The 288,261-nt window shown below is 42.7% G+C and overlaps 5 protein-coding genes across 12 annotated transcripts; 2 read left to right on the forward strand and 3 right to left on the reverse strand.

Annotated features, from left to right (window-relative positions):
- The first annotated feature begins 54,519 nt into the window (after positions 1 to 54,519).
- Positions 54,520 to 72,982, forward strand: zcchc10 (zinc finger, CCHC domain containing 10). Its single transcript, XM_067996110.1, has 4 exons — positions 54,520 to 54,597; positions 64,625 to 64,786; positions 66,090 to 66,125; positions 68,647 to 72,982. Exons 1-4 carry the CDS (start codon positions 54,557 to 54,559, stop codon positions 68,900 to 68,902), a joined length of 495 nt encoding a protein of 164 aa, XP_067852211.1. The 5' UTR covers positions 54,520 to 54,556; the 3' UTR covers positions 68,903 to 72,982.
- Positions 72,983 to 79,739: 6,757 nt separating this feature from the next.
- Positions 79,740 to 208,252, forward strand: aff4 (AF4/FMR2 family, member 4). 7 transcript variants are annotated; one of them, XM_067996112.1, is made up of 23 exons: positions 79,740 to 80,055; positions 107,381 to 107,512; positions 130,745 to 130,874; positions 137,969 to 138,799; positions 141,564 to 141,608; positions 147,343 to 147,429; positions 148,540 to 148,576; positions 152,541 to 152,592; positions 156,754 to 156,780; positions 163,177 to 163,231; positions 164,196 to 164,233; positions 164,974 to 165,133; positions 175,057 to 175,974; positions 183,616 to 183,704; positions 187,297 to 187,555; positions 193,150 to 193,253; positions 196,014 to 196,077; positions 198,143 to 198,279; positions 198,411 to 198,482; positions 199,725 to 199,818; positions 199,919 to 199,962; positions 202,275 to 202,498; positions 204,906 to 208,252. In XM_067996112.1, exons 2-23 carry the CDS (start codon positions 107,496 to 107,498, stop codon positions 205,031 to 205,033), a joined length of 3,612 nt encoding a protein of 1,203 aa, XP_067852213.1. In that variant the 5' UTR covers positions 79,740 to 80,055; positions 107,381 to 107,495; the 3' UTR covers positions 205,034 to 208,252. The 7 variants fall into 7 exon arrangements, with proteins under 7 accessions (XP_067852213.1, XP_067852212.1, XP_067852216.1 ...); XM_067996111.1 differs by having other exon boundaries at positions 79,740 to 80,047; XM_067996115.1 differs by having other exon boundaries at positions 79,740 to 80,047; positions 164,977 to 165,133.
- Positions 208,253 to 212,116: 3,864 nt separating this feature from the next.
- On the reverse strand, positions 212,117 to 214,901 carry LOC137332080 (liver-expressed antimicrobial peptide 2-like). Its single transcript, XM_067995801.1, has 3 exons — positions 214,230 to 214,901; positions 212,942 to 213,081; positions 212,117 to 212,313 (listed from the first exon to the last, which is right to left on the reverse strand). Exons 1-3 carry the CDS (start codon positions 214,422 to 214,424, stop codon positions 212,277 to 212,279), a joined length of 372 nt encoding a protein of 123 aa, XP_067851902.1. The 5' UTR covers positions 214,425 to 214,901; the 3' UTR covers positions 212,117 to 212,276.
- A 10,293-nt stretch (positions 214,902 to 225,194) lies between these two features.
- Positions 225,195 to 232,024, reverse strand: uqcrq (ubiquinol-cytochrome c reductase, complex III subunit VII). The gene is made up of 3 exons (XM_067996119.1): positions 231,924 to 232,024; positions 226,996 to 227,159; positions 225,195 to 225,419 (listed from the first exon to the last, which is right to left on the reverse strand). The coding sequence occupies exons 2-3, from the start codon at positions 227,147 to 227,149 to the stop codon at positions 225,325 to 225,327; spliced, it is 249 nt and encodes an 82-aa protein (XP_067852220.1). The 5' UTR covers positions 227,150 to 227,159; positions 231,924 to 232,024; the 3' UTR covers positions 225,195 to 225,324.
- Positions 232,025 to 240,745: 8,721 nt separating this feature from the next.
- Positions 240,746 to 243,795, reverse strand: gdf9 (growth differentiation factor 9). Of its 2 annotated transcripts, XR_010965569.1 has the most exons (3): positions 243,419 to 243,795; positions 241,654 to 242,851; positions 240,746 to 240,989 (listed from the first exon to the last, which is right to left on the reverse strand). XR_010965569.1 is itself a non-coding variant. In XM_067995802.1 (2 exons), exons 1-2 carry the CDS (start codon positions 243,756 to 243,758, stop codon positions 241,902 to 241,904), a joined length of 1,290 nt encoding a protein of 429 aa, XP_067851903.1. In that variant the 5' UTR covers positions 243,759 to 243,795; the 3' UTR covers positions 241,021 to 241,901. The 2 variants fall into 2 exon arrangements, 1 of the variants encoding a protein (XP_067851903.1); XM_067995802.1 differs by lacking the exon at positions 240,746 to 240,989 and having other exon boundaries at positions 241,021 to 242,851.
- Positions 243,796 to 288,261: the final 44,466 nt, after the last annotated feature.

Below are 288,261 nucleotides of genomic sequence, written 5' to 3' on the forward strand. Positions count from 1 at the left end.
TATATCTGCGAAGGAGTAAAATAATTTTTCAGAGACAGTAATAGTGAATTATATTTTACAATTTGTAGGTTGTTGGTGGTGGTTAGATGTAGAATAAACACTCTTTGATCAGTGTATTAAAAACTCATTGCAGCAAAGATAGTTATTGCTGCGCAGATGAATAGGTTGAGAAATGTTTTCATGAGCTATACATGGCTGCATCAGTGAAGCATGCACTAACCTAATATCGCTGCTTAATTATTCTACTCAGTAACTGGCTCCTAAAAATTTTCAGGACAGCTTTGGTGGCCTAATGAAGATTCTGATGGAAATGTGCACAGTGCATACAAATGAAGGGAATAGCACTCACTGCAGCCTTATCACTGCAAGGCAAGAGGACTAGAGAACTTTGCGTCAGTCACTTGGACAGACAGCCTTTTTTTAACCAGCAATCTGTTTAAAAATGATAAAATAATGAGCACCCTTTATCATTTGGTTAATTTCTATTTCCAGATGAACTTCTTCCTCCACTACTTTTTTATTATCTCAGTGAGTATTTTATTGCAAGATGAAGCTTATAGTGTCCTTCAAACTTGCACTTCTATCCATATTTTCCAATGTAGTTGTACTCAGTATTCTATTTGAAGAACTAAATGAAGGGGTTAGTACCCTGCACAGCAGTCATTTGGTGAATCTGAATACTGTATGGATTAGAGGGGCAAATATTTCAAATGGCAATTGATACTAGCTCAATTGCTAAATTTAAATCTGAGATAGATAGCTTTTTGACAACCAAAGGTAGTGAGGGATATGGGCCAAAGGCGGGTATATGGAGTTAGATCACAGATCAGCCATGATCTTATCAAATGGCGGAGCAGGCACGAGGGGCTGAATGGCCTACTCCTGTTCCTATGTTCCTATCATCCAATCTAGGCAGTTCATTTTTTGGTACTCAAGAAGGTGTAAATTAAAAGTTAAGAAGGAGGGGAGATGAAAGGGGGGGCAAGGTGTGAAAGGGCAGAGGGAAGTGGAGAGGAGAAGGGAAAGGAAAAGGAGAGAGGGGGAGGGAAAGAGGAAAGAATGGGAGGAGAGGAAAGTGGGGGAGGTGAGGAGAAAAAGGGGGTAGGAGAGAGGGGGAAAGGGAAAGAGGGATGTGGGAGGGGACAATGGTAGAGGAAAAAGTGGGGAGAGGAGGGATAGGATGGGGAGGAAGGGGAGAAGGTTGTAGGAACATTTGTACTGTGCTGGTCTACCCTCTGTGAGTCATTAATTTCTATCTGTTTGCCTCAGCAAATTGCTTTTTCATTTATATTCCATACTACGGAGTTCTTCAGAGCAGGAAACAATTTTCCCAGTGGGCCAAACCAAAATTGATAATGCCATTGGCGGTACTTCACCTTTGTCAACATTTTATCGGTTCTTGGAAGATGCACGCAGTTTGGTTGACAAAACGGCGCTTGATCTGGTTGGTAAACTGCTGGGGGTTGCATAGCCTGGAGGGTATGTTTGTTCAAGTTTCCACTGAGTTGGGTAGTTTGGGATGGGAAACATCTTTAAAAAAAATTTTGGAACTGCCACTATTGGGTTGCCAGCCGGGGGTATGATGAAGTTGAAAACTGTCAAGGGTACATATCTCTCTTGGGGGTTGGAGGGGCAATGAATTTTATTGGGGAGGTTATATATACTCCTTATATGGAGCTGTAGTTGGCAGGGGTAGGGCAACTAGAGGCGGAAAGGGGAGTGGTGTGTTTTTTTAGGGCTTGAGCAGTAATTTTGTGAAATTGAATTCGCATGAAAAAAGTGATTTAACTTTCAGGCAACAATAAGTACTAACTTTGGTAAAAGAAATGGGCTACTTTTAGGATTTTTTAAAAAATAGTTTTACATGACACTTACCCACACCACTCAGTGCCTTTGTATTGAAACCGTCTGTTACCATGGCAGGCATTTAACACTGTAAATACCAATCACACCACCACAGGTATAACAGGTATTGTAAGGAAATGTTGACTTTTAAAATGGGTTTTTTCCATTGATAATGTCTTTTTCTTTTATTTTCTTTCAGGTGGGATGCAGTGGTGTAGTGGGGAAAAGTACAGACTGCACTTGGGGTGGGGTTGCAAGCAAAATGGCTCAGTGTTTGCTTGCCTATTCCCTCCCCAATCATTTGTGCTTTCTCCCACTCCTTCATTCCCAATGTGTCCCTCACCTTCCCGATACCCATTCCCTTTCTTCCACCCCTCACTTCCATCACTACCCCTACCTGAGTAGAATGAGTAGAATTGAGTAGAATGGGCCTATACTCTCTGGAGTCTAGAAGAATGAGAGGCGATCTCATTGAAACATATAAGATTCTGAGGGGGCTTGACAAGGTAGATGCTGAGAGATTGTTTCCCCTGGCTGGAGAGTCTAGAACTAGGGGACATAGTCACAGGATAAGGGGTCAGCCGCTTAAGGCGTGGGATCATGATAAAAGGAGGAGCGGGAGAGGAGACCGAGAGCAGAGCGCGGGATCAGCGATAAAAGGAGGAGCGAGAGAGGAGACTGAGAGCGGAGCATGGGATCAGCGATAAAAGGAGGAGCATGAGAGGAGACCAAGAGGAAAGCACGGGATCAGTGATAAAAGGAGCAAGAGAGGGCAAGCAGGGAGAGAGGTGAAAAAACACCTAAAGTGACGTCAGCACAAGGGAAGGAGCTGATTGGTGAGTAGCTGGTGAATGTTTTTGGTTTTTTTGTCCAGATCAGGGACAAGTCTTAAGTCTATTTCTGGTAAGTTTAGTTTGTAGTCTAATAAATAGTCATGGCAGGGCACCTCAGTACCGTTGAATGCACATCCTGTGCCATATAGTTGCGCAGGACCCTCTCAGGTCCTGGACAACCACATGTGCAGGAAGTGTCGTTAGCTGTAGGAGCTCGAGCTCCAGGTTTCAAAGCTTGAGCAGCGGCATCCGCAAGGCTGAGAGTTACATGAATAGCACACTTTAAGAGGTGGTCACCCCGCAGCTTAAGAGTGTGCAGGCAGAGAGGGAATGGGTGACCGCCAGATAGACAAGGAGGACCAGGCAAGTAGCGCAGGAGTCCCCCGAGTGCATCTAGCTCTGTAACCGAACTGGTGAGGGTGATAGTTACTCTGGGGAGTACAGCCAGAGCCGAGTCCACTGTACCATAGGTGGCTCAGCTGCACAAGGGGGGAGGAGGAAGGTCAGCAAAGCAATAGTGATAGGGGATTCAATAGTTAAGGGAGCAGACAGGCGTTTCTGCGGCCGCAGACATGATTCCAGGATGGTATGTTGCCTCACTGCTGCCAGGGTCAGGCGTGTCACTGAGTGGCTGCAGAACATTCTGAAGAGGGAGGGTGAACAGCCAGAGGTCGCGGTCCATATCGGCACCAACGACATAGGAAGATAAAGGGATGAGGCCCTGCAGGCAGATTTTAAGCAGCTAGGAAAGAGATTAAAAAGCAGGACCTCAAAGGTAGTAATCTCCAGATTATTCCCGGTGCCACACGCTAGTGAGTATAGAAATAGGAGGATGAATGCGTGGCTGGAGAGATGGTGTGGGAGGGAAGGCTTTCGATTCTTGGGGCATTGGGACCGATTCTGGGGGACGTGGGACCTGTACAGTACCCATAATAGGCTTGTCATTAAGATTGAAGCCCTTGGAATAAAAGGGGCAGTAGCAGCATGGATACAAAATTGACTAAGTAACAGGAAGCAGAGGATAGTGTTGAACGGTTGTTTTTCGGATTGGAGGGAGGTGTACAGTGTTGTTCCCCAGGGATTGGTACTAGGACCAATGCTTTTCGTGACATATATTAATGACTTTGACTTGGGTGTACAGGGCACAATTTCCAAATTTGCAGATGACTCAAAACTTGTAAGTGTAGTGAACAGTGAGGTGGATAGTAGCTTCAAGAAAATATGGACAGGCTGGTGAAATGGGCAGTTAAAATTTAACGCTGAAAAATGCAAAGTGATACACTTCAGTAGGAAGAACGAGGAGAGGCAATATAAACGAGATGGCACAATTTTAATAGGGGTTCAGAAACAGGGAGATCTGGGGCTATATGTGCACAAATTGTTGAAAGTGGCAGGGCAGGTTGAGAAAGTGGTTAAAAAAGCATACGGGATCCTGGGCTTTATAAATAGAGTACAAAAGCAAGGAAATTATGATGAACCTTTATAAGACACTGGTTCGACCACAACTGGAGTATTGTGTCCAGTTCTGGGCACCGCACTTTAGTGAAGATGTGAAGGCCTTAGAGAGGGTGCAGGAAACATTTATTAGAATGATTCCAGGATTGAGGGACTTTAGTTAAGTGGATAGACTAGAGAAGCTGGGGTTGTTCTCCTCGGAACAGAGAAGATTGAGAGGAGATTTGATAGAGGAATTTAAAATCGTGAAGGGTCTAGGCAGAATAGATAGAGAGAAACTGTTCCCATTGGCGGAAGGGTCAAGAACCAGAGGACGTAGATTTAAGGCGATTGGCAAAAGAACCAAAGGTGACATGCGGAAGAACTTTTTTACGCAGCGAGTGGTTATGATCTGGAATGCACTGCCGGGGTGGGGGGTTGGGGGGGGGGGTGGAGGCAGATTCAATCATGGCTTTCAAAAGGGAACTGGATAAGTACTTGAAAGGAAAAAAATTGCAGGGCTACAGGGATAGGGCAGGGGAGTGGGACTAGCTGGATTGCACTTGCATTGAGCCGGCATGGACTCGATGGGCCGAATGGCCACCTTCCAGGCTGTAACCTTTCCATGATTCTATGAAAAGGTATAGAGGGCGCAGAATTCTTAGAATGCATTCAGGAGAACTTTTTTAGCCAGTATGTAGCAAGTCCAACAAGAGAGGGGGCAGTTCTGGACATAGTTTTAGGGAATGAATCTGAGCAGTTGGAAGGAGTATCAGCGGGAAAGCATTTCGGTGGTAATTCAGTTAGATTTAGAGTAGTTATGGAAAAGGACAAAGATAGAACAGGAGTAAAAGTTTTCAATTGGGGAAAGGCCAATTTTACTACGCTGAGAAGTAATTTAGCAAAAGTGGACTGGAAACAGCTACTTGAAAGTAAATCAGTGTCAGAACAGTGCGAGGCATTCAAGTAGGAGATAGTGAGGGTTCAGAGCAAATATGTTCCCACAAAGCAAAAAGATGGGACTGCCAAATCTAGAGCCCCCTGGATGTCAAGGAGCATACAGGGTAGGATAAGGCAAAAACGGGAAGCTTATGTCAGATACCAAGAGCTCAATACTGCAGAAAGCATAGAGTATAGAAAGTGCAGAGGTGAAATTAAAAAGGAAATTAGGAAAGCAAAGAGAGGGTATGAAAGAATATTGGCACGTAAAATCAAGGAAAACCCAAAGATGTTTTATAAATACATAAAGAGGAAGAGGATAACTAAGGAAAAAGGGTAGGGCCTATTAGAGACCAAAAAGGTAACCTATATGTGGAGGCAGAAGATGTGGGTATGGTTCTCAATGAATACTTAGTGTCTATCTTCACAAAAGATCCAGACAATGTAGTTAAGCAAAAGGAGTGTGAAATATTGGATTTTTTTTTTATTCATTCATGGGATGTTGGCATCGCTGGTGAGGGCAGCATTTATTGCCCATCCCTAATTGCCCTTGAGAAGGTGGTGGTGAGCCATCTTATTGAACCGCTGCAGTCCGTCTGGTGAAGTTTCTCCCACAATGCTGTTAGGAAGGGAGTTCCAGGATTTTGACCCAGCGACGATGAAGGAACGGCGATATATTTCCAAGTCGGGATGGTGTGTGATTTGGAGGAGAATGTGTAGGTGGTGTTGTTCCCATGTACCTGCTGCTCTTGTCCTTCGAGGTGGGAAATTATCCACTTTGGTAGTAAGAATAGAAAAGCAAAATATTTTTTAAAAGATGAGAGACTAAGATTTGTTGGTTGTCAGAGGATTTGGGTGTCCTCGTACATGAATCAAAGAAAGTTAACATGCAGGTACAGCAAGCAATTAGGAAGGCAAATAGTATGTTAGCCTTTATTCCAAGGGCATCAGAGTAAGGAGGTCTTGCTGCAATTATATAGAGCTCTGGTGAAACCACACCTGGAGTACTGTATACAGTTTTGGTCTCCTTACCTAAGGAAGGATATACTCGCTTTAGAAGGGGTGCAATGAAGGTTCATTAGATTGATTCCTGGGAGGAGAGATTGAGTAGACTGAGCCTATATTCACTGGAGTTTAGAAGAATGAGAGGTGATCTCATTGAAACGTACAAAATTCTTAGAGGGCTTGACAGGGTAGATGGCAAAAGGCTGTTTCCCCTGGCTGGAGAGTCTAGAACTAGGGGTCAGTCTCAGGATAACAGGACGGCCATTTAGGACCGAGATAAGGAAACATTTCTTCACTCAGAGAGTTGGGAATCTTTGGAATTCTCTACCCCAGAGGGCTGTGGATGCTCAGTCATTGAGTATATTCAAGACCGAGATCGATGGATATTTGGACACCAAGGGAATCACAGGATATGGGTATATGGCAGGAAAGGGGAGTTGAGGTAGAAGATCAGCCATGACCATTGCAGAGCAGGCAAAAGGGGCCGTATAGCCTACTCCTGCTCCTATTTCACATGTTCTTAACAGGTGAAGGAACATTGGCGGGGGCAGGGAGGGGGGGTTTGCTACTAGGTCACTGATCATGAAGTATTTGTTCCGCTTCATAGATTTGAATGTGGTGGTGGCCACGTAACATGAGGAAAAAAGGAAGAGCATGGTGAGTGTTTTACCTTCCCTGCTCTGGGCAGTTCGTTGAATTTCTTGAAGCATTGCTTTGCCATTCTGGGGATGATGGAGATGGCACTCAGTGGCTCTGCCACCTCCCTCCATGCCTGACTCCTGACCATACATGAGGGCTGGAACATGGAGGAGCTGAGCAGCCGGTCCCGCATTCCCTCAATTTTGTCCAGGAAGGCCTGTAGGTTGCCCTCCATGAAGTTGCTCGAATTATGATCCAGTGAAGGATTGAAATTCTGCCTACCTCTGTCCAGCATTGTAGAGGATGAACTCTGGAATAGCCAAAATTCTACAATATTCCATTATAGAGTAACCATAAGCTTTGTAGAATACTGATTTTGATGCAGTGATAAGTACAGCTGACTTGAGGGGACTCTTTATTCTTCTACTGGTTTTTCCAGTAACATTCTCTACTTGTTTGCCCCAGATTAAATCAGATGTGATTAACATACCAATGCAATGAATGGTCTGTATCAGTGGTTTTCAAAATTTTCTCTTGTGTGGATCTCTTGCAAATATTGAAATATTCCCAGGGGCCTCCTCCAAATATTGGCATAGTCCAGGAGACCTGACTCATGGTCTGAATGTCTGAGAGACAGTGTTCTTGTTGAAGAAATTGTATTACTTTTAAATTAGCATAACTAACTTGCTCATCAACCAGAGTAGAAAAATACAGAAATCTGACGATGGATAGAAATCTGATAACCTAGGAAACCCTGTCACATTTCAAGATTTTTTGACCATTTTTCTGCAGAAAGGATTCATAATAAAGTTACTTCTGACGCTGAGTTCTTAAAAGCATAATGTATTGACACATGTTAAGAGAAAAGGCTCTGAGTTGATCAGTAGTTAAGTTATTAAGCATTGATGTCATTTCTCCATCGACAACAGCAACAACAACTTGCATTTGTAAAGTGCTTTTAACATCGAAAAAAATCCCAATGCACCTCACAGAAGCATGATCAGACAAAAATGGACACTAAGATAAAGAAGAAGATATTAGGAGTGACTAAAAGCTTGGTCAAGGAGGTGGGTTTTAAGGAGGGCCTTGAAAGATGATAGGGAGGTGAAAGGGTTTAGGGGGGGAATTCCAGAGCAAGTGCCTAGATAGCTATAAGCACACCGGCCAATGGTGGGCAAAGGTAGGGGGGATGCACAAGATGCCAAAGTCCATGGAGTGTTGAAAGACTGGAGGAGGTTATAAGGAGGCCAAGGCCATGAAGGGATTTAAACACAAGGATGACAATTTTAAATTGCATAGATTACATAGAATGTACAGTACAGAAACAGGCCTTCAACCCAATAGGTCGATGCTGGGGTTTATGCTCCACACGAGCCTCCTCCCACCCCTCTTCGTCTAACCCGATCAGCATATCCTTCTAATCCTTTCTCCCTCATGTGTTTATCTAGCTTTCCCTTAAATACATCTATGGTAGTCGTCTCAACTACGCCTTGTGGTAGCGAGTTCCACATTCTAACCACTCTGGCAAAAGAAACTCCTCCTGAATTCCCTATTGGATTTATTGGTGACTATATTATAATGATGGCCCCTAGTTTTGGACTCCCCCATAAGTGGAAACATTTTCTCTACGTTTACTCTATCAAACCCTTTCATAATCTTAATGACCTCGATCAGGTCACCCCTCAGTCTTCTCTTTTCTGGAGAAAAGAGCTCCAGCCTGTTTGGTCTTTCCTGATAGGTATAACCTCTTAGTTCTGGTATCATCCTTGTAAATCTTTCTTGCAGCTTCTCCAGTGCCTCTATATCCTTTTTTATAATATAGAGATCAGAACTGTGCACAGTACTACAAGTGTGGTCTAACCAAGGTTCCATATAAATTTGACATAAATTCACTGCTTTTCAATTCTATCCCTCTAGAAATGAACCCCAGTGCTTTGTTTGCTTTTTTATGGCCTTAACCTGTGTCACCACTTTTAGTGACTTGCGTATATGTGCCCCTAGATCCCTTTGCTCCTCTACCCCATTTAGGCATTTGGGGGACAGGAACCCAGTGAAGGTCAGCAAGGACAGGGGTGATGAGTAAGCAAGACCTAGTGTGGGATAAGATGAGCAAAGTTTAGCTTGGAAGATGGAAGGCCAGCCAGGAGAACATTGGAATAGTCAAGTCTGGAGGTGACAAAGCCATGTATGAGGGTTTTAACAACAGATGGACTGAGGCAGGGGCTGACACACAAAATGTTACAGAGGTGGAAGTAGGTGGTTTTTGCGATGGAAAGTATATGGAGGAAAGGCACTGGAGGAGGATGGTGCAGTCGACCGTATCTAAGGCTGCAGAAAGATGAGAAGGGATAATACACTATGGTCACAGTTATAGAGGCAGTAAAATGATAGATTATGAATAATGAGCAATTCATTAGACTGTCTAAGATACACCTCACACCCATTGCTTTGGAAAGTCTTTAATCCTTTTTCTGGGTGTGAACAGTGGAAGATAAAACACAGAACAAAGACACAGGCAGTCAGCCAGTTTTTTTTTTCAATTGGGCAGCAAAGGCTACAAGTGGGGTGCAATGCAGGAGAGAGTAGTCTGAAATCATTTTGTTTGGGTCAAGCCTGACATCCCACTGATGTGCGGAAGTGGAGCACTATTTTGTGAAGACAAATTGTACTGATTGAACCAAATGAATCTGATCATAAGTGTTGCTCTCTATGTTCACTTAAAATAAAGCAGCTGAACAACTAGTTTCGAGCCTCACCCCACCAGGTTTTTGCTCAGTCTGCCTTCAGAAAGATTGAAGAAGTGCATGTGTGAAAGATACGAATATCTAGCTCAGGTCACAAGGGTATATTATTGTTACACCCCGGGTCAAGCTATGGTATAAATAGCTGTAGCACGTTGTGAGTCAACTCCCATGAAAGAAAAATGCTCAGACTGGTGACAGGAGCCAAATGACGGCACTCAACCCCAGAAGGTATCGAGGGCAAGACCCAAAATTGTAACACTTTCCACCCCAGGATTTAATTGTGGACCCCTAGGTCCCAGTTTAAAATCTTATGGTTGATATGCACATTCATAGACTAAGATGTTGATGGTGGGGGAAGGTGGTTGGACTTCTTCTTGCTTTAAAGAAATCCAATGAAGCAAATTAACTTCTATTCACCCATGTTCTATAAAACTCCAGTGGATCAAACCCCTCCCCATTCATTTTTATTGTATAAGATCCCAGGCCAGTTTACCAATGAAGCACAAAATTAATTCAAATACAAAATAGTTCCCTAATGATCCAGCTTTAATGTTTACCAAAGTAAAATCCTCCCACTCCTATAATTTAGTCTTGATAACGTAACATAATTTAAAAGTCAAATAACTCCTATATCAAAAAAAGATACTTTTATGAAGAATTTTCTGCCTTTTTTGTTTTGATTGAACAGCTAAATTAAAGAGTTAGTGGGCTTAGAAACAAATATTTTCAAATCAATGCATCTTATCTGCAGTTTTTACAAATCCTGATCAAAGGCAGAATTTTTCTTGACACACTGATTATGTATTTATCAGAATTCACTTACACATAGATTTTTAACCCCTCCCCAACCAGAAGTTAAATAGAAAGGACAGTTCTATTAATAGCAAATTAGCTTATTAATTTATTGTTTGATGCAAAGCAGTCAATTTCACAGTCAAGTGAATCATCAGTGGATGAACAGGCCAAGTAACATCTGCCATTACTAATTTTCTTACCTTCTTGATTTATAAGCTAATAAAGCATATTGTAATGAAGTCACCTTCAGACGATGACCTTCCTCTTTGAAAAAGATGTGAATTATTGCAGTTAATTCCAGTTAAGCTGAAGCAAGGCACCTTTTAGATTAAGTACATGCAAACAAATTTGTCAATAACTACAGGCTACGTAGGAAGAATATATCTTTGGTTGTGGCATGTGTAATGCATAGACCAGATAAAAGCCGACAGTTTACTCATATCTGGACCAGTCTGGCTTGTATTTGGCTTAAGTGCAGTTCATCTACAGTACACGTTGGCTAAATCCATTCACTCATATCTGAACTTCTTTGCTGGTACCTGTAAAGTTCATGCTAGCTAAAAGTTAACAAGTTTCTTACATTTATTTGTGTATGGCTCGTGTACAATTCATTACATTTATAGTATACGCTGTGTATAAAGTAACGGCTTACTCATGTCACAAGGTGAATTGCTACCGAAGCAGCTATTTTAGATAATGACATAGATTTTGAGTGTGAAGGTACCTAAAGCACAGGTTAAGGAATTACCTGTACATGTGTGTTTGTATCTTTATAGTAAAATGTCTTGTGTTTGTTGTAGACATTGAGGGCTTGATTTTCAAAGGGAGGTGGGATGGCAGCAGGGGGGGGGGGGGGGGTCAATGGGCACGCGGGTAACACGACTAATAAAATCTTACTGTTTCCCACACGATCGCAAGTTAATTGATGGCCCTTAACATGGCTTCCGGGTTTGCTGTCCGAAAGCTGCGCAGTGGGCGGACTGCGCACCCACATGACAGGGCCATTGCTCCAAAGGCTTTTGCTACAGTAAATACCAAAAAACACAATGGAGCAGCACAGGGGCAAGGCTGCTTCAAGGTTTAATGATGCCTCACTGCAGCATCTACTGGCCGGGGTGAGGAGGAGGAGGGAACTTATTCTGCACCATCAAGACTACTCCATCACATCACTCCTCACACCCACTTAAGGCTCATCCTCAACTTACCTGCACTTCCTCAGCACTTCCTCACCTCCCCATTTATCACCCCACCACTACTACTCATCCCAAACCTCATCCAATGTGATGGCTCTGTCTCATACTCGCCCTCCGATGCATCTCTTTCACGGTCAGCCTCACCCAAAGCAATGCATTCATCGGCTGACTACTTCACCATCACTCACTCACACGTCTGTACTTTCTCCCCTTCTCGGGGAAGAGAGCGCAAAATGCATGCGAGGGGGCAAGGACTGGAGGGGGGGCCACAGCAGATAGTGGTCCTCAAAGACGTGGAGCAGGAGGCCCTGCAGATCAGCTGCACCCTTGAATGCCTGTCCATCGGGGACGCCGAGACTGGCACCCCACAAACGTCTGGTGACACAACTTTAACATTCATCACACAGAATATGAATTGATGTAAACAATGCTTGCCATGTTGAACACCTCAGTGTGCTCATCGCAACATGACACATCTGTGATGATGCTTAATATTGCCTTCTGTTCTCTTATAGGCCGTTTAACGACCGCAATGACGGCAGAGGACAAATCCTCAAAGGAACTCCCGGCATCTGAGGGCGCACTGTCACATCAGAGCGAGCTATCCACCAGCGCAGATACTCACACCTTGGTGGGTTCTAGTAGTCAGTCACCTGGTGAGTCACCACACACAAGTGAGCACGAGCAGACACTGGTGGCAGGGGCAGCTGTGGAGAGTACACGTCGGTGGGCGCACTCCTCTTCAGGCTCTGCTCAGCTGGACGCAGATGCTGAACCCCAGGGGCCATCCTTTAAAAGGAGAATGATCGAGGGACAGCAGCACATTTGCGAGGTACTGGAACAGGTGCCACGCACACTCTCCACAACAGTGCAGAAGACAGAGAAGTCCAACTCCTGCATTAGTGGAATGGTGGCACAGATAAGTGCGGGAATGTCTGCGATGGAGAGAATGGCAGCCTCCATTGAGCTTCAAGTATGGCTCACACATGAGTCCATTCAGGCCCTGACAACGGTCGTTCGGACTCAGGGTGAACAACATTCTGCCACCTTAAACAGGCATACAGATACACTAGCACTGGCCTTACAAGCATCACACATGTCCTCCAAACCATTGTCCAGCAGAGTGGTAGGAGTGATGTGGGCCTGGCCCAGGGGAGGGATGATGGCAAAAGGGGACATGGAAGTGGGGATGCAATTCAAAGCGCTGCCACATCTCACCCGTTGCCCCCCCCTCTCAACCAGTATCCGCAATGCTGCATCGTCTCCAGGTGGCCGAGTCTGCCCCTGCACAGGTGCAGGTGGAGCAGTCTTTGGAGAGGCCCTACAGACTCCAAAACAAAGAGGGCATAGGCTGAAGGCATCTAAGCAGTCAGGGCCTGAACATGAACCTGCCACTACCTCTGCTGCAGCCACAGGGATGCACCATATAGAAGCGGTAGGAAGAGACAGGCAAAGAATTTGTGAGAACGAAGGGTATGCACAAGGGTGTCTGACAGACTCATGTTTTTCATTTATACTTGGTTTTTGTTATAGTCACATTAAATGTTATCATTCTCATCACTTCTGCTATGTCTTGCCCATTCTTGACTGGCTTTTGTGATAGGGCCTTTCTTGAGCTTCACCATGAATGGCAACACTTGATGCCACCTATTGGGTCACTTTACAGTGGGTGTATGTGTAGTTGCAGTACTGTTTTGTGCAGGGAGGTGGGGAGGCTTGTGTTGGCACTGCTCTTTCCAGGTGGTCTGAAGACTGGACTGTTCACACTTTCTGATGTTAGGAGAACCGTTCACATATCAGTGACTCCCTGGCCTCAGGAGCAGCTAGGTAAGCCACTGCTCTGGCCATGGATTTGTCCTCCTCCTCCTCAATGTGGATGGCAGATGTGGATGGAGCCTCCTCAACTGGTACCCCTCTCTGTTGCACCATGTTGTGCAGGACACAATACACTACTATAATGAGTCTCACTCTGTCTGGTGCGTATTGAAGCGCTCACCCAGAACAACAACAACCTAAATCGCATCTTGAGCAGCCCTATAGCATGCTCAATTGTAGATCTGGTGGCGATGTGGCTGTTGTTGTGTCGACGCTGTTGCTCGTGATGGGGTTCCTCAGAGGTGTCATGAGCCACGTGTGCAAGGGGTATCCCTTGTCCCCGAGGATCCAGCCCTTAAGGGTGTTCAATGCTTGGAAGATGTTGGATTCCCTCAGAATGAAAGAATCGTGGCAGCTGCCAGGGAATCTGGTGCACACATGAAGGAATCTTTTGCAGTAGCCACAAACGAGCTGAGCATTGATGGAATAATACCCCTTTCTGTTGATGAACAGTCCTGGCTTGTGTGGAGGTGCTCGGATTGCCAAATGCATGCAATCGATTGCACCCTGCACCTGTGGGAAGCCAACCACAGAGTGGAATCCCACTGCCCTCTCCATCTGGCTTAGGTCATCCATGGTGAAGTTGACATATTGCGAGGCCCTGTGGAACAAGCCAGCGGTGATCTGCTTTATGCATTTGTGTGCAAACTGAGAGGCCCCGGCGATGTCCCGGTGACATCCTGGAATGATCCGGAGGCGAAGAAGTTGAGGGCAGTGGTGACTTTGACAGCGATGGGTAATGAGAGGCCACTTGGGCCAGCCGGGAGCAGCTCGGCATGAAGGAAGCTGCAGATGTTTGCGAACACCTGGCGACTCACCCTCAATCTCCGTATGCACTGCTCCTCAGAGAGGTCCAGGCAGCTGAGCCTTGGTCTGTAGACCCTCTGGTGAGAGTAGTGCCTCCTGTCACGTTGCCCTCTCTGCTCTTGTGCAGGTGCCTGTGGCGCAGCACTATGTTGTGGCGCTCCAAGTGGCGGAAGTGCACGCTGTGCCTGGCAAGGCTGATGATGTTGCTCGTCCTTGGATGTAGTGGTGAATACAGCCATGGTGTCCCCCATCCTGATGGTGTCAGTTTGAGGGGGTCCAAAAAGTTGGTAAATATGTGTAAACAGAACAATTCTGAGTGGAAACTAAGAATTTTCAGCGTACATAAGATCACCCAGCCAAAAGTTTGTGCCCTGCTGCAATAACTCACCTTTTATCCCCATCTGTCAAACAAGCATTTCAATGTCCAACTGGCTGCTGGCTGAAACACGTCTCCTGCAACATGGAGTGTTTCCCACAGCACGAGAAACACGTTGAGGCGGAATGAAAAATGGTCCACTGCCTCAAACAGCATGAAGTTAACTACTTCAAATATTAAAACTATCTAAATAAATGTGCTAACAATCATCCCACCGGCTTTAATTACTGGTGGGACTTCCGCATTCGGGAGACGCGTGCGCACACAGGCGTGTCTGTGGGGAACCCGGAAGTCGGCAGGTCGGAGCCGGCTTCCTCACCAGCTCAAGATTTCCCTGATTTTCGGAGCCCCCCTGCCCCCAACGCACCCGCAGTTCAGCTTGAAAATCGATCCCTAAGTCTTTCATCAACATCATGATGGTCAAGCCATTGGTCAATTATCTCTTCCTCATTAATTATGTACTTAAATATATTCCCAATCACAAAGTTTCTATCCAATCACATGCTATCAAAAATCATCTACTCAATCACATTCCAGCAGAAAATATCTCCGCCAAAATTAAATTTCTAACATAATAAACATAAAAAATTCAACAATTCCAGAAAAAAATCCCAGACTTTCCCATCTCGTTTTCCTGTCACCCCAATAACTCCCACTCCTCCTTGCTACAGTCCAATGCACCCCACTGAGTTTCACGAACATTTCCAACTTGAGATATACGATTCCTTATACTCCGTGGCCCAACCGGCCTAGCTCAAAATTCTGAGCCAAACAACTACACTACTACACCGACAAGCCACCACCTTCAAGTTTTCACCACAAGACATACACAAGACATAGATGACAACTGTAGAGTTAATCTTATGTGACATAACCAAACAACTACACCACAAGTTCTAAAAGCTATTATGCAACTTCAGGCACGAGGGTTCCACTCTTTCTCCCTCCCTGCCTCCCAACCTGAAATCAATGGAAATTAAAATCTCGCGGTTTCAGTAATCGGTGGCCGATCCGCAACACCAGTTTTATGCCCAGATGGTAAGTTGAAAATCCACCTCCTGGTCTTATTGGAGAATGGTTGATTGGTCAGACTGCCTGATCTAATGTTTTAATTCTACTAATTAAAGGTTAAATTAAAATGCAAGGTTTTTTTCACTTTAGATTTAGAAAAAAAGAGCAGAATTTGTGAGCAGAATATTTTCATGTTCCAATCAGAGAACAAAAGAGCCTTTTGAAGATGCTTCTCTTGAGATGCTACTGGCTCAGGTACAGTAAAGGATGGTTGCCCTCTTTGGGGCTGAGAAGCATGCTTCATGTTCACAAGTTCGGATGTAGATGGGCACTTGGGTATCACTGTTCAAAATTCCAACATCTCTCCATTTTAAAATGTGCCAGACAGCATGCAGGACCAGGCAGCCATTGCAGCATTAGTCCATGGCACAAACAGTTGCAGAGCTACCCATAAGGTACAGGGCTACCTCCATCCTAAGAATTATTCACTGATACCCAGCAGCCAGCAGAGGAGGGCACCTCGTCCACCCTTTGAATGCCCAATGCCCGCTTATTGCAATTTTCAGCCTGACCCGTAAATGGGCGGACAGCATGCCTGCCTAAAACAAGCAAGAGGTTGCTTACACCTAGTATCATAGTAGGTACAGCACAGGAGGGGTCCATTTGGCCCATCATGCCTGTGCCAGCTCTTTGAAAGAGCTATCCAAATAGTCCCATTCCCCCGTTCTTTCCCCATAGCCCTGTAAATATTTTCCCTTCAAGTATATATCCAATTTCCTCTTGAAAGTTACTATTGAATCTGTTTCCACCACCCTTTCAGGTAGTGCATTCCAGATAATTACAATTCGCTGCTCAAAAAAGTGTTTCCTCATGTCGCCTCTGGCTCTTTTGCCAATCACCTTAGATATGTGCCCTCTGGTTACTGACCCTGGAAACAGTTTCTCCTTATTTACTCTATCAAAACCATTCATGATTTTGAACACCACTATCAAATCTCCGTTTAACCTTCTCTAGTCTGAAGAGAACAATGCCAGCTACTCCAGTTTCTCCACATAACTGAAATCCCTCATCCCTGATACCATTCTAACAAATCTCTTCTACACCCTCTCTATGCCTTGACATCCTTCCTAAAGTGCGATGCCCAGAATCAAACACAATACTCCAGCTGAGGCCTAACCAGTGTTTTATAAAGATTTAGCATAACTTCCTTGCTTTTGTACTCTATGCCCCTATTAATAAAGCCCAGGATCCCATATGCTTTTTTAACAGCCTTCGCAACTTGTCCTGCCACCTTCAAAAATTTGTGTATGTGCACCCCCAGGTCTCTACTCCTGCATCCCCTTTAAAATTGTACCATTTAATTTATATTGCCTCTCCCCATTCTTCCTGCCAAAATGTATCACTTCACATTTCTCTGCATCAAATTTCATCTGCCATGTATTTGCCCATTTCACCAATCTGTCATCCTATCCTGTTACTCTATCCTCCACATTGTTTACTACATTTCTGAGTTCTGTATCATCTGAAAACTTTGAAATTATACCCTCTATACCCAAGTCCAGGTCATTGATATATATCAAAAAGAGCAGTGGTCCTAATACTGACCCCTGGGGAACACCACAGTATACTTCCCTCCAGTCTGAAAAACAACTGTTCACCACAAGTCTCTGCTTTCTGTCCCTTAGCCAATTTTATAACCATGCTGCCACTGTCCCTTTAATCCCATGGGCTTTAATTTTGCTAACAAGTGTATTCTGTGGTACTTTAGCATATGCCTTTTGAAAGTCCATATACGCAACATCAACTGCACTACCCTCAGCAACCCTCTCCGTTACTTCATCAAAGAACTCAATAAAGTTAGTCAAACACAATTTGCCTTCAACAAATCCATGCTGACTTTGATTTATTAGACAATACTTTTCCAAGTGACAATTAATTTCATCCCGGATTATTGTCGCTAAAAGTTTCCCCACCATCGACATTAGGCTGAAAGGCCTGTAATTGTCGAGTTTATCCCTCTCCCCTTTTTTGAACAAGGGTATGACATTTGCATTCCTCCAGTACTCTGGCACCATCCCCGTAACTAAGGAGGATTGGAAGATTGTGGCCAGAGCCTGTGCAATTTCCACCCTTAATTCCCTCACTAACCTAGGGTGCATCCCATCAAGACCAGGTGACTTTTCTACTTTGAGTACTGACAATCTTTTAAGTCCCTCCTCTTTATCTATTTTTATCCTATCCAATATTGCTACTACCTTGTAAGTGAAAATATATATACCAATATGCCTTTTACTTAAACTGTTCTTGTCCTTAATAAAAGTCGTAAGGCCGTTGGTTCCAAAGTATAATAGCTTTATTAAGAAGTTATAACAAGTAACAAAAGATGTTTAAAATACAAGAGTACAATCAAGCATGCTGGTTAGATTGATACAACCTGACTTAGTGTTCACATAACAGCAGACCCCAAACGCTTCTTTGGCAGTCTGATCTTAATGGGCAGTCCAGCCGTGCCCCGAGAATGTTCTGGTTAGTTACCAAAAAGCATCTCACTTATAGGACAAAGCAGCCCGCTTGATTGGCACCGCATCCACCACCCTAAACATTCACTCCCTTCACCACCGCCGCACAGTGGCTGCAGTGTGTACCATCCACAGGATGCACTGCAGCAACTTGCCAAGGCTTCTTCGACAGCACCTCCCAAACCCGCGACCTCTACCACCTAGAAGGACAAGAGCAGCAGACACATGGGAACAACACCACCTGCACGTTCCCCTCCAAGTCACACACCATCCCGACTTGGAAATATATCGCCGTTCCTTCATCGTCCCTGGGTCAAAATCCTGGAATTCCCTTCCGAACAGCACTGTGGGAGAACCTTCACCACACGGACTGCAGCGGTTCAAGAAGGCGGGTCACCACCACCTTCTCGAGGGCAATTAGGGATGGGCAATAAATGCCGGCTTTGCCAGTGACGCCCACATCCCATGAACGAATAAAAAAAATGTTTTAAAGACAATAAGCTCTGTATGTCTGTATAAGCTTCCCATCAATGATCCTTTCTGCCTTGAAGGGGACGGGCTATCAGTCTTACTCCCTTCCACTCCACATTTGGCATACCAACACACACACTCCCATAGACTTTATCTCCACACCATGCATAATAGCATCCTCTTCTCTAGTGAAGATGGATGCAAAGTATTCATTTAGTACCTCAGCTATGCCCTCTGCCTCCAAAAGAAAATCTCCCTTTTTTGTCTTAATCGGTCCCACCCTTCCTTTGACTATCCTTTTATTATTTGTATGTTTATAAAAGACTTTTGGGTTCCCTTTTATGTTAGCCGCTAATCTATTCTCATTCCTTCTCTTTGCCCCTCTTATTCCCTTTTTTAGATCTCCTCTGTACTTTCTGTTTTCAGCCTGGTTTTCTTTTGTATTATGAACATTACATTTGTCATAAGCCTCCTTTTTCTGTTTGATTTCAATCTCTATATCTTTAGTCATCCAGGGAGCTCTAGCTTTGGATGCCCTTCCTTTCCCCCTTGAAGGAATGTGTCTGCTCTGTACCCGAACCATCTCCTCCATGAAAGCCTCCCATTGTGCAATTACTGTTTTGCCTGCCAATTTTTGATTCCTATCCACCTGGGCAAGATCACTTTTTAACTCACTGAAACTAGCCCTCCTTCAGTTAAGCATTTCACATTTGATTGTTCCTTGTCCTTTTCCGTAGCTATTCTAAACCTAATGATATTATGACCACTGTGCCCCAAATGCTCCTCCACTGAAACATGCTCCACCTTCCTCACTTTATTTCCCAGAACTAGATCCAACACCGTGTCCTTCCTTGTTGGGCTGGAAACACACTCATTGAATCATAGAAATTTACGGCACAGGAGGAGGCCATTTGGCCCATTGTGTCTGTGCCAGCTGAAAAAGAGCTATTCAGCCTAATCCCACGTTCCAGCTCTTGGTCCGTAGCCTTGCAGGTTACGGCACTTCAAATGCAAATCCAAGCACTTTTTAAATGCGATGAGAGTTTCAGCCTCTACCACCCTTTCAGGCAGTGAGTTCCAGACCCCCCCCCCCACCCTCTGGGTGAAAAGAATTCTCCTCAGCTCCCCTCTAATACTTCTACCAATTACTTTAAATCTATGCCTCCTGGTTATTGACCTGTCTGCTAAGGGAAATAGGTTGTTCCTATCCACTCTATCTAGGTCCCTCATAATTTCATACACCTCAATTAAATCTCCCCTCAGCCTCCTCTGTTCCAAAGAAAACCAAGAAGATCGCGCATTTAGACACAGACATCAAGTTTTTACAGAGCTGCAAGAAAGCAGACAAGATCCCGAAAGGACTCCAGATCACGAACCCACTCAAGTCCACATACAACTCAGATTACGCTGAGAGACTCTGCCGCCGTACCTCTCGCACACTCCGCAACCATCTCATACACCAACTCTACAGCAGACGCCACAACCTCGAAACCAAGATAGAGTCCATACTCTCAACCTGTACTCAGGACACAGCAGACCAGCTACGTTATACCGCCAAACAGATGAGGCAACGGAACTACGCTGCCTACATGAAAACCAAGAGCAGGAAGCTTGAGAAACTCGGCATCACCACCAGCAACGACCAAGCTTCCCCTGGTACCACGGTTGCAACCACAGGGAAGTCTATTGTCAATTTATCCGACCACACCCTTCAACCAGACGAAATCGAAGTTCTCAGCCGAGGGCTCAATTTCTGCCCCACTACCAAAATGGACCCCACTAGTCTCGCGGCGGACACAGAGGAATTCATCAGGAGAATAAGGCTCCGGGAATTCTACCACAAACCCCAAGATTTCAGCAGCGAACCCAATGAGACAATCGACGATCCGGAACAGCAGACAGAGGGATCCGCGGTACAGCAACCGAAGAGGAAAGAGTCAAACTGGACTCCTCCGGAGGGTCGCTGCCCTCAGCTGGACATGTATGCTCAAGCTGTCAGGAAATGCGTCAATGCCAGATTCATCAGCCGCACTCAGAAGACAGTCCAGAATGTCACCCGAGCACAACGCAACGCCATCAACGCTCTCAAGACCAACCGCAACATCGTCATCAAACCAGCGGACAAAGGAGGAGCCATAGTCATACAGAACAGAACAGACTATTGCAAAGAAGCATACCGACAACTGGACAACAAGGAACACTACAGACGGTTACCCGCAGATCCGACCAAAGAACACACCCACCAGCTCAACAAACTGATCAAGACCTTCGATCCAGACCTTCAAAGCATCCTACGCACTCTCATCCCACGTAATCCCCGCGTGGGAGACTTCTACTGCCTCCCAAAGATACACAAAGCCAACACACCCGGACGTCCCATCGTATCAGGCAACGGAACCCTGTGTGAGAACCTCTCTGGATACATCGAGGGCATCCTGAAACCCATCGTACAGGGAACCCCCAGCTTCTGTCGTGACACTACAGACTTCCTACAAAAACTCAGTACCCACGGACCAGTTGAACCAGGAACACTTCTCACCACGATGGACGTCTCGGCACTATACACCAGTATCCCCCACGATGACAGCATCGCTGCGACAGCATCAATACTCAACACCAACAACAGCCAATCTCCGGAAGCCATCCTACAACTCATCCGCTTCATCCTGGATCACAATGTCTTCACCTTCGATAACCAGTTCTTTACCCAAACACACGGAACAGCCATGGGGACCAAATTCGCACCCCAATACGCCAACATTTTCATGCACAAGTTCGAGCAGGACTTCTTCACTGCACAAGACCTCCAACCAACACTATACACCAGATACATCGACGACATTTTCTTTCTATGGACCCACGGCAAGGAATCACTAAAGAGACTACACGATAACATCAACAAGTTCCATCCCACCATCAAGCTCACCATGGACTACTCCTCAGAATCAGTTTCTTTCTTGGACACACGAATCTCCATCAAAGACGGGCACCTCAGCACCTCACTCTACCGCAAGCCCACGGACAACCTCACGATGCTCCACTTTTCCAGCTTCCACCCTAACCACGTCAAAGAGGCCATCCCCTATGGACAGGCCCTGCGAATACACAGGGTCTGCTCAGACGAGGAGGAACGCGATGGACACCTACAGACGCTGAAAGACGCCCTAGTAAGAATGGGATATGACGCTCGACTCATCGATCGACAGTTCCGACGGGCCACAGCAAAAAATCGCATAGACCTCCTCAGGAGACTAACACGGGACGCAACCAACAGAGTACCCTTTGTCGTCCAGTACTTCCCCGGAGCGGAGAAACTACGCCATGTTCTCCGCAGCCTTCAACATGTCATCAATGAGGACGAACACCTCGCTATGGCCATCCCCACACTTCCACTACTCGCCTTTAAACAGCCACCCAACCTCAAACAGACCATCGTTCGCAGCAAATTACCTAGCTTTCAAGAGAACAGCGTCCACGACACCACACAACCCTGCCACGGTAACCTCTGCAAGACATGCCAGATCATCGACACAGATACCACCATCACACGAGAGGACACCACCCACCAGGTGCATGGTTCATACTCCTGTGACTCGGCCAACGTTGTCTACCTCATACGTTGCAGGAAAGGATGCCCCAGAGCATGGTACATTGGCGAGACCATGCAGACGCTGCGACAACGGATGAACGGACACCGCGCAACAATCGCCAAACAGGAGGGTTCCCTCCCAGTCGGGGAACACTTCAGCAGTCATGGACATTCATCCACCGACCTTCGGGTAAGCGTACTCCAAGGCGGCCTTCGAGACACACGACAACGCAAAATCGTCGAGCAGAAATTGATAGCCAAGTTCCGCACCCATGAGGACGGCCTCAACCGGGATCTTGGGTTCATGTCACGCTACACATTACCCCACAAGCGAACAAATGTTATCTGTTTTTAATATAATGGTTCACTTGCTGGCTTTCTCTTCCTTCCGGATGTTTCTGCCTCTCTCTGTTTTTTTTCCTGTTTGTTTTTTTGTTGAATGTGTATTCGGGGGTTCTGCAGGTGACACCTCTCTGTCTGAACACGGTGATTGCCTTGGCAACGGGCAGTTGCAGGGGCATTCTGTAAACACCATGTATTGTTCTATATGTATAAATGCGTAGGCTTCAAGGAGCTCCTGAACATTTACCTGAGGAAGGAGGAAGTCTCCGAAAGCTTGTGAATTTAAAATAAAATTGCTGGACTATAACTTGGTGTTGTAAAATTGTTTACAATTGTCAACCCCAGTCCATCACCGGCATCTCCACACCAAAGAAAACCGTCAGCCTATCCAATCTTTCCTCATAGCTAAAATTCTCCAGTCCTGGCAACATCCTCATAAATCTGCTCTGTACCCTCTCCAGTGCAATCACATCTTTCCTGTAATGTGGTGACCAGAACTGTACGCAATACTCTAGCTGTGACCTAACTAGTGTTTTATACAGTTCTAGCATAACCTCCCTGCTCTTATATTCTATGCCTCAGTTAATAAAGGAAGGTATCCCGTATGCCTTCTTAACCGTCTTATCTACCTGTCCTGCTACCTTCAGGGATCTGTGGACATGCACTCCAAGGTCCCTCTGTTCCTCTACACCTCCCATTTATTGTTCCAGAAAGTTCTCTTGTACACGTTTCAGGAATTCCTCCCCTTCTTTGCCCTTTAACTGTTACTGTCCCAGTATATATTGGGAAAATTGAAGTCCCCCATCATCACTACTCTATTGTTCTTGCATCTTTCGGTAATTTGCCTACAATTTTGCTCCTCTATCTCCTTCCTACTATTTGGTGGCCTATAGTTTACACCCAGTAGCGTAATAGCTTCTCCATTGTTCCTTATTTCTAACCAAATAGATTCTGTCTTTGACCCCCAACTACATCATCCCTTTCCAGTACTATAGTAGTTTATTTGATCACTTATGCCACCCCCACCCCCCAACCCCACCCCACTCTCCTTTCTTTCCTTCCCTATCTTTTCTGAATACCTTGTAACCAGGAATATTAAGTACCCAATCCTCCCCTTCTTGAAGCCAGGTCTCTTATTGCCATTATATCATAGTCCCATTTGGCGACTTGAGCCTGCCTTATTTACCATGCTACGTGCATTTACACGCATGCACTCCAAACTCATCTTAGTTTGCCTTGCAATTGCCCCCTGTCTGATCCCTCCTATTTCTGAACTCTTCTTTACTTTAGTGCTATTTTTCCCTTCCAGTCCTCTGTGCATTTTGTATCGCCTCTCAAATGTTTCATCCTGGTGCCCATCTCCTTACCAAATTAGTGTAAACTCTCCCCCACAGCATTAGTTGGTCCCAGTCTGTTGGGTGTAACCCTTCCATCTTGAACAGGTCCCTCCTGCCCCAGAACTGGTCCTAACGCCCCAGGAATCTGAAGCCCTCCCTCCTGCACCATTTCTTCAGCCACGTATTTACTTGTCTTATCCTACTATTCCTATACTCCCTAGGGCGTGGCACTGGAAGTAATCCAGAGATTACTACCTTTGAGGTCCTGCTTTTTAACGACCTCCCTAGCTCCTGAAACTCTGACTGCAGGACCTCAACCCTTTTCCTTTCCATGTCATTGGTTCCCACATGGACTATGACTTCTGGGTGTTCCCCTTCCCCCCTCAAAATGATCTGCAGCCTCTCAGTGATGTGCTTTACCCTGGCACAGGGAGGCAACACACCATGTGGGGCTCACGTCGGTTTTTGCAGAAATGCCTGTTTATCCACCTAACTATTGAATCCCCTATAACAACTGCATTGCAAATCAGGGTCATATTCCTCCAAATTGCCCCCCAAATTGGTAAAGAAATCTTGTAACAGTCACAGTGCCATTTTCTGTACATGTCCAGTAAACACCAGGTGAAAGGTAATAATTCACTCACGTCTGGTAATGTAGGACTTGTGTATTTTTTTTGAGATCAGTGCCTACCATGATTAGGTTGCAGAGAGGCAAGCAGCAGCTGCTAGCATTGCACAACTCCTATTAGTGGAATCACTGTTCAGTGTGGTAAGGTGGATGTCCATGCTGTTGTCAGGAAGATGACAGTGTCCTCACATATTTTACAGCAAGTTGTGCTGCTCACCATATCGATTGTGAGAAGCTCATGGTACTTGCTGTCACCTAGTGAGGGCTCAAACTTGTGTACATCAGTTGTCTAATGACCAACTAGTGACTATCCACCTTGTGAGAAAGGCAGACAGGGTCTCTTTAAGGTAGAGGTGGCTTCAAGATTACATATCTGTTTAAGTAAACTGTGTTGTTGATTGAGGAGCTTGTACTTGTTTAGAATCTTTGAAAAGTTCAGTAACCAAACAAGCAGTGTCACGCTTGCATACAAATAGTATATCTCCTGTATTATACACCGACTGCTGTTGGATTTATCCATGTGCATGCTACACTTCATAGCCAAATTAAAATAAATACTGTTTTATAATTCAGCACATATGCTACATGTCACACTGTCTGTTCAGACAGTTAAAACTCTGTAACTCCATAAGTTATTTATCAATTCTGGTTTAATAATTACCAAAAGCAACTTGATATAATTTCTTTGGAGTCTCTGGGCTGTCACTAAATCTAATTTAATTGACCTGAGGGTTTTCTTTTTTTTTTGCTTTGTAAATTTGAGACAATATATGTCCTTCAACAAATCAAATTTTATCTATAAAATAGCACGCTTCCTCCTGTTTATTTCCTCTTGGGAAATTGTAATGCATATTTTTTGTAATTATCTGCATAAGACATGCAGTATCTCATACAAATATTAATGATGCCCTTTCAAATCCAATTGCTGTGATTTTAATGAACAAATAATTTTCAAACTGCATTAATAATATTTTGCTGACTGCTGAAGAGTAACTGCATAAATTAGATTATTGCTAAATTATAATGAAATACCATGCATTTTTGGTGATATTAAAAATTATCTCTCACCTTTTTCTGTTTAAGTAAATGAAGGTAATGTATTTTTGTGCCTTGTAAAGACTACAGCAACAACAACAACTTGCATTTATATGGCGTCTTTAACATAGTAAAATGTCACAAGGCGCTTCACAGGAGCGTTATCAAAAAATACTTAACACCAAGACACATAAGGAGATATTAGGACATATGATGAAAAGCTTGGTCAAAGAGAAAGGTTTTAAGGAGAATCTTAAAGGAGGAGAGAGATTTGGAGAGGTTTAGGAGAGCTTAGGATCTAGACAGTTGAAGGCATGGCTACCAATAGAGGGGTGAAGGAAATCTTGGATGCACAAGAGGCCAGAATTGGAGGAACGCAGAGTTTTTGAAGGGTTATGTTGCGCTGAACGAGGCTACAGAGATAGGGAGGGGCAAGGCCATGGAGGGATTTGAACACAAGGTTGAGAATTTTAAATTTGAGGCGTTGCTGGACCGGGAGCCAATGTAGCAAAATTTGATATGCTTTGACAAGAACAAATATAGTGTAATAATGAATACTCACTCATAGCGAGTATATAGCAAGAGCAATATTAAATGCTATTAAAGCAGATGCATGTTTATTTTAGTGTTTCAGAGACACAGAGGTAGAGAAGGAAAGATCCCAGAATACCAGAGAAGAAAATGGAATTTGGCTTATTTGGTTGCCCTGATATTATCAGACTTATTCAGTCTCTGTTTATTTAACAAATAGGTTTTGTGGCCTTAAAGAAGTGCAGAAAAATTACAGCTTGTAGCCTTAAAGGAATATACACTAGAAGCAGAATATGTTGTATATTACATGGTATAATGCTTGTAAAATAGTGCATCCTTTGGCTTACCATGAGCAGTGAAAGAGAACATAGGAACATAGGAATATAGGAACAGGAGAAGGCCATTCAGCCCCTCGAGCCTGCTCCGACATTTGATAAGATTATGGCTGATCTGTGATCTAACTCCATATACCTGCCTTTGGCTCATATCCTTTAATACCTTTGGTTGCCAAAAAGCTATCTATCTCAGATTTAAATTTAGCAATTGAGCTAGCATCAATTGCCGTTTGCGGAAGAGAGTTCCAAACTTCTACCACCCTTTGTGTGTAGAAATGTTTTCTAATCTCGCTCCTGAAAGGTCTGGCTCTAATTTTTAGACTGTGCCCCCTATTCCTAGAATCCCCAACCAGCGGAAATAGTTTCTCTCTATCCACCCTATCTGGTCCCCTTAATATCTTATAAACTTCGATCAGATCACCCCATAACCTTCTAAACTCGAGAGAATACAACCCCAATTTATGTAATCGCTCCTCGTAACTTAACCCTTGAAGTCCAGGTATCATTCTAGTAAACCTACGCTGCACTCCCTCCAAGGCCAATATGTCCTTCCGAAGGTGCGGTGCCCAGAACTGCTCACAATACTCCAGGTGCGGTCTAACCAGGGTTTTGTATAGCTGCAGCATAATTTCTGCCCCCTTGTACTCCAGTCCTCTAGATATAAAGGCCAGCATTCCATTAGCTTTATTGATTATTTTCTGCACCTGTTCATTACACTTCAACGATCTATGTACCTGTACCCCAAAGTCCCTTTGGACATCCACTGTTTTTAACTTTTTACCATTTAGAACGTTCGCTGTTCTATCCTTTTTTGATCCAAAGTGGATGACCTCACATTTGCTAGTACTTATATTAAGACATCGGGACAGATTTACTTCTTTAGCACACGGAATAAAGGTTTGGCAGGGCCAAAGCCTTATTATAAATTTGGGCACAAGCAGCTCATAATTATCCTTCCATCAATTTTAGTGGCTATCTTAACCATTACCCTCCAGATATTACGCTTGTTAAAGATATAAAACAATTTTTAAAAAGGAGAAAAAAAGCAGTTACTTAAAGCTGGGTGCTCTTTACCCAAAGGCTCAAAATTGTAAGAATTCCCTAGCTGCATAGTTGCTTTACCAAACAACAATTGAAGTATGATTAATTTGAGGTTCTGTTCAGTTGAGATTTAGGGGGGAATTTTAACCCCAAGAACAGGTGGGTTGGGGGCAGGTAGGTAGTGAAAATCCTTGATTTTTGAAGCGCGACCACAACCCAGCTCCAACGTGTCTAGTTCCAGGTTTAACATGGGCGTGTTTGAATGCGCGCGCACAGCCGAAACCCAGAAATCACGCCCCCAATTACCGCCAGTGGGCTGATACTTAGCACATCAATTAAGATCATTAAGATAGTTCAGGTATTTTTTAATTGATTCTTCCACAGAAACAAATTTAACGTTTCTTGCATGGGTTTCCCATGGCTTCTGAATCTCGCCATTGAAACAGAGGTGAGATTCATCCGAAGTTGATTTGGGCTTTTAAACCTGTGATTGACACATCTCAATAAAAGCTCAGGTATTGCAGCTGGTCTCAGTTCTCTCAGGCAAACATTTGGCTGAAAGTTTTTCTGTTGAGACTGAGAGTTCTTGTGTTGAGACTGAGAGTTCTTGTGTTGAGACTGAGAGTTCTTGTGTTGAGACATCTTTAGCAAAACTTTGGAGTCTCTCAAACTGACAAGATCAGGATTGGTTGGGGGGAGGGACACAATGGATGTATTCCAGGGGAGGAGGAAAATGACCATCCACGGCAGCCACATCGTGCTGTGCTGGGATCTGCAGGTCCACAAGAGAGAGGTGCACAACAAGGACCTGGAGAACAGCAGAGAGCGGACCAACAGAGGGGCCGTGGCCGCAGGGGACACTACCCACGTGAGAGGGTATACATGCAGAGGCTGAACTTCCTCGACCTCTTTGAGGAACAGTGCCTACGTAAGCTCAAATTGAGTTGCCAGATGGCCGTGGACATCTGCAGCCTACTTGAGGAAGAGCTGCTCCCTGCTGGACCTGGTGGCCATGCATTGCCCATCGCAGTAAAATTAATCACTGCCCTCAATTTATTTGCCTCTGGATCCTTCCAAGGCTCCACCTGTGACATCTCCAGGGTGTGTCAATCGTCTGCACACAAGTGTATAAGGCAGGTGATGGATGGATTGTTTGCCAGCGTGTCCAATTACGTGAACTTCCCCCACGACAACAACAGCCAGAATGAGCGGGCAGTGGGTTTCAGCTCTCTCGCTGGCTTCCCACAGGTGCAGGGCGTAATTAATTGCACATACGTGGCAATCCGAGGACCATCACAAACCAAAATGGCTATCACACCATCAATGCTCAGCTGTTGTGCAACCACAAGAAGAAATTTATGCAGGTGTGCACTAGATTCCCTGGCAGCTGTCATGATACATTCATTTTGCATCAGTCTAACATTCCAGACCTATTCCAAACAGGAGACAGACTTAAGGGCTGGCTCATTGGAGACAAGGAATACCCCCTGCAAACTTGGTTCATGACACACCTGTGAGAAACCTCACCAAGAAGGCACAGCAGTGGTACAACCAGAACCACATGACCACCAACTTTGTCACTGAGCAAGCCATAGGCATGTTGAAGATGCGCTTCAGGTGCCTGGATAGATCTGGAGGCGTCATTCAGTACTCGCCAGCGAGGGTCCCCACAATAATCGTGGTGTGCTGTGTCCTGCACAACATGGCGCAGTAGAGAGGTTTAGAGATGGAGGAGGACGAAGGCGCTAATCAATCATCCTTTGTTGGTGACAACGTTGAAGAAGAGGAAGAGATGAGGAGGGCGAGGAGGAGGAAGATGAAGATGGAGCACCCATCGCCAGACCATCCACACAAATTGCTGCCCGGGATGCCCTCACCTCTCACAGGTTCTCATAATAACAGTGGCAAAAGAGACACATTGAGATACTCAGGCCACCTAGCACAACCACCACCACCACCACCACCACCCCCCCACCCCACTTTTGAACAAAACAGTCCTTCAAACATGCATATACCCATGCACATCCGTCCAATGGGTATCATCAAGTATCCACATTCATAATAAAACAAATGAAAGGGTGACTTAACACTCAGGATGCAATAATAGCAAGATGTGGAAATAGTGCTAATCAATACATTTAATGTCCCAATATAAAAAAAAGGAAATTTAACAACCTGACATGTCTTCAAACACCCTTGAGCATGCTGCTTGGTGAACTACAATTGCTTCAACTTAAGCTTCCTACCATTTCTACATGGTGCATCCCCTGTGGCTTCATCAGAGGTAGAGGCAGGCTGCTCAGATCTCTGCGCTGACTGCTGAGATGTTCTTGGTCTAGGACCTCTGGGTTTTGGAGCCCATGAGGGCCTCGCCAAAGACTGCTCCACCTGCACCTGTGCAGGAGCAGACTCGGCCATCGGGAGAGGAGGCAGCATTTCAGGTACTGGTTGTGGGGGGAGGGGGTCAACGAGTGAGACATGCGAGCTCTTTGAGTGAAGTTCCCACTTCCATGTCCGCCTTCACCATCATCTCTCTCCTGGGCCAGCACGGCATCATTCCCACCAGTCTTCGATGCATTGTAAGGCCACAGATAAGGTATCTGTCATCCTGTTGAAGGCGGCAGACATCTCCTGCAGGGCTGTGGTCATGGCCTGCATAGATTCATTTGAGAGCCTTGCTTGAAGCTCCATGGAGGCTGCCACTCTCTCCATTGCAGACATTCTCGCATTTACCTGTGACAACAATCCACTATTGTTGAAATTGGACTCCTCCATCCTCTCCGCTATTGTGGAGAGTATGCATGGCACATTTTCCAATACCTCGCAAAGGTGCAGCTGTACCTCAATCATTCTCATTCTTAACAATAGCACCCGAGGTTTAGCATCTGAGTCCAGCTGAACAGAGCTTGGAGAGGAGTGCATCCTCTGACGTGGACTCTCCACAGCTGCCACTGCCACCAGTGTCTGCTCGTGCTCACTTGTGAGTTGTGAATCACCAGGTGACAGTCCAAGTAACTGTCTAACAGGATGCACCGAAGTGCGAGTATCAGCGCTGGTGCATGGCTGTATGTCCTGTGATGGTGCACCCTCGGAAGGAATGAGGCCCTCTGAGGAATCGATGTCATCCATCTCGCAACATTCTTCTTCTACGCATGAAGGCTCTGGAAGACAACAGAAAACGATATGAATTAGACATGGCAAAGTAACAATCTTCCCAATCACCATTCTCAGGTTTCTCATAGCTCAGTCATTCCTGAAATAAAGTCATCATGTGTGTGAAAGATGTTTAAGTTCTATCACCAGGCAAATGCGGGTTCCCAGTCTCTCCATCTCTGATGGATAGGGATGCAGATGTCCCACTTATCTCCATGGCTTCCTCTTCTGCATCTGCCAATGATGCTGGACTTGGTTCTGGTGAATGAGGCGGGCCAAGTGGAGCAAGTGTCAGTGGGGGAACATTTAGGGAACAGCAGTAATAGTAATATAAGGTTTAGAATAGCTATGGAAACGGACATGGACCACTCTAAGGTAAAAATACTCAATTGGAGGAGGGCCATTTCAGTGGGATGGAAACAGATCTGGCCAGTGTAAATTGGAATCAAAGACTGGCAGGCAAAACTGTAATTGAACAATGGGCAGCCTTTAAGGAGGAGATGGTTCAGGTACAGTCTAGTTACATTCCCACGAGGGAGAAAGGTAGGGCAACTAAAGCCAGAGCTCCCCGGATGACAAAAGAGACAGAGAGTAAGATGAAGCAGAAAAAAGGGGCGTATGACAGATGTCAGGTTGATAACACAAGTGAGAACCAGGCTGAATATAAAAATTTCAGAGGGGAAGTGAGAAAGGAAATAAGAGGGGTAAAGAGAGAGTATGAGAATAAACTGGTGGCAAACATAAAAGGGAATCCAAAAGTCTTCTAAAGGCATGTAAATAGTAAACGGGTAGTAAGTGGGGCCAATCATGGAGGCAGAGGACATGGCCGAGGTACCAAATGAGTACTTTGCATCTGTCTTTACCAAGGAAGAAGATGCTGCCAGTGTCTCAGTAAAGGAAGATGTAGTTGAGATACTGGATGGGCTAAAAATTGATAGAGGATGTACTAGAAAGGCTAGCTGTACTTAAAGCAGATAAATCACCCGGTCCGGGTGGGATGCATCCTAGGTTGCTGAGGGAAGTAAGGGTGGAAATTGCGGAGGTTCTGGCCATAATCTTCCAATCATCCTTAGATATGGGGGTGGTACCTGAAATACCGAGATAAATATTGTTAAGTGGCATCCCGCTGGCCTGCGGGATTCCCACCTGCGGGGGCCGCGCGCGCATGCCAGCGCGTCTGTGGGGAACCCGGAAGTGGGCGGGTTGGAGCCAGGCTCCGGACCCGCTCCGTGATTCCCCGATTTTCGGAGCCCCCCCGCCAGGAACGCACCCGATAGCAGGTGCTAAAATGAAGCCCATAGAGTACAAAAGCAAGGAAGTCATTCATGATGAACCTTTATTAAACATTGGTTCGACCACAACTGGAGTATTGTGTTCAGTTCTGGGCACCGTACTTTAGGAAAGATGTGAAGGCCTTACAGGGGGTGCAGAAAAGATTTACTGGAATGATTCCGGGATGAGGTACTTTAGTTACATGGACAGACTGGAGAAGCTGGGGTTGTTCTCATTGGAACAGAGAAGATTGAGAAGAGATTTGATAGAAGTATTTAAAATCATGAAGGGTCTAGACAGAATAGATAGAGAGAAACTGTTCCCACTGGCAGAATGGTCAAGAACCAGAGGACATAGATTTAAGGTGATTGGCAAAAGAATCAAAGGTGACATGAGGAAAAACTTTTTTACGTAGCGATTGGTTATGATCTGGAATGCACTGCTGGGGGGGGTGGTGGAGGCAGACTCAATCGTGGCTTTCAAAAGGGAACTGAGTAAGTACAAATACATAAAGGGCAAAAGGGTAACTAGGGAGAGAGTAGGGCCTCTTAAGGATCAACAAGGTCATCTATGTGCGGAACCACAAGAAATGGGTGAGATCCTGAATGAATATTTCACATTGGTATTTACGGTTGAGAAAGGCATGGATGTTAGGGAACTTGGGGAAATAAATAGTGATGTCTTGAGGAGTGTACATATTACAGAGAGGGAGGTGCTGGAAGTCTTAACGCGCATCAAGGTAGATAAATCTCCGGGACCTGATGAAATGTATCCCAGGACGTTATGGGAGGTTAGGGAGGAAATTGCGGGTCCCCTAGCAGAGATATTTGAATCATCCACCGCTACAGGTGAGGTGCCTGAAGATTGGAGGGTAGCAAATGTTGTGCCTTTGTTTAAGAAGGGCGGCAGGGAAAAGCCTGGGAACTACAGACCAGTGAGCCTGACATCTGTAGTGGGTAAGTTGTTAGAGGGTATTCTGAGGGACAGGATCTACAGGCATTTGGAGAGGCAGGGACTAATTAGGAACAGTCAGCATGGTTTTGTGAGAGGAAAATCATGTCTCACGAATTTGATTGAGTTTTTTGAAGGGGTAACCAAGAAGATAGATGAGGGCTGTGCAGTAGACGTGGTCTACATGGACTTCAGCAAAGCATTTGACAAGGTACCGCATGGTAGGTTGTTACATAAGGTTAAATCTCATGGGATCCAAGGTGAGGTAGCCAATTGGATACAAAATTGGCTTGACGACAGAAGACAGAGGGTGGTTGTAGAGGGTTGTTTTTCAAACTGGATGCCTGTGTCCAGCGGTGTGCCTCAGGGATCGGTGCTGGGTCCGCTGTTATTTGTTATTTATATTAATGATTTGGATGAGAATTTAGGAGGCATGGTTAGTAAGTTTGCAGATGACACCAAGATTGGTGGCATTGTGGACAGTGAAGAAGGTTATCTGGGATTGCAACGGGATCTTGATCAATTGGGCCAGTGGGCCGATGAATGGCAGATGGAGTTTAATTTAGATAAATGTGAGGTGATGCATTTTGGTAGATCGAATCGGGCCAGGACCTACTCCGTTAATGGTAGGGCGTTGGGGAGAGTTATAGAACAAAGAGATCTAGGAGTACAGATTCATAGCTCCTTGAAAGTGGAGTCACAGGTGGATAGGGTGGTGAAGAAGGCATTCGGCATGCTTGGTTTCATTGGTCAGAACATTGAATGCAGGAGTTGGGATGTCTTGTTGAAGTTGTACAGGGCATTGGTGAGGCCACACTTGGAGTACTGTGTACAGTTCTGGTCACCCTATTATAGAAAGGATATTATTAAACTAGAAAGAGTGCAGAAAAGATTTACTAGGATGCTACCGGGACTTGATGGTTTGACTTATGGGGAGAGGTTAGACAGACTGGGACTTTTTTCCCTGGAGAGTAGGAGGTTAAGGGGTGATCTTATAGAAGTCTATAAAATAATGAGGGGCATAGATAAGGTCGATAGTCAAAATCTTTTCCCAAAGGTAGGGGAGTCTATAACGAGGGGGCATAGATTTAAGGTGAGAGGGGAGAGATACAAAAGGGTCCAGAGGGGCAATTTTTTCACTCAAAGGGTGGTGAGTGTCTGGAACGAGCTGCCAGAGGCAGTAGTAGAGGTGGGTACAATTTTGTCTTTTAAAAAGCATTTGGACAGTTACATGGGTAAGATGGGTATCGAGGGATATGGGCCAAGTGCAGGCAATTGGGACTAGCTTAGTGGTATAAACTGGGCGACATGGACATGTTGGGCCGAAGGGCCTGTTTCCATGTTGTAACTTCTATGATTCTATGATTCTATACTTGAAAGGAAAATAATTGCAGGGCAACGGGGATAGGGTGGGGGAGTGGGACGAGCTGGATTGCTCTCGCATAGAGCTGGCACAGACTCAAAGGGCCCAATTGGCCTCCTTCCGTTCTGTAATCTTTCTATGATTCTATGATTCTAACCGCCTCCTGCACTGCAGCCAAGACCTCGTGCTCTTGCTGCTCACCTCTGCTACCACCTCCAGCCACGCCTTCTTGGTGGCAGAACCAGGTTTCTTCCTCCCATCACTTGGGTAAATTACATCCTTCCTGGTTCTCACTGCCCCCAGCAGTACTTCAAGAGAATCATCCGAAATCCTAGGTACTGCCTTTGCTCTTTTAGAATCCATGGCTTCAACCTCCCTCTTCCTCCAAAATCCAATTTTGCATTGGCCCTTTAAATAGTGGACTTCAGATTGTGTCATGCGAGTGTGCAGTACGCCTGCCGCGCAACTTGGAGGCGCAAAACCTGGAAGCAAAAATAATTGCCTTTAATTAAGTTGCGATTGCAGATTCCGACGCGCTTACTTCACTTCCTGGTTTCCCATTAGAAAATCTACCCACCCGCTCTCTTCCCTGCTCCAAGTAAAAATCATGCCCTTAGAATGCATTGCCTTAAAGAGGTACAGATCCACATTAACTCTGCTTATTTCTGTGTTGCACTTTAAAAAAGTATAAAGAAACAATGTCGTCATTTTGAATGTACAAAGACCTCCAGCAATGAAGATACCTTAATTAGCACAGGAGCCAGAATGTCTGTGATTGTGTAAATGTCTGTCACCTTATCAATCACACTTAATAAAAAAGAGAAAGCTGGTTTTCTGACCAACAACCTCAAGTGCAATTAGACACTGACTTTGACCAGTGTTTACTTAACAGTTTTACTGTAGCAGCAGTATAATATATTGTGCACGACATGGTCCTTATAAAGCAGCACATCATTTGACTCCAGACATCAAACAACACACATCAAAGTGTCATACTTCATTACAGGTGCAAAACAATCTTACAGCAGAGAAGAAAAGCCAGTTGTTGATGTGGAACCTACAATTTACCAATCTCGAAATAACCTCAGCCACAATTACAAGCAATTACAATTTCTCAGATTCCTACAGGGAGTATTGGAGGAGCAGTCGCCTTAAAAGAACAGACCATCTTAACAGCAAAACTTAACAACCCTGCCCTGGACATCAATGACACGGGAGATCCACTAATATATATCTATAATATTAAAACAGTATGATAGCATGCACTTCTAGTTTGTCATGTCACATTTCCTGTATCACATTTACTTGTACTTCAGCGTCATATTTTTTGGCACAGAGGAACAACCTGCTTCTTTTTTAAAAAAATTGTTTCTTGAAATATGGGTGATGTCCGCAAAGCAGTATTTATTGCCCATCCCTAATTTCCCTGATCAGGTAGGGGAGGCAGGTTCCCTTCCCTGAAGGGCATTAATGAACTCAGCTGAATTTTCATGACAATCAATAAATGAGGCTCTGCCATTAAGATCAACTGGCCCTCCACGACCCCGGATTCTCTGGGTGCGCCGCCTGCTTTGGGGCTCACGCGCACCCTTCCCACCAACCCTGCCCCCCCCCCCACCGTTGAGATCTCATGCCCAATGACGGTGTCTATTATTCATTTTTCATTTCCTAATCAGAATGCAATCAGCCACGTCTGGATTCCCCATTAGACACAAGTGGCTAGTGGCGAATGTGTTGGACAACACTGGTCTAGTGGGAGAGCAGATAAACAGTTCTTTTAGAGAGAGGATTTGTTGACAGGGTCTTAATAAGTGAACATATCTCAGCAGCAGCATTCACCTCTCTCATTGTCTGGTTTCCATTTGGATGCCGGCGGGCATGGGTAACAGATAAAGCCAACGGGTCAACAGTGTGGATTAGTGCTACAGTCAACACTCATGCAAACAGCGCTGGAGTTTTCTTGGCATTTCGATCTTCATTTAAACTTCTGAAAAGCCGGAAGATTAGCAGATGAGATCAGCACAATAGTGAGAAAACTTCTTGGCTCAGAAGATCAAGTTTGGGTGGAGCTAAGAAACTGTAAGGGGAGTTGTTTTTCGGCCACCAAACAGTAGTGATAATGTAGGGCATAGTATAAAGCAGGAAATTAGAAGTGCATGTAACAAAGGTTCTCCCACAGTGCTGTTAGGTAGGGAGTTCCAGGATTTTGACCCAGGGACGACGAGGGAACGGCGATATATTTCCAAGTCGGGATGGTGTATGACTTGGAGGGCAACGTGCAGGTGGTGTTGTTCCCATGTGCCTGCTGCTCTTGTCCTTCTAGGTGGTAGAGGTCACGGGTTTGGGAGGTGCTGTCGAAGAAGCCTTGGCAAGTTGCTGCAGTGCATCCTGTGATCGTACACACTGCAGTCACGGTGCGCCGGTGGTGAAGGGAGCAAATGTTTAGGGTGGTGGATGGGGTGCCAATCAAGCGGGCTGCTTTGTCCTGGATGGTGTCAAGCTGCTTGAGTGTTGTTGGAGCTGCACTCATCCAGGCAAGTGGAGAGTATTCCATCACACTCCTGACTTGTGCCTTGTAAGGAGCCCTGAGGGAAGAGTACCATCCACAGGATGCACTGCAGCAACTCGCCAAGGCTTCTTCGACAGCACCTCCCAAACCCACGACCTCTACCACCTAGAAGGACAAGAGCAGCAGGCACATGGGAACAACACCACCTGCACGTTCCCCTCCAAGTCACACACCATCCTGACTTGGAAATATATCGCCGTTCCTTCATTGTCGCTGGGTCAAAATCCTGGAACTCCCTTCCGAACAGCACTGTGGGAGAACCGTCACCACACGGACTGCAGCGGTTCAAGAAGGCGGCTCACCACCACCTTCTCGAGGGCAATTAGGGATGGGCAATAAATGCTGGCCTCGCCAGTGATGCCCACATCCCGTGAACGAATTTTTAAAAAAATAGTATGATAGATTTGTTCATTAAGTTTGAATATGATGTAGTTCAATCCGAAACTAGGGTCTTAAATCGAAACAAAGGAAACTATGAAGGTATAAGGCACAAGTTGGCTGTGGTTGATTAGGGAACTACATTAAAAGGTATGACGGTAGACAGGCAATGGCTAGCATTTAAATAATTTGCAACAAATATATATTCCTTTAAGGCACAAAAAACCCCAACAGGAAAAGTGGTCCAACCGTGGCTAACAAGAGAAATTCAAGATAGTATTAAATCAAAGGCTTTGGGGAGTCTGGAGGTGACTCACTCGCCGCAGAAATACCCAGCCTCTGACCTGCTCTTGTAGCCACAGTATTTATGTGGCTGGTCCAGTTAAGTTTCTGGTCAATGGTGACCCCCTGGATGATGATGGTGGAGGATTCGGCGACGGTAATGCCGTTGAATGTCAAGGTGGGTTGGTTAGACTCTCTCTTGTTGGAGATGGTCATTGCCTGGCACTTGTCTGGCGCAAAGGTTACTTGCCACTTGTCAGCCCAAGCCTGGATGTTGTCCAGGTCTTGCTGCATGCGGGCACAGACTGCTTCATTATCTGATGGGTTGCGAATAGAACTGAACACTGTGCAATCATCAGCGAGCATCCCCTTTCTGACCTTATGATGGAGGGAAGGTCATTGATGAAGCAGCTGAAGATGGTTGGGCCTAGGACACTGCCTTGAGGAACTCTTGCAGCAATGTCCTGGGGCTGAGATGATTGGCCTCCAACAACCACTACCATCTTCCTTTGTGCTAGATATGACTCCAGCCACTGGAGAGTTTTCCCCCTGATTCCCATTGACTTCAATTTTACTAGGGCTCCTTGGTGCCACACTTGGTCAAATGCTGCCTTGATGTCAAGGGCAGTCACTCTCACCTCACCTCTGGAATTCAGCTCTTTTGTCCATGTTTGGACCAAGGCTGTAATGAGGTCTGGAGCCGAGTGGTCCTGGCGGAACCCAAACTGAGCATCGGTGAGCAGGTTATTGGTGAGTAAGTGCTGCTTGATAGCACTTTGCTGATGATTGAGAGTAGAGTGATGGGGGCGTTAATTGGCCGGATTGGATTTGTCCTGCTTTTTGTGGACAGGACATACCTGGGCAATTTTCCACATTGTCGGGTAGATGCCAGTGTTGTAGCTGTACTCAAACAGTTTGACTAGAGGCGCGGCTAGTTCTAGAGCACAAGTCTTCAGCGCTATAGCCGGGATGTTGTCGGGGCCCAAAGCCTTTGCTGTATCCAGTACACTCAGCCGTTTCTTGATATCACGTGGAGTGAATTGAATTGGCTGAAGACTGGCTTCCGTGATGGTGGGGATATCGGGAGGAGGCCGAGGTGGATCATCCACTCGGCACTTCTGGCTGAAGATGGTTGCAAACGCTTCAGCCTTGTCACTTGCACTCACGTGCTGGATTCTGCCATCATTGAGGATGGGATGTTTACAGAGCCTCCTCATCCCATTAGTTGTTTAATTGTCCACCACCATTCATGACTGGACGTGACAAGACTGCAGAGCTTTGATCTGATCCGTTGGTTGTGGAAACACCTAGCTCTGTCTATAGCATGTTGCTTCCACTGTCTAGCATGCATGTAGTCCTGTGTTGTAGCCTCACCAGGTTGGCACCTCATTTTTAGGTACGCCAGGTGCTGCTCCTGGCATGCTCTTCTGCATTCCTCATTGAACCAGAGTTGATCCCCTGGCTTGTCGGTAATGGTGGAGTGAGGAATATGCCGGGCCATGAGGTTACAGATTGTGCTGGAATACAATTCTGCTGCTGCTGTTGGCCCACAGTGCCTCATGGATGCCCAGTTTTGAGCTGCTCGATCTGTCCTGAATCTATCCCATTTAGCACAATGGTCGTGCCACACAACACGTTGAGGCACGAACTAGGGAACAGGCTATTTTAGATCTAGTATTGTGCAATGAGAAAGGGTTAATTAATAATCTTGTTGTAAAGGAGCCCTTAGGGAAGAGTGATCATAATATGATAGATTTGTTCATTAAGTTTGAATATGATGTAGTTCAATCCGAAACTAGGGTCTTAAATCGAAACAAAGGAAACTATGAAGGTATAAGGCGCAAGTTGGCTGTGGTTGATTAGGGAACTACATTAAAAGGTATGACGGTAGACAGGCAATGGCTAGTATTTAAATAATTTGCAACAAATATATATTCCTTCAAGGCACAAAAAACCCCAACAGGAAAAGTGGTCCAACCGTGGCTAACAAGAGAAATTAAAGATAGTATTAAATCAAAGAAAGAGGCATATAAAGTTGCCAGAAAAAGCAGTAAGCCTGAGGATTTGGAGCATTTTAGAATTCAGCAAAGGAGGACCAAGAAATTGATAAAGAAAGGGAAAATAGAATGAGAGTAAACTAACAAGAAACATAAGAACGGACTGTAAAAGCTTCTATAGGTTTGTAAGAAGGAAAAGACTGGCGACGGCAAATGTGGGTCCCTTACAGACAGAGACGGGAGAATTTATAATGGGGAATAAGGAAATGGCAGAGAAATTAAACAAATACTTTGTGTCTGTCTTCACAGAAGACGACACAAAAAACCTTCCAGAAATACTAGAGAACCAAGGGTCTGGCAAGAATGAGAAACTGAAAGAAATTAGTATTCGTAAAAAAATAGTACTCGAGAAATTAATGGGACTCAAAGTCAATAAATCCCAAGGACCTGATGATCTACATCCCAGGGTTTTGAAAGAGGTGGCTATAGAGGTAGTGGAGGTATTGATTGTCAACTTCCAAAATTCTATAGATTCTGGAACGGTTCCTGCAGATTGGAGTAAATATAATCCCACTATTTAAGAAACGAGGGATAGAGAAAACAGGGAACTACAGACCTGTTAGCCTGACATCAGTACTAAGGAAAATGCTAGAATCTATTATAAAGGATGTGATAACAGGACACTTAGAAAATAATAATAGGATTTGGCAGAGTCAACATGGATTTATGAAAGGGAAACCATGTTTGACAAACCTATTGGAGTTCTTTGAGGATGTAACTAGTAGAATAGATAAGGGGGAACCAGTGGATGCGGTGTATTTGGATTTTCAGAAGGCTTTCAATAAGGTCCCACACAGGAGGTTGGTGAACAAAGTTAGAGCACATGGAATTGGGGGTAATATACTGGCATGGATTGAGAATTGGTTAACAGACAGAAAACAGAGAGTAGGAATAAGCGGGTCTTTTTCAGGTTGGCAGACTGTGACTAGTGGGGTACCACAGGGATCAGTGTTTGGGCCCCCGCTATTCACAATCTATATCAACGATTTGGATGAGGGGACCAAATGTAATATTTCCAAGTTTGCTGATGACACAAAACTAGGTGGGATTGTGAGTTGTGAGGTGGATGCAAAGAGGCTTCAAGGGGATATAGACAGGCTAAGTGAGTGGGCAGATGGAATATAATGTGGAAAAATGTGAAGTTATCCACTTTGGTAGGAAAAAGAGAAATGCAGAGAATTTTTTAAATGGTGAGAGATTGGGAAATGTTGATGTTCAAAGGGTCCTCGGTGTCCTTGTACATGAGTCACTGATAGCTAAGATGCAGGTGCAGCAAGCAATTAGGAAGGCAAATGGTATGTTGGCCTTTATTTCAACAGGATTTGAGTACAGGTGTAAAAATGTCTTACTGCAATTATATAGGGCCTTGGTGAGACCGCACGTGGAGTATTGTGTACAATTTTGGTCTCCTTACCTAAGAAAGGATATACTTGCCATGGACAGAGTGCAACAAAGGTTCACCAGACTGATTCCTGGGATGGCAGGATTGTCGAATGAGGAGAGATTGAGTAGACTAGGTTTGTATTCTCTAGAGTTTAGAAGAATGAGAGGTGATCACATTGAAACATACAACATTTTTCAGGGCTTGACAGGGTAGATGCAAGGAGGATGTTTCCCCTAGCTTGGGAGTCTAGAACCAGGGGTCACAGTCTCAGAATAAGGGGTAGGCCATTTAGGACTGAGATGAAGAGAAATCTTTGGAATTCTCTACCCCAGAGGGCTGTGGAGGCTCAGTCATTGAATACATTCGAAACAGAGATCGATAGATTTCTAGATATTAAAGGCATCAAGGGATATGGGGATGGTGCAGGAAAATGGCGTGGAGGTAGAAGGTCAGCCATGATCTAGTTGAATGGTGGAGCAGGCTCGAGGGGCCGGATGGCCTACTCATGCTTCTATTTCTTATGTTCTTATGTAACTACCCAGCTTGTGCGCAGGGCTGACTGGGGTGTTGCAGTGGGGCTTCTTTGTGCATGTGGCTAAAGTTCCTTGTGGTTGGGACTGAGGGTGGGAGCCAGCAGCAGACTTTGGTTGAGGAGACTTGGAGGGAAGCAACATGCTCCAGGTTGCTGTCTGGGATTTGAGGACAATTATCTGCTTTCCAGTAGCTTTATTTGGTGGCTTTTGGTAGTAGGAGCTGTATCCTCTTTATATTGCTGGTTTCCTCATTCGAGAAGAGAGATTTGAAGCAGAAATTGATGCCAGGCTCTGGAGCTTTCTCTTCAAGCAGCTGCCTGGACCTTGAGGTCACTAGAAATGTAAACTATTTCAATTACACTGTGGTAAAATACATTTTCAGTGGTACAAAAAAAATTATCTTATTTTGCATCTCTGCATAGCACAGTCTCTTACACTGCAGTTCAAAAGAGGGCGCAAACAAGTGGAAGATGCTGCCCAGTTGTTGCCAACCTATTTTTATTGAATTTATAAGACACCACATCTAATGAAACCACACCAGCCACCGGTACAACATTCACTCTTCCTCCAAGTTTTGGCTGCACGTATTTGATTTTTTTTTAATTAAAATATCCAAACTTCTTTTAAAGTTTTCTCCCTTGCCCATTCCACTACATGGAGAGAATGCGTCAGAATTCATGACGCATCAAAAAGGGTCATTTCTTCCCCATCGACCCTCCAGAATCCAGTATGCCAAAAAAAATTACAACTGAAATCACAACAGAATTATCTCTACTAAAAGCTATTTGACATCACAACGCAGCAATGCACATCATGGAATAAAACAGACAAAACTTGTACAGTATTTTGAGTTACTGTGAACCTCAATGTGTCATCACCATGCCAACCAACACATCAAAAATAGAATTTAGCTCAATAGTTTGTAAAGTGCTTGTCATTTAAAAATTTATAATTTCTTGCATAAAAATTTGAGAACATCGAGACCAATTCATTATTTCCTACACCACCAAATAAAGCATTCCCCTTCCCTGATGATTTTGTTTCATGCTTATCTCTTATGTTTGAGAGAACAGAGCACTAGGTTGTGCAGTAAAAGGATCCATTATATGAGGTAGCATGTCAAAGTAGCATGCTAATTAATGTAGACATGAGTTAAATGTTTTGTGTCAGGAATGGTATCATTTTCCATATACCGTAGAAGTTTGCAGCACAGAAGGAGTGCCATTTGGTTCAATGGGGGTAAAATTCAACTAAAGCAAGAGTGTGAAATGCGATCGCGAATTGGCCAGTTGTTATATATCCCTCCCGATTTTAATTTCCATTGACTGCAAAGCAAAGGAAAATTGGACGGGGTGTATAAAGGGTGGCCCATTTGCTACTGCACGCTTTGTGCTCTTGTCAAAGTTGAATTTCACCCCATTGTGACTGTGTTGACTCTTCGCTTGAGAATCCAAAATTATTTCCACCATATACCAGGTAAGTGGATTTTCCCAATACTGTGGCAACAAAGGTTTGTTAGTCCTTCAACAATAACTTCGGGTCTGAGTGGTTATTCAACAATAAGTTTTAATATTGACTTACAACAGAATTAACTCGGACCCAACTATGTATAGGGGTTAGCTTCCTCTTAATAACGCAGTCATAACCACTTATCCCTCTTTACCCATTGTGTCGGAACCTGTCAATCTCTTAACATTTGTTATTTTTAAACCCTTAACTCGGGCCCACCCAGGGATGCCAATGTAAGCAGATCATTCCCGTTACTGTTGCAACAAAAGGGTTATTAGTCCTTCAACAATTACTTCCGCGTGATTTGGGCCGAGTGGTTATTAAATAACCAGCTTTAAGGTATTGACTCACAACAGCATAATACAACTGTCTTCAGATTACATTAGATGACAAGCAAGAAATGCAGCCTGGTTTCCACGGACTCAAGATGATCAGACATGGCCTCCGTAGGCTGCCTTTGGTTATGGGCTTCCGACTGTCCTCTCGAAGAGATCTAACTTTTGGGAGGGAGCATACCCTATCTTTATACTATTCAGCTGCTTTGTCCTGCACATAAGCATCGCTGGCCTTATCTCATGGTCGTAAATTATCCTGCCAGGCTGGCGCCACGTTAGCAACTCAAGATGAGCTGTTTTACGTAGCATAACTAATTACGTTAAGCTGCATCTCTGTCGTTGGAAGTTGTTATTATTCTCCGGAATGTATGGGCCTCTTCCTTATGGCTTTGAGTGCCCTATTTCACTCCATAATTCTCACTTGTCTAAGCAGACTTTCAATGTTATCTATTCTATGGAATGTCCTCCCTTTGTTTCTGCTTCGCAAGCTGTCTTTGCATTCACAGAGATGCTGAACTACACCCCCAAACAACATCACCCTCTTGCTAAATATCTGGACGCTACGCAAGACGGGATACTTGACCATGTTTGATTTAAACCATATTCTTACATACCATTTAGAAATTCAAAACATAGGTTCAGTGGATAAATGCACTGTGTGGTCTGAAATGCATTGCGAGCCATGTGTATCAGGGAAGTCCCAAGTTCAATACTTGGTCATTCCTGAGTTAGCTTATCTCATCCTTGGCAGCAGTGACTTTACTACGACTGGCCTCAATATTGTTGGACCGGGAAAGGAAACAAGCTAGCCAGTGTTTCTGGTCCTGATTGCAGTTTAGTGACCCTTGCTGAAAGTTTGCATGTTTGATGGCCCCTAAGGTTAAGTAACCTGTCAATACTCATTGTCTAGGCTCACATGCGAAGGATGGTCAATTACCAAGGTATCAGAGGGCGGTTAGCACCCATAGATATGTGTCGGGCTTCAGGAGTGAGGGGAGGTAGGAAACTGGTGAAAAATCTTTTACAACATTACGGTTTTACATGTTGTTAAATCTGGTTCACTGACTCCATCTGGTGGCCATCAGTACAGTGTAGTTTCATTTTCTTGAATTGTGAGAATACTTCTGATATTGTCAGAAAATAGTTCATGATTGAAGCAATACACAAATGGTATGTATTGCACAGTGATGAGCAGATGGTACTTTTTAAAATGAAAAATTTTAAGTGCAATGAAATAAACATTTTTAAAGGATTTTATTCTGCCAGACATCTTAGGATCACAGGAAAATACCACCAAAGCACACACCATGCAACTAAAAAGGGAAGCAAGTCTAAGATTGTACTACATAAAATGTGGGATTATTTTGAATGTGGAGAAAAGTAATGTACACATTAAACTTTTGTTCAAAGTTTTTTCAAAAGATAACTTTCTCAGCTGTTAGGAGGCACTCAGGTTCAGATCTCCATCCCTGCTAAGCCACTTTGTGACATCACCAACACTGAGCATTCCCATGAGATCTGAAGTAACTCTATTGCAAGCAATCGTAGCCCCCATTTAGAACGAGTCTGAGAGCTGCTCTGGGACTGCATGCTCACACTGCATAGTCCTCATCCACAGCCGGCAGCATTGTTTCCCAGGGTCCCATGGCTCCAGAGCTGTTCTCAAGCCAATATGAAGCTGCATCCCAATGTTTACAATGGGGGCGATCTACAACGTTCCCCATCAGTGAAACAAATGTGGCATTGTTATTTTTACAGGAAGATGATATCATTTAATCGCAGGAGGCAGTTCAGAAATTACAGAATGAGTGGTGCAAGGTATTTCAATGTGCAGGAAATGGCAGATGAACTTTAATAAAGACAAACGTAAAGTACGATACATATATAAAAATAGATGACAATTGTACTCCATGAAGAGTGTTGAAGTAACTAAGGATAAAGATGAAAAAGACCCTGGAGACTTAGCATATTAACATATCCAACCAATGCACAGCAGCAATCAACAAAGCAAATTGAATGTTGTACTACATAGCCATAACAGACAAATATATGTCACAGGAGGTAGTGATCAACCTTTACAGTGTTTTAGTCAGACCATACCTTGAACACTACATAGTTCTCTTCGCCAAAACGTCATTTAGAAAGGCACGGATTAATCAAGGACAGTCAGCATGGATTTGTTAAGGGAAGGTCGTGTCTGACTAACTTGATTGAATTTTTTGAGGAGGTAGCAAGGAGGGTTGATGGGGGTAGCGTGTTTGATGTAGTCTACATGGATTTTAGTAAGGCTTTTGACAAGGTTCCACATGGCAGACTGGTCAGAAAAGTAAAAGCCCATGGGATCCAAGGGAAGTGGCAAGTTGGATCCAAAACTGGCTCAGTGGCAGGAAGCAAAGGGTAATGGTTGACGGGTGTTTTTGTGATTGGAAGGCTGATCCAGTGAAGTTCTGCAAGGCTCAGTACTAAGTTCCTTGCTTTTTGTGGTATATATTAATGAATTAGACTTAAATGTAGGGGGCATAATTAAGAAGTTTGCAGATGATACAAAAATTGGCCGTGTGGTTGATAGTTAGGAGGAAAGCTGTAAACTGCAGGAAGATATCAATGGACTGGTCAGGTGGCCAGAAAAGTGGCAAAAGGAATTCAATCCAGAGAAATGTGAGGTAATGCATTTGGGGAGGTCAAACAAGGCAAGCAAATACACAATAAATGGGAGGATACTGAGAGATGTAGAGGAACAGAGGCACCTTGAAATGCATGTCCACAGATCCCTGAAGGTAGCAAGACAGGTAGATAAGGTGGTTAAGAAGGCATACTGGATACTTTCCTTTATTAGCTGAGGCATAGAATATAAGAGCAGAGAGGTTATGCTAGAACTGTATAAAACACTAGTTAGGCCACAGCTAGAGTACTGCGTACAGTTCTGGTTACCACATTATAGGAAAGATGTGACTGCACTCGAGAGAATACAAAGGAGATTTACAAGGATGTTGCCAGGACTGAAGAATTTTTGCTATGAGGAAAGATTGGATAGGATGGGGTTGTTTTCTTTGGAACAGAGGAGGCTGAGGGACAATTTAATTGAGGTGTATCATGAGGGGGCCAAGATAGAGATAGACTGATTTCCCTTTACAGAGGGGTTAATAACCAGGGAACATAGATTTAAAGTAATTGGTAGAAGTATTACTTGGGAGCTGAAGAGAAATCTTTTCACCCAGAGTATGGTAGGAGTCTGGAATTCATTGCCTGAAAGGGTGTAGAAGAAGTAGAAAGCCTCAACGCATTTAAGAAAGTACTTGGATGTGCACTTGAAGTGCCATAACATACAAGGCTACAGACCAAGAGCTGGAAAGTGGGATTAGGCCGGATAGCTCTTTTTCAGCCGGCACAGACATGATGGGCCGAATGCCCTCCTTCTGTGCCATAACTTTCTATAAGTCTATGATAAAACAAGAGAGACATTTAAGCGCTGGGCAGTGCAGAGAAGAGCTACGAGGCAGATTCTCAGTGTCAGTGTCCCCAATGCCCTACCCACCATTGCCTTCCCCTGGGATTGCCTTTTCCCCCCTCACTTTTACTGACTGCAACTGGCTCGGCTCCGTGGACAAGCTGCTGAACTTCCTGCCCCCTCCGATCAGCAAGCTGCCTAAAAATGTTTGTTTAGCACTTGCAGTTCACCAATTATAATTAAATGAGGTCAGATCACCAAAATTGATCAGGCCTCCTGCCAAAATCATCAGGTGGGCGGAGCAGATGCCTTGCCCACCACTTGACCGATTTGTGCTCAAAATGAAAATGAAGTCCATGGTGTTTATGGTGACAAACCGGAACAGAATCTGACTTTTTTTTGTACATTCAGCATTTGTGTGCCACTATACATAAGGTATTAACATTGCACCATATCCTGTAAATCATTGAGCTTAAAACACTGCTGTAAACTACAATTGTATAGTATAAGTGAATTTATACCACTGTGTGCAGAACACATTGTATGTATGTATTGAATGTATCCGTTCCATACATTTTGGTTTCAAGTACTGTACATGTGAAAACAGAAATGATGCAGACCCTCATTTACATAACTATTGTGCTCCCCCCCACCATATGCACTACACCCTCAATGAATATTGCCCTCTCCTTTCCCATCCCACTCACATAAAATTAAAAAAATAAAATTAATTCAATTTCGAAGGATGCATTTAGGTTATAAACCCTTCATTTGTGAGTTGCATGGTCAATCAATTGTGGAATTAAAAATACAGTATCAAATGTTTTGCAACTGGAGACAGCAGTTCCAGTTTCCCTGACAAGACGTTTAAATGCTAAATGCTGCAATCACAGATAAATATTGAGCAGTTTCCTGCTGTTAACATTGCACAAATAAGCTAATGCCATGCTATTATAAAAACACATTGAAAGTGCAAAAATGTGAGTCATTTTGTTCCACACAACAGTGAAATAGCAGGAGTATGAAGAACTCAAGCTGGAAGCTTTTTTACAATACATATATTTTATTAAATTGTACATGCACACTACATATATTTTGTAACGCTGTTGTACTTGGAAAACATGTGCACCCGGTATATTGGAAGCATATACTTAAGGATCAAGACAATTCATTTGGTCTAGGGTTTGGTAGTGGTGGGGGATTTTTAATTTGTTCATCCATGTTAAGAATATCACTGTTGGAGAATTGAAAATTTCTCTACATTTTTTGCTCTGTATCAAGAAGGGAAATAAATCCTACAATTTGAAAATGCCAAATTTCAGCTTGGCTCAGTGGTAAACCACTTGCCTTTGAGGCTCCAGGACTTGAGCACATATAGCTAGGCTAGTAGTTCAGTGTGGTACTGAGGATGTGTTGCATTGTTGGAGGTGTCATCTTTCAGATGAAATGTTAACCTGAGGCCTTGTCTATCTGTTCAGGTGGACGTAAAGGATTACACGGCACTTTTTTGAAGAAGAAGAGCAGAAAGTTCAGCCCTCAACCAATGCCATCAAAACAGATCAACCAGTCATTCATCTCACTATTGTAAGTGGGATCTTTCTGTGCACTGAACGGCTTCTACATTTGCCTACAAAACAACAGTGATTGCACTTAAAAAGTAATTAATTGTGGCTGCTTTGGGCCACCCTGAAGATGCGAAAAGTGCCACATAAATGCAAGTTCTTTCTTTTTTCTGTGATTTAAAAATAAAATACTGTTTTGTTAAGCTTACCCAGGAGCCAGCTAGCAGTTTCAATGTCACAGAAGCAAGAGGAAAGTCACAGCACCTTCTGTCACTCACACTGCTACATCCATGGAGGAATTCGGTCGTGTGCTTGAAGAGCGTTAGCCATAGTGCCTATTTGAGGAGGAGCAAGTGGTGGTGGCAGTGGATTAAAATTGAAACCAACTGGCCAAAGAACCAGCTTGCATCCTTTCTCAGCTGCAGAGCCCAGGGATTCATACCTCATAGGATTTGCTTATAAAAGAAGGTTTGTTGTTTGAGCATGCTCAATTATGGGAGTCATTTGAATCTGCCAAAAACATTCTGCAAGATCTGGCTAGGAGTGTGGGGGCGTCAATTAGCCACATCTGTGCAGTCGTACAGAAACGCTTCTTGGCACTGCAGTCCACTATGGCGCACATATTAACTCCAGGGGCATCTACAGAAAATAGCAAGGGAGATTAATGTTGTGTCCAGAGCTTACTACACCTTGGAGAATGCGTGGAAGATGTTTTTTGAACTTAGGAAAAATATCAAAGTAAAGGAGCCACGTCAGTCATAAATTTTATAGCACATTATATATGGGCGAGCAGGCATGTAAATTTGCTCAGCCATTTAATTGTGATCAGGAGGAACAATAGAGCAAACTGACAAAGTTAAAACTACAAGTATTGGCACCATACAGGAGAAGGTCCGCACTCTATAAGAGGAAGCTGTTAGGAATGTTTGTGCATTCAGTCCATGAAGGAAATAGGGAAGCAGAAGTTGGAGGTCTTGTCTATGATGCTGTTTAGTCTCATTATGGTAACATATAGTATTCAATGTTTGCAAAAGTGATTATACATTGAACTCAAACACAGTTGCCGTACCTTTGTCATGATTTACAGTGCTGTAGAAAATGCTTAACAATTAAGTGCTCACTTTTCTGGTTACAGGACCCAGCCTTCTGCAGGAGAAAAGAAATTCATCACTCCAGCAGCACCAGTCACCATCCTCCAGCCCAGAGACGTACACCATGAGGAATTTCAATAGTGAGGCACAGATCATGGTGATAAAGGATATCCCGAGACCAGGAACAACTTTGCTCTGCAGAATAAGACAGTCTGAACTAACAAAGGGAAAAGAGAGGATTTAAGTTTGTATTATACGGGAGTGAATGGGTTAGCGTGCGCGGGAAAGACTTTGGGTATACCGGAGGGAGCGGGAGTACAGTTTTCATGCAACAAAGTTCTAGAGGTGACATTGTCGGTAATCCCAGAGGGAAAAGTCATTAGTCAATTTGTGGGTCCATTTATTGAGCGACCATCGGGGAGCGACGGTCGAGGTAAAATTATGGTCCACTGGGACCACACCTATGTGAATATTGACTGGGGTAGTGACTCATACCAGAGATATCTTGATTGGGGTGGATATAGCAGGCGTTTTAGAAAGATTGGCTGGATCTTCATCGATTGTACAAAGGAAGACACAACACAGGAAAGGGATAGAGCAAAAAGGGTGTTCATCAATGGACTAAACACATTAAAATAATTAGAACTCCTGCTGATAAAGCAGATGAACTGCTACGGGACCCCGGGTTCTGGGATAAGTTTTGGAATTGGGGATCTAATGTTCAAATACATCCATGGGTCAGGATTTTATCACATGCTGCTGTAGTTGTGATTTTATGTGCATTAGTGCTTGTCATATTTAATGTATATCAGCTTAGAAGGTGGAAAAATGAAATTTTGCAACGATTGAATGTTAGTGCTATAATGAAACACAAGAAGCGATTATCAACATAAGGACACTGTGTGAAGTATACTTTATATGCGCTTCTCTTTTATATTTTTCTATAACCATATATACGCTTCTCTTTTATATTTTTCTATAACCATAGGATATCGCGGATGTAACATGCCCAATGGGGGACAATGACAACCTCAGGAGTGGTACACAGAAAGGGAGAATAATGATCCTAAGATAAGCATCTTTGGATCAAAAGGGGGGAGATGTTGGCCAGGGGCTGCAGAAGGTAACCTGAGATGTCAGCTGCTGATACACACAGGCAGGAACGACTTTTGAACTAAAGTAACCTGAGTTTAGTCGTTGCCCCTTAGCTGGCTGGAACTGGTTTGAATTAACTAAGTTTTGTGAAAGACAAAGGAAATGTGATAAGACACAAATCCTTATTTAGAAAAGGAGTAATGAGGTAATGCTACCTAAGTCCTTGGGACAGAGCCAATGAGGAGAAGACACAGGCAAAAAGCGAGTAGGCCTAAACCAAAGGGAGAGAGACAGCACAGCTTGAAGAGATAAGATTCAGAATAAGAATGAAGGATCTGGGGCGTGGAGCCAGAGCGAAGACTCCGGAGACCAACCATCGCAGAAGTGGAAGACCCTACGTCAGGGACGTAGAGACGATGTCGAAAGAGAGAGAGAACGGAATGCCTGGCCAACGTCAGCTCTCCTTTTTGGGTATTATCCTTTATATTCTGTGACCACTCAGGGAGTGTCAGAGAAACCTAGTGGGTTTTTTTTAATTTTTTTTATTCGTTCACGGGATGTGGGCGTCGCTGGCAATGCCGGCATTTATTGCCCATCCCTAGCGAGATTTTTACAACTGAGTGGCTTGCTAGGCCATTTCAGAGGGCAATTAAGAATCAACCACATTGCTGTGGGTCTGGAGTCACATATAGGCCAGACCGGGTAAGGACGGCAGGTTTCCTTCCCTAAAGGACATTAGTGAACCAGATGGGTTTTTACGACAATCCGGTAGTTTCATGGCCATCATCACTGATACTAGTATTTTAATTCCAGATTTTTATTTAATTAATTGAATTTAAATTCGCCAGCCGCCGTGGTGGGATTTGAACTCGTGACTCTGGATTTTAGTCCAGGCCTCTGGATTACTAGCCCAGTAACATAACCACTACGCTATCATACCCCTTAATTGTGTGCGTTTAGATCTTAGCTTGGGTATAAAACTGTATAACCTGGTGTAAACTGCATGCCTATATCTAACCAGACGTATAAGCTATATGTATACGATCTAACGGCATGAATAAAGTGAATTGAGAGTTAAGAGAGAATTGACTCTTCTCCTCTTTCTACTAAGCCAGTAACCATAACCGGTGACCTCCGGTCAACAGATGTTGACAGTGAAATACCACACAATTGCTGCATGGAGGTTCAACATGTCCCTGAGTTCAGTGGAGGCAATTTTCGATTCAGGCTTCCTGGACCAAGCAATGAAATAGGGAATTCTGCACAAGTATGGACAGTTGGCTGCAAAGTAGTGGGAAGGAATTAATTGTGTGGCTTGTTTATGCTATAAGGTAGGGCTAATGCAATGCACATTTTCATTAGCTTCATGGCACCCTTAATAACATATTACTGGAAAGTGCCTAGGCTTGCATGTTCAGCTCATTGAAGGGATAACTCAATGATAGTAACAGTATTTACAAAGAATTACATACAAATTACACCACTGGAACAGACCACTTGGCCAAACCAGTCTGTGTTGGTGTTTATCCTCCACACAAGCAGTAGTCCTAATACCAGGTGCCCTGTTGCCATCCCCCCTCCCCCCACCCCAATCTCTTTATCCCCTTTCCTTTAACAACTATCTAACTGTAACAGTTGACATAAGCCGGAAATTTCATTGGGAAACGGAAGAAAAAAATCTTTAATTAAGAAAAGCTCCAGGAATAATTTACTACCTGTGGGTAGCATGGCAGGACCATAAGTCACAAAATTAACAGGGTCCTTATGACATGAATTACCAGCCCATAATGGCTGCAGCGAGATCAATTCATATTGACGGCGCAAATCCAGCAATTTCATGACATACAATAGGGAGGTTCACGGCGAGATGGTAATTCTTTCAGCTTTGGTGAGGCTAAAAGCGGAGCAGCACAGATCGTCCATCAATTTGTGGCAAATCGGAACTCAAGGCATATCTCGTCCCCAAAAATTGCTGGGTTTTTTTATGCATTAATAATGGCAGGCGCTATGAACTGGCCATTATTTTTTCAGCAATTCCTGGACCATTGTTTGTCAGAAAGCATTTTGAATGAATTTGTGGGGGAAAGATAATATAGCACCACCTAGTAGCATGATGGCAATAGTTACAGTAGAATTCTCATTGGAAATGTTTAGGTAGAATTGCATAGAATCTACAGCACAGAAACAGGCCATTCGGCCAAACAGGTCCAGAAGTAAAGGGAATTAGGGGTTATGGGGAGCGGGCAGGAAATTGGACATGAAGCTGAGTTCGGATCGGTCAATGCCCTGTGGGTGGCGGAGAGGGCCCAGGGGCTATGTGGCCGGGTCCTGCTCCGACTTCTTGTGTTCTTTAGATTTGTGGTTGGGATCAGATCAGCCATGATCTTATTGAATGGCGGAGCAGGCTCGAGGGGCCGATTGGCCTACTCCTGCTCCAATTTCTTATGTTCTTATGTTCTTATGCCACTCTTTATGCTCCACACGAGCCTCCTCCCTCCCTACTTCATCTAACCCTATCAGCATATCCTTCTACTCCTTTCTCCCTCATGTGTTTATCTAGATTCCCTTTAATGCATCTATACTAGTCACCTCAACTACTCCTTGTGGTAACAAGTTCCACATTCTAACTACTCTCTGGGATAAAGATGTTTCTCCTGAATTCTCTATTGGATTTATTGGTGACTATCTTATATTTATGGACCCTAGTTCTGGGCTCCCCCACCAGTGGAAACATCTTCTCCACATCTACCCTATAAAACACTTTCATAATCTTAAAGACCTCTATCAGGTCACCCCTCATGCTTCTCTTTTCAAGAGAAAAGAGCCCGAGCCTGCTCAATCTTTCCTGATAGGTATAACCTCTCAGTTCTGGTATCATCCGAGTAAATCTTTTTTTTTGTACCTTCTCCAATGCCTCTCTATCCTTTTTATAATATGGAGACCAGAACTGTTCACAGTACTCCAAACGTGATCTAACAAATGTAAGGAATCTTACAACACCAGGTTATAGTCCAACAGTTGGACTATAAAACTGTTCGACTATAACCTGGTGTTGTAAGATTCCTTACATTTGTCCACCCCAGTCCATCACCGGCATCTCCACATCGTGTTCTAACAAAGATTCAATACAAGTTTAACATAACTTCTTTGCTTTTCAATTCTATCCCTCTAGAAATGAACCCCAGAGCTTGGGTTGCTTTATTTATGGCCTTATTAACCTGCTTCACTACTTTTAGTGACTTGTGTATCGATACTCCCAGATCCCTCTGCTCCTCGACCCCATTTAGATTCTTATCATCCAAGCAATTTGTGGCTCCCTTATTCTTCTATTAAAATGTAATACTTCACACTTATCTATATTGAAATTCATTTGCCAATTACATGCCCATTCTGCAAGTTTTTTATCGTCTTCCTTTATTTTGTCACAGTCCTTCTATACCCCCAATTTGAAGTTGTCTGCAAATTTTAAAGTTGTACTTCCAATTCCCGAGTCCAAATTGTTTATGTAAATAGTGAACAACAGTGGTCCCAGCACTGATCCTTGTGGAACACCACTTCCCACCTTTTGCCGTCTGAGTAACTACCTTTAACCCCTACTCTCTTTTCTGATTTGTAGTCAGCTTGCTATCTATTCTGCTACTTGTCCCAACTTCACATGTTCTGACCTTACTCATAAGTCTACTATGCAGTGCCTTGTCAAAGGCCTTTTGAAAATCCAAATATATTACAGCATCTTTGTCTACCCTTCCATTTCAGGTTTCAAAGGAATGCTTGCCCTATGCAAGTTTAATAAAAGGATGTGTCTAGTTGCCAACAGCACGAACCAGTAACCCGAATGCTAACCCCTAAACTTAACAGTAACCCTGACAACCTAACCCCAACTCCTGAACCTTATGCCAACCCTAAATCCTAAACGTAACCCTAACCCCAACCCCAACCCCTAAATCGTACGGTGTCAATCGCATGGTACAGAGCTGTGGCGTCAATAGTAACTCCGTTAATAAAATATATACACACTTTGGGAGGTACTAATTAAATAGAATAATTTTTGGCCAAAACAAAGACCATCCGCAAATTAATTTTAAAAACAGTATGAACAGTATAGAGGTGAGATTTTTTGAAAACACCACTGAATAGTCTTCTCTTAGCAAGTATACAGAGTGTTTGAGCAATTTTTTCACAGGCCAGGGTTGATCGGGGCCTTCAGGATTGTTGCTTAGTGACGGACTGGTGCATTTCGGGAAGTCAAGATGGCGACGCCTATGCACAGATTGATCGCTCGCAGGCAAGCGTAAGTATTCAGAGCACAGAAGCCGATGTTTTAACCGTGATGGTTAGTTGACTGGGACGGAAACGACCGCTGTGATGGCTTTCAAATATCTGGGTGGGTTGCTTCGAAGTTAGACAGCGCATGGTGGAAGTGAAGCAGGTTCCACCTTTAGCCCAGGCCTCAGTGATGCGCCAGCGACACACAAAATGTTTCGTATTTGAAATGCAGAGTGGCTGAGTTCCACTTGTTTATAGAGACGGCGAGGAAAGATACTGTAGTTTATTTCGGGCAGGATTGTCGTCGTGAAGGAAATTTCAGGAGTGAAATTTATCATCATAAAGCGTTGGACACAGGACAAACTCGCTTAAATATGAAGTACTTTTAAGAGTTCCATACGTTAATGAACTGTATTTTAAACCAGAGTAAGTGCGTGTCATTCCTAATAAAAATTGATAAATCTTTCTGTCCCTGTTTCTTTAAAGCTGGTTCCAATAAGTTTGTAACATGTTATGTTTCTCAAAAAAGGCCATACTCCGTTCTTAACAATCCCTGCAAATTTTGTACAAACTAGAATTGTTGAGATGATCTGACTTTTTTTTCTGCTCCTATTCACTTCCTAGGCATAAAAGTGAACAATCTTGGTTTTTTTGTGCATCATTATTGTTACAAGCTTTATGGGTGGGAAAGCACTTTCCAGAAGTGTTTTACAACTGTGATCTCTCTGCTCAAATTCCCAATGCTATTCTGTGTAGCCGTGGTTAGTTGTTAACCAATTACTGAGTAAGTTTATTTGCTTTAACAATAGATTGTAAGTAATTGTATTAGACTTTTTGTAAAATCACAACATAATTACAGATGAGGATGACCATTTAACCCATCTTAGTTCATCCATCCAGAAAGACCTGACATTAACATTGCAGCATGTAATTGATTCCAGGGTTTGCGCCTCCGTAATGCTATCTAACCATCTATGTATTGATCACTGTGAAAAATAACTTCGAGTCTTAAATTTACCTTCCAGATTAACACATGATCCCTTGTCCTACTCTTGCAATGTAACAAAGTAATATTTTGATTTACCTTTTCCATGTCCTTAACTATCTTGTATACCTCAAGATGATCATCTTTCAGGTGCCTCCTTTCCAGGCTAAAAAACCCCCAAGTTTCTTCAGTTATTCCTTATAACTCAGAGCTCTTAGGGATTAACCCCATGGTTCTTCTCTGCACTGCCTCAAGTGCTTGAACACCTTGACTCCGTTGTTTCTTGGGACACAGTACGCAAGATGTAGTCTGACCAGAGTATTGTGTAGTTTAACCTCCACCTCCATGTCAATTTACTCCCTCCCCTCCAAAATAATAACTTCTTGTAGGGGTATGATTCCACTGCCACACCTTCCTTCCAATACCTAGCTGAAGGATTGAACTTGGAACTTTCCTGCTTTGTATAGCACAGGTACTTGGTGGATAAGCTCACTAAACCTTAAATTGTATGAAAAGATGTTTGTGCTAACAAACTGCTTTTGCTTTTGGACAACAGAAACCATATGCTGTGGTATGAGGTCATCATTTTTAGAAGAGGGATTCTCTTTCCCCCCCCTTGCTTTTAAAGCAAATAAACTTACTCAGTAATGAAGGCGGATTATTAACCCTCGTGAAAGTAATAACAGGTGGCCTCTAACTATGTGGAATAGTTAACGTCTGTTGTACCATGCGTTTCCTTCAAGTAAATTGAAAGCAGCAAATTATATGAGCTAGTATCACGCAGAGAAAGTCTAGGGTGAATTTAATAGCAATGGGGAGAAATGGATTTGTTTTGTAGGTATCTTTTAAAGTGATAATCACGTGAGAGAAAAATTCTGCACAGAGCACATTGCAAACAAAGTGGATCGTGAGCCGAGTGGGAACTTGAGAATTTGGTGAGAATGGGAATCTGGTAAAGTAGTGGGTGAATTGAAATTAAAATTTAACTTAGAACTTTAAAAGAAACTGCAAGTTAGTTAACTGTTAACAGAAAATGCAATTCAGAAGCAGTTAAGTCAATCAGCTGTATGTGATTGCCTGAATAGGGGATGATTACTGTGAGCTGGAAGCTGATTAAGCAGTTATAACTGATGTTCTCAAAAGGTGTATAAATTAGGTTATCTGCTGAAACAGAGTGGATCGTGAACCGAGTGGGAACTTAAGAATTTGTTGAGAGTGGGAATTAGGTGTAGAGGGGGAAGGAGGTGCTAATTTTTTTTTAAAAAAGCAAAAAAACCAAAACAGACTAAAAAGTAACTATATATAAATAAATATAGACTAAGATATGGCAGAGCAGGTTATGTGTCTGGACTGCAGTATGTGGGAGCTTGTGGACAGTGAGAATGTCCCAAGCCAACACATCTTATGATCTGCAGTAGATGTCTCCGCCTTGAATCTCTCCAGCTCCGAGTCATTGAGCTAGAGTGCGAGCTGGAGGCACTCCGACACACAAGGGAGGGGGAGGAGTATCTGGACAGTTTGCTTTAGACCTCGGTCACACCTCGAAGAGAGGTACAGGATCAGAACGGGGTTGGTGTGACTGATTAGTGTAGAGTAAGTGGAACCAAGGTGAGATAGAGAACAAGAATCCGCAGAAACTGATCCTATCCAACAGATACAATGTGCTTGCTAATGATAAAGACTGTCGAAAGGACAGCCAGAATGCTGACCATGGCATCTTGGAACAGGAGACTGTCCAAAGGGGGTGGGGGGGGAAAGAGGAGGAGTGTAACGTAGTTGTAGGAGATTCAATAATTAGGGGACATATAGCATCCTTTGTAAGCAGGACCAAGTGTCCCACACGGTATGTTGCCTACCTGGTGTCAGGGCAAGGTACATCTCGAACTGACTTGAAAGGATATAGGGGAGGATCTTGTCATTGTGGTCCATGTTGGGACCAACAACGTAGGAAAGAGTAGGAATAGGTCCTATTCAGAGTACCAGGAGCAATATAAAAAAAACAGGACCTCAAGGTCCTGGACTCTTAATCAAGCCACGTGCAAATTCGCGAAGGAATAAGTAGATTAGGGAGGTGAACATGTGGCTGAGGGAGTGGTGTGGGAAAGAATGGTTCCATTTCATGGGGTACTGGGACAGGAAGGAACTGCACTGTTGGAACGGGCTCTACCTGAACCGGCTGGGTCCAGGGTCCTAGCGCAAAGGATAAATAGGGTGGTCACAAACTAGTAAAAGGGGGGGAGGGCTCAGGTGGAAAAGGTAGTATAAATAATTCTAAAACAAACGAAAAGGAAGAGAGTAGAGCAGTAGTCAGAAATTGTGCTTTAGGCACGACAGGTAAAGGGAAAACTAAAAGTAATTAAATCAGGAGAGAGAAAATTGGAGCAGAAGGATAGGTCAGGGTGTGTGGCCCAAATAAGCATTCCTTATACTCCGTGCGTTTGTATAAAGAACGAATTGAATGAATTACAGGTGCAAATTTAACTTGGGGGTACGACATAGTAGCCATTACTGAGACATGGCTGCATGATGGTCAGGACTAGGAACTGAATATACCAGGTTATAAGGTCTATAGGAAGGAGTAGTCTTTGTTATTAAGGATGAAATTACTTCACTGATAAGAGAAGATATAACGGAAGGTAAGCAGGCTGTGGAAAGTTTATGGGTAGAATTAAGAAATAGAGGATTTAAGACTGTCGTCTGAGTTGTGTATAGGCCCCCAGGTAGCAGCTGTGAAGTGGCAGAATGTATAAATGCAGAGATTAAACAAGCATGTAGCAAAGGCAGAGTGGTTTTAATGGGGGATTTTAACTTTCATATTGATTAGGATAAGCAGACGAGCTCATGTCAGAAAGGTAACGAGTTTCTTGTGTTCAGGACGGCTTTCTGCAGCAATATGTTCTTGAACCAACAAGAGGGCAGGCCACATTACATTTAATAATGAGAAATGAGCCAGATTTAGTTAACAGCCTAATAGTGCGTGAACATTTATCTAATAGCGATCATGTAATGATCGAGTTTAACTTTGTGTTTGAAGGGGAGAAACCAGTAACAGTTACTAAGATTCTAAATTTAGGTAAGGCCGATTTCAACGGGATAAGACAGAGACTGTCCACAGCAAACTGGGTAAAACAACAGAGGATCAGTGGAAGGTGTTCAGAAATGAATTTAAGGTGATATAGAGCCAATTTATACCCCTAAGGGGCAAGAGCTCTACTTGCCCAAAAAAAGCCATGGATGACAAAAGAGGTGAGGGACAACATTAAACCAAAAGAAAAAGCATACAAAAATGCAAAAGATAGCACAGATTATAGAAATTTACGACACAGAAGGAGGCCATTCGGCCCATTGTGTCTGTGCCGGCCGCAAAAAAACTATTCAGCCTAATCCCTGTTATTGAGCTCTCTGTTAAGGGAAATGGGTGCTTCCTATCCACTCTATCTTAGCCCCTCATAATTTTATACACCTTAATTAAATCTCCCCTCAGCCTCCTCTGTTCCAAAGAAAACAACCCCAGCCTATCCAATCTTTCCTCATAGCTAAAGTTCTCCAGTTCTGGCAACATCCTCGTAAATCTCCTCCGTACACTCTCTAGTGCAATCACATTCTTCCTATAATGTGGTGACCAGAACTGTATGCAGAACTCTAGCTGTGGCCTGACTAGTGTTTTATACAGTTCTAGCATAACCACCCTGCTCTTTTATTCTATGTCTTGGCTAATAAAGGAAAGTATCCTGTATGCCTTCTTAAGGCATTCCTCTATTCCATTCGCAACCCCTCAGATAATGAAACAGTCCGTACCCACATGCAGCAAGACCTGGACAACATCCAGGCATAGGTTGATAAGTGGCAAGTAACATTCACGCCAGACAAGTGCCAGGCAATGACCATCTCCAAAAGAAAGAATCTAACCACCTCCCCTTGACATTCAGTGGCATTACCATCGCGAATCCCCCAACATCAGCATCCTAGGGGTCACTATTGACCAGAAACTTAACTGGACCAGCCACATAAATACTGTGGCTACAAGAGCAGGTCAGAGACTTGGTATTCTGTGGCGAGTGACTCACCACCACCTGACTCCCCAAAGCCTTTCCACAAGTCACAAGTCAGGAGTGTGATGGAATACTCTCCACTTGCCTGGATGAGTGCAGCTCCAACAACACTCAAGAAGCTCGACACCATCCAGGACAAAGCAGCCTGCTTGATTGGCACCCCATCCACCACCCTAAACATTCACTCCCTTCACCACAGGCACACCGTGGCTGCAGTGTGTACTATCTACAAGTTGCACTGCAGCAACTCGCCAAGGCTTCTTCGACAGCACCTCCCAAACCCGCGACCTCTACCACCTAGAAGGATAAGGGCAGCAGGCACATGGGAACAACTCCATCCTCCAAGTCACGTTCCCCTCCAAGTCTCTCACCATCCTGACTTGGAAATATATTGCCGTTCCTTCATCGTCGCTGGGTCAAAATCCTGGAACTCCATACCCAACAGCACTGTGGGAGAACCTTCACCACACAGACTGCAGCGGTTCAAGAAGGCAGCTCACCACCACCTTCTCAAGGGCAATTAGGGATGGGCAATAAATGCTGGCCTTGTCAGTGACGCCCACATCCCATGAACGAATTTTTTTTAAAAACACCTTTATCTACCTGTCCAGTTACCTTCAGGGATCTGTGGATATGCACTCTACGTGCCTCTGTTCCTCTATGCTTCAGTATCCTATTTATAGTGTATTCCCTTGCCTTGTTTGCCCTCCCCAAATGCATTACATCAAACTTCTCTGGATTGAATTCCATTTGCCACTTTTCTGTCGACCTGACCAGTCCATTGATATCTTCCTGCAGTCTACAACTTTCTTCCTCACTATCAACCACACAGCCAATTTTTGTTTCATCTGCAAACTTCATAATCGTGCCCCTACATTTAAGTCTAAATCATTAATATATACCACAAAAAGCAAGGGATCTAGTACTGACCCCTGCAGAACCCCACTGGAAACAGCATAACGCGCTACTCTCATCGACCCTCCTTATTAACTTCCCTTAACAAATCCATGCTGACTGTCCTTAATTAATCCACATTCACCTGAGGAAGGAGGAAGCCTCCGAAAGCTTGTGGATTTTAAAATAAAATTGTTGGACTATAACTTGGTGTTGTAAAATTGTTTACAATTGTCAACCCCAGTCCATCACGGCATCTCCACATCTTAATTAATCCATGCCTTTTTAAATGACGATTAATACTGTCTCTCAGAATTATTTCCGATAATTTGCCCACCACACAGGTTAGGCTGACTGGCCTGTAATTACTCGACCTATCCCTTTCTCCCTTTTTAAATAATGGTACATTAGCAGTCCTCCAGCACCATGCCTGTAGCCAGAGAGGATTAGAAAATGATGGTCAGAGCCTCCATTATCTCCTCCCTTGCTTCTCTTAACAGCCTGGGATAAATCTGATCTGGGCCTGGCGATTTATCTATTTTCAAATATGCTAATCTCCTTAATATTTCCCCCTCACTGTGTTTATCCCATCCAATATTTCACACTTCTCCTGAACTACAATGTCTGCATTGTCCCTCTCTTTTGTGAAGACAGACGCAAAGTATTCATTAAGAACCATACCCACGTCTTCCGCCTCCAGTCACAGGTGGCCTTACCTGGCAACTGGAAGAAATACAAAGAACAGCAAAGGGTGACAAAACAGATAGTAAGAGCTACAAAAAGGGAGTATGAAAAGAAACTTGCAAGGGATGCCAACATCAACACAAAAAATTTTCACAATTATATTAGGAAAATGAGGTGATACTGTAAATGAAAATAAGGAAATGGCAGACATGTTAAATAATTACTTTGTGTCAGTGTTTACAGTAGAGGAAGAGGATAGCATGGAAATAGGTGAGAACATTACAGATGGACTAACTATAATCTTCCAAAGTTCTCTCTTAATTCAGGAATTGTTCCTTTAGATTGGAAAATTGTCCATGTCACTTCGCTATTTAAGAAAGGTGAGAGAGGGAAACCAAGGAATTATGAACCAGTTAGCCTAACATCTTTTGTCGGGAAATTACTAGAGTCTATAATTAAGGATAGAGTGACTGAACACCTTGAAAATTTCAGCTGATCAGAGAGAGCTAGCATGGATTTGTAAAGGGTAGATCATGCCTGATGAACCTGTTTGAATTTTTTGAAGAGGTGACTAAAGTAGTGGTCAGGGAAATGTCTATGGATGTTGTTTATATGGACTTCCACAAGGCATTCGATAAACATAAGAAGTAGGAGCAGGAGTGGGCCATACGGCAAGTATGAGGTCATCCACTTTGGATCTAAAAAGGATAGATCAGAGTACCTTCTAAATGGTGAAAAGCTCGAAACAGTGGAGGTCCAAAGAGACTTTGGGGTCCATGTACATAGATCATTAAAATATCGTGGACAGGTACAGAAAATAATCAAAAAGGCTTATGAAATGCTGGCCTTTATATCTAGAGGACTAGAATACATGGGGGTGGAAGTTATGCTACAGCTATACAAAGCCCTGGTTAGACCAGATCTGGAGTACTGTGTTTAGTTCTGGGCACCTCACCTTAAGAAGAATATATTGGCCTTGGAGGGAGTGCAGCGTAGATTTACTAGAATGATACTTGGACTCCAAGGGTTAAATTACGAGGAGAGATTACACAAACTAGGCTTGTACTCCCTGGAATTTAGAAGATTAAGGGATGATTTGATCCAAGTTTTCAAGATGTTAAGGGGAACTGAGGGTAGAATCGTGGAAAGGTTACAGCACGGAAGGCGGACATTCGGCCCATCGAGTCCACGCCGGCTCTTTGCAAGAGCAATCCAGTTAGTCCCACTCCTCCGCCCTTTCCCCGTAGCCCTGCAAATTTTTTCCTTTCAAGTACTTATCCAGTTCCCTTTTGAAAGCCATGATTGAATCTGCCTCCACCACCCCCTCAAGCAGTGCATTCCATATCCTAACCACTTGCTGTGTAAAAAAAAAAAAAGTTTTTCCTCATGTCACCTTTGGTTCTTTTGCCAATCACCGTAAATCTGTGTCCTCTGGTTCTTGACCCTTCCGCCAATGCGAACAGTTTCTCTGTATCTACTCTGTCTAGACCCTTCATGATTTTGAATACCTCTATCAAATCTCCTCGCAACCTTCTCTGTTCCAAGAAGAACAACCCCAGCTTCTCCAGTCTATCCACATAACTAAAGTCCCTCTTCCCTGGAATGAATATAGTAAATCTTTTCTGCACCCTCTCTAAGGCCTTCACATCTTTCCTGAAGTGCAGTGCCCAGAACTGGACACACTACTCCAGCTGAGGCCGAACCAGTGTTTTATAAAGGTTCCATGATGTGGAGATGCCGGTGATGGACTGGGGTGGACAAATGTAAGGAATCTTACAACACCAGGTTATAGTCCAACAAATTTATTTTAAAATCACAAGCTTTCGGAGATTATCTCCTTCGTCAGATTCAATCATCTGACGAAGGAGATAATCTCCGAAAGCTTGTGATTTTAAAATAAATTTGTTGGACTATAACCTGGTGTTGTAAGATTCCTTACATTTATAAAGGTTCATCATGAATTCCATACTTTTGTACTCTATGCCTCTATTTATAAATTGTAAACAATTTTACAACACCAAGTTATAGTCCAGCAATTTTATTTTAAATTCACAAGCTTTCGGAGGCTACCTCCTTCCTCAGGTGAACGATGTGGAAATGATTTCCACATCGTTCACCTGAGGAAGGAGGTAGCCTCCGAAAGCTTGTGAATTTAAAATAAAATTGCTGGACTATAACTTGGTGTTGTAAAATTGTTTACAATTGTCAACCCCAGTCCATCACCGGCATCTCCACATCTATTTATAAAGCTCAGGATCCCGTATACTTTTTTAACTGCTTTTTCAACCTGCCCTGCTACCTTCAAGATTTGTGCATATATACCCCCAGATCTCTCTATTCCTGTACCCCTTTTAGAGTTGTGCCCTCTAGTTTATATTGCCTCTTCTCGTTCTTCCTACCGAAATGTATCACTCTGCATTTTTCTGCGTTAAATTTCATCTGCCACGTGTCCGCCCATGCCACCAGTAGAGAGAGAGAAATGATTTCTGCTGGTTGGGGAGTCTCGGACTAGGGGATGTAGCCTAGAAATTTGAGCCAGGACTTTCAGGAGTGAACTTAGGAAACACTTCTACATGCAAAGGGTGGTAGAAGTTTGTAACTCTCTTCTGCAAACGGCAGTTGATGCTAGCTCAATTATTAATTTTAAATCTGAGATTGATAGATTTTTGTTAACCAAAGGTATTAGGAATATGGGGCTACGGCAGGTATATGGAGTTAGGTCACAGATCAGCCATGATCTCATTGGATGGCGGAACAGGCTTGAAGGGTAAATGGCCTACTAATGTTCCAATGTTTTTGTTTAACATCGTTCTGTCCTTCACCTTCCTCTACTTGAATATAATTATTTTGCATATCGCTTTTAATGGGGGGCTGCCAAATATTATTGTTAGTGAATTTTAATTTTATGCATTCTAACTTTTTTGTTCCTTTTTTAAAATTTGTAATGGCAAGGCTACACAGGGGAATCGCGTAAATGGAGCAAATGTATAAGAAGGGTGCATTGCAGCATTACAGATGCTGTATCTGTTACCCTTGCAGTTGTGAACAGACTGTTTGCATCAAGTGTCTTTTTGTTTTCCCTGCTAAGTGTCTGCAGGCAAACAAATATAATCATAAGCTAAACACTACAAAAAGGGTTTCACGATCAGGTTTGATATTCCAGCTGAGATGGATAATTAGTATACATCTCTAAAGAGAGATGAGGCTATATTTCGCTATCACTTTGAAATGTTTTTATTCCTAAAGGTAAAACTGGCACTTTAAAGTTCAGTTTTAGCAAAGTGTAAATTGTTCAGTTATAGCAATGTACAAATATATTTCCTGATAAAGCCCGTTAAATTAATCAGTTAAACATTGTGTTTGCTGTATTAGCTCTATAATATGACTATAACTGTGGTAATTAATACTTTCTGTATTCTGGTTTCTGTGTGTTTTAGGGAAGCTAATAAACAACATGTTCGATGTCAAAAATGTTTAGAATATGGTCACTGGACCTATGAGTGCACTGGAAAACGGAAATATCTACATAGACCATCACGAACAGTGCAATTAAAGAAGACTTTGAAAGAGAAACAAAATAAATTAGCTTTGCCAGCAAGGTGTGTGTGTTTTGCTATTAAAAACTGTTTCCTCAATAGCTCAGTGGATTAACGCACTGCATTGTGTGGGGTACTGAGGCATGCAGACTAGAAAGATCCCGGTTTGATCCCTAGTCTGTACTGAGTGAATTGATAGCCGAGGTTGTAGTAGTGGGGAAACTACAATTGACTTCTGTGTCCCCAGGCTGGGGAGGGGGGAAAAATCAAGCAAGATTTGCATTTCTGATCTTTATCCAACTACCACTGCTGGAAACTGAATGTGCAGACATCGTGTGAGAGCAGGCTGAAGCTTGGCTGTGAGGTTCATTGCAGTCAAATCGCCTGCGATGTTTACTGTGTAGGCTCACATATAAAACATGCACTAGAGGGTTAGGGGTTGCCAGAGAACCATTCTGCTGTAAGAGCTATTACTTTTTGAGGAGGGGGTGGGAGAAAGAAAAAGCTATTGAGTTCCTTCTCAAGAGTCTTGTTAATGTCAGATAGGCTGACAGAAATCCAATACCAACTGGCCACTTTCAATTTTGAGTTTGAGACATGGGTGAAGAGCCTAGAATATGTGATCAGGAGCCTGACTGGAATTTGTAGGGGGATATCAAGGTAAAACTCAGAAAATAAGCTACTTGGTGAAGAACTAACCAACATGGGTTTGTCTAACTAAAGAGCCTAAAAAACTTATATTAGTCAAATTTTAAATCGGGGCAGATTAATGCACTGGCCGATGGTGCCAAGAGTTCCAGCTCAAGATGGGTCTCACGCCAGAGGGCAGTATAGTATATTGTGATTTATTATTAATGTAGTGTGTAAATATTCAATGGGCCTATTTCTTCATGCATTTTACTACATGTTTGTGCATTAATGGATCCGGGAGGTGGGGGGGGGGTTCCTGGAATTGCAGAGGAGCCCCGAATGTTCTTCGTGCCCAGCGGCCCAAGAATTCTTAATTCAGCTCTGCTTTAGCCATTGTGGTCGATCTCAATAAAAGGCCATTTTAAGTTTGTCTGTTTTTACTCGCGCTGAAATATACTGCATATTAATATTGACTTCTTACTTTCTTGTATGTGGACAGTGTGGAAGCAGTTTTCAAAAGTAATATATTTTCTTTTTGGAAATTTGCCAAAAATGCAAATTTGTATCATCACCAAATGTTTCAACTTTTGGGTTGTTAAAGTATCAAATTTGCTTTACAGCCTGCAGTATATAAAATGAAGATGTCATGATTATATGCATTGGGTAAGATATATAATGTTTAATATTAAAAATAAAAAGTTCAACCGAAAGAGTTAATTGTTTTAACTTTCAACAGCGGACAAGGAATTACAGAAAAGATGAAGAAGAAAAGGTAACCTTCAGAGAATTATGAGCTTATTGCCTCCTTCTGTGCTGTAACATACTATAATTCTTCCCATAACCTGCAGTACACTAAGTTTCTATTAAGGTTCCAGGACCACACAGAATACTTAGACAGTAGACCCCAAAATATACCTAACCTTCTCCTCCCCACCCTCTCAGGGTGGTTCCCAACACTTGTATTTTACCGTTTCCCGCCCCCCCACCAAACCACCAGTACCGCTGCCAGTTCATACTTCCTACTCCAGTTCCAAAATGCCCCTGTATACTGTAGCATGGGAATTCTTGTGATACAGGAATTCCCATCCAGTGTGCATAGGCTCTTTCCCCGTCCCTTCCCCCAATGTGTGCCAAATGATTACAATACCAGGAATTTCCACTCTTTGTGAACTGACTCTTTTTCTTCCTCCACCAATGCCATTTCATACCTTCTACTGCTGTTCCAAGTAATTGAATGCATACTGAGAGAGGGGGAGGAGCCTGGAGCCATGCTGAGGCCAGAAAAGTACCAGCATGAAACTAAAGGCAGGGACAACAGTGTCAATGTGAAATTGTAAGGGAGAACAGTGCCAGTGTGAAATGGGAAGGGGGAGAAGAGTGTCAGCTTGATAAGTAAGCACAGAACTAGGTAAAATGTTAGGAGGTTTTCCTTTTTGTAGAGGGTCATCAATCGCTGGAACAAATTGCCAGCTTGTGCAAATTGCTACAAATGTTTAAAAGGGAGCTGGACAAGTTCCAAGCTGAGGCTGATATCACTGTACAAAAGGTAGGTGAAATGTTAACGTGATGTGCCTCATTTTCACTGTGGTCTCCTAGAACTCGTTTTGATTATCATCAGGGTTCAGAGAGGGATTTCCCAAAATTATTTTTCCCTGAATTGGCTTATGCTGTTTTTTCTGATTATTTTGCCTCTTAGGAGATTATGTGGCTACTACTGGGTGGGAGCTTAGAGTCTCGATGCATAATTGCAATGTGACTGTGGAACAGGTTCAGTGGACCAGCTGTTTTTTTTTCCTGTCTGTCAATTGCATATGTTTGTACTTAATGACGTCCTGATTCCAGCACAATTTCATAATAGCACTACCGGAATTAATCAAAGTAAGTGAACACAATGAAACAGACTCTTCACACTTTTGAGTGTTATAGATGAAACAGTAGATGAAAAACCACTAGACAAACTTTTCTCCCACAAAAGAAAAAGAAAAACTTGGAATCTATAATAAAAATAGAAAATGCTGGAAATACACAGGTCATCATCATCTGTAATGAGAAAAGGTGGGTTATGTCTTATCCGGACACTTAAGTAAATGTGAATTATCCTGAAAAAATTTGCCGTTTTATCTTTCAGTTCTGAAAAATCATAACCTATTTTTTCTCATTACAAATGTTGATCGACTTGCTGTGTATTTCCAGTACTTTCCAGTTTCACTCATGGGAAGAAAAGTACCATTTTAAAATCTATAATGGACCTTGTGTTTGTTCTTGTCTTGACCATCCAAGTCAAACCTGTCTAATGTACACCTAATACACCAGCTTTGGAGGTTTAGATAGATAGTAATCATCGGTAAGTATTGCTTGTCACTTGAACTTCAACTAAGTAGACTTTCAGGTGGGTTTGGCTGTAGTGGATAAAGTGTTAGTCAAAACTTGTATTTCTAAAACTAAGTTCCTCCTGAATCAGTGATGCTTTAATGGTCAAAAGAAAAACAATGAACTTGCATATATGTAGCATCTTTCACAACCTCACAATGTCCCAGGGGGCTTCACAGCCAATGAAGCACTTTTGAAGTGTAGCCAATTTGCACATAGCAAGGTCCCACAAATGGACGTTAGTTAAATGAACAGATAATCTGTTTTTGGTTGAGAGAATAAATGTTGACAGGACACCGGAGAACTCCGAGCCCTTCTACAAAATGTGCCGTAGTGCACGTTAAATTGGCATCATATCTGAGCAGTCGAGTGACTTGAGAGATGTGACATGCAAGTCTTAAATTGCTGATACCTGTGTTGAACTTTACAGTCAACAGAATATGCAGTTATCTGTTGAAGTGGTAGACTTTTCCCAGACCTAGCAATTTGTCACTTTGATTCAATAGGGTTTTATTTTAAAATTTGGCTTCTAAACTATATAAACTCCTCTTCTGAACTTAAAAAAAAATGAAACATTTGTAATAGGACTTTTTTTCTTTTGCAAGCCATAACTCTCAATTCCTCACATCTATAGGGTGGGGAATCTTGAGTTCTTTCGTGTGCTACTGCAACAAGGAAAGGACTCTAACCACAGTCTATAAAATGTTTCATTTTAGAAAAGAACATTGGAACAATTCTCTCGAAACTAATGGCAAAAAAAAACTCCTTAATTAAAAGTGCAGGCAGACAGACATAAAAAGCATGCTCCCTTAATACATGTACTATATCCAGTTAGGGGATTTTACATGACAAACAATGGCTACATTGTTTGTAGAACAAGAATAAGGAATTAACTGTCCTGGATATTCATTCTTCCTTTCAAGGTCTCAGAGCATTAGTAGCAGCAGTAGCAGTACTTCTTCCACTGATTCATCTTCAGACAGCGAAACAACATCCAATTCCTCCTCGTCAGAAAGCAGCAGCAGTGATGATGACAGTTCATCAACTGACAGCTCCTCATCCTCCTCAACATCATCATCAAGTGAAACATCTTCCTCTGATTCGGACTCTGACTCTAGTTCTAGTAGTAGTATTAGCAGCTCTGATGAAGAGCCACCAAAAAAGAGGCAGAAATCGTGACAATATTCCCTTTGAGCTGTTGTGGCAGTGTTTCATACCAGTGTCTTTTCAGTTCAAAACAGGTGGTGTCTTTTTAAGGTAATTAAAGCAAGAAATTAACTTCTCATGCTAGGACTCTGTGTTGACAAACTATGGATGAGATGTGCAGTACATGCCTAATGTTTGTGACTGTCAGATGTGCCCTGACTGGAAATTTGATCTATGGTCCATTTCCTTTAGAGTGTATATTTTTCCCCTTTTCCTGTACAATGCAAACTGCCTTTTTATTAGCTAAATTCTAGTAAATGAACAGAAGACCATGCAGGCACCAAAGTAGTCAAGGTATCCAGACTATAAGAAATAAACCTCAGGGCTACAGAATAAAACTTTACAGCACAGAAATGAGGCCACTTGGCCCACTGTACCTGTGCAAGCTCTGAAAAAGCTATCCACTTAGTCCTATTTCCCTGCTCTTTCAAATTTTTCTTTTACTGATATTTATCTATTTCCCTTTTAAAAGCAGTTCTGGATTGTCGTTCCACCACAGTTTGTTGGTATAGTCCATATCGTAGTAAGCCTCTGCATTTAAAAAAAAATTCACCTAACTTCTCTTTGTTCTTCTAGTGGTGAACATAAATTTATGCTCTCCAGTTACTGACCAGTGGAAATAGATTTTCTAAATTACCTTATCAAAACTCCTCAAATGTTTAACAGAGCTATTGGATTTCTTCTTAACCTTGGCCTTGAAATTCGTCCTAAAGTATGGCATCCTGTTAATAGAAAGATAAGGTGGCACCAATATTTCACCTTTATACTGCTCTTGTTAAATGCATTCTCTGCTATTTTTGTATAATTTCCAAATTAAATCTGTCACAAAATTATTCTTGTCCACACAAGATTCTTGTCTCTCTTGCTTATTTTGTATGCATCCTTTTTTAAATAGTAAGTACATCAATCTAAATAGAGATGAGGCTGTTAAATCTACAAATTGCCTGGATTTTGAACTTGAATCAGTGCACCTTTGCTTTTCCCTTTTATTAGTTAGCTATAGAGGTAAAGGCACTGGAAATATTTCCAGTTGTCCTGAGTAAGTCAAGTGCATGTGGCCTGTAAGATTACAAAGGAGAAAAAAAGGACGTAAACTACATTCACACTTATGAATAAATTATCAATTAATTGTCTCCAGATATAAAATATCTCCATTTCCCATAAATTGTTTTTGCAACTTTTTTATTAGAAAAAGAGCACTTTGTGAACCTTAATAGTTACACACATAGCCACCACTGAATTTCAGTCCTTACATGTATGTGTGCTCCTTTTTAAATAGAATATATTTACAAAGGTGCTGTATTACTGTCTCTAACTTTTATTGATGTTAATTCTGTTGAGATCACACCCATGTAACATAGGGAACTATGAATGCAATAATGCCCCTGTTAAAATGAAAAGTCCCATTACAGTGAGATATATTTCAAGAATTACTTGAATGAAAAAAATATTGTTGTAGAAAAAGGAGAATTTGAATGTAGGCATAAGTACCATGAATTGTGACGAATTTTTTCACTCGTACATCTACTGTTTTTAAATGGATATATGCGGGCTCTACAAAAGAGTGCTGTAAGTAGGCTTATTTCAACAACAAAAATTACTGATTTAGGATTTAAGTGTGGCACTATCATCATTTATCACTGTGCCGCAGTTGTTCTTTAATATAAAAGGTGCACTCTTTGCACATAATCTTATTAATTTTACAGATTATTGGAACTTGCCACATTGAGCATTTAACATGTGCTTGAGCCTGCTATTAGTCAAGTTAATCCAAGTAAATTGTTTTGTTTTCCTCCTATACAATGAGTGAAGTAAACCTCAGATGTGAAATGCTAATGGCAAACATTTTAAATTCCTTATTTAAAAAGTTCCAAATATTTCATTTATGAATCTTATAGAATATCGTACCAGCATTTTTGCACATCCCACTTTGTTATTCATGTTTCCTCCCTTAGTATACTTTCAGTGGACCGTGTACTGAATGATGTAATGGATATGTTTGACCTGCAGCATCATTCAGCACAATAGTTCATATGAAGATAATATAGCATAATTACAGCTGTAAAACATAAGGTGTACATTCAAGATTTGAATACCTGAACATAATGTTTTAATACAAGCCCTATTAGTTATCATAATCTAAAGTATGATGTTACCTCAGAGGTTTATTTTAATTGAACAAGAATGCGGTTTTGTTTTTTTTTCTCCTCTTCCCCCGGCTAGTGAGTATCCCCTCCATTCCCTCATGCTATGTCTCATTCTTACCCCTTTGAGTCATGACTCATTTTTTCCAAGGTGGAAGATGTGTGACCATAGCTCTGTCAGTGCTGCTTTTGAGCTGACTGCTTGGGTGTGCACAAAACCAACTCGGCTTTATGATTTTACTCATATTTCCTATTGGCGAGCTTCCTGTAATTAGTGGCTCCCTTTTGCAATACTGCTGTGATCCGGAACTCTGTTTGGTGAATCACTGTACTAACCCACATCCAACTATTCCATGACCCTGTATGATTGCCAAAATTAACTTTTTAATATAATGCAAATATTATGTCCAGTTTTCATAGTTATTTTGCCTTGCTAGGTGTACTTATATTTCATGATACTGAACTGTATTTTCAATGTCTGATTTTCATCACATCACATGCACCAAATTTCAGGCACCTGTGTGGTGTACTGTACCATTGCATATTGGAGCAAATATCTACTTACAAATAACCGTTCATTTACTTTTAAATTGATAAAATAACTCCTTGGACACAATACTAAAATTGTTTTGCCATAAATTGTAAACCACAAGTTGAAATTTACTATTAAACCTGTGTGATTCAGTGGCTCTTATTCCGTCCAATTATTGGAAACCAAAAAAATGTTTTTAAAAAAGCTAGACTATGTATAAAGTGTAATTCCTTAAAATTTATGGAAAGTTGTGTAAATATTTTATAGGACTCTTGAAAGCATCCCAGCTATTGTTCTGTCCCACTTTTAGAGCAGCCCAGTCTCTCTGCATTGCCATTTGTCTGATTCTTTTTTCACCAAACCATATGTACTGCTGCATACTTCAACAAGAAGGCGTGCTGTCACAAGACGTGTCTTTTTTTCCTTCTCTATTCAAGTATGAAAATGCTGTCACCAGCAGCAAAGTTATGAATAGGTATGAAATGTCTGTCATTGGTGTGACTTGAACTTAGGCCCCTAATGACATGAAGCATGTGTGGTTAAAAACTGTCAACTTGTATATATAATTGTTACATAATTATAGTATTTTTAATTTGCTTTTGTTGACTTATGTATTGTGAGTTTTTAAAAATCTCCTCCCCTCCTCAAGACACTTTCTCTTGCTGGGGTACAGTTCCTTGGCCGCAGGCAGTCTTCTGGAAACTTGCCAAATTTGGCCTTTTCCCCTGTGAGCCCACACGATGAGTGTTCACAGGTTTTGAAACTAAGGAATGGCAGAGAGGAACCATCACAGCTAAACCTGATTCTGTCCTTGGGCAACATTTCTACCAGGTAACACTGGATAGTGGTCCATTGTGATGACCCCAGTGCAATCCTGGCTGAGATCATCCAACTCAACACAAACAAGCGATTGAACCCGAGACCATTCTAATTTATGTGGCTTAGTCTCACACCAGGTAGTGCATATACCCACAGTGTCATCGGGGAAGCCCCTGATGTGTGTACTAAAACAGATCTTAAAATGGTTGATCGTTGCTATGATTTTTGGTGGTATGGGCCCTTTTTTTAAAAAAAATTAAAAAGTTGTATATCATGATTCCTTGTGTTATCTTTCTAAGGGGCGACAGCCGAGTAAACAACTCATTTAAAGAACTGTGCAGTAAAAATCTCATGGAACAGTGTGGCTGTTTTGTATATTTTCACTGTTTGTCTAAAGCAGATTTTCATATTTAGATATAAACTTTAAAAAGTGTTGCCGGTATTTTAGAATGATGTGTGTGGTTAAACTTTTTAAGAGCCAATTGTTTACTTCTATGTGTGTATTCATTAAAATTCTGCTCCTTCTGTTTTTAAATAAAAATAAGATTACAAATATGAGTTGTGGTGGCATAACTTCTTAAAACAACATAGAATCATAGAAACTACATTTGGCCTGTGCTGGTGCTAGCTCTTCAACTGAAACTCTAATCCACATAAAACCAAAGGGCCTGTTCTGCAATCATCTTTGTACTAGTTGATGCAGAGTTCTTTGCTGTGGATAATATATATTGTGTTTTGAGTTGAAACTTTACTTCTGTGTGCAGAGACCTTTTTTGTCTTTTCAATCAACAGCACCTTGGGTTAGAATTTAAATTGTTGTGTTCTTTGGCAGACAGAATATCGAATATAGAAAAAAAAATCCAAAACTTACAATCTGTAGATTTATGTAGCAGTACCTTTCAGAACATTTTTGAAATTTGTACATTTTGTTGCCATTTCTAATTCAGCCAAAATATATTAGGTCATTCTAACTAATCGGTTTGATTTTTTTTTTGTGTAACCTTTTGTGAATACCTTGAACCCCGCTTCTGCAATTGAATCCGTATGCCATCAGTTCTGTTAATTGGGAATGGGTCTTTTCTTTGTACACTTGAGGCTCTGGTAAACCACCTGTTGGAAACAGGGTTTATGGTCTCAAAACTTTATGCAGCTCCTGTGTGTAATGTTGGAATTTTATATGCAGTCATATCAATTGCTGTTACAAATTTAACCAATTTGTTTTAAGTATTAAAGTGGAAGGAAAGTCCATAGGAGTACTTTGTGATCAAAGTGCTCCCCCTTTTTACGGAAGAAAACTTAATTTCTTTACCTTAAATGTCTTTGACTTTCTTTTAAAAACATCAATTTTCTTGCTAACTGCGAGAACCTCAAGTAGGCTCCACACCAGGCAGCTCTGATGCAAAGTTATGACTTACAATTAGCCTAAGGTACTCCAGAGCTGCCTGGCTAAGCAAAAGTATGCAACAGGCTGGGAAACTAGCATTTCCCAGCATGGGAGGGGTATTTAAATTAATAAGATGGAACAGGGGTAAACCAAAAAGGAAATTAATGGCAACAATAGCAAAGATTTTTTTAAAAGAATGTTTTGAAGGATGGGCGTAAATCTTTTTAAACGACTTGCATTTGTAAAGCATCTTTTTATCTAAAGACATATCCCAAAGCACTTCTCAAATAGGCTAAAGGAAATGGATGCTGAACCACACGGGAAAGATTAGGAATGACAGAAAGCCTAGTCAAACAGGTTTTTAAAGATGGAGAGAGAAAGGTGAAGTTTAGGAAGAGAGTTCCAAAGAGTAGGACCTAGGTAGCTGAAAACGCTGCCACCAACAGTTGGGTGCAAGGAGAGGGGGGAATGCACAGAAATCCAAAGTCAGAGGAACTAAGTGTTCAGGAGTGAATGTGGGACTGGAGGAGATTACAGAGATAGGGTGGGGTAAATCAATAATAAATTAGAATTTTAAATTTAATTAGTTAGGAAACGAGGAGCCAGTGGGGAGGGAGGTGGTCAGCAAGGATGGGGGTGATGGGTAAGTAGGACAGGATATGTGCAACAGAGCTTTGGATAAATTGGAGTTAATGGAGATAGGAGGCTGGCAAAGGGGACATTAGAACAATAAGAAGGGAGATGACAAAGACTTGTTTAAGGAGTACAGCAGTGGAGGGATGGAGGCAGACACTTGCAGAGGTTGATGTAAGCGGTTTTGATGATGGATAGGGTGTGGGGTTGAACAGGACATCTACGATTGTCAGTGAACTGGTTCATTCCAAGAAGGTGGCCAGGGAGTGGAAGTTTGTGGTGAGGTCTGAAGTTGATGGCTTCCGACTTATCGATTTTGAGCTGGAGTAAGTTATGACTCATCCAAAACTTGATGGTGGTCAACAGTCTGACAGCACAGAGGCTGTGAGAGGCAGCATATGGATGAGGAAGAGGTGATAAAGAATAGATCCTTGGGGCACTCGGAAGGTGGCGATAGAGGAGAGGGAAGAAAAGCTATAGCAGGAGGTGCAGTGGCTGCGTTCGGCTAGATGGCAATGAAACCATGCAAAGCAATCCCAGTGCTGGATGACAGGAGAAACATTGGAGGAGGGTAGTGTAGTCAAATGTACAAAACGCAGTTGATGGATGGATAATGCACTACGGTCATAGTTATACAGGATGTCATTCAAAACTTTGGTTAGGCTGTTTCGATGCTTTGAAAAGAGTGGAAGTTGGACTGGAGGGATTTGAACTGAATTTTGGGAGAGGGGAACAGAGCCGTGAGAATGATGGTACCTTGAAGAGGAACAGGAGTTTGGAGATGGGGATGGTGGTTTGAGAAGGCAAATGGTTGAGGATGGATTTTTTTTTGCGGGGGGGGGGGGGGGGGGGCGGTGTGATGATGGCAGGCAAAGGGATAGGGACAATGCCTGAGGAAAGAGCCATTGGCTACGGAGAGTTGAGTGGTCAGGAGCTGAGTAGGGAGGGGATCAGGGAAGCGGGAGATGGGTCTCATAGACCAGGAGAGCTTATAGCAGGCAGGAATTTATAGAGGAGAAATTGCAAAAATGCACGGCCTCAGGAATAGAGTGAGTAGGGGACTGAAGAGAGGTTAGAGATTGGGGGAAGAACTAGTCACGGCAGTTGCACAAATGTTCTTGATCTTGCAGATGAAGAAGTCCATGAGTTCTTTGCACTTGGTATTGGGTGAGGATTGTTGGATAATTAATTCCTTAACCTTTTTAATATCAGATTTGTAAAGAACATAAGAAATAGGAACAGGAGTAGGCCATACAGCCCCTCTAGTAAAGCTAGAGACTGTAATATGTCTGCCAATTAACTTCATTTATTATTGTTTCAAAACATTCATCTTAAGGCTACATTCAAAGCAGTACACGTAGTCCTACATCCAGAAACTTGTGTGCAAAGAACTTCCTGGGAATCATGAGCAATGCCAATCCCGGCGTGTTCATGGTAGCTCTCATTGAAGCTAGCCAGTTTCCACTGAGTTTGTGAGTTGCATTCTTATTAGTATTTCATTACTATGGCAAATGTGGGTATCATATATCATCATACATCCTTTTGACACAACTGCTGTCATTCACTTTATTAGTTGTTACCCCCCCCCACCCCCAATGTCTTATTTCTTCCAATCTTTATTGCAAAGGAAAGTTCACTCATCTAGACTGGCAATCAAAATTTCTTCTTAAAACTCCCCCTTGCTGTGATTAAGAAGCCTGTCTGATTCAGCACACAGTTTAAACCAATTCTGCCTTTCTGTCTTCGTTCTATATTAAAATAATTTAAAAACATATCTATATTCTTACAAGGATGAAGGGGGCAGTAAGTCATGGAAGAAAGGAATGTTCAGTTGTCTTTGTCCTCCAGCATAATCCTCGAGTAGTTTAAGGATTTTAGAGTGGCGGGATAATACTTGACATAATTAAACCAGATCTGACAATGAATGACCAGACCGCTTGTGTGCCAGGTGCAGTCAAGTTTGCAGTCGCCTGACTTAATGGACCAAAGACCAGAGTTGGTTGCAGAAAAAAGGTGAGGCATTTGTTGGGATTTGAAGTTAAGGATGAAATTCACTGCATTAAGGGACGGAGCCAATGTAAGTCAATGGTGATGAGGGTGATGGGGTTTTAAACAAAATAAAAACATCAAAAAGTTATATTTTACAATGACATTAAATTTACTCATAGATTTGTTTTTGTTTTAAAGTCAAAGCCTCAGCCTCTCAAAAGCTTTGGCTTACAATTGATATTTTCCCTACCATTATTACTCTGTGCTTGCAATTCCTTGGATGCTACATTCTAAGTATGCGCAGATTATCTCCGAATGCATCAGGCTGATTCTCTGTGTCCATCTTGAAGATTCTTCCTTCATGGGTTTTTTTTCCAAATTGTTTAGAAACCAAATGGAGAATGAATTTTAGCAGCTTTGTTCAGGTAAAATTTCACATTTTAACTATTAAGTCATTAATTTTTTACTTCACAGACTACCTATTTGCCCCATGAATTGTAGTGGAAAAGTGTGGAGTACTTGCATTTTTTCTAATAAACACATTAAATTTAGGACTTTTATTGATGCAAAATCTACAAATGTTCATGATTAACAGCAAGACTGGCACATTCAGAAAATGCCAGAAACTAGGTGCAAAATACATTTTACATTTTAAATACATTTTAAAAGTTTAAAAGTCTTGACAGTGATTGTGCCAGCAGTGCTTTCAATTTATATTATTGTTTACAGAAAGTATAATTATATTTCCCAGTACAAACATATCTTTTATCACTATAACTCATTTGTTTTTCCAAAACAGGAAGAATTTAAGTTTCATGTGAAAGCAATTAGTTTATTTTTTCTTCAGAAAGACAATCTAACAGACAAAAACACCTGATTAGAGTACTGACTTCTCAAATATAAGCAATCACTGTTTACAGGAAGATTGTTTGTACAGCTGCAGTTACTAAGGGAATCATTAATTTTTCAAATATTATCACTAGATATCTCCTCCCCCACACCTAATGCCCAAATGTAAACATAGTAAAGCATGAATTTGTGATTGTTTGATATTGTTTAATATGAAATATATGTACTAGTTCTGTAAATATGCAATTTGCATTTATTTACTGTTACTGTTTGAAAAGAGTAATTTATTTTCCAAAAGCCAGTCAAAGAGCATTGATTTCATAATCTCTGGGGAGATCTCCAAACTTATTTTCAAATTCTTCCCTTCTACTAATTCATCCAGTGTTGCCAAATCCCACATTCCACCCTTGTGTGGTCCTAAACCTCAATACTGCTGCGAAAGCCAGGATGCCCAACTTCTGTTGAATCAGAGGATCATCCCCTCTGTACTACCAATCCTCAAGACTCTTTCTTTCCCCTCATTCTGCTGCAAATCCCTACATCACCCAGAGACAGAGAGTAGGGATAATGGGTACGTACTCAAATTGTCAGGATGCGACCAGTGATTTCCCCCAGGAATCTGTACTAGAGCTTCAGTTTTTCACTATATTTATAAATTACTTAGATGAAAGAATAGAGAGCCGCATATCCAAGTTTGCTGATGATACCAAGTTTAGTGGTACAGTGAATAGTGCAGATAGGAGCAGAAAGTTGCAAAGGGACATTGATAGATTAAGTGAGTGGGCAAAACTGTGGCAGATGGAATCCAATGTGGGGAAGAGTGAGGTCATCCACTTTGGACCTAAGAAGGATGGATCAGAGTATTTTCTAAATGGTGAGAAGCTAGGAACTATGGATGAGCAGAGATTTAGGGGGTCCAAGTACAGAAATCCCTAAAACCTAGTGCACAGGTACAAAAAATAATTAAAAGTCTAATGGAATGTTGGCCTTTATCTCAAGGACATTATCTTTATCTACAAAAGGTTGGAAGTTATAAACAAGGGGACATAACCTTAAAATTAGAGCTAGGCCGTTCAGAGGTGATGTCAGGCAGCACTTCTTCACACAAAAGGTAGTGGAAATCTGGAACTCTTCTCCCCCCCCCCCCCCAAAAAAAAAGCTGTTGAGGCTGGGGGTCAATTGAAAATTTTAAAACTAAGATTGATAAAATTTTTGATAGGCAAGGGTATTAACGATTACGTAACCAAGGCGAGTAGATGGAATTAAAATACTGATCAGCCACGATCTAACTGAATAGCAGAACAGACTTAAGAGGCTGAATGGCCTACTCCTGTTTCTACGTTCCATTGTAAACAATTTTACAACACCAAGTTATAGTCCAGCAATTTTATTTTAAATTCACAAGCTTTCGGAGATTTTCTCCTTCCTCAAATCAACCACATTGGAAGAAAGAAATTGCATTTATATAGAATCTTAGAAAGTTACGACACAGAAGGAGGCCATTCGGCCCATTGTGTCCGTGCTGGCCGAAAAAGAGCTCTCTAGCTTAATCCCACATTTGCCTGAGGAAGGAGAAAATCTCCGAAAGCTTGTGAATTTAAAATAAAATTGCTGGACTATAACTTGGTGTTGTAAAATTGTTTACAATTGTCAACCCCAGTCCATCACCGGCATCTCCACATCATGACTACGTTCCATGACAGTGCTGCCAAAACCCCAATCCAGCCCCTTAGTGGGAGGTGGTGAGAGGAGGGAGAGTGCCTGTGTCAACTGGGAGAGTTGGAGGAAATGCGTAAAAATAGGCAAGTTAAATGGGCGAACTGAGCTATAAACAGAAAATACTGGAAACTCAGCAGGTCAGGCAGCATCAGTGGAGAGAGAAAAAGAGTTAACGTTTCAGGTCGATGGCCTTTCAGTGCTTTGTGAGCCGAGGGAGGGGAAAGCAGGAGTCAATATTGGTTGTGGGGGGAGCGACTGTTGAGGTAACTTCTATGGAAGTGATGGTCTGATTGATCTACTGAAAATCCAAATGGCATTTACGTTTTTACTCTGTTTAATAAATTGTGAAGTGTTAACAATAATTATCATTAACCAGAATGCGTCATTATCGATGGAAAGCCTGGACCCCTCTCATACTCATACTTTATTCCCCCCCCCCCCCCCCCTTCCAGGCTTTAATGCACTTAATGTTTTTGCTTTCTGATGCAAGTGAAAGAATTTTGGGCATACTTACTCACCAAAAGATAAGAAAAGCAGGGTATTTTTTTTAAGTTGTCAATCAGCTGTGTTTTTTTGAAGCTGTTGGTCAGGTTTTGGCAGTTTTTCTACGTATGAAACGGTGTGTTGCTGTCACGTGCTCCGTAGAGGCCCAGTTTATCCCGTGATGCACTGCGGCAACAGGTAGCACCGCCCCCGTGTCGCGCATTGGTCACGTGACCTATTCTCCCCTAGTTACCAGCTGTTCGTGCTCCGGGCCGGCTCCTAAAATGGCGTCTGCGTGATTTTTTTTTTAAAGTTTTATTTATTTAATATTTTTTTATACTGCGACGAATTCGATGGGACTCTACAGACAGCAGCCGATACCGGAGGGAGGCGTTTTTCGCTTTTTGAGTGTAACCGGGAGACGATAGGAGCGGACGGCCAGTTTTGTTTGCGCTTCTTCTCCACCACCCCCCTCCTGGTTTTTCCCCTTTTTTCCCGGGGGGTTAATCCTCTTTTCCAGTTGCGTAGGTGAGCGAGATGGCTCGGGGCCTAGGACAGGATTGAAGGTAACAAAGTGCGTTCTGGTTTGGATTTCTCACTTTTTGTCTTGTATGTTTGTCTCATCAACGGGCCTGTGTCTGTGCAGCTCAGAGTTTCCCGTCCATAAAGCCGCAATTTGACTGTTAAGTGATGTGGAGTGAGGCCGCGGCCCAACAGCCTTGTTTCTCTCCCCCCCCCCCCCCCCCCCCAGGTCTTACAATGGTGGTTCCAGCTGATTCGTATCAGTTTAAGAAATAGCAACCTCATCCTAAAGATTCACAGTGAGAATAATGCCGGAGCGTTAGATTTTGACGTGTTCCAATTTTTTTATTTTTAAATCGTGGTTTATTCTGTCAAGATTTTTAATGCGTTCTCCATTTGTCCCTGGACAAGCTTTCACATTTGCTTTTCGTTCCGGATAGTGCAAATTTGAGATGTATTGTGTGAAATCTTGTGATTTCCCCCCCCTCTGAAAACATTTTTACTAGATGCGACGTCACGTCGGCCGAACCCTTTTGTTCAAACCGGTATCGAGGAGGTGAGTATGCGCATAGGAGCACATTGCATCCCGGGAGTAGTTGTCCTTCCCAACCAATAACTCTATTAGAAGGTAATTGACGTGCCCGATAAGAACTACAAATCAAGTAATCAAGATGTCCAGCGTCAGGATTGTTGGTAGTAATAGGATTAACCGTGCAGTTTCTTGGAAAAGGAACGGAAGAACGTACGCTTGGACTTTTTTTCTGTTAAGTACTCAGCATAAGGTGGTTAATTTTGGAAACATCTTTTGCCATATCTAAGTATTTATGTCCTTGTAACAAAGTGGGATCTGTCGATATCACGAACATATATATATGTTCGTTTTGTCTCGGCAAGCTACTGACTTCTGGGGTCCATTTTTCTGAACTGTAGCAAGTGTTGGACATAGATATCTATGTAGTTGTCTTGGACTAGCAGGTTGTGTGTAATGTGACCTATTTACAGTTGTCAACAATTGCCATTAATTGTACCCGGTTTTGTATTGGATTTAAAATGTGTATTTAAACTTTGCATATCATGATGTAGGGACCTTTTCCTAGTACCATTAAGTTTGTTTAAATACAAACGTCATTATTTGTATTCACCAAGTGTATCTTTTAGTGATACGTTGAAGTCCCTGTTTGTCTATTGCTTCAAATTGCTTGTGCATTATCTAAATTTACTGGAAGATTCGATTTCTGAATAGGTTTGTTAAATAGATTTTTGTTCCTAATGGTAAATGTTGAATGTGAAGTGTTGGTATTCAGTGAAGCTGTTCTTATGTCACAACAGTGATGTGAGCCAATCATGCACATAAAATTGGAAAACAGGTTAAGGAGCAGAGAAAGGCAGTGAATGGAGCCTTAAGAGAAGGCTTACTAAACAATGGCTTTGTTCCAGATTATTCTGCAATATTTTCTTAGAATCTCATTTCCTTTACATTAAAACTGACATCTAATATAGATGTTAAGGATAATGAGTAATATTTTGAAATAACTAAAAAAACACAATCAGTAACTATAGACTATTGAAATTGTTCTTTTTTAATATGTTGAATTATGAAGTTTATGTTCAGATGTTTGTTTTAATTTGTTTTGCTTCCCCTGTTCTAAATGGACTGTTCCATACATGGATCAAATTTGTACTATGCTCATGTTACTCGTTTGACTTGTGAGCCTTAGCAGAACTGTTCATGGAGCAGAATCACAGCATTATAGTATTAAACTTATGTATAGGTTCATGATTGTTGATTTTTGAAATTATTCCATTAACTGAAAATCAGTGTAAATAGTAAAACTGTAGTGAAACGAAATAGTGCCTGTTCTGTTGGGTTGGCAGTAAAGTACAGGGCTGCGCAGTAATTGAATGAGCTCTGGCAACCAACTATATAAATGAAACTTGAAATTTATATTTGGTCATCTGAATTTCTTGATTTAATTTCTGCATTTTATCTTTACCAAACATTGTTCCTATTTATTGAAATTTGTTTGCGTTGCTTACTGGTGTTGACTGCCATTTTGGAGGGGGTGTTAATTGTTTTCCAGTCTTTGAAAATGCTTGATGCTGATCAGAGTGATGTATGACCTGATATTACCAGGCATATGCAGGAGCTGATTACAGCAAAATATAAATTCTGTAATGTGATTTATTGTATGTGAAGCACTTTGAGACTTTTGAGGGTTGTGATAAGTCACTACAAATGTAAGTCTTTTAATAAATAACATATCTGCCAGCCACTATATTGTCCCATATTTTATATTTTAAGTTGTGGACTATGCAGACTGAGAACAGACATCTCGTCTAGATCTTCCTGAAATGCCTTTGGCAGACGCCCAGTATATTTCCTGTAAAAACTTTAAACATAGCTTGGGGTGGGTTGAAGGCTGGTCCTTGCAAATGCTTTTGAAATGATTGGGAAATGCCATTTTCCTGGCTTTCATTGATGAAAGTCAAATCAACCACATTGGAAGAAAGAAATTGCATTTATATAGAATCTTAGAAAGTTACGACACAGAAGGAGGCCATTCGGCCCATTGTGTCCGTGCTGGCCGAAAAAGAGCTCTCTAGCTTAATCCCACTTTCCAGCACTTGGTCCGTAGCCCTGTAGGTTACGGCACTTCAAGTGCACATCCAAGTACTTTTTTAAATGAGTTCAGGGTTTCTGCCTCTACCACCTTTTTCAGGCAGTGAGCTCCAGACCCCCACCACCCTCTGGGTGGAAAAAATTTCTCCCCAGCTCCCATCTCATCCTTCTACCAATTACTGACCCCTCTGCGAAGGGAAATAGGTCCTCGCTATCCACACTATCTAGTCCCGTCATAATTTTATATATCTCAATTAAATCTCCCGACCTCAGGATGTCCCAAAGCACTGTACAGCCAATGAAGTACTTTTTGAAGTGTAGCCACTGGTGTAATGTAGGAAACGCGGTAGCCAATTTGTGTACAGAATGGACCCACAAACAGCAACAAAATAATGACCAGATAATCTGTTTTAGTGTTATTGGTTGAGGGATAAATATTGGCCTGGACACCGGGGAGAACTACCTTGCCTTTCGTAATAGTGCCATGGGTTCTTTTACATCCCCCGAGAGGACAGATGGGACCTCTGTTTAACATATCCAAAAGACGGCACCTCCAACAGTGCAACTCTCCTTCAGTGCTGCACTGGAGTGTCAGCCTGGATTATGTGCTTAAGACTCTGGAGTGGGACTTGAACCCACAGCCTTCTGACTCAGAGGTGAGAATGCTACAACTGAGCCACAGCTGATAGGAACAGGCCTAAGCCATCCAGCCCTCGAGTTTAATTCTGCCATTCAGTTAAATCATGGCTGATCTGTATCTTAACTCCATCTACCCACCATCCTCTATAACACTTAATACCCTTGCCTAACTAAAATCTATCAATCTCAGTTTTGAAATTTTCAATTCACCTAGCTTCACATTTTTGGGGGAGAGTGTTCCAGGTTTCCACTACCCTTTGTGTAAAGTGCTTCCTGACATCACCCCTGAATTGCCTCGCTCTAATGCCCCCTTGTTCTGGACTTCCCCACCGCAGGACTCTTTACCCTATCACCTTTACCCATCTTAAACACCTCAGTTAGATCTCCCCTTAATCTTCTGTATTCAAGGGAACACAAGCCAAGTCTACGCAACCTGTCCTCACAATTTAACCCTTTTAGCCCCAATGTAATTGAGCATGCAATGTTCAATACAATCTAATTTCTAAATTGGAAATGGATAAAAATGCTTTACAGCTAAGGAGTTGAGGTGCATGTCAAGGCAGTTAAGCATCTTGGAAATCAAATATTAAAGTAATTGCACTTAGTTTTTTGGGCTTATCTTTTGTTGTAGCCTCCTCATTGTTACGTTTTGTATTGTGCTATACGTTCTACTCTTGATAATTTGTTTTTGCACATTCAAGTTAAGCACTGGGGATAATGTAGGAAAGGTGGGATTCAGTGCTCAAAAAAATTGAATTATTAGATAATTCAAATTAAGCAACTTTGAATTAAAAATTGACTATTATAGCAGAACAACAGCTGTCTGACAGCATGATTTGTTGAACTAACTAAGGATGTCTGCTTTTGATAGGTAGCATTTTATTATCAGAAGGCACAGTTGAAGTTGTCGCAGTATGCAAGTAGGTAGGAAACCTGTAGTATAATGAAATAAAAATTATTTACGTCTCATAATTTTGATGGTGTAAAATTGCTAGTGTTCTGACTGAACTAATCAAAAATGAACAAATCGTAAAACAGGCCTATTTTACAGACAAATTTAAGAAATAGGCAGCCCCTTCTAAAATCCCAAAAAGTCATCTTTGATATTTTTTAGGGGGGTGGGGGGATGATGGTGAATCAAATCCACTTAAACCAGGCACACTTTTCATCAAAGACAATATTCCCGAGTCCTGACTTGGTTGAGGATTACTCACAGGGTAACCACAGAACAAATTCATGTGCTTATTTTTTTTAAATACACTTTTTGTGTGTCTACCTCTCTTTACACACTTTACTGCTTCAACAGTATCCTGAAACTAACTGGCTGTGCATTGAAGCCCAGAGGTACATGTATTACATGATCTATCCAGGCTGAAGAACAGGTTGGTTGCAGGTGCCGCTGGCTCGTTTTGAATGCAACTGATCTTAAATTAACTATATAATGTCAGACAAATACAGTCCAGTGAAGGGTTATGTAGTTTTAACATGGGTACCTGATGATTAGTGTTTTAAAAACACACTTGTTTCTTTGTATCAGTATCACACTATCAAAATGAAAATTTTTTAGGGAGACTGTTGTTAACTACTGCTAGAGGTCAGTATATCAATGTGACGTTTCTTGTGATCTACAAAAAAGATTAGATGTGGGTAGCCACTGTAGATTTTGGATTCGCTCTGAGGAATAATTTGAGCTGTTTTACTTCTGCTGGAAGAATGCCCAGGCTTGAATTTTAATGAGAAGGATTTAATACTGCAAAAACATTTATTGCGTACTCCTTTGTAAACAATATAGCAGACAAGTATATGTTGCTGTGTTTTCAGATGTGAATTATAATGAGGTGCAATTCCATAGGCAGCAGGGGTCCATTAATACCTCGTCCACATAGCTATTTTTCATGAGTTGCCCTGCATAGTGGGTGACTACAGACTGTGGGGCCTAAAACAATTGAGCCCAATTTTGTCCTCACCTGGTATCTCTTTTTCTCTCCCTACTCCAGGGATGCTGAAGGTACTTCTGGTGTTTCCATTACTAACCTTAAGATTTGATGCCTTAGCACAGATCAGATATTGAATGTCACGCTACTTGCGTTTCACTATAAATGTCGTCTGGCAAGCTTTTTTTTTCTTTCCAACTTTCTCGTCTTAAAGGCAAAGATGCTTTGAGTTACGGTTCAAAAGTTTAATCAGCTCTCCTAATGTTAAAATTTAACTGGCATCTCAATTTAAATACATTTAATCAGCATTAAAAAGCACTACATTGTCCCTGGACATAGAGAAATGCGAGAGCTTGTAGTATAACTTGGGTTTGCTTGTCCTATATTGCATTCTGCAGGTATCCGTCATAGTGTAATGATTTGCCTAGATGTCGTTCCAGTGCCAAATTTCACATAATACAAAATGTTTTAGAAGTGTTGTTACTTATTAGTAAATTGTTCAGTTTCATCTATATTGAACGTCTGCATAAATAATGGAAGTGCATATGAAGGGTACAGTTGAGTTTGTTATGAGGCAACTGTATTGTACTGCAAATATAGTTGTCATCTTTTTGCGGGTCACTATTGTTTCTGCTATTGATATGTTGACAGGGTGAAATGAAGTAAAGTGGGAGGAGGCGCATGTGGAGCATAAACACCGGCATAGACTTGTTGGGCCGAATGGCCTGTTTCTGTGCTATAAATTTTATGTAATTGAAAATGCACAAGTGGTGATTTAGCAAAGTTCATGGGCACCAAAGTGATGACAGCAAATAAGGCAGATGCATCATCACATTAGCTTGTTTATGTGCTGATAGTGTTACTTCTTAATGTCAGCTGCTAATTCAATAAATCATCAGTGATCAAATTTTGTTTTTGTTTTATGTTCTCTTGTAGCCCTATCCTCCACTGGTTCCTCATTCTTAAGTGCATTGACTTCAAAATTGTCACTCATATATACAGATATGTCCATGGTTCCATCCCATCCAATCTTTGTTCTGCATCCCAGTACGCGCCTTCTGCTTTTTCAGGTTTGGCCTTTTGTGCATCACCTCCTCGCTTTGCTCCACCGTTGCTGGCAGAGCCTTCATTTGGCTCTGCCCTCTCTTCCTAAACCCTTTGTTTTGCTTCATCTTTCCCCATCCTCAGAACCTTCCACTTTGACTAAGCTTTCAGTCACCTCCCCTAACTTGTTGCTGTTTGGAATCTATTTCTTCCCACCCCTTTGCTAACAATTGCACATGCTGGAAATCTGAAAGGCAAATAGAAATGCTGGAAACAAAACGGTATCTGTGGAGAGAACAGACAGGTCAGTGTTTCAGCCTAGGCTGCTCTTCAGAACAGAAAATGAACAAGAATGTTTAGAGTCAGAAGGAGGGGAGGGGAAAAAACAAATATGCAAAGCAGAAGTTAAGTTCAAGTGGAATGATTGTTAGATGATGTAACAGATCATCTTGGGCAATAGAAAGAAGCATTAGCCATTATTATTAGAGAAAGAGTGTATGAATAGTTAAGGCAGTGAGATGTCTGCCCAAGGGAAAGGTAAGAAAATAGGAAAATGAAGAACCTAGCCTGCAGCTCAGGTCTGAAATTAGAAGTGAAAATGCTGGTGAAGTACAGCTGGTCTACCACTTCCAAAAAGAGAATAGCCATGTTAACGCCGAGTGCCCCCCACGTCACCAGCCATCCCTGCACTAAAGAAAACAGGATGTAGCTAAGGTCTGAAGTTACTGAAGTCAATGTTGAGACTAGAGGGATGCAGACAAAGATGAGTTACTGTTCCTGAACGTGTGGTGAACTTTATTAGAAGCATTTTACGAAGCCCAAAACTGGGGGAAATAAAATGGCCACAGAGTGTTCAGGGTCATAACTGTGGACAAAATTCAGGTCTTCAGCATATCGGTCACTTAACCCACATTTGGTCTCCCCAGTGCAGAGGAGAATCCATTGGAGCAATCGTTGCTTACAAAACTTGTGATAGAATTGCTTATACCAGTGTAGAATTGATTCAAAGGGGAATTGTATTTTACTGAATTCAGATAATTGTTAAATGTTACATAGGGAAACACCTTAACCTTTAGTGGGATATAACTGCCACCTCTGGTTTTCTGCTGGTTAGAGGTAGCTAGGAAGCAGACATTTTGGGTAGAACTTTGCTCATGACAAGAAAGTCTGCTGTTGTGATGGGAATGACTAACACTGCAAACAATCCATTGTTCCTAATAATGTCATCCAGAGCAAAACTTCATGATTGTCATGTTTGAAGCTTTACACAAAATGTCTAGTCTGAGGCTGGCTCTGACCAGTTCCGATTTAACTGTGGGAATGAGAAACACTAGTAAGTGTGCACATACCTCTTTTAGAATCCTTAGGCAAAGTCTTTATTTCGATGGTAATACATCAGTCTGGAGATCTGATCTTGTATCATTTTAAAATTAGAAGTTTGATTATCTGGTACTACATTTTGAATAATATGTTGATTCTTAGTATCATACGATGTTCCTATAGTATTCACTGACTTTTGTAAGATTTGAAAAGTTGTTACATTTTTCAAAAGATTGCAAGCACCTAAATAAGAAATCATACATTTTTATGTTCAGTTAAACATTGTTATTTTAAAAAAATGAATCATCTGACACCTTGTCAGAGGCAACTGAGGAGAAAGGCTTGCTTGCAGTTTACTTAACAGTGAATGCCACTGATATAAGCAGCACGGATTGGATCAAAGTTTAACGCTGTTAAAAGTTATGAATTGAACAAAGTGAAGAGTGGGGGATGGGTCGGATAGCAAGTTTGCTGAATTGATGCTTTATTGTGAATTTTTGCTAATCAAGAAAGCACTCTAGGTTAGTAACAGTAAAGTCATGCAGGTTAGGTTGGGGTGATTGTATGCAAAAGAGAGCATCTGCCAGGAAAGTGATTCTAAGGACCCATTTCTTGAGTTCACTTATTTTTGATTCTGCCTTTTTTTTTTGGAATTATAGAGAACTGTCCAGAAGTTCAGCTTTGCAGTTTTACAGTGAATTTGATTGTATTTATCTGATGGCACCTGTGTATAGAATTGTATATAAAACTCAAAATGATGTTGCTGCCTTATATGTAGGTTATATCCACCCCAGTTTCCCTTTCTCCCCTCTGCCTCCCTCCTGCGCGCCCCCCCCCCCCCCTTCAAGTCTGGCTAGTCTCTGAGCAGAGCATTTTCACCAAGTATAATGCACTCTGTAGCAGAAACTCCACAACTTTCCTATCAGCTGTTCTGCTCTACTCTTCCAGCATTTAGCACTTCACATTCGGTGGATTAATTTGTAGTGACTGTTATGCAAGGAATTGTCCATCTTGGAGAGCAATGAGCAGGGTCTGTTTGGGGCCAAAGTGACTCCAACATGATATGTATGATGATGGAATTTCAGAACAAAGTTGACCTCTCTTGTAATAGGAGCAGCCAGGTCCGCAGGACTGCAAGGCACTGTTGATAATTATGATGTGGAGATGCCGGTGATGGACTGAGGTTGACAATTGTAAACAATTTTACAACACCAAGTTATAGTCCAACAATTTTATTTTAAAATTCACAAGCTTTCGGAGGCTTCCTCCTTCCTCAGAAAGATCCTACAAACAGCAGAGATAAATGACAGGTTTGGTATTGGTTGAAGGAGGAATGTTTGCCAAGACACACACAACTCTGCTCTTGAAATATTTGAATGTGATCTTCAATGTTCATCTGAACCACAGGAATGGGCCGATTTGGCTTCAGTTTAACCTCCTATCCAATGTGCAGCAGCTCTGATAATGCAGCACTCTCCATACTGCACTGGAATGTAAGATTATGAGCTCAAAGTGCAAATATTTTACATGTTGTGTAGAGACCCCTGTCCCAGCCTCAACAATTTTCTGCTCCCATTCTCTGCCCTGGGAATGCCTCAACTCCCAGCTTCAACTTCACTAACATTTCTGTCTGCTGTAGACTACAAACCTTGCTATTCAAAACCGACCCTGCTCTGCTCCTTCCATTAACTTGGGCCTTATCTCTCCCCATCCCTGACCAGCTTTCATTCCCTGCCCAGCTGTTCCACTTATTGGCCCATGCTCCAGTCTACCTGTGAGCAGCACCATGAGAGATCAACTAGCCCTGCATGATTGACAGCTTGCTGTCCAAAGATTTCATCTCACAGACTTAAAGTAACAGTTCCTACAGAGAGACGACAAAAGCATGCACCAGCTTAGGAAGAGTTAGTAGATGGCCTGCTGTTTAGCAGAAAATGAGTTGTATCTATTCTCATATACTTAGGAGTGTAGAGAAATATATATTTTCACTGTGTTAAATTATGTAGTGTTCATCTATCTCATAAATAAAACTTTTTTTTGGTTTGAAGCCCGTGCCTTGATTCAGTAGAAGACTCATCTCGCTCACTGTCTATCAAAAGAGAAATCGTGGTGGCATGTCATACATTCCTGTGGCCAGCTCAGAGTATAAGGGTGCTCTATTACAGTCCCTAGGTCATTCTGTCGTTTATCTAGATATTGGGCAGAAAAAGGTTCATTCTGGATTGTAGGGGGTGTGAAGTCTGTAAATGTGAGTGACTGGTGGCATTGAGAAAATGTTTAGCATGAATTCCGAAAAATTGCGACAGGCTAACAATAGATAGGGGCGAAGGAGGTAAGCTCCGAAAGCTTGTGATTTAAAATAAAACTGTTGGACTATAACCTGGTGTTGTGCAAGTCCATAGATAGGGGAGTGGGAATAGTAGCACCAATTGCGCAGACAGAGGGAGTGGGGTGTAGTAGATCCATGAACAACCTTGCAGCACTGCACCAGTTGATCTAAATTCAGTTAAATTAGATTTCGTTGTATTAGGATCTAAAATTTCTAACGGATGGGAGAGTGTTAAAATGGCCGTACGGTTACTTTGTACTCCTGTCTAACTCTTGTTACAGTTTTGATTGGTAGATATAAATAGTTTCTTCCACACATAATTAATTTTATATTTTGAAGACTGCGGAAACATTTATACACCAAAATACCCAAAAAGCTGGGGGCAGTACAAAATATAGATTAGTTAATCTCATTTCAATTTGTAAACTACTAAAGTCTGTAATATGGATGAAATTACGAAGCACTTAAAGAAATGTGAGTTGCCTGTGCCAGTATGTCCAAATTTTTAGAAGACAGGCTGTGCTTGACCAACCATATCGATTTTTTTTTAAAAGGAAAAGCCGAGGATATATAAAGGAAATGCACTGGGCATGGTTTATAGGAATTTTCAAAAAGCATTTGGGGAGATATCACAAACTACTTGTGGCAATGGCGCATGGAATTAAGAGTATAGCTACATGGATAGAGAGGTGCCTGGAGGGCAGAATGTGAAGAGTAGGAATAAAAGGAAGTTTCTTGGACTGGACAGAAGTGATGAGTGGTGTTCCATAGGAGTCTGTATTGGTCTGCACTTACTTTACTTCATACATAATGAACTGGACTTAGGAATTGAGGCAGCAATACTGAAATTTTCTGATGGCACCAAATTGGGGGTATAGCAGATTGTGAAAAACTGCAGGACATAAATGGACTTGCAGACTGGGTTGATGGCAAATGCAGTTTAGTGTAGAAAAATGAAGCAGTGCATTTGGGAAGGAAATGCATCTTAAATGATAAGATTTTAAATGAAGCAGAGTTGCAGATACACAAGTCATTAAAGGTGGCATGCCAGTAGATAAGACCGTAAAATGATAAATTGAATCCTTGGTTTTGTATCATAGATATAGAATACAAAAGCAAGGAGGTAATGTGGAACTTGTTTGAACCACAGTTGAGGTGGTGTGCAGTTTTGAGTACTCATTTTAGGAAAGATGTAAAAGTGTAAAGTCACTAAATTGTTACTGTTGGTGAGGATTTAGTTATGATCGATTTGAAAAGTTCAAGATTTTTTTCACCAGAGCTGAGAAATAAGGGGTGACCTAATTGAGCTCTTCAAGATTGAGGGGTTATGATGAAGTAAATAATGGATTGTTTCCACTGAACAATGAGATGGTAATGAGATAATCGCAGTAAATTAAAGGAGATTTTCAAAAAACATCTTGTAGAAAAGGGTGGTTAGACAAGAAATGCTGTGCCACAAACTGTTGAAGCAGAGTTTATTTTAAAATGGAATTAGCTGATTGAGAAAGAACAACATTAAAAGGTATCGGGGCAAGCAAGAGAGTGGGATTCAAGTTGATGGCTCATGTGGAGAAAAACACCTGCACAGGTTAATGTGACAAATTTTCCTGTGCTGCAACATTCTGATTTTATTCTAAACTTCTCCATTTGTGTAAATCTAGTTTATAGAACATAGTGTGCCATTTCATCTATTTTGTAATTAACATTTTATGGAATATAGATAAATGGATGTTGGGGAGGGAGTTGTCGAGGTTATATTGAGTTGGGATTTCGATAACTCGAGATTAAAGCAGCTCTTAACTTCTGCTACAGCAGCAACCATAGTAATAACACGAGGTGCTGTGATAGCAATTGTGACAACTGATTGGAATATCCATAAAACAGAATAATGTAATTCACACTAATGCATAATTACAGTTTTTACAACAGTATTAGATCTACATAGCGGTATTGAGGATTTTTTTTATTCATTCATGGGATGTGGGCGTCGCTGGCAAGGCCAGCATTTATTGCCCATCCCTAATTGCCCTTGAGAAGGTGGTGCTGAGCCGCCTTTTTGAACCACTACAGTCCTTGTGGTGAAGGTTTTCCCACAGTGCTGTTAGGAAGGGAGTTCCAGGATTTTGATTCAGCGACGATGAAGGAACAGCGCTATATTTCCAAGTCGGGATGGTGTATGACTTGGAGGGGAACGTGCAGGTGGTGTTGTTCCCGTGTGCCTGCTGACCTTGTCCTTCTAGGTGGTAGAAGTCGCGGGTTTGGGAGGTGCTGTCGAAGAAGCCTTGGCGAGTTGCTGCAGTGTATCCTGTGGAAGGTACACACTGCAGCCACAGTGCGCCGGTGTTGAAGGGAGTGAATGTTTAGGGTGATGGATGGGGTGCCAATCAAGCGGGCTGCTTTGTCCTGGATGGTGTCGAGCTTCTTGAGTGTTGTTGGAGCTGCACTCATCCAGGCAAGTGGAGAGTATTCCATCACACTCCTGACTTGTGCCTTGTAGATGGTGGAAAGGCTTTGGGGAGTCAGGAGGTGAGTCACTCGCCGCAGAAATATCCAGCCTCTGACCTGCTCTTGTAGCCACAGTATTTATGTGGCTGGTGCAGTTAAGTTTCTGGTCAATGGTGACCCCAGGATGTTGATTGTGGGGGAGTCGGTGATGGTAATGCCATTGAATGTCAAGGGGAGGTGGTTAGACTCTTGTTGGAGATGGTCATTGCCTGGCACTTGTCTGGCACGAATGTTACTTGCCACTTGTGAGCCCAAGCCTGGATGTTGTCTCGGTCTTGCTGCATGCGGGCACGGACTGCTTCATTATCTGAGGAGTTGCGAATCGAACTGAACACTGTGCAATCATCAGCGAACATCCCCATTTCTGACCTTATGATGGAGGGAAGGACATTGATGAAGCAGCTGAAGATGTTTGGGCCTAGGACACTGCCCTGGGGCTGAGATTATTGCCCTCCAACAACTACTGCCATCTTCCTTTGTGTTAGGTATGACTCCAGCCGCTGGAGAGTTTTCCCCCTGATTCCCATTGACTTCAATTTTACTAGGGCTCCTTGGTACCACACTCGGTCAAATGCTGCCTTGATGTCAAGGGCAGTCACTCTCACCTCATCTCTGGAATTCAGCTCATTTGTCCATGTTTGGACCAAGGCTGTAATGAGGTCTGGAGCCGAGTGGTCCTGGCGGAACCCATACTGAGCATCGGTGAACAGGTTATTGGTGAGTAAGTGCTGCTTGATAGCACTGTGGATGACACCTTCCATCACTTTGCTGATGATTGAGAGTAGACTGATGGAGTGGTAATTGGCCAGATTGGATTTGTCCTGCTTTTTGTGGACAGGACATACCTGGACAATTTTCCACATTGTCGGGTAGATGCCAGTGTTGTAGCTGTACTGGAACAGTTTGGTTAGAGGCGCGGCTAGTTCTGGAGCACAAGTCTTCAGCACTACAGCCGGGATGTTGTCGGGGCCCATCGCCTTTGCTGTATCCAGTGCACTCAGCCGTTTCTTGCTATCATGTGGATTGAATCGAATTGGCTGAAGACTGGCTTCTGTGATGGTGGGGATATCGGGAGGAGGCCGAGATGGATCACCCACTCGGCACTTCTGGCTGAAGATGGTTGCAAATGCTTCAGCCTTGTCTTTTGCACTCAAGTGCTGGACTCCGCCATCATTGAGGATGGGGATGTTTGCAGAGCCTCCTCCTCCCGTTAGTTGTTTAATTGTCCACCACCATTCATGACTGGATGTGGCAGGACTGCAGAGCTTCAATCTGATCCGTTGGTTGTGGAATCGCTTAGCTCTGTCTATAGTATGTTTCTTCCGCTGTTTAGCGTGCATGTAGTCCTGTGTTGTAGCTTCACCAGGTTGGCACTTCATTTTTAGGTACGCCTGGTGCTGCTCCTGGCATGCTCTTCTACACTCCTCGTTGAACCAGAGTTGATCCCCTGGCTTGTTGGTAATGGTAGAGTGAGGAATATGCCGGGCCATGAGGTTACAGATTGTGGTGGAATACAATTCTGCTGCTGATGGCCCACAGCACCTCATGGATGCCCAGTTTTGAGCTGCTAGATCTGTTCTGAATCTATCCCATTTGGCACGGTGATAGTGCCACACAACACGTTGGATGGTGTCCTCAGTGCGAAGATGGGACTTCATCTCCATGAGGACTGTGCGGTGGTCACTCCTACCAATACTGTCATGGACAGATGCATTGCGACAGGTAGATTGGTGAGGACGAGGAGAAGTCGGTTTTTCCCTCGTGTTGGTTCGCTCACCACCTGCTGCAGGCCCAGTCTGGTAGCTATGTCCTTCAGGGCTCAGTCAGTAGTGGTGCAACCGAGCCAATCTTGGTGATGGACATTGAAGTCCCCCACCCAGAGTACATTCTGTGCCCTTGCTACCCTCAGTGCTTCCTCCAAGTGGTGCTCAACATGGAGGAGGACCGATTCATCAGTTGAAGGAGGACAGTAGGTGCTAATCAGCAGGAGGTTTCCTTGCCCATGTTTGACCTGATGCCATGAGATTTCATGGGGTCCAGAGTCAATGTTGAGGACTCCCAGGGCCACTGCCTCCTGACTGCATATCACTGTACCGCCACCTCTGGTTGGTCTGTCCTGCCGGTGGGACAGGACATACCCAGGGATGGTGATGGAAGAGTCTGGGACATTGGCTGAAAGGTATCATTCTGTGAGTATGGATATGTCACGCTGATGCTCGACTAGTCTGTGCGACAGCTCTCCCAATTTTGGCACAAGTCCAGATGTTCGTGAGGAGGACTTTGCAGGGTCGACTGGGCTTGGTTTGCCTTTGTCGTGTCCGGTGCCGGGTGGTCTGTCTGGTTTTATTCTTATTGTGACTTTTTTTAGCGAGATTTTACAACTGAGTGGCTTGCTCGGCCATTTCAGAGGGCAATTAAGAATCAACCACATTGCTGTGGGTCTGGAGTCACATATAGGCCCGACCAGGTAAGGATGGCAGGTTTCCTTCCCTCAAGGACATTAGTGAACCAGATGGGGTTTTACGACAATCATGGCCATCATTACTGATACTAGTTTTTTTTAATTCCAGATTTTATTTAATTAATTGAATTTAAATTCCCCAGCTGCCGTGACGGGATTTGACCTTATGACTCCAGATTATTAGTCCATGCCTCTGGATTAAGAGTCCAGTAACATAACCACTATGCTACCGTATCCCTGCTATGCAACCCAATACCTGCCTGAATTTTTTTTTAAATTCAGTTTTGATGATTTAAACTCAGTGAAGCTTGAGTACTAAATTTACCAACTTCAATTTGGTATTATAATTTGTTGTGGGTCGTGAAATTTTGATGGACAAGTTGATCTTTGACATTGCTGATGGACACAAAATAAAAGGTTATTCATTGTCCTTCAAAATACATGCAAGATACAAAAAGATAAATTAAATGTGATACTTGGATACATTAAATTGGAGAAAAATTAAATATACTTTATAATACATTTTGCATTTATATAGTACCCTTGATATAAAAAAAGTCCCAAGGTGCTTCATAGAGTGTAATCAGACAAATATTGATGCCAAGTCAAAGAATGAAATATGAGCAGGGGTGATTGAAAGCTTGGTCACCAGAGGTTAGTTTTAAGGAGAGTCTTAAAGGAGAAGAGGGAGATTTAGGGAAGGAATTCCAGGGCTTAGGGCTGAGACGGCTGAAGATATGGCCATTAGTGGTGGAATGGTGATGCACAAGACGCAAGAGGTTGGAGACGGACATAGTTCTCTTTAGGGCTGGAGAAGGTTAAAGTTTCCACATCCTCCGATCTAGGTTTTAAAAAAAAGTAAATTATTCTTCTAACAGAAGTAACCAATAATGAGAGAGGTTGTTGCTATTACTTTAAATATGCTTATGAAAATATTGCAGTTCTACTGCATTCTAAATGATTGCCTTTCTTTGTATTTCTGCTGTTACGCAGAAATTTACTTTAGACGGCATGTTGCATCTGAAATGTGATCGACAAAATGTGCACGTACGTAATGTTTTATAATTTATTGACACATCTCAAACTCGATCTCAAAGCGGTAAGAACAGGATGTTATGCTAAGTAGTATTACCAGAGACTGATTTACACACACTAGGGGCAGCTGTGCGACCTGGGAGCATGAGGAAGGAGGTCTTGCATCTGGCAGTACTGGAATGAGTCCTCTCACTTCCTAGCAGTATTTTGAAGGCAGTGGCAGGGGGGTTCGGGTGCAGTCCCAGGGTCAGAGTACTAAGTGGGAGGCAGTCCCTCCCTCCCTTGCTCTGTTGGCTGAGGATTTTGTATGGGCTGAAGAACAGCAGGTGGGGAGCAGCGGGAAGAAAGTGTATCCTAAAAGTCTGGACAGAGCGTACAAACATAAGAGTGCACGAGCAAATGGGGCCGGGGTAGGAAAGAATGGTAAAACGACAAAATTAAAGGTTCTTTATCTGACTGCGCGCAGCATTCGTAATAAGATAGATGAATTGACGGCACAAATAGAAACAAATGGATATGATCTCGTGGCCATTACAGAGTCGTGGTTGCAAGGTGACCAAAGTTGGGAGCTAAATATTCAGGGTTATTTAACATTTCGGAATGATAGGAAAAAAGGTAAAGGTGGTGGAGTAGCTTTGTTAATAAAGGATGAAATTGGTATAATATTGAGAAATGATCTTGGCTCAGGAGACCAAGATGCCGAATCAATTTGGGTGGAGGTAAGAAATAGCATGGGAATGAAATCACTGGTGGGAGTAGTATATAGGCCCCCTAACAGTAGCTACACTGTAGGGCAAAATATTAATCAGGAAATAAGGGGGGCTTGTAAAAAAGTTAATGCAATAATCATGGGCGATTTTAACTTTCACACCGATTGGACAAATCACATTGGCAAAAATAGCCCTGAGGAGGAGTTCATAGAGTGTATTAGGGACTGTTTCTTAGACAAATACGTCGGGGAACCAACCAGGGAACAGGCCACTTTGGATCTGGTAATGGGTAACGAAACAGGATTAATTAATGATCTCAAAGTAACAGATCCCTTGTGAAGCAGCGATCGTTTTTTTTATTATTTGTTCATGGGATGTGGGCGTCGCTGGCGAGGCCGGCATTTATTGCCCATCCCTAATTGCCCTTGAGAAGGTGGTGGTGCACCGCCGCCTTGAACCTCTGCAGTCCGTATGGTGAAGGTTCTCCCGAAGTGCTGTTAGGGAGTTCCAGGATTTTGACCCAGCGACGATGAAGGAACGGCGATATATTTCCAAGTCGGGATGGTGTGTGACTTGGAGGGGAATGTGCAGGTGTTGTTGTTCCCATGTAGCTGCTGCTCTTGTCCTTCTAGGTGGTGGAGGTGCTGTCAAAGAAGCCTTGGCGAGTTGCTGCAGTGCATCCTGTGGATGGTACACACTGCAGCCACCATGCGCCTGTGGTGAAGGGAGTGAATGTTTCGGGTGGTGGATGGGGTGCCAATCAAGCAGGCTGCTTTGTCCTGGATGGTGTCGAGTGTTGTCGGAACTGCACTCATCCAGGCAAGTGGAGAGTATTCCATCACACTCCTGACTTGTGCCTTGAAGATGGTGGAAAGGCTTTGGGGAGTCAGGAGGTGAGTCACTCGCCGCAGAATACCCAGCCTCTGACCTGCTCTTGGAGCCCAAGTATGTATATGGCTGGTCCAGTTAAGTTTCTGGTCAATGGTGACCCCCAGGATGTTGATGGGGGATTCGGCGATGGTAATGCAGTTGAATGTCATGGGGAGGTGGTTAGACTCTCTCTTGTTGGAGATGGTCATTGCCTGGCACTTGTCTGGCGCAAATGTTATTTGCCACTTATGAGCCCAAGCCTGAATGTTGTCCAGGTCTTGCTGCATGCGGGCTCGGACTGCTTCATTATCTGAGGGGTTGCGAATGGAACGCAACACTGTGCAATCATCAGCGAACGTCCCCATTTTTGACCGTATGATGGAGGAAAGGTCATTGATGAAGCAGCTGAAGATGGTTGGGCCTAGGACACTGCCCTGAGGAACTCCTGCAGCAATGTCCTGGGGCTGAGATGATTGGCCACCAACAACCACTACCATCTTCCTTTGTGCTCGGTATGACTCCAGCCACTGGAGAGTTTTCCCCCTGATTCCCATTGACTTCAATTTCACTAGAGCTTCTTGGTGCCACACTCGGTCAAATGCTGCCTTGATGTCAAGGGCAGTCACTCTCGCCTCACCTCTGGAATTCAGCTCTTTTGTCCATGCTTGGACCAAGGCTGTAATGAGGTCTGGAGCCGAGTGGTCCTGGCGGAACCCAAACTGAGCATCGGTGAGCAGGTTATTGGTGAGTAAGTGCCGCTTGATAGCACTGTCGACGACATTTTCCATCACTTTGGTGATGATTGAGAATAGACTGATGGGGCGGTAATTGGCCGGATTGGATTTGTCCCTTTTTTTTGTCGACAGGACATACCTGGGCAATTTTCCACATTGTCTGGTAGATGCCAGTGTTGTAGCTGTACTGGAACAGCTTGGCTAGAGGCCCAGCTAGATCATAACATGATAGAATTTCACATCCAGTTTGAGAGCGAGGATCTTGGGTCTGAAACTACTGTATTAAACTTAAATAAGGGCAATTAAAAAGGAATGAGGGTGGAATTGGCTAAAGTGGACTAGGTAAACAGATTAGATGGTATGATGGTGGATAAGCAATGGCAAATAATTTAACAAGATATTTTATGACTCGCAACAAAAATATACCCCTGTGAGGTGGAAAGACTCCACAAAAAGGGTGAACCAACCATGGCTAACTAAGGAAGTAAAGGATGGTATCCAGTTTTAAAAAAAAAAAGCATACAACATGGCAAAGATTACTGGTAAGCCTGAAGATTGGGAAAACTTTAAAAACCAGCAATGGATGACTAAAAGAATAATAAACAGGGAGAAAATAAATTATGAGAGTAAACTAGCAAGAAATATAAAAACTGACAGTGAAAACTTCTACAAGTATATAAAAAGGAAGAGGGTAGCTGAAATAAACATTGGTCCCTGAGAGGATGAGACTGGGGAAATAATAATAGAAAACAAGGAAATGGCAGGAATTGAACAGATATTTTGTATCTGTCTTCACAGTAGAAGACACTAATAATATACCAATAATAGTAGAAAATCAAGGGGCAAAGGGGAGGGAGGAACTAAAAACAATCTCTATCACTAGAGAAAAAGTACTGGATAAGCTAATGGTTCCAAAGGCTAACAAGTCCCCTGGACCTGATGGCTTGCATCCGAGGGTCTTAAAGGAAGTGGCTACAGAGATATTGGATGCATTGGTTGTAATCTTCCAGAATTCACTAGATTCTGGAAAGGTCCCAGCGGATTGGAAAACTGCAAACATGACGCCCCTATTCAAGAAGTGAGAGAGACAGAAAGCAGGTAACTATAGACCAGTTAGCCTAACATCTGTCATTGGGTAAATGCTGGAATCCATTATTGAGGAAGTAGTAGCAGGACATTTGCAGACTCAGTACAATCAAGGAGAGTCAACATGGTTTTATGAAGGGTAAATTGTGTCTGACAAATTTATTAGAGTTCTTTGAGGAAGTAACGGGCAGGGTGGATAAAGAGGAAACAATGGATGCAGTATATTTGGATTTCCAAAAGGCATTCGATAAGGTGCCATATAAAAGGTTACTGCACAAGATAAGAGCTCATGGTGTTGGGGGTAATATACTGGCATGGATAGAGGATTGGCTAACTAACAGAAAACAGAGAGTCGGAATAAAAGGGTCATTTTCAAAATGGCAATCTGTAACTAGTGGGGTGCCGCAGAGCTCAGTGTTGGGGCCTCAACTATTTACAATATATATCAATGACTTGGATGAAGGAACAAAGTGTCTTGTGGTCAAATTTGCTGATGATACAAAGATAGGTGGAAAAGCAAGTTGTGATGAGGGCACAGTGTCTGCAAAGGGATATTGACAGGTTAAGGGAATGGGCAAAAATTTGACATGGAATTTTTTTTTTACTCGTTCATGGTATGTGGGCGTCGCTGGCGAGGCCAGCATTTATTGCCCATCCCAAATTGCCCTTGAGAAGGTGGTGGTGAGCCGCCTTCTTGAACCACTGCAGTCCGTGTGGTGGAGGTTCTCCCACAGTGCTGTTAGGAAGGGAGTTCCAGGATTTTAACCCAGCGACGATGAAGGAAAGGCGATATATTTCCTAGTCGGGATAGTGTGTGACTTGGAGGGGAACGTGCAGGTGGTGGTGTTCCCATGTGCCTGCTGTCCTTGGCCTTCTAGATGGTAGAGGTCGTGGGTTTGGGAGGTGCTGTCGAAGAATCCTTGGCGAGTTGCAGCAGTGCATCCTGTGGATGGTACACACTGTAGCCACTGTGCGCCGGTGGTGAAGGGGTAAATGTTTGGGGTGGTGGATGGGGTGCCAATCAAGCAGGCTGCTTTGTCCTGGATGGTGTCAAGCTTCTTGAGTGTTGTTGGAGCTGCACTCATCCAGGCAAGTGGAGAGTATTCCATCGCACTCCTGACTTGTGCCTTGTAGATGGTGGAAAAATGTAGGAAAATGTGAAGTCATCCACTTTGGGAGGAAAAATAAAAAAGCAAAATATTATTTTAATGGAGAAATACTACAAAATGCTGCGGTACAGAGGGATCTGGGTGTCCTCGTACATGAAACACAAAAAGTCAACATACAGGTGCAGCAGGTAATCTGGAAGGCAAATGGAATATTGGCCTTTATTTCTAGGGGGATGGAGTATAAAAGCAGGGAAGTCATGCTACAACTGTACAGGGTGCTGGTGAGACCACACCTGGAGTACTGCGTACAGTTCTGGTGCCCTTATTTAAGGAAGGACATACTTGCATTGGAGGCAGTTCAGAGAGGGTTCACTAGGTTGATTCCGAGAAAGATTGAACAGGTTGGGTCTATACTCATTGGAGTTTAGAAGAATAAGAGGAGACCTTATTGAAACATACAAGATTCTGAGGGGACTCAATAGGGTAGATGCTAAGAGGATGTTACCCCTCATGGGAGAATCTAAAACTCGGGGGCATAGTCTCAGAATAAGGGGTCGCCCATTTAAGACATAAATGAGGAGTAATTTCTTCTTCCCAGAGGGTTGTGAATCTTTGGAATTCTTTACCCCAAAAAGCTGTGGGGGCTGAATCATAGAATACATTCAAGGCTGAGTTAGACACATTTTTGATCAGCAAGGGAGTCAAAGGATATGGGGAAAAGGCAGGAAAGTGGAGTTGAGGTAAAAATCAGATCAGCTATGATCTCATTGAATGGCGGAGCAGGCTCGAGTGGCCGAATGGCCTACTCTTGCTCCTATCTCTTGTGGTCTTTTGATAGGTCAGGTTAAATGCGTTGAACCGTACATAACAGCAATATCCAGGATTGAAAACTAGTTTATGTTGTTAGCCAATCTCAGCTGCATCGGGAGCACTAAAATTTTCATTGATATTTCAGGGGGGCAGGGGAGGCAATATTGGCCGGGGTTTCTATTCGCGATGACTTCATTAACCACTGCTGCAATTGCAGATAAGTGAATAGGATTGATTTGGCTGTTAAACCACCATTGATTGAAGCCCCCATTTAAGGGAAATATTGAAGGGCGTTGGCACAGAAGGATTGGTACCTCTGTTCAGGAGAAGAGGGGATTTAAATTTTTTTTGATTTGTCTCTGGATGTGGGTGTCGCTGGCAAGTCTGGCATTTATTGCCCATCCTTAGTTTCTCTTGAGAAGGTGGTGGTGGGCCGCCTTCTTGAACCGCTACAGTCAGTGTGGTGAAGGTGCAATCAATGTACACGCTGTTGGATAGAAGGATCCAGTATTTTGACATTGTGCCAATGAAGGAACTACAAAAAAAAATGTCCTAGCTAGGGTGTTGTGTAACTTGGAGGTGAACTTGGAAGTTCCCATGTACCTGCTGCCTTTGTCCTTCTAGATGGTGGAGGTCGCGGGTTCGGGAGGTGCTGCCGAAGAAACTTTGGCAAGTTGCTACAGTGCATCCTGTAGATAGTACACACTGCAGCTATGGTACACCAATAGTGGAGGGCATGGAAGCCAGTGGATGGGATGTTGATGAAGTGGATTGCTTTGTTCTGTATAGTGTTGAGCTTCTTGAGTGTTTGTTGGAGCTGCACCCATCCAAGCAAGTGGAGAGTATTCCATCACACTCACGACTTGAGCTTTGGAGGCGGTAGAGAGTTTGGGGAGTCAGGAGTTGAGCTACTCACCACAGGATACCCAGCCTCTGACCTGCTTTTGCAGCCACAACGTTCATGTGGCTGGTCCAGTTGAGTTTCTGGTCAGTGGTCACCCCCAAGATGTTAATGGGAAACTTGATAATGCCATTAAATATCAAGGAGGGTGGTCATTGCCTGACCTACGTGGCGCGAAATAGAGATTTTTTAAATAGGTTAGTATTGATGTAGTCCCATGCCAGGGACTCGAGCATGTAATCAAGGCTGACACTCCCAGTGCAATGCTGAGGGAATGCTGCGCTGTCAGAGATGACGTCTTTTGGATAAGACATTAAACCGAGGCGTCCTCAGCTGGACGTAAAAAATCCCACGGCACTACTGGAAGAAGAGCAGGGCAGTTCTCCCCGGTATCCTGGCCAATATTTATCCTGGCCTCAACCAACATCGCTACAACAGATTATCTGGTCATTATCACATTGCTATTTGTGGGACCTTGCTAAGTGCAATTTGGTTGCTGTGATTCCTAGATCACAATAGTGACTATGCTTCAAAAAGTACTTCATTTGCTCCCCCCCTGCTGTTGCTTTGGAACATCCTAAGGTTGTGAAAGGTGCTGTATAAATGTAAGTCCTTCTCTGTTTCCAGAAGCTGTGTAATTAGAATGTAGGCAAGTGCTGGGCAGTTAAAGGAAGTTCATTGCCCATTATTATATCCAGCAGTGATTCCTCTCTTGTTGGACTTCACAAACTGGGTAAGAAAGGAGTCATGCGTACACTGTTTAAAAACTCCATTCCCCTTTACCTACCTCTTGCCAGTTTATCTGGGGGTAGTTGAAATCTCCTATGATGATTATTCAGTGTTTTTTACTCATTTCGTACATTTCTTCCTCCGCTTCCCTTCCACTATTAGGTGGTCTGTAGAATATGCCTATTAATGTAATTGATCCCTTCTTATCCTTTGTCTTAATCCATATGGATTCTGTTTCTATCCTTTTAGTTATGTCCCTTTTTCCTATTGCCATAATTGCTATAATTAGTACAGCTGCTCCCTCCCGCCCCACTTCCTTCCCTATCCTTCCTAAATAGGTTATTTCCTGCAATATTTAACTGCCAGTCCTGTTCTTTATGTAGCCATGTTTGTTATCCCTACTACATCTGGTTCCTCACTACAAATTATTGCCTCCAGTTTTCCCTCTTTTTTTTGGATGCTGTGCACATTGCTGTATCGGCAATTTAATTTGTTTTTAATAATTGTTCCCCACACTTTTGTCATTTTGTACTTGTGTTCTATAGCTATTTGTTCCCTGATCATTTATGATTCCCTTATTCCTTACCTTGGTCTGACCTTTACTCTCATCTCTTATTTCTTTTATCTTCAGACTTATATTATTTTCACCTGATCCCTTCCCCCTTCTTACTAGATTAAAGTCTTATCGACAGCCCTATTTATCCTTTCCACTAGGACACTGATCTCATTCTGTTTCAGGTGGAGCCGATCTCTGCTCCTTCCAGTTCCTTCCTGCCCCAGTGTCCCATGAAAGGGAACCCCTCCTTCCCACAGCAATCTTTCAGCCACGCGTTCACCTTCCTTACCTGTCTTCCTTATGCCAATTAGCATGTGGCTGGGGTAGTAATCCCGAAATTACCACCCGTGAGGTTCTGTTTTTTAGTTTAGATCCTAACTTCTGCTATTCCCTTAGCAGGATCTCCTCCCTTTTCTTCCCTGTGTCATTGATCCCAACATGGATCACGACAACTAGATCTTCCTCCTCCCTTTCCAAGTTCCTCTCCAGTTGCTCTAAGATATCTTTTTACCTTTGCACCAGTGCATGAGAATAGATTAGCAGATAGCATAAAAGGGAACCTAGAAGTCTTTTTATAAACATATAAATAGTAAAAGGGTAGTCAAAGGAAGAGTGGGACCAATTAGGGACCAAAAAGATGATCTTGTGGAGGCAGAGGGCAGGGCTCAGGCACTGAATGAGTACTTTGCAACTGTCTTCACTAAAGAAGGGGATGCTGCCAATGTCACAGTAAAAGAGGTAGTAGAGAAACTCGATAGGATAAAAATAGATATAGAAGGAGGTACTAAAGGTTGGCAGTGCTCAAAGTACAAAAGTCACCCAGTCCAGCTGGGATACATCGTAGGTTGCTGAGAGAAGTATGGGTGAAAATTGTGGAGGCTCTGGCTGCAATCTTCCAATCCTCCTTAGATGTGGGAGTGGTGCTGGAGGATTGCAAATGTTTACACCTATGTTCAAAAAAGGGAGAGGGATAAACCTGGCAACTATGGGCCAGTCAGTCTAACATTGATTTGTGGGGAAACTGTGAGACATCAATCTAGGGCAAAATTAGTTGGCACTTGGAAAAATATGTGTTCATAAATGAAAGCCAGCATGGATTTGTTAAAGGCAAATCATATTTGACTAACTTGATTGAGTTCTTTGAAGTAACGGAGAGGGTTGATCTGGGTAGTGCGGTTGATGTGTATATGGACTTTCAGAAGGTGTTTGATGAAGTACTACATAATAGACTTGTTAGCGAAATTGAAGCCCATGGGATTAAAGGGGCGGTTGCTGCGTGGATATGAAATTGGCTACTGGGCAGAAAGTAGTGGTGAACAGTTGTTTTTCAGACTGGAGGGTACTGTGCAGTGGTGTCCCCCAGGGTTTGGTGTTGGAACTACTGCTCTTTGATACATATTAATGACCTTGACTTGGGTATACAGGGTATCATTTCAGAGTTTGCAGATGACACGAAACTCGGAAATGTAGTAAATAGCGGGGAGGATAGTAACAGACTTCAGGAGGACATAGACTGGTGAAATGGACAGACACATGGCAGATGAAATTTAATGCAGAGAAGTGTGAAGTAATTCATTTTAGTAGGAAGAATGAGGAGAGGCAATATAAACTAAATGGTACAATTTTAAAGGGGGTGAAGGAACAGAGACAAATCTTTGAAGGTGACTGGATAAGTTGAGAAGGAACTTCGGCTGAACCTTTCCAAAACACTGGTTAGGCTGGAGTATTGTCTAATTCTGGGCACCACACTTTGGGAAGGATATCCAGATCTTCGAGAGAGTGCAGAGGAGATTTACTAGAATGGAACCAGGGATGAAAGACTTCAGTTATGTGGAGAGACTAGAGAAACTGGGGTTGTTCTCTTTAGAACAGAGAAGGTTAAGGGTAGATTTGATAGAGGTGTTCAAAATCATGAAGGGTTTTGATAGAGTAAATAAAGAGAAACTGTTCCCAATGGCAGAAGGGTCAGTAACCAGAGGACACAGATGCATTGGCTAAAGAACCAGAGGCAACACAAGAGGAAAAAAAAAATTACGTTTCGAGTTGTTATGATCTGGAATGCACTGCCTAAAAGGTGGAAGCATGGTCAATAGAAACTTTCAGAAGGGAATTGAATAAATACTTGAAGTGGAAAAATTTGCAGGGCTATGGGGAAAGAGCAAGGGAGTGTGATGATTTGGAGAGCTCTTTCAAAGAGCCCGCACAGACATGATGGGCCAAATGGCCTCTTTCTGTGCTGTATCATTCAATATTAACCTGTCCGGATTCTTACTGGTTAGAAGGCATTGTGCTGCCTTGCATCACTAAAGGAGCTGTGTAACAGGGTGGGATAACATCCTTAAAAGAGAGAAATTTAAAGTGTTATACTTTATTTTTGTGAAGATTTTTCCCCCTCTGAGCTCTGTATTTCATTCATCTGACAAAGGAGATAATCTCCGAAAGCTTGTGATTTTAAAATAAATTTGTTGGACTATAACCTGGTGTTGTAAGATTCCTTACTCTGTATTTCAGTCATTCCTAATCAGGTTAGCAGGATTGTTTATCTGCTCAGTGTAGAGTGTCTTAACAGCATAGACAAAGATGAGGTGGACCACAATCAGAACATTATGCCTCGTAGGTCCATGAAGAACTAATCCAGATGAGAAGACTGTTGCAGCTAATTTTAAATGGGAAGAAGTATTAAACTTGTTCAAAAAGCTAATCACTCGATTAGTTATTGCAATCCAAATTAATTTGCAAATGGCATCTTCTTGTTTCTATAGTACAGCATGTATTATGCAACAACTTGCATTACTATAACATTCCTCATGACTCCTCAAAAGTGCTTTATACTAAAGTTGAAACTGAACACTGAGCAGGAAAGGAATTAATGGAGAGGGTCGAGGTGGTGAGGTAGAAGGCGTGGTGGAAGAGAAAGCTTTTGAGGTTTTTGAAAGCATACAGGAAAGTGGTACGGCAGAGGAAAATAGGCTGAGCATTCCATTTACAGCGGCTAAATCAGCAGTCTCTGATGGAATAGAGGGAGCAGGGTACAAGAAAAACTCCAGGTGTTGAAGTGGAGAATGACTACAGAAATGTAAGGGTGAAGGAGAAACATACAGGATGATGGGGGCGAGGTGAAAGAAGAATTTGAAAGTGGGGAGGCAAATTTTGAAGTCAACTCAGTGGGGCATGGGTAGCCAGTGAGTTTGGAAAGGACAAAAGTGTTTGGAATGTGGGACTTTGTATGATTGTATGCTGCAGTCATTTATTTGAGTTGTAGCCTGTGGAGGATAAAGGCAAAGAGGCCAGCTCAGAGATGATTAGAGAAGTCAAATCTCAAGGTAATGAAGATATAGATTAAAAACTTTCAGTAATGGTGGCGAGCCAGCTGAGGAGGTAGGGAATAATTCAGAAGTAGAATAAAGCTGTGATAGCACTGATACTTAGGAGAAAGCTGAGCTTGAGATTGAACAGTCCGCCAAGGTTCTGTTTGATAGTCAAGGCCAGAGTTGCTGGTAGGAGTCAAAAAAGGATGGCTTCAGTTTTACCGACAAAGCTGAAGGAGGTTTTGACTTATTCAAGGCTTCATGTCAGACAGGCTGTTGGAGTGCAGCAACAACATTTGGAACAATGGAGAAGGTAGCTAAGTGTTACCAATATACATCTGGAAGCTGATCTCTCTCTCTGGGTAATATCACCAAAGGGAGGGTCAAGACTGGATTCTTCGTGTGCACCAGAGGGACTGTATTGGCAGAAGGGTGGTAGGCATGAGAGCTGGTTCTGAATATGAGGGGGGCAACAGTGCCATAAGCGGCATGATAGTTGTAGAGGAGGTTGATGGAGGCTTTAGGTATTCAACAGCGTCCATGGAACCTTGCTTGTTTTTTGTTCATGTGTTCTTCCTAGTCCCATTGTCCAGATGTACTTTGTACATCCAGAAATAGCACTGGCTTAGTCATAACCCTTTCCTCTGATAACTGGGTTTCTTATAATTTCTTTCAAGACTACAGAAGAAAAATTTACTTTCTGATTGGTGAGAAGAGATGTGAGAAGAGATGTGACGTGAGTGTGCCTTTCAGATCAGCGAAGCCTTTTACTGTTGCTTCACACATTTCTACATGGCTTCACAGACTGGGTGAGTAACTTAAACTTTGGTTGGTGTATGTTTGGATAAATTTGAGTTGCTTTAATGTTACACGTTTAAATGTGAATGATTTTGGAGTAAAATTCCTTTGATTTTTGAATATAGTCTCAATCTAAATTCACTTGTTAATTTTTCTCTCCAAAGCTTGATAATTGGGGAAATTTTAAAAAATAATTTTGTTTTTCTTCTTTCATATCAAGACTATTTTAAATCTTTAGGTGCATTTACACTGCATCTACTGGCCTGATACCAGTAGCTACAATTAAGATTCCAGCCAGGCAGAGCCCTGTTTTCATTGTTTGGCCCCTACCTTGTTGGAACTTTTAACTCTCCTATTGAGGAGAGAGCCCTGTGCCTACCTGGCTATGTGCATGGACAGAGTTATCACCCCAAAGTTACAAATTTAAATGTCTGGAGAGTTGGTGAGAGAAGAATCTGCTCTCCTAAAGTTTTGATTGGCGGGTAGGTTTATAAAGTGTCTTGGGGGTCCAATTTTGCATTTCAGATTAACACCACACTGGATTTACACTGAATGTGTCTAACCAAGGCAATCTGAGACTGTCCTCTCCAGGGATTTTTATTCCAGAGTTATGTTGGGCCCTGACTCTGGATTTACACCAATTTAGCACAGATACGATGAAGCAATATCAGCTTCGCACCAATGGTAAACTAACAGTGTAAACGCACTCTTAGAAATACCTGAAGTTGTGTTGCTTATTTGGTTTTTGCTTTTGATTTATAGCAAGTAAAAATTGAAATTGTCAGGCCAGCCACTTACAATGTTGATGGTGACTGAGCGGTCTAGGGGGATGTAGAGAGACAGAGTCATAATCACTATCACATCTGTGGTCTCAAAAGTTTAGGTACTGCACTAACCTTATGGCCTTTTGAGCCAATGTATAATAGTGACACTAATTTTGGTTTGAAACTTTTAACTATTTTGATGCAAATATCACTTTTCAAAATGCAGCACCATTTATTTTAATAGGTTTGCAGTATCTCATGCATGGCGATTATAAATCTTGTTGACTGCCCTGCATAATACATGAGTCTGCATTCAAAACATGTAAATTAGGAACTATGGTGGAATATAAACTGAACCCACAGCTGCCAGTTGTATGGGATTTTTGTACTATGGTACTCATGGACCCAACAAGCATAACCAGCTTAGCATTTATATAATATAAATAAAATGCTAAGACTGGCAGCCCTCTTTGTATACTGTTATATCAGATGTATAGCAGGCACTCAATTTAAATCAGATGAAATCCTTTCATTTTATTCTAAGCTACTGGGTCAATTTAGATTGGACCATAAAGGTGTATACCAATTAGAAAGTACAAAAAACACTGAAATGTTAAGCTTTTTCCAAATGGTAAAGAACACAGTGAACTTTGGTACCAGTTTCACTACAGCAGTTGAAAGGAATTTGTGTGTTGTTGTAATGCTTGATAGAACCATGTTATGTTGGGTCTGGAGGGAGTTTGCCACTTCTGCTCATTAAATTGATCACTGTGCTTACAGATTTGTCTAGGTTTAGAACTTTTGTTCAAGAGCTTGAGCAGTGTCTTTAATTCTTTTTAAAAGACTGAAATGTTTTTGAGATTTCGAATACAGTATTTTCAATGCTAAGTTTTTTTTAAACTATCGTGCGTTAGGAACAAAGGTCCTGAAATTCAACTTTGGATACAATTCAGATGGTCTGAAGTTGAATTCTTAATTGAATTTGTTTTTTTTTCAATTAGTTTAGCTATCTAAAGCCAAAGTTCAGATAATCTTAAGCCTGAAAAGTTAATATTGAATTAAACATGTAAATCTAAACACCATCCTGATAAATATCTACTTTGTGCGTTTGAATTGGGGCACAGGAAATTGGTAAAGTGCTTAAAAATGAAATACATTTGCTTTACAAACAGGTTAAGCAATAGTAGACTGCTTGGGTGTGTTACAAAGCTACAACCCAATTGAATGGTTTCGTAGATAATAGAATAACATTTTTAATTGTTTATAAAGTCACAACCTGGAGATTATATGCTGAATTGTTACAAAATGCAAGTTAACTTATTTTTAAAATGTGTTTAGTTTCTTCTGATGGAGTTTTCTGCATTTCATTATACGATGGAACTTGCATTTCATTACACGATGGGACAAGTTATTTGTGCATATGTAGTGTATTGTGTTCAGGAAAGGAACAGGATAGAGTGGTCCATAAAGATAGTCCGAGAAATGCGAAGAAATGAATGAGCTAATGAGAAAGTAAACCTGTTGTAAAGAAGAACAGCAAGTATGTCCGAAACAAGCAAAGATAAATGACAATGGAGAGGTGGTGACTGAGGGCACTGAGACTGCTGAAAGACTAAACCACTACTTTGCAATAATGTTCACAAAAAAGGGTAAGAAATGCTGAAAATGAAGATGTAGTTTAATGGTGAGTGTAAATTAGAAACCTTTAAAATCACAGGAGATATGCTAAGCAAGTTACAGGAGCTCAAGGTAGATTAGGCGCTGGGCTCCAACTCCTTCGATCTTCGGAAGGATTTGGCTCAGGAGATTGTGAATTCCTTCACCAGTATTTTCTAGAGCACATTGAACTTGATTGGCAGAGGATGTGACTCCTAATGTTAAAAAGGGTGCTTTGGATAACCTGTCAAATTGTAGACCTATATGTTTTACCTTGATGGTGAGAAAATTGTTTGAAACTAAACTGAGATGGTATAAGGAATCAACTTGAGTGATGGGTTAAATAGAGATAGCTAGCCTGGTTTCAGGAATTGCAGGTCTTGCTTAACCAGTGTATTGGATTTGAGGAAGTTATAGATCTAATAAGGACAAGACAGTTGATATTGCATACCTGATTTTCCGGAAAGTATCAAGAGTACTGCAAAAAATAAGAACATTTTTTATTATTCGTTCATGGGATGTGGGCGTCACTGGCGAGGCTGGCATTTATTGCCCATCCCTAATTGCCCTTGAGAAGGTGGTGGTGAGCCGCCTTCTTGACCGCTGCAGTCCATGTGGAGAAGGTTCTCCCACAGTGCTGTTAGGAAGGGAGTTCCAGGATTTTGACCCAGCGACAATGAAGAAATGGCGATATATTTCCAAGTCGGGATGGTGTGTGACTTGGAGGGGAATGTGCAGGTGGTGGTCCCATGTACCTGCTGCTCTTGGTAGAGGTCGCGGGTTTGGGAGGTGCCGTCGAAGAAGCCTTGGCGAGTTGCTGCAGTGCATCCTGTGGATGGTACACATTGCAGCCACTGTGCGCCGGTGGTGAAGGGAGTGAATGTTTAGGGTGGTGGATGGGGTGCCAATCAAGTGGGCTGCTTTGTCCTGGAAGGTGTCAAGCTGCTTGAGTGTTGTTGGAGCTGCACTTATCCAGGCAAGTGGAGAGTATTCCATCACACTCTTGACTTGTGCCTTGTAGATGGTGGAAAGGCTTTGGGGAGTCAGGAAGTGAGTCACTCACCGCAGAATACCCAGCCTCTGACCTGCTCTTGTAGCCACATTATTTATGTGGCTGGTCCAGTTTAGTTTCTGGTCAATGGTGACCCCCAGGATGTTGGCGATGGTAATGCCGTTGAATGTCAAGGGGAGGTGGTTAGACTCTCTCTTGTTGGAGATGGTAATTGCCTGGCGCGAATGTTACTTGCCACTTATGAGCCCAACCCTGGATGTTGTCCAGGTTTTGCTGCATGCGGACATCTGACTGCTTCATTATTTGAGGGGTTGCGAATGGAACTGAACACTGCAATCATCAGCAAACATCCCCACTTCTGACCTTATGATGGAGGGAAGGTCATTGATGAAGCAGCTGAAGATGGTTGGGCCTAGGACACTGCCCTGAGGAACTCCTGCAGCAATGCCCTGGGGCTAAGATGATTGGCCTCCAACAACCTGGACATACAGGATAGATGGCAATGTTTTGGATTCGATTAGAAATTAACTGGTTGGTAGACACCAATGAAAATGTTTTTTCCTTTGTTCCCAAGATGTGGGTGACACTAGCAAGGCTGCATTTATTGCCCATCCCTAGTTGCCCTGAGAAGATGGTGGTGGGCTTCCTTCTTAAACTGCTTTGGTTTGCTAGACCATTTCCAAAAAGGATGTTAGGAGTTAAATACATGAGTCAGGACTTGAGTTGCCAAACCAGGTAGGGGTGGCAGCTTTTCTTTGAAGAACTCTAGTGAACAATCTGCCAGCTTTTGTAGTCATTTTTAATGATTTCAACCTACAATGTCACGACTTGCTATGATGGGATTTGAACTTGCCTCCTCTGGGTTGCTAATCATTAAGTTTCTGTACCCTATATGGTTCTTGGGGAGGGTATCTGAATGGCAGTCAGTTGTTAGTGCTGTGACAAAGGGGACAGTGTTGGGACTGCTATTGTTTATAATTGTTATAATAATTTGGCACGTAGAAGCATGTTTAAGGTGTCTAAATTTGCAGATGACATCAAGCTGGAGGCAGTGCAAATTATATTCATCAATGTGCCTAAATCCAAAAGGATCCGTAGAAGTTAGGTCCGTGGATAGAAAAATGGCAGGTGCAATTTTGGTAAGTGTAAGATGTTAATTTTGTTAAGTGTAGAGGAAAGGATAATTTGGGCTATGTACTAAACAGAAATGTGTTTATGGTATTGCAACAAGACAAAGATCTTGTCTTGGAGTTTGTGTGAGTAGGTCACTAAAACATTCAGTAGTGTTAATTGGCAGTAATGAAAGCGAGTATTGAATGTATAGCTCGAGGTGTAATTTCTAAGTTGGAAGAGATCTTTCTAAAAGTATAACTGGCCTTTGTAAGACCACATTTTCTGTGCTTTGTACAATTTTTGTTTCTGGTTTTAAGGATGTTAAATTATTGAAGGAAGTGCAGATAAAGGCAACTAGATAAATTCCAGAACTTTGAGGAGAGATTAAATACCCTGTGACTTCCTCACGAAAGGAGAAGATTGAGAGATGATTTCATAGAAATATTTAATTGAGAATGTGAATTCAAAGAAGTTTTACCACCATGTAAAAAATTCAGGGACAAGGGTTTTCACATTAAGTGCGACAAATAAAGATGGGAAACCCAGAAAAAAGTGAGTAAAAAAGGGATAAACTTGAAGCAGATTACCAGCAAGAGTGGAACCAGCAATGTGAAACATGAGAGGATTTGCAAAGAGCCGAGACAAGTTCAAATCAAGAAATAGGATTCTGGATTAATAGATTTCAAAATGCATCTAAGTAATCTTGTGGGAAGTTTAATGGGTAGACTAGATGGACCCGTGGTCTGCCTGAAAGCTATTACATTCAGGAAACATTATATTTCATTTTGTAAGAATTTGCTGTGCACAAATTGGCTGCTATGTTTACCTACATAACAGCGCCTACACTTCAAAAAGTAATCCATTGGCTATAAAGTGCTTTGGGAGATCCTGAGGATGTGAAAGGCACTGTATAAATACAAGTTTGTTCTTAAACTGTTCAGGTTAAAACCTGGACTTAGCTGCAGTTCTTTTTTTCTCTTCATCTTTGCTTAGTCATAAGGAGTGAATTCCATTTAGCCTGCTTTTCACACTTCATGATTCATGCCTGTGCGATACCGTCAAGTGTGAGAGGACAGAGTTGTGCATAATTTGTCCATCCAGCTTTAAAGCCTTGTTTCGGGCTCAAAAATTACTTTATTGCCCAGTGTTTTCCACCTTTCAAAGTTTATTTTGCCTTGCTTGTATTTTGTGTTGCTGCATGCATGGCATCATCTTAAATTGAGAAATAAATTAATACCCCTATCTGCACTCATGGGCCTTTGATGTTTGCACAAAAAAGAAAGTAAACTTATATTTTACTTCCTCCAAAGCAACTCAACAATTCATTACTCCCTGTTCCACCCCAAACAACCTGACCACCGACCGATTGTAGCTCCGTCTGCAGAGGATTGTTCGTCCTGCACCCAGCTCACATCCCTGACTAGAAGAGAGGAGAGTCACGTCGTTTTCCTTTCAGTGAAGTTGCTTACTTTGCTCACTGATCTACATTGGCTCCCGGTCCAAGAACGCCTCACGTTTAAAATTCTTATCCTTGTTTTCAAATCCCCTCCAAGGCCTCACCCCACCCTATCCCTGTAATCTCCTCCAGCCGTACAATCCTTCGAGATCTCTGTGCTCCTCTGATTCTTGCTCATCCCCAAATTTAATCGCTCCACCATTGGCGGCCGTGCCTTCAGCTGCCTAGGCCTAAACTCTGGAATTCCCTCCCGAAACCTCTTCATCTATGTACCTCTCTCCTCCTTTCAGACTCTCCTTAATACCTACCTCAATGACCAAGCTTTTGGTCACCTGTCCTAATATCTCATCATGTGGCTCAGTGTCACTGTGTTTGTGTTTGTTTGGTAGCTTCTGTGAAGCGCCTTGGGACATTTTACTACATTAAAGGCGCTATAATAAGTGCAAGTTGTTATTACTCTGAGTGTCTGGGTAATTCCTATATCTACACTAACATTAGTTCTGCAGAAATAATCTTTTACAAAGAAGGCAGCGTGCATATGACATGAACCTCAAGGTGGGGTCAGGAAAAAAAAGGTTTGGGAACCTCTGCTTTAAAGGATTTCAGCTTGTTTGTTTGTTTGTTCTTTGTTTGGTATTCTGCTCTAGAGTAGTATTATTGGGCAAGGCCATGAGTTATTCAGTACCCAGGGTAATATAAGTACGGTAATTGTTAATCCTATAGGTTGTGCACCACTGCTTCCATCACTAGATTTTCACAAAAGGGGCAAGGTTCTCTTGGGGGAACTGCAGTGAAACTATTGGAAAAGAAAATCTGATAATTGCAACAATGTGTGGGAATCACATATAAGTGAAGGAATGTAGTCAGTTTTAATTGGTGATGGAATATAAACATTGCTGCCAGAATTTGAGATGTGGAGATGCCGGTGATGGACTGGGGTTGACAATTGTAAACAATTTTACACCAAGTTATAGTCCAGCAATTTTATTTGAAATTCACAAGCTTTCGGAGGCTTCCTCCTTCCTCAGATGAATGTTGTGGAAATGAAATCCTCGAACCCTTCGCATTTATAAATCACAGAACAATACCTGGTGATTACAAATAGTCTTTCCAACTGCCCGTTGCCAAGGCAATCACAGTGTGCAGACAGAGGTGTTACCTAAAAGGCCACCGAATATACAAACCACCAAAAAAAAAGAGGCAGAAACATAGAAAAGACAGCAAATGACCCGTTATATTAAAAACAGATAACATTTGTTCGCTGGTGGGGTTACGTGTAGCGTGACACGAACCCAAGATCCCGGTTGAGGCTGTCCTCATGGGTGCGGAACTTGGCTATCAATTTCTGCTCGACGATTTTGCGTTGTCGTGTGTCTCGAAGGCCGCCTTGGAGTACGCTTACCCGAAGGTCGGTGGCTGAATGTCCTTGACTGCTGAAGTGTTCCCCGACTGGGAGGGAACCCTCCTGTCTGGCGATTGTTGCGCGGTGTCCGTTCATCCGTTGTCGCAGTGTCTGCATGGTCTCGCCAATGTACCATGCTCTGGGGCATCCTTTCCTGCAACATATGAGGTAGACAACGTTGGCCGAGTCACAGGAGTATGAACCATGCACCTGGTGGGTGGTGTCCTCTCGTGTGATGGTGGTATCTGTGTCGATGATCTGGCATGTCTTGCAGAGGTTACCGTGACAGGATTGTGTGGTGTCGTGGACGCTGTTCTCCTGAAAGCTAGGTAATTTGCTGCGAACGATGGTCTGTTTGAGGTTGGGTGGCTGTTTAAAGGCGAGTAGTGGAGGTGTGGGGATGGCCATAGCGAGGTGTTCGTCGTCATTGATGACATGTTGAAGGCTGCGGAGAACATGGCATAGTTTCTCCGCTCCGGAGAAGTACTGGACGACGAAGGGTACTCTGTTGGTTGCGTCCCGTGTTAGTCTCCTGAGGAGGTCTATGCGATTTTTCGCTGTGGCCCGTCGGAACTGTCGATCGATGAGTCGAGCGTCATATCCCGTTCTTACGAGGGCGTCTTTCAGCGTTTGCAGGTGTCCATCGCGTTCCTCCTCGTCTGAGCAGACCCTGTGTATTCGCAGGGCCTGTCCATAGGGGATGGCCTCTTTGACGTGGTTAGGGTGGAAGCTGGAAAAGTGGAGCATCGTGAGGTTGTCCGTGGGCTTGCGGTAGAGTGAGGTGCTGAGGTGCCCGTCTTTGATGGAGATTCGTGTGTCCAAGAAAGAAACTGATTCTGAGGAGAAGTCCATGGTGAGCTTGATGGTAGGGTGGAACTTGTTGATGTTATCGTGTAGTCTCTTCAGTGATTCTTCGCCGTGGGTCCATAGGAAGAAAATGTCGTCGATGTATCTGGTGTATAGTGTTGGTTGGAGGTCCTGTGCAGTGAAGAAGTCCCGCTTGAACTTGTGCATGAAAATGTTGGCGTATTGGGGTGCGAATTTGGTCCCCATGGCTGTTCCGTGTGTTTGGGTAAAGAACTGGTTATCGAAGGTGAAGACATTGTGATCCAGGATGAAGCGGATGAGTTGTTGGATGGCGTCTGGAGATTGGCTGTTGTTGGTGTTGAGTATTGATGCTGTCGCAGCGATGCCGTCATCGTGGGGGATACTGGTGTAGAGTGCCGAGACGTCCATCGTGGTGAGAAGTGTTCCTGGTTCAACTGGTCCGTGGGTACTGAGTTTTTGTAGGAAGTCTGTAGTGTCGCGACAGAAGCTGGGGGTTCCCTGTACGATGGGTTTCAGGATGCCCTCGATGTATCCAGAGAGGTTCTCACACAGGGTTCCGTTGCCTGATACGATAGGACGTCCGGGTGTGTTGGCTTTGTGTATCTTTGGGAGGCAGTAGAAGTCTCCCACGCGGGGAGTACGTTGGATGAGAGCGCGTAGGATGCTTTGAAGGTCTGGATCGAAGGTCTTGATCAGTTTGTTGAGCTCTGGGTGTGTTCTTTGGTCGGATCTGCGGGTAACCGTCTGTAGTGTTCCTTGTTGTCCAGTTGTCGGTATGCTTCTTTGCAATAGTCCGTTCTGTTCTGTATGACGATGGCTCCTCCTTTGTCCACTGGTTTGATGACTATGTTGAATTTGAATTTGAGATGTCTTAAATTTTATTCTTAAGACTTAAATTTCTTAAATCTTAAATGTCTTAAATTTTATTCTTAAGACTTTTGGTCATGTCTTGTTCAAAAAAGTTCAATCTCAATTGTGTTACTTGGACTATCTGAACCTCATCTTTATCCACAATGATAGATATAGGACAAGTAAGAGTTGTATTTCCACTAGTATGACCTACTAAAGGTAGTGACATCACAAAGTGGGTTTCTTCAACAGAAATTCTTCTTCAATTGACATTGTACTACAGGCTACAGGTGTTTATAAATATATTGGGGCATAAATTGCTCCCCCGAGGACGCCGTTCATCAGTGGCGTCCTCCCTCTCCACCAATGAATCCAAGAAGTAAGTTTGCAAATGCGTACATGCGCGCTAAAACCTGGAAATCGCAGACTTGTTCCCATTGGTTCGTCGGCAGTTGACAGGTCCAAATTCAAGGACTACGCTAAAATCAATGGAATCATTAAACTTGCCCAGCTGGAACGAACATACTTACACCACCAAAAGGTTTGCTGGAAAATACCAACTCTACACTACTTTTTAAAAGCACGATGACGGTTAATGACTGTGAAACAAAAAATTTAATTTTAAAATTGTGGAATGTCATATGCTTGTTTTAATTTTTGATCATTAAAAATGTTTTAAACAATTTTTTTAAATTTAATTTTTTTTAACTTTTAACTTCTGTAAGTTTCATTAAATAATTTTCTTGGCTTTTTAATGATGTTAAATTTTTATTTAAACTAATGAACAGACGTTAACTGTAAAGGAATGATTTCTAGTTGCCTGTTTGTGGGCATGACTTCTCTTGACAGATTCTGTGGGCGTGACTTTCATTCCCACAGTGTCTATCGGATCCGAATGAACGTGCATTGAATTCACAGCTCTGAACTTTCTAAAAAAAAATTTAAGAGGGAGCAAGTGGATGTCAGAGACCACGAGGTAAGTTTTGTCGTGTTTATCCACAGGATGTGTGGACAGCCTTGCCACGCCAGTCGGAGCAAGTTCCGGCCCATTATATTTGACAGTAAGCAGTGAGATTTGATAAATATGACCAGAACCCTTTGAGAGTTATCCTCTCACTGCTGGACATGTTACATCCTCTATGCCTGCTCAGTGACCTAACCATAAAGTAAATATTGCCAGTGGCAAATTTTTTCTCCTTCTGGCTTGTTTTTGGAGCAAGTATGTTTACCAAGACGTGCTACTGATTGTATTTACACACCTTTGCATCAGTAATCAATAGAAAGTTTAAATCCTCAAAGTAATCCAAAGTCTTGGGTGTGGTAAAGAATCCGAAGATCTCCACGAGCATGATGTATCTAACATAATCTTGAAGTCTTGATTCTTATCCTAAAAGGCTGAAGAGTTTCACTGCTGTTGCTTCCCATGATCTCGACATTGCCTCATTCTGGATGTGATCTCATTACTCCCTTAACCCTCATGATCTTTTGCTTCTCCACGGGAACAAAGTTTTTCCTGCTGTCTTTTCTCCTCCCCCCCCCCCCCCCCCCCCCCCAAACTGGTGCAAACTGTTGACCCCCACACAATGCTTCTACATATTTGCTTCTGTTAGTTTCTGGGAATAAAAAAAAATGAATGAATAAGAAAGCAGTTACTGTTATGGAATATGTCTAGTCTCATAATATGGCAAATGATGCAATGTTATTTTGACTCAAAAATGTGATGAGAGTGAAGAATGGCTGCGAGGTGTTACAAATCTGTATTCTCAAAGGATTTAGGATAAGAATCAAGACTTCAAGATTATGTTGGATACATCATGCTCGTGGAGATGTTCGGATTCTTTACCACACCCAAGACTTTGGATTACTTTGAGGATTTAAACTTTCTATTGATTACTGATGCACAGGTGTGTAAATATAATCAGTAGCACGTCTTGGCAAACATACTTGCTCCAAAAACAAGCCAGAAGGAGAAAAAATTTGCCACTGGCAATATTTACTTTATGGTTAGGTCATTGAGCAGGCATAGAGGATGTAACATCTCAAAGGGTTCTGGTCATATTTATCAAATCTCACTGCTTGCTGTCAAATATAATGGGCTGGAACTTGCTTCGACCGGCGTGGCAAGGCTGATTCTCCGAATCATGAATGTAAAGGTCCAGATGTTTACACAGAGCTAAATCCTAATTATGTTAATGTATACAGTATAGGGTTGTTCTCTCTTCCGGTATTTTCCATTAGTCTGTCAAAGTTAGTTCTTCTATTATCCTTGGTAATGAATCATTAGAGTATTTGTGTGGCTTTGTGTTTGTTGGCAGTTAGAGGATGTGTCTTCTAATAGACTAAAGATACAATGGATACAGTTGACCTGAAGAACTTTTCTTTTAAATGATTAAATGCTGCTTTAAAGAATTCTAAGTACTACATTTTAAGTTCAAAGTGTGAATTTCTAATTAATTTTGAGTGCTATGATTGGTGAGTAGGCACCACATCACTGGTTACTATGTCTGGCTGTGGGTACTCTCTCCTGATTGCTCAGGTTCAAAATGTCTCTTGATCATTTTACCCTCTGGTGTTGCGCTGCATCCCTCTTCCAGGAATGTAGCTGTTCCTCAGTTCTTGGAGCTTTGGGTCTCGCAACTGCGCCTGGTCCTTGGCCACCTGAATGCTTCAGTCCCACTCCCTCCATCCTACTGACGCCTGTCCTGGGTTTCCTCACTCTACCCTTATATGTTACCAAGCACAAAAATACCACCTCAATAGTGGCACTGTGAGAGATGCCCTAGTATTGTAAATTGTTTGAAGTGAATTATATGCTAAACACAATCTCTGGCTTAATTGATCTTCACAGACAGGTTTGTTCAATATAACATCATCTTAGAATCATAGAAGTTTACAACATGGAAACAGGCCCTTCGGTCCAACATGTCCATGTCGCCCAGTTTATACCACTAAGCTAGTCCCAATTGCCTGCACTTGGCCCATTTCCCTCTATACCCATGTAACTGTCCAAATGCTTTTTAAAAGACAAAATTGTACCCGCCTCTACTACTGCCTCTGGCAGCTTGTTCCAGACACTCACCACCCTTTGAGTGAAAAAATTGCCCCTCTGGACCCTTTTGTATCTCTCCCCTCTCACCTTAAATCTATGCCCCCTCGTTATAGACTCCCCTACCTTTGGGAAAAGATTTTGACTATCTACCTTATCTATGCCCCTCATTATTTTATAGACTTCTATAAGATCACCCCTTAACCTCCTACTCTCCAGGGAAAAAAGTCTCAGTCTATCCAACCTCTCCCTATAAGTCAAACCATCAAGTCCCGGTAGCATCCTAGTAAATCTTTTCTGCACTCTTTCTAGTTTAATAATATCCTTTCTATAATAGGGTGACCAGAACTGTACACAGTATTCCAAGTGTGGCCTTACTAATGTCTTGTACAACTTCAACAAGACATCCCAACTCCTGTATTCAATGTTCTGACCAATGAAACCAAGCATGCCGAAAGCCTTCTTCACCACCCTATCCACCTGTGACTCCACTTTCAAGGAGCTATGAACCTGTACTCCTAGATCTCTTTGTTCCATAACTCTCCCCAACGCCCTACCATTAACGGAGTAGGTCCTGGCCCGATTCGATCTACCAAAATGCATCACCTCACATTTATCTAAATTAAACTCCATCTGCCATTCATCGGCCCACTGGCCCAATTTATCAAGATCCCGTTGCAATCCTAGATAACCTTCTTCACTGTCCACAATGCCACCAATCTTGGTGTCATCTGCAAACTTACTAACCATGCCTCCTAAATTCTCATCCAAATCATTAATATAAATAACAAATAACAGCGGACCCAGCACCGATCCCTGAGGCACACCGCTGGACACAGGCATCCAGTTTGAAAAACAACCCTCTACAACCACCCTCTGTCTTCTGTCGTCAAGCCAATTTTGTATCCAATTGGCTACCTCACCTTTGATCCCATGAGATTTAACCTTATGCAACAAAATACCATGCGGTACCTTGTCAAAGGCTTTGCTGAAGTCCATGTAGACCACGTCCACTGCACAGCCCTCATCTATCTTCTTGGTTACCCCTTCAAAAAACTCAATCAAATTCGTGAGACATGATTTTCCTCTCACAAAACCATGCTGACTGTTCCTAATCAGTCCCTGCCTCTCCAAATGCCTGTAGATCCTGTCTCTCAGAATACCCTCTAACAACTTACCCACCACAGATGTCTGTAGTTCCCAGGCTTTTCCCTGCCGCCCTTCTTAAACAAAGGCACAACATTTGCTACCCTCCAATCTTCAGGCACCTCACCTGTAGCGGTGGATGATTCAAATATCTCTGCTAGGGGACCCGCAATTTCCTCCCTAACCTCCCATAACGTCCTGGGATACATTTCATCAGGTCCCGGAGATTTATCTACCTTGATGCGCGTTAAAACTTCCAGCACCTCCCTCTCTGTAATATGTACACTCCTCAAGACATCACTATTTATTTCCCCAAGTTCCCTAACATCCATGCCTTTCTCAACCGTAAATACCGATGTGAAATATTCATTCAGGATCTCACCCATCTCTTGTGGTTCCGCACATAGATGACCTTGTTGATCCTTAAGAGGCCCTACTCTCTCCCTAGTTACTCTTTTGCCCTTTATGTATTTGTAGAAGCTCTTTGGATTCTCCTTTGCCTTATCTGCCAAAGCAATCTCATGTCCCCTTTTTGCCCTCCTGATTTCTCTCTTAACTCTACTCCGGCAATCTCTATACTCTTCAAGGGATCCACTTGATCCCAGCTGTCTATGCATGTCATATGCCTCCTTGATGGTGTTTTGTGCAGGGTTGGTGCAAACTATGTGGTACTTTTGCCCTTTCTTGAACTTAATATTTTCTATGTTACCAGTTGGCAGAATAGACTAAAGTTGAGTGTGTCAATTTTGACTTGATGTCAACATAAGAAACTGCCTAGAACCTGTTCCTAGGCGACATTGATTTATGTACGAAATACCAGATTGAACAGTGTTCGTAAATTTGGAGCACTGGGTCCTCTTCAAGTTGTAAGGAAATACGAGCCCAGAAATTGCTGGAAAAATAATGACGAGTTCACGAGCCCGCCATTATTAGTGTGAGGAAGAGATACGCCACGAGTTGCGAATTGCCACAGTTTGTGCAGCTCTGTTGTTAGCCTCACAAAAACGGGAGCTTGTCATCAACCTCCCCGTGAATGTCAAGAAATTGATAGATTTGTGTCTTAAATATGAATGAATCTTGCCGCTGCCATTTAGGCCTGGTATTTCATGTCTCAAGGACTCTCTTAATGTGATTTATGGCCCTGACATGCCACTCAACCTTCGAGGCCCAAAAAGGAACAATTTAAACTGTGGAGTATTACTCCCACAGGTAGTAAATTGTTCCTAGGGGTTTATTTCTTTTCTGTTTTTTTTTTCTCTCTCCCTCACACTCTGATCTTTCTTTCCCTTTATTTCTTTTTCTGTGTTTAATTTGACTCTAATTCACCCTGTTTCCTTCTTCGTCATTTACTCTGTTTCTTTCTCTATCAAATTTAATTCATTACGGAGATAGACCATTGGACCTAACATTCATGAGGTCCCAGATGCTTCGTTGATGTCACCACACCATTATCAATACGCATTTCCAGTAATTTGTGGCGCAAAAGTAATACGATCTGAAGGGCGAGGTAAAAAAATTCAATTCATGCACTCGCCGCGAGATGCACTGCTCCACCAGTATCTGGGCCAGCACTATCAAATTGGAGCTATTTTCTGCAAAACAATATAATTATTAGTAAAATCCCAACTCAGTATGTATACGTCCTCAATTGCTGTTGTTTATATTTGAATGTCAGTAATCTAAGATGTCAGCTTTATTATTTTAATGTACTAAAATGTGCACTTTGGTTTTAAAAAAAATCAAAATAGGTTTGAAGACTTCCACAGGCCTGTCTTTTTCCTTTTTCTTATTGTCTCTATTCACTCTTTTAATTTATTTTTAAGATGCAAACTTTGCTTGTTTTAAGTGCCTGAAACAAGCTCTCTGCTATTCTATGGCAGGTACCAACATTTTTAAATTTTGACTGTAGTTGGATTCTGAGTATGTTTCACAGCCAGTTGTGTGGAGAACGTTAAAGTTTAACCTAGTCACGTCAATAAAATGATCCAAATTGACACCTTAACATTGTACGTACCATTAATGCATGCAAATGCTGAATAAGAACTCACCACCAGCCTAGTTGAGTGGGCACTCAGATAATGAGTTTCCTTGCATGACGGCCCCAAGGTTGAAGAATTGGTACCTTTTGTTCTAGTGTGTTGTGCCTGGCCTAAAAAATGCTACTAGACTCAGAAATATACCCCTGGAATGGTTTCAACTGTCAACATAAGTTAGTGGAAATCCTGGGCATTTAGTTAGTTTTCATTTGTATCAATAAATGGATAAAGCTGTCCAAAAGTGTTAACCTCTTTTGTTAGGTAAAATTGCTAAGAGCTATAGTATGCCCAAATTGACACTCATAGTTTCCATGTTCCTGGAGGAACCTAAAAGTATAGCACAGATTTCCTGAAGCACAGCCATTGGCTGATCAGCTTTGTGGCGGGAGGAGAGGGAGAGGTTATAGCCCGTATGTGCTTGTGTGTCTTCCGGCATGTCCTGATCCAAATATTGCTTATCTACAACTGAATTATGAGAATTTATGTAGCATCAGTGATGGAGTGACGGTATGTTAATATTCAAAAATGAGTAGCAGGGTCGGACATTATTTGGTCTTTGATAAGAGAAAGAAATCCTTCTTCAACTTGGTTGGTTTTAATTCTATGGATATAATTTAAAAACCTGTTTATAGATCATAACTGAGGCAAACATATTCATTACAATTTTTATTTTCATTGCGCATGATTGTCATTTTCTCTTGCCTGAGGAAATGACATTAATGCGCGTAGAATAAATTTATCTTAACTTCCGTGACAACTTTGCTGTGACCAGACATCCTTGTTGTGACATAACTGTCATATGATCAAAATTCACCATTGCCTCAGTTTTTGTTGCAGTCCAGTAACTCCCCTAGCATCAGCACATTAATTTTAAAATCCTTATCCTCCATTCTCAAATCCCTCTATGGCCTTGTTTCACCCACCTCTGCAATCTTCTACAGCCCTTCATGTCAAGCCAAGAAATGTGAGGTAATGTATTTGGGGAGGGCAAACAAGGCAAGAAAGTACATAATAAATGGGAGGTTACTGAGAGGTGGATAGGAACAAAGGGACCTTGGAGCGCATGTCCACAGATCCCTGAAAGTAGCAGGACAGGTAGATAAGGTGGTTAAAAAGGTATACGGGATACTTTATTAGCTAAGGCATAGAATATAAGAGAGGTTATGCTAGAATTGTATAAAACATTGGTTAGGCCACAGCTTGAGTACTGCAGACAGTTCTGATCACATTACAGGAAAGATGTGATTGCATTTGAGAGGGTACAGAGGAGATTTATGAGGATGTTGCCAGGGCTGGAGAATTTTAGCTATGAGAAAAGATTGGATAGGCTGGGGTTGTTTTCTTTGGAACAAAAGAGGCTGAGGGGAGATTTAATTGAAGTATATAAAATTATGACGGGAGTGGAGGGAGATCCCGTAGCAGAGGGATCAGTGACCAGAGGGCATAGATTTAAAGTAATTGGTAGAAGGATTAGAGGGGAGCTGAGGAGAAATTTTTTCACCCCCAGGGTGGTGAGGGTCTGAAACTCATGTCTGAAAGGGTGGTAGAAGCAGAAACCCTCAACTCATTTAAAAAGTACTTGGATGTGCACTTGAAACCTACCAAGTGCAAGAAAGTGGGATTATGCTAGATAGCTCTTTTGGAGCTGGCACAGACACGATGGGCCGAATGGCCTCCTGTGATGATTCTATGATATCCTCCACCATACTGAGCTAATGTGCAGTTTTTCTTTTTTCCTCCCTATTTCCAGGAAAAAGCCTTGCATGAGACATTGCCTCATTGCACTGTTCCTTTTTGTATTTTATTAGCAAATAATTTTCTTGGTAAATAAAACCATGTAATTTTCTTTGTGTAGCAGTTTTTTCCCTTCCATGTCTAGGATACCGCTGTACCATTGTGGAATGCCAAAATTTGGCAACTTTACTGTACCATTATGCACTTTATTTCTTGCTAAAATTACAGTCACGATGCCACCATTGAACATCTTTTGAGAATATCTGTCCATATCAAACACATGAAACAGCTGCTTGGCTGGTGTCTGCAGGGACAACAACCGCAGGCACACACTGATCCAAAATGAATAAAGCCCCGTCATAAAGTTGAAGGTTACTATTGTGGAACTGGTTTCAAGGCTATATCTCTAATCTGCATTGGATGCTGTGTAAGTGACATTGATGTGTGTCCTGATGCAATTTTAGATATATATCGGTGCGCTTAAGCATTTCTACGAGTTTGTGCAACTCCATATGAGGCTAGTGTTTACTGTGGCAGAGTATCCATAATACTTTTGTGTATAGCACCTACTTCCTGCCTATTTCACACTACTTTTTGTATCACAATTTTGTCATTTCTACTTCAGTCAAACTTAACTGTCATGCCTGGACATTACTTTTATCATAGGCTGAAAGATATGTACGCTTACCTTTCAGTCCTGCCAACAATAGATGGTGCTGCTTCTTGAAGCTCAGTCTCCCAGGTCCATTCTCTAGATGGCACTGCAGGTAAACGATATTGTTTTATTTGTTCTGTGATTAATGAAAGAAACACACATTTCTGAAATTTTAATAGCATTCACTTGGAAATTGTGCTATGAATGCCTCTTTCCCCCCCCCCCCAACCCCACCATCGCTGGCCTTTCTGCAACATGCACCATTCTTGGATAATGTAGAGGAGAGGTGACTTGTTCCCAGGCTGTGTACCACTGTTGCTTCTTGAGGGGCCAGCAAGAGTTGTGTGAGTAGTTTGGGATAACACGTTTGCGTTTTTACGCTACCTATTTTCCTTGGGTTCAGTGCCACCAGCTATTCCGTAATCGAACCTCACATCCCCTAGGAACCATATTGTGGCGTTACCTGTGCAATATATCCATTATAGTAAGTCGTGTGTCGCACTTCAAACGTGTCTGCAGCATAAAAAAATAAGGCTTTTCTGTTTGATTCTTGGGAAATATGAGTTGAAATACACTTTCCTATTTGGAACTCCACATCCCTCTTCCTGAAAAAAAAATTACAATCCAAGAGTTCCCATATCTCTTGACTCCTTGTGAGCCGAGCGACAGGAAATGCACTTGTATCTAGGTAGATGTAGCGAGACTCAACCGTCAATATAGAACCCTTGCCATTGGGACTGGGGCTTTTTGGAAGATGTCATTTGCCACCAAGTGACCTCCTCATTTGCAGTGGGTGTAAAAATATCCGCACTATCGGACAAATTAATTTAACATTAAATGAGCAGTATTCAGTACAAAGAGTTTGTGCAAATTAAATGCAAACTTTATTCTCAAAATATTAAAACAACAAAGATCCTCCTCCTTTATTAACTCTCAACCTAAAATTGTTCCTTGAAACATGGTTGCTTACTTGTTATGTGGTGAAATGTCACCATGGAGCCTCTTTTTAAAATAAAGCTGTGTACCCGTGATGGACCTTGATTGCTGGCTGGGAGAAAGTCAGCTGAAGATATATCACTCTCAATTCTTTGAATATGTGCTGAAACAAAGGACATTAAAGACATTATTTATCTCAACTATGTTATATGGGCAAGTTGTCACTTTTCTAGGGTGTTTCAATGGAATGGCTGGATTCATTAATCTGTGTCAGATACTTTGACCTGTGAGATGGGTCCCCATTCATGTGCAATGGCAGCAATCAAACAATGCAGACCAGGGCCTTCCTGATCTATTTGTATCTTTGCTTTGTCCTGAGGTGTGAAAATTAGCCAGACTGTAATACACATCTTACAGAAACAGCTCGCTGTGATCAGTAAGAATGAATCCACGAAAGATTCTAACGTAGACAAAACTGCTTTGTTTCACTTATCTGCTTTTTAACCTGCAAGTGAGAGGTGTACGAGAGTGACTTGGAATAACCTTGGTTTGTTCTCCCTGCATTAACACTGCTGAGCTTGTATGTGAGTAATAGCACTACCTGTGGTAGTACTTTGCTGCAGTGTGTTAGAGTGCCAATGTATTACACCACCATTGCCTTGAAATAATTGTTTAATGGGTGACACTCTTAGTTCCATTTGCAATATGTTCCTTTTTGCATCCAAAATTTCATAATTATGGGGTACAAAATAATCACAAACGTTGCGGAAATAGCATTGATCTCGGTGTCCATTTCTCTGTTCTGGTGATATTACTGGAATGTGAACAGGGTACAGAAGACAAAGTGGTGCAATTGATTTATTTTAGTCCTTTTCTAACCCTAATTATGAGGCTATCTAGTTAGTTTTGTGAAGAACCTTGTTATGGTTTTAGTGGAATGTTGGTTTTTATGTGAACTATGTCTGAAGAATGACTGATGACCAGAAGTGGATTCTGGAAACATAAGACTTCACTGAGCAATGTTAGTAACCATAAAACATGCAGTACAACCTTATGAGCTGGAAGGCAGACCCATTTTTGACTAACCATTATAGCTTCGGCCCAGCGTGCATTGATAATTTAACCAAGTTGATTTGGTAGGAGGGGGTTTATCTGCTAAATCTATTTTGTGGAACTAGACTATGGTATTATGATAAACATTTATAGTCTGTCTGCAGTTATTAGCTGCTCTCACATGGGTTTTTGCCCACCAGCCCCCATAGTGCAGATCTCGCAGAACCAGTAATTATGTAAAAATACTGGATTTATCAGGATGGGTGGCTAGAAGATCTTATCAAGTGCTATTTTCTTGACACCACTGATCATATTGGGGCCAGTGAACGCTCTGCTCCATTAGCAGCACCGCACTTTGGTGCTGACGTAATGATGTCTTCACTTATGCAAGCTGCTTTTCTCTCCATGATCATAGGAACAGGAGTAGGCCATTTAGCCCTTTGAGCCTGTTTCGCCATTCAGTGAGATCATGGCTGATCTGTGACCTAACTCCATACGTGTCACTAATCAGTGCACTGGCCAAAATATCACAACCAGTCTATGCATCATGGAATGGTAGGCTTGTACAATGCAGCCAGTTTACAGGAAGACCAGATACATGTAAGATAAATATAGGAGAGTGACACAGTTAGCTCATTCTCTCACTCTTAATTTCTGGTTTTGGCAGTTATTGGCTGCAAATCCACCCGAGTTCAGGTTAGTTGTGCTCAAGTCACTCTATTGTGCATCATGTAACTACATAACAATGTCATACAGGTCAGTGCTTGATGCATTATGGGATATTCAGTCTGAATAAGGAACTGTAGAATATTAATATCGGTTAAGCCTCTTGCTAAATTTTAACATTAAATATTGATTGCAATATTTATACCATCAATTATAATCATTAGAAGCTAAATTAAAGGGGTCAGAACATTCCCAATATGTACGTTATATGCCAACAAAACTTAAATGTTACTTAGAGATGGATTTTACTTGCATTTATGGTCAAAAGAAATTTTCGAACAAATCTGCTTGATAGTAATATTTTGCAAAAGTGTGTATTACCTGAGTTTTTATTGTCATGCATCAGTCTAACCATGTGGCCGACAGCACAGCCATGCCTACAAGGTAAGGAATCTTACAACACCAGGTTATAGTCCAACAGTTTTATTTGAAAATCACAAGCTTTCGGAGGCTTTCTCTTTCGTCAGGTGAGATTCCATGGAAGGTACCACATATATAGTCAGAGAACAATGCCTGGTGATTACAGATAATCTTTCCAACTGCCCGTTGTCAAGGCAATCAAAGGCGTCGAATAGTGTTCAGACAGAGAGACACCACACACAGGACCGCCGAATACACAAACGGTCAGAGCCCAAAGGCGCAGAGAGAGAAAGAAACATCCGAAAGGAAGAGAAAGAGAGAGAATGTATTAAAAACAGATAACTTTTTTTCGCTGGTGGGGTTACGTGTAGCGTGACATGAACCCAAGATCCCGGTTGAGGCCGTCCTCATGGGTGCGGAACTTGGCTATCAATTTCTGCTCGACGATTTTGCGTTGTCGTGTGTCTCGAAGGCCGCCTTGCAGAACGCTTACCCAAAGGTCGGTGGCTGAATGTCCTTGACTGCTGAAGTGTTCCCCGACTGGGAGGGAACCCTCTTGTCTGGCGATTGTTGTGCGGTGTCCGTTCATCCATAGTCGCAGTGTCTGCATGGTCTCGCCAATGTACCATGCTCCAAGGCATCCTTTCCTGCAACGTATGAGGTAGACAACGTTGGCCGAGTCACAGGAGTATGACCCATGTACCTGGTGGGTGGTGTCCTCTCGTGTGATGATGGTATCTGTGTGGATGATCTGGCATGTCTTGCAGAGGTTACCGTGGCAGGGTTGTGTGGTGTCGTGGACGCTGTTCTCCTGAAAGCTGGGTAATTTGCTGCGAACGATGGTCTGTTTGAGGTTGGGTGGCTGTTTGAAGGCGAGTAGTGGAGGCGTGGGGATGGCCTTAGCGAGGTGTTCGTCATCATCGATGACATGTTGAAGGCTGCGAACAACTTGGCGTAGTTTCTCCGCTCCGGGGAAGTACTGGACGACGAAGGGTACTCTGTTGGTTGCGTCCCATGTTAGTCTTCTGAGGAAGTCTATGCGATTTTTCGCTGTGGACCGTCAGAACTGTCGATCGACGAGTCGAGCGTCATATCCCGTTCTTACGAGGGCGTCTTTCAGTGTCTGTAGGTGTCCATCGCGTACCTCCTCGTCTGAGCAGATCCTGTGTATTCGCAAGGCCTGTCCATAGGGGATGGCCTCTTTGATGTGGTTAGGGTGGAAGCTGGAAAAGTGGAGCATCGTGAGGTTGTCCGTGGGCTTGCGGTGGAGTGAGGTGCTGAGGTGTCTGTCTTTGATGGAGATTCGTGTGTCCAAGAAAGAAATCGATTCTGAGGAGTAGTCCATGGTGAGTTTGATGGTGGGATGGAACTCGTTGATGTTATCGTGTAGTCTCTTCAGTGATTCTTCGCCGTGGGTCCATAGGAAGAAAATGTCGTCGATGTATCTGGTGTATAGCGTTGGTTGGAGGTCCTGTGCAGTGAAGAAGTCGTGACGAAGGAGAAAGCCTCCGAAATTTTAAATAAAGCTGTTGGACTAACCTGGTGTTTAAAGACTCCTTACATTATCATTGAAGTCAATTACAAACACGTCATTTTAACACATTAAGCACGCCAGCTATTTCACACATATGGGAGGTAGAAGCTTTGTCATTTTAACAAATTGCCACCAGCTTTTAAAAAATGCTTTTGAATTGATTAGCTCTATAATAAAGACACTTATTTAATTACTCTGATATGTTTCAGGGACAAATCAAGAGCAATTGGAAAGAATCATAATCCAGAGATCGTGCCCTGGAGAATATACACGATTTTGTTATTTGTATGCATTGCACAGCAGCTTTACTGCCCATTTATATTGGGCAAATCGCATTAACACCAATGCTCCCGCATAAGCGGTAGGGACTGTACTATCCCATCAATGTGAAAATAGCAGTTCTCAAAATCCAAATGTTTGATTGTAAAATTTATTATTATTGCCTACATCCCTTTGAGAGTCATTGTTTTCATCAGCCATCGTTCTTTATTATAAATTTACCTTTCTGTTGCTTCTGTTCAAATGGGAGTGTTGATTACCTTATTGGGCTAAGATTGGTTTGGAGAAAGTACTGAGCCTAACTGTCGTCGAGCTGAATTGCCAGGATAAACCATACTGAAAGCGGCAAACTCATGATGTGTTCTTATTTCATCTGCATATGTTTGTAACTTCCTTATGTTGTCTGTCTTGATGGCTGCACCTTGCATATTTCAGTGTTACCACTCCATGCTTACACAAAAAAAAAACTGGAATTAGCAGTAATTATTTCCAAATGTGTATTGACGGTGAGGTTTCCTCTCTTTAACACATTTGCTGGTGTAACACTTGGCATGCATGGCGATCTCATCAAGAATTGCAGGTTGTAAAAAGATTCTTTCAAATTTGTGCCACCAACATTTCTCTGAAAAGACAGCTGGCTGTGTTTTTTTCTTTTCAGCAACATGAACCGTGAAGATAGAAATGTACTACGAATGAAAGAACGAGAACGGAGAAATCAAGGAATTCAGCAGAATGAAGAGACTTTCCCTGGAAATTCCCCTCTCTTTGCTGAGCCGTATAAAGTACAGGTACAGTAAATATGGGTGAGCAAAGCTAATAATTATCCTTGAACATGTAACTTATTTAGGGCAGGAAGCTTGGCGTCCTACCCCTTTCCCTTGTGACCCTAAACTGGAAACTGTTTTGATGACGACAGAAGCAGGTTTGAAGCTAAATTATATCCTCCTTTGGACTGGTCAGAAATTCCCTATTTCCGGTGGACTTAGGCGTGCATGGGGTTCTGATTTAGTTGTCAGAAAAACAAACCTTGAATTTGTGAAGCATTTACACCCCTCAAGGTGCTTCACATGTAATAATTTTCTTAGAAATGTAGTGTGTTACGTAGCCAAATGTGGCAACGGTTTTTGTGCACTCGCGATTTCACAAATACCAAATGGAAATTAAAGGTTTGTAAACCTGAGTTTTTAAGATTTTAATTGCTGTTTATTTGAAGGCGATATGATAGCCTGCTTTATTATAAACTCTGTTCATTACACAAATCATCAAAGCCCAACAAATTTGTGATAATCAAGCAGCAAAAGGTACAATTGACAGGAAAACATCCTTTTGGGGTAAGAGAGATGCAGGACCAGTTTTGCACCCTTGTTGGGTGTATTTTTGTGTACTGCAATGTTTAATACTGAAGTTGTGGCTCTGTCTGACAGCGTGTGGCTGTGCATGTTGCTAGTTCTGAGATATTGCTGGAGCTACGCCTGGTTTTGTCTGTCTCTCTGGTTGTGCTAGTCTATTGGTCTCTGTCTTTGTGGCTTTGCTCGTCTCTTTGTCACTGTCCATCTCTGGCTTTATTTCTTTTGCTAACCCTGTGCTCGTGCCTACTGTCGATTTCATAATAAAGCAAGAGTTCCCCCATGCTTCATTCCACCATCTGTCATTGCGGATGCAAGAAGCTTGTGCACTTTTTTTACTTTTTGCAGGAACCTGTAACACAGACTCTACCCCAGCGACTGAGGTTAAGAGCAGTTCCTGTCATTGGCTAAATTTCTCAATGCTAGCACTCAGTATTTTTTTTATTCGTTCATGGAATGTGGGCTTCACTGGCAAGACCAGCATTAATTGCCCTTGAGAAGGTGGTGGTGGTGGTGAGCCGCCTTCTTGAACCCCTCCAGTCCGTGTGGTGAAGGTTCTCCCGCAGTGCAGTTTAGTAAGGAGTTCCAAGATTTTGACCCAGCGACAATGAAGGAACGGTGATATATTTCCAAGTGGGGATGGTGTGTGACTTGGAGGGGAACTTGCAAGTGGTGGTGTTCCCATGTGCCTGTTGCCCTTGTCCTTCTCGGTGGTAGAGTTTGCGGGTTTTGAAGGTGCTGTCGAAGAAGCCAAGGCGAGTTGCTGCAATTCATCCTGTGGATGGTACACACTGCTGCCACGGTGTGCTGGTGGTGAAGGGAGTGAATGTTTAGGGTGGTGGATGGGGTGCCAATCAAGCAGGCTGCTTTGTCCTAGATGGTGTCGAGCTTCTTGAGTGTTACTGAAGCTGCATTCATCCAGGCAAGTGGAGAGCATTCCATCACACTCCTGACTTGTGCCTTGTAGATGGTGGAAAGGCTTTGGGGAGTCAGGAGATGAGTCATTCAACTGCAGAATATCCAGCCTCTGACCTGCTGTTGTAGCCATAGTATTTACGTGGCTGGTGCAGTTAAGTTTCTGGTCAATGGTGATCCCCAGGACATTGGGGGACTCAACAATCGTAATGCTGTTGAATGTCATGGGGAGGTGGTCATTGCTTGGCACTTGTCTGGCACGAATGTTAGTTGCCACTTATCAGCCCAAGCCTGGATGTTGACCCGGTCTTGCTGTGTACAGGCACGGACTGCTTCATTATCTGAGGGGTTGCGAATGAAACTGAACACTGTCCAATCATCAGCGATCATCCCCAATTGATCTTATGATGGAGGGAAGGTCATTGATGAAGAAGCTGAAAATGTTTGGGCCGAGGACACTGCCCTGAGGAACTCCTGCAGCAAAGTCCTGCAACTGAGATGATTGGCCTCCAACAACCACTACCATCTTCCTTTGTGCTAGGTATGACTCTAGCCACTGGAGAGATTTCCCCCTGATTCCCATTGACTTCAATTTTACTAGGACTCCTTGGTGCCACACTCGGTCAAATGCTGCCTTGATATCAAGGGCAGTCACTCTCACCTCTGGAATTCAGCTCTTTTGTCCACATTTGGACCAAGACTGTAATGAGGTCTGGAGCCGAGTGGTCCTGGCGGAACCCAAACTGAGCATCAATGAGCAGGTTATTGGTGAGTAAGTGCCACTTGATAGCACTGTCGACGACACCTTCCATCACTTTGCTGATGATTGACAGTTGACTGATGGGGTGGTAATTGGCTGGTTTGGATTTGTCCTGCCTTTTGTGGACAGGACATACCTGGGCAATTTTCCACATTGCTGGGTAGATGCCAGTGTTATAGCTGTACTCGAACAGTTTGGCTAGAGGTGCAGCCCGTTCTGGAGCACAAATCTTCAGCACTACAGCCGGGATGTTGTCAGGGTCCATAGCCTTTGCTGTATCCAGTGCACTCAGCCATTTCTTGATATCACGTGGAGTGAATCGAATTGGCTGAAGACTGGCTTCTGTGGTGGTGGGGATATCAGGAGGAGGCCGAGATGGATCATCCACTTGGCACTTCTGGCTGAAGATGGTTGCAAATGCTTCAATCTTGTCTTTTGCACTCACATGCTGGACTCCGCCATCATTGAGAATGGGGATGTTTGCAGAGCCTCCTCCTCCCGTTAGTTGTTTAATTGTCCACCACCATTCACGACTGGATGTGGCAGGACTGCAGAGCTTTGATCTGATCCGTTGGTTGTGGAATCGCTTAGCTCTGTCTATAGCATGTTGCTTCCGCTGTTTAGCATGCAGTCCTGTGTTGTAGCTTCAACAGGTTGGCATCTCATTTTTAGGTACGCCTGGTGCTGCTGCTGGCATGCTCTTCTACACTCCTCATTGAACCAGGGTTGATCCCCTGGCTTGTTGGTAATGGTAGAGTGAGGAATATGCCAGGCCATGAGGTTACAGATTGTGCTGGAATACAATTCTGCTGCTGATGGCCCACAGCGCCTCCTGGATGCCTAGTTTTGAGCTGCTAGATCTGCACGGTGGTAGTGCCACACAACACGTTGGATGGTGTCCTCGGTGTGAAGACGGGACTTTATCTCCACAAGGACTGTGCGGTTGTCACTCCTACCAATACTGTCATGGACAGATGCATCTGCGACAGGTAGTTTGGTGAGGATGAGGTCAAGTAGGTTTTTCCGTCGTGTTGGTTTGCTCGTCACCTGCTGCAGGCCCAGTCTGGCAGTTATGTCCTTCAGGTCTCGGTTAGTAGTAGTGCTACCGAGCCACTCTTGGTTAGAGAGAAGATGGACTCTTGGTGCCTTGAAATTGCTGCATGATCTAACTAGGGTTGGAAACAGCAAATTTAAAATTCTGTACATTTTCAAATGGCGCCCAATGACCCCTGATGCACACATTTCCCGGGAGAGGGAGTCAAGGGCATTTCTGCGGAAGGAAGTGGTATCCATTTTTCCTTTTTCCTCTTTCAGGAAATTAAAAAGCGTGTGTCTTATGTGTGCGCTTGAGTGTAACTGAAAGCCAGGATCCAACACAAATTCACGATACGTACGGTTGAGGAAAGCATTTCAGATCGTCCTAGTTCATCCAGTCAGAAAGACCCTGGGATCCCCCTAAATAATGTCAGGTTTTTTGCCTCCATTCTTTGTGTGAAGAAGCAAGCACTTCCTGGTATCAGTACTAAACTTGCTTTTTACTACTTCAAAGCTGTATCTCCTTTTCCCACTCTTGATAACCAGAGAAGTTAAGGATATTGTTAGAGTAAAAGAAGAGACTTATAATGCTGCCAAAAAGAGTAGTAAGCCTGAGGATTGGGAGGGTTTTAGAAATCAGCAAAGAATAACCAAAGAAATTTGGTGGTGGGAGAAAATTGAATGAGAGTAAACTGGCAAGAAATATAGAAACAGATTGAGAGCTTCTACAAGTATGTAAAAAGGAAGAGATTAATAAAAGTAAACATAGATCCCATAGAGGCAGAGACATGAGAAATTATAATGGGGAATAAGGAAATGGCAGAGACGTTGAACAATTATTTTACATCTGTCTTCACAGTAGGAGACACAAAAAACATACCGCAAATACCAGGGAACCAAGGGTCTAATGGGAGGGAGGAATTTAAAATAATGAAGATTAGTAAAGGAAAAAGTACTAGAGAAATTAATGGGACTAAAAGCTGACAAATCCCCAGGAACTGATGGTCTACATCCTAGGGTTTTGAAAGAGGGGGCTGCAGAAATAGTGCATGCATTGATTTTGATCATCCAGAATTCCCTAGATTCTAGAATGGTCCCTGTGGATTGGAAGGTAGCAAATATAACCCTGCTAATCAAGAAAGGAGGAAGAGAGAAAACAGGGAACTTACAAGCCAGTTAGCCTGACATGAGTAGTAGGGAAAATGCTAGGATCTATTATTAAGGACGTACTTTTAAAAACAAAATCGTAATATGATTAGGCAGAGTCAACACCGTTTTATGAAAGGGAAATAGTGTTTGACAAATCTGAGTTTTTTGAGGATGTAACTTGCAGGGTAGATAAAGAGGAACCAGTGGGTGTAGTATATTTGGATTTTCAAAAGGCATTTTAAAAAGGTGCCACACGAGGTTGTTACACAGGATTAGGGCCCATGGGATTGGGCGTAATATATTAGCGTGGATTGAGGATTGATTAACAGACAGGAAACAGTAGGAATAAATGGGTCATTTTTGGGAAAGTAAGCTGTGAGGACGCAAAGAAGTCTGCAAAGGGATATCGACACGTTAAGTGAGTGGGCAAGAAGGTGGTGGATGGAGTTTAATGTGGGGAAATGTGAAGTTATTCACTTTGGTAGGAAGAATAGAAAAACAAAATATTTTTTAAATGATGAGAAATTACTAAATGTTGGTGTTCAGAGGGATTTGGGTGTCCTTGTACAGGAAACACAAAGTTAACATGCAGGTACATCAAGCAGTTAAGGCAAATTATATATTGGTTTGTTGCAAGGAGGTGGGAGTGAAAGAGCAAGGAAAGCTTGCTGCAATTGTATAGGGCTTCGGTGAGACCACACCTAGAGCACCATATGCAAATTTGGTCTCCTTATCTAAGAAGGGATGTACTTGCCTTAAAGGCAATCGACCAAGATTCGCTAGAAAGATTCCTGGGATGAGGAGGTTGTCCTTTGAGGAGAGATTGAGTATAATAGGCCTATACTCTCTGGAGTTCAGAAGAATGAGAGGTGATCTCATTGAAACTTATAAGATTCTCAGAGGCTATTTCCCCTGGCTGGAGAGTCTAGAACTAGGGGACGTAGTCTCAGGATAAGGGGTTGGCCATTTAAGACAGATGAGGAGGAATTTCTTCACCCAGGGTTGTGAATATTTGGCATGCTCTACCCCAGAGGGCTGTGGATGCTTAGTTGTTGAGAGAGATAGATTGAGAGATTTTTGGATTCTAGGGAATCAAGGGATATGGGGATCAGACGGGAAAGTGGAGTTGACGTCAAAGATCAGCCTTGATCTTGAATGGTGGAGCAGGCTCGGAGGGGCTATATGGCCTACTCCTATTCCGATTTCTTATGTTCTTGTGTTCATGATGCCATTGATGTAAATTTGAAACAGTAATGGCGGAAATACTTATCCATGGGCCACCTCGCTCAGCACTTCCCCCATACCTCAACATAATTCCTCCAACAAGTGCCAGTTGTTTTCTACTCCAGACAATTTGGTATCCATTCCCAAGATTTACCCCGGAATTTTTAAGCATCAGTAATAGCTGTTGTTCATTGGCTGATTTCTTACCACCTGGCCTGAGCTGTACAAAGGGCAGCAGCACTTTATCATTCTACAGTGACTTGTAATAAACAAAGCTGTCAGACAGACCCCATCTTCGCTTATTTTCTTTCTCTCCCTTCCCCTCCCCGCCCGCCCTCCTCCCCCAACTCTCCCTGAATAACATCCTCAATCTTAATTGCTTCTACTTTGCTGAGATCACCTTGGACAAATTAGGACAATAAAAACCAACTTTTTTCCTTGGAGGAATTATCTCCAATAAAGGCTGCAGGAATGAGTTGGGATCCAATCATTTCCTAATTGCGCCTTCTTTCAGAAATTTAATTTGTTTTGACTGCGGGCAGGGGCAGATTGGTAATAGCAGCGAAATTGCAGTGGCAAAGAAGTGTGTAGATCAGGCAGCACAGAATTGAACTGAGCATTGCAAAAGGTGGTTGCAGACTGAGCATACGCATTCAATCAAACCTTTAAATTATACTATAAATCTTAAACTAACCAATTATTTTGCCTTCGGGAAAAAATAACTACCTATGGTAATTGGAACTTCTGAAATAAATCATGGCATCATGCAGTCTATATTATGTCTGTGTTCATCTTCCTGTGCAAATATCCCAATCAGTTATTCCACATTTCTGACGCATTGTCTTTTTAAAAAACAATTGCACTGATTGCCTCTTAATACTGTAGATGGATGTGTTGGGGGTGGGGGGGGGGGGAGTAAGAATTCACAAATGGCAGAACGGAGGTCTAAATCTGGACATCCATTTCTTTTGGGGAATTTCAATGGTTGGAAAGTAGGAATGTACGCTTTCTAGTCAGGGTTAGTTTAGATATTCTATTTTCTTTACACAGCTTCTATTTGGTCCTAGACTGAATTATGTCTTTAAAGAATGTATTTAGTTGTAATGCAGAATGTCCTTGAATTTAAGAATTGATAACTATTGGCCAACAAAACTCGCCAAAGTGTAATTCTGTATTCCTGTTGTACAGTTAAAAGCCGCACTGACCTTTTGATGATCTACGATATGACAAATATCAGAGCAAACTACAGTTTCTCTTTCATCTCCCAAATACGTGACAGCTGTATTTTATGTTGCGATGGCCATTTGTAGTTGTGCCTGGTATTGTGATTGTCGTCATTCAAAATGTTGCCTTATTATGCATTATAATTCTCAATTGTATTATCAGCTGAAACCAAATATTTTTTGTCTAAAAATTAAGAACTTTCTACTTTTTTATATTTATTTTAAAACAGGGACGAACAGAAGATAAACTTTCTAGCAGAATCCAGAGCATGTTGGGAAATTATGATGAAATGAAAGACTACATAGGAGATAAATCTCTTCAAAAAATCATAGCCATACCCAAAGGGACAGTTCCATCAACTGCAGATGAGAAACCTGACCAAGCTTTCTTTGGTGACCAGAGACACAGTACATCTCACCAAAGTAGTAAGTGGACTCCAGTGGGTCCAGCAACTTCTGCCCCTAGTACTTCATCACAGTCACAAAAGAGGTCAAGTTCAGGGTTGCAAAGCAGCCATGGCAGTAGCCAAAGACTCAGTGGTGGCAGCAGCAATATTGGCAGCAGCAGTAGCCAGAGACACGACCGTGATTCATATAGCAGCAATCGTAAGAGAAGTGGCCAACATGGATCTGAACATTCAAAATCCCATTCAGTCAGTCCAGCTAAGCCACCTGCAGTTTCTTCATCTTTAAGTTCTAGTCATTCCAGGTCTCAAGGAAGTGACCACCATAGTAAAGAGCGCCATCGGTCAAAATCTCCTCGAGACCTAGATGCTACCTGGGACTCTCCATCTCGTGTTCATACTTTTCCTGCTAGTGGGCAGCATTCTTCGCAGTCATTCACTCCTGCATTGATGTCCAAACCCAGCTCAATGTTACAGAAGCCCACTGCATATGTAAGGCCTATGGATGGACAGGATCAAGCCCCTAATGAATCGTTAGAACCGAAGATTCCTTCCGAGCATTATGGTAACCAGTCTCATGGCAGCAGTCTGGCAGAAATGAAGTCGGGCAACAAAGTACATCTCTCAAAACTAAAAATCCCATCTCAACCAGTGGAGGTAAGCAAATTGTCTCCATTTTTTTCCTGTAGGTTGAAAAGTAGTATTTGCATGTGCCAAAGTTTGATGAAATTCTCCTCCGCTTTAAATAAAAGCTCATAGTAGAATGAAAGTTCAATGTGACTTTTGGTAATTCAAAAACTGAATTTTATAGCAACTTTATTGATGTACCAACAAGGTATAAAATCTTGTCTAATTTAGAAATTGGATATTTTGCTAACACTACAAGTTCCTTGAAGTAGTTGTAAAACCTCAAAAACCCAGATTGACTTGGCAGCTAATATAGAATTGCATTTCGATCACTATAGAAACCTAAGGAGGTAAAATTATTTGCTGAGCTGCACCTAACTGCTTACAACCTTACTGTCCCTGCTGAGACAGAATGCACTTGTGACGTTGCAGAGAACTGTTGAGCATTGGGATGCCTGAGAGTCTCGGTTGTAAAATGTGCCCCTTCAGCTCTGAGCTTTCAGGTCTTCTTTCACTCTCTGCCTAGTACATGAAGCATTTCTTCCACTGCTTTTACATCCAGCAAATTGTTCTCTGGGTTGTTTCTGTAACAAAGACCCTTTTTAAGTGGACAGGTTGCTAGCCTGACTCTCCACCCCCTACTAGGAGGACCAGTTATATACAGTGGGTCACCACTTTGCTCCCCTTGGACACGAGTATCCTGCTGGATGTCAACCTAGTATTCAGAGACCAGAACTCTCATCTCCACTCACCGGGGTTTTCTGGTGTGGGACTCAAACCCAGATCCTTCTGACTCAGAGTTAGAATGGTCTATGGCACATGTAACTTTGACTCGGCAAAAACTGTGGAAGAATTTGAAGTAAAATGTGTATTTTGCACTATCAAGCATTACAGTATGGTTAGTCTTTAACAATTGTTGGCACATAGGAACAGGAGTAAGCAATTCAGCCCCTACTTTATAGTCAAACCTTTGGGTGGCCACATTGAGTGAATGATGAAATATTGAAAATATTCGTAGTTGCAGTACAGCCCCTATTGGGTCATAGTGGGCATTAGAATTATCTTTTGAATTGTGCAGTAAATGTCAACCTTCCTTTGTTCCCCTCCTCTTTCCTCCTCTTCCCTCCTCTTCCCTTCTCTCCTCCCCCTCCCCCACCCCCCCCCCCCCCCAAAAAAAAACTTACCATATGGTGGTCCCAATTTTTTTGTTCAATGCTCATTATTTAGTCCAGTTTTTAAAAAAAAATAGGTTTTTGCCCCAGCATTAGCCATAAAAGTTTGGTCTTAGGAATGACTCTTATTGAATATATTTCCACAACTATGTAAAGACTGAAAAGTGAAATTGCTAGCTTTTTAGTAAGCTAATGGCTGGACCTACTCTTAACTCATACGCTGTGGTGAGAAAGCATATTGTATGTAATTTGTGCCTGGCTGTTTGTGTTTATGGTAGTCCAAGTGAATGATCCCACCACCAGCAGGAAATGCATTCTTCTCTTGTACTGTACCTCAGTGATGTCCTTACAAGAAAAGTCTATAAAATACATGGAGAATATTTCATTCAGTATGCAGTAAAAGTTTCTTGCTTCTGTTCATCAGTGTTTCAGAATTTAATATTCAAAAGTCTGTGGTACAGCACTGAATAAAGTGTAAAACAGCTGATTCCTACCAAAGCTGACTAACCTTTTTATGTTCTCCACTGTATATGGTTAGATTGTAATTTTGGTGGGTGGGGTGGGTAACTTAGCAGTTATCGCTCCACTTTTTATGTAAAGCTTAATTTAAAATGCACTTAATTAAGCAAAAGAATTTTACCACGGTGATTTATCAGCTTGTTGCTCAATTGGGTTTGAAAGAAAATTCTAAAATTAAGTATTCATGCAGGCAAATTGCTGTATTATGGGAGAAAATAAGGGCTGTCAAAATGTTATCAAAAAAAGCTAACAAGGAATAAAATTTAGATCTGGTAAACTAGAGTAAAAGCAGAAACGGACAATGTTGGAAACACTCAACAGGTTAGGCTGCACCTAAGAGTTAATGGTTCAGATGTGGACCTTCTGAGTTTTGAGTGGGTTCACACCTGAAATGTCAATTTCTCTGCTCTCTCCACAGGTGCTGCCTAACCTGAATGTTTCCAGCATTTTCTGCTTTTAATTTCCAGTATCTGCAGGTTTTGCTTTTTGTTCAAACAAAAGAGTAAACTGGGAGTGGCTGGGTAGCTATTTGGCCACATTAACAAACAAATAGGCAAATATATTTGAAATCTGCTTAGCCTATTTGTTACTGTTTTGTTAATTGAAGTACCAAATTCAAAACTTGGTGACTATGGGCTCCAATATAGTGGCAATGTCTGATGGTAGAACGGGAAAGAAAGTGGGGTTTCTTTGAAATCACCAATAATTTTTACAAGAAGGGTTATTTTGGTATTAATTATAGCATGGGTACTCTAGAATGAGAGCGTTCCTAAAACTTCCAAATGATTTCACCAGACATACATTGCTATGTTGCTTTGGTTCAGGAGGTTTTATGACCCATGGTATTTAAAAAATGGTATTACATAAACCTTGGTCTATTTTCATGGAATGCTTTTTAACGTCTACCTTTTACTAGTTTGTGGTTCACTCATTTAAGCATGTGATCTCCCAATCAGACTGGATCTGGTTTAATCTTATTAAAAATGGTGGTATTGCTGATGGTTTAATAGCAATGTCAGTAGTATACACCAGGCATGAAACCATAAAATAAAATATTCTGTTGGTGAGATAATATTACATTTATTTCTTTTTGAAATTTACAGTCTTCTGTGTCAAGTGATGCCAGCTGTGTGGATGAGATTCTAAAGGTATGCCCATGGTGCTCATTAGTATTAGTATTCCTATCTTGTTTACTCAGTGATGTTTTTATTTGTTTTCTGCCTTCCCCTTTACTCTCTCCTTTCCCAAAGGCACTGACTTATTCTATTGGGGTGGCGCTGCCAGGATATAATATCTCAGGCACTGGAAGCCCTCTGGTATTGTGGCCACTCTTTTTATATGTGAGCCTAGTCAGTGAGTGCCTACAGGTTGTTTGACTTTGGGGTGTGGTTAATTTGTAACCAAGACCAATCCTGTGTTCACACAATTGCTTTACATGCTGGGGCACCGGGTAGCTTTCAGGAGCAGTAATCCTAGCTGATATTTTTCGCCCCCTCAATACTGAGGGCATTTATAGCATTCTCACTGTTGCCTAACTTAGCATACAGCAGGGATCAAGCTTTGCATAATCCCAGTCTGCATGGCTCAGTACAATGCAGGTGATGCATTTATTCACTTCAGTTGCACTGCAGGGGTGGCCGTGTAAATTCCAATCTTCCCAGCAGTTTTGTAAAAGCATCTCCAGAGGGCATGGTTGACAGTCCCAGCTGGACCTCCTGTGAGAACACTGTGAAGTTGACTTACAATGGAGAGAATGATTGGGGATTTTGTCCCATTTTGCTAATCTGAATTTTCTGGATTAACTGAAGAGCAACATTAGAATCATAGAAGTTACAACATGGAAACAGGCCCTTTGGCCCAACATGTCCATGTCGCCCAGTTTATACCACCAAGCTAGTCCCAATTTCCTGCACTTGGCCCATATCCCTCTATACCCATCTTACCCATGTAACTGTCCAAATGCTTTTTAAAAGACAAAATTGTACCCGCCTCTACTACTGCCTCTGGCAGCTCGTTCCAGACACTCACCACCCTTTGAGTGAAAAAATTGCCCCTCTGGACCCTTTTGTATCTCTCCCCTCTCACCTTAAATCTATGCCCCCTCGTTATAGACTCCCCTACCTTTGGGAAAAGATTTTGACTACCTTATCTATGCCCCTCATTATTTTATAGACTTCCATAAGATCACCCCTTAACCTCCTACTCTCCAGGGAAAAAAGTCCCAGTCTGTCTAACCTCTCCCCATAAGTCAAACCATCAAGTCCCGGTAGCATCCTAGTAAATCTTTTCTGCACTCTTTCTAGTTTAATAACATCCTTTCTATAATAGGGTGACCAGAACTGTACACAGTACTCCAAGTGTGGCCTCACCAATGCCCTGTACAACTTCAACAAGACATCCCAACTCCTGCATTCAATGTTCTGACCACTAAAACCAAGCATGCCGAATGCCTTCTTCACCACCCTATCCACCTGTGACTCCACTTTCAAGGAGCTATGAAGCTGTACTCCTAGATCTCTTTGTTCTATAACTCTCCCCAACGCCCTACCATTAACGGAGTAGGTCCTGGCCCGATTCGATCTACCAAAATGCACCACCTCACATTTATCTAAATTAAACTCCATCTGCCATTCATCGGCCCACTGGCCCAATTTATCAAGATCCCGTTGCAATCCCAGATAACCTTCTTCACTGTCCACAATGCCACCAATCTTGGTGTCATCTGCAAACTTACTAACCATGCCTCCTAAATTCTCATCCAAATCATTAATATAAATAACAAATAACAGCGGACCCAGCACCGATCCCTGAGGCACACCGCTGGACACAGGCATCCAGTTTGAAAAACAACCCTCTACAACCACCCTCTGTCTTCTGTCGTCAAGCCAATTTTGTATCCAATTGGCTACCTCACCTTTGCAACAAAATACCATGCGGTACCTTGTCAAAGGCTTTGCTGAAGTCCATGTAGACCACGTCCACTGCACAGCCCTCATCTATCTTCTTGGTTACCCCTTCAAAAAACTCAATCAAATTCGTGAGACATGATTTTCCTCTCACAAAACCATGCTGACTGTTCCTAATCAGTCCCTGCCTCTCCAAATGCCTGTAGATCCTGTCTCTCAGAATACCCTCTAACAACTTACCCACTACAGATGTCAGGCTCACCGGTCTGTAGTTCCCAGGCTTTTCCCTGCCGCCCTTCTTAAACAAAGGCACAACATTTGCTACCCTCCAATCTTCAGGCACCTCACCTGTAGCGGTGGATGATTCAAATATCTCTGCTAGGGGACCCGCAATTTCCTCCCTAACCTCCCATAACGTCCTGGGATACATTTCATCAGGTCCCGGAGATTTATCTACCTTGATGCGCGTTAAGACTTCCAGCACCTCCCTCTCTGTAATATGTACACTCCTGAAGACATCACTATTTATTTCCCCAAGTTCCCTAACATCCATACCTTTCTCAACCATCTCTTGTGGTTCCGCACATAGATGACCTTGTTGATCCTTCAGAGGCCCTACTCTCTCCCTAGTTACTCTTTTGCCCTTTATGTATTTGTAGAAGCTCTTTGGATTCTCCTTTGCCTTATCTGCCAAAGCAATCTCATGTCCCCTTTTTGCCCTCCTGATTTCTCTCTTAACTCTACTCCGGCAACCTCTATACTCTTCAAGGGATCCACTTGATCCCAGCTGCCTATGCATGTCATATGCCTCAATCTCCCGAGTCATCCAAGGTTCCCTACTTCTACCAGCCTTGCCCTTCACTTTATAAGGAATGTGCTTACCCTGAACCCTGGTTAACACACTTTTGAAAGCCTCCCACTTACCAGACGTCCCTTTGCCTGCCAACAGACTCTCCCAATCAACTTCTGAAAGTTCCAGTCTAATACCATCAATATTGGCCTTTCCCCAATTTAGAATTTTAACTTTTGGGCCAGACCTATCCTTCTCCATAGCTATCTTAAAACTAATGGAATTATGATCACTGGTCCCAAAGTGATCCCTCACTAACACTTCTGTCACCTGCCCTTCCTTATTTCCCAAGAGGAGGTCAAGTTTTGCCCCCTCTCTCGTCGGGCCATCCACATACTGATTGAGAAATTCCTCCTGAATACACTCAACAAATTTCTCTCCATCCAAGCCCCTAATGCTATGGCTGTCCCAGTCAATGTTGGGAAAGTTAAAGTCCCCTACTATTACCACCCTATTTTTCTTGCAGCTGTCTGTAATCTCCTTACATATTTGCTCCTCAATTTCCCGTTGACTATTTGGGGGTCTGTAGTACAATCCTATCAAAGTGATCTCTCCCTTCTTATTTTTCAGTTCTACCCATATAGACTCAGTGGGCGAACCCTCGGATATATCCCCTCTCACTACTGCCGTGATGTTCTCCCTAATCAAGAACGCAACTCCCCCTCCTCTCTTACCTCCTGCTCTATCTTTCCTATAGCATCTGTACCCTGGAACATTGAGCTGCCAGTCCTGCCCCTCCCTTAGCCATGTTTCAGTAATAGCTATAACATCCCAGTCCCATGTACCCATCCATGCCCTGAGTTCATCTGCCTTGCCCATCAGACTTCTTGCATTGAAATAAATGTAGTTTAATCTAGACTTCCCTTGGTCTTTGCCCTGCTTTCTCAGACCATCTGTCCGGTCATGTTCTGTACACTCTCCCTTACTGCCTTTTGTTTCTGTCACCACTTTATTTCCCACTGACTTCCTGCATCGGTTCCCATCCCCCTGCCATATTAGTTTAAACCCTCCCCAACAGCACTGGCAAACACTCCCCCTCGGACATTGGTTCCAGTCCCGCCCAGATGCAGACCGTCCAATTTGTACTGGTCCCACCTCCCCCAGAACCGGTTCCAATGTCCCAGGAATTTGAATCCCTCCCTCTTGCACCATCTCTCAAGCCACGTATTCATCCTAGCTATCCTGTCATTCCTACTGACTAGCCCGTGGCACTGGTAGCAATCCTGAGATTACTACCCTTGAGGTCCTACTCTTTAGTTTAACTCCTAACTCCCTAAATTCAGCTTGTAGGACCTCATCCTGTTTTTTACCTATATCGTTGGTGCCTATATGCACCACGACAACTGGCTGTTCACCCTCCCCCTCCAGAATGTCCTGCAGCCGCTCCGAGACATCCTTGACCCTTGCACCAGGGAGGCAACATACCATCCTGGAGTCTCGGTTGCGTCCGCAGAAACGCCTGTCTATTCCCCTTACAATCGAGTCCCCTATCACTATAGCTCTGCCACTCTTTTTCCTGCCCTCCTGTGCAGCAGAGCCAGCCACGGTGCCATGAACCTGGCCACTGCCACCTTCCCCTGGTGAGCCATCTCCCCCAACAGTATCCAAAACGGTATACCTGTTTTGGAGGGAGATGACCGCAGGGGACCCCTGCACTGCCTTCCTACTCTTCCTCTGTCTGTTGGTCACCCATTCACTATCTCCCTCAGTAATTTTTATCTGCGGTGTGACCAACTCACTGAACGTGCTATCCACGACTTTCTCAGCATCGCGGATGCTCCAAAGTGAGTCCATCCGCAGCTCCAGAGCTGTCAAGCGGTCAAACAGTAGCTGCAGCTGGACACACTTCCCGCAGGTGAAGGAATCAGGGATACAGGAAGGATCCCTGAATTCCCACATCCCACAAGAGGAACATGACACGGCTGTAGGATCTCCTGCCATGACTTAACCCTTAAGTTAGCTTAACAACAACTACAATGTCAAGAGAAAAAAAAGGAAAGAAAAACTACTTACCACTCCCTTTAAGGAGTTTACTCCTTTAAATTGTTCTCAATTTAGAGAATGTTAACTACACTAGGGACCTTGATTCACTAAAAAATAAACGCTACTTCCTATAAGACCTGCAGACCTTCCCTTTCTTTTTACTTTAGTTACTGTAGATAAGTAGAAATACTCACCTGAACCTACTCACCAATCAGGTGCCTCCCCTGTGTCGCGTCCCGATCTGATTCCTGACGTCCCTTCGAATTCGGTCGCAGCTCCGCTCGGCTCCTCTCAGCTGTTCTCAGCGCTCTGAAATCCCGCCTTTTATCGGACGCTCCCTCCGCTCGGCTCGGCTCCTCTCAGCTGTTCTCAGCGCTCTGAAATCCCGCCTTTTATCGGACGCTCCCTCCGCTCGGCTCGGCTCCAATAGTGCACTACAATAGTGCAGAAAGCTAAGCCAGAGTGAGTGGAAGGACTGAAAATAAGCTTTTGTTAATTGTTACTACTGTATTCCTGTTATATAAATGTATTCTACCGCAAAGTTCATTATACATAAATAACTTGCGTTGCACTTGCATTGAGATCTGTGGAATTAAAAATGCTGTGAAAATGTGTAAATGTATAAAATATCTTCAGTTTGTTAGAAGTTGATCTCCTGCGGCTCTATACATGGAAAGTCAAAGACCAAGTGTAATGTTTGGGTGAAATGCGGTTGGAAGGCAGGGGATAATTGGACCAGGGCACACAGATGTGATTCAGTCCCCAACATAAAATCAAAAATTCTGTCATTACTTTCGTATTATAAATTCCAATGTCCACGTTTATAACGCAAATTGATATATAAACTTGTCATGCTGTAATTTCACCTGCCAGTGGAGTCGCTGCAGCACAGTTGCTGGTGGAAGGGTGTAATTATAGCTTGATAAGTTCACATCAGTTTCCATTATAAACGTGAGCATAGGAATTTATAATGAAAAATGTGTGTGCTTTTTAATATTAGATAGTTGCAGTTCCAGGATGTCTGGGCTATAATCAGGTTCAATTTAGATTTAAAAATGTGCATAAGTCACCTGTTAATTAGGAGTTATTATTGATCTATCTATCAAAGAATACAATTCTAAATCATTGTACACTGTGTTGTAGGAAATGACTCACTCCTGGCCACCACCTCTGACAGCAATTCATACACCGTGCAAGGCTGAGCCATCAAAATTTCCATTTCCAACCAAGGTGGGTATCTGTGTTTACCTCTACAGAAATGGAATATTTAAAATTGGGGTCAAGAGAAGAGTACAAGAACAGAGGAATTTGTATGATGTAGGAGAGGAAAGAAATAATGTAGATGTAAATCCGTGCTGTGGGAGAAGAAAAAGGAACTGCTCAGTGTGAAAGAAAAAGAAGAAATGTCAAAGGCCAAGCACACTGCAGGAGTGTAAGAAAGAGGAATTCACAAAGAAAGGGAATTGAGTATCTTTTTGTATCCTTTTAGTAGAAAAATCTGTACCTGCAAACTACCAAACCTCTTCAAAGTTAAATCTAAAAATTTACACGTTACATTTTAATGCTGATAATATTGAATATTTCTTTGAACAGATCTTGATCAAATATATATCCATTCCTGAGATGAGAGGCTCAAATGTATCAGCAAAATTGAATGTTTCCAATAGCACACAACTAAGGGAAACCTGTTTTTTTTAAATGTCTTTATGTAGACATCTGTTTGTATTTAAGATGCATTTACTTTACAGCAAATCTAGAAAGTCACTTGCTAGTTAGCTTGAGGAAGCTCTATTACTTTCCATCTTTAGCAAGTGGAAAATCAGTGCAGCTTGGAATTAACATTGGTGTGATTCTTCTCTCTTTCTCCATTTTCTTTTTGCTTTCATGCTGCATCTGATCCTTTTTTGGCTTGTAGCTGCTCTTCTCTACCCCACTGACTAGCTTCTTGTCCATACCAAAGGTGCATTTTAATTCTTTTAGGATTCATTTTCTCTGGTTAAAGTTCAATTAACAGCTTTTGGTGAGTGGAAAGTTCATTTCACTGAGTTCAAAAAAGAAAGTCCTATTAGCCAAGGTTGCGAGTAGCTACTTTACTTCCAGCACTGTTTTATATAATGTATTGTGATTAAAATCCTACAGAATATGTGTATCATCTTGCAGGTAAAATGCACTTGTGAAAATTCCCTGAATGGCAGTGGATTATAGAGGGCTGTATTGCTTAAAATTTAAAAGTCAACGGAACATCTGTGGGTCAAAGAAGAGTTTGTTCCATTTCCAGTCCTAATATGACCATTTTAGTTGCAATACATTTCACAGCTTATATTGTCTTTTATTTTTTAGGAATCTCAGCATGTTAACCACAGTATACCAGGGCAGAGTAAGTATTTAAAGCTATTTAAAATGGGCTGCTTTTAATTTATCCATAGTATATTAAAAGTCTTCATTACGTGGTATGATGCTCCTGTCAGTAGAAAACTGCACATCATCCACCTTGCCAGAAGCAACAGCATGGGAGATCCTCTTTTATCATCTAAACAGACATCGCGCACTAATGCAAATTTCTGTTTCACCTTTGAGAAAAAGTACGAGGAGCAAAGGCAGTCACTCGGAATGTATAGGCAAACTGCAGCAACAGAAAAGTACCAGAGAAACAATGTTTGCATCATCATAACTCACCTGTGTATGAACTTAACCAGTGTTTACTTAATGTTAGTTAGACTTTTTAACTTTGGAAAGAGACACCTGCACCTGAAAAGAGTAATTAATTTGTGTTTGTTCATGATATATAATGTTCCTAGCTTTATAAAATAGCACACACCACACTGTGTGTCTGTAGTGCCAAAATTGTAACACTGTTTTCTGATTTTTTTTTTTGGCTAACTTCAATTCGGAAATTCCCCTATTATCCATTTACTTCACTCGCTCAAAATTCTACCCCATAATCCCAATCCACTAATATTTTTAAAACTTTATCACAATAAGAGTTGTATATTTGCCACCCATGTGGAGTGATTAAAAGCAAAATTATCTTGATGGTTAGCAGTTGCCCACATCCTTTTAAAACTTTCAGGCTGCATTAAGATTGTAAGGATAATTTGTCTTGCAGAATCTGATGAGACTTTTATTTCAAGTCAGGTTGGCAGCATAACTCATGGTCAGGTGCAGATTTGGTTCTGCAGTGCATTGCTCACCATCTGGCAAGGTCTTGGGTGGTGAGAGCCGAGGGAAGCTAGGCACTCCTTCACAGCAGGTAGGAAAAATTAAAGGGCAAGTAATTAAGGGGCTGCTCTTGCATGCCTATTGGTTAAAGGACAACAATTAGCAGAGGCCGGGGCACTGGTCACATGATAGTTAATTGTGAGTGATTGGAGCAAACAAAAAAACATGCTAAAAATTAAAGATGATTGGCAATGTTTTTTTCTTAGTGGCTGGTTGTTAACATCTCATTATTGATTAAGGATGCAGTCTGTAGTGGTATAAGATTGTCTACCCAGGAAAGTACCTGTCTCTAAGAATGCATAGTGACAGTAAAGTATCCAATAATACAAGGGGTAATTAGGTCAAAATAATAAACACTTCATAATTATCTGATGGATTATTTATCTGGTAAAATCTGAAATATTATAGTTGAAATGCAAATGTTGACCAAAGATTAAGAGTGAACTTTATATAATGCCTTTAACATCCTCAGGACGTTGTAAAGTGCATTACAGTCAATGAAATACTTTTAAAGTATACTCACTGTTGTAAAGTAGACAAATGCAGCAGCCAATTTGTGCACAGCAAGGTCCCACAAACAGCAGAGATAAATGACCAGATAATCTGATTTGGTGGTGTTGAATGAGGGATAAACATTGGCCAGGACACTGGGAGAACCCTCCTTCTCTCCTTTGAATAGTGCTATGGAACCTTTTATGTCCACCTACGAGAGCAGATGTGGCTTCGGTTTAACATTTCATCCAAAAGACGGCATCTCTGACAGTGCAGCACTCCTTCTAGAAACAAGGAAAATAATAAAATTAGAGGTGGGCCTTTTAGGAGTGAAGTCGGGAAGCATTTTTTCACACCCACAGGGCAATGGAAATTCAGACCATTCTCCCCCACAAAGTGATGGATGCTGATGCTGACTCAAGTGAAATTTTCAAGACTGAAATCGCTAGCTTTTTATTCGGTGAAGGTATCAAGGGATAGGGAGAAAAGGCAAGTAAATGGAGTTGAGGTACAAATCCCCACCTTCATCTAACTGAATGATGGAACAGGCTCAATGGGCTGAATGACCTACTGTTCTTATTTTCCTTCAATACTACACTATAGTGTCAGCATAGATTATATGATCAAGTCTCTGGAATGGGGCTTGAACCCATAACCTTCTGACTCGGGTGAGAGTGCTACCACTGAGCCAAGGCTTGACACTAAGCCTTCTCCAAAGCCTTCCCTCTATTATCTAGCTGTTGGATTGCCCTTACTTGGTTCCACTCTTATCAATATGATAGCCAAATTCCTCCAAATAAACATTGGGAATGCCAAAGCCATGGTCTTTCTCTTTCCTCCCTCCCACCGAGACAGTCCGTTCCCTCGTCACTGATTCTATTCCCCTCCCTGGCCAATGTCTCGGGCTGCACCAGACTGCACAGCCTCAGTGCCCTGTTTGATCCTGAGTAGTGTCCAAACGCATGTCCACCTCTAACATTGCCCATCCCTGTCTCATCCCATCTGCTGCTCAAACTCTCATCTGTACTTTTGTCACCTCCAGATTTGACTCTTCCAATGCTCTCCTGGCTGGCCTCCCATCCTCCACCCTTCATAAACTTGACCTCATCCAAAATTCTGCGGCTTGTAGCCTAACCCGCACCAAGTCCTGTTCACCTATCGTCCCTGCTCTTGCTGATCTATATTGTCTCTCTCGTGTTTCTCATCCTCATGATCAAATCCTTTATTGATTTTTACCCCTCCCTATCTTTAACTTCCTCCAGCCCCACAATTCTTTGAGAACTCTGCAGTCCTCCAGCTGTGGCCACCAAGCATCCCCCACTCCCTTCACTCCACCATTGATAGCTGTACCTTTGGCTGTCTTGGCCCAAAGCTCTGGAATTTCTTCCCTGCACCCTGCTCTTTTTAAAAGCTACCTCTTTGACCAAGCTTTTAGTCACCCCTCCTAATATTTCCACCTTTGGTTCTGTCAATTTTTGTCTGATTACGCTTCTGTGAAGCATCTTGCGACTTTTTCCTACATTAAAGGTGATACATAAATGCAAGTTGTTGATGCTGAATTTCATGAAACATGAATCTGAAGCACCAACTACTGTAGAACAAGGCAGAGTTATGCTGCTTTTCTACATTTTATTTATTTTAATTACTTTTTATTCTTTGGCCAATAGAACCCTCACTTTTGTCAATGCAGTTCTGTAACTGGTAACTTGCAGTGGATCTTGAGCAGTTCAGGGTTACTCAGCTGACCGTTTCTCTGAGAAAAATAGCCTGCGCTACACATTACAGATCAGTAACTTGCTCCATGGGAAGTTGCAGATATGAGCCTACATGACGTATCTTTCTCTGCCTCTCTGCGCGTCTGTCCCTCCCCCCCGCCGTCCAGCATCACATATTGATTACAACTTTACTACTCGTGAATAGAAGGCCTTAAACTTCCCTCCCTCACCATTTCCTTCCCTCCCTCACCATTTCCTTCCCTCCCTCACCATTTCCTTCCCTCCCTCACCATTTCCTTCCCTCCCTCACCATTTCCTTCCCTCCCTCACCATTTCCTTCCCTCCCTCACCATTTCCTTCCCTCCCTCACCATTTCCTTCCCTCCCTCACCATTTCCTTCCCTCCCTCACCATTTCCTTCCCTCCCTCACCATTTCCTTCCCTCCCTCACCATTTCCTTCCCTCCCTCACCATTTCCTTCCCTCCCTCCTCTCCTGAATTAATTGACTCCTTGCTGAGGTATTGAGCATGGACAAGCTATTCAACTGTGGGGAGCATCAAGGTTGAACCTGATACCACCCTCATTCAATGGCCACACAACAAGGGTTGCTGGGTAGTGATTAGGAATGAGAACTATGAAATGATTTTCTTGCTCAAGCTGGGTTACTGAGACCAATTATAGTGCCTCTATCACTGCCCCAGCTGAGATGAGTTAATTCAGCAAAGATCAGGCATTGAACCTGGGACATTGGCCTGTGGCTCATCTACTCTGTGGGCAAGCTCACTCTGGAATTAGGGGAACCGTTGCCATCTTATATATTGGGTACAAATTTACCACACATAAATAGAAGGCCTTAAACTGTTTTTGATAGTTATTAGGATTATATATTTTTTAATAATGAGGTTTCAATTGCAGAGAGATACCATGCAACATCAAAATCGACCTCCAGTCATCACCAAGCAAAATCGTAAGTAACTTTCATTTTGTCTCACATTGGAGGAAGATTTTCTACGTGTGCTGTCTAGCAATCATAAGCCCTTTTGTAAAGAATGGGTTGACAATTTCATTGTGTGTAGGACACGGGAATTCTTCCCCGTTCTTTTAGCACATATGACAGTAGGGAAGATTAAAGTTTAATGGAGTGTGCAATTTGCAGGTAAGCCTTAGGCAAGAACCTGTCAAGTGTTGTTGCTGGGTATGTAGTCATCTCAGCAATACCACACCAGATAATGCTAATTTGAGGTACTTGATACTGTTTATAAATTGTTTTGGCGTCATACAGTAGTGGGGGGATATAGTCGTCTTGGAGAGGGGACACTTATTGATCCTACAGTCTGCTCAGATTAGGTTTGGTCTTTTCTAGCTAGTTTTATTGGTACATTTGGCCTTTGGCAAAGGATTTGGAAAAGCACCAGTTTTGAAAAGTTGCGTTTCTTAAATGTATATGTTGTTAATGTATACTGTTTGATCTGCATTTTAATTAACTTGCATGCTTTTAGATTATCTGTGTATGACAAACAGCATCTCTAGTCAAGTTTCAAGCCTGTTGTAATTCTGACATCTGCATGTCAGCCAGATATTTCCATTCAATGTCCTTGTTTTCTGCACTGTGTGCTCTTGGATAACGATTAACTTTATTGTAAAACAGGGCTTTTCACAAAGGAATAAGCATAAATAAAATGCAGCTCTACTAAACCTTGTTGATTTACTTCTGTTTTTAAACTGCCATCTCTTTTACCCACCAAAAAACAGTTCCAAACAGATAACCCTCCCTTCGAAATTACAGCAGATGCTGTGCGAGAATGACATGGAATAGTTTCTTCCAATTGTTCTCTTCCCTACTGTTGTGATCAAGATTGGAATTTTGCAATCTGGGGACTTGCCATAAATTTTTGGCTCAGCTTCCCTTCCTCCTTCCAATGTGATCTATCTTAGGCATGGTCCTCAGACCATCCAAAATTTAAATAATCTGCACCTGATATACAATTAAATGAGGGTGGTATGTGAGAAAGGGCAACTGCTAATACTCTGGGGAATTTAGAAGCAAGTGTATCACTTGCCTACCAATGATTAGTCTGCACATAACAATTGAAGGCAAGACAAGTAATGTAATTCCAGTATATCAATATTAAATCAGGAGGTGCCCTCCAATGGGTAAATGCACCGTACAGTATGGTATTGAACTGTACAAGTGTCCGCTTCAATCCAAAGTCTGTGCTGGGCATGGTTTTGGGAGTTCCCACTATGCCAGACTGGAGAGTGACCCAACCAGCCATGTGGATTGTGCTGCACTCCCCCAGGTTCAATTCCTGGTCTTTGCTGAATTTATTGACCTGTGTTGAGACAGAAGGGCAGTGGAGTCATTACTGAGCATCTGTAAGTTAAGATGTCTCTGTGATTGAATGGACTCACATATGAAGAACGGCCATTAAAGGAAAACTACTGGAGGACTGCCAGGTGCATGTATTCTGACATGCTTTAAAATAATTAACTGTTTTACAATAAACCTAATCATTATCTAGGCACATAGGAAGATAGGAACAGGAGTAGGCCATTCAGCCCCTGGAGCCTGTTCCGCCGTTCGGTGAGATCATTGCTGATCTGTGGCCTAACTCCATAAAACCTGCCTTAGCCCCATATCTCTTAGTTTTTTGTTAACCAAAGGTATTATCAATCTCAGATTTAAAATTAACAATTGAGCTAGCATCAACTGCCATTTGCGGAAGAGTGTTCTAAACTTCTATCACCCTTTGTGTGTAGAAGTGTTTCCTAACTTCACTCCTGAAAGTCCTGGCTCTAATTTTTAGGCTATCTCCCTTAGTCCTAGACTCCCCAACCAGCGGAAATGGTTTCTCTCTATCTGCCCTATCAGTTCCCCTTAATACTTTGAAAACTTCGATCAAATCACCCCTTAATCTTCTAAATTCCAGGGAATACAAGCCTAGTTTGTGTAATCGCTCCTCATAATTTAACCCTTGGAGTCCAGGTATCATTCTAGTAAATCTATGTTGCACTCCCTCCAAGGCCAATATGGCCTTGTTGAGACAGAAGGGCAGTGGAGTCATTACTGAGCATCTGTAAGTTAAGATGTCTCTGTGATTGGACTCACATATGAAGAACGGCCATTAAAGGAAAACTTCTTATGGCGAGGTGTCCAGAACTAAACACAGTATTCCAGATGATGTCCAACCAGGGCTTTGTATAGCTGTAGCATAACTTCTACCCCCATGTATTCTAGTCCTCTAGATATAAAGGCCAGCATTCCATAAGCCTTTTTTATTATTTTCTGTACCTGTCCATGACATTTTAATGATCTATGTACATGGACCCCTAAGTCTCTCTGGACTCTCCACTGTTTCGAGCTTTTCACCATTTAGAAAGCACTCTGATCTATCCTTTTTAGATCCAAAGTGGATGACCTCACACTTGCCTATGTTGAAATCCATTTGCCACAGTTATGCCCATTCACTTAATCTATTAATATCTCTCTGTAATTTTATGCTTCCATCTACACTGCTCACAATGCTGCTTATCCTTGTGTCATCGGAAAACTTGGATATGTGGCTCTCTATCCCCTCATATAAGTTGTTAATAAATGCAGTGAATAGTTGAGGCCACAACACAGATCCCTGTGGGACACCACTAGTCACATCCTGTCAATTTGAGTACCTGCCCATTATCCTTACTCTGTCTCCTGCCGCTCAGCCAATTTCCTAACCAGGTCAATAATTTGCCCTCAGTTCCATGAGCTTCAAGTTTAGTTAACAGTCTCTTATGAGGGACTTCACTGAATGCTTTCTGGAAGTCCATATAAACAACATCCATAGACATTTCCCCCGTCCACTACTTCAGTCACCTCTTCAAAAAATTCAATCAGGTTCGCCAGGCATAACCTACCCTTTCCAAATCCATGCTGGCTCTCTTTGATCAGCTGAAAATGTGTTCAGTTACTCTATCCTTAATTACAGACTCTACTAATTTCTTGACAACAGATGTTAGGCTAGCTGGTCTATTATTCCCTGGTTTCCCCCTCTCACTTTTCTTAAATAACAGAGTGACATGCACAATTTTCCAATCTCAAGGGACGGCTCCTGAATCGAGAGAACTTTGGAAGATTATAGTCAGGGCTTCAGCAATGTTCTTATCTACTTCCTTTAAAGTCCTGGAATGGAAACCATCTGGTCCTGAGGATTTGTCACTCTTTAGTGCCATTATTGTCTTCATTACTGTTAATTTGCTTATGTTAATTATACTGAGTTCCGGTCCCTTATTCAAAATTAGTTTCCTTGGGGTGTCTGGCATACTATCTTCTGTACTGTAAACACTGACGGAAAGTGATCATATAACATGTCTGCCTTTTCCTTATTTTCATTTACAATATCACGATCAGTTTTTTTTAATGGGGCCCACAGTGCTCTTGACTACCCTCTTTTTCCTAATATAATTAGAAAAAATTTTTGTGTTGACATTGATATCCCTTGCAAGTTTCTTTTCATACATCCTCTCCATCTCTTAACAATTGGCTTCTCACATTTCTAACTCTCAATTTTAAACATTTCAACTTCTGGGCAGGTGCAGTATGGGGTAAGAAATGAGGATTCCACTCCCATCTCTTTGGAGTATGACTGTCTGGGAAAAATCAAATTACCCACTGGTGGAAGCCACCATGATGCTTTATTGTCCCTACTTTTGCAGCCCTTGTTGTAACCTGCAGATGCCAACTTCTGGGCCTTTCTACCAATGTATTCACTTTTTATAAAGTATTTAATACATTAGTGACATCAATAACTGAAATAGTAGCAGGATTACATGGAAAATAAAAGGATTTGGCAACAAAGAATTTCTAGGTCAGAATTGCGATTATTGGTTGATTTGATTTCCTTGTGTTTTAAATCATGCAGTTCAATAATCTTGGCTTGTGGTTGTAGGTAAAATATGTTCTCAGCTTAGATCTCACTTTGGAACTGAAGAGAACATAAATAAAGAAGAGCTTTGTGTGTGTAGCTTTCCATTTTTTTTAAACTGCTCTAGATCTCAAGACAATAATAATGAATGAAATTATATTTAAGCACCAAGAATAATAGTTTGTAAGTGATATGGTTTAACACCTTCTTTCTTTTATGAATAGCTCTGAAACTGACCAGACTGCTTCAAGGTAAGTCTACCTGCAATTGGGTGTTAATTCTAACATAGAAAACAGACTTGTGTGGGGTGTATCTCTTTGGTCCTTGTACATGAGTTCCATATGATGATGCTACGGAACGGTCTCCATACTTCTTGACATTCTTTCCCCATTATCTAATGAGCTAAGTCACATTCCCAACTTGGTGAGTGGTTGTTCAGGTGCCACGTGTAACATCTGCAGGAGTCTTAGGTAGTGAAGATCATGGTGCATTGGTGGAAAATGGCAGCTAAATGTTAGTTGTTTAGACTGTTGCCTGCAGAGAAGATGGCCTACTGTAGTGATTACTTTTGCCAGGCTCTGTGTGTGCTTGAGGCAAGTGCTCCGGAGAATTCCATTATACCAGACTACTGAGAAGGCCAACAAACCAAGGGGATCATACCACATTGTTCACCTGCTCCAACCTGGCATCACAGAAACCTCAAGGTTTTTTTTTCACCATTTTTTTTCCCTCTAGTCCTTTCTCTGCTCTGTCTTTTTCCCCTCTTTTCCCCCCCCCCCCACTTTCCTTTTGTTGTTTGTGAAACCAAGTTCTCGGGTACATTTGTTCTGTAAACAACAATGGTGTGCTCCAAAAGTAATTGCTTTGGGACATCCTAAGGACATGAAAGGTGTGAAATAAAAGCTTTTTTTTTTAATCAGCGCTGACCTGGCTGGAATGTGGCCTTTGAAATGCTACGGTGGGATTTCCTAAAAGTCTTCCCAATTAATTTGGGTAAATCTCTTATTTAAAGTTGAAACTGCACTTTAAACCACAGGGGTTTTCCCCCAAAATCATTGGTAAGCCCTTTCCTTTTTTTTTAAACGTAGGGAGGGAGGGGAGGTGGTATGTGGAGCCTTCGTTCTTCTTCCCCATCCCACATGCCTGTACCTGTATCTTGCACCGTACGTTCTTTACCTTCATGTTCTCTCCAACGACATTTTGCTGTTCCTGCCCTGAACACCTGTTTTCTTCCTCTTCCCACTCCCTCTTGTTCCTTTCCATTTTCCTACCCTGCCCTCCAACCTGAAAGCCCATGCCTTTCATCCCGTTCCCCACCTACCAAACATAACAAACAGGACTCCCAAGATTACACACTATCAAGTTGAACCCGAATGAGTTGCGAGGGAGAAAGATGGAACTGGGGTGCAGAGTGTTTGACAAGAACTGAACAGAATGACCATGGACAGTTCTAGGTCATCCACAACTTCATCTCGGGCAAGCAGTCAGACAAGTGTGGTGGTGACCACGGAGTCTATTTTAGAGGTAGAGATTAATGACCTCAACATACATATGGAAGCTGACCTCATACCTATGGATGATGTTGCCCAGGAGCAGCATGCAGATGAGGAATAGGAGGACGACCAGGTTGGAATCTTGTGACACTTTTCAGAGTGGGAGGAGAAATGATTGCATGTGATGTGCTGGTTATATCTGGACAGTAATGGGGTACGGTAGTGTAGGGGTTATATTACTGGACTAGTAATCTAGATGTCTGGACTAATAATCCAGAGAATGTAAGTTCAAATACAACCATGGCAGCTTGAGAATTTGAATTCAGTTTTTAAAAATCTAGAAATAAAAAGCTGGTGTAGGTATTTTTTAAAAAAGGGTGACCAAGATGCTGTCAGAATATCAAAAGCCCACCCAGTTCACTAATGTCATTTAGGGAAGGAAACTTGCCTTCCTTATCCGGTCTGGCCCACACCAACATGGTTGATTCTTAACTGCCCTTTGAAGTCGACTCGCAAGTCACTACAAAGAAAACAAACTGCAACGTCAAAGGAGGCAACCCACCACTACCTTATCACGGTAACTAGGGATGGGTAATAAATGCTGGCGCTGCTAGTGACACTCACACTCAAGAATGAATTTTTTGAAACAGGCAGGAGTGGAACCAAATGAGGGTGATGCCATGGAGGTGTACCATGGGGTGTTTTGGTCAAATGCTTTAGAGAAGTTGAGAACAGGGAGACCAGAACATATGGTCACAGTCACAAAGGATGCCGATGACTTTGTCCAGGATGCGCTCGGCACTGTAGACAAAGTGGAAACTTGACTGAAGGGATTCAAACAAAGAATAATGGGAAAGGTAAGCACAGACCTCGATGATTACATGTTCAAAGACCCTGCAGAGAACAGGGGGTCTCAAATCATTCATCCAAGTGATGGTACTTAGACTGAATCAAGACAGATTAACCCACTGAAGCTTATTGCAACATTTTTTAAAAACAAAAGTCTTGATTCTACTCGGACTACTCTGAACCTAGAAATGTTAAACAGTAAACGAGGGGTGTCCAAAGTTTTGACTTTGTGGGCCACATAGATACATACCATGGGGCCCTGGAGAGGTGGGCACATAAAGTTTAAGATGTTCCCATTGATTTTTGTATGTCACAAGTTGCTAACAGATTTTGGTGTCCTAATTTAGGATTTATCCACCAGTGGGGCTAAAAACAAAAAGCAACCCTTTCCAATCCTTCAGACCCACAAATTTTGCACAGAACAAACCAACAAATAGAAAATATAAATCCAAATAGCACTGAGTTGCTTGAGCTTTAAGGGATGGATTTTCAAAGCTCATTGGTCACATGTGGCCCTGAGTCTACAGATTGGGCACCCCTGCAATGGACTACTTTATGTGGGAGGCTTTTTCCCCCCAAATGCAGTACACAGTACTGAGTAGTTCATTATCAGTTATATATACTATCAGAAAAACTCATTGGTAAAATGCTTGTTGCGAGATAGATGTTGGGTACCTTCTGTGTGACTTATTCATATTGTGTGTACAGCTCCCTGTGTATATTGAACTCAGCATGCTTGCTATATCGTAGTAAGAGAAGTGTTTTTCTTTTAATAAAGTTTATTATAAACATGCCAGCAATGAATTTTAAACAGTAATGAATGCTGTTTCTGGTGTACTATTGATATTTGTAAACCAGTCAAGATGTGCATTTATTAAGACATCATCACAATTGAAACACAGCTTTGTTCAATTATGAATATCTAGTCTACATTTAGCTACCATGCATACACCAACTCCCTCCTTGCCTACGGGCTCGCACTTTTTCTTTCCTGCATACATCTCTCTCCAAGTTTGCCTTTCATTCTAGCCTTTTTTTGGCCTGTTACTCCTTCACTGCTGCTATTATCCATTCTGAGTTCAATTTACGGCGCTTCGTGTGAACAGAAATTCTAATAATCACAAGCTAAACTACTCAACTGCTGCCAAACTCCAAAGCCAACAGTATCAACCTGGCAACCATGCCCCTTCTCAGGATAAGAGACCACAAAAATCAACAAATATTTATTTAAAATCAGACACCAGCAAATGTTGGAAGCAAAATATACTTTGAGATAGTGATGTATTATACAGAACAGACAACTTGTGAAACACCATAACTCACTCGTAGCACTGGAGTTTAGAATTTCGACAGCTTGCTCTGCTTAATACATATTCTTCAATCCACATTATAATTCTATGATCATAGTCGTGTTTGCATTTGTGTATTTGTCTCCAGTAAATGTATCATTTTCCATATGATCGCATACTGCTCTACTGCAACAGCTTGCAAGGTTGCTTCAGTTTGTTTTTAAAAAAAACTATCAGTCTTAGAATTTCTAAATAATTAACTGCAAATTTATTAAATTTGATAGTCACAATTATTAATCTTTCAGTGCAGATATTGCCACACATCAACTACATACAGCACCTTGCTCATCCACCTTGACAGCTGGTAATGGTTTTTTAAAAAAAATCCTTCAGGATTCAAACCTTCATGGTGAACATTTAAAGAAATATTTCATAATTCTCAACGAATATACATTCCATTGAGAAATAAAAGCTATACAGGAAAAGTGATCTATCCGTGGCCAACTAAAGAAGTTAAGGATAGTATTAGATTAAAAGAAGAGGCATATAATGTTGCCAAGAAGAGTAATAAGCCTGAGGATTGGTAGAGTTTTAGAAACCAGCAAAAGATGACCAAAAAATTGCGAGAGAAAATGGAATATGAGAGTAAACTAGTAAGAATTATAAAAATCAGATTGTAAGAGCTTCTACAAGTATCTAAAAAGGAAGAGAGTAGCAAAAGTAAATGTGGGTCCCTGAGAGGCTGAGACAGGAGAAATTATAGTAGGGAGTAATATTTTGTATCTGTCTTCAAATAGAAGACACAAAAAACATACCAGCAATAATGGGGAACCAAGGTACTAATGAGAGTGAGGAACGTAAAGTAATTAATATTGATAAAGAAAGAGTACTGGAGAAATTAATGGGACTAAAAGCCGACAAATCCCCTGGACCTGATGGCCTACCTCTTAGGGTTCTAAAAGAGGTGGCTGCAGAGATGGTGAACGCATTGGTTGTGATTTTCCAAAATTACCTAGATTCTGTATCGTTCTCGGTGGATTGGAGGGTAGCAAATGTAACACCATCATTCAAGAAAGGACGGAGAGAGAAAACAGGGAACTACAGACCAGTTAGCCTGACATCAGTCATCGGGAAATGCTGGAATCTATTATTAAGGACATGGTAACAAGGCATTTAGAAAATCATAATATGATTGGAGTCAACATGGTTTTATGAAAGGGAAATTGTGTTTGACGAACCTATTAGAGTTTTTTGAGGATGTAATTGACAGGGTAGTTAAAAGGGAACTAGTGGATGTAGTATATTTGAATTTTCAAAAGGCATTTGATAAGGTACCACATAAAAGGTTGTTAGGCATGATAATGGCTCATGGCATTGGGGGTAATATATAAGCATGGATAGCGGATTGGTTAACAGATAGAAAACAGAGTAGGAATAAAGGGGTCATTTTCAGGTTGGCATGCTACTAGTGGGGTGCCGCAAGGATCAGTGCTGGAGCCTCAGCTACTTAAAATCTTTGAATGACTTAGATGAAGGGACCGAGTGTAATGTATCCAAGGTCGCTGATGATACAAAGCGAGGTGGGAAAGGAAGCTGTGAGGAGGACAGAGTCTGCAAAGGGATATAGACAGGTTAAGTGGCCAAGAAGGTGGCAGAGTATAATGTGGAGAAATGTGAGGTTATTCACTTTAGTAGGAAGAATAGAAAAGCAGAATATTTTTTTTAATGGTGAAAAACTATTAAATGCTGGTCTTCAGAGGGATTTTTATGTCCTTGTACATAAAACACAAAGTTGATGTGCAGGTACAGCAAGCAATAAGGAAGGCAAATGGTATGTTGGCCTTTTATTGCAAGCGGGTTGGAGTATAAAGAGCAAGGAAGTCTTGCTGCAATTGTGCAGGGCTTTGGTGAGACCACACCTGGAGTACTGTGTACAGTTTTGGTCTCCTTATCTAAGGAAGGATATACTTGCATTAGAGGGGGTGCAACGAAGGTTCACTAGATTAATTCCTGGGATGAGAGGATTGTCCTGAGGAAGGATTGAGTGGAATGGGCCTATACTCTGTAATTTAGAAGAATGAGAGGTTATTGAAACACACAAGGTTCTGAGAGGGCTTGATAGGATAGATGATGAGAGGCTGTTTCTCTGGCTGGAGAGTCTGGAACTAGGGGGCAGAGTCTTGGGATAAGGGGTTGGCCATTTAGAACCGAGATGAGGAAATATTTCTTCACTCAGGATAATGAATCTTTGGAATTCTCTACTCCAGAGGGCTGTGGATGCTCAGTCGTTGAGTATATTCAGGGCTGAGATCGATAGATTTTTGGACTGAGGGAATGAAGGGATATGGGGATCGGTCGGGAATGTGGAGTTGACGTCGAAGATCAGCCGTGACTTTATTGAATGGCAGAGCAGGCTCGAGGGGCCATATGGCCGCCTTCTATTTCTTATGTTCAGGTGATTTATAAACTGTAAGAGGTTAATTAATTCAACTATACCTTGATTTAGATTACTGACTTGTACTCCCTCTGAAGTATTCAATAATTTTCCATTTAAACAATTGCTGAACATTTTCCATGCTCTAAAAATATGATGATCTGATACTTGTCTCACAACTATAACAGAAATCATCCTGTTTACTTGATGAAGTTTCAATAAAAAGGGTTTTTAAATAGAGCCTGTCTTTCTCCTTTTTTCAGTGAAATGCAGACCCAAATATTTCACATGGCTTTTATTTTCCTTGTGAATGGGAATTTAACCAATTTGTGATTTTGCACTCCTGATTGATACATTGACCTCATTTTGTAAATTTTATCACACGCTTCCATTTTGTCTTCTCTTGTGTTCCACTACATTAGATGTCTGGAGAGGGTTCCACTGAAATTGGAGCTTTCTATCCTTTTGCAGGTTTGAAAGTACAGCTGAACATTTCACTATCTGTTGATGCAGATCACTTCCTATCAACCAGACTTGCTTCTTATAGTGGTGATGATGGTAATTCTGTTTCCTTTTGTGTAGAATGTTGGAAGATGACCTCAAACTTAGCAGCAGTGAAGACAGCGATGCAGACCAGGTTTGCCTTCACTCCAGCATTTGCTTTCTGTGTATGAAAACTGAAATTGCTTAATTATATAAAAACTAATTTGCAATTGATAAACTTGCTTGCATCAGACTGTTAATGTGCTGGAAAAATATGAATAAGTTGCTCAACTCTTGAAGAGTGGACTAAGTTTTTTTTGTTAAACTTCCCTAACTGATCTTTTCACTCACCAAAAACTTGAGGTATTTAATTGGCTAAAAAGGTTTACATTTATCAATGGTGTATAGGTAGAGTTAATGGAAGTAAGAACTACAACTATACATAAAGGATCACATGCAGCAGATGGCAAAGAAAGGAGCATCAAAGGACTGGAAATGGAAAAAGAAAGGCATTGGTATTACAGGATTTATAAGTTGACCGGTTGACTTATTTGCAGCTTGCCAAAACAAGAAACAAGCTGATGTTGTGTTTGCAAGTGGAATCTATCATTCATCGCCCTCCTACAAAGTCACATCAGAAGCACAGGGCTAATAATGGAGAGAAAAAAAATCAAAACTGTACTAATACTGATGGTTTTACATTTGGACCTAAACCTATTAGTACAGCTAGAAACAGATTTCTCCCCCTGCCAAACAAAACGTTGCTTTGTCATGTGGGTTTTTCAACCTTGCTTTTGTATTTTAATACATCAGCCCCAATCTGCTTGCTCAGTGGTTTAATACATGTTCAATAACATCTTTTAGGATACTTTGCTGATTATATCACTCTTGCACAGAAGTTGCATGTTGTTTGGGTAGGGGGATTCAACTTTAATTGAATCTACATAGCAAAAACACAAGTCTTCCTACATTTAAAAATATTTGAACTGAGAAGAATTGACATGTCACATCTTCCAAAAGAGTTTTTTTGAATGTGTGAAAGAAATTGGCAAATCCTAATTTATGTATTGATGTATCCTAATTTTATGAGTATCTTTTGTATTTTTCTTTATTTCTAGGACTTGGCTAAACCACCTGCAAGGGCTACTCCTGAAGGGTAAGTAGTACTTGTCTGCATGTAATCTAAAAAGACCATTCTTCATCCATGCCTCCTCACAATACATCGTTACCATTTTTTTGACCAGGAAAAATGCAGGTCATCTACTCGTTGACTTAATGACACTGCATCAGGAACTTGGTACAAAGAATTGTGGACATTAGCCTGCACCAAATAAATTAAAATCCTTGAGGCATTCACCACTATCTATAGTTAAGACCAGCAACATGTTAACACATTTAGACTGGCAGTTGCATGGAATTATAAAATGTGTTTCCAGAATACTTTTTATATCGCCGGTGAATTACTGTTCAGTGAATAACTTGTTTTCGCAGCATTTTATTCACTTACCAGAACATTAAGAATAACTTGATGCATAATTTCTGGTCCTTTCGAAATTGGAAGATTTTTTTGTGAACTAGATTGTAAAACAAAAAATGGCGTGCAACACATGCAGAAGTTACTTGTCATTAGAGCTATAAACCTGGTAACGTGTTTAATGGGGTGATTTTACCTATTCGGTTAACAGAATTGATATTTGGTATAGATAGAAAATATCTATTCACTTAAAACAAAGCTTAACTAGCTCGTGTCCACTCAAGTATAGATGACTACTTCAACTTCACATTTTTATTTTTTAAAAAAGAAAAATTATATTTAATATCTTTATATATTTATACTGTGTTTATTTCTTATTTGACTAGTTGCTAGAACTTACCAAATATTTCTGTTACTTTCAGTAGTTCTGAGCCTTCCCAGCAAAACAATGAGTGTATGGAACCTCCTAGGGCTGACTCCAGCAGCCACAGTGGGTCTGAAAGTAGTTCTGGATCAGACTCTGAAAGTGAGAGCAGCTCCAGTGACAGTGAGGCGAATGAACCATCATGTATATCTCCTGAGGTATGCTAAGGGTTTGATGTTTGAAAGCATAGTGAAGAAACCTGTCTGTATAATGGAAGAGTATACCAGTGACTGGTATCATATATCTTGCAAAATGTTCAAATACTGTAATTTAGGTATTGGGGCATCTCAATTATATTAGGAGTGTTGCATGTTGTGCACACTTCCTGTAACTGTCTTCCTGTCACACTTTCCCCATCGCACTTAGTTCATTGACTCATAGTAAAACCGCAGCAATCATAACAGCAATGGGGAATGTACAAATCAAAAGTGAGGAAAACTGTTAGACAACAGCATATAATCCAACTTGGTGAGCAGTGTCACTGGAGGTCCACAATTAATACATTTAAAATGGTCATACTACTTCATAGTGAAATGTCCTAATTTATGAAGTTACATCAAACAATTTATAAATGTATTCAAAGTTCTTGCAGTTCATGGTTTTGCAGAATTATTCCACTTCAAACCATCTTCCTCCTGGGGTATGTGCAAATTTATTAATTGTGCTTCTATCATATTTGTGAGAGCAGAAGACTAGTTAAGTGTACCAAATAAATTGCTCAAAAACATTTCAGGACCCTTCCATCTGTTTTTCCTCAGTAATTGACATTTCTAATGTTCAAAATAAGGTTTCAAAGTAATATGGAAAAACAATTTAAAATTTGATATAAAGTTGTCGTGATGCGTTTGAGTAGTTTACTTCAGCCCCTCTCAAACGCCACTGGCATGAAGTTTTAATCTGAATGAGTTATCCCTCCTTCAGCTTTAGGAAGATGCCACAGATTGAGCGGATGCCGTTTTCACCATTTTCTACCTAACATCAGTAGGTTTTTCTCACTGCAAGTGAAAGGCTGTTTGACCTGTGACCAGATTTCTGAATTTCTTTTATCCAAATGATTGCAAAATGCAGTGCACAACAATTTTCATTTTATTTTCTTAAGATAATGTTTTGCTTACTATCCACAGCTGAATTAAACTGATTGAATTTTACCTCCAAGAAAGCCAAATGGAGAGAGGCAGAGCAACAGCAGCTGTTCTTTTTGTTTATACTTAAGCTGAAACAGTTAATTTATTCTTCAAATTTTGGGTCCATGTATAGATAAGAATCTTTCTTTTCAATTGAACGCAGATATTGTTTCTGGAGTAAGTTGCAGAATTTTTACGACTGACAGTAATGTGTAGATGTTTGAGAGAGGACAGTGTGACATGTTGAGATCTGCTCCCAGATATCAACGTTTCCTCCTCTATTCCCACAACCCTACCAAAGTACTTGCCTATCACACTGCCTGATTGTTTGTGGCTGCATACCTTACTCCCAGTATGAAGCTAGCTTTAAACGCAAACGGTGCTCTAAATACTGTATTTGCTGGATGTATGTTGGCATAGTCAGCAAATATATTAACAGTGGATTTTGCATTTAGAACCCAGGACTAATGGTTGTGAATTCAAGGGAAGGGGGGATGCCTCATGGTCAGGCGGGGCCGAACCACATGAACTTGGGCACACCCTGCCTCAGTGCTACTTACTATGCCCAGCCCCCTTCCCTCAGTGTTGACAGACTTCTGTGACCATCTCACTGCCCCCTAACTTCCTTACCCAGTGCTATCAGCACTGTCGCTTGTTTCACCTCGCCCTCCAAGACTGCCAAATTCAAGGGCCCTCTCCCCCGAATACTGAAAGGCATTGATGTTTCCCAACAAAGCATCTCCTCCCTGCACCCCCCGCCCCCCCCCTGCCAATGCTATTACACCCAAAAGCCTCTTTCCAGTGCAGCCAGACCACACAACACTCACCAGAACCTAAGACCACCTGCCCCAGTGTTTACAGACCCTAGGACACACCATTCTCCCAAACAGTGCTGCCAAATCGTGGGACTCGCTTTCAGTGCTGCCAGACCCCAGAAATCACTCCGTAAAATAAGCTCTATATTCCACTCTTCTTCCATCCCAAAACTGTAAACTCCAGCTTTCCCAACAGTAATGCCATACCCTAGTACCAACACGCCATGCTGCCAAAGCCCAGCAACCCGCATTGCTGTTGCTGAACTCGACATACCTACCTCCAATTGTTAAACGTTGCCCACCATCTTCCTAAACACCCATCCCTCGTTTTACTTCAAATAGGTCAATCCTGTAGTTTAATTTGGAGAGGGAGAGGACTGGTATTCGATTGCTGGCCATCACCCCTTGTCAGTAATGAGGTGTTTATCTGTTAATTAGTGAGTGATTTTTTTAGTTGAAAAACAATAGAATTCATGAGATGGTCACTTATTGCAAAAACGCTTTCTGTTGGCATGGTTTGTATTTCAGTAGGTGTAAGTCAGAGTCCAGTTATACGAACCAAAAGCAAAATACTATAGATGCTAGATATCTACAATAAACACAGAAAATGCTGGAAACACTGAGCTGGTCAGGCAGCATCTGTGGAGAGCGGAATGTAGGGTTTATGTTTCAGGTTTCTAGCTCTATTCATCCTTTAAGCTGCAACAGCTCCTGATTCTGACAAAAGGTCATCGACCTGAAATATTAACCCTACCTTCCCCTCCACAGATGCTGCCTGACCTGAGCGTTTCCAGCATTTTCTGTCTTTATTCCAATTATATGCATAAGTTTAAAGTACACAAAAACTGTGCAAGGTAAGTCTGGGGTAAAGCTGCTTGTGCACAGGCCTGCGACAATGATGCATTTTTAATTTGGCTAACTGATCTTGAAGGTTCATAATGGAAGTGTTAAGTGCGCAGAAGTGATAAATGTTCTTCAACCTTCAGCTACCTAGGCCCTAAGCTCTTGAATTCCCTCCCTAAACCTCTCTGCCTCACTCCCCTCTCTCCTCTTCAAGTTGCTCCTTAAAACCTACCTTTTTGACCAAGCTTTTAGTCACCTGTCCTAAAATCTCTGGCTCGGTGTCAAATTTAGTTTGATAACGCTCCTGTGAAGCGCCTTTGGATGTTTTGCGAGATTAAAGTTGCTATATAAATGCAGGTTGTTGTCATATGGCTGAGTAATTGGTAAATGCAGTCCCTTGAATGCTTTCACTGTGCCTGGTTGGTCTAAAAGAAGCATTTCTCACCTAAAGTAACCAAAAGCTTCAATCACTTCGGAGGTGATCTGAAATTTTCCCTTCAATACGTAGCATTTAAAAAGTATTATTTTGCTATTTTGTGTTAAGAATATCAACTTCTGTGTCTTGTTGTGCCATCCTTCTTGTTCATTTCTGTCTTTTCACTCTTGCTTTTTATATGGCTGCAAAATTCCACAACCAACAGATCAGATCAAAGATCTGCAGTCCTGCCACATCCATTCGTGAATGGTGGTGGACAGTTAAACAACTAACGGGAGGAGGAGGCTGTGTAAACATCCCCATCCTCAATGATGATGTGGAGATGCCGGTGATGGACTGGGGTTGACAATTGTAAACAATTTTACAACACCAAGTTATAGTCCAGCAATTTTATTTTAAATTCACGAGCTTTTGGAGGCTACCTCCTTCGTCAGGTGAACGACGTGAAAATGAAATCCTCGAGATGAAATCGCATTTATAATTCACAGAACAATGCTTGGTGATTACAGACAGTTTTTTCAACTGCCCGTTGCCAAGGCAATCAGTGTGCAGACAGACAGGTGTTACCTGCCAGGTCTCACGGAATATACAAATCACCAAAAAAAAACAACAAACAAAAAAAAACAGAGATAGAGAGGTAGAAACATAGAAAAGACAGCAACTGACCCGTTATATTAAAAACAGATAACATTTGTTCGCTGGTGGGGTAACGTGTAGCGTGACATGAACCCAAGATCCCGGTTGAGGCCGTCCTCATGGGTGCGGAACTTGGCTATCAATTTCTGCTGGACGATTTTGCGTTGTCGTGTGTCTCGAAGGCCGCCTTGGAGTACGCTTACCCGAAGGTCGGTGGATGAATGTCCATGACTGCTGAAGTGTTCCCCGACTGGGAGGGAACCCTCCTGTTTGGCGATTGTTGCGCGGTGTCCGTTCATCCGTTGTCGCAGCGTCTGCATGGTCTCGCCAATGTACCATGCTCTGGGGCATCCTTTCCTGCAACGTATGAGGTAGACAACGTTGGCCGAGTCGCAGGAGTATGAACCATGCACCTGGTGGGTGGTGTCCTCTCGTGTGATGGTGGTATCTGTGTCGATGATCTGGCATGTCTTGCAGAGGTTACCGTGGCAGGGTTGTGTGGTGTCGTGGATGCTGTTCTCTTGAAAGCTAGGTAATTTGCTGCGAACGATGGTCTGTTTGAGGTTGGGTGGCTGTTTAAAGGCGAGTAGTGGAGGTGTGGGGATGGCCATAGCGAGGTGTTTGTCCTCATTGATGACATGTTGAAGGCTGCGGAGAACATGGCGTAGTTTCTCCGCTCCGGGGAAGTACTGGACGACAAAGGGTACTCTGTTGGTTGCGTCCCGTGTTAGTCTCCTGAGGAAGTCTATGCGATTTTTTGCTGTGGCCCGTCGGAACTGTCGATCGATGAGTCGAGCGTCATATCCCGTTCTTACTAGGGCGTCTTTCAGCGTCTGTAGGTGTCCATCGCGTTCCTCCTCGTCTGAGCAGACCCTGTGTATTCGCAGGGCCTGTCCATAGGGGATGGCCTCTTTGACGTGGTTAGGGTGGAAGCTGGAAAAGTGGAGCATCGTGAGGTTGTCCGTGGGCTTGCGGTAGAGTGAGGTGCTGAGGTGCCCGTCTTTGATGGAGATTCGTGTGTCCAAGAAAGAAACTGATTCTGAGGAGTAGTCCATGGTGAGCTTGATGGTGGGGTGGAACTTGTTGATGTTATCGTGTAGTCTCTTTAGTGATTCCTTGCCGTGGGTCCATAGAAAGAAAATGTCGTCGATGTATCTGGTGTATAGTGTTGGTTGGAGGTCTTGTGCAGTGAAGAAGTCCTGCTCGAACTTGTGCATGAAAATGTTGGCGTATTGGGGTGCGAATTTGGTCCCCATGGCTGTTCCGTGTGTTTGGGTAAAGAACTGGTTATCGAAGGTGAAGAAGTTGTGATCCAGGATGAAGCGGATGAGTTGTAGGATGGCTTCCGGAGATTGGCTGTTGTTGGTGTTGAGTATTGATGCTGTCGCAGCGATGCCGTCATCGAGACCATGCAGACGCTGCGACAACGGATGAACGGACACCGCGCAACAATCGCCAAACAGGAGGGTTCCCTCCCAGTCGGGGAACACTTCAGCAGTCATGGACATTCATCCACCGACCTTCGGGTAAGCGTACTCCAAGGCGGCCTTCGAGACACACGACAACGCAAAATCGTCGAGCAGAAATTGATAGCCAAGTTCCGCACCCATGAGGACGGCCTCAACCGGGATCTTGGGTTCATGTCACGCTACACGTTACCCCACCAGCGAACAAATGTTATCTGTTTTTAATATAACGGGTCAGTTGCTGTCTTTTCTATGTTTCTACCTCTCTATCTCTTTTTTTGTTTGTTGTTTTTTTTTTGGTGACTTGTATATTCCGTGAGACCTGGCAGGTAACACCTGTCTGTCTGCACACTGATTGCCTTGGCAACGGGCAGTTGAAAAAACTGTCTGTAATCACCAAGCATTGTTCTGTGAATTATAAATGCGATTTCATCTCGAGGATTTCATTTTCACATCGTTCACCTGACGAAGGAGGTAGCCTCCGAAAGCTTGTGAATTTAAAATAAAATTGCTGGACTATAACTTGGTGTTGTAAAATTGTTTACAATCCTCAATGATGGCAGAGTCCAGCACGTGAGTGGAAAAGACAAGGCTAAAGCATTTGCAACCATCTTCAGCCAGAAGTGCTGAGTAGATGATCCATCTCGACCTCCTCCCGATATCCCCACCATCACAGAAGCCAGTCTTCAGCCAATTCAATTCACTCCACGTGATATCAAGAAACGGCTGAGTGCACTGGATACAACAAAGTCCAAGGGCCCCGACAACATCCCGGCTGTTGTGCTGGAGACTTGTGCTCCAGAACTAGCCGTGCCTCTAGCCAAACTGTTCCAGTACAGTTACAACACTGGCATCTACCCAACAATGTGGAAAATTGCCCAGGTGTGTCCTGTCCACAAAAAGCAGGACAAATCCAATCCGGCCAATTACCGCCCCATCAGTCTACACTCAATCATCAGCAAAGTGATGGAAGGTGTCGTCGACACCCCATCCACCACCCTAAACATTCACTCCCTTCACCACCGGCGCACAGTGGCTGCAGTGTGTACCATCCACAGGATGCACTGCAGCAACTCGCCAAGGCTTCTTCAACAGGACCTCCCAAACCCACGACCTCTACCACCTAGAAGGACAAGAGCAGGAGGTACATGGGAACAACACCGCCTGCACATTCCCCTCCAAGTCACACACCATCCCGACTTGGAAATATATTGTCGTTCCTTCATCGTCGCTGGGTCAAAATCCTGGAACTCCCTTCCTAACAGCACTGTGGGAGAACCTTCACCACACGGACTGCAGCGGTTCAAGAAGGTGGCTCACCACCACCTTCTCGAGGGCAATTAGGGATGGGTAATAAATGCCGGCCTCGCCTGCGATTCCCACATTTCATGAACGAATAAAAAAGAAAAAATGGTCAGGACTGGGAACTGAATATACCAGGTTATAAGGTCTACATAAAGGATAGGGAAACTGGTAGACGGGGAGGAGCATCCTTCGTGATTAAGGATGAAATTGCTTCAATGATCAGAGAGGATATACCGAGAGGTAAACAGGCAGTGGAGACTTAATGGGTAGAATTAAGAAATAGAAAAGAATTGAAGACTGTAGTTGGAGTTGTGTATGGGTCCCTGGTAGCAGCTATGAAGTGGTAGAATGTTTAAATGCAGAGATTAGACAAGCATGTAGCAAAGGCAGGGTGGTTTTTATCGGGGATTTTAACTTTCATATTGATTGGGATAAGCAGACGAGCTCATGTCAGAAAGGTAATGAATTTCTTGTGTGTTCAGGACAGCTTTGTGCAACAATGTCCTAGAACCTACAAGAGGACTGGCCATATTAGATTTAATAATGAGTAATGAGCCAAATTTAGTTAACAGCCTAACGGTGCGTGAACATTTATCTGATAGCGATCATGACATGATCAAGTTCAATGTCTTGTTTGAAAGGGAGAAACCCTTATCAACTACTAAAATTCTAAATTTAGGTAAAGCCGACTTCAACGGGATGAGACAAAGAGTGGTCCACAGTAAACTAGGCAAATCTGTTAATCGGTAAAAGGACATAAGATCAGTGGGAGGTGTTCAGAAAAGAATTTAACGTGATACAGAACCAGTTCATACCCCTGAGGGGCACGAGCTCTACTTGCCAAAAAAACAGCCATGGATGATAAGAGATAAGGGACAACATAAAAATAAAAGAAATACCATACTAAAATGCAAAAAATAGCACAGATCCTGGCGACTGGGAGAGATACAAAGAACAGCAAAGGGTGACAAAACAGATATTAAGAGCTACAGAAAGGGAGTATGAAAAGAAATTTGCAAAGGATATCAAAATCAACACAAAATTGTTGCAATTATATCAGGAAAAAGAGGGTGGTCGAGCAATGTGGGCCCCTTAAAAACTGATAATGGCAATATTGCAAATGAAAATCAGGAAATGGACTTGTTAAATAATTACTTTGCGTCAGAGTTTACAATAGAGGAAGAGGATAGACACCCCAAGGAAACTAATTTTGCATCAGGGACGGGGACTCACCATAATTAACGTAAGTAAATTAACAGTAATGAAGAAAATAATGGTACTAAAGAGTGGTAAATCCCCAGACCCAGATGGTTTCCATTCCAGCGTTTTAAAGGAAGTAGATGAGAAGCCCTAACTATAATCTTCCAAAGTTCGCTCGATTGAGGAACTGTTCCTTTAGATTGGAAAATTGCACATGTCATTCTGCTATTTAAGAAAGGTGAGAGGGGTAAATCAGGGAATTATGGACCAGTTAGCCTAACATCTGTTGGGAAATTACTAGAGTCTATAATTAAGGATAGAGTGACTGAACACCTTGAAAATTTTCAGCTGATCAGAGAGAGCCAGCATGGATTTGTAACGGGTAGGTCACACCTAACAGACCTGATTGAATTGTTTGAAGAGGTGACTAAAGTAGTGGACAAGGGAATGTCTATGGATGTTGTTTATATGGACTTCCAGAAAGCATTCAGTGAAGTCCCTCATAAGAGACTGTTAACTAAACTTGAAGCTCATGGAACTGAGGGCAAATTATTGACCTGGTTAGGAAATTGGCTGAGCGGCAGGAGACAGAGTAAGGATAATGGGCAGGTACTCAAATTGACAGGATGTGACTAGTGGTGTCCCACAGGGATCTGTGTTGTGGCCTCAACTATTCACTGTATTTAGTAACGACTTGTATGAGGGGATAGAGAACCACGTATCCAAGTTTGTCGATGCCACAAAGATAAGCAACGTTGTAAGCAGTGTCGATGGAAGCATAAAATTAGAGATATTAAGAGATTAAGTGAATGGGCAAAACTGTGATGAGCCCCCACTTAGAATCACAACCATTATTAACTACTTTCTGTCCATGGCAATGTAACCAGTTCCTGATCCAACCCTAGAATTTCCCACCAATCCCACAAAACTTGCTTCGTAGCGTTTTGTGTAGTATTTTGTCTAAGGCTTGAAAGTCTAGATACACAATGTGAACTAGGCTTCCAACTTCCACCAACTTTGTAACTTCCTCAAGAAAATCTGTTAAGTTGATAAGACAGGACCTACTTTTCGAGATGTCATGCTGAGATTCCTTAATCACAACTTTTCTTTACAGTGCATCTCTCTTCTCCCAACTTGCCAATAACCAAAGTCAAACTAATGCACCAATGTTTCCTAGTTCTGACTTACTGCCCTTTATAAATGTTGGTAATAAACAATCCCAGTCCCCAGTGAACTATTTTTTATATATATATATATATATATATATGAGCCACTAGCTCACAGCACAGCTCGCATTTCTTCACGCACCCTAAGGGTGAATGCCATCATGGTCAGTCAGACTAGTCCCATTTTGAGATCACACATTCTACTTAAGTTTGAAGTGTAGCATCAACCCTATGTTCTATTACTGGTAACCTAACATCATCATCAGTAGTGAAGACCGATGCCGAATAGCCATTTAGCGCCTCATATCCTAGGACTCCACCTCAATCTGCCCAGTGGAATCCTTCATTGGTCATATGTAGTTCTTAATGGCCCTCTGATTTCTAACATAGCTGAAAAATACTTTGCTATTACGACACATCTATCGACTGTTCTCTTTTGCACTGCCCTTTTTGGCTGCTGTAATAACAGCTTTCCTTGCCTACAGCTGCATTTGATACCTATCCCTGTTCGAGAGTTGTTTACCGTAAGCTTATGTGTAAAAAAATATATATATTTCTACTTTAGTCTAAATTGTCTTTGTACGTGGCCAATTAGCCAATATGGTTTTGTTTTGCGATGTGCCCTCTTTTAGCTCTATGGACATGAATGGCTTCATTTTGTATAAGGATTACTTTGAAAGATAGATTTTTGTTAGCCATGGGTATTAAGGGATATGGAGCCAAGGTGGGTGGATGGAGTTAGAATACAGATCAGCCATGATCTCGTTGAATGGGCTCGAGAGGCTGAATGGCCTACTCCTGTTCCTATGTTCCTAAAGCATTCCAACTCTGTGTATTTCTATTATCTCCACCTAGTAGTGCTTTATTATCTTTATTCGATCCAAGAAAAATGTTTGAGTGGCAAAAGGTCCAAAGAAAAGCACAAGCAGTGATCTGTCACTCAAGTGAAATAGTGTGTTTGGGTTCAGAATAAACCTTTTGAGACCTTTTTTCACTTGAACATGTTTTTAAAAATATATTTTTTTTAATTCCCAGTGTTTGAAGCAAATCTATGAACATCAGTTCAAAATTTTGGGTTTTTTTGTTCCAGCCTGAACCACCACCTTCAAGTAAGTGGCAATTAGACAATTGGCTGAACAAGGTGAATTCTCACAAAGTTTCACCAGCTTCTTCTGTGGACAGTCACATTCAATCATCACAGAGTCATAGTTACAAGAAGGAGAGTCGAGACCAGAGTGCCACTTACGAAGATCCAGGTGGATCCAAGGATGTAACCACAGCCACTCCTGGAAGGGATTCAAGGAATGCACAGAAAGGGTCAGAAACTAGAGGTCGTCAGAAGTCACCAGCACAAAGTGATGGTAATGCACAGAGGAAGACAGTTGGTAAAAAACAGCCCAAGAAAGCAGAGAGACCAACTGTAACTGAGGAACCAAGAGGAGGGCTAAAAGTTGAAAGCGAGCCCACTTCTGACAGAGCGACTCCTATTCCTGCAAATCGTCACAAAGCTGCTACAAAGGGTTCTAGAAAGCCCAGCACAAAGAGAGAATCTAAGTCCTCAACCAGGACAACTATTGAAAAAAGAAAACACAAAACACCCCAGAAATCGAGGGAGTATGTTGAAACGGACTCATCTTCCTCCGATTCTGAGCAAAGTGAAACTCTCCCTCCTGCTTCCCAAACTCCAAAGTACTCAGAGAATAATAGGACTCCTGTCCATAAATCCTCCATAGATGGGGAAGACAACTTTTTCCAGCAAAGGCTTTTCTCTCCTATGGAAGAGAAAGAACTTCTTTCACCACTGAGTGATGTTGATGACAAATATCGCAACATTACTTCACTCATTGTTAGAATTGACTTAAGTCTGTTATCTAGGAAACCTGAATCACCTCGTAAGGAAACAGAGCAACCCAAAGTGGATAAGGAGATCTCTTTGGATAGGCGCGTGCGAGACACTCCGAAGCAGCCTACTGAAAAAAAGTCGAACAAAGGCAAGCGAAAACACAAGGTGAGAGAAAAACTGCATTTTTGCTTCATACTACATTTCATTTTTTCTACAGTAAAGGAGGCAGTTTAGAGATGTGCTGAATGACTGACTGTTTTAGGAGTATAAATAGTCCTCAGTTTCTTGAAGCGCTTTCAACTGTAGCATTGGCTTCCACATGACTTTTTTTTAAATGTATTGTAGCCTTCCCCCTCTCAAAGGAATTGAGATGGGGTTAATTCTCTCCTCCACTTTCTCTTTACTCACCCAGTTTTTTTTTTAGGAAGTCAAAAATGTTATTAACCTTGCACTGGCTGAGCAATGTGTGAAGAAAACTAGGGTATTTATGGCAGGTTCAGAGCAGCAATTAGCAGAAGCATGGAATAAGTTTATACTGAGATGCTGAAGTTAAATTTGGCCAGGAGAAGAAATAAATTCGTAATGAAAAGTAGCGATATTAAAAAGAAACTTAGACTGTTTGGGCTGATTTTAACACCTTTGGAAGGTTCAAGGATCGTCAACTCAAAGATTTTCTTGTAATTATCTTAACTGCTGACTTTTGGGAGTTTTTTTCTTTTGAGCTCCTCAATTGTTGACTTGTAATTTTCTTTCTTGCACACTTCTTCTATTTTTTTTATCTTCCTCCCCATGTCTTCTAAATGTCCAAACCTTTGTTTCTAATTCCTTTTCAGTTTTGAACAATAGAAAATCCACCCTTTGACATCCAGCCATTGTAAATAATAGCACTAGTACTGACTCTTGCCAGTGGCTGAGCTTTCTAGGAACAGAACTACCAGATTAGAGTACTGTTGTCTCGCACCATTATCTCTGGAGTACCCCAAGGTTCTATTCTTGGCCCCCTTCTATTTCTCATCTACATGCTGCAACTTGCAACATCATCTGAAAACACAAATCTCGGTTCCACATGTACGCTGACGACACTCAGCTCTACTTCACCACCACCTCTCGATCCCTCCACTGGCTCCGATTTGTCACACTGCATGTCCGGCATCCAGTATTGGATGAGCATAAATTTCCTCCAACTAAATATTGGGAAGACCGAAGCCATTATCTTCGGTCCCTGCCACAAACTCTGTTCTATATTGCCACCGACTCCATTCCTCTCCCTGGCCACTGCCTGAAGGTGAACCAGACCGTTTGCAACTTTGGTGTTCTATTTGAACCTGAGATGAACTTCTGACCACATATCCGCTCCATCATGAAGACCACCAACTTCCACCTCTGTAACGTCGCCCATCTCCGCCTCTGCCTCAGCTCATCTGCTGAAACCCTTGTCCATGTCATTGTTACCTCTGGACTCGACTATTCCAATGCTTTCCTGGCCCGCCTCCCACCTTGCACCCTTCGTAAACTTGAGATCATCCAGAACTAAGCTGCCTGTATCCTAACTCGCACCAAGTCCCGTTCACCATTACTCCTGTGCTCGCTGACCAACATTGGCTCCCGGTCCAGGAACGCCTCGATTTTTAAAATTCTCATCCTTGATTACAAAATCCTGCATGGCCTTGTCTCTCCCTATCTCTGTAACCTCCTCCAGCCGTACAACAGTCTGAGATCTCTGCGTTCCTCCAATTCTGGCCTCTTGTGCATCCCTGATTTTTGCTCCACCATTGACGGCCAAGCCTTCAACTGACTAGGCCCTAAGCTTTGGAATTCCCTCCCTAAACATCTTCGGCTCCACCTCTTCTCCTTTTAAGACGCTCCTTAAAACCTACCTCTTTCACCGAGCTTTTGGTCACCCGTCCTAGTATCTCCTTATGTGGCTCAGTGTCAAATTTTGTTTGATAACACTCCTGTTAAGTGCCTTGGGATGTTTTACTATATTAATGCTGCTATATAAATGCAAGCTGCTAAAGTAATATCTTATGCAATATGGGAATTTAGAATGTCATCCATAGCAAAGAATCTAGCATTACATCATCACAATGAAACTTGCTGTGCAACCAAACTTCAGTGGAGAATTTTGAGGATTTTATGCTTGCCCAGAGCAACAAAAAGAGGCAATGGAACTTGGAGTCTGATGCCATCTCTTTGCTCTTCAGGCCACATGGGTGTGCCCTATGTGGAAATGTATTATTTATGTAGATATTATACCTGTAGAGTAACAGGTCCCTATGTTACCATAAATTGTTGTAGCCATGTTATACTATCTCTGATAGGTTCCACAGGTTTGTTTGAACTTTAGATGTATACTTGTTCAAAAACCTTTTTCAGACCTGCAGTATCAAAGCAGAGTTCACGCTGAGGAGATTTATGTTAAAAAGAAATTGCCTGGAATGTAAATCTCTTGCCTGTCGTACTGGTTTATTATGTGCCATGGTATTACTCAATTTATAGAATCATAGAAAATTTACGGCACTGAAGGAGGCCACTCGGCCTATCGTGTCTGTGCTGGCCGAAAATGAGCCACCCAGCCGAATCCCATGTTCCAGCATTTGGTCTGTTGCCTTGTAGGTTATGGCACTTCAGCTGTATATCCCAGGTACTTTTTAAATGAATTGAGGGTTTTTGCCTCTACCACTTGTGAGTTCCAGACCCCTACCACCCTCTGGGTGAAAAAATTCTTCCTCAGCTGCCCTCTAATCCTTCTACCAATTACTTTAAATCTTTGCCCCCTGATTATTGACCTCTCTGCTAAGGGCAATAGGTCCTTCCTGTCCACTCGATTTAGGCCCCTCATAATTTTGTACACCTCAATTAAATCTCCCCTCAGTCTCCTTTGTTCCAAAGAAAACAACCCCAGCCTTTCTAATCTTTCCTCATAGTTAAAATTCCCCAGTCCTGGCAATATCCTCATAAATCTCTTCTGTACCCTCACTAATGCAATTACATCCTTCCTATCATGTGGTGACCAGAACTGTACACAGTACTCAAGCTGTGGCCTAACTAGTGTTTTATACAGTTCTAGCATAACCTCCCTGCTCTTATATTCTGTGCCTCGGCTAATAAAGGAAAGTATTCCATGTGCCTTCTTAACCTTATCTACCTGTCTTGCTACCTTCAGGGATCTATGAACATGCACTCCAAGGTCCTTCACTTTCTCTACACTTCTCAGTATCCTCCTATTTATTGTGTATTCCCTTGCCTTGTTTGCCTTCCCCAAATGCATTACTTCACACTTCTCCGGATTGAATTCCATTTGCCACTTTTCTGCCCACCTGACCAGTCCATTGATATCTTCCTGCATTATACAACTTTCCTCCTTACTATCAACCACACGGCAATTTTTGTATCATCTGACATGCATAGGCAGCTGGGATCAAGTGGATCCCTTGAAGAGTATAGAGATTGCCGGAGTAGAGTTAAGAGAGAAATCAGGAGGGCAAAAAGGGGACATGAGATTGCTTTGGCAGATAAGGCAAAGGAGAATCCAAAGAGCTTCTACAAATACATAAAGGGCAAAAGAGTAACTAGGGAGAGAGTAGGGCCTCTTAAGGATCAACAAGGTCATCTATGTGCGGAACCACAAGAGATGGGTGAGATCCTGAATGAATATTTCACATCGGTATTTACGGTTGAGAAAGGCATGGATGTTAGGGAACTTGGGGAAATAAATAGTGATGTCTTGAGGAGTGTACATATTACAGAGAGGGAGGTGCTGGAAGTTTTAACGCGCATCAAGGTAGATAAATCTCCGGGACCTGATGAAATGTATCCCAGGACGTTATGGGAGGTTAGGGAGGAAATTGCGGGTCCCCTAGCAGAGATATTTGAATCATCCACCGCTACAGGTGAGGTGCCTGAAGATTGGAGGGTAGCAAATGTTGTGCCTTTGTTTAAGAAGGGCGGCAGGGAAAAGCCTGGGAACTACAGACATCTGTGGTGGGTAAGTTGTTAGAGGGTATTCTGAGAGACAGGATCTACAGGCATTTGGAGAGGCAGGGACTGATTAGGAACAGTCAGCATGGTTTTGTGAGAGGAAAATCATGTCTCACGAATTTGATTGAGTTTTTTGAAGGGGTAACCAAGAAGATAGATGAGGGCTGTGCAGTGGACGTGGTCTACATGGACTTTAGCAAAGCCTTTGACAAGGTACCGCATGGTAGGTTGTTACATAAGGTTAAATCTCATGGGATCCAAGGTGAGGTAGCCAATTGGATACAAAATTGGCTTGACGACAGAAGACAGAGGGTGGTTGTAGAGGGTTGTTTTTCAAACTGGATGCCTGTGTCCAGCGGTGTGCCTCAGGGATCGGTGCTGGGTCCGCTGTTATTTGTTATTTATATTAATGATTTGGATGAGAATTTAGGAGGCATGGTTAGTAAGTTTGCAGATGACACCAAGATTGGTGGCATTGTGGACAGTGAAGAAGGTTATCTAGGATTGCAACGGGATCTTGATAAATTGGGCCAGTGGGCCGATGAATGGCAGATGGAGTTTAATTTAGATAAATGTGAGGTGATGCATTTTGGTAGATCGAATCGGGCCAGGACCTACTCCGTTAATGGTAGGGCGTTGGGGAGAGTTATGGAACAAAGAGATCTAGGAGTACAGGTTCATAGCTCCTTGAAAGTGGAGTCACAGGTGGATAGGGTGGTGAAGAAGGCTTTCGGCATGCTTGGTTTCATTGGTCAGAACATTGAATACAGGAGTTGGGATGTCTTGTTGAAGTTGTACAAGACATTAGTAAGGCCACACTTGGAATACTGTGTACAGTTCTGGTCACCCTATTATAGAAAGGATATTATTAAACTAGAAAGAGTGCAGAAAAGATTTACTAGGATGCTACCGGGACTTGATGGTTTGACTTATGGGGAGAGGTTAGACAGACTGGGACTTTTTTCCCTGGAGAGTAGGAGGTTTAGGGGTGATCTTATAGAAGTCTATAAAATAATGAGGGGCATAGATAAGGTAGAGAGTCAAAATCTTTTCCCAAAGGTAGGGGAGTCTATAACGAGGGGACATAGATTTAAGGTGAGAGGGGAGAGATACAAAAGGGTCCAGAGGGGCAATTTTTTCACTCAAAGGGTGGTGAGTGTCTGGAACGAGCTGCCAGAGGCAGTAGTAGAGGAGGGTACAATTTTGTCTTTTAAAAAGCATTTGGACAGTTACATGGGTAAGATGGGTATAGAGGGAAATGGGCCAAGTGCAGGAAATTGGGACTAGCTTAGTGGTATAAACTGGGCGACATGGACATGTTGGGCCGAAGGGCCTGTTTCCATGTTGTAACTTCTATGATTCTATGATCTGCAAACTTCTTAACCATGCCCCCAACATTTATGTCCAAATCATTAATATATACATGATGTGGAGATGCCGGTGATGGACTGGGGTGGACAAATGTAAGGAATCTTACAACACCAGGTCATAGTCCAACAAATTTATTTTAAAATCACAAGCTTTCGGAGATTATCCCCTTCGTCAGATGAAGGGGATAATCTTCATCTGACGAAGGGGATAATCTCCAAAAGCTTGTGATTTTAAAATAAATTTGTTGGACTATAACCTGGTGTTGTAAGATTCCTTACATTAATATATACCACAGAAGATCTAGTACTGAGCCCTGCAGAACCTCACTATAAATAGCCTTCCAGTCGCAAAAATACCCGTCAACCATTACCCCTTGCTTCCTGCCACTGAGTCAATTTTGGATCCAACTTGCCACTTTCCCTTGGGTCCCATGGGCTTGTACTTTTTTGACCAGTCTGCCATGTGGGACCTTGTCAAAAGCCATGTAGATTACATCAAACTCACTACCCTCATCGACCCTCCTTGTTAGCTCCTCAAAAAATTCAGTCAAGTTAGCCAGACATGACCTTCCTTTAACAAATCCATGCTGACTGTCCTTGATTACTCTGTGCCTTTCCAAGTGATGGTTTATCCTGTCCCTCAGAATTGATTCCAATAATTTGCCCACCACCGAGGTTAGACTGTCTGGCCTGTCTTGGTCTATTCCTCGCTCCCTTTTTAAACAATTATACAACGTTAGGAATTCTCCAATCCTCCGGCACTACACCTGTATCCAGTGAGGATCAAAAACGATTGTCAGAGCCTCCGCTATTTTCTCCCTTTTAACAGCCTGGTGATTTATCTACTTTCAAAGATGCTAATCCCCTTAATATTTCCCCTCTCGCTATGTTCATCCTATCCAATATTTCATACTCCTCCTCCTTAACTACAATGTCTGCATCTTCCCTCTCTTTTGTGAAAACAGACGCAAAGTATTCATTAAGGACCATCTTCCGCCTCGACACATGGGTTACCTTTTTGGTCTCTAATCGGCCTTACTCTTTCCTTAGATATCCTCTTGCTCTTCATGTTTTATAAAACATGTTTGGGTTTTCCTTAATTTTACTTGCCAATATTTTTTTCATGCCCTCTCTTTGCTTTCCAAATTTCTTTTTTAATTTCACCCCTGCACTTTCTATACTCATGTAGGCTTTCTGTGGTATTGAGTTCTCGGTGTCTGACAAGCTTTCCTTTTTTGCCTTATCTTACCCTGTATGCTTCTTGACATCCAGGGGGCTCTAGAATTGGCAGTCCCAAATGTGTGGGAATATGTTTACTCTGAACCCCTTGAATCTCCCCCTTGAATGCCTCCCACTGCTCTGACATTGATTTACCTTCAAGTAGCTGCTTCCAGTCCACTTTTGCTAAATCACTTTTCAGCTTAGTAAAATTAGCCTTTCCCCAATTGAGAACTTTAACTCCTGTTCTATCGTCGTCCTTTTCCATAACTATGCTAAATCTAATTGAATTATGATCACTACCACCAAAATGTTATCCCACTGATACTCCTTCCACCTGCCCAGCTTCATTCCCTAAAACTAAATCCAGAACTGCCCTCCTCTTTCCCCCCCCCCCCTGCCTTTTTGTTGGGCTTGCTATGTACTGGCTAAAAGAGTTCTCTTGAATGCATTTTAAGAATTTTGTGCCCTCTATACCTTTCACACTGTTTGTATCCTGGTTAATATTAAGGTAGTTGAAATCCCCTACTATTACTGCCTGATTGTTTTTGCACTGCTCAGAAACTTATCAGTTCAGCCCTGCTGGTATTCTCTGAATATTGAAAGTTAGTTTGTTTGCAGCTGCAGTTTCTGTTCCTTAGCTGGGAAGATGTACTTTTGGGGTGGAGGGGACAGAAAAAACTTGCTATTCTGATCAATTAGCTGAATTTTGAAGGTTCTTTATCAGCCTATTAGATTGTCTTAAAGCAGTTCCTCATAATTGCTGCAGTCATCAACCTTTTCAATGCTTTTCCTTTCAAACTTTCTTCAAAACTATTCTCTTGTGAGCAAAATCTGTTGATTGAATAAATCATGCAATTTTCTTCCAGACACTTTTGAAGTTATTACAAAAGAGTTGCAACACAGTGGTTCCAAGGTCTCATTTGAACCTCCTTTCCTGTCTTAATATGTTTGTGCAACTGACAATAACTACTACCAGATTTGCAACAATTTGTTGAAATGAAAGCTATTTCAAATCAAAGAATATTTTGAATTTAAAATATCAAAAGTATCAAGTGTAATCTCTCCTTGTTCCCTGTATTTTCACAGTCCCGATGGTGTTGAACCTGAGTAGATGTGTGATGTACTAAGTGACCTCACAGTTGGAGTGTATTGATAGTGGAGTTAATCAGCGCAAAGCTGCAACTGAAGGAAGTTTTGGAGATTTTGATAGCAATTATTTTCAATGTTTATTCAGAACGATGGGGAAAATGAAAGTTGTGAAAACAAGAAGCCTAAAGCAGAAGAGAGGACTAATTCTAACCACAAACCATCCAGCAGTAAAGAGTGAGTATATTCCTCTAATGAAGCAATCAAATGATTTAACAAGTTAAAAAAAAATTAAAACCTGTCTGTTGGTGAAGTATTGATTCTATTTTAGATAAATTCATAAATTGACCTTTTCCGTCATTACAAATTTTTTGACGTTTTTTTCCTTTCTAGTTTTCTCCAATTTGTCCTCAGCTGAACATAGCAACTAATGGTGAGGTACAATTCCGGAGGCAGCCGTAGTCCTCTACTACCTCACCCAACTGACTCCTCTTCATGGGAGGCTAGACCTTGTGTTTGATCAAAGGAACCATTGGAGCAGATCATGATTCCGTTTTCACACCGCCATCTTACACCTATACTTTCAGTGAGATAGCGGTCAGGAGCGGGAGTTTGCTTTTTTTTTGCCCCCCTACTGTTTTTTTTCTTTTCTCCATCTCCCTCTCCTTTTTTTCCCCCCCACCCCCCACTTGCTTCTCTAGGATGCTGAGATCCATTGTATTGTTGTGGGAAAATCACCACTCGGAGTCAGACTTAAAGATTCAACATGCAGTTTATTGGACAAAGTACTTTGGGAGAAGAACTGGACGCTCCGCAGCGTTCGCAACTACCTCCTCAACTTCAAAATGGTTGTCATGCTTTTTTATACCTTTGAAATACAGATTTTCAGTAGCTATTACATCATTAGTCTTTATTAGTGTATGCATTAGCCAATTAAGCCCGCACAGCAACCGCGGACCTCCAATCATATTAAAACAACTGTTATCACCTTAAGACAGTATGGTCTTTGTCTATTCAGCCTGGTTCTGTAGTTTTTATCAGTTCGTTGTGAAATGTCTTTTGTATTCCCAGACTGTAAGTCAGTTTTGGAATATACAAACTCAGCACTTTTAACTGTCTTTCCCACAGTCACAGAATCCATTTTGTTTAGTAGAGTCCATTTTGTTTAGTAGTCATATGTTATGTTTAAGCTTTTGCTTAGGGTTAGTCTGGTCTGCACAAAGCGCATTTCGGTGTGGTTTTAGGGTAATGACCGCCGCCATGCACACAATAGTCACTTCATCTTTGCCTTTAACCCAACAGCCCAAATTTTACGCTAACAGTATCACTCCCACTTCAATCATGAATGAGATTGATGGACTCACCACACACCAAGAACAAATCTGCATCATCCTGCTTAGCGTGGCTCAGTGCGGTGTCACAGAAATTGCTCAGATTATATTTCCCATAGAAGTGCACTGGCAGATGATTGTGCAGATTTTATGTACGAGTACTCTGGTTTTTTTTCACTGCATAACTTGAAATTAGCATGGGCCAACCAGTATGTATAGTATTAGAATGGAGTTGTATGGGGAAGCTCAAGTCATTTTTTTTTATTCGTTCATGGGATGTGGGCGTCGCTGGTGAGGCCGGCATTTATTGCCCATCCCTAATTGCCCTTGAGAAGGTGGTGGTGAGCCTCCTTCTTGAACCGCTGCAGTCCATGTGGTGAAGGTTCTCCCACAGTGCTGTTAAGAAGGGAGTTCCAGGATTTTGACCCAGCGACGATGAAGGAACGGCGATATATTTCCAAGTCGGGATGGTGTGTGACTTGGAGGGGAACGTGCAGGTGGTGTTGTTCCCATGTGTCTGCTGCTCTTGTCCTTCTAGGTGGTAGAGGTCGCGGGTTTGGGAGGTGCTGTCGAAAAAGCATTGACGAGTTGCTGCAGTGCATCCTGTGGATGGTACACACTGCAGCCGCTGCGCCTGTGGTGAAGGGAGTGAATGTTTAGGGTGGTGGATGGGGTGCCAAACAAGTGGGCTGCTTTGTCCTGGATGGTGTCGAGCTTCTTGAGTGTTGTTAGAGCTGCACTCAGTATTCCATCACACTCCTGACTTGTGCCTTGTAGCTGGTGGAAAGGCTTTGGAGAGTCAGGAGGTGAGTCACTCGCTGCAGAATACCCAGCCTCTGACCAACTCTTGTAGCCACAGTATTTATATGGTTGGTCCAGTTAAGTTTCTGGTCAATGGTGACCCCCAGGATGTTGATGGTGGGGGATTCGGCGATGGTAATGCCATTGAATGTCAAGGGGAGGTGGTTAGACTCTCTCTTGTTGGAGATGGTCATTGCCTGGCACTTGTCTGGTGCGAATATTACTTGCCACTTACGAGCCCAAGCCTGGATATTGTCCAGGTCTTGCTGCATGCGGGCTCGGACTGCTTCATTATTTGAGCGTTGCGAATGGAACTGAACACTGTGCAATCGTCAGCGCACATCCCCATTTCTGACCTTGTGATGGAGGGAAGGTCATTGATGAAGCAGCTGAAGGTGGTTGGGCTTCGGACACTGCCCTGAGGAACTCCTGCAGCAATGCCCTGGGGCTGAGATGATTGGCCTCCAACAACCACTACCATCTTCCTTTGTGCTAGGTATGACTCCAGCCACTGGAGAGTTTTCCCCCTGATTCCCATTGACTTCAATTTTACTTGGGCTCCTTGGTGCCACACTCTGTCAAATGCTGCCTTGATGTCAAGGGCAGTCACTCTCACCTCACCTCTGGAATTCAGCTCTTTTGTCCATGTTTGGACCAAGGCTGTAATGAGGTCTGGAGCCGAGTGGTCCTGGCGGAATCCAAACTGAGCATTGGTGAACAGGTTATTGGTGAGTAAGTGCCGCTTGATAGCACTGTCGACGACACCTTCCATCACTTTGCTGATGATTGAGAGTAGGCTGATGGGGCGGTAATTGGCCGGATTGGATTTGTCCTGCTTTTTGTGGACAGGACGTACCTGGGCAATTTTCTACATTGTCGTGTAGATGCCAGTGTTGTAGCTGTACTGGAAACAGCTTGGCAAGAAGCGCAGCTAGTTCTGGAGCACAAGTCTTCAGCACTACAGCCGGGATGTTGTCAGGGCCGATAGCCTTTGCTGTATCCAGTGCACTCAGCTATTTCTTGATATCACATGGAGTCATATACATCAGGATCCCACCCGACCAAAATAATCTGGACTGAAATCCAATGCAGCAGACTAATCATCATTGCCAGCGGTAATAACTGTATGAAAGGACTGCCCACCTATCTTGAAACTTTCAGGAGCATCAGAGCTCCCCAATTAGTTTCTCAACTCACCTTTTTAATTTTAACCAGTCGCATATTTTAATGCAGTAACATGTCTCTCGCACTGGCCTGACCGTGAAGGCAGTTATCAGGCTGTACAGTCAACATTTCACTCCACTCACTAGCTCTATTTGAAATTAGACTCTGAAATAAATGACATTGAATGTAACAGTGTTGACTGTAAGATCTTTGTGGTCAAGCGGGGAGATAGGGGCAGCACGTGGCACTTTAGAACACACCACCTGATTAAAATGCAGATGCTGATGATTAGAGAAACTGATGGGGGAAGCCCTTGGGAGCAGTGTGACTCAGGCAGGTAGCCAACCATTGGTGATCTCCAGAGTTTTAGTACTCCAGGGTTGATGGGATGGGATCGTGAAATTGAGTAACTTAGCATCTGTGTTTTAAGGAGTAAAACTGATTCAATATCGTTTTATGAACAGCAAGATAGGGAACATGCTGTAATTCTCTTCTTGAAAAAAATGGAGTTTCCATTCCTCTTTTTTTCACAGCTCTTCAAAACCAACTGGTGAAAGAGAAAAGGTGCCTCTATCTTCTCCATCTGCAAGTGCTGCACAAAAAACACCTAAGACCGAGCACAAACATCAAAGCCGCAGGAGAACTGCCAATCAAACCTCCACCTCGAAGAGCAATAATAGTAGTAACACAAAGCAGAACAGTAGTAGCAGTAATAGCAGCAAAACCAATTCTTCATCTTCCAAGCATAAAAAGACAGAAGAGAAAACATCCACGCGTCCGAAGGAGAACAGAGTGAGTCACTATTATAAATTTCAAAACTTGTAAGTGACAAATTGCGTTACTGCTCCAAGGTGCTGTGTTGGTATGGTGCAGTTCACAAATGTTTGATAATTTTCCTCACGTGAATTTCCATGTTACAAGGGGAGCTGGGGAGTGTTTATCCTATAGTGAATGAGTTATGCATTGGCAGTCAAGTAATCGGGTGCTGCGCTCAGACACCTTCCTCGAGAGCTAATGTCATTCTGTAACTTAACATCAAGTGATGCATAATGGGGAGTGAGGATCACTGGCTCACAATTTAATTTTTTTTAAACCACACACTCCCTCACAACAACTGAGCTTGGTAACTCAATGTGTAAGAAATCATGAATACGAGCTCATATCATAAGACTCCATGGAATTAGATTTATAAAGGGAAAAAATCTTCTAAAAGCTTCAGAAAAAAAATCTAATTTTCTGTCTTCAATCATGTACAACATCATGCTGAAATATAATTAGTGGCCATACTCTACTTTGCCCAAGTGGCCATTTTTCAAGTGTCTTGCATGAGTATGGGCAGGTATTCAACTGAGTTATCGCAGTCAAACCCAATGTTTTCATCTGTCATGCATACATTCATGCAAACATTCCTGCAAGGAATCACTGGATACTACTCTGGAGTGAGAACCATGACTGACTTGGACATCAATAATATTTGCACCATATAAGTGCCAGGTGATGACCATCCGTTAGAAAGCCCAACCATCTCTTCTTGACCTTAAACCATCACCATTGCTGAGTCTCCATGATCAACATCTTGAGGACCACCAATGACACAAAGCTGAACTGGGCCAAACATATCAACACTGTGCCGACAGAAGCAGGGCAGAGGTTGGTATTCTGTGACAGGTGGCTCACCTCCTGACCCCTCAAAGCCTTTCCACAAGGCTTAAGTCAGGAGTGTGATTTTGTTTTTTATATATTCATTCATGGGATGTGGGCCTTGCTGGCAAGGCCAGCATTTATTGCCCATCTCTAATTGCCCTTGAGAAGGTGGTGGTGAGCCACCTTCTTCTTGAACTGCTGAAGTCCGTGTAGTGAACGTTCTCCCACAGTGCGGTTAGATAAGGAGTTCCAGGATTTTGACCCAGCGACGATGAGGGAACAGCGATATATTTCCAAGTCAGGGTGGCTTATGACTTGGATGGGGAGCGTGCAGGTGGTGGTGTTCCCATGTGCCTGCTGTCCTTGTCCTTCTTGGTGGTGGTAGAAATCGTGGGTTTGGTAGGTGCTGTCGAAGAAGCCTTGACAAGTTGCTGCAGTGCATCCTGTGGATGGTACACACTGCAGCCACGGTGTGCCGATGGTGGAGGGAGTGAATGATTAGGGAGGTGGATGGGGTGCCAATCAAGTGGGCTGCTTTGTCCTGGATGGTGTCAAGCTTCTTGCATGTTGTTGGAGCTGCACTCATCCAGGCAAGTGGAGAGTATTCCATCACACTCCTGACTTGTGCCTTGTAGATGGTGGAAAGGCTTTGGAGAGTCAGGAGGTGAGTCACTCGTTGCAGAATACCCAGCCTCTGACCTGCTCTTGTAGCCACAGTATTTATATGGCTGGTCAATGGTGACCCCCAGGATGTTGATGGTGGGGGATTCGGCGATGGTAATGCCATTGAATGTCAAGGGGAGGTGGTCAGACTCTCTCTTGTTGGAGACGGTCATTGCCTGGCACTTGTCTGGCGCGAATGTTACTTGCCACTTATCAGCCCAAGCCTGGATGTTGCCCAGGTCTTGCTGCATGCAAGCTCGGACTGCTTCATTGTTTGAGGGGTTGCGAATGAAACTGAACACTGTGCAATCATCAGCGAACATCCCCATTTCTGACCTTATGATGGAGGGAAGGTCATTGATGAAGCAGCTGAAGATGGTTGGGCCTACAACAGTGCCCTGAGGAACTCCTGCAGCAATGCCCTGGGGCTGAGATGATTGGCCTCCAACAACCACTACCATCTTCCTTTGTGCTAGGTATGACTCCAGCCACTGGAGAGTTTTCCCCCTGATTCCCATTGACTTCAATTTTACTTGGGCTCCTTGGTGCCACACTCGGTCAAATGCTGCCTTGATGTCAAGGGCAGTCACTCTCACCTCACCTCTGGAATTCAGCTCTTTTGTCCATGTTTGGACCAAGGCTGTAATGAGGTCTGGAGCCGAGTGGTCCTGGCGGAATCCAAACTGAGCATCGGTGAACAGGTTATTGGTGAGTAAGTGCCGCTTGATAGCACTGTCGACGACACCTTCCATCACTTTGCTGATGATTGAGAGTAGGCTGATGGGGCGGCAATTGGCCGGATTGGATTTGTCCTGCTTTTTGTGGACAGGACGTACCTGGGCAATTTTCTACATTGGTAGATGCCAGTGTTGTAGCTGTACTGGAACAGCGTGGCTAGAGGCGCAGCTAGTTCTGGAGCACAAGTCTTCAGCACTACAGCCGGGATGCTGTCGGGGCCCATAGCCTTTGCTGTATCCAGTAACTCAGCCGTTTCTTGATATCACGTGGAGTGAATCGAATTGGCTGAAGACTGGCTTCTGTGATGGTGGGGATATCGGGAGGAGGCCGAGATGGATCATCCACTCAGCACTTCTGGCTGAAGATGGTTGCAAACGCTTCAGCCTTGTCTTTTGCACTCACGTGCTGGACTCCGCCATCATTGAGGATGGGGATGTTTGCAGAGCCTTCTCCTCCCGTTAGTTATTTAATTGTCCACCACCATTCACGACTGGATGTGGCAGGACTGCAGAGCTTTGATCTGATCCGTTGGTTGTGGAATCGCTTAGCTCTGTCTATAGCATGTTGCTTCCGCTGTTTAGCATGCATGTAGTCCTGAGTTGTAGCTTCACCAGGTTGGCACCTCATTTTTAGGTACGCCTGGTGCTGCTCCTGGCATGCTCTTCTACGCTCCTCGTTGAACCAGAGTTGATCCCCTGGCTTGTTAATGGTAGAGTGAGGAATATGCTGGGCCATGAGGTTACAGATTGTGCTGGAATACAATTCTGCTGCTGCTGATGGCCCACAGCGTCTCATGGATGCCCAGTTTTGAGCTGCTGGATCTGTTCTGAATCTATTCCATTTAGCACAGTCGTAGTGCCACATGTTGGATGGTGTCCTCAGTGTGAAGATGAGACTTCGTCTCCACGAGGACTGTGCAGTGGTCACTCCTACCAATACTGTCATGGACAGATGCAATTGCGACGGGTAGATTGGTGAGGACGAGGTCAAGTAAGTTTTTCCTCTCGTTGGTTCGCTCACCACCTGCCGCAGGCCCAGTCTGGCGGCTATGTCCTTCAGGACTCGGCCAGCTCGGTCAGTAGTGGTGCTACCGAGCCAATCTTGGTGATGGACCTTGAAGTCCCCCACCCAGAGTACATTCTGTGCCCTTGCTACCCTCAGTGCTTCCTCCAAGTGGTGTTCAACATGGAGGAGGACTGATTCATCAGCTGAGGGAAGGCGGTAGGTGCTAATCAGCAGGAGGTTTCCTTGCCCGTGTTTGACCTGATGCCATGAGATTTCATGGGGTCCGGAGTCAATGTTGAGGACTCCGAGGGCCATTCCCTCCTGACTGTATATCACTGTACCGCCACCTCTGGAGGGTCTATCCTGCCGGTGAGACAGGACATACCCAGGGATGGTGATGGAAGAGTCTGGGACGTTGGCTGAAAGGTATGATTCTGTGAGTATGGCTATGTCAGGCTGTTGCTTGACTAGTCTGTGGGACAGCTCTCCCAATTTTGGCACAAGTCCCCAGATGTTAGTGAGGAGGACTTTGCAGGGTCAGCTGGGCTTGGTTTGCCTTTGTCGTGTCCGGTGCCTAGTGGTCTGATGCCGGGTGGTCCGTCCGGTTTTATTCTTATTGTGACTTTTTTTAGCGAGATTTTACAACTGAGTGGCTTGCTCGGCCATTTCAGAGGGCAATTAAGAATCAACCACATTGCTGTGGGTCTGGAGTCACATATAGGCCAGACCGGGTAAGGACGGCAGGTTTCCTTCCCTAAAGGACCTTAGTGAACCAGATTGGTTTTTACGACAATCCGGTAGTTTCATGGCCACCATTTCTGATACTAGTATTTTAATTCCAGATTTTTATTTAATTAATTAAATTTAATTAATTGAATTTAAATTCCCCAGCTGCCATGACGGGATTTGAACTCATGACTCCGGATTATTAGTCCGGGCCTCTGGATTACTAGTCCAGTAACATAACCACTATGCTGCTGATACAAAGATAGGTGGAAAAGCAAGTTGCAATGAGGGCACCAAGTGTCAGCAAAGGGATATTGACAGGTTAAGTGAATGGGCAAAAATTTGGCCGATGGAATATAATGTGGGAAAATGTGAAGTCATCCACTTTGGGAGGAAAAATAAAGAAGCAAAATATTATTTGAATGGGGAAATACTACAAAATGCTGCGGTGCAGAGGGATCTGGGTGTCCTCGTACATGAAACACAAGATGTCAACATACAGGTGCAGCAGGTAATCCGGAAGGCAAATGGAATATTGGCCTTTATTTCTCGGGGGATGGAGTATAAAAGCAGGGAAGTCATGCTACAACTGTACAGGGTGCTGGTGAGACCACACCTGGAGTACTGCGTACAGTTCTAGTGCCCTTGTTTAAGGAAGGACATACTTGCATTGGAGGCAGTTCAGAGACGGTTCACTAGGATGATTCCAGATATGGAAGGGTTGTCTTATGAGGAAAGATAGAACAGGTTGGGTCTATACTCCATTGGAGTTTAGAAGAATGGGAGAAGATCTTATTGAAGCATACAAGATTCTGAGGGGGACTCGATAGGGTAAATGCTGAGAGAATATTACCCCTCATAGGGGAATCTAAAACTCGGGGGCATAGTCTCAGAATAAGGGGTCGCCCGTTTAAGACAGAAATGAGGAGGAATTTCTTTTCCCAGAGGGTCGTGAATCTTTGGAATTCTTTACCCCACAAAGCTGTGGAGGCCGAGTCGTTGAATACATTCAAGGTTGAGTTAGACAAATTTTTGATCAGCAAGGGAGTCAAAGGATATGGGGAAAAGGCAGGAAAGTGGAGTTGAGGTAAAAATCAGATCAGCCATGGTCTCGTTAGATGGCGGAGCAGGCTCGAGGGGCCGAATGGCCTACTCCTGCTCCTATCTCTTATGGTCTTATGGAGGAAGAGTCAGCGTCACAGAGAGCACGTTTCTGTCAAAACGCCTGTGAGAGCCTGGATTAAGCATTTAGTGACAAGTCTGGCACGTGGCATTGGATTTGGACATCAAGATCATTAAAATAGCTAGCACATTGGAAGCTATCCTGCACATGTCCTTCCACCACATTGCTGATGGATGAAATAACTCATGTGGAAACATATTTGGGGTGACAACAGACAAAAGAAGGCTGGCACAAAAAGAGGGTTTAGTGCCTACCTTGATTGGGTTGCAGAAAGATTAGTTGCTGCTGAAATTCTACATATCCAGCTGTTCAGTTGGACCACTGTTGGATGGGGCTTGGTGTGTGTCTGTGCTATGGTCAGAGCACCTGACTGTTGTTGTGATAGACATTGAAGTACACAGTTTAATTAATTTTGTTTTGTTCATAGTCACAAGAAAAAAACCCAGTTAGCTCCTTGAACCCTTTACAGTCATCAACACCATCAGGAGATGGTTTGAAGTCCAGAAGGCCCAAACTCAGCTTTGATGACCGGTAAGTATAATAGTCATCCACGTATCTCAATTTAAATATTGTGCAACACTATTGGAAAAGACCAGCTTTATAAATACAAAATTGATCTATTATAAAAAAAACTAATTTAGTCAATAAGACTTCAGGTTTGGTATTGTAATCGAGTGTAACGAACTGTGTTTCCTGTAATTGTTTCTCATTCTGTCCATCTATAGCAATGGGTTTACTGACTGCATGTGTCAACATCTAATCTTATAATTTAGACTCATTGCACAATCTCCTACTTTAACTCATTCTTTCCCAGGATGTCCAAACTGTGGAAAATCTTACCTTTATTAGTCTTTCCTTCCTACTACAATCTTTCAGCATTTAAAATCCAAGTTTGGTGTCACCTAATTATTATTTCATGATTTATCTCATCTCTTTATGTTTTCAGCCTTGTTGTTGTTCTGCACTATAGGTCCTTCATCTTGGTTTCTCAATTTAAAAAAAGAATCCCTAATAAAGTCATGGGAGGAAATTGGAAGGAGTTTACCTTCAAATAAAAACAACCAGGTTTTATTAAATCCATATTCTGCATTCCACAATCTAATGAGTTTTGTGTTCATTATGTATACTTGATAATTGGTTGTGCAGTTGAGCAATAACAACATTAGAACATTGATGGGATGCATATTTTGACTTAATTACAACTCATTACTGTTGTCATGAAACTTTTGTTTCACTAAAAGTTGCAGAAATTAGATTTGCATAAATGCTCGGACTTATATTTTATTCTTATCTGTATGGAATTGGTGTTCTCCATATCTTATTTTTGGTATCTCAACTTTTCAATGCCGTTACCAAAAGTTGATATCCTTGCCATTTTATTAGAATTCATCTTGTGTGTTCATTAGGATTATTGGAACAGGAGCAGGCCATTGAGCCCCTCAAGCCTGTTCGCCATTCAGTCAGATCATAACTGATCTGTACCATAACTCCATTTACCCACCTTTGCTCCATATCCCTTGATACCATTACCTAACAAAAATCTATTGATCTCAGTCTTAAAAATGTCAATTGACCAAGCACGCAAGCACCTTTGCTCCATATTATGTGATACCCTTGCCTGACAAAAATCTATCTATCTCAGTCCTAAAAATTGCAATTTATCCTCCATGCACAGCCTTTTGGGGGAGTGAGTTCGAGATTTCCACTACCCTTTGTGTGAAAAAGTGCTTCCTGAGTTCACTCCTAAATGACCTTCCTCTAATTTTAAGATTATGCCCTCTTGTTCTCTATTCCTCCATTAGAGGAAATAGTTTCTTTGTATCTACCCTATCGAATCCTTAATCGTCATAAATACCTTGATTAGATCGCCCCTCAACCTTCTAAATTCGAGGGAATACAAGCCAAGTTTATGCAGCCTGTCCTCATAATTTAAACCTTTAAGCCCGATGTAATTCTGATGAATCTGCGCTGTACTCCATTGGAGTTTAGAAGAATGGGAGAAGATCTTATTGAAGCATACAAGATTCTGAGGGGGACTCGATAGGGTAAATGCAGTACTCCAGATGGGGTCTGACCAATGCTCTGTACAACTGAAGCATCACTTCCTTTCTTTGTATTCCAGCCCCCTTGAGATAAAAGCCAATATTCCTTTTGCCTTTTTGATTACTTTTTGTACCTGTGCACTAGCTTTTAGTTATTTGTGTACATGGACACCTAAATTGCTGTGCTGCTCCACAGTTCTTAGTTTTCTCACCATTAAGAAAATATTCCAATTTGTCTTCCTCAGATCCAGGATTGAGACTATTTTGCAGTGTAGCATGTACCAATCCCATATTTACTGCATTCCATCAATATTGATAAACTCCCACCATAAATAGCAACAGCTCAGGCAGAGACTATTGTATCTTTTTAAGGGAAAAGTAGATAAATATTTGAAGAGGAGGAAGATACAGGCTCTGTGGAGCAGGCCAATGGGATTAGTTTTTGATTGTTCTATGGAAGAGTTAGCACAAATTCAGTGGGCCAAATGGTCTGGTTCCATCGCACTAACTTTGCCAAGCAATATTGATTACGCAAGTATCAAATATCATTAATAATTGTAGAGCTTGGCTTTTGTAATTGCCAATCAAGCATTGGGGGGGGAAAAATTGATATGATCAGCCCAGCTTATTTTCTTCATTTTGGAGAATTGTAATAACAGCAGCAAAACCACTGATTTTACTGAGTGTTTTGCAAAGTGAATAATTAATTTTCTTCATCAACAAAAGGACCTGTTACTAAGCTGCTGTCAAGCACATCCTGGCAGCCAGCACAGAGCAAATTTGTAAGAACTCTGTCTGCAGCCTCTCTTTCAGCCACAATTGGCACATGGCCAGGGAAAACTGAAAGGACAAGGATAAAAATGTATGAGAGAATTTGTATTCTCACATAAATAGCTTATGTAATTTTATCTGTCTTTGTGCATAACTGATTTCAAAATATAGTAATTGTATCACTTGGTTCAATTTTAATTAACGTCCAATCTAATACTTGAAGTTTGTGACTTCAGACTGTTCAATATTTGCTGTAATTTGAATATGTAAATGTGTTTTCAAACTGGAATTTTAAAACCAAATTTTATTCTATCAATTCTAAGCCAAAAAAAATGTTAAATAAAACAGTTAAGATTTGTGTGTTCTTCGCATGGCTGAGAATTATGGTTAGTGAAGCAAAAGTGCCACTATCTTGCAATTTTGAACTGTGAAGAGCACTAAATATCAAAAATTAGTTTTGCCTTTTTCAATCTTTTAGGTTGCATTCAGCAGATCATTACCTTCAGGAAGCAAAAAAGCTTAAGCACAATGCAGATGCACTGGTGAGTACTTCACAATGATTGTCCTTTTCAGTTCAATAGCAAACCACATCTGGCGAGCAGATGAGAGTAAATTAGTTGTCTTCCAGTGACATTTCGTTTCTTCACTTTTTAAATATGAAACAACTACCAATTTACTTGTTACAGTTTTGGAGCCCAAGTGCTGAGTGGGATAGTCTTAAAAGTCATTACATGAGAGTTGAGTTTCTTACTACTCCATGCTGTTCCTAAAGAATGATTTAGCAATGGTATGTAGGTTAGTCCAGTGGTGAAGAGGATATTAAAGATGATTAAAATTTGTTCAGAATGGGTAAAAATTATAATCTTTGAAATGGTTGGGGTATAAGATGGATGTGCATTGGATACAGTATATTCAGAAAATTAAACTGGGTAGCATGGGTTGCATAACAATTTGTGTTGGATACACGTCACTGATTTATTTTTCATAACTGGCAGCTATTTAAGTATTTGTACCGTAGAGTTCCTTTTGGATGTAACTCTTTTTTTGTTATTCAAAGGAACATAGTTGAGTGAGTGTTATTAGTGCTTTACAGCATGTCAGAAGTAAATATAATTCGGGGCCAAGTTTGTGTGTCTCGGTTTAGGGCTTGCATGAGGAAAATCTAATTTATAAAGCTTCATTGTAATAGTGAATATCAGTTTAAGTCACCTCTTAGTGTTAAAGCTGATAGTAAGAAAATTACTTTTTTAGATGTGAGATAGCATATTGTACAGGAAGCTATATTTCCACTCCTGAACGGCAGTCACAGCTTCTCATTTTTGCTCACGTTATCAACTTAAATCACTCATGGGAATGTTTTGTCCTACAGCATACCCATTCATATGTAGACATAATTTCAGTTGTAATTGATAGACTTGTTCTTCAGTTTGCAGCATTCCCCTCCACCATTCAAAAAACAAACTTGGTCAGTATTGGAGTAGTAGTAAAGCAGTCCCTTTTATTTATGATTGGTATAACAGATATAGTGAAGCAGCTGCAGTTGAATGCTGATAAACGAGTATCTTGTTCGACTGGAACAGTAAGGTTGTAATTGACTCTCTGTAAATTATATTAAAATGGCCACATTTGCTGTTTATGCCAAGGCCATTTAATTGCTCAAAATTAATTCAGGGAAGGCATATTTTACATGTGGTAGAATTACTAAAATATTCTGTCTGGTGATATTTGGCAATGGGTTAACTATTTAGCATAGAGATCATTAAGAAGAAGTGATTGGAGAATATCTTATACAGACCCCACCGCTTAAAATGTCTGTGTTTAAAACAGGCAGTCGCTTATATTGGCCAAAAAGCGATAACCATAATCCATTTGCATTAACGTCAATTTCAAAGTTTTAAGTGCTCCGTTTATTTCGAACAGAAACAGCTTTTTTTTAAACTTTGTTTCCTTTAAGTACTAGTTATAAGTATCTGAGCAGTTTCCTTTTATGTATTGCTTTCTGTTGGTCTTACAGAATCATAGAATCTTACAACACAGAAGGGGGCCTCCTGGCTCTGAATTATCCATATAATACCATTCCTCAGACTTTTTTTCCTCTTGGGCAATTAAATTTTTCTTTTTCAAATATTTATCCACTTCCCTTTTGAAAGCTATTATAGATTTCTTCTTCCACCACTGTTTCTGGTCGGGCATTCGTTTTTGATTATCTTAAATTTATACTCTTTTTTTAGTTACTGACTCATCGAACAGTGGAAATAGTTTTCCCCTCTGCACCTTATCAAAACCCTTCATAATTTTGAACATTACTTTCATATCTCCTCTTTACCTTCGCTGCTCTAATGAAAAGAGCCCCAGTTTTTCAAGTCTCATAACTAAAGCCGATCATCCCTGATCCATCTTAGTGAATCTCCTCTCCAACTTAGCCACAACTTCGCCTTCCTTCCTAAATTAGGCTACTAAAAACTAGGCACAATATTTTGTACAGGTTTAGTTTTAGCTCTTTGCTTTGTTTCTTTATGCCCCTATTTATAAATTTTTTTTTACATCCTGATTTTGATTTTTTTCTTGGGTCTGTGTACTGACCCCTTTCTGTTTTGTCACTTATAGTCAGACAGGTTTGAAAAAGCAGTGTATTACCTTGATGCTGTTGTGTCTTTCATCGAGTGTGGTAATGCTTTGGAACGAAATTCTCAAGAAGCCAAATCTCCTTTCCCCATGTATGCTGAGACAGTAGAACTTATCAAGTAAGTAAAACCTCTAGACATCAGAATACTACATTGTTTTTACTTTTTATAATTGTATATTACTAAGTGGTCTTTAATAAAAAGTATACACTACTTTGTTGCTGTTTCAAGAGTTGTCTTGTTCTTTCTAGATACACTATGAAGTTAAAGAATCATGTGGCACCTGATGCTACAGCAGCGGATAAAAAGCTGGCAGTCTTGTGGTAGGTTTAGCCTAGCACAGTGTTCTATTTAATATACAGTCTGGACCTTATCACAATCTTGAGAACTAGCAGACATTTTTGTCAGGGTCCTAATCTTATTGAATGCTCTGGAGCATTAATTAACCTGATGCTGGAACCAGCAGAAAAGTTGTTTTAAATGGGTGATTTGTAATAACTCAGCTTACATTCTTTTTAAAATAGATGCCTAGCCATTTTAGTTTTATAATTCTTTCCCATCATGTGAAGTTAATTTGGTTTCTTGCCTTCCAATGCTGCCTCAGGTTTGCACTGAAGCTGGGTAACATCAAAAAATTATTGATTACAGAGATGGGATATCATGTTGGACTTCCAACGTGATGTGACCGTTGTAGGATGCGGGTTGATGCCTGATGTTTTCCACAAGAAGTCCTCAATTGCAACTTCAAAAAAGATTCACTAGGATCATACCAAAACTGAGAGGATATACTTATCAGGAAAGGCTAAACAGGCTGGGTCTCTTTTCTCTAGAAAAGAGAAGACTGATCAAAGTCCTTAAGATTATGAAAGGGTTTGATAGGGTAGACATAGAGAAGATGTTTCCACTTGTAGGGGAGACCAAAACTAGAGGCTGTAACATAATCACCAGTAAATCCAATAGGGAATTCAGGAGGAACTTCTTTACCCTAAGAGTGTGGAACACGCGATCACAAGGAGTAGTTGAGGCAAACAGCATAGATACATTTAAGGGGAAGCTCGATAAGCACATGAGGGAGAAAGGAATAGAATGATATGCTGACGGTGTTAGATCAAGAGGGGTGGGAGGAGGCTCATGTGGAGAATGAACGCCGGCATAGACCAGTTAGGCTGAATGGCCCGTTTCTGTGCTGTAGACTCTATGTAAATTCTATGCATGTTGTATGTGATGCCAAGTGCTGGGTTGGTGCTTTCCCCCCAGTGAAGGAAAATTGGAAGGGAATTGCTACAGATCATTGTGTACCTTTAGTGGTCATTAAATCAGACTTTCAGCCAAACATAGCACAGAAAAAGACTGTGAGGGGGTTTGGAGATGGAAAATGCTCCAAATTTTTAAGATATTGATAACCCAGCATAGTTTTTCAAAAATATTTTTAGTTGGTTGATCCAGTTCTTAAATATTCAGTTTTCAGCTGTGACAGTTTTCAACTATCAGAGTAGAAGAGGCATTTACAGAAGTAAATTGCTCCAGTTAACAATGTAATTAAAATGAATGTCATTGTTTTTTAGTCTCCGATGTCAATCACTTTTGTATATGAGGTTGTTTAAACTGAAGAAAGACAGTGCACTAAAATACTCCAAAACATTGACTGAACACCTCAAGGTAAATCATTATGGAGCTTTGCTAACCAATTTATTTTGTTTGGCTGCTATTAACTCTAGACGTTTCCTTGCTATGACATGAAATAACTTTTATTTTCTAGAATTCATACAACAGTGCGCAGGCTCAGTCACCTGGCGTAGGAAGGTAATTTCTTTTTCCTATGTGCATTGCCTCTTGATTATTGAGTGTTTTCTGCTCTTTTTTTTAATCTTGTCAAGTTCACTTAGTGGTCTACCATGTATTGAATATCTAATGATGAATAGTGTATTTTAAATGTACGTTCATTTTAAAGAAAAACGTGCATTTATATAGTGCATTTCACGACCTCGAAGTCCCAAAGTGCTTTACAGCTAATGAAGTATTTTTGAAGGGTGTTCATTGTTGTAATGTCGGAAACCCGGCAGCCAATTTGCGCACAGCAAGGTCCCACTAACAGCAATTTAATAATGACCAGATAATCTGTTTTAGTGATGTTAGTTGAGGGATAAATATTGGCCAGAACACCGGGGATAACTTCCCTTCTCTTCGAAATAGTGCTGTGGCATCTTTTACGTCTACCTGAGAGGGCAGACGGGGCCTCGGTTTAATATCTCATCCGAAAGACGTCACCTCCAAAAATGCAACACTCCCTCAGTCCTGCACTGGAGTGTCAGCCTAGATTTTGTGCTCAAGTCTCTGGAGTGGGACGTGAACTCACGACCTTCTAACTCAGAGGCGAGAGTGCTACCAACTAAGCCACAGCTGACACCTAAAGAGAAAACTTAAATCCCCAGCATACTACTTTGAGTTCCTGAATTCCCCAAATTAAAACACTGTCAGACAAACAAGAAAGCTGTATCTCCTCCTGCTAGCTACTGAAAACAATTAAAATGAGGGACACTGCTGTTTTGGTGTGTTCTCTTGACACTTCAAATTATGTTATTGTGAATTTACTATTGTGACTCTTAACGCGTAGACTGCTGGTCGTTCAGGGAATCTTACCGCCAACCCCCCCCCACCCCTGGGCTAACCAATTTGTAAGTTAATAATGAACTTAACTTTTTATGCTGTTTCCCTGCTCCCACCAAGGGAGCAACTTTATTTTTTTAAGACTACTATTTGGTTAAAAATTGGTTTCAACGGTCTTCCTTATTCCTTAGAAAGTATGCAGCCATCTGTTGGAGCCAAAATCTGCTTTTACTGCTGTATTGGTACAGGAAACATTTATCCATCTGCAGATCCCAAAAAAATTGACATTTAGATATCAAAGCAGGTTCTATTCTGTTCCAGGTGTTCTTTTGAATCTAGAAAGTCCTAGTTTGTTTAATTTTAATTTCAGCAGCCCATCCAGCACTCCCACCACTGTAGGAGTCTTAAAATGTGTATTATCCATCTCACCGAACTCCTGCAAATTAACAATTTACCATATTTCCCTGTTAAATATTATCCTCTAATTATTTCAACACTTCCCATTAACCAATTTCCTCCAAAGCGAAGACTTCCCTTCAATCTTTAAAATTGTCACTGTTACACCACCCACTGCGAACCACTTTAAATGCTGGATTGATTAGAATGCTGATATACAGGAGGGCAGCAAGATCTATCCCAACAATTAATTTCTCAGTTTACCACCAGTCTGGAACACCTTCATTCTGACAGTATAATTAATAAGCAAGCTGAGTTTAAGAAAATTATATATCTTTGGGTCTGAAAACCAAACCTTTGAGACTCTGCTTCATTTGTCAATTCATGCTCCACAAAGAGACTGAGGTTATGCTTTTGCTACAATTATCCATTCCTGACCATTACATTTTAAATGTCACAACAATCCAGCTTCTCTAAACATTTAAATAAACTTCAATTTGTAAAGTCTCAGCATTTTTAAACTCTGCTCGACACTGAGGTTATACTCTGGCTTCAAACCCACGTGATATGATATAATCTTGCTTTGGTGGGGCAGGGAAGGTTCTCACCACTGGACTCTGGAAATAGGTCAGAACCTGACACTAGAATAATTATGCTATTTTTTCATTCCTGTCAAATGAAAACTGCTAAACAACAATGCTAAACAGGCAGTATAAATGCATCCTTAAATGATTTCTCTAAGTACTGGAAAAGCCAAAGAAGCCCCTGTGTAGGTCAATCCAGGTATAATCATTTTTAAGCATCAATGCTGACTGGACTTTTGTGTGCATCTGTTGAGGACAGGTTAGGTTTCTGCTGGTCAAATAAGCTGCAGACAATTGAATTCTAGCTCCCTTATGGCCACTTGGATGAGGAATGAGAGAGCAGCTGATACCTGTAGAACCATTCCTCAAAATGAGCCTCTGTCTTCAAGAGGATGGGGAGAAAACTGGAGACAAAACCAGTGTGTATAGAATTCCTTAAGAAGGCATTTGAGTCTGAAAGTATGTTCTTGTTGTATTTTACCACTTTGGAAAGCGTGTAAAGCTTTTTTTCCCCTCTTCACTTCTTAGCAAAGCTGCAGGTACGCCATCTCCAGTGTCTCCCAAACTCTCTCCAGGTAATACTGGAAGCTATTCCTCTGGAGGTAATACTTCCTCCAGTAGTTCTTCTGCCTCAGTCACAATTCCACAGAGAATCCACCAGATGGCAGCTAGCTATGTTCAAGTCACATCCAATTTCCTGCTTGCCACTGAAGTGTGGGACCAAGCTGACCAGCTGGGAAAAGAAAACAAAGGTAGGTTATAAAAGGATGTTCATTTTATGGCATATCTGTGTCTGATATGTTAACAGAATGCATTTTTTCAATGCTACATGTGTTTGTGTTGCATATAGTAAACTTCAGATAAAAAGAACAACCACCCTGAATTATCTCCATATTGGTTCTAAGATACCAAATTTGAGGATTTTGACCTTTTGATATCATGGTTTAAATCTCCAGATTTCCTTTAGATAGTTTATGCTGTGTATGATTAGCGATTAGTGCAATTAATCCAATATAGAACTCTTTTTAACAACCAGATCAGTCGGCATGGCATCAACAAATGTGATAGCCGCCTCAAACACTAGCCCAGCATTTGTATATTGTAAAAATGTAACTCTCCTACCATTAGAGTGGGAAAAATAGCTTGTATGATTTAGTCTGTGGTTAATAGAATGATACCCAGACTTCAAGGGTTAAGTTACGAGGCGAGATTACACAAATTGGGGTTGTATTCTCTAGAGTTTCGAATGTTAAGTGGTGATCTGATCGAAGTTTATAAGATATTAAGGGGAACAGATAGGGTGGATAGAGAGAAACTATTTCGGCTGGTTGGGGATTTTAGGAGTAGGGGGCACAGTCTAAAAATTAGAGATTAGAAAACATTTCTACACACAAAGGGTTGTAGAAGTTTGGAACTCTCTTCCGCAAACGGCAATTGATACTAGCTCAATTGCTAAATTTAAATGTGAGATAGATAGCTTTTTGGCAACCAAAGGTATTGAGGGATATGGGCCAACGGCGGGTATATGGAGCTAGATCACAGATCAGCCATGATCTTATCAAATGGCGGAACAGGCACGAGGGGCTGAATGGCCTACTCCTGTTCCTATGTTCCTAATTCCATTTATTTTTTGAATTGTGCAGTGAGGTTTGCTGTAAAAAGTGAAAATGGAACATTACTGTTGCCATTGGGATCTGTCAACTAATTTTGTGGGCATAGGTTAGACACAGCTTTCAACCAGCTACTATTTGGAGGGCAAGTTCAATGATGACTGCAATCTACGTGCTCCTAAATGTATCCCTGATCGAGTTAATCCAGTGTATAACAGCCATACCAACCAACAAGGGTCCTCAGTCGATGTTTAGTTAGCTTATCTCAACGGGGAGTGAAAGTGGGAGCACTTCAGTTGTTTTCAGTGTCCCTGGATAAGGAGATTTTGATTCCTAATCACAATGCAGTGACATCTGCAGGAAGTGTGCATGTCTGGACATCTTATGAATGCAGTATTATGTTCAACTATGACTCCCTTGTGCTTAAATAATTTGCCAACATTCACAGTTAAAGCTCACATATGAATGATGCCCACTTGGCTGAGTTACTGGAGGATGTGCCAGTCACTGAACTGTACCCAACAGGAATCAATACCTCCAGGATGGAAGGGAATTCAGATTGATGAGAGGGAAAAATAATCATAGTTCTGAAATTGATTGATATTTACATTAGGATCATCTTGTTACAGTAGGTCCGTGTACTTCATTGTGTGACAATAGATTCAAGTACTTTGTTGGAATTTGAAGTTTTTTTTCAGTACTTTGTAGCACCTTAATTATGGCAATAGAACAAGTATATATATATTTTTGCCTTAGTAAATATTTAATCAGACAGCTGGATTTTCAGCTCTGATTGCATTTTTTACGTGTGTATATATCAACAAGAATAAGTCCTTGGGCTAAGTAGCATACTGGTAATGCTAATTTTAATGCCTCTTTTTAATCTCACTGACCCCCTGATTAGCTGCCATTACTTAGCTGAAAACAATAAGCATGAGAGGTGCTAGGAACTAAAACTGGGTAAAGAAACTCCCTGTTTGAGCAACTTGCTTCAGAAATACAATGAAGAAACTCCAATTCAGCAGTTACCTATTGTATATTTATAACATTCATCTGAAAAACATTGAAAAACTGTAGTTTTTTTCCCAAAATTGGTTGTTAATTTTTTTTAATAATACTCAACTTTTCGAATTAAAGTAGGCCTCAGTAGCTGACACCATACTTGGCTTGCTCAAAACTTCAGTCCCAGATTTGTCTAGTGGCCAGGCCCAAGCCTTGAACTTCTTTCAAGTTTGTTAGAGTTTGAACTTTTAAATATTTATAGTTATTTCAACTTGTTTGGTGTTGAAGTGGTCGGTTGGGTGGCTGCCTTGTCTATTTGTTGTAGAATGCAATTCTCAGATCCATTTGGCTACCTTGTGATCAATACCACTTGGACCAATCGGACAACAAGTTGGAATGCTACATTTGTACTAAGGCAAAAATATATATATACTTGTTCTATTTTTTTTTTAAATTACATTGTTGTTTTACAGATGACAATTTAGAAGTTTCAATAATTGTGTTGGTGCAATAATGTCTTTAATGAATGAAGTTTTCTTGTTTACAGACTTTTTTGTGGAGCTGGATAAAGTGATGCATCCTTTGGTATTCAGCAGCAGCAGTATGACCGAGCTGGTGCGCTACACCCGTCAGGGTTTACATTGGCTCCGACTGGATGCTAACCTGTTACCGTGAGCTTGGAAAAGTTGGACAGAAGACCTGAAAAATCTACCTTTTTCTTACTGTCTCAGAATTCTTTCACGTCACTGTGTTTCCACTTTTTCTAATTGTAAATAGGCTCCTGACCTTTTACAGAACAAAAATTATGACAAGTTACATTGCTGATGAAACTATTTTTGAACCCAGTGACGTAACTTTCCGATAAAATACATATAACAATTTTTAACACTTATGTTACATTTCTTCACATATACCTTAGTCAGAGCTTCAGGAAGCTTTTCCCAATTACGAAGGATCATTTCTTTCTGTTTGTACCAGTCTCCTAATCATGTAAACACCATGACTAGCATCTTTTACGTTACACTAATCAAACAATCACAGCTTAGATACGAAAACCAAGTTAACTTGCATGGAACTCCAATGGGTGCATTATATTTTATACTGATTCTGTGTTCTATTTAATATTTCCATAGAAGTTCATAAACTATTATAAGGATAACTGTAAAGTTTCTCTACCTTTTGAATACTGTTCGGTTTCTAGGCTGAATCAGGAATTATCACAGGGTATATTAAAAAAAAAAAACTCATTCATTATGAGAGACAGTAGCGTGTTCAAAGCCACATCTTGTTTCCAGGTTGGATGCTGTGACCTACTTGGGAAGTTTACTTCATCCACCAAAGTAGAAAAATGTGCTGGTGCTGTAGCGGTGGCACACAGTTCTTTGTGAACAGCATTGACTTTCTAGCACAGTTGATATAACAATTGTGAACGATTTATTGCCAGTTGAACATTTTATGACATTGTTTATGTGGGTACTTTACTGCATTCATTTTTGAATGTTGCGTACTGGATAACTGAATTGTCTGAAAATGGTTTAGTGTAACATTTGTACAGAAGGCATGCACCCTTGTACAGGAGATATATAACATTCATATGGTTATAGTAACCTATTTGAGATACTAGACAAATGAATAGCAGCTCCTTGCATCACCAACACAGCTTCCCCTGCTTCCAGGTATCTGCTCGTCTGCTTCACTGGGTAAACATTTTATCCAACCTACAGTGTACATAGACAGGAGTTAGCATTGAGATATGCACAGCTGGACAGTACCGGATATGAATTGATATCTTTTACACAGTGAATACTGTATTTGTCTGAAATGTTTCTCATTTAACTGGAGGAATTTTTTTTTACATTAAGAGTGGGATGTGCCACAGCTTAGAAAAGGACTTTTAAATATAAATAATTGAGTTCCTATGTATTAAGTCTAAGATCTGGAAACTCAGACTACCAATGCAACATCAATTATGCATCAGAGTTACACCGCTGCTTTAAATGTCACTGATTAACATAAATGCATTTCTTTAAAACTGAAACAGTATAACCAAGTTTGCATTTTCTGTATGTTTTTGTTACGTGCTCTTTGGGAGTTTGAATCTGCCACGTCAAACACACTGGGTGTGCCTTATACATCTCTTGTATTTCCCCCCTTGTTTGTTATATATTTACAGTAGATTACAAGGTGCTACATCAAACAGTAAGACTGTGTAAATGATGTAATTTTGAAGAAAGATAATTCGAGTTGTCTTGTTTTTCATCTCGAGTCATGTGTTGTTGAATGTTGGTATATTTTGTGACCACATCTGCTGGATATCCTTGCCACTCTGATCTTTTAAAACGATTACACTAGTGTGTGAAACAGGTAGTTGGCCTATTTCTCCGAGAATAAACAAAAATATTTGGGGGGGGGGTGGATGCAAACATTCTTGTAATAAACTTAATGTGCAGCCAGGCGAACTGAAGAAATATAGCAGCCTAAAGTAAAGAGTCTATTTTAATGTAATTTTGTTTTAAATCTAACTAACTTCAGTCTAGAAATATTTACCATGTTGAAAGTTTTTTTAAACAATTCTTATCCTGCCAACTAAAAAGGAAATCATATACTTGCCATAATCTAGCATTACAATGGTTAGACTGCAGTCAGCAAATATATAAGTAGTTTAAAAGGCAAAAGAAATTTATTTGGAGGGGCTATTAGTCTAAATCAGGCCATTTTATTTATATATTTATTTTTTATTTTTGGGGCGCATTCTAAAAATGTGTTTTCTTTTTGCTGCTTTTAAAATATTGTGAAATGGATTTTCTGCTGAAAATCCACCAATGTGCTTGAAGTGAGAAGTGGCATCAGTATTGAGAGTGCATGGATGTGACAGAATGTGAGTGAATAGCACGAGCAGGGGGATTTACTTTCCCTTCTCCCAGAAAGATTTAAATTATTGTGGAGTGTTTCCAACCTAGTTGATGTGAAAGACAAGCCTGATTGTGAGAAGGTGTGCCTGATTTAACGATCAGTCTCTCTTTGCAAGACCATGAGTTAAGAATAGGGATGCTTTTTTACACATGGCTAGAAAGGAATATATTTTTTAAAAATAAAATGGCAACTGTTAAGGTTCTTAAGAGTTCCATAATGGAGTTGCATGGAACAGCTCAGCAACCATGCTCTTCCTCACATCTGTTACTGCCGAAATGCCTTTATGTTGATGGCATACTTTAGAGAAGTCAAACAAATAATATTTTGTGTAATCAAAAAATGAGAGCCACTTGTTATAGCCTAATACTTGCAAAGTAAACTGTTTGTAATGTATTCTCCAGTCCACTCTGTAGAAACTGCTAATATATTGAACCACAATAAGAAATGCCCATTGAACCACTAACTAGCAGAGTCTTCCTGTACAGTGGTATCCAGAGAGATCCTCAAACATTGTCAGCCGAATTCCAAAATGGTTTCAATCTTTACCGTTGTCGTCTTGAGCTATGTGTATGTGATGTTAATACTGATGGTGTGTAATGATAGGTTTGTGTCTGATATGATGTCTGCCCATAAAGTATCAAAAGTTTTTAAATGTAATGTGTATTTCTAATTATAAATGTTTATTTGATAGAAATAACTGACCTTATAATATTTTATAGTATTTATTACTGTAGATGTCTAGGCCATATAGACCTTTTAGCACGCAGTTCCCATTTAATGCCTCCCTATGATTTATATTTTCATTTTCAGAATCTAAAGAGGAACAAAATTTACTGGAGACTCCTCACTTAGCTACACTGTTTTTGTTTAATTTCAGTCTAGAGCTACAGATGAATTTATCAAAACACATTGAGCGTTCAGATATAATAAAATATGGTAGAAAACATTTAAATCAAATAAAAAGGGAAGTGATAACTATGACCATTTGAGTATGCAGCTGATTTTTGTAGGCTCCTGTAATTACGTTATTAAAACATTGTTCTGATCAGTGTTTATACCTCACCAAATCATTGTTCTCAATTTGCCTGTGGCCATTTTGCTTTTTTGGGGCATTTCCTGAAAATGAAAGTTTTTTTGTTTCTTTACATTCATACAAAGTTAAATTGATTGCTTGATTGTTTAATGTATCTTCGCCCCGCCCTCCCATAAACAGATTGTTTGTACCAGTAATGGAAGAAAAAATGAAGTAACTTAAATACTAGCATTTTGCATAGTTTTGGAGGTCCTCAACGTAACTGCCTGTATTTTATGTCAACTATACTACTATACAAGTTCATGGAGTGTTATCCCCGTCAAATAAATGTATTACTAAATACAATTACAATTAGTATAATTTAGGATATGTAACTTACAAAATGTACCTTTTTAGAGTTTAAGGGGGAATGGTCTATTTTTAATTCTAATTTTCTTTTAAATATGTTCGAAATAACTTGTTTACTTATGATTTATAACACTTGATTGCATTGACTTATACAAATGGAGGTGAATAGTTAACTCAGTAAGTGAAAGCTTTTATAGCTGTGGGTGAGGTTGCTCTCCAACATAGTGCCATCTTTTGCAGTATACAGTACTTGGGCTCTTTACAAAGAGTGCTGCAGGGTCAAGATTGCCTCAGATATGATGAGGCATTTGCATTGGGAAGTATTTGTAAAATAATCTGTTTATGGCAAGTAAAGCATTGTATAACCTGAATTTTTGGCTTCTGTAAAGAATATTATATATTTTCCATCATAATGGAAAAGGGTTTTTAGCAAATCTAGATTGTTGCAGCTCAACTCTGTATTTTTCAACTTTAACCACAAGTTGCATATTTTTAAGGAAAATGGGATTCACGTATTTACTGTGTATAAAAAAAACCTCAGATTCTTGTTAATTATTCTGTCAGGAAAAGTAGGTTTGCTTTGTATAATGCAAAATTGTTAACTTTAGTGAACTTCCAGTGAGCTTTTTCTTTAATAAACTTTTCAAATGCTTACTAGTCTGTGTTTTTATTGTATCAGTGCCACCATGCCTGTGAAGGCTCAAGTTTGTGTCCATCAAGTTACACTTCTTAAATGTTTTTTCCAGTAAATTAGGGGAAAAGGTTAGAGGCAATGTTTAAATGTCGTCACAGTTTTCTCCAATTTGATCAGTGTGAATATTTTTTTTCCCTCTGGTGAGAGCACTTTCCTTGATTTTAGATCACCCCAAGATAGGTTTCACTGAAGACTAACCTCTGCCAGCCTGATCTCATGCTTCCAGAATGTAGATCCTGTCATTTTCTCTTTACAGCATTTAGCTGTCATAGCCTCAACTCTCCTTTTTTGGCAACCTGTTCCAGTTATTGATCACCCTCCGTTTAAAGAAGTACTTCCTGGTATCCGTCCTAAACTTGTCCTTTATAAATGCATGAGTTAATCAAGGACCGTAGTATGGATTTGTAAAAGGCAAGACGTGCTTGATAAATTTAGTACAGTATTTTGAAATGACCGATTGAATAAAGGAAATGCAAATGCAAAGGAAATACTATATATGGATTTTCAGAAGGCATTCGATAAGGTGCTTGTTTGAAAAATTTAGTTGCACAGTATAAGAGGAACATGGATAGAAAATTGGTTGATGGACAGGAAACAGTGTTGCTAAAATGGGTATTGCTTGGATTGGAGAAGGGATGGAATTGGTGTACCTCAGGTGTTAGTGCTGGGTCCATTTTTATCCTTGTGCACAAAAGTAGGAGATTCGACAAACTATAAAAGAACTCAAGATGCTATAAAAACAGAAAATGTTGGAAACACTCCAGATCAGGCAGAATCTGTGGAGAGAGAAACAAAGTTAAGGCAGCAAAACAGAAGAGACTTGAGATACTGAGACTATTTTCACTGGAGCAGAGAAGGCAGAGATTTAGTGTTTTTAAAAAAAAAAACATTTGGGTTTTGACAGTGAATTAGGAAAGACTTTTTCTTCTGGTTGGGGAGTCAGTGGGGGCGGGGTTATCAATTTACAATTATTACTAAGAGATTGAGGAGATAATTTAGGATAAATTTCTTTACCCAGAGGGTTGTTGGAGTGTAGAATGGTTTGCCAAAGGGAATGGTTGAGACAGAGACCACTGGATAAATATTTGAAGCAGAGATGTAATACATGTTATCAATATTATATTATCAATGAGGAAGAAAAACAATTACCATTGTAAACAAAAACAATTAACCTTTCAATTACCATTGCAGCCAACATGCATGTGCTTGACTAAAGTTCAGTTGTAACGTGTACTTTTACACGATGAATCAGCTTTTACTCCTGAGCACTGCTATTTATTGCTGTTTTTAATTTTTGTGACTCTTAGTAATATAATTAATCAGAATCACCTAGTCCAAGGAGTTGACTCAAGACTTCGTGCAAACCTACAAAATAGCGATTTTTAATACAATTTAAGTTTAATATCACAACAGCAACAGCACAATTATACCACAACATACAAGATGAAACTGCGGAATGAGTAGCTTCACACTATTAGTATAATTAGTGGCCATTGTATTAACTAGGATTACATACATATGGGAGATTTATCACTGCTTTTATTGGGGACCCATCAGTGTGTAAAAAGTGCTATTATGTCCTCAGTTCACTTTACAATAGAGTTCCATTATTTATCCCAAATAATGGATCTTAAATGTTTGCTTTCTGTTTATGCGTATTCAACAAGCCAATTGCACGATCACTTCTCAAAAAGTTACTTCAAAAGTCACACTTTCCCTTCAGAGGTGCCCCCTCCCCTGCCTTTTCAGGGAGGCATTCAGGTATTCTCTCCTAATCCACTCCCCTCAGTTTAGAGGTACACAATCCCTAAAACGCCCCTTACAAAGTTTAGAGGGACTGTTCTTCAACTTCCAGTTCACAGGAACACACTCTGTGTTCACCTATTTCTCCCCCCATATTCATTGTACCTCCTCCATGTGCTCCTTATTGCAGTTCCTACCTAATGCTGCTTGGTTCTAGGTTCCAGTTTTAGCCTCTGCTACAGACAACAAATTCTTTAAAGAGAATTCTCACTTGCAGCACACAGTCCAGCCCAGAACAAAACAACAGCATGGCACAGTGCAGAAAAATGGTGCTGAAGCCATCCTTCCCTCCTGAATTCCAAAACTAAACCTCAACCCACATGGTGCCAACAGCCCCCTTCCTGACTATAAAGAACCCATGGCTCTACTCTGGCATAAAACAAAAGGCTGAAATTGATGGCATCCTTATGTGAAATGAGTTTAAACAATTTTCAACTTGCCCCCAAGCATGCATAATACTGCCTACAATTTGGCACTGTCAAACTTATTACTAATAGATCTACTGTTACAGGAGGCAGAAAGAAAAAAAAACTTTTATGCCATTGATTTGGGCTGATCACAAGTGTCAGACATGAAAATATGGTGGTAACTCACTGGACTACCTGATACCCAATAATTGTTTTAGTTAAATTATGTAAGAGACACATGGAAACTTCGAGGGATAATTTTTTTAAAAGTGTGGACAGCATCACATATCCAGCAGTGTTTCATGGTAATTTGTTCCAAACCACACTATCGCTTAACAGCTATAGTGCTGTGTACTTCGAGGGGTGGGCTAGTAATTTGCTCCATGTTACTGAAGTCATTTCCAAGAGCACTCCCTGGGGTTGATTTCCCCACCTTCCCTCTTCCTTTCAGATCTCCCTTGCAATTTTTTGTTTCAACTAGATTGATATTATAAATGAAAACAATTGATTCTACTGCTCATCACATATTTGCATGTTTTATTCAAGCATAATTTGTCATCTATACATATAAAAATATTAAATAAATAATATGCATTTACAATCAACTCTGCATTTATGGGAGTACATTGGTCAGAAATTCATTTGCACAAGAACATTGGTCAGAAGTTCATTTACATAACGATACTTGACTGATTCTTTACAAAAAAAATTCTGTAAAACTTAGTCTCGATGAACAGTCAAGGAACAGCGACTCTTTCTGCAAAAACAAGACAATTGCTGGATTAGAATACAGGCTTTGCTATTCAATGCAAAAGGTTAAAATAGAAAAATTTTGCTTGACACTCCAGTGTTTTCTTAATTATTTAAAGCACTTCAAATAATTTTAAAGGGGCATGTAGTCATCTGAATCCCTATCACCATTAAGATTATAAAAGAGAAGTAGCTGTACACTTGCTGGTATTTGAACTTTCCTTTGTTTCTTTTATGCCTTACTAATTTCCCATATTTACAATGTAGCTGGTGTTTGACTCTGGTGCAAACAGTTCCCTGTTTCTTAAATTTGGTATCTAAAAAGGCTAAATTCTTGATTTTGGAGAACACTTTATTTTTCCCTCTCAATTCCTTTTAATTAAACCAATTGTTTGTAATATGCAGACTCCAGAGATGGGCACTTTTGAATAAAACAATAACACACAATGAAAAAATATTAGCTATGTTGAGTGAGGTAATGTGCTAGAAATTGATTAGTAATTATTTCATTTTGCTTAAGTTCATATGCCCTTTCCCATTTAGACCACAGCTGAAATATTGGTCATGATAATCTTTATCTCAGTACTTTTTAATCATTGTCTTTGCATTCTTTCCTCAAGATTTTCCTTGCTTACCTGCAGTATTTTGAGCTACACTCATCATTGTCCCTGCAAGAGGATCCAAGAGGTCTGTAAGTGATCCACCTCCAGAGGGGAGTCATTCTTCGGACTCTCTGCAGCACAGTCTCTACCTGACCTATAGCAGCACATTCAGCCTAGGAGAAGAGCCCAGAATGACATTAATAATGGCACTAAAATCATCCAGTAGCTTAGATAGCACAATATTACTTCCTACTGTGTGACTGAAAAGGTCACATCAATTAGCGTTAAGAGTTTCTTTTTCCCTCTTTTTGACTTTTTCCTTTGTTTATGTCTCCTTACTCCGCACACATTCCCTGGCACAGCTGAGGAGAAATCAGCTCTCAAGCCTCTGCCAGTGCCACTCTACCAACAGGGGTCCAGACAGGAGGAAAGTAACTTGATTACTTTGTTCCCTGCACAGACCTGAGATCTGGAACCCGCTATGGAAAAGCGCATAAAGCGCCAGTCTGCTTTGTTACCCTGCACAACAACTGATTCTTTTTTATGGGGGAGAACAGTGCAGTGAGAGTACATTGGGATTGCTCTAGCAAATAGCTGCCACAGACACAGTGGGCTGAATAGCTTCCTTTGGTTTGATGGCTTAATAGACCTTAACAAAGTTTAAATATATATTTTATCTCTTAAAAACTGGCATTAAAGTACCATTTCCATAATTCAAATGCTACTGTTAACCCATACCTACTCATGCATGAAGATTCACAATCAGATGAATATAGCATAGATAAAAAGGCAAAAAAGCTGAAAATGCTGGAAATATGGTAGTTACCATAAAAGTTTAAAACAGAAGGTGGTTATTTGGTCCATCATGTCCTTAATTGAGCAATCCAAAACTAATGCCACTGGCCCGCTCTACTTTTCAAAAACAAAACTACTTTTGACAACACAAAAAAGCTTGCATTGCAAGAATACACCATGTATCATTGTCCAACTGAGCCATAGGAAGGCAACTTGCTCCCAGGCTTCAACTATTACAATTCTATCACTAGCTGCCATGAGTTGCATGAGAAAGCAACTCCAGAATGACCAGCTTTTCCCTTCCTTCCTGTGTGAAGCAGCTGGCTTGGTGCCTACCCCCATGATACAGTGATGATCAGGATCTTGCCATGTAAAATCTCAGGCATGAACCTGTATTCTGCCACTGTTGCATAGATTCTTAACTTAGTCTTGATAAAATACTGTAATACAAATTAAATGTTATACATTTCATTACATAAGCTCGTTACATAGCCTCATGCATTATTGTAATTTAATGTGTACGTACCTGGATGCTCAAAAGCGTTGAAACTATGCAAATAATTGCAAAGAGTTTCATAAACTGAGCATTCATTGCAAGAAAGCAGTCTGTAATAGTTGTGCACACACAAATGTAGAACAGACAGAATGTGTCCTGCAATCCTTTGCACCTTGTTTTATAGGTAGCTGCATGGCATGAGCACACACTCTTCACATGGTACATGTGACAACGCTGGCTTATGAGGCAAAGGTCAACTGTATTTATAATCTAGTAGATGCAAAATAAGCAAGAAGATAACAAGAGCCCAGTATACAATTAGGGGAGGCAAGGAAATACTAAAGTTCCTCCTGATTCCACATCTTTTAAGAACATATAAAAGTGTAACATCTGCCCTTTCACCTCCTCCCCATCGTTCAGGGCCCCAAACATTCCTTCCAGGTGAAACAGCGATTTACTTATACTTCTTTCAACCTGGTATACTATATTCGCTGCTCACGATGTGGTCTCCTCTACATTGGGGAGACCAACTACAGATTGGGTGATCGCTTTGCGAACATCTCTGTTCAGTCCGCAAACGTGACCCTGAACTCCCGGTTGCTTGCCATTTTAATTCTCCATCCCGCTCTGACCCCTCTGTCTTCGGCCTCCTACACTGTTCCAATGAAGCTCAACGCAAGCTCGAGGAATAGCACCTCATCTTTCGATTAGGCACTTTACAACCTTCTGACCTCTACATTGAGTTCAATAACTTCAGATCATAATCACCACTCCCATTTTCTCAGACAGCAGGTGCTGGTAATGGTTCTGCTGTGGCTATTTACACCTCCTCTGGATCCATCTTTTGTTTTTTTATTGTCCCATTACCACCCCCTTTTGCCTTGCTCCATCATCCCTTTTATCATTTACTCATTCCTGCCCCCCACCTATCACAGTTCTTTCCTCCCCTGCTTTTTTCCTGGCTCTGTACTTCCTTATAAACTGTTAGATCTCTAACTTCTTCCGGTTCTAATGAAAGGTCATCAACCTGGAATGTTAACTCTGTTTCTGTCTCCGCAGATGCTGCCTGACCTGCTGAGTGTTTCCAGCAGTTTCTGTTTTTATTTAAAGGGGTAATGCCACTGGCCCACTCTACAAGTACGCTATGGTAGCGAGGAACCACATCTGCCTTCAATGTGTATATGTGGATGAGGTTCCCCATCACCAGTGCATACTTAGAAGATGTAGGCTAAAGAATGGAACAAAGACTAGCCATTCATTAAATCTGCTCCTTCCAACAGACCTTGCACTATCGTGGACCCTACCCACTTTACATCGAAAATGTAGCACAGAAACAGGCCCTTCAGCCCAACTAATCTATGCTGGTGTTTATGCTCCACATGAGCCTCCTCTGTCCCTACTTCATCTAACCCTGTCAGCATCGGGCAGGAAATTGGACATGAATTTAGATTTGAGGTTAGGATCAGATCAGCCATGATCTTATTGAATGACGGAGCAGGCTCGAGGGGCCGATTGGCCTACTCCTGCTCCTATTTCTTATGTTCTTATGGTCTTATACCCTTCTCCTCCTTGTGGTAACAGGTTCCACATTCTTACCACTCTTTGGCTAAAGAAGTTTCTCCTGAATTCTCTATTGGATTTATTAGCGACTATTTTATATTTATGACCTCTAGTTTTGGACTCCCCCACAAGTGAACACATTTTCTCTACGTGTATCCTATCAAACCCTTTCATTATCTTAAAGACCTCTATCAGGTCACCCCTCAGCCTTCTCTTTTCTAGAGAAAAGAGCCCCAGCCTGTTCAGTCTTTCCTGATAAATATATCATTTCAGTTCTGGTATCATCTGGTATCTTCTTTGCACCCTCTCCAATGCCTTTATATCTTTTCTATAATATGGAGACCAGAACTGTGCACAGTACTTAAAGTGTGGTCTAACCAAGGTTCTATACAAGTTTAGCTTTTCAATTCTACCTCTTTAGAAATGAGCGCTTGATTTGCCTTTTTTGCAGTCTTATTAACTTGTGTTGCTACTTTTAGTGATTTGTATATCTGTATCCCTAGATCCCTTTGCTCCTCTATCCCATTTAGACTCTTATTATCCAGGCAATATGTGGCCTCCTTATTTTTCCTACCAAGATGCAACACCTCACACTTATCCATATTGAAATTCATTTGCTTAATTAGCTATTAGACTGCCAGCAGGTCCATAAAATTCTGTGCCACCTGTACTGACCAGTTTTTAAAGATTTTATTTAACACTGTGACCCTGTAAATTGTCTTAGTATTATTATAATAATGGTTCTGAATTGTAAGAGAAGCTTTATCACTAATAATAATGTTATATAACCAAAATGTAATATCTTGAATAATTTTAAGTAAAAGTTAAACATTAAAACCTTACTTTTGCTCATCTTCTCTTTTCCTCCATTCTCTCTTCCCTTTCCTCATCCATAATTACTATTTTCATTTTTTTCGATATATTTTATTTATTTAAAATATAAATAATACCAGATTTTGTGTGCCTCCACCAATTAATATTTATATTCAACTGTTGATCCTGAATTTGTGTTTTTTAGCCAAGTATGACATTTAGCAGCCTGAGGTGACCCAAGTACCCAATGAATTAATTTGTTGGAAGCCCAGGGAGTTACATACTATTGGAATAAGTCAGCAGCATTCAAAAAATTAACCCCCTTAGGAAGATGTAGAACTACAGGTAAACCTGAGAAAACTAAAATTTCTTCTTGAGCCCTGAAGGTTGGAATTGACTGAAAACTTTATAACCTGCATTATTTAACCCTGATAAATTGCAATTCACACGTAGTCCTTCAAAGGTTGCTGGCAGTAAATTTACATTTGTATACACTCCTTCCAATTGGTGTTTGCATTTCCCTCCTCGCCACCCCCCCACCTGCCTCCACTACCTTGGCACATGTTAGCATAGGTATTGCTAATTGAGTTGGGGTCATACTCCCCTGAAAAGTTTTGAATTTTATATTAAAAATGGTGTTTTGTGTTTTATTGTAGAACACGTTTTACTTCATAGGTAATAGATCTTTAACATGGGAAAAAAACATTTATTTCAATTCATATTAGGTTGGTCACTACAGTACCTTAAATCAGACATTCATTGCTATAACATAAAAGGGCAATTTATTGTGACAGTTTATTACTTTTTATCATGAGACTTGATTGCTTTTGAACTCAATTTTATACAATCATTTTTAGTAAACAGTTCAATTGATATTTTACTGAGAAATCCTCAATGTTACTGTTAAACATGTACATTTGTGACCAGTTGCAGACACCCTTACACATACTCCATATAATTTGAAACACATATGAAGTTTTCAAAATAACTTCGTACAACTTCCTGATCAATTAAAACACCCTTGCTATGCAGTTTCCTTCAAATGGAAAAGTACCAAAAACGAAAAAGTCTGTGTGCAGGACTACATCATGCCAGGTACATGCGTCAACAGCTATGGTCATACAGTACAATTGCCCAGTAAACGACCTGCCCTCAGCAAATCTATCCCAGTATGGTGTCTCTTCCCACAAAATAAACATTTCAATAAAATAAACTTTCTGTGTCAAATAACTCTAACCCAAAATCTAACCTTAACCCTAAACCTAATCACAACTCCAACCCTGAATCTAACCCTAAGCCTGAATCTACCCCTAAACTAAATCCAACGCTAACGTAAACTCTAATTCAAAACTGTAATCATGATTCTATTAACACAATTGATGGATGGCTGATACTGAAACTGAAAGAAAATGCCTGCTTAAAGAAATGTGCTTGCGTGCACGTGCCTGTGTTTTGTGACATCCCTGTGTGTTCCTTGCCCTCATAGGCGGACTTCTTTGAATAGCTTTCTCTCCCTCTATTTAAGAATCGGTAATCAAATAAATATACGCAATTGCATAGGTTATGTACGCCCATGGGTATTTCTCCTTGGTAAATAATTAAAAATTAGTGGTCAGATTTTCACAGTTAGCAGATAATTTCACTGTAATGGGACTTTAAGTGCATTAATTTTCAAGGCAAGTTCATTTGGACAGAAGAATTTTTTGCTATAAAGAAAAATTTCACTATCTCTGAGTACAATATAAGCAGGTTACCCTATAGTGCATGCATGGGCTGGAAGTGTTACCTTTCTGTATTTTTACTCCCACCCCAAATTCTTCCAAGCCCCTTTGGATTTTGTGAATACCGATCTGTGACGGCCATTAAGAAGCACATGGCCTAGGGATCACTCTGGGTCATATTTCGTTGCCAGCCTCCACTGGGGAATTTACTTTTTTCACATGTAGGCAATAATAGGCAAGAACCCATGCTCCAGCCCTCCCTGCCACATCTTCTTGGTGAGAGTGACTGCCCTTGACATGAAGGCAGCATTTGACCGAGTGTGGCACCAAGGAGCCCAAGTAAAATTGAAGTCAATGGGAATCAGGGGGAAAACTCTCCAGTGGCTGGAGTCATACCTAGCACAAAGGAAGATGGTAGTGGTTGTTGGAGGCCAATCATCTCAGCCCCAGGGCATTGCGGCAGGAGTTCCTCAGGGCAGTGACCTAGGCCCAACCATCTTCATCAATGACCTTCCCTCCAGCATAAGGTCAGAAATGGGGATGTTCACTGATGATTGCACAGTGTTCAGTTCCATTCGCAACCCCTCAAATAATGAAGCAGTCCGAGCCCGCGTGCAGCAAGACCTGGACAACATCCAGGCTTGGCTCATAAGTGGCAAGTAACATTCGCGCCAGACAAGTGCCAGGCAATGACCATCTCCAACAAGAGAGAGTCTAACCACCTCCCCTTGACATTCAACGGCATTACCATCGCCGAATCCCCCACCGTCAACATCCTGGGGGTCACCATTGACCAGAAACTTAACTGGACCAGCCATATAAATACTGTGGCTACAAAAGCAGGTCAGAGGCGGGGTATTCTGCGGCGAGTGACTCACCTCCTGACTCCCCAAAGCCTTTCCACCATCTACAAGGCACAAGTCAGGAGTGTGATGGAATACTCTCCACTTGCCTGGATGAGTGCAGCTCCAACAACACTCAAGAAGCCCGACACCATCCAGGACAAAGCACCCCGCTTGATTGGCACCCCATCCACCACCCTAAACATTCACTCCCTTCACCACCGGCGCACAGTGGCTGCAATGTGTACCATCCACAGGATGCAATGCAGCAACTCGCCAAGGCTTCTTCGACAGCACCTCCCAAACCCGCGACCTCTACCACCTAGAAGGACAAGAGCAGCAGGTACATGGGAACAACACCACCTGCACGTTCCCCTCCAAGTCACACAGCATCCCGACTTGGAAATATATCACCGTTCCTTCATTGTCGCTGGGTCAAAATCCTGGAACTCCCTTCCTAACAGCACTGTGGGAGAACCTTCACCACACGGACTACAGCAGTTCAAGAAGGTGGCTCACCACCACCTTCTCAAGGGCAATTAGGGATGGGCAATAAATGCCGGCCTTGCCAGCGATGCCCACATCTCATGAATGAATTAAAAAAAGCTCCAACGTGTAGTGCCATTGTAGCACCTTCATAATCTCCCATGTTGCCACGTAATGTTACCAATATCTGCTTGAGTGGTGGACTTTAATATCTTCCTTTACCTTTGTCCTATCACCTGTGCATTATTATTTTATACTAATCACACTAAATCTTATGCAGAGTCATCACTTGAGGACTTTTGTCCTCTGATAGCCACTAGAAAAACCTTTGATTTTATTACATTGCTGTGTTGTTTTTTGTGTGCTGATCTGTTTATAATAATTTATTCTTTTATACTTTGCCTTTTTTCGTTTATGTATTCCAGCTTTTGTTTTCTTTTCCTGTTCTTGTATTATTTGTTTCATTTTCTTTTAATTCACCACTTTCTTTAGTTACTTTATTTTCCTTTTATAGGTTCCTCCTTCCACGTGCCAATCTCCAGCCAAGAGGCCATGCACGTAGACTACTCCGTGACTTTTATCAATCACACTTCATACAGCTAGGACATGGAGGTGTATGATTAACTGGTCATTCATCTCATTTGCTGTTTGTAGGACCTCGCTGTGTTCAAATTAGCTGCTGTGTTTGCCCATATAGTTTCAGTGAGTACACTTCAAAACAGTAATTGATTGTTATGAAGCACTCTGTGATGTTCTGAGGATATTATATGGTGCTACATAAATGCATAGAATCATGATGTGGAGATGCCGGTGATGGACTGGGGTTGACAATTGTAAACAATTTTACAACACCAAGTTATAGTCCAGCAATTTTGTTTTAAATTCACAAGCTTTCGGAGGCTACCTCCTTCGTCAGGTGAACGATGTGAAAATGAAATCCTCGAGATGAAATCGCATTTATAATTCACAGAACAATGCTTGGTGAGTACAGACAGTTTTTTCAACTGCCCGTTGCCAAGGCAATCAGTGTGCAGACAGACAGGTGTTACCTGCCAGGTCGCACAGAATATACAAATCACCAAAAAAAAACAACAAACAAAAAAAAACAGAGATAGAGAGGTAGAAACATAGAAAAGACAGCAACTGACCCGTTATATTAAAAACAGATAACATTTGTTCGCTGGTGGGGTAACGTGTAGCGTGACATGAACCCAAGATCCCGGTTGAGGCATAGAATCATAGAATGGTTACAGCACGGAAGGAAGCCATTCGGCACATCGAGTCCATGCTGGCTCTCTGCAAGAGCAATCCAGCTAGTCCCACTCCCCTGTCCTATCCCCGTAGCCCTGCAGATTTTTTCCCTTCAAGTACTTATCTGATTCCCTTTTGAAAGCCACGATTGAATCTGCCTTCACCACCCCATCAGGCTGTGCATTCCAGATCACAACCACTCACTGTGTAAAAAAGTTTTTTCTCATGGTTCTTTTGCCAATCACCTTAAATCTATGTCCTCCGGTTCTTGATCCTTCCGCCAATGGGAACAGTTTCTCTCTTATCTACTCTGTCTAGACCCGTCATGATTTTGAATACCTTTGTCAAATCTCCTCTCAACTTTCTCTGCTGTAAGGAGAACAACCCCAGATTCTCCAGTCTATCCACGTAATTGAAATCCCTCATCCCTGGAATCATTCTAGTAAATCTCTTCTGCACCCTCTCTAAGGCCTTCACATCCTTCCTAAAGTGCGGTGCCCAGAACTGGACACAATACTCCATTTGTGGCCGAACCAGTGTTTTATAAAGGTTCATCATGACTTCCTCGTTTTTGCACTCTGTGCCTCTATTATAAAGCCCAGGATCCTGTATGCTTTCTTAACTGCTTTCTCAACCTCCCCTGCCACCTTCAACGATTTCTGCACACATACCTCCAGATCTCCCTGTTCCTGCACCCTTTTTATAATTGTACCCTTTAGTTTATATTGCCTCTCCTCGTTCTTCCTACCGAAATGTATCACTTCACTCTTTTCTGCGTTGAATTTCATCTGCCACGTGTCTGCCCATTCCATGTCCATGTCCTCTTGAAATCTATCACTATCCTCCTCACTGTTCACTACCCTTCCAAGTTTTGTGTCATCTGCAAATTTTGAAATTGTGCCCTGTACACCCAAGTCCAAGCCATTAATATATATCAAAAAAAGCAATGGTCCTAGTACCGACCCCTGAGGAACACCACTGTATACCTCCCTCCAGTCCGAAAAACAACCGTTCACCACTACTCTCTGTTTCCTATTACTTAGCCAATGTCATATCCACTTTATTCCATGGGCTTCAACTTTGATGCCAAGCCTATTATGCGGCACTTTATCAAACGCCTTTTGGAAGTCCATATACTTATCAACCACATCGCCCTCATCGACCCTCTCTGTTACCTCATCAAAAAACTCAATCAAGTTGGTTATACACGATTTGCCTTTAACAAATCCGTGCTGGCTTTCCTTAATTAATCCACACTTGTCCAAGTGACTGTTAATTTTGTCCTGGGTTATCGTTTCTAAAAGTTTTCCCACTACCGAGGTTAAATTGACTGGGTTCCTGGGTTTATCCTTACACCCTTTTTTGAACAAGGGTGTAACATTTGCAATTCTCCAGTCCTCTGGCACCATCCCCATAATCTAAGGATGATTGGAAGATTATGGCCAGTACCTCCGCAATTTCCACCCTTACTTCCCTCAGCAACCTAGGATGCATGCCATCTGGAGCGGGTGACTTATCTACTTTATGAACAGCTAGTCTTTCTAGTACCTCCTCTTTATCAATTTTTAGCCCATCCAGTATCTCAACTACATCTTCACTCACTGTAACTTTGGCAGCACCTTCTTCCATGGTAAAGACAGTTGCAAAGTACTCATTTAGTACCTCAGCTATGCCCTCTGCCTCCGTGCATAGATCTCCTTTTTGATCCCAAATCAAACTAACTACCTCTCCTCTAACTACCCGTTTACTGTTTACATGCCTATAGAAGATTTTTGGATTCCCTTTTATGTTAGCCGCCAGTCTATTCTCATACTCTCTCTTTGACCCTCTTATTTCCTTTTTTGCCTCTCCTCTGAACTTTGTATATTCAGCCTGGTTCTCACTTGTATTATCAACCTGACATCTGTCATACGCCTCTTTTTTCTGTTTCATCTTACTCTCTATCTCTTTTGTCATCCAGGGAGATCTGGCTTTGGTTGCCCTACCTTTCCCCCTCGTGGGAACGTAGCTAGACTGTACCCGAACTATCTCCTCTTTGAAGGCCACCCGTTGTTCGATTACAGTTTTGCTTGCCAATCTTTGATTCCAATTTACCCTGGCCAGATCCGTTTTCATCCCATTGAAATTGGCCCTCCTCCAATTGAATATTTTTACTTTAGAGTGGTCCTTGTCCTTTTCCATAGCTAATCTAAACCTTATGATACTATGATCACTATTCCCTAAATGTTCCCCCACTGACACCTGCTCCACTTGATCTACCTCATTCCCCAGAACCAGATCCAGCAATGCCTCCTTCCTCGTTGGGCTGGAAACGTACTGGTCAAGAAAGTTCTCCTAGACTACACCCAGTAGTGTAATGGCACCTCTATTGTTTCTTAACTCTAACCAAATAGATTCTGTCCTTCAGGACCCCTCCAGGGCATCTCTCTCTCCAGCACTGTAATATTCTCCTTAATCAATAATGCCACCCACCCCCCTCTCCTTTCTTTCCTTCCCTTGCTTTCCTGAACACCTTGTATCCAGGAATATTTAGTACCCAATCCTGCCCTTTTTCGAGCCAGGTCTCCGTTATCGCCACATCATATTCCCATGTGGCTAATTGCACCTGCAGCTCATCAACCTTGTTTACTACGCTTCATGCATTTACATACATGCACTGTAAACCTTGTATTCTCTTAGTCTGATCCCATCTAATACTGTACTATTTCTTACTCTAGTACTATCTGTCTCTCTCCCAATCCTTTGTTCTTTCTTTACATACATTTCATCCCTCTTCCTTTGCAATGTGGGACAGCATTCTCACTTCTGAAGGTTGTGGGTTCAAGCCCCTTTCCAGGAATTAAGCACATAATCTAGACTGACCCTTCAATGTGGTACTAAGGGAGTACTGCATTATCAGAGGGCCATCGCTTAGACCATCCAGCCTGTCCCACACAATCGTGATAACTTGTGCATCACAATATATATACACTCCCCACCCCACACCATCTGGGCTCCACTTCTGCTTGTATGTAATACTCAGAAGGAAAGTATGTCTACATCACGTAGGCAAACAGTGTACACACTCTGCCATACCTGTGCTGGCAAAGTAGGCCCTCAGGATTTTCAGGGTCCTCCTCCACGCATAATCTACATTCATTAACTTTCTTCAGATCACATACTTTCAAAGAATGCAAACTCCATTCTTGGACTGCAATAGCTGAATCATTACACCTTTATCTTAATGCCATCGAGAGTAATGGAAATCTTATTTCCTTTAATTCTTCATGTCTCTCAAGTCCAACCAGCAATTATTATTACTTAACGATGATGCTGCCATTCTTAGTCTGTCTTCATTCATAAACATTCTTGGCTCACTAAATACCTTATTCTTAATTGGGACTCCCTTCTAGTAAGTGCAAGATAATGGGCAGGTTTTATCTCTGTATGAGGAAATATTTAACCTCTGCCCACAATGGCATAGCTGAGATTAAATCACATGGAATCGTGGACCTCCCCAGTCTGAATGGCTCACTAATGCTTCACTATTTGTTGCAGTTAACCAGTAAGTCAACAGAGGGCTCTTTGAGCCATGTTATTAATTCCACTCTTAACAAGTTCTGCCAAATACAGATACTGATGCTTTAAAGTCTAAGAGTCTTGGATTAACTCTATTGAACCCAAATTGTACGAGCCATCCAACTTCAAAATGTTTGCCCGATTGGTCAGTAGACTCGTTCATAATTTGCAGATTAAAACAATCAACCTCAGACCAGAATCCATAAACAGCACAAAAGCCAAAAAAGTTCACATTTATTGAAAGTCAGCATGAGCAATTGCCTAATAATTAAAGAGCTATTGTCACATGCTGAAGCCAGTGCAGACTGTTCAACTGGAGTAGAACACACACTGGGCTTGTTTCACATTTGCAACATGAGAATGGGAGTGGCACAAACTGATTATCCCAGTTCTGGATTAGAATCAATGCACAATCTGTGCATTCTAAGACAGCAGAGATGGGACTACTTCTGAAGCAGTCAAAAAGAAACAAATGCAGTACTTTAAAAAAAGTTTGTTTTTTTAAAAATAAAGTGCAGTTTTTCCTATACTAAAGCAGGAGATATGTCTTTTTACTATCTGGTTGTGGGCAAGTGAACCCGAGTGAAAGAACAGGCAGGCATCCAGTTTCCAGCCACTTGAATTGGACTGCAGGGTATAAACGTGATCAGGTCTGGGTGTCCTGTTCGATTTCTTGGCCCCACTCCAAAAGAAGTACTTCAGCTCACAATTCGTTACTGTTAGATGTGAAATAGTATTGTTTAGTGAAGAGAACTCTCAGCAGGTTGTACACAATAAATATTTTATTTTTCATTAGACAGGGACAATTTCTTCAGTAAAAGTGAACAGTTGGGAACACTGGTCAGGAATACCCTTTGTTTATCAGTAGGAATGATCCTCTCCATATACCATCATTCATTTATCATTGGCAAAATCAGCAGGGTTCTTTCTCAGTGACAATTCATGATCATGGTTGGCCCAGGTATAAACGAGGTATGCCACCACAAATGCTGGAAGAAAAAAAATGCAACTGTTTAACTTCTAAATTAGACCCACAATACTTATTTTCATCAAGCTGACAAAGAATGCAACACATTCACTGTCAACATGAAGCACTTCTTGGTCAGGTCTAGCACACAAAGTGAAACTCCCTCTACAGTATTTGGGTTAGTCCCAAAATGAAAGGGCATCATTCTAATCCACTGCAACATTCTGTCCCTTACAATACTACAACAACAACTTGCATTTATATAAGGCCTTTAACATAATAAAACGTCCAAAGGCGCTTCACAGGAGCTATTATCAAACAAAATTTGACACCGAACCACCTAAGGAGGTATTAGGATAGGTGACCAAAAGCTTGGCCAAAGAGTGGGTTTTATGGAGCGTCTTAAAAGGAGAGAGAAGTAGAGAGGCGGGGAGGTTTAGGGAGGGAATTCCAGAGCTTAGGGCCTAGGCAGCTGAAGGCATGGCCGCCAATGGTGAAGCGATTAAAATCAGGGATGCGCAAGAGGCAAGAATTGGAGGAGCGCAGAGATCGCGGAGGGTTGTAGGGCTGGAGGAGGTTACAGAGACAAGGAGGGCCGAGGCCATGGAGGGATTTGAAAACAAGGATAAGAATTTTAATATTGAGGTGTTCCCGGACCAGCAGCCAATGTAGGTCAGCAAGCGCAGGGTGATGGGAAAACAGGATTTGGTGTGAGTTAGGATATGGGCAGCAGAGTTTTAGGTGAGCTCAAGTTAATGGAGGGTGGAAGATAGGAGACCGGCCAGTAGAGCATTTGAATAGTCCAGTCTGGAGGTAACAAAGGCATGGATAAGGGTTTCAGCAGCACATGAGCTGAGGCAGGAGCAGAGACAGGCAATGTTACGGAGGTTTTGGTGATAGAGTAGATATATGGTCAGAAGCTCATCTCAGGGTCAAATTGGACGCCAAAGTTGCGAATGGTCTGGTTCAGCCTCAGACTGTGGCCAGGGAGAGGAATGGAGTCGGTAGCTACGGAATAGAGTTTGTGACAGAGACCGAAGACAATGGCTTCGGTCACAATTAATGCCTGCAATCTATCGTTACCCAAATCAAAGTATAAACATATCAGATTCCTACATTACATGAAGTTTGTGATCTCAATACGCATACTCGCACAGCATATGCATATGTGCTTTAAGCTTTTTTGTGCCTGTTAGCAAAATGGTAAGATGAAAAGCTGAGTGTGCTAGTGTTTTTTTAAAATCGTAGTAAGTGCTTTAGTTCCTTGGTTACTGAATTGTGGTAGAAGTTTGTTAAGTCAATACACGTAAGCGAACTACATTTACCTGTATTGTGCGAGTGTAAAGCAAGAAATTTACAGCTAAAATTAGTAAAAAGTGGCATCGCCATAGTTACACCAATTCATCGTACTGTAATCCTATGCATGTTTCTAATCAAAATCAACTCAGGATCCAGCTAGACCCATACAAATAAAAGTTTTATTAGAGATCAGCAGGAAGTAATCTACAATTCACCTGTAAAGCAGAACCCAAAATTTTAAAATTCAGTTTCAGTACAGAAAATGCCCATATTGCTAATGGAAGCACTGCTATACTTACGAGGAAGAACCCGGAACACCTGGCCCTTGAATCGCCTCCACATATTGGGAATGCCTTTTGAGAAATAATTTCCAAATGCCTTCTGTTCAAAAGGAGAGATGGTGTAGGTGATGATGTGCCGCATCTTGATCAAGTTTCCAAAGTGACGACCCATTTTGTAGTAACTAAATCCAAAGTTCGATGGAAAATAAATAGACAAAAACATCATGGATCATTCAGGCATGAAACCAACAACTACAAATACCACACAATCAAAATGTTGGAATCTACAACAGTTACAGTATTTTCTACACAAGTCAAAGTGCATGTTAGCCTATTGTCACTAAATCTCCTAGTGATCAGTAATGAAGAGTCCCAACCAATAAAAGTATTAACATATTTTCTATAAACAGGTGGACCTGCTCTGCTTAGGAAAACATAAGAAATAGGAACAGGAGTAGGCCATACGGCCCCTCAAGCCTGCTCCGCCATTCAATAAGATCATGGCTGATATTCAACCTCAACTCCACTTTCCCGCTCGATCCCCATATCCCTTGATTCCCCTAGAGTCCAAAAATTTATCTATCTCAGCCTTGAAGATACTCAACATCCACAGCCCTCTGGGGTAGAGAATTCTAAAGATTCACAACCCTCAGTGAAGAAATGCCTCATCTGAGTCTTAAATGGCCAACCCCTTATTCTGCGACTATGCCCTCGAGTTCTTGACTCTCCAGCCAGGGGAAACAACCTCTCACCCTCTACCCTGTCAAGCCCCCTCAGAATCTTATATGTTCCAATGAGATCACCTCTCATTCCTCTAAACTCCAGAGAGAGTATAGGTCCATTCTACTCAACCTCTCCTCATAGGACAACCCTCTCATCCCAGGAATTAATCTAGTGAACCTTCATTGCACCATCTCTCGGGCTAGTATATCCATCCTTAGATAAGGAGACCAAAACTGTATGCAGTACTCCAGGTGAGGTCTCACCAAAGCCCTATACAACTGTAGTAAGACTTCCTTGTGCTTTGCTAGGGACTTGACAGAAAATATGGGAGGGTGGAACCAAATGCAGGGTGAGAGAGATAAGCTTTTAAGTTACTTTTGAAACAGAGAATATTGGCAAGGTGAATTTGTTTTAGGAAAGTGTTCCATAAAGAAAGGGCATAAGGTGGGATCAACCACCCATAGTGGAGCAGAGTGCGAGGATTGAGAAGTTGCCCAGTCAGAAAAGTGAAAAGTGTGGACTGCTACATACAGGTGAACTTTGGATTTAGTTGCTACAAAATGGGTCACCACTTTGGAAAGACTCAGATAAGCTGAGACAAGACCAAATTTGACACTTAGGTCATTAAAGTTGATGCAATGGCAGGGAGCCCTTGGAACTATCCAACGAAAGGGTGATAGGAAGGAACATAGGAACAGGAGTAGGCCATTCAGCCCCTCAAGCCTGCTCCGGCATTCAATTAGATCATGGCCAATCTGTATTTTAACTCCATCTACCCGCCATGGTTATGTAACCCTTAATACACTTGCCTAACAAAAATCTATTAATCTCAGTCTTGAAATTTTCAATTGACCTAGCCTCAACAGCTTTCTGGGGGAAGAGTGTTCCAGGTCTCCACTATTGTGTGTGTAGAAGTGCTTTCTGACATCACCCCTCAACAGCCTAGCTCTAATTTTGAGGTTATGTTCCATGGTTCTGGACTCTTTCACCAGAGGAAATAGTTTCTCTCTATCTACCCTATCAAATCTTTAATCATCTTAAACACCTCAATTAGATCACCCTTTAATGTGGGTGTGGGGATTTTAAGTGGGAAAATTTGAGCCAGCGTTCTGGTTTAACTGGGGTTTGTGGAGTGGATGCCGGCAAGGAAAACATTTGAGAAATTGATTCTAGAGGTGAAACATGGCTAAGGGATTTGCCATCATAGGAAAGAGGTAGTGACACAAGCAGGTAATATTATGAAGCAGAATTGCTAAATCTCTCAAATCAATGAAGCCAGATGCAATATCTCTTGCCGTTTGGCATAACAATTAATTAAAAACATGATAATCAAAAACTTAATGAAGTGACCCCCCCCCAAGAATTTCTCAGAAAACAATTACAAGATACGTACAATTCAGGGTGATTGCAAGGCCATAAATTAATTTTGGGGTTCAGATGAATTAAGCACTCTCAGTTTATGAGATCAGCTAAACTCTCAGATCCAACCTTGTATTAATTAGAATCATAGAAAGGTTACAACATGGAAGGAGGCCATTTGGCCCATCGAGTCCACGCCAGCTCTATGCAAGAGCAATCCAGCTAGTCCCACACCCCCGCCCTACAATTTTTTTCCTTTTAAGTACTTATCCAGTTCTCTTCTGAAGGCCGCGATTGAATCTGCCTCCACTACCCCATCGGGCAGCACATTCCAGATCCTAACCGCTCGCTGTGTAATAAAATTTTTCCTCATGTTACCTTTGGTTCTTTTGCCAATCACCTTAAATCTACGTTCTCTGGTTCTTGATCCTTCTGCCAATGGGAACAGTTTCTCTCTGTCCAGATCCTTCATGATTTTGAATATCTATCAAATCTCCTCGCAACCTTCTCTGTTCCAAAGAGAACAACCCCAGCTTCTCCAGTCTATCCATATAATTAAAGTCCCTCATCCCTGGAATCATTCTAGCAAATCTCTTCTGCACCCTCTCTAAGGCCTTCACATCTTTCCTAAAGTATGGTGCCCAGAACTGGACACAATACTCCAGTTGTGGCCGAACCAGTGTTTTATAAAGGTTCATCATGACTTCCTTGAACTTGTACTCTATGCCTCTATTTATAAAGGTCCATGATGTGGAGATGCCGGTGATGGACTGGGGTTGACAATTGTAAATAATTTTACAACACCAAGTTATAGTCCAGCAATTTTATTTGAAATTCACAAGCTTTCGGAGGCTTCCTCCTTCCTCAGGTGAATGTGGAAATTCCACATTCCACATCCACCTGAGGAAGGAGGAAGCCTCCGAAAGCTTGTGAATTTCAAATAAAATTGCTGGACTATAACTTGGTGTTGTAAAATTGTTTATAAAGGTCCAGGATTCTGTATGCTTTTTTAACTGCTTTCTCAACCTGCCCTGCCACCTTCAAGATTTGTGTACATACACCCCCAGATCTTTCTGTTCCTGTACCCCTTTTAGTGTTGTGCCCTCTAGTTTATATTGCTTCTCCTCGTTCTTCCTACCAAAATGTATCACTTTGCATTTTTTTGCGTTAAATTTCATCTGCCACATGTCTGCCTATGCCACCAGTCTGTCTATATCCTCGAAGTCTATCACTATCCTCCTCACTGTTTACTATCCTTCCAAGTTTTGTGTCATCTTCAAATTTTGAAATTGTGCCCTGTACACCCAAGTCGAAATCATCAATATATATCAAGAAAGGCAGGGGTCTCAGCACCGACCCCTGGGGAACACCACTGTACACCTCCCTCCAGTCCGAAAAAACAACCGTTCATCACTACTCTTTCCTGTCACTTAGCCAATTCTGTATCCATGTTGCTACTGCCCCCTTTATTCCAAGGGCCACAATCTTGATGATAGGCCTACCACGCAGCACTGTACACCTTTTGAAAATCCATATACACCATATCAACTGCACTGCCCTCATCTACCCTCTTCTCTTACCTCATCAAAAAACTATCAGGTTAGTTGAACGCAATTTGCCTTTAACAAATCCGTGCTGGCTTTCCTTAATCAAGCCACACTCATCCAAGTGACTGTTAATTCTGCCCCAGATTATCATTTCTAAAAATTTCCCCACCACTGAAGTTAAACTAACTGGCCTATAATTGCTGGGTTTATCCTTACACCCTTTTTTGAATTGCCAGATACTACTATTTTCTGTACAAGTTGTAGTTGCTATTGTGAAAATATTCTTCAATCGATGGCCTTTCCAGAGACATGATGCAATAAATCTTGGGGACCAAAGCTTCCCTGGTGGATTAATAGCTGAAAACTACTTGACCTAATGGCCAGAGGATCCCAGGTTTACACACCAGTTTGTGCTAATCAGCTCTGATGGGACCTTTCCAAAAAAAATTAATCTATCCTTTTATTTTAGTCACTGATTGACTTGCTGTGAGCTTCCAATCCTGTTTTTAATTTAACATTTTGATGTTGTGCAAACCTTAAAAATCAATACTAAGCCAGGTCACAATTGTTTTTTGCTATTTTAAGGAATGTAGACCCATCAAGATATCACTTGCAATACACTTTTTAAAGAGTAATAAGCATCAAAATAGGTCATTTTTAAACCAACCATCATTCCTTATGAGAAACAGTTGACAGGTCTATAACCAACTTTTTAAAAAGTGGTGACTTGGTGCCAAAAACTACTGGCATCACACATTTGGGCATTTTCAACTCCCCTCCCCGCTGTGCCAATGCAAACAATCACTTGTAGAAGGTCTGACCTCTAGGGGAAGAAGTAAATTACAGCAATTTTAAAAAATACCTTAAATCATATAGCCAACATTTCAAAACCATTCCCAAGGACAAACCAAAGTCAAATGGGAAAGTCTGAATATGGAGGAAAAGTCAGAAATTAGATTTTTGATCATAGACAAGTTGCAAATACAATTTAAAATATGGAGACACTTTGAAAGTCGGAAATGAAACCCAGCCCTCCCAGGGGAAGGTCAGAGCATCTCTGGTGAACAATCTCGGCGGTGTCCTGCACTCGGGTCCTTGGCCCTTTAGGGACAAGCCTTCCCCGGTCAGGATTCCCTCCCCACTGGCTGTAAGTGCGGCCCTTCACTCGTCCACAGCTCGCTGGCGTTTCCCGAACACTCTAGTCTCGCCATTAAACGTTCACTCCTAACATTCCCCGCCGGAGGTTAAGGGCCTCTGTCAGCAGCCTCTCAACTCCTCCCTGTTAAGGCCGATTCCCTTCTTCGCTCCAACTCTCACCTTCCCGTCTCCTTGGCTCCAGCTCCAAATGGCGGCGGCGGCGGCTCAACTACCGCAAGGCCCCGACGTTCTTACGTCACCCGCTCGGACGTTACGTGTGACGTATCCTAAGCGGCGAATGGTCACGTGTAACAAAGTAATTTGTGTAAATCAGAGTGACAGAAAACTGCAGATGCCGGAAATGTGAAACAAAACTCGACAGTGCTGGAAACACACAAGTCACTGATCAAATAGATTTTATGTTTGAATTATTACATGAATTGTGCCTCCTCACGCGGGGGCACTTGTAAATGTATTTTTTTTTGAGGGGGCAACCCAGTGTCACTCTTATTGGTCAATTAAACAACAACTACTTACATTTATATAGCGCCTTTAATGTACTAAAATGTCCCAAGGCGCTTCACAGGAGCGATTATCAAACAAAACTTGACACCAAGCCACATAAGGAGATATTAAGACAGATGACCAAAGAGGTAGGTTTTAAGGAGTGTCTTGAAGGAGGACAGAGAGGTATAGGGTGGGAATTCTAGGGCCTAGCCAATGAAGGCATGGCCGCCAATGGTGGAGTGATTAAAATCGGGGATGCGCAAGAGGCAAGAATTGGAGGAGCGCGGAGATCGCGGAGGGTTGTAGGGCTGGAGGAGGTTACAGTGATAGGGAGGGGCAAGACCAGGGAGGGATTTGAAAAAAGAATGAGAATTTTAAAATCGAGGCGTTACCCGGACCAGGAGCCAATGTAGGTCAGCGAGCACAGGGGTGATGGGTGAACAGGACTTGGTGCGAGTTAGGATACGGACAGCAGAGTTTTGGACGAGCTCAAGTTTATGAAGGGTGGAAGATGGGAGGCCAGCCAGGAGAGTATTGGTATAGTCAAGTCTAGAGGTAACAAAGGCATGGATGAGGGTTTCAGCAGCAGATGAGCTGAGGTGGGATGGAGACAGGCGATGTTACATTGGTGGAAGCAGGTGGTCTTGGTGATGGAGCGGATTTGTGGTCGGAAGTTCATCTCAGGGTCAAATAGGATGCCAAGGTTGCGAACGGTCTGTGACGTAGACATCTGTGGACTGCAGAGAGCAGACACTTGTAAGGGTCTACATCTGAAACCTTAATTTGTGTTCTTTCCTCAGATGCTGACAAACCTAGTGAGTCTTACTTAGAGTGACCACATTTGTAACTGTGGTTCATTCAATTAGGGCAACCAGATAATGTCAGTAAAATGGTTTAGCAATGTAGCAGTGCAGGAAGTATTTCTTTATGCAGGGAAAGATATTGCAAATCCACTAAAAAGAAGTTAGTGAAGCTTATTATTTATATTCAAACATTTTGCAAACCCTTTGAACATCCAGAAGTCCACTTACAGTGTGAAAAGCTGTGGCAACTGCCAAATCCACTTTTTAAAAATATTATTGTGAGCTCTCAATGCAGAGTCAAGCCACCTCAGTGCAATTTGGGTACTTTCAAGTGATCTAGTCAGTTCATCATATCTAAACTTGCATTACTGCCAAAGAGTTAACCAATTGGATGAGGACATGCAAAGTGCAGCCAAATATATAACTGCACAGCGGAATATGATATGGCCACAGTCTTCTATTTGCCTTGCCACTTGTAGTAGCAACAGAAAGTAATCACGTGAATGGTACACCTTTTTCTGTTTTAATTTGTCCCCTCCTTTCTCTTGAAAGCACTAGCTCCTGATAGGATATTTTTCCATGAATGACTGCCAATCTATAGTACCTCATCAAAGTAGCCATTCATAATGTTTGCCCACAGTTAGTAATTGTCAGCAAGTATTCATCTGTGGGGCATCGCAACAGAACCCTCACCATAGATTCAAACCTATACTGGAATCCAAGCAGGAGTGTGAATCCAAGCTGATTTTTCACCTCCACAGCCCTGAAATGCTGAGGCCAATCATTGTACATCTACTGCCATCCCAACAAGATCAACAGAGAGAATACAGGATCCAACTTGGCACTTTGTTGGGTGAGCAAATCAACAATATTACATTAGGATTTAGTAAATATGCATGCAATATAAGTTAATAAGAAATTGGGTTCTGAGGTATCTTTGTAAACATACATTTACAGATATAAATTTACATACATACATATATATATATATATATATAGTGTCTGACTATCAACAATAATATAATTACAATATTTTTAACTTTACTTTTTTTCCTGAAGAAGTTTTTTTCCATTCTCAAAGAAGTACATTCATGTTTATATCTTAATGGCTGCCATTGAATGGTTATTTTGTAAAGAGTGCATTGATGCAACCAGCTTTTATGGCTTGACTGTGCTTACACTGGGAACATTGTTGAATCAGGGGATTGAGGCAGTTTGTTGAGCTTTAGCTTTTGAGGGTTGGTTAGGCCCACATTTGGAATGGAAGGCTGTCTACTAGTGGATGTATTAATTGGTATTGTTCTTCAAGATCACTGACAGAGGACAGTTTATGCTGAGTGAGCCTCCAGGAATAAGCCCGAGACTACTTGATTATTTTCTCACTTCTAGGATAAAGGCTACATTTCACTCGGGCAGATTATGATGTAACTCATGTGATTCAGCCACATATTTACCATTAGTAGCGAGGGTTATGCTAGCCTGTTTGTTGCAGGGAACCCCCACTCTCCAGTGGGAAGCCTCAGCAAGCACTGAGCTGGGTCCTTTGGAATGGGCCATGGTTCTTGTGGTTTCCCTGTTGTTGAATGGCTAATATGGGAGCTTAGCCATTAGGTGGGTACCCTTCTGGTCACAGCCCCTCAAAGTTATTTGGCAGCGAGGGATGAAATTTGTCTGAGGTGCAAGATATGCAAAGTATGATCTTGAGTTCACCTCCATATATTTTGTTGTAGTATAATATTGAGGATCTGTCTCCATGTTTCTTTCCACTTGTCCTTCCTCCACAAGAACTCTAAGGCTTGTTTGCTGACTTCTCTCAGATTTTACATCCTTTCTTTGATCATCGAGGTAAGCATGGCATACAAGGTGGAAATGCGTTTACTAGAAACAGTTGGAGAATGTTGTGGGGGGGGCGCGCAAGAAAGAGTTCTAGGAGCATTAGATGTCTCTGGAGTGTACAAAGTATTGCAGGGTTCTGGAAATAATGCCACACCTGTCGCTAGTGGTATTGTTCTTACTAGGTGATATTTGTCAGCTAACTCCTTTAAGAGTTAGCCTCATCAGCTGACAACTTTTTGGGCCAGGTGCTCAATATACCTGAGCTGAGTCTTCTTGGCCACTTACTGTTGTGCTAGATTAAGAAGGCTGATAGACCACATGTCTTCTTCAGGAAAGCATAAACACACTCCAAACTGAGAGGGTTACAGTGATAGTGGAGTGCACCTGGCTCTTCATTGATTCTTCTAAGTATGCATGAATGGTAAGCTTTGTATGAGGTCACAACCTTGGGTTGGGCTAGGACACCAGACTGAGGTGGCGAGGGGCGACAACTGGGAAGGAGGGGGAAAAAGGAGGACGACTTCTTTTGGGTTGGGGGAGGAAAGTGGATGATCTTGGTGACGTAGGATGAGGTCAGAAGCTCACCTCAGGGTCAAATAGGACACAAGTTGTAAACAGTCTTGTTTAGCCTCAAAACAGTGGCCAGAGAGAGGGATGGAGTCTATGGCTAGGAAATGGTATTTGTGGCAGGGACAAACAAGGGGGCCTGTAAACTGCTCCGAGTGGTGAATCAGCCGTGCTTGCCGCTCCTTAGATTTAAATTCATCCACTAAGTTACAGTGTTCTTTTTGGTAGTAACGTCCTTGAACTGTGCCCAAGGTATTTAAATAAGAGAAAGTGAAATAAAGAGGATAAGATTAAGAAGGAGAGATGGAAAAAGTTTAAAATTTAGTTTATTTGATGTCCAAAAATTATTAAATCAGGAGTAATAAGACTTCACATTTTTATCATTTTTTCTTCTTTTTAGGCCCCCCCCCCCTTTTATAAGAGGCAGGGGGGGGGGGGGGTTTAAGGGTGTGTTAATGTGCAGAAACCAAAAAAACCAAAACAAGTGTCAAATCAAAATATTATGTTGGTCCAGGATGCACTCCAGTCCCTGCATTGCCCACCGGTCGCGAAAAACCTCAAGCACTCCGGTAGACACCGCGTGCTCCATCTCCAGGGCCACCCGGGCGTGGAGAATTCCACGGAAGAGGCAGACAGTCCGAGCAAACGCCCCCACGGGCCACGTCTAACCTGGACTTGTGGATAGCCACCTTGGACAGGCCCAGGAGCAGGCCCACGAGGACGTTCACCGACCTGCCCGCCACCGGGCAGCCAACGATCAGAAGTGTGGGACTGAAGTACAGCCAGAAGTTGAGGAGCAGCCCCCTTAAATAGTCAGACAGGGACCGCAGCCTCCCACACACTGAACAAATGAAACACTGACTCGTCCAGGCCACGGAAATTGCAGGCGGCCTGGGAGTCAGTGAAATGGCGTAACCGCCTATTGGTCGTGACTACTCCATGCAACACTCCACCCCAGATCCCCAATGGCCCACAGGAGGATCCCCAAGTAGAGAGCCATCCACTGGGGACCCCCGCCTCCGCCGGACGGCAGGATAGTACGCCAGGGCGTGTCCGGACGAGAGCAAGGAAGTGGAGTGCGCACAGGAGCAGCCCGTATAGGAAATCCCTCCGCACAGTGAAATGGCACGGAGGGAATTTCTGAGAGAGAGACAGCTCAAGTTGAGGCACAGCCCCCCCCCCTCCCGAGGGAGGTTTCGGGGCCTGACGCCGATGAGGAATTACATCCGAACAGGGGTCAGATCGGACGGGATGGCTCCACGTGCTTGAGCCTCCTCCACACAGAGTGGAGTCAGGGCCGAGTGCCACTTTCAACGCCTGGATGGCGGCGGCCACGTCCCGGACATGCCACAAGGACATCCGTGCAGCCAGTGTCCCCAGCGCCATCCAGCCCGCCTCTGACTCTGGTTACCTTACCGGCCAGGGCCATCCACTCAGTCAGCCGCCGAGCGGCCAAAGCCAACACCACAGAGGAACAGATTCTTGAGCAGCAACTCCTGCAGGATGGCCGCTACGCCAGACAGGAGAGCGCACCGGCAGGAGTCAACCATATTCCAGATCCTGGTAAGACAGGCAGCTCCTGCAAAGACGTGCGGCCGCCCGGCAACGAGACAAACAGGAGCTGCGTGTCATAGTTCAGGCCGTGCAGCCGGCGGAATAAATACATCGCCAGCGCACGCCATCTAGGAGGATCCTCAACGTACAGGTATCGCTGCACGGTCCGAAGGCGGAAAGTCGCCACCCGGGTGCTGACCGCCCTCCCTAAGCGGGAGACTCAGGACCACAGCAGCGACCCAGTGTATCCCTTTGGCCCAGAAGAAGTAGACGAGCTTCTTCTGAATCTTGGCCACAAACTCAGGAGGAGGGATCAAAGTGACCAACCAGTACCACAACATTGCAGCCACCAGCTGGTTTATGACCAGCACTCTACCCCTTAGGATAACTGAGCAGTCCTGTCCAGCACCCTAGGCGAGCGGTGACTTTGGACTCCAGCTCTTGCCAGTTCGCCGGCCAGGCTTCCTCGGCAGGCTACGGTAGATTCCCAGGTACCGGAGGTGCGTGGTGCTCCAGGCAAAAGGCTGTAGCTCCTCCGGCAGGGAGTCCGCCCGCCACTGACCCACCAGGAGTCCGGAACATTTCTCCCAGCTGATCCTTGCTGAGGACGCCGCAGAGTACACCTTTTGGCTCTCGCGCATCCTCCACAAGTCAACGGGATCCGTGACCACGAGGAGCACGTCATCGGCGCAAGCCGAAAGGACAACCTCCACGCCTGGCTCGCGCAGAGCCAGTCCCGACAACCTCTTCCGCAAGAGGTGCAGGAAAGGCTCCATGCAGATGGTGTATAATCGGCCGGACATGGGGCATCCCTGATGCACTCCTCTCCCGAAATGAAGGGGCGTAGTCAAGGATCCATTAACCTTAATCAGACATTCCGCGGCAGTGTACAGAAGTCGGATCCGGGCGACGAAATGCGACCCGATCCCGAAAGCGCGCAGAGTCCCGAATAAGTACTCATGATCCACCCTGTCAAACACCTTCTCCTGATCCAGGGAAAGGAAGGCCACTGACAGACCAGCCCTCTGGGAATAGTTGCTCAGGTCCCGGTCCAGGTGGATGTTATCGTGGATTCTCCAGCCCGGGACTGTAGGACTGGTTGGGGTGGATCATGTAGGCCAGCACGGTGCCAAGGCGAGCAGACATTGACTTGGTGAAGACCTTATAATACGTGCTGAGGGAGACCAGGCGCCAGTTTTTAAGGTGATGGAGATCCCCTTCTTCGGCAGCAGGACGACGACCGCCCTGCGCCACGAAAGGGGCATTGCCCCGGTCACCATACTTTCCCCCAGGACCCGCGCGTAGTCACCCCGTCACGAAAGGCCCTGAGGAACTCCACCGACAGCCTGTCCAGCCCAGGGATTTCCCCTCTGGAGAGCTGGTGGAGGGCACCAGTCAGCTCGACTTAGCTGAGCGTCCAGCGACAGGTCCTCCCACAATACTCTGCGCTTCCTCGCTGGACGGATCCAGGGCGAACAGAGCCTCGTAGTAGGACTGCACCTGGACCCTGACTCCCTCCGGGCCAGAGACGAGGAACCAGTCATCGGCCAGCAGCGTAAGGAGCCGTTTACGGACGCCCCGTTGCTTTTCCAGCGAGTAGAAGGGGGAGCCGCGGTCCAGGTCCTGTAGGAGCTGGAGCCGCGACCTCATGTACGTTCCTTGGGACCTGACTAGTTGCAGGTCCTTCAGAGCGCCCTTCTCTTCGTATGCCCACCGCAGGGCTGGATCCTCGGCGGCTTGACCGCCCACGCAGTTCCTTCTCCCGGGGGGGGGGGGGGGGGGGGGGGGAGCGGTGGCAGCGGCAGCGCCAGCCTTAGCTGTTTTGGCAGCCTGGGAGGCAGGGCAGTTCTTCCTTAGGTGCCCCACCTCAGGCATGGCACTGCCCACCCTCTGCCATCCAAAAGACAGTAGGCAGTCCCCTCGTACAGGGCATTAAGGCCCCCCCCCTCCATAACCTCCTCCCGCGCCAGCTTCAAAGGTCTGGCGACGGAAGGAGTAAACATGCTGGAGGCTGTTCTGCGAGGCCGAGCGGCAGCAGCGTTACCCCTGACCTCACCTCCCCCAGTTGACGTAGGTGGGGAGGAGGAGCTCGTCCGACAGGATAGTACGAGCTGCTGCGCGGTGGCCTCCAGTGGGTCCACCGGCAGGAATGTCCCGCCCACTGTGAGCCCCTTACCAAGGGCCAGGGACACCGCCCGCTCAGACCTCAGGAAGAACACCACCTTCCCGTACATTTTTGAAGCCACGACGATGGCAGAGGGGCCAACAACCTCGGCCATGGCCTTAATGCAGGCCTCAATGGTCACGTTGTGGTGAGTGTAGCTCTTCACCCCATGCCTCCTTGTAATGAGGTGGAAAGGTGCCAGTCCAGCAGCAGCAGCTGCCGAGGGCAACACCCACATACGTCCTACTGAGTCCCGGCACTGGTGAAGATGGTGTCACCATTCTCTATAGAGCTACACCCACCCCAAGTCTCAGGCCTACTAATAATGAAGGCCTCAAAAAATAAGGAAACCTCCTCTCCCCAAATTCCACTGTTTTGTTGGGAGGGGCTCCTTTGTTGGATTTTTTTAAAAAAAAGAGAATCTGGGATAGCAAGAGAGGGAGGGATGATAGGATGGGAAGGAGGGAGTCTGCAGCAGAAGTAGGTGGAAGAGGGGCGGGGTTGCACCTTAAATGGTGGATCTTCTTATGGAAGCTTCCGGTGGGTAGGGGGGAGGAGATTCTTACCCTAGACAGCTGGAGCTGCCTCAGCTCAGTCCTCCAGAGATTACTGAACGAGAAAGTAACTTCACCCAGGCAGCTCCAGCTGTCTTGGGCCAGACACTGGGGGGAACCCCTGCTCTAAGATCTTCTTTCCTCCCCCCCTACCTTCAGCTGGACACCGCACCAACCTCTTCCTCCCTCTGTTGGGTGTTATAAGTCAGCAGCACACCCCTCAATTAATGGTGGTCGTCTTCTCCCTCCTTCACTTTGTTGTTTCTCCTCTCTCCAGTGCCTTCTCCCAGATTCAGAGGTATGCAAGCAAGGGCTGTTGTTTTTGCTCTGACCTCTACTCAGGAGTATCTACTGCCAAAAATTTAATTTATTAGATGTCCAAAAATTATTAAATCAGGAGTAATAAGACTCCACATTTTCATCAAAGTTTTTTTTTTAAGTGCCAGAGTTTTTTTGTCGTCAAGACTTACCCCACTTAAAACTTTGTTTAGACCTTTAAAAAAGCACACTTGTTGTGGAGAGATTAGTTTCCAGCTGGGCAGGAGCACTGGTCCATTGATTCCAGCTGGCCATATCCCTTTAAGGTGAAGCATCAAATAAATTAAGAACAAGGTCTGGATTTTCACATTTAACTGTGCACATGCAGTTGCTGGAACTTGCTCTTTGATTTCAGCACTAGTAACAGTGAGCTGTTAGGGTCACTTATTTTAAAAGCAATTTCTAGGCCAATGGCTTTAGTCTTCCCAATATTTAGTTGGAGGAAATTTCTACTCAAATACTGGATGTTAGACAAGCAGTGTAACAAATCAGGCAAGGGGGGGGGGGGGGGGAGAAAGGAGGTAGAGTTGGGAGTCAGCATACATGTGGAAACAGCTTTAACAGGAAGTATTTCTTCTTTCCCCCTTATGGAGGTATAGACAGCTTGCAAAGTGAATGAAGGTACTTTGAATTTAATTTGTATACTGCTAATACTGTACTAGAACAGTTCTGCCAATTATTTCATTACATGTTCCTAATCTTGAATAAGAAACTCATGAGTTATTGAATGGAGGATATGCTACCCCAGATTTGGGGGGGGGGGGGGTGCAGGGAGAACATTGTATTGGGCAAGTCATGGCCTGTTGCACATCTAGTGACTGGATATAGACCTACATTAGGAGTGTTGGGAGAAGATCATTCTTGACCAGACTTGGAGGATGAATATTTCCCATATTGCCTTGTAAAGTCACCTGTCAATTTCTCATTGATAAGTGAAACTCTCCTGCAACAAAGGCACAAAAATGTGGAAGAAATCATTTGCAATTGTTATTTATTTTTTCTTTGCCCAAGCAGGCCCTGCATTAGTTTGTTCAAAGATATTTTATACACTAAAGTATAAACTTCACCAGACACCAGGGTTTAACCACACGTCTCAGAATTGTGCAGATAAGTTGCATTTTCACATTCAATGTGTCCTTAAAAACATTGTTTTAAAAATGTTACATCAGCAGCAATGCAAGAATTTCCCTATAAGTGGAGCGGTCTTCAAGCCACTCCACGTTCTCAGGTGAATGGAATCGATCAGCCAAAGCATGGAAACATCTCTTCACTGTTAGCCATGGTGCACGCTATACCAAGTTTGTGACACTTTACAATAAAGACACTTTGTTCCATTACTATTACTTATTTAATGAATTTATCCATTCTTAATAAATATGGGCAGCCCACCTGGATAAAATTAGCTACCATCAAACGTTTGTATAAAAAGGAGGGGGATAGGGACAGGTGAAGGCAGTATTCGTGATCTTAGTGTACAAAACTCTCCATGCCTGTACGGCCAAGAAAAAACGTCATTTAGGATAGTTATTGCCACTCCGTGCACTTAGTTTAACACTAAACATTAAAAACAAGATCCATTACTGACAGAACTACGAGAGCACACTTACCAAAAAAAAATCAAGCTTGATAAATCCGAAGTCACGTTCACACTGTTACAGTAGCGAGCCATACTTCACTCATCTTGGGCATTGAGAACTAGAATTTTCAACATTCATTAAATAGCACAGAAAAAATAAATAAATACAAATAAAAAAGTTTATATATAGTACACGTGGCGATTTTCTTGGCTTTTCAAGCCATGACATCTCACTCCGACGGATCTTCACAAACTTCAGATGTAAAGAAACCCTATCCACTAGCGGCAGGTACAAGTGGTAGCGATCATATCTTCATACTCTTTGTAAACTATGGAGCCATCGTTTTCCAGTGTTAGCACGCTCAATGGATTATACTTCGAAGGAACGCAGGAAGGACGAGGAATCGACGAGTCCACCTTTTCGTAGAGGATGTTCTGTATCAAAGTGTGGACGGGGGATCCATAACGATGGCTCAGTGCCCGGGGGCAGCTCCCCTTGCAGTAGCGGGGATTGTAGTCGTGTGGTGCTATAATCCACCGGTCCCACCGGAGCTGGCTAAAAGACAATCGGAAATCGTGAAGTTGACATTCGTGATCGGGGTACTGAAAGCGGCGAGCTTTTTGCAAGTCAATGGAAAACCCCGGCGTATTACCCAGCTCATCCCCGCTGGGACCTCGGCGTCGGCGATTGGACCTCACCCTCACCACGGTGTCTCCATTCCCCTTGAAGGCACCTTTTTTCACTCTCTCCACTCGGCCCAGTGTGGATTGGGTGCTGAGCTTAACCGGGAGCCAGCTGTGGTGAGCCTGTTCACGCGTATCGTTGAGAAACAGGAGCAGGGAAGGAGCCATCAGAGTCAGATTCAGCGCGCCGCCAGCAATGGCCCGGCCACCGCGCTGTTGGCCCGGTTTCGCGCAGATGTAGTTGAAGACGATGTGAAGGTTTCCCCGGTGAGGCCCGACAAACGGCTGGAGAAAAGACGCCAAGTCCACTTCGGCCCACTTGTGCCTCTTCCTACGTTCAAAACGTAGGCGGAAGTTGTGTGAACTGAGTGTATTGGAGCACATCTGGTCCGAGAGGAGAGCAGGGTCTTGGATAGTGAGGTTGCAGTGGCACAATATAGGGAAGTACGCCGATTTGTTGACAGAGTACAGGAGCACGGATCGCAGTAATTGCTCCCGAGAACTAACAGGACCCAAGCCATAGAATACATCCTGCTCAAATGCTTCTAAAAAAGGGGGAAAAAGATTAAATGCTACCATGTGTAACTCAAGTTTTACAAATGTTAGTATAAGTATAAGAATAAATACATTTTTAAAAAATCAATGAAATTTTAGGTACCAAACCATCAAATTTGCGGTACTAAACCATCAAATTTGCCTTGCAACTCAAGTTTAGCAAGAATACCTTAATGACTTCGCACCCAAAGCGAAATCTGGAACTCAGTTGCACTATATTTTACAGCACTCCCAATATCACAACTGCTGTATTAAACACCACTATCCTCCCTCCCTTTCTTCCCCACACACACCAGCGGAAATTACATCTACAGGCGAGGGATCGGCAAAGGTGCAACATAGAAAAAATGTAAAATATACAACCCGGTGAGGCGAAATACATCATTTAGCACACATCACAAGTTATCTGCGAATAGTGACTTTAAAGCAAGGGAAACATGTTTATTAAACTTCACTTGACAAAAAAGGTTGTAAATATGAAGTGAAGAAACGCACCAAAATGTCTTATGTATAAAATAAGAGACGTTTCAAATACAAGTGTTCATAATCAATCTCACCTTTAGTATCACGGGATTCAGCCCGTGGTGTTAGCAACCTCACAGTATTATATCGGTGATCTGCCGGTCTCTTGGGTATTCCGTCCTGCGTAGCGGACATAGTGTATAATCTTTTCATATACTTTAGATACTTTGCATCGGGTTTTCTAGGAACCCGGTAGTCCCAGCCATTCTTATCCATTAACACTTTTAAGAGAGGAACCAGAATATAATCCTCAGAACTTTGGGTTACCTCTAGACCGGTAGAGCTGATTGGAGTGGCGGGAGAGCTATAAATGCTCAACAATGTTAGCCAAATGCTGCAGCGAAGGCATATAACAACCACTTTTACAACACACATAGTTCTTAGGACAAAGAACAACCCAACACACTCAAGAGAAGACAATCAGCTTAATAGAATTGGAAAAACCTGACCTACGACCCTTATAAAGAAGCTCTATAAGGTTCAGGTGCAACGATCTTATTAAGACCATTAATAAAGATCATTTAATAATCGGCAAATCCCTTGTAAGGCACGCAAGAATGCTGTGAGCATTTTAATAGTTTGACGAAAGGCTATCTCTTATGAAATTAATGTATTTTTCTCACAAAAACGTGCAATTGGACTTCAAAAAAATGTTCCATAGAGTTTATGTATCAGGATGGGATATGGTCATGCTACCACCTTTTGCATTTCCATCCCGATGATGTCATATACAACTGATATTCGGACAAACTTTGTGGCATTGCAGAGCATTTGTCTCTTTTTAATAAACCCATTAGGAGACACCAGTGTCAAGAACCCCAGAAACTTACTAAAGTGCTACTTTTTTTGTGCCGCACCCAATCAGAACAATATTAAACGAAAATCCCATTGTCCTGATCGACTATATACTCTAGTTCCTGTGATGCCCACCAGTTGCAGAAGGCCTCAAGCGTACTGGTGGATACCGTGCACTCCTTCTGCAGGGCCACCTGGGTATGGAAAAAGCCATGGAAGAGAAGCAGGCAGCCAGAGCGACCGCCCCCATGGTCCACGCCCTACCTGGACCTGTGGATGACCACCTTGAACAGGCCCAGGAGCAGACCCATGAGGAGGTCCTCCGACTTGCACACCCCGCTCCTCACCAGGAGGTCAAAGATCAGGAGCGTGGGACTGAAGTGCAACCAGAACTTGAGGAGCAGCCCCTTTAAATAATGGAACAGGGGCTGCAACCTCCCACACTCTATACACACATTCCTTTATCCACAGGTCCAGATTCGACACGGTCCTTGGGGGCGGTCGCTCCGACTGCCTGCCTCTCTTCCACGACATTCTCTGCACCTGGGTGGCCCTGGAGAGGGAGCACGTGGTGTCTGCAATACGCTTGAGGCTTTCCGTGACCAGTGGGTACCGCAGTGGCTGGAGTGCATCCTGGATCCTCACAATAAAATTATTATTTGACACATATTTTGGTTTTTTTGATTTGCTGCAAAAAAAAATACACACATTCCTCCAACACTGCAGCATTATCATTGATCCCTAGCTTCTGGAAGCCCCATTCATGGTTGCTGGCTTCCCCCCCCCTCCCCCAACTTCCCATCCTGCTGGGAGGAGGAGGGAAGCCAGCAACCATGAGGAGGTCCTATATATAAAGCTGGCTACAAGCTTTTCCTCAAACCTGACCCATAGTTACCTTCCTTTATTTTCCACAAAACATGCTACTTGTTTTTTTTAATACAGCCGCCACATACTACCTGCTTAAAAAAACAATCACCTATTTTGTTCCATTAATATCACAAAGCAGGGTAACTGATCCTGGTCTATTTCTGATAAAAAAAACAACCCCTTCAAAAAGCTTCTAGGGAACACCAATATCAATACAGGGACTGCACAAGCTGGTAAGTGTTAATAGCAGGATGGGAAATGGCTGAATGCACTGGATACAACAAAAGCTATGGGCCCCGACAACATCCTGGCTATAGTGCTGAAGCCTTGTGCTCCAGAACTAGCTGCGCCTCTAGCCAAGCTGTTCCAGTACAGCTACAACACTGGCATCTACCCGACAATGTGGAAAATTGTCCAGGTATGTCCTGTCCACAAAAAGCAGGACAAATCCAATCCGGCCAATTCTGGCCCCATCAGTCTACTCTCAATCATCAGCAAAGTGATGGAAGGTGTCGTCGACATTGCTATCATAAGAACATAAGAAATTGGAGCAGGAGTAGGCCAATCGGCCCCTCGAGCCTGCTCCGCCATTCAATAAGATCATGGCTGATCTGATCCCAACCACAAATCTAAAGAACACAAGAAGTCAGAGCAGGACCCGGCCACATAGCCCCTGGGCCCTCTCCGCCACCCACAGGGCATTGACCGATCCGAACTCAGCTTCATGTCCAATTTCCTGCCCGCTCCCCATAACCCCTAATTCCCTTTACTTCTAGGAAACTGTCTATTTCTGTTTTAAATTTATTTAATGATGTAGCTTCCACAGCTTCCTGGGGCAGCAAATTCCACAGACCTACCACCCTCTGAGTGAAGAAGTTTCTCCTCATCTCAGTTTTGAAAGAGCAGCCCCTTATTCTAAGATTATGCCCCCTAGTTCTAGTTTCACCCATCTTTGGGAACATCCTTACTGCATCCACCCGATCAAGACCCTTCACAATCTTATATGTTTCAATAAGATCGCCTCTCATTCTTCTGAACTCCAATGAGTAGAGTCCCAATCTACTCAACCTCTCCTCATATGTCCGCCCCCTCATCCCCGGGATTAACCAAGTGAACCTTCTTTGTACTGCCTCGAGAGCAAGTATGTCTTTTCTTAAGTATGGAGACCAAAACTGTATGCAGTATTCCAGGTGCGGTCTCACCAATACCTTATATAACTGCAGCAATACCTCCTTGTTTTTATATTCTATCCCCCTAGCAATAAAAGCCAACATTCCGTTGGCTTTCTTGATCACCTGCTGCACCTGCATACCAACTTTTTGATTTTCTTGCACTAGGACCCCCAGATCCCTTTGTACTGCAGTACTTTCCAGTCTCTCGCCATTAAGAAAATAACTTGCTCTCTGATTTTTCCTGCCAAAGTGCATAACCTCACATTTTCCAATATTATATTGCATCTGCCAAATCTCCGCCCACTCACCCAGCCTGTCTATATCCCCTTGCAGGTTTTTTATGTCCTCCTCACTCTCTACTTTCCCTCCCATCTTTGTATCATCTGCAAATTTTGATATGTTGCACTCGGTCCCCTCCTCCAAATCGTTAATATAGATTGTAAAGAGTTGGGGACCCAGCACCGACCCCTGTGGAACACCACTGGTTACTGGTTGCCAGTCCGAAAATGAACCATTTATCCCAACTCTCTGCTTCCTGTTTGATAACCAATCCTCCACCCATGCCAGAATATTACCCCCAATCCCGTGATTTTTTATCTTAAGTAATAATCTTTTATGTGGCACCTTGTCGAATGCCTTCTGGAAGTCTAAATACACTACGTCCACTGGTTCCCCTTTATCCACCCTATACGTTATATCCTCGAAGAACTCAAGCAAATTTGTCAGACATGACTTCCCCTTCATAAAGCCATGCTGACTTTGTCCTATTAAATTATGCTTATCTAAATGTTCCGTTACTGTCTCCTTAATAATAGACTCCAAAATTTTACCCACCACAGATGTTAAGCTAACTGGCCTATAATTTCCAGCCTTCTGCCTACTACCCTTTTTAAATAACGGTGTTACATTAGCAGTTTTCCAATCTGCCGGGACCTCTCCTGAGTCCAGGGAATTTTGGAAAACTATCACCAAAGCATCCACAATCCCTACTGCCACTTCCCTCAAGACCCTAGGATGGAAGCCATCAGGTCCAGGGGATTTATCCGCCTTGAGTCCCATTATTTTACTGAGTACCATCTCTTGAGTGATTTTAATCGTATTTAGCTCCTCCCCCCCGAGAGTCCCCTGTTTGTCCAGTGTTGGGATATTCTTAGTGTCCTCTACTGTAAAGACTGAAACAAAATATTTGTTCAGCATTTTTGCCATCTCCATGTTTCCCACCATTAATTTCCCGGTCTCATCCTCTAAGGGACCTATGTTTGCCTTAGCCACCCTTTTTCTTTTTATATAACTATAGAAACTCTTGCTATCTGTTTTTATATTTTTTGCTAATTTCTTTTCATAATCTAACTTCCCTTTCTTAATCAATCCTTTAGTTACTTTTTGCTGTCTTTTGAAGAACTCCCAATCTTCTATCCTCCCACTAAGTTTGGCTACCTTATATGTCCTTGTTTTTAGTCGGATACTATCCTTGATTTCTTTACTTAGCCACGGGTGGCTGTCATTTCTTTTACACCCTTTTTTCCTCAGTGGAATATATTTATTTTGAAAGTTGTAAAATAACTCCCTAAATGAACACCACTGCTCATGTACCGTCTTACCCTTTAATCTATTTTCCCAGTCCACTTTAATCAATTCCGCTCTCATACCATCATAGTCTCCTTTATTCAAGCTCAGTACGCTTGTTTGAGAATCAACCTTCTCACCCTCTAATTGGATATGGAATTCAACCATGTTGTGGTCGCTCGTTCCAAGGGGATCCTTAACTAGGACATTATTAATTAATCCTGACTCATTACACAGGACCAGGTCCAAGGTTGCCTGCCCCCTTGTAGGATCAGTTACATACTGCTCAAGAAATCCATCCCTGATGCACTCAATGAACTCGTCCTCAAGGCTGCTCTGCCCAATTTGATTTGTCCAGTTAATATGATAATTAAAATCCCCCATAATTATGGCTGTTCCCTTATTACATGCCCCGACTATCTCCTGATTAATACTTCTTCCAGCAGAGTTGCAACTATTAGGAGGCCTATATACTACGCCCACTAATGTTTTTTTTCCCTTATTATTCCTTATCTCCACCCAAACTGTTTCATTATCTTGATGCTTTGTCCCAATATCATATCAAGCGGCACTTACTCACCAATAACCTGCTCACCGATGCTCAGTTTGGGTTCCGCCAGGACCACTCGGCTCCAGACTTCATTACAGCCTTGGTCCAAACATGGACAAAAGAGCTGAATTCCAGAGGTGAGGTGAGAGTGACTGCCCTTGACATTAAGGCAGCATTTGACCGAGTGTGGCACCAAGGAGCCCTAGTAAAATTGAAGTCAATAGGAATCAGGGGAAAAACTCTCCAGCAGCTGGAGTCATACCTAGCACAAAGGAAGATGGTAGTGGTTGTTGGAGGCCAAACATCTCAGCCCCAGAGTATTGCTGCAGGAGTCATAGAGTCATAGAGTTATACAGCACGGATAGAGGCCCTTCGGCCCATCGTGTCCGCGCCGGCCATCAGCCCGGTCTACTCTAATCCCATATTCCAGCATTTGGTCCGTAGCGTTGTATGATAGTTCCTCAGGGCAGTGTCCTAGGCCCAACCATCTTCAGCTGCTTCATCAATGACCTTCCCTCCATCATAAGGTCAGAAATGGGGATGTTCGCTGATGATTGCACAGTGTTCAGTTCCATTCGCAACCCCTCAGATATTGAAGCAGTACGAGCCCGCATGCAGCAAGACCTGGACAACATCCAGGCTTGGGCTCATAAGTGGCAAGTAACATTCGCGCCAGACAAGTGCCAGGCAATGACCATCTCCAACAAGAGAGAGTCTAACCACCTCCCCTTGACATTCAACGGCATTACCATCACCAAATCTCCCACCATCAACATCCTTGGGGTCACCATTGACCAGAAACTTAACTAGACCAGCCCTATAAGTACTGTGGCTACAAGAGCAGGTCGGAGGCTGTGTATCCTGCGGCGAGTGACTCACCTCCTGACTCCCCAAACCCTTTCCACCATCTACAAGGCACAAGTCAGGAGTGTGATGGAATACTCTCCACTTGCCTGGATGAGTGCAGCTCCAACAACACTCAAGAATCTCGACACCATCCAGGACAAAGCAGCCCACTTGATTGGCACCCTAAACATTCACTCCCTTCACCACCGGCGCACAGTGGCTGCAGTGTGTACCATCCACAGGATGCAGTGCAGCAACTCGCCAAGGCTTCTTTGACAGCACCTCCCAAACCCGTGACCTCTACCACCTAGAAGGACAAGGGCAGCAGGTACATGGGAACATCACCACCTGCACGTTCCCCTCCAAGTCACACAGCATCCCGACTTGGAAATATATTGCCGTTCCTTCATTGTCGCTGGGTCAAAATCCTGGAACTCCCTTCCTAACAGCACTGTGGGAGAACCTTCACCACACGGACTGCAGCGGTTCAAGAAGGCGGCTCACCACCACCTTCTCAAGAGCAATTTGGGATGGGCAATAAATGCCAGCCTCGCCAGCATTTATAAACGAATAAAAAAAAAGTTGTGGGGGGGATGGGGATGTCAGCAACCATGAATGGGGCTTGCAGAAGCTAGGGATCAATGATAATGCTGCAGTGCAGTAGGAATCTGGATGCATCTGTAGCAGAGCGAGTGACCATGGGTGCAGTGGCAAGGCAGGGAGCCACCAGAGCTGGAACGCATCAATGGTGGGGGATGATCGGAGCCAGCAGGCATTCATGAAATTCTTTTCTTACGTAACAACAAATAGTAACAAAATCTTGCAATGACAGCTTTAAAGTGGCAGCTGTCTTTTGCAGCCGGGATGAGTCTGTCTTCCATGTATGTATGAAGTGTAAGAGGTTGCAGTCCCTGTTCCATTATTTACAGGATCTGCTCCTCAACTTCTGGTTACACTTCAGTCTCATGCTCCTGATCTTTGACCGCCTGGTGAGGAGCGGGGTGTGCAAGTCAGAGGACCTCCTCATGGGTCTGCTCCTGGGCCTGTCCAAGGTGGTCATCCACAGGTCTAGGTAGGGCATGGCCCATGGGGGTGGTCGCTCTGGCTGCCTGCTTGTCTTCCGTGGCATTTTCCATACCCAGGTGGCCCTGGAGAAGGAGCACACGGTGTCCATATATTGCATACTGCATTTGTTTTAGTTGTTCGTATTGGACTCTGCGTTTGTTTTTAGATGCTCACATATTGCATTGTATGCTTCTTTTTAAATGCTTATATCGCAAATTTTCTTTTAAATTTTCACATATTGCACCTTTCTGTTTTTAGATGTTTGTATATTGCACTCACTTCTGTTTCTAGATGCTCATATATATACACTGCTTGTTTTTGGATGCTTACATATTGCACTATTGTTTTTAAATCAAAAAGGCTAATTGTTGGCCTTTATTTCAAATGTGTTGGAATACAAAAGTGAGGAAATTATGTTTCCATTGCACAGAGCCTTGGTCAGAACCCATCTGGAGTACTGCATTCAATTTTGAGCACCACATCTCAGGAAAGATACATTAGCCTTGGAGGGGTACAGCGCAGATTCACCAGAATGATACTTTAAAGGGTTAAATTATGAGGCCAGGTTGCATAAACTAGATTTGTGTTTTCTTGAGTTTGAAAGGTTGAATGGTGATAGGGAATTGGGACGGGCTCCACTTAAACTGGGCTAGGACCAGTGTCCTGGTGAATCAAATAACTAGGGCTGTAGCTAGGGCTTTAAACTAAAAAGGTGTCGGCGGGGTCGGGGGGGGGGGGGGCGGTGGTGGTCAGGTATGGGGAAATTTAGAAATCTAAAAAGAAAAGTCAAAGCAACAAAGCAGTATAGTGAATTGGGTAAAGATAAGCAAAGAATGGCAGGAAGGGACAGAGAGTTTAACGGTAATAGTGCATCAGCAAATAAGATCAGAGCAGGGAAAAATGGTAAGAAGTTGAAATTAAAGGCTCTTTATCTGAATGCATGAAGCATTCGTAACATGATAAATGAATTAATGGCACAAATAGAGATAAATGGTTTTGATCTAATAGCCATTACAGAGGCATGGTTGCAAGGTGACCAAGGTTAGAAACTAAATATTCCAGGGTACTTGACGTTTCAAAAAGACGTGAGAAAGGATCTTGGCTCAGAGGATCAGGAAGTAGAATCAGTATGGTTGGAGATAAGAAATAACAAGGGGCAGAAAACACTGGTGGGAGTAGTTTATATGCCCCCTAACTGTAGCTATAACATTGGACAGAATATTAATCAAGAAATGATAGGAGCTTGTAACAAAGGTAATGCAATAATCGTGGGGGACTTTAATCTTCACATAGACTGGACAAATCAAATTGGCAAAGGCAGTGGGGAGGATGAGTCCATGGAATGCATTCAAGACACTTTTCTAGAACCATGCAACCAACCAGGGAACAGGCTATTTTAGATCTTGTATTGTGTAATGAGACAGGGTTAATTAGTAATCTCACAGGAAATGATCCTCTGGGGAAGAGTGATCATAATATGATAGGATTTCACATTGAGTTTGAGAGTGACATACTTAAGTCAGAAACTAGAGTCTTAAAGTTAAATAAAGCCAATTACATAAGTATGAGGAGCAAGTTGGCTAAGGTGGATTGGGAAATTAGACTAAAAAGTATGATGGTATATAAGCAATGGCAAACATTTAAAGAAATATTTCAATATTCTCAATGAATAGACATTCCATTGAGAAATAAAAGCTCCATGGGAAAAGTGATTCATCCGTGCTAATCAAAGAAGGTAAGGATAGTATTAGATTAAAAGAAAAGGCCTATAATGTTGTAAAGAAGAGTAGTAATCCTGAGGATTGGGAGAGTCTTAGAAACCAAAAAATTGATAAAAAGGGAGAAAATAGAATATGAAAGTAAACTAGCAAGAAGTATAAAAATAGATTGTAAGAGCTTCTACAAGTATGTAAAAAGGAAGAGAGTAGCAAAAGTAAACGTGGGTCCCTTGGAGGCTGAGACAGGAGAAATTATAATGGGGAATAAGGAAATTGCAGAGACGTTAAACAAATATTTTGTATCTGTCTTCACAGTGGATCAGCCAGGGAGAGGATGTGTTCAGGTAAGTCTTTGTTTGCATGGTTGGGGGAGGGCATGAAGAGCATGGGTGGGCATAGGTGGGCAGGGGGCATGGGTTGGCACGGGGCATGGATTGGCATGAGGGTTACAGAGGAGTCAGTCATGGGGGAGTGATCGGGGGGTCAGTCGGGTAAGAGGTCCGCGATTGTTGGGGGGGATCAGGGATTGGGGTTGGGGGTCTGTGATCGTTGGGGGGGACTGGGGATCAGAGTCGGGGGCCTGCGATCATTGGGGAGAGCAAGCAGGCTTGATGGGCCTGGGGGAAGCACTCCTGCTCCTCTGGGCCCACAAACTGTGCCAGAAAAGCACCTACCTGTTAGTCTCGGGCCTTCTCTTTCAAGCCACGTGAAAGCAGGTGAGAAGGCCCGAGACTAACAGGTAGGTGCTTTTCTGGGGCTGAAATCGGAAACTGTGGGAAAATGGAGGGGCCCGAAGCCACCTCTTGGGAGCGGGTTGGTCACTCAGCCCCTGTTCCGCCCCGGTGACAACTGGAAATGGGCGGGTTGGAGGCATATTGGGGGCGGGTCCGAAATGGTTGCAATTTTGAATGCCCCCCCCCCCCCGCCCCGTCCCCAACCCACCCGTTTTTCACTTTTAAAATCGTGCCCAAAGAGTCTGCAAAGGGATGTAGACACGTTAAGTGGAGTGAGCAAGAAGGTGGCAGATGGAGTATAATGTGGAGAAATGTGAGGTTATTCACTTTGATAGGAAGAATAGAAAAACAGAATATTTTTTAAATGGTGAGAAACTATTGGTTTTCAGAGAGACTTAGGTGTCCTCGTACAAGAAACACCAAAATCTTAGCTTGCAGGTACAGCAAGCAATTAGGAAAGCAAATGGCATGTTGGCCTTTATTGCAAGGGGATTGGAGTACAAGGGTAAGGAAGTCTTACTACAATTGTACAGGGGTTTGGTGAGACCTCACGTACTGCGTACAGTTTTGGTCTCCTTATCTAAGGAAGGATCTACTTGCGTTAGAGGCGTTGCAATGAAGGTTGATTCCTAGAATGAGAGGGTTGTCCTATGAGGAGAGATTGAGTAGAATGGATCTATACTCTCTGGAGTTTAGAAGAATGAGAGGTGATCTCATTGAAACAGGAAAGTGGAGTTGAGGTTGAAGATCAGCCCTGACCTTATTGAATGGTGGAGCAGGCTCGATGGGCCTTTTGGCCTACTCCTGCTCCTATTTCTTATGTTCTTATAGAGTGATTCAAAAGGGTAGATATAGAGAAAGTGTTGCCTCTAATGGGGGAATCCGGAACAAGAGGGCATAATCTTAAAATTAGAGCTAGGCCTTTTGGGAGTGAAATCAGGAAGTATTTTTTACACAAAGGGTAATGGAAATCTGGAACTCTCTCCCTCAAAAAGCTGCTGAGGCTAGGTCAATTGAAATTTTCAAGACTGCGATTGATAAATTTTTGTTACAGGATATGGACCAAAGGTGGGCAAATGGAGTTAAGATACAGATCAGCCATGGCGGTACAGGCTTGAGGGGCTGAATGGCCTGTTCCTATGTTCCTATATTCCTAAATGCTTACAAATTGGACTATTTGCTTTAAATGCTCACATATTGCACTCTGTGTTGTTTTTAGATGCTCACATACTATGCTTTTCTGTTTTTAAATTCTCTCATGTTTCACTCTGTTTTATTTTAATAGCTCATATATTGTACATTCTGTTTTTATTTGCATATACATTGCACTCAGTTTAGCTTTTAGTTTCTCCGGTATTACACTGCATTTTATTATGAGATGCCCATTTTTATTCTTTGGATTACTTTATAATTTTGCTGTTTTTATTATTGTTTCATAGTTTTATTACAAACTGAGAATTATGATAATTATGTGATTAAAATTGTCTCTTGTTTTCTTTGAAAGTGGCATAAATTTTACTTTGGTGCCTTGAGATATGCCTAGAAGGTTGCCTTAAAGTTACATATGGTGGAATATTGGGGCCAGAGGATCTCAATTTCATTCTGTGCCTAGGGCCAAATAAATTCTTAATTCAGTTCTGAGCCAATACGTCTAACTGCTGCATTTGATGCCCCAAACAGAGTCTTGGTTTAACGTCTTATCCGAAAAACAGCACCTCAGACATTGTAGCATTTCCTCAGTATGACAGCCTAGATTATGTGTTCAAATCTCTCGAGTGGGGCTTGAACCCACAACTATCTGACTCTGAGGCAAGAATACTATCATTGAGCCAAGGGTGACACCAAATATGGTATAACATGGTTGACTTGAAGGTGGAAAGGAGAGAAATAAAATGTATAGTTTTTCACAAAAAATGGCATTGCAGAGTGTACTTTTAGTGCACAGTAAAACTTTAAGTACAATTTCTAACTACAAGAGACTGACAGACCAGCATTTTCATTCAGTGAAAGTATTATGTCACTCCTGTAGAGGGCAGCAAATCAACTGGTTATAGACTATGGATCATTCCTTTGTGGTTAGTGTTTATCCCATAATAATTTTTTGTCACTGGCCAAAATCAGAAGATCACAAAATAGTTATGGTGAGGATGATCATTCAACCTACCTAAATTCATCCATCCAGAAAGATCCTAAAGTTCTCTCATAAGAACATAAGAAATAGGAGCAGGAGTAGGCCATATGGCCCCTCGAGCCTGCTCCGCCATTCAGTAAGATCATGGTTGATCTTCGACCTCAACTCCACTTTCCCGCTCAATCCCCATATCACTTGATTTCCTTAGAGTCCAAAAACCTATCTATCTCTACCTTGAACATATTCAATGACTCAGCATCCACAGCCCTCTGGGGTAGAGAATTCCAAAGATTCACAACCCTCTGAGTGAAGAAATTCCTCCTCATCTCAATCTTAAATGGCCGACCCCTCATCTGAGACTATGCCCCCTAGTTCTAGACTCTCCAGTCTGGGAAAACATCCTCTCAGCATCTGCCCTGTTAAGCACCCTCAGAATCTTGTAATGTTCAATGAGATCACCTCTCATTCTTCTAAACTCCAGAGTCTAAAGACCCATTCTACTCAATCTCTCCTCATAGAACAACCCTCTCATCCCAGGAATCAATGTAGTGAACCTTTATTGCACCGCCTCTAAGGCAATTATATCCTTCCTTAGATAAGGAGACCAAAACTCAATGCAGTGTCCATTTATTTCTTAAACGTTTCCAGGGTTTTCACGTCCAATAGTCCATCTGGAAGTCTATCCATATGTTGGTCACTTTCTGTGTGAAGAAGAATTTCCTGCTATCAGTCTTAAAATTACGTTTTGTCTTCTTGCCTACTTTTGCAACTTAATTTTAAGTAATATTCTGGATTTACTTTTTCCATTCTCCTAACTTTTTTTATGTACCTCTATAAGATCACCTCCCAGATGTCTCCTTTCTGGAATGAAGAGCCCAAGTTTCTCCAATCTTTCTTCATAAGTCAGACCTTTGACATTAGAGATCAGCCTTGTGGCTCTTCTCTGTACTGCTTCTCGTGCTTAAATGTTTCCCTTGCATCTTGGTGACCAGAACTGTATGCAGTACTCAAGGTGTCGTCTAACCAGCGCACTGTATAGTTTGGTCACAACTTCTTCTGACTTATATTCTATTGTTTTGGCTTTTTAGTTCAACATTCTATTCACTTTGTTATTTGGTGCTCTGTATTGGTTGGACATGTTACGTATTGATTCTACTAAGACTCCTAGGTCTCTTTAGCTTCATCATTAGCTATATCAACATCATTCATGGAGTATGTGTTTGCTTATTTTTCTTTCCTATTTGCAATAATTTGCACTTGTCTACAGTAAATTTCATCTGGCATTGACTTGCCCACATACATATTTTGACTGATTCAATCTGTAATTTCCGCGCGCCTCTTTTGATTCTACTGTCCCTTATAATTTGGTATCACCTGCAAATTTGACCACTTTGCATTGAGTTTCTGAATGCAAGCCATTTATGTAAATTAGAAACAGTTATGGTCCTAACACTGAGCACTGGGACAGTCCACTCAGTATTTCCCCCCTACCACAACATAACTCCACTAATGAGCACCCATTGTTTCTACCCTTCAGCTGGTTTCTTATCCATTTCCCCGGTTAATGCTGAATCCCCACAGCTTTGAGCATAATTTATAGCCTTTTGTGTGTAACTTTGTCAAAAGTCTAGGTACATTAGGTTGCCAGACTTTCCACAGTCCACTTGAGATGTCGCTTCCTCAAAGAAGTGGACGAGGTTGGTTAGACAGGATCTTCCCCTTCTGAATCCATGCTGGCTGCTGTTTACTAGATTATTATTGTGCAGAAAATCCTCAAGTCTACTCTTTATAATCAGTTCCATTATTACACATGTAATGGCATGTGTCTGTTTTGTCATAATTTTTGAATATGGGCACCATTGGCCTGTTTCCAGTCTACTGGTACATCCCTAGCATCCAGTGAGGATGATCATATAACTGACTCCCTCATACTGGTTGTCAGTGCCTCAGAAATCTCCTCCCTAGTCTTTCTCAGCATTCTATCCGTGGGGATTTATTTGTTATGAGGCCTTTTTGGCTGTCTAGGACTTCTATCTCATTTACATCTAAGTCATTGATTTTACTTAGGTTATCCCTGTTCGGGGAGGGTATGTTCTCATATTTTCTCTTGTGAATACTTCGAGGAAGTAATCATTGGGATTATTCACTATTTTGTGCTCATCCTGCGTTTAAAGCCCATTTACATCTTTTATGATCACTTCTTCTTACTGTTGTACTGAAAGAATTTTTACTGTTATGTTTAACCTCTTTTGGTATGCATTTTTCTAGGTCTCTCTTTGCCCCTTTGATCGGGGGTGATCATATTTCTGCATTTTCTTATCTCAGTGAATTCCTTCCACTTTCTCCCTGAAGGATTTGTAGGGGTCGTTTTAACTCTTTATCCAAAGTAATGTCTTGTTCAAGGGCTACTCTTAGACTGAAGATATGCTACACCACAGGTAGCAGCAGAATATGAAGCACATCTGATCCTGTGATACTGTGGGCTGCAGCTTGCACTCTGCTCCCTTAGAAAAGTGCTCTGTATATATGCGCTTACATGCACAAGCAGAGCTCAGCCCCTCCCCCAAGGCTTTTTTTATTGTAAGGAGAGTATGGGTGACAATGCTGCTTTTTCATAACAGTTAAGAAGAATCAAAACTTAAGTTTATAAAGTGCCAAAGAAATCCAATAGACCGCTTAAGTACTTTTTAAACATGGCTTCATATCAGATTGGAATTGTACTCCACCTGCCGCAAAGCCCAAGTGGTGTAATATCACCTCCTGGAGGGGTTCTCACACTGCTCACCTTTAATAGCTGTGACCTGACACCGCATTTGTACTGCTGCTTTTGCATTGTTGCACATCCAAAACTACTTCGCATTGACGCAGTGCAAATACTGCTCAAACAAATTGGACCACAGAATGATAAGACATGAAGCTATCATTTCAATACAGTCCCTTCACTTGCTCTATGGCATCTGTGATCATTCTGTCTCCTAATAGGGTACCCTGGTTTCTGTTACTTGAGAGCAAAACAAAAAAGGGTAGACAGTGCTGAATCATAGCTCTGTTAAGATTCTCCATCTGCGAATGGAGACTTAAGAGGCATATGGAACAGCAAAAATGCCTTGAGAGATGGGACGCAGTGGCCCAGGCCTTATTCTACGATGAGGGTGGAGCAACAGAGTGGTGCTCCCACACACTGCTACACGGAAAGGAGCAGCATATAGTCCACGGTATATTCACCCACCACAATTTCCAGTTTCAGCTGAACTGCTTGCAAGTTAATCACAGGGAATGTGTCAGCAATTGTCATAGAGTCATAGAGTCATAGAGTTATACAGCACGGATAGAGGCCCTTCGGCCCATCGTGTCCACGCCGGCCATCAAGCCCTGTCTAATCTAATCCCATATTCCAGCATTTGGTCCGTAGCCTTGTATGTTATGGCATTTCAAGTGCTCATCCAAATGCTTCTTGAATGTTGTGAGGGTTCCTGCCTCCACAACCCTTTCAGGCAGTGAGTTCCAGACTCCAACCACCCTCTGGGTGAAAAAGTTCTTTCTCAAATCCCCTCTAAACCTCCCGCCTTTTACCTTGAATCTATGCCCCCTTGTTATAGAACCTCAACGAAGGGAAAAAGCTCCTTAGTATCCATCCTATCTGTGCCCCTTATAATTTTGTACACCTCAATCATGTCCCCCCTCAGCCTCCTCTGCTCCAAGGAAAACAAACCCAATCTTCCCAGTCTCTCTTCATAGCTGAAGCGCTCCAGCCCTGGTAACATCCTGGTGAATCTCCTCTGCACCCTCTCCAAAGCGATCACATCCTTCCTGTAATGTGCCGACCAGAACTGCACACAGTACTCCAGCTGTGGCCTAACCAGTGTTTTATACAGCTCCATCATAACCTCCTTGCTTTTATATTCTATGCCTCGGCTAATAAAGGCAAGTATCCCATATGCCTTCTTTACCACCTTATCTACCTGTTCCGCCGCCTTCAGGGATCTGTGAACTTGCACACCAAGATCCCTCTGACCCTCTGTCTTGCCTAGGGTCCTCCCATTCATTGTGTATTCCCTTGCCTTGTTAGTCCATCCAAAGTGCATCACCTCGCACTTTTCCGGGTTAAATTCCATTTGCCACTGTTCCGCCCATCTGACCAACCCATCTATATCGTCCTGCAGACTGAGGCTATCCTCCTCGCTATTTACCACCCTACCAATTTTTGTATCATCAGCGAACTTACTGATCATACCTTTTACATTCATATCCAAGTCGTTAATGTAGACCACAAACAGCAAGGGACCCAGCACCGATCCCTGTGGTACCCCACTGGCCACAGGCTTCCAGTCACAAAAACAACCTTCGACCATCACCCTCTGCCTTCTGCCACTAAGCCAATTTTGTATCCAAAGTGCCAAGGCACCCTGGATTCCATGGGCTCGTACCTTCTTGACCAGTCTCCTGTGCGGGACTTTATCGAAGGCCTTACTGAAATCCATGTATACCACATCCACTGCGTTACCCTCATCCACACGCCTAGTCACCCCCTCAAAAAATTCAATCAAATTAGTCAGACATGATCTTCCCTTGACAAAGCCATGTTGACTATCCCTGATTAATCCTTGCTTCTCCAAGTGGAGACTAATTTTGTCCTTCAGAATTTTTTCCAATAATTTTCCTACCACTGATGTTAGGCTCACTGGCCTGTAGTTCCCCGGTTTTTCCCTACTCCCCTTCTTGAATAATGGTACTACATTAGCGGTTCTCCAGTCCTCTGGCACATCCCCTGTGGCCAGAGAGGTTCTGAATATATGTGTCAGAGCCCCCGCAATCTCCTCCTTTGCCTCACACAGTAGCCTGGGATACATTTCGTCCGGGCCTGGGGATTTATCCATTTTTAGGCCTGCTAAAACCGCCAATACCTCCTCCCGCTTGATGTTAATATGTTCGAGTATATCACAGTCCCCCTGCCGTATTTCTATGTCTACATCGTCCTTCTCCATAGTGAAAACAGATGCAAAAAATTCATTTAGAACCCCTCCTACATCTGCCGGCTCCACACACAGATTGCCATTTTTGTCCCTAATGGGCCCTATTTTTTCCCTAGTTATCCTCTTACCCTTAATATACTTATAAAACATCTTAGGATTTTCCTTTATTTTGCTCGCCAGTGTTATTTCATGGCCCCTCCTTGATCTCCTAATTTCTTTTTTAAGTATCCCCCTGCACTTTTTGTACTCCTCTAGGGCTTCCTCCGTCTTTAGCCTTTTGTATCTGCCAAAAGCCCTCCTTTTTTTCCTAATCCATTCTCGTATATCCCCTGACATCCAAGGTTCCCTGGAGTTCTTGGAACCACCCTTGACCTTTACGGGAACATGTTGCCATTGTATGGTCTCAATCTCCCTTCTGAAAGACTCCCATTGCTCCGATGTGGATTTTCCTACAAGCAGCTGATCCCAGTCCATTTTGGCCAGATCCTGCCTTATCCTATTAAAATCGGCCTTCCCCCAATTTAGAACCTTTATTTCCGGCCCCTCCCTGTCCTTTTCCATGACCACCTTAAATCTCACCGAATTATGGTCACTGTCACCAAAGTGCTCACCTACTAGCACTTCTTCCACTTGGCCGGGGGAGTATTTAGGGATCAGCGATCATTGTATCATAAGGTTTAGAATAGCTATGGAAAAGTAAAAATACTCAATTGGAGGAGGACTAATTTCAATGGGATGAGAACAGATCTGTCCTGGGAAAATTGGAATCAAAGATTGGCAGGCAAAACTGTAATTGAACAGTGGGTGGCCTTTAAAGAGGAGATGGTTCGGGTACAGTGTCGGCACATTCCCACGAGGCAGAAAGCCAGAGCTCCCTGGATGACAAAAGCGATAGTGAGTAAGATGAAACGGAAAAAAGGGGCATATGACAGATGTCAGGTAGATAACACAAGGGAGAACCAGGCAAATTATAGAAAGTTCAGAGGGGAAGTGAAAAAGGAAATAACAGGGGCAAAGAGAGAATATGAGAATAGACTGGTGGCCAACATAAAAGGCAATCCAAAAGTCTTCCACAGGCATGTATACAATAAATGGGTAATAAGAGGAGGGGTGGGGCCAATTAGGGACCATAAAGGAGATCTACTCATGGAGGCAGAGGGGATGGCCAAGGTACCAAATGAATACTTTATATCTGTCTTTACCAAGGAAGAAGATGCTACCAGAATATCAGTAAAGGAAGATACAGTTGAGATACTGGATGGGCTAAAAGTTGATAAAGCAGAGGTACTAGAAAGGCTCGCTATACTTAAAGTAGATAAGTCACCCGGTCCGGATGGGATGCATCCTAGTTTGCTGAGGGAAATAAGGGTGGAAATTGCGGAGGTACTGGCCATAATCTTCCAAACATCCGTAGGTGCTAGAGGACTGTAGAATTGCAAATTTTACACCCTTGTTCAAAAAAGGGTGTAAGGATAAACCCAGCAACTATAGGCCAGTCAGCTTAACCTCGGAGTTGGGGAAACTTTTAGAAACAATAATCTGGGACAGAATCAACAGTCACTTGGATGAGTGTGGATTGATTAGGGAAAGCTAGCACGGATTTGTTAAAGGCAAAACGTGTTTAACTAACCTGGTAGAGTTTTTTGATGAGGTAACAGAGAGGGTAGATGAGGGCAATGCAGTTGATGTGGTGTATATGGACTTTCAAAAGGCATTTGATAAAGTGCAGCACGGTAGGCTTATCATCAAGATTGCGGCCCATGGAATAAAGCAACATCCATACAGAATTGGCTAAGTGACAGGAAACAGAGAGTAGTGGTGAACGGGTGTTTTTTGAACTGGAGGGAGGTGTACAATGGTGTTCCCCAGGGGTCGGTATCGGGACCACTGCTTTTCTTGATATATATTAATGACTTTGACTTGGGTGTACAGGGCACATTTTCAAAATTTGCAGATGATACAAAACTTGGAAGGGTAGTAAACAGTGAGGAGGATTGTGATAGACTTCAAGAGGATATAGACAGCTGGTGGCATGGGCGGGCACGTGGCAAATGAAATTTAACACATAAAATGCAAAGTGATACATTTTGGTAGGAAGAATGAGGAGAGGCAATATAAACTAGAGGGCACAATTCTAAAAGGAGTACAGGAACAGAGAGATCTGGGGGTATATGTGCACAAATCGTTGGAGGTGACACAGCAGGTTGAGAAAGCGGTTAAAAAAGCATACAGGATCCTGGGCTTTATAAATAGAGGCATAGAGTACAAAATTATGGAAGTCATGATGAACCTTTATAAAGCACTGGTTCGGCCACAACTGGAGTATTGTGTCCCGTTCTGGGCACTGCACTTTAGGAAAGATGTGAAGGCCTTAGAGAGAGTGCAGAAGAGATTTACTGGAATGATTCCAGGGATAAGGGACTTTAGTTATGTGGATAGACTGGAGAAGCTGGGGTTGTTCTCCTTGGAACAGAGAAGGTTGCGAGAAGACTTGATAGAAGTATTCAAAATCATGACGGGTCTAGACAGAGTAGATAGAGAGAAACTGTTCCCATTGGCAGAAGGATCAAGAACCAGAGGACATAGATTTAAGGTGATTGGCAAAAGAACCAAAGGTGACATGTTGAAAAACTTTTTACACAGCGAGTGGTTAGGATCTGGAATACACTGCCCGAGGGGTGGTGGAGACAGATTCAATCATGGCCTTCAAAAGGGAACTGAGTAAGTACTTGAAAGGAAAAAATTTGCAGGGCTACGGGGATAGAGCAGAAGAGTGGAACTAGCTTGACTGCTCTTGCATAGAGTCGGCGTGGACTCGATGGGCCGAATGGCCTCCTTATGTGCTGTAACCTTTCTATAATTCTTTGATTCAATTCTATGATTGCAATTGTATTAAAAATAGAAAGGGCAGTGGAAGATACCTTCCAGTTGCTCCTGTTCTTTAAATGCTTTTTTCACCAATACATCCCCCTCCTCCCTGACTCGCGCTGGAGTATAATTTCATGGCGCTAGTAGCCCTCTGACATTTGGCCAAAGTAGACATTCTTCAGTTGCAAGCTCAGTTGGAGTTTCAGAAGAGTATTTTAATGTGGGGGTTATTGCATCTAAACCCAATCCAACGATGGAGAGGAGTCCATCACAGTTAGGAGCAAGTTTTCAGCTTGTCTTCTTGGCAAGGGCTATTGCATGGCAGAGAGTCTCTGAAGAGCAAGAGACAACACCAATGTTTTTGAAACCAATCTACTTTATTAACTGACTGTTTATTTCAATGATATTGTCTAGTCTCACATGAATTCCATGTTCCTGAGGCCATACATTCAACTTAATATTCACAAAGTAATCATGTGCTGTATAATCTTGACTTTATGACCATGTTTTAACATTATCTTGGTTTTTGAACTTTTGCTATCAAAGTCCGGAGGCATATGTGAAACAAGGGTCACGTGTTTTTTATTTACATTTCCAAGAAATACGAAAGAAACACTAAAGCTGCAGTCTGTGTGGTGGGAGAATCTTCACCACATGGACTGCAGCAGTTCAAGAAGGCGGCTCACCACCACCTTCTCAAGGACAATTAGGGATGGGCAATAAATGCTGGCCTTGCCAGCGACGCCCACATCCCATGAACGAATAAAAAAATTCTTTTGCGGATTGAAATCCTTAAACATAGTTGATGTCAAATTAATCTCTGTCTCAAATCCAATTTTAAAAAATATATAACATGCTTGATGAATTGTGAAATTACGAATAAATTCCAGTATTAAGGAAAACCGTGAGTGACAAAGCCATAGGTGTAGAAAGAAGATTTTCCTCACAAGTTCAGTGCATATTCTGTAACTCCTCATTGAGAAATTTGTGTACAATTTTTACAAAACACTTCTTGAAGATGGGTTAGATTCAGTAATTTATAGAACCATAGAACCATAGAAAAGATACAGCACAGAAGGGGGCCATTCGGCCCATCGTGTCCGTGCCGGCTCGAAGAACAACCAGGAGCCCATTCTAATCCCACCTTCCAGCACCCGGTCCATAGCCCTGCAGCTTACAGCACTTTAGGCACAGGTCCAGGTACTTTTTAAGAGTTGAGGGTCCCTGCCTCTACCACCAATTCGGGCAGCGAATTCAATACACCCACCACCCTCTGGGTAAAAAAGTTTCTCCTCATGTCCGCTCTAATCCTTCCGCCAATCAGCCTAAATCTATGTCCTCTAGTTCTTGAACTCTCCGCTAGGGGAAACAGGTACGTCCTGTCTACTCCATCTAGGCCCCTCATAATTTTGTACATCTCAATCAAGTCTCTCCTCAGCCTCCTCTGCTCCAAGGAAAACAACCCCAGCCTATCCAATCTCTCCTCGTAGCTGCAATTTTCAAGCCCTGGCAACATTCTTGTAAATCTTCTCTGCACTCTCTCCAGAGCAATTACATCCTTCCTGTAATGTGGTGACCAGAACTGCGCACAATACTCCAGCTGTGGCCTTACCAGCGTTTTATACAGTTCCATCATTACATCCCTGCTTTTGTATTCTATACCTCGGCTAATAACGGACAGCCTTCTTCACAACCTTATCTACCTGTACTGCCACCTTCAGGAACCTGTGCACATGCATTCCAAGGTCTCTCACTTCCTCTACCCCTCTCAATATATTCCCGTTTACTGCGTATTCCCTTTTACTGTTTGCCCTCCCTAAGTGCATTACCTCACACTTCTCCAGGTTGACCTCCATTTGCCACTTTTCCGCCCACTCTTTCAACCCATTGATATCTTCTTGGAGTCTACAGCTATCCTCTTCACTATCAACTATACGGCCAATTTTTATGTTGTCTGCAAATTTGCCAATCATGCCCCCTACATTCAAGTCCAAATCATTAATATATACCACAAACAGCAAGGGACCCATCACTGAGCCCTGTGGCACACCACTGGAAACGAATTTCCATTCGCAAAGACATCCATCGACTTTTACCCTTTGTTTCCTGTTACTGAGCCAATTTTGGATCCAATTCGCCACATTTCCCTGTATCCCATGGGCTTTTACCTTTCTGACCAGTCTGCCATGTGGGACCTTGTCAAATGCCTTACTAAAATCCATGTAGAAAACATCCACTGCACTACCGTCATCAATCCTCCTTGTCACTTCCTCAAAGAATTCAATCAGATTTGTAAGGCATGACCTTCCCTGAACAAATCCATGCTGACTATCCCTGATTAAACCATGCCTTTCCAAGTGACAGTTTATCCTATCTCTCAGTATTGATTCTAATAGTTTGCCCACCACCGAGGTAAAACTGACCGGCCTATAATTGTTCGGCCTTTCCCTCGTACCCTTTTTAAACAATAATACTACGTTTGCAGTCTTCCAGTCCTCCGGTACCTCCCCTGTATCTAGTGAGGATTGGAAAATGATCCTCAGAGCATCTGCTATTTCCTCCCTGGCTTCCTTCAATAGCCTAGGAAACAATCCATCCGGCCCTGGTGACTTATCAACTTTCAAGGATTCCAGTCCCTCTAGTACTTCCTCTCCCGTTATGTTTACCTTATCCAATATTTCACACCTCTCTTCATTAACTATTACGTCCGGATCATCCCTTTCCTTTGTGAATACGGAGACAAAATATTCATTTAAAACCCTACCCACATCCTCTGTTTCTACACACAAGTTACCCTTATCATCCCTGATAGGTCCCACCTTTTCCTTAGCTATCCTCTTATTCTTAATGTACTGATAAAACATCTTTGGGTTTTCTTTAATCTTACTAGCTAATATTTTTTCATGCCCTCCCTTTGCTTTCCTTATTTCCTTTTTTACGTCATCCCTGTACTTTCTATACTCCTCTAGGTTTTCTGCAATATTTAGTTTTCTGTGACAGTCTTTGACTAAGCTGCAATTGGCAGCAGTTCAAATCATATTGTTTACAGGACAGCACTAAGTGTATTTGTGCCAAAATGATACTACTTTAAATAGCATATGAAACCCTCACAACCAACTAGAAAATGGGTATTGTTGTTGCTCATCAACCAGAATAGTAAGTGCACCTAAAAAGGGCAAGGAGGGAGGAAAAAATTGCACTTAAGGCATTAAATAAATGCTCACTAAGGGGGTTGAAATGCTATGTGCAGCAACATTGTAAGTGTGTTCATGAAAATTTCCTCTGGTCAGAATTCCCAGCTGAATTGTAAACCTGTTTTTTGTGGGAAGAATTTAGGTATTTTGCTAGAAATTCTGACCAAAGTAAATATACAATGTCGCTACGCATAGCAACCAGAGCAATTCTTCCTCCAGTGCGTTTGCATAAGCAGAAAGGCTGATTCCCCAATCAGTTTCTCCCAGCAATCGCAGGGAGCACCATTGGAAAATCATGGGCTCGCAGCTCTTGATTTTGAATCCATTTCCCACAGTGCACTCTGTATTAGGGACTGCGGTCTATGGAACACAAACCACTTACATAATAACAACAACTTGCATTTATGTAGCGCCTTTAATGTAGCAAAACGTCCCAAAACGCTTCACAGGAGCGTTATCAAACAAAATTTGACACCGAGCCACGTGAGGAGATATTAGGACAGGTGACCAAAAGCTTGGTCAAAGAGGTAGGTTTTAAGGAGCATCTTAAAGGAGGAGAGGGGTAGAGAGGCAGAGAGGTTTAGGAAGGGAATTCTAGAGCTTAGAGCCTGGATTAAAATTGGGGATGCGCAAGAGGCGAGATTTGAAGAATCGCAGAGATCACGGAGGGGTGTAGGGCTGGAGGAGGTTACAGAGATAGGAAGGGGTGAGGCTATGGACAGATTTGAAAACAGGGATGAAAATTTTAAATCAAGGCCTTGCTGGACCGGGAGTCAATGTAGGTCAGCGAGCACAATATTTCATTTGATCTGTGATGCTCATGAATTAGGTGACCAGCACCACTCAACGGTTTATATTTTACATAGAATTACATAGAATGTACAGCACAGAAACAGGCCATTCAGCCAAACAGATCCATGCCAGTGTTTATGCTGCACACGAGCCTCCTTCCTCCCTACTTCATCGAACCATATCAGCATATCCTACTGTTCCTTTCTCCCTCACGTGTTTATCTCGTTTCTCCTTAAATGCATCTATGCTAATCACCTCAACTACTCCTTGAGGTAGCGGCTTCCACATTCCAAACACTCTCTGGGTAAAGAAGTTTCTCTTGAATTCCCTATTTAAAAAAATTCTGCAACAAAATAGAAAAGTTGCTGGTCTTGGTGCTGCCTGGTTACCTGGTTCCCAAGGAAGTGACACACACCTGCCTTCTATTTCACACATCCCATATGTCCCAGTTTTAAGTTAACTATAACATATTAATGGAGCACCAGAGAACATTTCCCTCTGCCTTCCTTTCCACTGCCTCTCTATATTTCTCTCCATTTCTGTTTCTAGCTATGCATCTCTGTCTCTCTTTATCTTTTAGCATGCTTTGTCTTATTTTGATGGTGGGGAGGGACGGGAAGAGAGAAGGGTAGAAGTACAAAAAAGTTGATGCAACATTGAAATAAATATATATCAAAACTACGAGCAATCAAATCTACTAATTGAAAATGTGATAATGGCAGAACGATTTCCTTCTAGACAATGTGATTTCCTGTATTCTAATATGTTAGTGACAATTCAGATCCTGAAATATTGAAATATACATTTTGATCAAGTATATTCGATTTCTAGCTACATTTTTAGTATATATGCTTTTGCCTGTTACACATGCTATCTTCATTCTAAAAGAGTATTGTTTTACAATCAAATAAATGCAATGCTTCAATCTGTTATTTTCTATCCATTATTGAATTGATAAATATTTGAAAGTTATTGCAGAGAATAATGTAATTATGCAACATACTAAATGCATTTATCAGTAATCAGTCCAGCGATGGATGACGTCTGGCTCTCTCACTTTCCCGCCCTCTCCCTCGCGTTGCAGCCTGTCAATCAGGCTAGTTGCCAGGCGCGAAACCCGGAGAGGACTATCAATCAATGTGCGATCGCGTCGGAAACGGTAAGTTTAGTTCATGCAGGTTTGCCACACGCCCAATCGCCCCCCACCGCTGCCAACCTGCCTCCCTGCTAATATCGGGGCCCTAGTATCTGGTTGCAGAGACAGGTTACAAAACAAGTTATCCTTTTGACAGGAGAACGATATGTGACTTGGAATGCAGTAGGTATTGGGGGATCGGCAATGGCCTAAAAGGAAAACAAAAATGGGTGAAAGATAATTGATTTTCATTTAAATCTGCACTATAGTGCTCCATTACCTCACCTCATGCTGCTGTAGTGAAATAAAAAAGCTAGTGACTTTGAACCCACTAACAGGTGATAATTGCCTCCATCAGTTACAAGTTAAGAGTTTGAACCCTGCAGGCTGTAAAATGTTAATATAAAGATATTATTCAAAGTCATACCAATGAAGTGCCCTTGAATAACTTGTGTATTTATAACTGAATGTTTCATTTTGAAGTCCATGAAGAGTCTGAATGTTGGGTAGTTGTGATAAGGCAGTTATCTGAAAGTGTATATACTGTTCCTGCGACACTTATTATAGGTAAACCCACAAGATTTGTGTCTACTTCACAAATGAGAGTTGAAAAAAATTCCTCGGTGCTGGTTACACCACATTCAGTCATGTACAATAATGCAGAGAGCCCAGCACCTCAAAGCAGTGAGCAAACAAGTCATCAAAAGGCATGGATGGAAGTCTTGGGACTTAACTTTATGTGGCCAGCCTAATGTTTTTGAAACATTGAAGCCAACTTTATGAAAGGAGGTAGAGAGCCATAGGGTTAGAAATTGTTATGTGTCGCGCCCAATTTCTAGGCGGAAAATCAAGGTTGGGGGATCAATATCAGACGGCGTATCCTGCCCATGATCCCCCCACAAAATTGCACGGAGTACCAAATTTGCAGCCGACGACTTCTGAGTGCCCAGGGCACCCAACTAAAACAGACCTTAGGCCCTTTGGTTATGCTAATCAGGGGCCTAATGACTGTTGCAAAACCCTGATGCCAAATTGGGCAAAAACTGAGCAGGGCATGTGCCGCAGATGCCCTGCTCAACTTTTCTGAGCCTACGGCGGCCTAACCAGCAGTCCTTAAAGGGACAGCTGGAGACCGCTAAAGAAGCGATAAGTTTTTATTTTTACTTTCCTGAATGAGGAGCTAGGAGGAGCACTTCACCACCCCCCCCCCCCCACCACAATTGCCCAGTATCCTGAGGACCATTGCCCACATCGCAGCTGGCCCAAATTGGTGACCTCCAAACTGACGAACTGCATTGGGATGTACCATCGGTATCCGCTGCTCACCGGTTAACTGCAGAAAAGGCACATGCCTCACACTAGCAGCACTCACGCCGCCGACTTGATGCCCAATTTAGACACAAGTCCAATATCTAGCCCATAATCCCTCCACCACCATTGTACTGCTCACTACTCCCATGACCATCTCCCTGCCTCTCCTATGGTTAGCTCCATCTTCCCTTTCCTGCTTGACTCCGTATTCCACGACCCTAGCTGTCTCCTGTTGGGCACATAAATGTGGATTTATAGAATGGGCACAGCCTAGATCATACCATCCTTTTTCATACAGAAGGTGGCATGAAGACAAGGCATGTGGAATTAAAGGAAATGTGTTAGCATAGATAGGAAGATGGCTAAGGAATGAAAACAGTGGTTAATGGTTGTTTTTCAAACTGGAGGGATGTGAGCAGTGGTAGTTTCTTAATTTGGTAAACTATCATTTAATCAGTAAGGGAAGAATTATCAGCTAACTTTACAGATGTATTTTTTTTGTGTCTTTTAACTTATTAAGGGTCAGTGTTATGGCTGCTGCTCCTATCAACATATATAAATGATCTGGAGATTGCCATAGAGGGCATAACGTCAAAATTTACAGATGACACAAATATAGGGACTATGAGTATATATATATATATATATATATATATGTGTGAAGAGGTCTGTAAGTGGCATAGACAGGCTGGCAGATTGGGCAGGTAGATGTCAGATGAAATTTAATGTGGAGAAATGTGAGGTGATTTTGGGAGCAAATCTTAAAATCCTGGAACTCCCTTCCTAACAGCACTGTGGGAGAACCGTCACCACACGGACTGCAGCGGTTCAAGAAGGCGGCTCACCACCACCTTCTCGAGGGCAATTAGGGATGGGCAATAAATGCCGGCCTTGCCAGCGACGCCCACATCCCGTGAACGAATAAAAAAATAAAATAAAAAAAAAATATACACGAAAACTTTGAAAGGAGTAGAAGAGCAACAACAACTTGCATTTATAGCGCGCCTTTAACGTGGTAAAAACATCCCAAGTTGCTTCACAGGAGCTTTACCAGACAAAATTTGACTCCAATCTAGTTTTGGGCACCATACTTTAGGAAGGATGTTAATACCATGGAGAGGGTACAGAAGGGATTTATAAAGATGATGCCAGGAATGAGAAATTTTAGTTGTGAGGAGAGACAAGATAAACTGGGCCTGTTTTTACTAGGACAGAGATGAAGAGGAGATCTGATAGAGGTGTTCAAAATTATGAAGGATGTTGATGAGATAGAAAGGGGAAATTATTTCCAGTGGTCAGTGAGTCAGCAACTAGAGGACATAAATTTAAGATCATCAACAAAAGAATAAAAAGAGATATTAGAAAAAATGATCTTACACAGGAGGAATGTCATACCAGAAACAGTAGTGGAAGCAGAATCCATAATAGCTTTTAACGGGGAAGTAGATAGATATTCAAACATGCAAACTTAAAGAGTATAAGGAAAGGACAGGGAAATGGGACTAATAGATAATAGGCTTTTAAGAGTGCTGGTACAGGCACTAAATGGCTTCCTTCTGCGCTGTAAAATTCTACGATTCTATGACTTCTTCAGAAATGTTGAATAGAACAAAGAGGAGTCCTTTGAGTGAACTGAGTTGAACAAATTGAAATCATCAGAGAAGTAGGTAGATTTGGCTAGCTTCCACAGTTCATGAAGGAGGAGAGCTGTGTGTATATAAAAGATATTCCTAAAAGGACAGTTTAGCTTGTAATTGTTTCCTCTTTTGAGGAGGTGGATCTTAGAACTTCTACTATACATATTGATTTCATATTTTAATAAATTTTGCTTAACACTTTAAAACTAGACTGAGGTCTGATGTGATGTTCTATCACTTATTGAGGACTGGAGAGAGATTGTGTCGAGACAGAGATAATTCCAGTGGCTTATAAATAATTAACAGATAGGGATTTTCTGGCTGTTGTTCTGGGCACATCACCTACCATTTACTGAGACAATATGACTATTGAAGACACTCTTGAAGCACAGGGGGTTGGGACTCGTCTGTAAGAGTGATCTAAAATGCCAGAGCTGAAAAGTCTAGAGTAAAAAAGATGGACCCAAAAACGTAACAAGTACATTACTCCTTAAACTGTTTGGGAAAGTTATTTTCACGAGTATTGTTTGCTTTGCTGATAATGCTTTTACTGTCCTGGCTCCCTTCCAACTTCCTCCTTGCTGAGTTGATGTGATTATGCCTTTCTTTCTGGAGTTCTTCTCAGGGCCCTTCAGAGACTGGTATAGTTTACGATAAAAGATTGTACAGCATATGCAAGTGAAAGAAGAGCAGCATAAAAGTTGCATCTTCATATCTGTTTATAAAATATGGAACTGTGACTTTACACCAGTACAGATTGATATCTGTATCAACTTATAAAGTAGCAACTTATAAAGTAGTGCAACTTATTCAAGGGAACATTTATATAATTCATAGACTTCCTTGTGACTGAGGTACCACTGAACACTTCCATTCTTGTGATTTTTTTGGTGTATAGAGTGCAGGCTATTTCAGAAACATATTATTACAGAAATTTCTAAGGGATAGATTTTAACACTGCAGGAACAGCAAAGCTAGGAGAAACCTACAAAGTAGAAATTGTGGTCTGTTGCCCAGTTTGCTTAGGAAATAACACAGCAAACCCTGTCCAAATAGGGAATGGGAAAGGCAGTGAATGGAGGAATGGCCAGATCTGTATGAGTATCATTTAAGGGCAAGTTTGTTCAATGTGGTGATTCCTTCCAAATCATTTCTACAGCCTGGGAATTAGTGTTGGCAATACTATTGTGCAATAACTTAATGCACTCATATTATGGCCAGCATTTTAGCACCCGCTATCGGGTGCGTTCCTGGCGGGGGGGGGCCCCGAAAATCGGGAAATCCCGGAGCCCGCCTCGAACCCGCGCACTTCCGGGTTCCCCACTGACGCGCCAGCATGCGCGCACAGCCTCCGCTGGTGGGAATCCTGCAGGCAATTAAAGCCAGCGGGATGCCACTTGAACGTATTTATTTTGCTTGTTCAGGTCATTAACTGACCTGATTAAGGGATTATGTGAGGAGGGGTGGGATTTTAAAGCAAACTGGGACTGTTTCCCATACTGGGGGAAACACTCCCAGTTCAAATGGACGTGTTGCAGCTGTCAGCCTGTGGCAGCTGCAAAGGTCCATTTGACAGGTGGGGGGAGACCCTCACTCATTGCAGGAGGTCACTCTGTCACTTGGGACAAAGTTTGGCCTCCACCACCCTCCTCCTGACAATCAAAGTCACCAACTTGCACACTTACCCCGGTGTCCAGACACATGTACCTACCTTGCGGACCCCCTCAGATGTACATCTTCCGGATGGGGGCCGCCGTAGCTGCAGTCATGACCTCCTCGGAGGGCGAACAGCATCACCAGCCTCACCAGCCTCGCCATCCACTCCGTCCACCTCTGACACGTGGAGCTCCACAACAGAGCGCTGTGACACATCCACCTGTACAGCAGGAGGGAGGGCTATCGCAGAGAGAGATGTGTCGCAGACGGCACTACCCTCGCCACAGGGTCCACAGACCGAGGCTCAACTTCCTGGACCTCTCTAAGCAGCAGTGCACACGGAGGCTCAGAGTCACTCGACATGTAGTCGTGGACATCTGCAGCCTCCTTCATGCCAAGCTGCTCCCGGCTGGCCCGAGCACCATCTTCTTACCTGTCGCTGTCAAGGTCACCACTGCCCTCAACAACTTCTCCTCCGCATCCTTCCAGGGTGCAACCAGGGACATCACCGACATCTCTCAGCCATCTGCACAAAACAGCCCTGCAAATACACCTACACCCACTCTGCAGTGACACAATGGGTGGCATCAGTTGTGGGTCTTCATAGTGATCCTCAGGAAAGGGCATTATTGCACAAACCAGACAAGATTCGCGAAGACATGGCAGTAGTGGTGCCAATATAATATGTGATGTGAGTTGCTCAGACATTAAATATAAGTAAAAACCATGACAAACCCTCAAACACCCTTGTGCATCCCCTTCATGCTCACGACACGTTTGCCTTACGCTGCCTACTGCACATATGTGATGCATGCCCTGTGGCTGCAGCACGGGTAGTGGCAGGTTGAGTGAGGCTGACTGTGAAAGAGATGCACGAGAGGGTGAGTATGTGATAGAGCCATGAGATTGTATGAGGATTGGGTTGAGTGGTAGTGGCGGGATGAGTACTGGCGAGGTGAGTAGGTGCAGGTAAGATGAGGATGAGGTTTGAGTGGGTATGAGGGGTGATGTGACAGAGTAGTGTTGGCAGTGCAGAAGGAGATGTGGGGTGGGGGCGGTGATGTGGCAGACGGAGTGTAGGGGAAAGAGTAAGTGTACGCATTTCGGCTGACCTACTGAGGTCATTGGAGCGCCTCCTGCATTGTATGCAGGTGGGCAATATGTTGGTGGTGCAGGTGACCTCCTCTGCCACCTCGAGCCACGCCTTCCTGGTGGCAGAGGCAGGCCGCTTCCTCCCACCCGCTGGGGGGACGATCCCTGTCCTCCCCCTCCTCCTCACCCCGTGTACTGATACCTGGAGTGAGGCATCATTAAACTGGGAGCAGCCTTCCCCCTGGGCTGCTCCATGCTGAGTTTTTTTCTATTTGTTGCAGCATCAGTCAGTGGAGGACTGCCCCTTTAAATAGAGCTCCTCCAGCTGACAGATCTTACTGCGCATGCGCAGCCCGCCCAACGGGCAGATCAGCAGTGGGGAACCCGGAGGAGAAGGTAAGTGAATCCAATTATGCTACGATTGCGTGGGGAGCTGACTGATTTCGCCGGGCGCGTTACCTACGCACCCGATAGCCCCCCTGCTGAGAACCCGCAGCCCTGGTAACATCGGGCCCTAGATGTTCACCTTTCAACAGAGGCTTTAATCCAAGGTTAATTCCTCTGTTAAAATAATGAAGCAAGGAATTTGATATACATGCAGTAAGGCCCCGATAGTAGGAGGGCGGCGGGTTCGCGGCGGGGGGTCGACTGGGCTCGTGGGTAAAGCGCCCAGTGAAATCGGGGTGCTCCCACGGAATCACAGGCTAATTGGATCCACTTACCTGTCCTTCCGGGTTTCGCACTGGAAAGCTACACAGTGGGCAGACTGCGCATGCACAGCATAGACTGTCAGCTGGAGGAGCCCTATTTAAAGGGGCAGTCCTCCACTGACTGATGCTGCAGGAAATAGGAAAAATTACAGCATGGAGCAGCCCAGGGGGAAGGCTGCTCCCAGGTTTAATGATGCCTCACTCTAGGTCTTATTGGATGAGGTGAGGAGGAGGGGGAGGACAGAGATCTTCCCCCTGGCGGGCGGGAGGAAGTGGCCTGCCTCTGCCACCAAGAAGGCCTGGCTCGAGGTGGCAGAGGAGGTCACCAGCACCACCAACACATCGCGCACCTGCATACAGTGCAGGAGGCGCTTCAATGACCTAAGCAGGTCAGCCGAAGTGAGTATACTTACTCCACCCCACATCTCCTTCTGCACTGCCAACACTACTCTATCACATCATTCCATACACCCACTCAAAGCTCATCCTCATCTTACCTGCACTTACTCACCTCGCCAGTACTTATCCCGCCACTACCACTCAACCCAATCCTCAAACAATCTCATGGCTCTATCTCATACTCACCCTCTCGTGCATCTCTTTCACGGTCAGCCTCACTCAACCTGCCACTACCTGTGCTGCAGCCACAGGGCATGCATCACATATGTGCATTAGGAAGCATAAGGCAAACGTGTCGTGAGCATGAAGGGGATGCACAAGGGTGTTTGAGGGTTTGTCATGGTGTTTACCTATATTTAATTTCTGATCAACTCACATTACATATTATATTGTCACCACTACTGCCACGTCTTTGCGAATCTTGTCTGGCTTGTGCAATAATGCCTTTTCCTGAGGATCACTATGAAGACCCACAACTGATGCCACCCATTGTGTCACTGCAGAGTGGGTGTAGGTGTATTTGCAGGGCTCTTTTGTGCAGACGACTGAGAGACGTCGGCAATGTCCCCGGTGGCACCCTGGAAGGATGCGGAGGAGAAGTTGTTGAGGGCAGTGGTGACTTTGATAGCGACAGGTAAGAAGATGGTGCTCGGGCCAGCCGGGAGCTCGGCATGAAGGAGGCTGCAGATGTGCACGACTACATGTCGAGTGACTCTGAGCCTCCGTGTGCACTGCTGCTCAGAGAGGTCCAGGAAGCTGAGCCTCGGTCTGTAGACCCTGTGGCGAGGGTAGTGCCCTCTGCGACGCATCGCTCTCTGCCGTTGCCCTCCCTCCTGCTGTGCAGGTGGATGTGTCACAGCACTGTGTTGTGGGGCTCCACGTGTCAGAGGTGGACGGTGTGGCCGGCAAGGCTGGTGATGCTGTTCATCCTCCGAGGAGGTCATGACTGCAGCTACGGCGGCCCCCATCCGGACGATGTACATTTGAGGGGGTCTGCAAGATAGGTACATGTGTCTGGACACCGGGGTAAGTGCGCAAGTTTGTGAATTTTATTGTTAGGAGGAGGGTGGTGGAAGCCAAACTTTGTCCAAAGTGACAGAGTGGCCTCCTGCAATGAGTGAGGGTCTCCCCCACCACCTGTCAAATGGACCTTTGCAGCTGCCACAGGCTGATGGCTGCAACACGTCCATTTGAACTGGGAGTGTTTCCCCCAGTACGGGAAACAGTCTCAGTTCATTGCAAAATCCCACCCCTCCTAAAATCTTATGTTAATCAGATCTGTAAACGACCTGAAATATCTTAATGAGTACTTTAAGTGGCACCCCGCCGGCTTTAATTGCCGGCGGGAGTCCCACATGCGGGGGCTGCGCGCGCATGTCAGCGCGTCACTGGGGAACCCGGAAGTGGGCGGGTTGGAGCCGGGCTCCATGCCCGCCCCGGGAATCCCCGATTTTCACAGTCCCCCGCCGCGAACGCACCCGCTCGGTGGTGCGAAAATCGAGCCCTAAGTGTCCATACAATAACGTGACTCATAACAATTCCCAGTGGCTAAATTCCTGATGTAAACAAACTGGTCTCCTGGAAAAATTTCTCCATGCTTGTGGGTTATGTCTTGTCAATGTTACTCATTGGATTATGTTCTATATCCCACCATCCAAACAGTATTTTTAAGGCATTTACTATTTTTAATTCCCTTCCCTTCCTTTTAAGGTTTCTACATGCCACACACCATCCCTGGTCAAAGAAATCTTATCACCCTCTGTTGTGAAGTGCGAATTGGTTGTTTCACATAAAGATCAAAATGTGTCCTTCTTTGAACAAATCAAGATGGTTTGTTTTATTGAGTTAATTAGCAGTGGCTTCCTGTGACCAAAAGCACTGATCTTCCTGTGTGAAGATCTTGTTCACACTTATCTAATTAAACCTGTTTGTCTGAGAACACGTGAATTGTATTTGTATCTCCGCAAACAGGTTTATATAATTCTCTGTTGTGCAGTGTGATTTCTGTCTAGGTCCACACTTGCTTAATGTATTAGTCATATGTAGCAAAGGTTCTCTGAACACTAACTGAAAAATGTTAATTGTAAACAATTTTACAACACCAAGTTATAGTCCAGCAATTTTATTTTAAATTCACAAGGATTTCATTTCGTTCACCTGAGGAAGGAGGAAGCCTCCGAAAGCTTGTGAATTTAAAATAAAATTGCTGGACTATAACTTGGTGTTGTAAAATTGTTTACAATTGTCAACCCCAGTCCATCACCGGCATCTCCACATCATGAAAAATGTTAAGAGAAGCATTTGGACTTTGAGGCCTAAGAGTTTAAATCCTGGAGTCTGAAACAAGTCTGGAGTTCTTCAGCATTGTAGTGTCAAAAGGCAAAAGGCTCGATATACTTCCAGTTTCAGTGAGATAGTATGTTGTCACAGGAACTTTCAAGAGACAACAAAAGCCAACTAATTTGTTGTCAGAAACCAGGAATTTGGCAATTACATCTACAGAGGCTGCTATAGTCTATATAAAAATGTTTTTCTGAAAGACAATGAACACATTATGGACCATATCTATATATATATATGCATAATCACAGTGTTGTGCTTCATACTAATATTTAATTGTAAATAAACATATAAACCACTGGTCTGTGTGCACATTGCCCAATGTCTACACCTAGGAAATGACTGCTTGTTTACCCTCTAAGTTGGGAATGGTGTGTGAGGGGATGAAACCTTACAGAACAAAGAGAAGTTCAATCTTCAAAAATGGCCAGGAGAAATTTTTTTTTAAATTGTGTAATTTTAACTTAATGGAGTTTGAGCTTAAGAAATAAAAGATGGTTTCCAATCAGTCTAGAGGCTGACCAACTCACAATAATGTGGAGATGCCAGTGATGGACTGGGGTGGACAAATGTAAGGAGTCTTACAACACCAGGTTATAGTCCAACAGTTTTATTGGAATCACAAGCTTTCGGAGCTTTCCTCCTTCGTCAGGTGAGGTGCATTTACGGAATCCTACACTCACCTGACGAAGGAGGAAAGCTCCGAAAGCTTGTGATTCCAATAAAGCTGTTGGACTGTAACCTGGTGTTGTAAGACTCCTTACATAACTCACAATAACACTAGGATACCTCTTGATCACAAGAAAATGATCGCTTTACTTCATAAATGAAACTGACACATGAGAATTATAAATATATAAGCACCTGCAGCAAATCACACAGGCAGTAGTTTATAGCCAAGTTTTTACTTGAAGAGTTATCTTGTCCTTTAAGATTAAAGGGGAAATTTAGCAATCCTGTTCTCCCAGTGGGGAGCCACACTTGAAGGGAGCATAGGTTGGCGAATCAATGGTACAGTGTTGTAGTCCAATCCACAACCAATACTATCTTTGGCTTCCCAATGGGTGTACAGGATCACTAAGTTTACTTTAAGAGATATTTCCAATTTTATATGTTTTCCAACAACATATCTACAGAATTGCAAGTCTGCATTTAACATTTCTTCATTGTAATTAGGATTTATTCTAGGATTGCTTCACTGATGAATTCACATATTACTAGCTTCTATTATTACAGTTTCATGTTGAGACGTTTCATTTGAATGTTGATCTGCCAGTCAGATCTACAGTGTATTTCCAACATGTTTTGTTTTTATTGCAAATTTTCAGCATTGACAGTTTTGCTCTTTATCACTAGTTTCTATTATTAGTAAGCTGTCTAAATTTATTCACTTTCAATACACCTACCACAAAGTTTTGGATATTCTGTTGGATGCCAAGGCTGTGTTTGAATATCAGATTGTAAGCTGCACCTATGTCAGTTTGGGTAGGGCACAAGTTTCAACTTTTCTCACCATCTGGACCAGTGCCCAAGAAAACACTGGTTCTGTTGTTTGCTGTTGTTAATGCCAGCAGTGTGGTGCCAGCCCAGTGCCTCTGTGCGTGTATAAACTATATCATAGAACAGCAAATTCAAGGACTACGGTGGGGGGGGGGCTGATAATGAGAAGGATTGCTTACATTCCTGGCCTCTGCTGCTATTCACACTGAGCTTTCTGAAGACATCAGGATTGGTTTGTCGAGTATAGCAACGAATCGAGCAGAAGAAACTTTTGGGAAAAGTGATTCGGCAGAATGTAACTGCACCACCACAACTTCTAGCAGCAAATCTGAGGTGGATTTGACAATGCCCTGTCTGGGCCTACAGGCTGTTGAGGGTTGCTTAAGTGCAGGGCGCACCAGTTTTTTAGGGGGCAAGATATGAGACTAAAAAAAAAGAAAAACTTGTAATTTTTAAAAAAATTTAAAAGTTGACTGTAGAGATATTGCAATATTATTAAACACTCATTTTCTGGTCCTTTTGAAAAGTGAATTTCCTTTTACAATTTTCAAAATATAACAAGGGTTTCAATCCCAACCACAGAAAGTGAGTATTCTTATATTCTCTCAACAAAGAGTTAATACAATTCCAGGTTAAAATAACCCAACCTCTTTATTGCAGCTGTGTGAGGGAGATGCAATTTGCATTAAGTGACCTTGTTTTTCTGTATGAAAAGCGACTCGGCTCCGTTTAGTTGTGGGAGCTGCTTTCTGAAAGCTCTGTGTGTGTAGTATTGCGAATGCTTGCCTTTTTACTGTTTTCTTCCTTGAACAGGTGGAGGGGGAGGGATTTTGTTACATCAATCTGTAGCCCTCCTCATCTTAAACCTGATTGGGCAGTCTGTGAGGGCTAGTTACTTTTCTGAAAGTAGCGAGTGAAACAGAAGAGACAAATACTTTAGGTTCACTGGACAGTCTCAAAGGTGAATGTGTATGTTTCCTATCACCAAATTTGTCTTTTCACATAAGTAACTTTTAAAATATATATATTTTACCAGAAGAAAATATACAATCCCCAAAGTTTGGAAACTATTCCTATTCAAGAGTCTATTGTCCTTGTCACACCTTTCCTTATTTACAGTGCTTCATAAAGTAATTATACATCTAAAGAAGACGATTTATTTCTATTCTGGCTACAGAATAAACCTTTTTGGAAAACACGTCAAGTAGATCCCTTTATGAATGGGCTGTAGACTCACCTGATACTTCAGGTATGTACTGCTCTGCCTAATCCATCAACTTCTGTTTGAACATTCTGGGGTGGAGATGGAGTGCATTGATATGATTTAATCCCTTTAAAGGGATGGTAACTTTACAAGTACTAACAATGATAGAGTTTCTTTTTCAGATTACATTGGAAACTTACATTTCAGTTTTGAAATGACTAGTCTGTGTGGTCCTGTAAATATTTGTAAGGGGAAAGATTTTGCTTTTTTTGTTGTTGCATTTTTATCTAGTTTTGGCATAAATACTTCACTTTCAGCTCAGCAAAGATAAATAAAATAACCTGTCCAGAGGTACTTCTGATTTCTGGGATTCTTTTAAATCCAGTGAAAAATGTGAAGAAAACACATTGAGAAGATCTATGTCTCGCTTCTTGACGGACGACTAATGAAGTTTAGAAGCAACATGGACCGATGCGGGTGAATCCTGAAAAACACATAACCAGTTTGCCATGAAACTGTATGCTTCAATAAGGATTTTTCAAAACTGTAGATAAACAGCCAGTTTGTAAAGCTTTGAACCACTGACCATTTAAATATTAATTCAGAGAATTTATTATGAACAAAAACAGGAAATGGGAAGGTGTTTGGTCCATTGAAATTCTATATAATGGGAAGGGTTTGAAATATTTGGGATTCAATAAAAAAGAACATGAGACATGAGCACATGATGAATGAAGTGTTCATTGGCAAAGGTGCAAAAGGAAAAGGGTGTAATTATTCACCCGTTCATTGAACCTTCAGCTGCCTGAGTCTTAGTCTGGATTTCCCTCCCTAAACCTTTCTCCTCTTTTAAAAACTTTCTGAAAATGCATCTCTTTGACCAAGTCTTTGGTCACCCCTCCTAACATTTCCCTTCCTGGCTTGACCTCTGTTTTCAGTAAGCCTATAGAATTATAGAATGATACAGCACAGAAGGAGGTCATTTGGCCCATCGTATCTGTGCCTGCTCTTTGAAAGAGCTATCTAATTAGTCCCACTCGCCTGCTCTTTCCCCATAGCCCTGCAAAATTTCCCCATTCAAGTATTTATCCAATTCCCTTTTGAAAGCTTTAATTACTGAATCTGCTTCCACCACCCTTTCAGGCAGCACATTCCAGATCACAACAACTCTCTGCTTAAAATTTGTTTTCTCCTCATGTCGCCTCTGGTTCTTTTGCCAATTACCTTAAGAACTATTTCTCCTCTCTCCCCCACCCCCGCCCAAAGTTCCCACAGCACTCTGATTCCCAGATCTCCCTCCTCAACCTTCCATCTACTACAATAGTGCTGCTCAATATCTCCTTTGTTTCTATTTTCAGCGATTTCACCTCCGCTGGATCCACCAATATCTTCCACCTCCACTGTTGGTTTTAGTACAGCTCTCATCTTGGCATTGTTAAATCCAAAGTCTGTAGGCCTAAGCACACATGACATGCGATTGTCCTGGTTGTAAACTGCCAGAATTGGCCTGTCCTCTTCAACAGCTAAATCCTTCCACCCCTCCAGAATCGTGAGTCCTAAAATCTCTACTCCATCCAAACAGCTTCCTTTGATACTCAATCTACCTTATTCATCCTCATTTCTAATACCAAGTGTGAGGAGCTCATGGATTTACAATCAGCTCAGCTGCTTTGGCATCTTCTTTCTCTCTTGGCTCTATCCCCTCAAGACCATTCTCTATCTTAACCCTGACCTCACAACATTCTAGCTTCTCCCCATCTCCCTCCCACCCCCTAATACCTTCAATGGATCCATCTCCTGTTCTCTCAACCCCATCCTGACACATCTTATGATCACGCAACTACCTCTCCATAGTTCAATACTCACTGAAATTGTAAACTGCTCCCTCTCTGCAGATATTGTTCACCCCCCCCCCCTTCAAAACTGCTGTCGTTACACCTCCTCCTTATCTGCATATTTAAAGATGGACCCTGCCCATCCAGAAGCCTGCATAAAAATCTCGATCAGCGGGATCCGGGCAGCCGGATTGTGGGTAAATAACCTGGGTGATTTTAACTGCCCACCTGCCTGGTTTCTGCCGGGTCTCATCCTACTCTACCTGTACCATCTCCTCCAATCGAACTCATGGCTTGTAAACTGTGCTCTTCCAACACAGACTTACAGTGCACCCCCACCACCTCTCCTTTCACTCTTCAATGAATGGCCAAGCCTTCAGCCAAAATGGTCCTGTACTCTGGAATTCTCTTCCTACACCATAGTTCTGACAGCCAATCAGTACAGGAAAGCAGCTTTAAGTCTATGAATAAAGTTGTTTTGTGTTTTTGTTTAATTTTCTTTCTGTGACCAGTTACTCATATTTTAACTTCACATGCTTGTAAAACATAAACTAAAACCTTCATTGAGGATCGGTATTTGTAGAATTTTTATTGGCCTGATGCTTATAGTGATTTGAATTATGGAATTGTACTGATCTGAAGGTATACAGGAAAATCCCGAGGCAGGCAGAGTCGAAGTCCTAGATTTTCTGATCCAGCAGGAATCCCAGTGGATATACCGGGGTTAGGGGTCATTTTAATTTTTGTTGTGGACTCTCAGGGCTACTTCTGGAACCACCGGTTTACCTGCTTCACGTGGGAGGGAGGGATTTTCCTGTTTTGCCTGGTGCAATCAATCACTCTACAGCACTTTTATTTTTATTTTTAAGGAACGTAACACCATTCTTGACGCCCAGCATTGCTAAAGCTTTAATGATGGACAATACATCAGATGGCATATTCTAATCATTAACATTTCATTTGAATATGCCCTACTAAATGAATGGAATCCATGGAAAATCCAGGCCACAGTTTTTATTGAGGATCTGTTGTTCATCTTTAATATCCCCCCAAAAATACAGAACAATGTATAGTTTTGATTTGTCTGTCAATGTTACATTGTTTTTTTTCCTTCCTGTGGGAAATGCCTTCCATACACTTGGCATTTTCCTAACAACACGGGAAAAATTGGGAACTTTGTACATTGACATGGTGACGTGTGGTGGATCATTAATATGCCATGTCACCATGCCACCTCTTGCCTGAACTTCTGAAGAATGCTTTCTACCATCACTGTAGACAATAGTGCCAAGAATGTGATACCTGAGCAGTGACATTGGGGTGCTGCCGATCAGGCGCTGTGTACACATTGAAGGCAAGTAGCTGACCTTGTACTGTAATGCAAGGTCAACTAATATAAATGTTGTTGTAATGCTCCCCATGTGTAGTGCATAATGCACTGGGAATACATAATGGAAAGCACCACTTTATGGGAAAAAAAGACACTTAAAGATAAGTATTCATGTTCAGGTTGAAAATTTTTCCAGCCTTTAAAAAGCCTTTTTTTTAATACTTGTTTCTAAAGACTGTATAGCAGGTGGATGCAAATGGAAGCCAGTGTCGAGGCACAAAATAGAATCTGTGGGCAAGTGGTGGAGCATTGGAGGCCAAGACCTCCCGCCTGATGGCTGGAAAAGTGGATGTGCTGCTGCCTGAGGTATGTATGAAGAAGGCATTCCAAGGCATCTTCCCCAGAGGACAACAGTGCACCATGACTGGCAGATAACGGCAGGTAGGCATGGACACTGTGTACAATATCTACAGAATCCAGGAACAGATACAGGAAATGGTAGCATAATGTGAGGAACATGACAAGGCAAGACTACCCAATAATACCAAGTAGATGGTACAAGATTACAAGTTGCAAAACATGTGACTTCGCTTCCAGGCCTTTCAACCTGGCCCATGTTTACCACTAGCCCATGCCTCCCATGAATGTACAATTGTTTCATTGGGCATCATTTTAGCACCCACTATCGGGTGTGTTCCTGGCGGGGGGGCTCCGAAAATCGGAGAATCCCGGAGGAGCCCGGCTCCAACCCGCCCACTTCCGGGTTCCCCACTGACGTGCTGATGTGCGCGCGCAGCCCCCGCTGGTGGGAATCCCGCCGGCAATTAAAGCTAGCGGGGTTCCACTTGAAGGTATTTATTTTGCTTGTTCAGGTCATTAACTGACCTGATTAAGGGATTATGTGAGGAGGGGTGGGATTTTATAGAAAACGGGACTGTTTCCCATACTGGGGGAAACACTCCCAGTTCAAATGGACGTGTTGCAGCTGTCAGCCTGTGGCAGCTGCAAAGGTCCATTTGACAGGTGGTGGGGGGAGACCCTCACTCATTGCAGGAGGCCACTCTGTCACTTTGGACAAAGTTTGGCCTCCACCACCCTCCTCCTAACAATCAAAGTCACCAACTTACACACTTACCCCGGGGTCCAGAGACATGTACCTACCTTGCGGACCCCCTCATATGTACATCTTCTGGATGGGGGCCGCCGTAGCTGCAGTCATGACCTCCTCGGAGGGCGAACAGCATCACCAGCTTCACCAGCCTCGCCATCCACGCCGTCCACCTCTGACACGTGGAGCTCCACAACAGAGTGCTGTGACACATCCACCTGTACAGCAGGAGGGAGGGCTACCGCAGAGAGAGATGCGTCGCAGAGGGCACTACCCTCGCCACAGGGTCCACAGAGCGAGGCTAAGCTTCCTGGACCTCTCTGAGCAGCAGTGCACACGGAGGCTCAGAGTCACCCGACATGTAGTCATGGACATCTGCAGCCTCCTTCATGTCGAGCTGCTCCCGGCTGGCCCGAGCACCATCTTCTTACCTGTCGCTGTCAAAGTCACCACTGCCCTCAACAACTTCTCCTCCGCATCCTTGCAGGGTGCCAATGGGGACATCGCCGACGTCTCTCAGCCGTCTGCACAAAAGAGCCCTGCAAATACACCTACACCCACTCTGCAGTGACACAATGGGTGGCATCAGTTGTGGGTCTTCATAGTGATCCTCAGGAAAGGGCATTATTGCACAAACCAGACGAGATTCGCAAAGACATGGCAGTAGTGGTGCCAATATAATATGTAATGTGAGTTGGTCAGAAATTAAATATAAGTAACAACCATGACAAACCCTCAAACACCCTTGTGCATCCCCTTCATGCTCACGACACGTTTGCCTTACGGTTCCTACTGCACATATGTGATGCATGCCCTGTGGCTGCAGCACAGGTAGTGGCAGGTTGAGTGAGGCTGACTGTGAAAAAGATGCACAAGAGGGTGAGTATGAGATAGAGTGATGAGTTTGTATGAGGATTGGGTTGAGTGGTAGTGGCGGGATGAGTACTGGCGAGGTGAGTAAGTGCAGGTAAGATGAGGATGAGTTTTGAGTGGGTATGAGGGGTGATGTGACAGAGTAGTGTTGGCAGTGCAGAAGGAGGTGTGGGTTGGGGGCGGTGGTGTGGCAGATGGAATGTAGGGGAATGAGTAAGTGTACTCATTTTGGCTGACCTACTGAGGTCATTGGAGCGCCTCCTGCACTGTATGCAGGTGGGCGATATGTTGGTGGTGCAGGTGACCTCCTCTGCCACCTCGAGCCAGGCCTTCCTGGTGGCAGAGGCAGGCCACTTCCTCCCGCCTGCCGGGGGGAAGATCTCTGTCGTCCCCCTCCTCCTCACCCCATGTATTGATACCTGGAGTGAGGCATCATTAAACTGGGAGCAGCCTTCCCCCTGGGCTGCTCCATGCTGTAATTTTTGCTATTTGTTGCAGCATCTGTCAGTGGAGGACTGCCCCTTTAAATAGAGCTCCTCCAGCTGACAAATCTTACTGCGCACGCGCAGCCCGCCCGACGCGCAGATCAGCAGTGGGGAACCCAGAAGACCAGGTAAGTGGATCCAATTAGGCTGCGATCGCGCGGTTGGCTGACTAATTTCACCGGGCGCGTTACCCACGCGCCCGATAGCCCCCCCGCCGTGAACCCGCAGCCCTGGTAACATCGAGCCCATTGGGCTCGATTTTAGCAGGCCTGCGGGTTCCCAGCGGGTGGTCCTCTGGGAGCGTGGAAAACGCGGACGGCTAATTGCGTGCGTCCCCCGCGCGATCGCGGGATAATTGAACTGGTTAAGCCCTGCTTCCGGGTTCTCCGCTCCCCAGCTGCGTGCCGGCCGGCTGCGCATGCGCAGTACCGTCGACGCGATGTAGGAGCTCCACTTAAAGGGGCAGTCTCCCAAAGCCCCTCCTGCTGCAATCAGTAGGCTACAGATGATGGCTCACCCGAGGGGAAAGGCTGCGCCACGTTTTTCAGACCTTGCGCTGCAGCTGATGCTGGAGGGCGTGAGGAGGAGGAGGGACACGCTCTTCCCCGATGATGGACGCAAGTGCCCTGCCGCCGCCACCAGGAAGGCATGGGCAGAGGTGGCGGCGGAGGTGAGCAGCAGGGGCAACACCCCAAGGACTTGGGAGCAGTGCCGCAAGCACTTCAATGACCTCACTAGGTCTGGCAAGGTGAGTACACCAACGCACCCTCCCACAGCCCGTCCCCACCATCACGCCAAACAGATCACAACCCCTCCTGCAGAGCCACCACAGCGCTCCCGCAGCAATCCTCACAGCCACTCACTCACCATCCTCGCCGTGCCCGCAAGTACCCACCGTCCCTGTCCCCACCCGAACACTACCACACACCCCAATCCCTATGCAATGGGATGGGCATGTGGCACACGCATCCTCCCATCCATCTGCCCCACGCTCAACCCACCCACACCGATGCTCGATGCGTCTCACGATGCAATACGCACCCACTCACGCATCTGTGTTTTGCCTTCACAGGAGAAGAGGAGCAAGAACAATAGGGAAAGGGCACGCACCGGAGGTGGCCCGCCGCACGTGGTAGACCTCACCGACGCAGAGGTGGAGGCGCTCGACCTCGCCCGCACGCCACATTGCCTGTCGGTGGCTGATGGCGAGTGTGTCGCTGCCGAAACGGCCGGTAAGGGAAAGCTGACACTCAACACCCATGATCGCGAGTGACCGTATCATCACCTGCCATCAGGCGCACCGTAAAGTTGGTGCACATGCCTCATAGTGCCCTCTGTTCTCTTGCAGGGCCGTCTGCGAGCGATGCGATTGAGGAGGGCGATTCCTCAGAGGACTTGGCGGTCTCTGAGGGTGCATCTTCACATCTGAGCCAACCATCCACCAGCGCAGAGACACGCACCTCGGTGGGTCCCCCTCGCCAACTAGTTGGGGTAGCACTTGGTGATTCACCGCGCACGAGTGAGCATGAGCAGACCCTGGTGGCAGGGGCAGCCGCGGAGGTTCCGCGTCGGTGGGAGCACTCATCTCCAGGCTCTGCTCAGCCGGACCCAGTTGCTGAACCCAGGGGGCCACCAGTGAAAAGGAGAGTCGTCGAGGGGCACCAGCTAATTGCTGAGGTACTGGGAGAGGTGCCGCGCGCATTGTCCACAATTGCGCAGGCGATGGAGGAGTCCAACTCCTGCATGAGGGCATTGGTGGCGCAGGTACAGGAGGGTACCGGCGACACAGTGTCGCGGGTAGGTGCGGGAATGTCTGCGGTGGAGGACAAGCTGGCCTCCCTCGAGCGTCACGCACAGCTCCACATCGAGTCCGTGCAGGCCCTGACAACGTCTGTACGGATTCAGGGTGAGCAACATTCCGCCGCCATAAACAGGCTGACGGATACACTAGGGGTGGCCTTGCAAGGCCTCACACATGCCATCCAAACTGCCGTCCAGCAGGGTGGAAGGGGTGATGTGGGCCGAGGCCAAGAGAGGGATGATGGTGACCGGGGACATGGAAGCGGGGACGCTTCTCAAGGCGCCCCCACGTCCCACCCGTTGCCCCCCTCTCAACCAGTACCCGCAATGGTGCCTCCTCTCCAGGTGGCCAAGTCTGCCCCTGCCCCGGTGCAGGAGGAGCAGTCTGTGGAGGTGCCCTCATGGGCACCGAAACCCAGGGGCCGTCCGCCCAAAGCATCTACCCGGTCAGGGCGAGAACAGGAGCAACCTGCCACTACCTCTGCTGGAGCCACAGGGGTAGCACCACGTAGGGGTACCCGCAAAAGAAATCCAAAGGCATTATAAGCACAAAGGGAATGCACCAGAGTGTCTATTAATTTGTACACTTTTTGTTTATATTATCTCACATTGTACATATTAAATACTATATTCTCACCACTCCTGCCACCTCTCGTCCATTCTTCCGCGGCCTGTGCAATAGGTGCGTTCCATGCAGGCCATCATGACGCCGAACACCTGCTGCCGCCCATTGGGCACACTGCTGTGGGTGCAGGAGTACTGGCAACAGTCTTCAGTGGAGGGGGCTGGTATGGCCCCTCGCATGTGCAGGTGAGGAGATGCGAGCGCCTCGCACTGTCTGACTCTAGGAGAACCGTTGACGTATGAGTGCCTCCCTGGCCCGGCGAGCATCCCGATGAGTCGTGGTTCGGCGCATGGGTCGTCCACCATCCTCTGGCGCGTCCGCGTCCTCCTCCTCCTCCTCCTCCTCATCGCTGTCCTCAATGTGGGTGGCGGGTGTGGATTGGGCCTCCTCCAGCGGCACCCCTCTCTATAGTGCCATGTTATGCAGGGCACAGCAGACAACTATGATTCGTCCCACTCTGAATGGTGTGTATTGGAGCGCTCCCCCAGAACGATCAAGGCACCTGAAGCGCATCTTGAGAAGCCCTATGGTCTGCTCAATTGTAGACCTGGTAGCAGTGTGGCTGTC

This window comes from Heptranchias perlo, chromosome 14 (assembly GCF_035084215.1).
Source record: "Heptranchias perlo isolate sHepPer1 chromosome 14, sHepPer1.hap1, whole genome shotgun sequence".
NCBI classification, from domain to species: domain Eukaryota; kingdom Metazoa; phylum Chordata; class Chondrichthyes; order Hexanchiformes; family Hexanchidae; genus Heptranchias; species Heptranchias perlo.

Excerpts from the sequence above, each read along its gene's own strand:
- zcchc10 (XM_067996110.1), top strand. The coding sequence starts at position 54,557 with ATGGCGACGCCTATGCACAGATTGATCGCTCGCAGGCAAGC. Across the intron at positions 64,787-66,089 it reads AAATTAGCTTTGCCAGCAAG|CGGACAAGGAATTACAGAAA; the intron begins GTGTGTGTGTTT and ends AACTTTCAACAG. Across the intron at positions 66,126-68,646 it reads GAAAAGATGAAGAAGAAAAG|GTCTCAGAGCATTAGTAGCA; the intron begins GTAACCTTCAGA and ends CTTCCTTTCAAG.
- aff4 (XM_067996112.1), top strand. Across the intron at positions 147,430-148,539 it reads AATTTCCATTTCCAACCAAG|GAATCTCAGCATGTTAACCA; the intron begins GTGGGTATCTGT and ends TTTATTTTTTAG. Across the intron at positions 156,781-163,176 it reads ACTGACCAGACTGCTTCAAG|AATGTTGGAAGATGACCTCA; the intron begins GTAAGTCTACCT and ends CCTTTTGTGTAG.
- LOC137332080 (XM_067995801.1), bottom strand. The coding sequence starts at position 214,424 with ATGTACCATGTGAAGAGTGTGTGCTCATGCCATGCAGCTACCTATAAA. Across the intron at positions 213,082-214,229 it reads CAACGCTTTTGAGCATCCAG|GCTGAATGTGCTGCTATAGG; the intron begins GTACGTACACAT and ends CTCTTCTCCTAG. Across the intron at positions 212,314-212,941 it reads TGTAGCTCAAAATACTGCAG|AAAGAGTCGCTGTTCCTTGA; the intron begins GTAAGCAAGGAA and ends TTGTTTTTGCAG.
- uqcrq (XM_067996119.1), bottom strand. The coding sequence starts at position 227,149 with ATGGGTCGTCACTTTGGAAACTTGATCAAGATGCGGCACATCATCACC. Across the intron at positions 225,420-226,995 it reads GGTGTTCCGGGTTCTTCCTC|CATTTGTGGTGGCATACCTC; the intron begins GTAAGTATAGCA and ends TTTTTCTTCCAG.
- gdf9 (XM_067995802.1), bottom strand. The coding sequence starts at position 243,758 with ATGTGTGTTGTAAAAGTGGTTGTTATATGCCTTCGCTGCAGCATTTGG. Across the intron at positions 242,852-243,418 it reads TGAATCCCGTGATACTAAAG|AAGCATTTGAGCAGGATGTA; the intron begins GTGAGATTGATT and ends CCCCTTTTTTAG.